The sequence below is a fragment of the Asterias amurensis genome, chromosome 6, assembly GCF_032118995.1.
Source record: "Asterias amurensis chromosome 6, ASM3211899v1".
NCBI classification, from domain to species: Eukaryota; Metazoa; Echinodermata; class Asteroidea; order Forcipulatida; family Asteriidae; genus Asterias; species Asterias amurensis.
In genome coordinates, this window is record NC_092653.1 from 12,697,674 (window position 1) to 12,951,133 (window position 253,460).

General features: G+C 38.9%; 12 protein-coding genes across 19 annotated transcripts; 6 read left to right on the forward strand and 6 right to left on the reverse strand.

Annotated features, from left to right (window-relative positions):
- Nucleotides 1–10,041: 10,041 nt before the first annotated feature.
- LOC139938322 (peroxisomal acyl-coenzyme A oxidase 3-like) lies at nucleotides 10,042–23,743 on the forward strand. 3 transcript variants are annotated; one of them, XM_071933759.1, is made up of 16 exons: nucleotides 10,042–10,179; nucleotides 11,515–11,715; nucleotides 12,560–12,790; nucleotides 13,783–13,857; nucleotides 14,533–14,622; nucleotides 15,807–16,039; nucleotides 16,531–16,627; nucleotides 16,926–17,108; nucleotides 17,756–17,878; nucleotides 18,663–18,783; nucleotides 19,278–19,400; nucleotides 20,469–20,582; nucleotides 21,029–21,183; nucleotides 21,645–21,780; nucleotides 22,409–22,563; nucleotides 23,329–23,743. In XM_071933759.1, the coding sequence occupies exons 2-16, from the start codon at nucleotides 11,551–11,553 to the stop codon at nucleotides 23,431–23,433; spliced, it is 2,106 nt and encodes a 701-aa protein (XP_071789860.1). In that variant the 5' UTR covers nucleotides 10,042–10,179; nucleotides 11,515–11,550; the 3' UTR covers nucleotides 23,434–23,743. The 3 variants fall into 3 exon arrangements, with proteins under 3 accessions (XP_071789860.1, XP_071789859.1, XP_071789862.1); XM_071933758.1 differs by having other exon boundaries at nucleotides 10,069–10,203; XM_071933761.1 differs by having other exon boundaries at nucleotides 10,092–10,203; nucleotides 11,546–11,715.
- Nucleotides 23,744–26,725: 2,982 nt separating this feature from the next.
- LOC139938000 (peroxisomal acyl-coenzyme A oxidase 3-like) lies at nucleotides 26,726–44,553 on the forward strand. 5 transcript variants are annotated; one of them, XM_071933329.1, is made up of 16 exons: nucleotides 26,726–26,928; nucleotides 28,932–29,132; nucleotides 29,963–30,193; nucleotides 31,147–31,221; nucleotides 32,327–32,416; nucleotides 33,606–33,838; nucleotides 34,954–35,050; nucleotides 35,338–35,520; nucleotides 36,335–36,457; nucleotides 37,223–37,343; nucleotides 38,076–38,198; nucleotides 39,498–39,611; nucleotides 40,054–40,208; nucleotides 40,670–40,805; nucleotides 41,434–41,588; nucleotides 42,354–44,553. In XM_071933329.1, the coding sequence occupies exons 2-16, from the start codon at nucleotides 28,968–28,970 to the stop codon at nucleotides 42,456–42,458; spliced, it is 2,106 nt and encodes a 701-aa protein (XP_071789430.1). In that variant the 5' UTR covers nucleotides 26,726–26,928; nucleotides 28,932–28,967; the 3' UTR covers nucleotides 42,459–44,553. The 5 variants fall into 5 exon arrangements, with proteins under 5 accessions (XP_071789430.1, XP_071789431.1, XP_071789433.1 ...); XM_071933330.1 differs by having other exon boundaries at nucleotides 26,726–26,905; XM_071933332.1 differs by having other exon boundaries at nucleotides 26,924–27,046.
- Nucleotides 44,554–44,672: 119 nt separating this feature from the next.
- LOC139938001 (uncharacterized) lies at nucleotides 44,673–104,044 on the reverse strand. Its single transcript, XM_071933334.1, has 8 exons — nucleotides 103,454–104,044; nucleotides 57,472–57,636; nucleotides 52,257–52,354; nucleotides 50,386–50,438; nucleotides 49,617–49,908; nucleotides 48,976–49,046; nucleotides 48,672–48,759; nucleotides 44,673–48,191 (listed from the first exon to the last, which is right to left on the reverse strand). Exons 1-8 carry the CDS (start codon nucleotides 103,699–103,701, stop codon nucleotides 47,875–47,877), a joined length of 1,332 nt encoding a protein of 443 aa, XP_071789435.1. The 5' UTR covers nucleotides 103,702–104,044; the 3' UTR covers nucleotides 44,673–47,874.
- Nucleotides 104,045–111,723: 7,679 nt separating this feature from the next.
- On the forward strand, nucleotides 111,724–130,276 carry LOC139938983 (glutathione hydrolase 1 proenzyme-like). Its single transcript, XM_071934674.1, has 13 exons — nucleotides 111,724–111,975; nucleotides 119,028–119,096; nucleotides 119,624–119,692; nucleotides 120,441–120,653; nucleotides 121,290–121,510; nucleotides 122,957–123,152; nucleotides 123,857–124,014; nucleotides 125,156–125,326; nucleotides 126,028–126,164; nucleotides 126,429–126,616; nucleotides 127,321–127,561; nucleotides 128,124–128,249; nucleotides 128,656–130,276. The coding sequence occupies exons 1-13, from the start codon at nucleotides 111,962–111,964 to the stop codon at nucleotides 128,809–128,811; spliced, it is 1,959 nt and encodes a 652-aa protein (XP_071790775.1). The 5' UTR covers nucleotides 111,724–111,961; the 3' UTR covers nucleotides 128,812–130,276.
- Nucleotides 130,277–131,439: 1,163 nt separating this feature from the next.
- LOC139938213 (L-selectin-like) lies at nucleotides 131,440–132,758 on the reverse strand. Its single transcript, XM_071933614.1, has 3 exons — nucleotides 132,125–132,758; nucleotides 131,807–131,871; nucleotides 131,440–131,580 (listed from the first exon to the last, which is right to left on the reverse strand). Exons 1-3 carry the CDS (start codon nucleotides 132,756–132,758, stop codon nucleotides 131,440–131,442), a joined length of 840 nt encoding a protein of 279 aa, XP_071789715.1.
- A 7,850-nt stretch (nucleotides 132,759–140,608) lies between these two features.
- Nucleotides 140,609–141,265, reverse strand: LOC139938214 (perlucin-like protein). The gene has a single exon (XM_071933616.1). The coding sequence runs from the start codon at nucleotides 141,263–141,265 to the stop codon at nucleotides 140,609–140,611; it is 657 nt and encodes a 218-aa protein (XP_071789717.1).
- A 6,458-nt stretch (nucleotides 141,266–147,723) lies between these two features.
- On the reverse strand, nucleotides 147,724–149,435 carry LOC139938215 (hepatic lectin-like). The gene is made up of 2 exons (XM_071933617.1): nucleotides 149,422–149,435; nucleotides 147,724–148,192 (listed from the first exon to the last, which is right to left on the reverse strand). The coding sequence occupies exons 1-2, from the start codon at nucleotides 149,433–149,435 to the stop codon at nucleotides 147,724–147,726; spliced, it is 483 nt and encodes a 160-aa protein (XP_071789718.1).
- A 1,502-nt stretch (nucleotides 149,436–150,937) lies between these two features.
- Nucleotides 150,938–151,597, reverse strand: LOC139938216 (perlucin-like protein). The gene has a single exon (XM_071933618.1). It carries the CDS (start codon nucleotides 151,595–151,597, stop codon nucleotides 150,938–150,940), a length of 660 nt encoding a protein of 219 aa, XP_071789719.1.
- A 3,438-nt stretch (nucleotides 151,598–155,035) lies between these two features.
- On the forward strand, nucleotides 155,036–178,462 carry LOC139938557 (glutathione hydrolase 1 proenzyme-like). 2 transcript variants are annotated; one of them, XM_071934129.1, is made up of 11 exons: nucleotides 155,036–155,640; nucleotides 163,800–164,018; nucleotides 165,090–165,313; nucleotides 167,293–167,485; nucleotides 168,530–168,690; nucleotides 169,831–169,977; nucleotides 170,630–170,766; nucleotides 171,519–171,703; nucleotides 173,096–173,336; nucleotides 174,234–174,347; nucleotides 175,325–178,462. In XM_071934129.1, the coding sequence occupies exons 1-11, from the start codon at nucleotides 155,573–155,575 to the stop codon at nucleotides 175,469–175,471; spliced, it is 1,836 nt and encodes a 611-aa protein (XP_071790230.1). In that variant the 5' UTR covers nucleotides 155,036–155,572; the 3' UTR covers nucleotides 175,472–178,462. The 2 variants fall into 2 exon arrangements, with proteins under 2 accessions (XP_071790230.1, XP_071790229.1); XM_071934128.1 differs by lacking the exon at nucleotides 155,036–155,640 and adding an exon at nucleotides 160,073–160,227.
- Nucleotides 178,463–179,934: 1,472 nt separating this feature from the next.
- LOC139938758 (synaptic vesicle 2-related protein-like) lies at nucleotides 179,935–218,286 on the forward strand. The gene is made up of 17 exons (XM_071934376.1): nucleotides 179,935–180,560; nucleotides 184,100–184,180; nucleotides 186,705–186,919; nucleotides 190,403–190,488; nucleotides 190,618–190,788; nucleotides 203,244–203,368; nucleotides 205,816–205,879; nucleotides 206,744–206,869; nucleotides 207,583–207,714; nucleotides 209,788–209,864; nucleotides 210,695–210,771; nucleotides 211,230–211,334; nucleotides 212,302–212,413; nucleotides 213,109–213,190; nucleotides 213,950–214,039; nucleotides 214,428–214,541; nucleotides 215,072–218,286. Exons 1-17 carry the CDS (start codon nucleotides 180,412–180,414, stop codon nucleotides 215,129–215,131), a joined length of 1,866 nt encoding a protein of 621 aa, XP_071790477.1. The 5' UTR covers nucleotides 179,935–180,411; the 3' UTR covers nucleotides 215,132–218,286.
- A 2,388-nt stretch (nucleotides 218,287–220,674) lies between these two features.
- On the forward strand, nucleotides 220,675–221,998 carry LOC139938217 (ficolin-3-like). The gene is made up of 2 exons (XM_071933619.1): nucleotides 220,675–221,473; nucleotides 221,958–221,998. Exons 1-2 carry the CDS (start codon nucleotides 220,675–220,677, stop codon nucleotides 221,996–221,998), a joined length of 840 nt encoding a protein of 279 aa, XP_071789720.1.
- A 9,031-nt stretch (nucleotides 221,999–231,029) lies between these two features.
- LOC139938579 (3-oxoacyl-[acyl-carrier-protein] reductase FabG-like) lies at nucleotides 231,030–244,412 on the reverse strand. The gene is made up of 9 exons (XM_071934155.1): nucleotides 244,355–244,412; nucleotides 240,877–241,016; nucleotides 239,772–239,864; nucleotides 239,143–239,281; nucleotides 236,947–236,987; nucleotides 235,522–235,591; nucleotides 233,198–233,234; nucleotides 232,809–232,875; nucleotides 231,030–231,709 (listed from the first exon to the last, which is right to left on the reverse strand). Exons 1-9 carry the CDS (start codon nucleotides 244,389–244,391, stop codon nucleotides 231,545–231,547), a joined length of 789 nt encoding a protein of 262 aa, XP_071790256.1. The 5' UTR covers nucleotides 244,392–244,412; the 3' UTR covers nucleotides 231,030–231,544.
- Nucleotides 244,413–253,460: the final 9,048 nt, after the last annotated feature.

A 253,460-nucleotide genomic window follows, 5' to 3' on the forward strand; every position in this document is an offset into this window, starting at 1 on the left:
ATGTTCCTCTCCGTCCCATCGTGGCGTCCCGGGGTCACCCACCTACAATACTGCAAGACACCCCACCAAGACCCTTCATCCACTAGTTGGCCTCACTAAACATAACATTAACAACTCAAGCAAGTTCGTCGACATTATCAAATACATACATCTCCGTCCAACTGAGATCCTTGTCAGTTTTGACATCATATCACTATTCACCAACATACCAACTGAAGAAGCATGCAACATCGCCGAACAATGCCTTCAAGCCTAACCTACACTGACAGACCGCACAAGACTCACTCCAGAACAAGTCCACGACCTCCTTATCACCTGCTTCTCCGCTTTTAGATTCAGGTGGCGAGACAAATTCTACGAACAAACCTCTGGGGCCACCATGGGATCTCCTCTATCCCCAGTCCTGATGGATTTGTTCATGGAGGAGTTTTAACTTGACGGTATCAAGAACGCCAATCTTCGCCCCAACCTCAGGTTCCGCTACATTGACGACACCTTTGTGGTTTTGGCCCAACGGCAAGACAGCACTCCAAAAGTTCTTCCATCAACTGAACAGTCAATATCTACGTATCCGATTCAACATGGAACAAGAACAAAACAATGCTATCTCCTTCCTAGGTGCCGAAGTAACAAGACAAGCTGATGGCACTCTAGCCCACACGGTACATCACAAGCCAACGCACACCAACAGATATGTTCACAACTCATTATTCCACCATCCTCGCTTCAAGTCTGCTGTCTCCAACACCTTGGTCCGTTGGACCTTGGACACCCGTGATAAGGGCAGCTTGAAGCAGGAACTACAACACATCAAGACATCACGTCAACTTAATGGCTACAAAACTTTCAACCTCAGCGAGCCCAAGCCAAGTCTCACACCAGATGAACTACCAGAGTTCAAGGCTGCAATCTCCCTCCCAAACATTGGCCTATCTTCTCACAAGCTTCAACGTATCTTCATTCAAGCTCAAGTCAAGACCTTCCATACAGCATCAAACAAGATTCAAGCATCACTCCACACACACAAGGACAAGCAAGACACTCGAGACAAAGCCAGTGTTTACCACATTCCCTGCGATTACTGTGAAGTATACATCGTGGAACCAGGGCGCAATATCTCAACAAGAATCAAGGAACACAAAGCACATGGCACACTGGAACACCTTAACAATTCAGCCATCATCAAATATTCACACGAACACGACAGCATCATCAAGTGGAATCAAGCCAAACTCATAGCTCATGTACAGTCCTGGCACCAATGCAGAGTCGGGGAGGCCATCGATATACAAGCACGCCATACAGTTCCAGAAGACATCGGTTTCTTCATTAACGTCATCTGGTCACACATCCTCAAGCCAACCCTTCCAGCAGCAGCTCACCACAAGAATGTCACACTCCAATGCACACACATCCAGCCAGCAATCAACTCACATGCATTACTGGCCAAGAACAGCTTTGATCCATCCCGCCCAAATGCTCATCCATCCAGCACTTCTAAAGTTCGACCATCGTCTGTAGTCCAACATTCTCCTGAAGACGAGCAGAATATACTGTTAGAAACATCCAGACCAAACCTGCTCTTTCCAGAGCCAATACTCACCTTAAGAGGTTTACACATGGTTGTCCCCGTAAATTCTTATTTCTCCACACCATGCAAAGCTTCAAACAATACATATCCAAGATGGGATTAAAGCGCAACAAACCTAGGTAGAATAGCTAGAGAATGATCTCTTTTACTCAAAACTCTATTTCGAGATGCATTTTTCTCATTGTCTGTATATTTTCTTTAATTTTTTTACGGCGACGGTGATCCATCTGCCTATTGGAGACCAATGGAAACTGCACCATTCCAGTTGCGGCCATGAAGACATCAATGGGAGCTGTGTATCTTTGAGGAAAACGACAGGAAAAGGTAAGTTTATTTTAAGGGACCGTAAGTTGTTGAGATTTATCCTGAAATCAAGATTATGTCTAGATTTAAAAGGGGCTCCATGCTAAAATTTAGCTTTGAAAATCACCAGTTTTCCAATTGCTAGAGTCCTCATGAAAAAAATCTAAACCTCGCAGCATGAATATTGTTCTATGGTGAAAAGTATTTAATGAGAATAGTGATTTTGTAATAACTTGATTGGCATATATTTCAGGAGTCTGCAGTTCTGCTGGGGATGTGGTGTGCTACCTGCCGATGACCAAAAGCCATGATGCAACAGTGCCTGACTATGCGGACAGCATCCCAGCTGTCATTTAAGTGCACCAAACATAGGTAGATAGCTAGAGAATGATCTCTTTAATCTCTAAACTCTGTTGGGGAAGTGCATTTTTCTAATAGTTTGTATTGGATCCTTTTTGTTCTTAAGCAGCTCTATGAAATTTGGCCCTGATGATCCAAGTCTTGATATGGTTTGTACTGATGCGAGTACATTGTAATTTTCTTGTAGATGATTGTGACGACTGCGTGTCAACATGGACCATGAAGATGTGACGTCACAGTACAGAAAGATACATCATGGCTTGAGGAGATAGACTTATTCCTCAGCTACTCACCAGGGTCCTAAGTGGAATTTGAAGGTATGATCTGTTTTAGCGAAGCTTGAGATGAAAGTTTAGAAATCCATACAAGTCCAGACAATAGACATTTCAGGTTTCATTATTCAAACATAGTCCCATATACCTTAATAATAATAATAATAATAATAATAAACAGTTCTTATATAGCGCAAATTACAAAATAAAGTCTCTATGGGCTTCTATGATTGAAAAGAAGGGTTTTAAGTTTAGATTTAAATGTTCGTAGCGTGGCACAGTCTATGATATTGTTGGGAAGAGAGTTCCAAAGTCTTGGAGAAGCATATTTCAAGGAGCGATGACCGTTGACCTTGTCTGAAAAATGTATGTTAAAGCGTGCGCCAGGAGGGTCACTGAGTGAGGGATATGCATACTTAATAAAAAGCAATTCTTGATATAGTATACACACATCTTTGACCTTTAAATCCAAATCTCGCTCTAATTATTTTTTTCTTTCTTTTTTGATCATATTTAATACAGGATTATAACACGTTCGAACATCTTCAAGTTGGACGCGTGAAGATGCTGTGCCACCTTATGCAACACCAATAAAACACTTGCTTCACCACCTCATCTAAGGCATCATGACAACAGATGAACATTGTCAACAGAATGAACCCAAAGAACACAAACGAGACGAAGAGGCAGACCAAGTTGCATTAGATGGATGACATCAGAGAATTTGGAAGCGTCACTTGGATGCGACAAGCGCAAGAACGATCAAGGTGGAATGGTGATGAAGAGGCCTTACTTCTGCAGTATGTAGCGACATTATCTAGATAGATATTTTGCCACTTACACAAAAATATTTGCTCTGTACAAAGTCAAGACAACATAAGGTTATTTGTAAAAGTAAACTCACTACCAATAAAAAGTAAACAAGTGTGTTAAGGACTGTATATAAGTGGTGATTTATGTAATGAAGTTTTGTATTGTAATAATGAATTAAATATAAATTGTAACTTTTGTTTTGTGTCACTCTGTAATTCAATTAGTTATTATTCCAATTGTTTACATGGTATTTGTTCAGGGGTACCCTCACATGGTGGCCACCATGTTTTTTTACTGGTTACTATATGAAGACATGTAAACATTGTGACACACTTGGGGTTTAGAACTCTTTTTAAAGTTTGTTATGTCAAAGGTCATGACCTTGTGTGTGTTTGAGTACTCATTAACCAGGTTTATTATTACAATGGTCTAGACATATTGTTCATGGTATTTATTAAGGATAATCAGTCCAGTTTTTGAGTACTCATAACGACGTTAAAAAAATGTGTTAAGGACTGTATATAAGTGTTGATTTATGTACTGAAGTTTTGTATTGTAATAATGAATTAAATATAAATTGTAACTTTTGTTTTGTGTCACTCTGTAATTCAATTATTTATTATTTTAATTACTAACATGGTATCTCTTCTGGGGTACCCTCACATGGTGGCCACCATGTTTTTTTACTGGTAACTATATGAAGACATGTAAACATTGTGACACACTTGGGGTTTAGAACTCTTTTTAAAGTTTGTTATGTCAAAGGTCATGACCTTGTGTGTGTTTGAGTACTCATTAACCAGGTTTATTATTACAAAGGTCTAGACATTGTTCATGGTATTTATTAAGGATAATCAGTCCAGTTTTTGAGTACTCTTAACGTCGTTAAACAAGTGTGTTAAGGACTGTTTATAAGTGGTGATTTATGTAATGAAGTTTTGTATTGTAATAATGAATTAATTAAAAATTGTAACTTTTATTTTGTGTTACTCTGTAATTCAATTATTTGTTAGTCTATTGTTTACATGGTATCTGTTCTGGGGTACCCTCACATGGTGGCTACCATGTTTCTTTACTGGTTACTATATGAAGACATGTCAATATTGTGACACACTTGGGGTTTAGAACTCTTGTTAAAGTTTTTAATGTCAAAGGTCATGACCTTGTGTGTGTGTTTGAGTACTCATTAAACAGGTTTATAATTACAAAGGTCTAGACATTGTCCATGGTATTTATATGGATAATCAGTCCAGTTTTCGAGTACTCTTAAGACGTTAAACAAGTGTGTTAAGGACTGTAAGTGGTGGTATATGTAATGAAGTTTTGTATTTTGATAATGAATTAAATATAAATTGTAACTTTTATTTTGTGTCACTCTGTAATTCAATTATTTGTTATTCAAATTGTTTACATGGTATCTGTTCTGGGGTACCCTCACATGGTGGCCACCATGTTTTTTTTACTGGTTACTATATGAAGACATGTAAATATTGTGACACACTTGGGGTTTAGTAACTCTTTTTAAAGTTTGTTATGTCAAAGGTCATGACCTTGTGTGTGTTTGAGTACTCATTAACCAGGTTTATTATTACAATGGTCTAGACATATTGTTAATGGTATTTATTAAGGATAATCAGTCCAGTTTTTGAGTACTCTTAACGACATTAGAAAAATGTGTTAAGGACTGTATATAAATGGTGATTTATGTAATGAAGTTTTGTATTGTAATAATGAATTAATTAAAAATTGTAACTTTTATTTTGTGTCACTCTGTAATTCAATTATTTGTTATTCTAATTGTTTACATGGTATCTGTTCTGGGGTATCCTCACATAGTGGCCAGCATGTTTCTTTACTGGGTACTATATGAAGACATGTAAATATTCTGACACACTTGGGGTTTAGTAACTCTTGTTAAAGTTTGTAATATCAAAGTTTTTGAGTTCTCTTAACGACGTTAAACAAGTGTGTTAAGGACTGTATATAAGTGGTGATTTATGTAATAAAGTTTGGTATTGTAATAATTAATTAATTATAAATTGTAACTTTTATTTTGTGTCACTCTGTTATTCAATTATTTGTTATTCTAATTGTTTACATGGTATCTATTCTGGGGTACCCTCACATGGTGGCCACCATGTTTTTTTACTGGTTACTATATGAAGACATGTAAATATTGTGACACACTTGGGGTTTAGTAACTCTTGTTAAAGTTTGTAATGTCAAAGGTCATGACCTTGTGTGTGTTTGAGAACTCATTAACCAGGTTTATAATTACAAAGATCTAGCCATTGTCCATGGTATTTATATGGATAATCAGTCCAGTTTTTGAGTACTCTAAGAGTCTTAACGACGTTAAAAAAGTGTGTTAAGGACTGTATATAAGTGTTGATTTATGTAATGAAGTTTTGTATCGTAATAATGAATTAATTATAAATTGTAACCTTTTATTTTGTGTCACTCTGTAATTCAGTTATTTATTATTCTAATTATTAACATGGTATCTGTTCTGGGGTACCCTCACATGGTGGCCACCATGTTTTTTACTGGTTACTATAGGAAGACATGTAAATATTGTGACACACTTGAGGTTTATAGTAACTCTTCTTCAAAGGTCATGACCTTGTGTGTGTTTGAGTACTCATTAACCAGGTTTATTATTACAAAGGTCTAGACATTTTCCACGGTATTTATTAAGGGTATGCAGTCCAGTTTTAACGACGTTATTTGATTACAAGGTTATGACATTGTTTATGGTGTTTATATACGGTTTCGAGTACTCATTAACGACGTTTTGTAATTACAAAGGTCATGCCTTTTTCTAGGGTTTGTATTAAGGGTGTTTGATTCAGGGAATGACCGGGTTGGTGGCTGGCGCTGTAAGGTTGACATTGTTTGCAGTGTTAATTTAGGGTGTTTGAGTACTCATTAACGATGTATTATGATCTCTTTTAACTGTTAATTGTGGGGTGGGAGATGACAACCTTCACGTGGTCCACCCTGTTGTTAACTAATTGTCATCAAACAATAGAGCTTTATAACCATGTTTATATAGCTCTATGCACCAAACCAATTTTTTAATGACAATGTCATGACATTTTCTTTGGTGTTTATTTAGAGAGTTTGAGTACTCATTAAGGTTGACATTGGTTGTAGTGTTAATTTAGTGTGTTTGAGATCTTTTTTAACTGTTAATTGTGGGGTGGGAGATGACAACCTTCACGTGGTCCACCCTGTTGTTAACTAATTGTCATCAAACAATAGAGCTATATAAACAAAGCTCTATGCAGCAAAAACAAAATTTTAATTACAAGGTCATGTCATTAACGATGTAGATTTTAAGTGGGGTGGGAGGTGACAACCTTCACGTGGTCCATCCTGTTGTTAACTAATTGTCATCAAACATTAGAGCTATGAATATACAAGTTTAAAGCTCTATGCATGTACGCAAAAGAAACAAAACAAAGCGCCCGCCTAGCGCGTTAGCGCTGCTGGAATAGAACGCGCGTATGTCATGTAACCCTGACTTCATAATCAATTCCATAAAAAAAATTACGAAATTGTAACATTTTGCCCATTTTTTTGACACCGAAAAAATATGTTTCCCGCAGTAAAAATGTAAAAAGCTAACAACAGCAAAATTCTTCAAGATACTAAAAATATGCATTAAAATCTCTAACGTAATGGTAAACAGTCAGGGTCACGGCAAACGTGAAGGGTTCTTCAAAAAGGAGTTATATTCATAACACACTTTGCGACGGTTTTTCTTTAAAATGTGCATACGGTTAAACAAATTTGACAACCCTTCATTTAGCAAAACATCTCAAGATAATCCTCCTTCATTTTAAGTGTTGTTCAAATATTTCCCACCAAGCGGAGCGTTTTACTGACGTGCTTATGAACACTTGGATTTTCTCATGAATTCTCAAAGGGTCTGGGAGCGCCTATTCTGATCACGATTTTGCAAAGAAACGCTGCGCGTCAGCTTCATTATCTCATAGTTGTGCACTGACTGAGCCAAAAGGGAGTTAATGACTTGATGAACTTTTAAGAATGTTCATGATCAGTCCACGCATCAAACAGTTCATGACATGTTCATCACAGCAGTTCATGAACCAAGTTCATGAACTGATCCATTCCATTAATGGACAAGTTAAAAAAGTTTTGTGTGTTTTCATAAAAGTCAATTTATAAGCTTTCTTTGCAGTTAATGAACTCTAATGAATAATCATAACTCAACTGTGTATTAACTAAGAGATGTGTCCTGTAACCCTGCAGTGAACATGTGAATTAAACATGGCAGGAGATTTAAGTTTGTAGCAAGTAATGGTCTTTTGCCATTGTTCAACAGTGGCTGTCAATCTTTAGCTTCCATGGAATTGCAACAAAATGTTGTTAAACACACTTGCTTGGCAAACAAATTACTTCTCACAAACTGTTGTTTAAAATGTTCAATACATTTTCACATAAAAACGGTTTTTGGGATACATAACTTTGAGTGAGCAATGAATGCTCACCCACAATAGGACCTTGGTCAGACAATTTTCTCACAAGAAAAAGGTTTAAGTTCAAAACAATTTCAAAGTTGGAAGCACTTTCTATTATTATGACAGATTTCTGTTAAATGCATAGAGCTATATATATTGATGTGACTAGAGTGCTAACACCCCATTATACACGCAATAAAGTTTTGGAGCCGTGTGGGCGCATCAAATGTTCATGGACAAACGAATACAAAAAGCTTGATATTTTGTCCGGCAAGTGTACGGCTATTTGCATGATAGTGCATTTGTTATTTTCTATGTGTCATCGAACCAAAAGATGCAGCAAATGTAAACGCACAATCTGCTGATGAGCGTCCAAACTGCGAGCGTCATTTGCGTCATGTTTAAAAGGCATGTATACTATTTTAAGTTTTCGTAGCGCAGACAGATGTAATGGGCAGTTGTGTAGGAAAGTGCACACGGCGAATTAAAAAAAAAAAGCGTCAATGTGAATTAAAATCGTGTCATAGTCATGCAACACATCAAACATGTTTGTTCCCAGGGTGGCTTCAAAACACAGAGCAAGTTAGCGCTATATTAATGTAGATTATTATTATTATTATTATTCTATATGTATAGCTCTATGGTTAAACGCAACCTTAAAATTTGTTTTTTATGTGATTATTTGACATTAATATGTGGAACTCAGTTTTGTAATTGCGATGGATTTTTTCAATAAACCTGTTTTATATTAAATTGAATTAATTTTGTCAACTTTAATTTGCATTGCATTGATTAAGGTTCTTCCTCTTTAATGCTTTATTCTGGCCCTATGCTTTAGCATTGAGTAGGATTCTGGCCCTATGCTTTAGCATTGAGTAGGATTCTGGCCCATGCTTTAGCATTGAGTAGGATTCTGGCCCTATGCTTTAGCACTGTGTAGGATTCTGTCCCTATGCTTTAGCACTGTGTAGGATTCTGTCCCTATGCTTTAGCATTGAGTAGGATTCTGGCCCTATGCTTTAGCATTGAGTAGGATTCTCGCCCTATGCTTTAGCACTGTGTAGGATTCTGTCCCTATGCTTTAGCATTAAGTAGGATTCTGGCCCTATGCTTTAGCATTGAGTAGGATTCTGGCCCTATGCTTTAGCACTGTGTAGGATTCTGTCCCTATGCTGTAGCACTGTGTAGGATTCTGTCCCTATGCTTTAGCATTGAGTAGGATTCTGGCCCTATGCTTTAGCATTGAGTAGGATTCTGGCCCTATGCTTTAGCATTGAGTAGGATTCTGGCCCTATGCTTTAGCATTGAGTAGCATTCTGGCCCTATGCTTTAGCACTGTGTAGGATTCTGTCCCTATGCTTTAGCACTGTGTAAGATTCTGTCCCTATGCTTTAGCATTGAGTAGGATTCTGGCCCTATGCTTTAGCATTGAGTAAGGATGCTGGCCCTATGCTTTAGCACTGTGTAGGATTCTGTCCCTATGCTTTAGCACTGTGTAGGATTCTGTCCCTATGCTTTAGCATTGAGTAGGATTCTGGCCCTATGCTTTTGCATTGAGTAGGATGCTGGCCCTATGCTTTAGCACTGTGTAGGATTCTGTCCCTATGCTTTAGCATTGAGTAGGATTCTGGCCCTATGCTTTAGCATTGAGTAGGATGCTGGCCCTATGCTTTTGCACTGTGTAGGATTCTGTCCCTATGCTTTAGCACTGTGTAGGATTCTGTCCCTATGCTTTAGCATTGAGTAGGATTCTGGCCCTATGCTTTAGCATTGAGTAGGATTCTGTCCCTATGCTTTAGCACTGTGTAGGATTCTTCCCCTATGCTTTAGCACTGTGTAGATTCTGTCCCTATGCTTTAGCATTGAGTAGCATTCTCTGACACTTTCGTCATAAAAACTCATGCTATTCTGCAAACACATTATAATGATCCATGATTAACAAGGCAGAGGGCGCCCTATTTAGCCCTCCGTTGGTTTCAGCAATCATTGGTTTTGTACAGTACTATATGGAGTAGCGCAGAAAGCACAGAGGTCAATGAGTAGAGTAGAATACTACTTCGCCTGTGTGGTAAAATTTTTGTTAACATATCTTGCAGGGTATAGCAATCGAACCACTTGCAGTGTGAATGGTACCCTTCTACCCAAACGCAAAGGGAGTTGATGTAAACGTGCATTGATTGGGTATCAGACTGGCGTAGTACACACAGATATTGAGCAGTAGAGGGGGCTGTTTCACACGTTGTCACTGTCGACAAAAATAAAAAATCATGCGATCAAAATTACACGCTAGACATCTAGACAGACCCTCTAAACCAAGTGGACTTTGTATTGCCTGACAAGTCACCAGTTTAAGGTGTGTAAAAAAGCCCTGGTACACGTAAGTCAAATGTTGTTCCTTTCCTCTTCTCATGGTTTGACCATCAGTGACTATCCATAAAGTCTAAGTAAGAACAAGAAATAGAATAGAAAAATAGAACTTATCACGCCTGCTGCTGCTGGTTAAAACATGTACATATGATGTGTAGGTACACACATGTAGTTGTAGGTAAAAATTTTAGACCATGGTGGAGGTACCTCAGGTAGAATTTAGTTAGAAGCTTCACATCAATCAGAGACTGGACCTTGTTCGTTGATGTTGAGCTGTTAAATTAATGGCTCCGCTTTTAACATCGGTCTCATCACTGTCGCCATTGGTGAAACCGATGTTAAACTTAAAAGAGAGCCATTAACAGCTCAACAAGATGGGCTAAGACTGGATGTGAGCATTGTGATTGTTTGGTGAGACTCAAGTAGCCAACAATTTAGTAGTAGTACTAGTAGTACAATACAAACACTACCGTACAAATACAATTTACAAATGTATCTTCATGTATCATGGACTGGAGAGCCACAACAACCTACTAGGCTACATGTACATCATACATACATGTATATCATTTTTACTGACCCAACTTGGGCCGATCTGTACTTGTTTTTAACAATGACAGCTGCTCATATTAAAGACATAATAAATTTAAGGTCTCTCTATCTCATATCTGCCTACCCTAGATTCTCAGAGTTGAACTTGAAGGGGACTGCATGGCATGGGAGGGGAGGCGATCAAAAAGACATTGGGGGTGGGGGGGGTGGGGCTTGACTGCAGTTTCTCTATGTTAGGGCCCCTTCGTCTGCAAGGGAAAAAAATATGCATTAAGCCCGGTTCATACTTCCTGCGAATGTGAATGCAAAGCAAATCTGACGTGAATTTGATGTCACAACCCTCCTTTCGCAGCGATATTCGCAAGTGAGTTGAGCACGGGGCAACTCGGTGGGAATTTGTTTGCGAAATTTGTGGCGTCAACATTCGTACCACATACACATTCGCAGGAAGTACATACATGTATGAAACCGGGCTTAACACTTACAGCATCCCCAGTGGGAGGTCACTACATTGTAGTTGCATTGTACATAGTAACCCTATTCTCTACTCCTATAGAACTATGACTACAGTATGGGTCTTATCATTGTTCTAGGAGTAGCTACGGCCTTAGATAGAAGACCGTTGGGAGGATGGAGGGTTAAGATCATACAGGCATGTACATGTATCAGGTTTGTTTACACAAAACTTGACGGGCACATGGAATTTAGGCGCAAGACTGTAGGCGAGAACTCTTTTGAAATTGATGTTGGTGTTGTTTTCTCGATTTAGTTTTAGAAATTGACTGAAGCTCACTTTCCAGGAAGAATGGAGTCCCAAGCGGTAACAGATGGCCCTGTCGTGCCAGACGACTGGAAGACACTGGTACCTTGTATGCCCACTGGTCCCTTAGACGTGTATCGTAAGAAGGCTTCCTTTAATTGGAAGCATTTGAAGCTACTCATGGAGGGTGAAGATGCAATCAGATTTAAGGTAAAAATAAAAACACTTTTTAAGATGCCGTTTTTTTATTTTTGAGGAAGGGCCTCAGCTCGGTGAAATTTAAAAAAAGGTTTTAACAATTTATGAAGAAGTTCTTTGATCCACTACAGTAGTAGTAGTCCCAGCCGATTTCCTACACCTTCTGCCCAGGTAGCAGTAAATAAGCAGGGCATTTTTTGTCAGCTTCCAAATTCCGAAATATTTTCCGCGATTGGTAGTAGAATAAAAAGCATGACCAAGTTTCCAAATAACCTAATATCTACACATCAAAGTAGCTTCATGGTTTTACTGCAAACCAAGTACTTCTGGCCAACAGGTTACACTGCCAGGTTTCAGGGTTCCTTTGTTTTAATTCATTACTAATTATAGAGACTGGACACTATTGGTAAATGTCAAAGACCAGTCTTCTCACTTGGTGTGTCTCAACACATGCATAACATAACAATTGAAACTTGTGAAAATTTGAGCTCAATTGGTTGCAAGTTGCAAGTATTGAAAGAAAAAACACCCCTGTTGGACGAAGTTGTGTGCTTTTAGGAGCTCGATTTGGAAACCTCCAAATCTAATTCTGAGGGCTCAAAATCAAATTCGTAGAAAAAGACTTATTTCTTGAAAACTAAGTTACTTCAGAGGGAGCCGTTTCTCATAATGTTCTATCAACAACTCCCCATTACCCGTTACCAAGTAAGGTTTTATGCTACATGTAATAATTATTGTGAGTAATTACCAACAATAGTGTCCACTGCCTTTGAGTAGGCCTCAACCAAGTCAGTATTTACTACGCAAAGGTGCTCTTTCAAAATTTGACCGCATGGTGTAACCCTTACCTCATCAGCGTGATCTATGGAGCATGATGGAGAAGGAACCGGTCTTCCAGCATCTCCGTCATGACACAACGATGGCCGATGAGCGAGAGGCTACCCAGAGACGTCTTCAGCATCTCATGAATCTTAACATCCTACCATGGGAGAAGCTGATGGAGAACATGACCCAGATGCAGTGGATGATCAACGGTCTGGGCATGTTCAACTGGTCGCTGTCGGCCAAGTACATCCTCAACTATCAGGTTAGCTAGGACCGGGGCTCAATTTTATAGCGCTGCTTAACAGTAAGCAAATTTGCGTGCTTACTGTAGCAGAACAAATTACTTAAGCCTTAGCGTATTTCACAGGTTAAGCAGAAAAATTGGTCGGCCATATTGCGTGTTTACCAAGGATTTGCATTGTTACGTCATTTATTTTCGTGCGGTAAGCACCGAAAGGTTAGCATGCCTTTTAGTGTGCTTACGGGTTAGCAGCAGCGCTATGAAATAGAAATTGCACAGTAAGCACAAAATCGACCGCTAAGCAGTGCTATGAAATTGAGCCCTGGCCTGTACACTACATGTACATGTATGCTTCGTTTTTGATAGGGCAAGGGCACTAAGGCATTTTCTTCCTGAAAAAGGAATTGTAAATTTCTACCGAAGCGTTTCAAGGGCACCAAGGCAATGACCAGGTATCAGGGAGGCAATCGCTTTTGTTGCCTCCATGAAGTATCAGGCCAGTGTAGGACTCTTTCTCTGTGCTGTACACAGGTACAGATGCCTAGATACATGTATGAGGGTCCGTTTATGGAAACTTTTAGCCCTATATGACTCTCCCTTTGTGTTGTACTGTATGTCAGTAGGAGGAGTTTGCCCACAGCTAGTTGTTTTATTTAGTTGGTCACTTTCCTTTGTTTACCATGTTTCATATAATGTCGATGATTTTTAAAACGGAACTACATAGCCAGTCGCAATTTTTCCTTAGTACATTGGGCATTCGACCGGCAGACGACAACTATTGGAGAATGCTCATTTTGGGCATGTTGGGTGCCATGGCAGACTGAAAAATCATAAAACAAATATTGTTGTCCGACAGAGTTTCTATTGTTGTTTTTCAAAGTATTTGAAACCAAGTTGCATGTTTCAACACGAGATTATTTAGACAACATGTGATACATTGTTCCAAAAAGAACCATTTATGGACAAAAATGTGCCTTAAAATTTATCATAAAATATAATTGATTTCCTTACAGATGTTTGGTGGCTCCATAATGAGTCTGGGCACAGAGCGACACCTCAAGTTCAGAGACCAAGCCTCCAGCTTTGAAGTAAGTACTTAAATAAGATCCCAGCCCAACTTAGTAGTACATGTATATCATTGTTTTTGTTTCATATAATGAGTAGGGTAGATGGCCTTAGCTTTCGATCCAAACTGGACCTTCTTCAGAGGCATAAAACAAGTACAAACAAATACATATCCATTTATAGAAAAAGAGAGGGGAAAGGGATTAAGGGAAGGATCCAGAAAGAATCGGGAAAATAACAGCCAATCAAAGTTTCTATTTCAGAAACAATATTGGTGGCTATGAACCAATAGGAGTGAAGTGACACGGACAAAGGATGTTTAGTATAAAAGGATGGGTTACATGATGCAACTAATGATGAAATAATAGACGATGGAAATTTGCATCAGAGGTAAAGAATATTAATTTTGGTTTTACCCATACACCGATGTATGTAAGCACTGTATACTGAGTACTTTCCAGCAAGTTGCGCCATAAACGTTGCGGAAGTGTTACGCCATAAACGTTGCGCAAGTGGACTTACGCAGTTACGTAAAGTTTCATGAAATCAGCTGCAGGTCTTGTAAATAACATCCCAGTCCAGTTACTAGGTTCTGAGCTACCAGTTCTGTGGTCTTGTGGATTTTCCCCATTAATTTAAGTCCCAACGTTATTGCAGCACAAAATAACCTATTTTTGTACTTTTGATTCTGCCTGTAGATCAGTGGGTCTTTCTCAATGACAGAGCTTTCCCATGGCAGTAACACCAAAGCAGTCAGAACCACAGCTACGTATGATCCAAAGACACAGGTAAGTAGAGTAACGGAACACCATCACAAAATCATAATAATATTATGTATACCGTGCTAAATACGACGTTTCTAAGCGCATGGTGTTGGTGTCCTGATGAAGACTATAGTAAACCAGGGCAACAGCACCAAAAAACAAAGAACAATAAACATATAAACAAAATAAGCACAACAAAGCAGAAATAAACATGAGAAACAAACACAATTAACAGAAAGTACCAAGCTGCAGAATGGGGGTAAAGATCTACAAAGAATTGAACAAGTTAGTTTTAATGCACGTAAGAGAACCAAGTGCATTTATCATAAAAGAGAGAGGGTTCGCCCCGCGTGTTCCTGGTTTGATTGGCTGCATATTGCACCACAATACCTTACTTTAAACGTAGTGCCACATACCTTGTAGGAGAATGCTGAAGTGCCTCGATCGTCACTGAGTGATAGACATGAACGCTGTCTGTATAGTAGTAGGCATCCATCTGTGAATACTGACGATGGACTGCGCCCGGGGGGTTGTCTTCTCTCTTGCAGCTGCGACTGTGGCTGAGAAGTCCGATTCTTGCATGGCAGTCTCTGCCACAGTTGTTGCAGACATACGGGGAGGGGGCTGACATAGGGGTGAGGGCTGCTACTTGCAATTTCCTCCTCTGCCTCTTCTCCTGCAGCAAGGAAGTGCGCCTCTCTTCGCCGTGGAGAACCCCTGTGGCAATGCTGTCTGTATAAGAAGTCATTATTATTACTGCTAACCTCCTGCAGCTGGGCAACATTTTAAAATCGACGAAAGACAACTCTGAAAGCATTATTCCGTTTCAAAGAATTAGATAAGTTGTATAACAACACCAGGGGCCAATTTCATAGCCCTGGTTAAATTTTAGGAAATTTTTCATGCTAACTATTGCAGATAAAATATACTTGGCGTAAGCGCACAGTACTTCACAGGTTAACAGCAAGAAAGTTAGGCGGCCAGATTGCGCAATCACCAGGGATTTGCATTGTTTACATCATTCTTACGTGTAATTAGAGTGCTCCTTCTTGTCTGGCAGTTTATGTATCATTAACCCTTTAGAGACCAACCAAAATGTACTGCAAACTGCCACTATTTGAACTAGAGGTTGAAATGCACTCTTCCAAAAAAGAGGATGTCTGACTTATACCAAGTTGTTTACGTCCGCACTGGATTCTTTCTTTCAGGAGTTTGTAATCAACACCCCCGACATTGAGGCCACAAAATGCTGGGTGGGTGTATTAGGAAAGACGGCCACCCACACACTCCTATACGCCCAGCTCTACACCCCCGATGGGGTACGGCACGGGTTACATCCATTCATTGTACCCATACGGGACCCCAAGACCCTCCACAGCTACCCAGGATTGGTGGTCGGAGACATGGGCAAGAAGATGGGCCAGAATGGCCTCGACAATGGGTAAGAAACGTTTTCAGTGAACTGAGCATAAGTTGCTGCAATCATCACATTTAGAGAAATAGTAAAGTGTTCATTATCATGGATATGCTGTGCATAGATTTTCTTTGGCAACTTCTCATTATCGACACATTTCTCCTTGCAACACCATGGTCAAACATGCTGGAGCTGTACACATGTTTAAGATACTAAGCATATGACCATCCAGCATTGCATTCCAGGCGGAATGAAAATAACCTTTTCTTCTAAAAAAAAAATGTCATGCCTGCTGCAGTGATTGTTTCTAAAATTTGTATTTGCAGTTTCTTCAAAAGAAAGAAGAAACTGTTAAAACATCTTCAAATGCGTGGAGTTATGCAAACTTAGTACAGGGTTGTTGTTTTGAATTAAATTGTGTGTAATAGCTGCCTCCTTGAAGGTCTATTAACGCGTACTAGTGGTCATCTCTGCTTTGCTTTACTGATAGCTTTTTGTATTTTGTTCCTTTTCTTCAGTTTTGTGTCTTTCAAGAATTATCGTATTCCAAGGGTGAATCTGTTGAACAGAGGGAGCGATGTGACCCCGGAGGGTGACTATGTCACACCGTATAAGGTCAGGCTGCTTTTTGTCAAGTACACTTGACCTCTGGAATTTAGTGTTGACCAATGATTCAATGATTAGAAACACTCTTTTTAGTGATCCACTCTTTTCCAAATCTACTCCGCAGCAGTAGAATAAACAGCAAGAGAAGCAAGATGCCTCAAATCCCACAAGAAAGACAATGATGAAGACAACTTTGTGAAAGCTTGTGAAAACATTTTATGAACACAAAATTCACACTGCATAATTGGTAATTATACGAAACACAAATTGTTTTTTAACATTTAACATGACCAATTTGCATACGTAGGATCCAACAAAGAGGTTTAGCACAGCACTGGGTGCGCTATCAGCCGGCCGGGTCGGGATAGCGAGCATGGCCGTCACCAATTTAAAAAAAGCGTTGAGCATCGCCGTCCGTTACTCGGCAGTACGCAAACAGTTTGGACCAACGGCCGAGAAGGAAATCTCAGTTATAGAGTATCAACTGCAGGTGAGTAACTTGGGCGTGATATTCATCCTGCTTCAGTCTGATTTCTGGTTTGTCTTTGCCCTTGAGAAAAAATCAGGGAAATGGTGATTAAATAGCTTGAAAAATCGATCCAAACAAACTCCATAGTATGAACAAGTAAGTCAACTCTTGTGCTAACCAAATAATTTCCTACTCTTTTCCAAGCACCAAAATATCAATTCACGTGAGGCTTCAATCTTAAAGTTTCTTAAATGTCTTGAAGGTTGAGTCTATTAGTTTCCACTGATCAATCACTTGTCATCTGGAAACTTTAGGTTTGCAGTTACAACCTCATCTTATACTCCTGCAATGCAAAGTTTCAAATCCTACAGACCATACTGATCAAAACTTCCCCTGGATATTAATTAAACCAGTTTTAAGCGTGGACGTTAACCGACGTCTACTGGTTGTAATGCAATTCTTAGAGTGATACTAATTTAATATCATATTGGAAAGTTTGCAGTTTCATGAACACGTATTACCATGGGTGTTACCGCAAACCTTTCTTTATCGTATTTCCACCATGCAAAGTTTTAAATCCTACCAATAAAATATCCTTCTATCCTTCTGCTAGGGTCGAAAACGTCAGACAATTTACTATTTTTGTGTAAATATTCTTCTCTTTGCAGCAATGGCGATTACTACCGTATGTGGCAGCCATGTATGCCCAGCATGTTTTCACATTCCACATGATCGAGAGCTATAATGAATTTGTCATCAATACATTCCTCGGGGATAAAAGTGAAAGACAGGTAAGTTTACTGGAGGCATAGCGAAGCCTTGTTTCTACCAAAGTTTGCAACATTTTCAGTCATACAATGTGTTTGGCTGGTGAAGGGGGGGGGGGGGGTGGTCAGAGCCTTTGTGTTCTAGTCATGCTGTTTAGATGATCTTCCAATCAAAGGGAACTTTGCATACTCCCACAAGGGGATATAAACACCAAGCTGGCAACAGCTAATCTCTCTCCTACAAAATTGGTTTAAGGCCATTATACACTTTCGGTACAGAAAAAAAAAAAAAAGTTCATAGATTTATAAATAATTTACAGGGTTTACAGAAGGTAATGGTGAAAGACTTCTCTTGAAATATTGTTCCATGCAATGCTTTACTTTCTGAGAAAAAATTCAAACAATATCTCGATAGCGAGAATTACGGATTTATTTTAAACACAGCGGAAACAAGAGTGGGTTTTCCCATTATTTTCTCCCGACTCCGATGACCGATTGAGCTTAAATTTTCACAGGTTTGTTGTTTTATATATAAGTTGTGATACACCAAGTGTGGGACTTGGACAATATACTGTTTACCGAAAGTGTATAATGGCTTTAACGATGATTACTAATTGCATAAAATAAAAGAATCCGGAACCAGTAACTAGACGACAATACTTATTCTAGTCATTGTGAAATCAGCGGTTAGCTTGGGGGATTCGAACCCACCACCTTGTCACTGCAAGTCCTGAAGTCTAACCACTGGACCACGGTGACCCTGTTACTGGCCAATTTTGATTCCATCCGATGTTGTTGTTGTTGTTAGGTGATGATGAGTCGTGAGATCCACGCTTTGACCAGCGCCAATAAACCACTCACAACATGGACAGCCAGGAATGCTATACAGGAATGTAGAGAAGCATGTGGTGGCCATGGATTCCTCTGGGGTAAGTCCATAATAATGAGGTAATAATTAATTAGTAATATCAATGATGAGAAAATAAAATTAGCCTTTGCAAACTTCTTATCAACCAAAATGACCAATGATCTAGATATTATGGTATGCATTCCATTTCGTTTTCAGTCACACATGATTTTTATTTTTTCTTTTTTTCAAATTTGTCTCTAGTCATTATGTTGCATTTATAGGCATTCAAGACTATACTTTAACCATTTTTAAGTTGGATTTCTACCACCTATTCACACTTGATGAAATTGAATGGCTGACCAGCTCTTGCTGTTGGCTTTTACTAAATAAATGATCTTATTTGATCAGTGCATGCTAAACTGTTGAAGTTGAATTACTCTTTTCGACTGTTTAATGCTGATTCAACGCAGCATTCATTTCCTCAAAGGAAATTGAATAAACGAATGCATTTTTGTCAAAATTGGGAGGGAAAACCTATACTTATATTGACCTTTTCTCTGACTGTTTTTGCAGCGAGTGGCTTTGGTGAGATTCGCAATGACCATGACCCTAACTGTACCTACGAAGGTGACAATAACGTCTTGCTGATACAAACAAGCAACTTCTTGATCAGTCTAGCTCAAGCTAAGAAGACAGGTAAGTTGATGTCTGTGTTCTGGGTTGTCAGTAGGAAGGAAGTAGGGTGAGATAGGAATGCAGAGTGGCTGAGCAAAAACAGCAGATGATACTTTTAAAATGGTTCAATTTATTGAAAATTAGCATAGGTACATGTATAAGTTGATTTTGATTTAAAGGCACTGCACAATATTGGTAATTACTCAAAATAATTGTTGGCATCAAAACTTTCTTCGTAACAAGCAACAGGAGAACTGTTGATAGTAAAAATTTGTGAAAAATGGCTCCCTCTGAGGTAATATTTCAGAAAGAGGTAATTTCGTCCTCCAATATTAATAAAATACTTCAGGCCTGAAGCATTTTTAGACATCTGAAATCATAAAAAAGTTGTGCATCAAAGATGTTTTTTTTTTCATTATTCTCTTTCAACTCTCTTGAAGAATTGTGTCAAAATTTTCACGGGATTGTTATTTTATGCATATGTTGAGATACACAAACTGTGAAGGCTAGTCTTTGACAATTACCAATAGTGTCCACTGCCTCTAAATGTGCAAGGGGGGTTACTGTTATCGGAAAGGTCAGATACTTCTCATTTGACATGCAGTGACTGTACACAGGATCTGGCGTTTCTGATCAGTATAGAGTGGGGTTCGAGTCCCGGTCATGGTCAATGTGTCCTTCAGCAAGATACTTTACCAATATTGCCACATCCTATGGGATTGGACCAGGCATGATATTCTTCCTACTTTTGTCTGATTTCTCAATTTATTTTTTTGCCCTTTGAAAAATCAGAGTTTTTTAGATATAGCCTGAAAAGTCTTCTCAAGTAGTTTTCGAGAATGAAGTAATTTTCCACAAATTTGATTTCGAGACCTCAGAATCAAGCATCTGAAAGCACGTAACTTCGTGTGACAAGGTTTTTTTTCTCCTACATGCCCTAACTTCGATGACCAATTGAGCTCAAATTTTCACAGGTTTGTTACTTTATGCATATGTTGAGATACACCAAGTAAGAAGACTTGTCTTTGACAATTGCCAACAGTGTCCAATGTCTTTAACTAAAGTCTGTTACTGTCTTTAAATCTGTAGATGGAGAGGCGATGTGGTCCACCATGGAAACGGTTGACTTCATGGATGATATGGAGAATATTCTACCAAGGAGGTTTAATTGCACCACAGAGAGAGAGGTCTTGGCTCCTGAGGGTAAGGAATATCACAATGTATCCTTCTGTATATCTCAATGTTAAACCCAGTTCATACTTAATGCTAAAACTTGGTACTTGGAACTTTAGCACCTGGTACTTGGTACTCCTAAATACTCCACAAGGAAGTTTAACGAGGTCATGAAACGAATGTGAAGCAAATTTGTGACCACCATCTTTGATGTAGAACAAAAGCATGCGTGTACACATTGCGCACGATCTCAGCCAACGATTGCCGTTCACGCATGCGCGTTTTCATCAAAGATGGCGCCAACTGCAAGGGGTCTATACCCTGCCTTTAAGTGCTACAACTACCTTCCTTGTTTTCCCAGAGGAAACAAAAATTCCAGGCATGCGCAAAAATATTGCTTTATTTTGCATGAACCAGTCTTATGTAAGTCAGGCTGGTATAATAATTGAATTTCTTTTATTCTTGCCTCTTTGAAGTCCCTCTTGCTGTCTACAAGTGGTTAGTGGTTTATCTACTACAGGAGAGTATGGCCAAAGTGAAGACAGAAATCCAACGTGGCAAAGATCTATTCACGGCACGCAATGATAGCCAGGTGTACTACTGTCGATCACTCGCTATTGCTTATATCGAGGTAAGCTCATCAGTTTGACAATACCTCAAAAGACAGTAGACAAAGAGTTACCAGTCTTCTGACGATGACTAGAGCAAGCTAGTCGAAACGTTGAGACCATTTAAGAACTCACTCCGCGACAGTGAAGTTACAAGTGAAGTCCCCTCGATCCATTAAAGCTAAAGTATTAGTCCTGGTCAATTTTCCACCTTCCACCTAGGTAGTGGTTATAAAGCAGGACAGGTCAGAACTGAGAAGTCTCCCGAATTCTGAAAATTTACTCGGCTGTAGTAGAGTATAAAGCAAGACAAGTTTTCAAAAGAACAAACTCTACCTGGCAAGTAGATACACTCCTGATGTTACCGCAAACCAAATATATATTGATACCTCACCATGCAATGTCGGAACTACCCAATCCTGTATAATACTTTTTAAATACAAACTAGTGCTTAGTTGTACCGGTATATATTATTTTGTTTCAGCACACAACACTTGAAGCTTTTTACAAGTATTGTCACAGTAACGACATGGCCCCCTCCCTCAAAGCAGTGCTGCTGAAGATGTGTAGTTTGTATGGACTATGGAGTCTGGAAAAACATGCAGCAACATTGTATCAAGGTATGATAATAATAATAATATTATTTGTTGATTTTTTATTTAGCACTTTTCACATCCGAAGAGCTCCTCAAAGCACTTCCAACATTACTTCCCCCGGTCACTGTGCCATTTAATTCATTCCTTAAACCATCTCAGCTCCCTGGGGAGTATACAGTCTGTGCAAAAATGTGCGCCTGTACTAAGTTAAATTAATCACAAGAACCATCTCTGCCCATTTACCCTTGGGTGGAAAAGCAATTATAGTTAGGTGTCTTGCTCCGGTACACAAGTGTCATGACCTGGAATCAAACCCACACTCTGTTGAACAGAGTGAGGTATTATAAGGCTATTTCTAATGAAGCCATTTGTGAGTTAATTTTGAATAATGTCCGATACAAGGACTTGTTTAATCACAACTTGCCGCTTAAGTTTGAATTTACATGTATCATTTTCCTTGGCCGTGTTTGTAGTCTGTTTCTACCTAGGTATTTTGATGATGTCCATGTTTCTGCAGCATATACATGGTTCATATAGTTGTTAGCACACCGTGATTGTATTATTTTCTTTGTCTCGTGACAAGTTTTTCTAAAAAAATCAACAGTTATGAATGTACTACTGACGAGCTATTTTTTTTACTATCCCTCCCCAGGAGGTTTCTTCACCGGCAGTCAGCCATCTAATCTGATTCGCAATGCCATCTTAACCCTCTGCTCTCAACTCAAAGATGAAGCCGTGGCTCTTGTAGATGTCTTTGCTCCTCCTGATTTCGTCCTCAACTCAACAATTGGTGCATCAGATGGGCAGGTCAGTATAGCTCCCCACCCCCTTCCACCCCAAACCCAATCTTCTTTTCTTGCTCGGTACTTGGTAAACGAGCATTGGAGAGCTGCTGATAGTAAAAACACTTCCTCTGAAACGCCTTCCGCTGAAGTAACATAGATTTTGAGAAAGAGGCAATTTCTTACTAAAATATATAAAGGCTTCACGGGTCGGTTTCACAAAGAGTTGGGACACGTCTTATCTCAAATTAGGACGAGTAACTCATCATAACTTAGGATTAATCTTAAGGTCTGCATGCTACAGTGCAGGGTTGGGACTTGTCCTAAGTCATAAGATTAGTTTTAAGTTAGGAAGAGTTTTGTGAAATCGACGGCCGGCTAGTAGTCTTTAATTATTTGTTAGGCATCTGAAAGCACACAAATTTGTTTTATAAGGGTGTATTTTCCTTCATTATTTTCTTGCAACTTCGATGACCAATTGTGTCAACATTTTCACAGAGTTGTTGTTTTAGTATGTATATGTTGGGATACACTTAGTGATAATAGTGGTATTTTACAATTACTAAAAATGTCAAATTTTTAAGCTCTTTTGAACATGACGTTTGTGGTTTCATGTTCCTGTTCATTCTAGACTTATTGACCAAAAGGTGGCAAAAATACGAAGCCCCTAATAAAGGGACAAGTAAATAAATAATTAAATACTGTCTTTGACAGTTACCGAAGTGTCCAGTGCCTTTAAGGAAACTGATGATGATAGTATTGTTGATTAATTTCTTATATTGTTTTGTAGGTATACAAACGCCTTTACTCATCCTTCCTGGAGGCTCCAGGGAGCTTAGAACGACCCACTTGGTGGAAAGAGTTTGTCGACAAGACAACTTCATCCAAACTTTGAGTCGTCAGACGGAACAAACATCTCTTCAAGCCGCAAACGAATTAAACTAAACAGAGTTTACGATCAGAGCATACCGATCGGAACGTCGAGTTGAAACCAATGGTTCTTTTCAGAACCACCCCAACTGATTAGAGATAGTCATTACATGGTGTTACCGCAAACCTTTTCATATCTTATACAGAGTATCCTTGCTTCATACAAAACCTGCACTGCACTGCACCAAATGTCTGCTTAAAGGAACACGTTGCCTTGGATCGGTCGAGTTGGTCTTTGAAAAGCGTTTGTAACCGTTTTTTATAAAATGCATATGGGTAGAAAGATGTTGTAAAAGTAGAATACAATGATCCACACAAACATGCCTCGAAATTGCGTGGTTTTCCTTTTACCTCGTCGACTAACACGCCGGCCATTTATGGGGGGTCAAAATTTTGACTCCCATAAATGGCCGACCATGTTAGTTCGCACAGTAGAAGGAAAACCATGCAATTTCGAGGCAAACTTGTGTGGGTCATTGTATTCTACTTTTAAAACATCTTTCCAACCATATGCATTTTATAAAAAACGGTTACAAACGCTTTTGTTTTGACCAACTCGTCCGATCCAAGGCAACGTGTTCCTTTAAGAAACAGGTTAAAATAAAGGATTCAAACTGCCTCTAGCTACCGGGCTATTTCAGTGGTCAAGTTAGTAAGATATTTGCTCTCGGTTGGCAAATGCCTGGGATTTTGTTCACAGAACTCGGGAAAATCCTGAGTCTACAGTGCAACAGACATCCATGGAAGTGTTAAATCATAATATTCAATACAAGCCTGGAGTCCACAGGTCACACATCTGTGTACGATCAAACCAAATTATATTTCTTTAGCTCCGATGCAATTATTTATGCTCTCTGAAATATTGAAATGTTTTAGGATTTCTTGTTTCTCAGTTTTGTTTACAGAAGGTCATTTAAAGCCATTGGACCCTTTCGGTAAACAGTATTGTCCAGGGCCCACACTTCGTGTATCACAACTTCTATATCAAATAACAAACCTGTGAAAATTTAGGCTTAATCGGTCATCGGAGTCGGGAGAAAATAACGGGAAAACCCACCCTTGTTTCTGCGCGTTTCGCCGTGTCATGACATGTGTTTAAAATAAATCCGTAATTCTCGCTAACGAGAATTTATATTGTTTTACTGTTTTCTCAAAAAGTAAAGCATTTCATGGAATAATATTTCAAGAGAAGTCTTTCACCACTCCCTTCTGTAAACCCTGTAAGTTATTTGTAAATCTGTGAACTTTTTTTTTTTCTGTACCGAAAGGGTCCAATGGCTTTAAGGGGAGAACATTTTACACCATTTGTAAATGTTGGTGCAATGTGGCTATACTTTCCACAACTCCTTTATGAAACTTCAGTGAGTGTTTATGAAAACTAAACAATGTGCATTCTACATGTATTTTGCTGTGTATGTTATGTTTTTGCCGGGTTTCAGTTTTAGAGAACATGCTTCTGTTCATATATATATCTTTGCAGGCTGTATGGTACCAAGACTACCTTTCTATCACCCTAGACCATAGAGTTATATATAAGGACTAGAGGGCGCACTGGCCTATAAACGCGACCCGGCATGTTGACAAAACAGGCATCGCACAGCGTGTGTTTGTGCGGCCATTTTGTAAGTTGACAAAACAGCATCACGTAGCGTTCAATAAACACAAACTCCAACGTGTGTTTCATATTCAACGCTGGTACTGAATGGCGCGCGCGTGTCTCCTTGCGGTCCCGTCGCGTTTGTGCAAGAAGCATCACAAGTGCGCCCTCTAGTTCTTATATATAACTCTATGCCCTAGACAGCCTGTAGCCATAATCCACCGAGACATAGGCTGTGTACGACTTTAGCAGTGACTTTGACCAGATGGTTATGACCAGATGGCTGAAGATTAGGGCCCAACAGAAAATAGTGCTTAACAAATGTCTGCCAAGCAGAAATGAGCAGGATATTGGTCACAAACTGTACATGTGACATGGTAGTTTGGCTGGTAACCTTATTATGGTCAGCACAATTTGTTTGTGCTTAGCTACCTTTGTGTGCTTAAGCAGCTCTAAGAAATTGGGCCTTAATCTTCAGTAGCATATTCACTAGCCATATAGTAGCAGCTCATTGATTGGTGGCCGCCATATTGCGGATAAAATGAAAAATGCACACAAAGTTTAATGCAACTGGATTATGTTTCCATTTCCTACATAATCACTTTTAGATTCAATTCAAATTATGATTTATTTTAATGTTTTAATTATGATTTGTAAGGATGACACAGGTGCAGTGATGGGTTTTTTTTAACCATAATCTTAATTTTGATCATGTCATTTGCAATTATAATTGAGAAGTTGTTCTGCCTAAAATAAAGTCAGGTATAAATAAAGTCACGTGTGTGGAACATTGGCGTCTTGCAAATATCAAGGATGCCAGTTCATTATTTTAAGAAACAATTTTATGAAAATACAGTTCAAATTTCATATACTTATCATGTGTCATACATATTGATACGAATATCAATAATATTTAAATTTTGTTTTTAAACTCAACTTTGTTTTAAGACGCTTAACAACTTCAGGTCATTTGCAATTATAAATGGTAAGTTGTTCTGCCTAAAATAAAGTCAGGTATAAATAAGTCACGTGTGTGGAACATTGGCGTCTTGCAAATATCAAGGATGCCAGTTCATTCAAGACATTATTTTAAGAAACAATTTTATGAAAATTAAGTTCAAATTTCAACTTACTTATTATGTGTCGTACATATTGATACGAATATCAATAATATTTTATTTTGTTTTTAAATTCAACTTTGTTTTAAGAGCAGTCATGTGATGGATGGCAGAATACGTAATTTAAACATATTATTCTTGAACATGGTCTTAACTATAGGAAAAGGTGTTATTGTATATATTGTTATCGTTTCAAATTAATGTTTGAAGAATTAAATCTTGCAGTTATATACATATGGAAACTTGAGGTTCAGCAGTTGTCATTTTGACTGCAACAGTTATGATTTTATTGACTTATTGATTTATTTATTTAATTGGGGGGGGGGGGGGAGGTAGGGGTTGGTACCCGTATGATATTGGGGCTAGAAGTATGTTCTGAAGTTTGAAAACACCATTACGAAATGCACCCCAGAAATCCTATAAAGAATTCTTTATATTCCAAACACAAGACACAAACAATAGGTTGGGGGGGGGGGTGGAAGGGAACATGGCCCATTTAGGACACCGAATGACAAAATTGGGCAAAACAACCAGGCCACTAGCATTGAACACAGGGGACCGTGACGAGAGGTAGTGGCACGACTTTATATTGGGAGCCGTATCCCAATATACGGCTCTGCGTTGTCACAGTGTGTCGACAAAAAATAATGAAAAATCATGCGATCAAAATTACATGGGATGTTAGACAGGCTCTCCAAACCAAGTGGACTCACCAGTTTAAGGTGTGTAAAAAGCCCTGGTACACGTAAGTCAAATGTTGTTCCTTTCCTCTTCTCATGGTTTGACCACATCTGAGTGACTATTCATAAACATAAAGTCTAACTCTAAGTCTAACTCCATGGAGGAATTCCTCCATGAAACATGTAAGTAGAATTGTGTTTAGAGTAGACCATGGTGGAGGTAGAACTTATTTAGAAGCTTCACATCAATCGGAGACTGGATGTGAGCATTGTCAGTGAAATTGTTTGGTGAGACTCAAAAAGTAGCCTACCAATTACCAATTACTACAGTATCGTAGCGTCATACGTTATCGACCCTCATATGTTTTCGGTCCCAAACTTTGATTTCTGTTCTGGTTCACCGCGAAATTGTGCAAGCTGCACCGGTGACAGAAGCTATGCAGTTTACTCACGGTCTGTATTTTCATCAGTCTTAATCATGCTGAGAACAAAGTTTCCTGTCGTTGGTTATGCTCAAACATTTATAAAATGATTGATTTTTGGTACTAATCACTAGTGCATTATTAATGCCAACATTCAAGTGAGTCAAAGAAACATCATCCAACCTCGAAAGTTCAAAACAAAATTACTATCTGCTAGATTGGGTTTCATTCTGCTTTAGTCACTAGATGGATCACGTGAGGTGGTTACTATTTGGGATTCTTTGGTGCGCAAATGTGGGGAAAATATTAAAATATTTTAAGTGAAAATGACAACAATTTTTTTTATTTATTTACTGCATTTTATAACTGTTATAAATTCTAATAAGCGTAATAAATATTAAGTCTACATTTAAGAGAAAATATCATAGATTGGTTTCTTATCTCCTGAAACCAAACATTACTGGTCTGAAATGGGGGGAAACGGATTGTTATGAAGTGTGAGTGCATCAACGGGGGGTTGATGTTTTACTTTCATGCCTTATGATATCTCTGGATTCTAATATAGTAGCCATAATGCCTTAGGACAAAAATGTAATTAAATTTGTTAAGTACTAATTGAATAATATTTTTGATTTACTTTGCACGCCATACTAGCTTCTGAATATTCAATAAAATACCAACCAATGAAAGGTGTGAAAACATATGACGTTGCTCCAATGTCGTCATGCACAAGCACTGTTAATGGCGGACTGTCTCTCGCAACGTAAAACCAAAACTTTAAAAATTTCATCCCACCATGAAGTGAAAGTGTTATTGTTAAAAAATTTGATAGATGATTTGAAAAAAAAAAAATAATAATTTTTGATTGTTAACAATTTTCCTGTTATCCTACTGAAAACACATGACACCAGGATACAATCATTCATGACATACTGTACATGTAGTATAGTACGTAGTACAACACAAATTACAAACACAAATACAATTTACAAATGTATCGCCATGTATCATGGATTGGAGATCCACAACAACCTACATGTAGTATAATTTTTACTGACCCAACTTGGGCCGATCTGTACTCATATAACAATGAAAGCTGCTCATAATAAATTTAAGGGGTAAGGTCTCTCTACTATCTCATATCTCATTATCTGCCTACCGTAGATTCTCAGAGTTGAAAGGGACTGCATGGCATGCGGGCGGGGAGGCGGTCAAAAATACATTGGGGGGGGGGTGGGGCTTGACTGCAGTTTCTCTATGTTGGGGCCCCTTCTACTGCAGGGAAAAAAATACGCATTACAGCATCCCCAGTGGGAGGTCACTACATTGTAGTTGCACTTGCAATGATCGTAACCCTATACTCCACTCCTATTTATAGAACTATGACTATAGCTAGTATGAGTCAATAGCAAAACAAACCTCATCGTTGTTCTAGGAGTAGCTACGGCCTTAGATAGAAAACCGTCGGGAGGATGGAGGTTTAAGATCATACGGGCACCAAATGAAAGGGGGCAATCGTCTTTGTTGCCTCTGTGAAGTGTATCAGGTTTGTTTACACAAAACTTGACGGGCACATGGAATTTAGGTGCAAGACTGTAGGCGAGAACTCTTTTGAAATTGATGTTGGTGTTGTTTTCTCGATTTAGTTTTAGAAATTGACTGAAGCTCACTTTCCAGGAAGAATGGAGTCCCAAACGGTGAAGGATGGCCCTGTCGTGCCAGATGACTGGAAGACACTGGTACCGTGTATGCCAACTGGTCCCTTAGATGTGTATCGCAAGAAGGCCTCCTTCAATTGGAAGCATTTGAAGCTACTCATGGAGGGTGAAGATACAATCAGATTTAAGGTAAAAATAAAAACACTTTTAAAGATGCCGGTTTTTTATTCTTGAGGAAGGGCCTCGGCTTGGTGAAATTTTTAAAAAGGTTTTAAACAATTTATGAAGAAGTTCCTCGATCCACTACAGTAGTAGTAGTCCCAGCGGAATTTCCTACACCTTCCGCCCAGGTAGCAGTAAACAAGCAGGGCATTTTTTTTCAGCTTCCAAATTCCGAAATATTCTCCGCGATTGGTAGTAGAATAAAAAGCATGACCAAGTTTCCAAAGAACCAAATATCTACACATCAAAGTAGCTTCATGGTGTTACTGCAAACAAAGTATTTCTGGCCAACAGGTTACACTGCCAGGTTTCAGGGTTCCTTGGTTTCATTACTAATTAAAGACACTGGACACTATTGGTTATTGTCAAAAAGACCAGTCACTTGGTGTGTCTCAACACATGCATAACATTACAATTGAAACCTGTCAAAATTTGAGCTCAATTGGTCGTCGAAGTTGTAAGTAATGAAAGAAAAAACACCCCTGTTGGACGAAGTTATGTGCTTTTAGGAGCTCGATTTGGAGACCTCAAAATCTGATTCTGAGGTCTCAAAACCAAATTCGTAGAATATGACTTCTTTCTTGAAAAACTAAGTTACTTCACAGGGAGCCGTTTCTCATAATGTTTTATCAACAGCTCCCCATTACCCGTTACCAAGTAAGGTTTTATGCTAATAATTATTGTGAGTAATTACCAACAATAGTGTCCACTGCCTTAAAGTAGGCCAAGTCAGTATTTACTACGCAAAGGTGCTCTTTCAAAATTTGACCACATTCTGTAACCGTTTACCTCATCAGCGTGATCTATGGAGCATGATGGAGAAGGAACTGGTCTTCCAGCATCTCCGTCATGACACAACGATGGCCGATGAGCGAGAGGCTACCCAGAGACGTCTTCAGCATCTCATGAATCTTAACATCCTGCCATGGGAGAAGCTGATGGAGAACATGACCCAGATGCAGTGGATGATCAACGGTCTGGGCATGTTCAACTGGTCGCTGTCGTCCAAGTACATCCTCAACTATCAGGTTAGCTAGGACCAGGCCTGTACACATGTATGCTTCATTTTTGAAAGGGCAAGGGCACCAAGGCATTTTCTTTCTGGTATAAAGGGCACCCCTTGAGGAAATTGTAAATTTCTACCAAAGCATTTCAAGGGCACTAAGGCAATGACCAGGGCCCAATTTCATAGAGCTGCTTAGCACCAAAATTTGCTAAGCATGAAATGTCTTCCTTGATAAAAGCAGGATTACCAACCGAATTTCCACTTGTTGCATGTTGCTTGTTACTGATATTCAGTTTGCTTATCCTAAAAATTGCGTGGAAAGTTGGTTGGTAATCCTGTTTTTATCAAGGCAAACATTTCATGCTAAGCAAATGTTTTTGCTTAGCAGCTCTCTTTAATTGGGCCCAGGGGTAATGGAGGAAATCGCCTTTGTTGCCTCCATGAATTATCATGTGTAAGACTCTTTCTCTGTGCTGTACACAGGTACAGACATGACATATGCCTAGATATGAGGGTCCGTTTATGGAAACCTTTAGCCCTATGTCATGTATGTGACTCTCCCTTTGTGCTGTACTGTATGTCAGTAGGAGGAGTTTGGCCTTAGCTAGTTGTTCAATTTATTTGGTCACTTTTCTTAATTGTCCATGTTTCATATAATGGTGATGATTTTTTAAACGGAACTACATAGCCAGTCGCAATTTTTCCTTGGTACATTGGGCATCCGGCCGGCAGACGACCACTATTGGAGAATGCTCATTTTGGGCATGTTGGGTGCCATGGAAGACTGAAAAATCATAGAACAAATACTGTGTCTGACAGAGTTTCTATTGTCATTTTTCAAAGTATTTGAAACCAAGTTGCATTTTTCAAAACGGGATTATTTAAACAACATCCGATACATTGTTCCAAAAGAACCATTTATTGACATAAATATGCCTTAAAATTTATCAAAAAATATACTTGATTTCCTTACAGATGTTTGGTGGCTCCATAATGAGTCTGGGCACAGAGCGACATCTCAAGTTCAGAGACCAAGCCTCCAGCTTTGAAGTAAGTACTAAAATAAGATCTCTGTCCAACTTCATAGTATATGTATATCATTGTTTTTGTTTCATAATAGAAAAAATGAATTAATTGCAATCCTCTAGTTGTCAAAAAACACACCATAAACCTCAGTACCTCACTAAGTAATCTTTCGGCATTAAAAAAATATTCATAAATACCCCAGACAGTGTCTCTACTCCTATTGGTGGAGAGCGCGTCACGTGGGGATGTTTAAACTGTTGGTAATGACCAGCTGGAGCTGTTTATAACCAGCTGGCCTCTGCGTGTCGGGCGCGCAAGATTATAACGCGGAACGCAATTCATAGCTATTTGAACAGCGCATAATCTATTTCTAAGCGCGGGCATACACACAACCCACACGCATCAAACAGATTCTTCACAAATTTTTTGAAAAAAATATTTTAAACCTTGAATTTACAATTGTCAGAGTGTCTATAATTTTATTTTTTTAACGTTTTTTTAACAAAAGGGCATTATTTAATGAAGAATAAAGGAGTAGTGACTCGTTCTTAAACGTCCGTTTAAAACCTTGCAGGGTCGTTGCCGTGCCATAAAGGCCCTGGCCTTCAACTCGGGCCTTTATCACACGGCAATGACCCTGCCGGTTTTAAACGGCCGGTTAAGAACTCGTCGCTACCCTTTTATTCCCTTCAAAATAAGAGTAGATGGAAATTTGCATTGGGGATAAAGAACATTAATTTTTTTTCTTCCCATATACACTGATGTATGTTAACACTGTATACTCAGTACTTTCCGGTACCTACGGTAAGCAGAGCCATTAAATTGTGCCATGCAGCCGATTTCATGAAACTTTGCATAACTGCACAAGTCCACTTGCGCATTATTTATGGTGCAAGTTGCGCCATAAACGTTGCGCAAGTGTTGCACCATAAACGTTGCACAAGTGGACTTACGCAGTTACGTAAAGTTTCATGAAATCGGCTGCAGGTCTTGTAAATAGCATCCCAGCCCAGTTACTAGATTCTGAGCTACCAGTTCTGTGGTCTTGTGGATTTTCCCCAACAATTTGAGTCCCGACATTATTGCAGCACAAAATAACCTAGTTTTGTATTTTTGATTCTGCCTGTAGATCAGTGGGTCTTTCTCAATGACAGAGCTTTCCCATGGCAGTAACACCAAAGCAGTCAGAACCACAGCTACGTATGATCCGAAGACACAGGTAAGTAGAGTAAGCAGAACATCAAACACAAAATAATAATAATAATAATACAAATTTATACCGCGCTTAAGACTACGTTTCTAAGCGCATGGTGCTGGTGTCCTGGTGAAGACTATAGTAAACCGGAGCAACAGCACCAAACTACAAAGAACAATAAACATATAAACAAAATAAGCACAACAAAGCAGAAATAAACATGAGAAACAAACACAATTAACAGAAAGTACCAAGCTGCAGAATGGGGGTAAAGATCTACAAAGAATTGAACAAGTTAGTTTTAATGCACATAAGAGAACCAAGTGCATTTATCATAAAAGAGAGAGGGTTCGCCCCGCGTGTTCCTGGTTTGATTGGCTGCATATTGCACCACAATACCTTACTTTAAACATAGTCCCACATACCTTGTAGGAGAAGGCTGAAGTGCCTCGATCGTCACTGAGTGACAGACATGAACGCTGTCTGTATAGTAGTAGGCATCCATCTGTCAATACTGACGATGGACTGCGCCCGGGGGGTTGTCCTCTCTCTTGCAGCTGCGACTGTGGCTGAGAAGTCTGATTCTTGCATTGCAGTCTCTGCCACAGTTGTTGCAGACATACGAGGAGGGGGCTGACACAGGAGTGGGGGCTGCTACTCGCAATTTCCTCCTCTGCCTCTTCTCCTGCAGCAAGGAAGTGCGCCCTTCTTCGGCGTGGAGAACCCCTGTGGCAATGCTGTCGGTATATAAGAAGCCACTATTATTCCAGCTAACCCTTCTGTAGCTGGGAAAAATTTTAAAATCAATAAAAGACACCTCGGAAAGCATTATTCCATTTCAAATAATAGATTTAACTTGTATTTAAGTGGATAACAGCACCAATTTCATAGCTCTGCTTAAATTGTAGGCAACCTTTAATTTTAGGCAAATTTTCATGCTAACTATTGCAGATAAAATATACTTGGTGTAAGCGTACTTCGCAAGAAAGTGAGGCGGCCAGATTGCGCGTTCACAAGGGACTTGCATTTGTTACATCATTCTTACGTGTAATTAGAGTGCTTCCAGTTTATGTATCATTAGCCCTTAAGAGACCAACCAAAATGTACTGCAAACTGCCACTATATTTGAACTAGAGGTTGAAATGCACTCTTTCAAAAAAGGTTGCTTTGTTATACTAGTTTGTGTATGTTCACTCCGGGTTCTTTCCTTCAGGAGTTTGTAATCAACACCCCCGACATTGAGGCCACAAAATGCTGGGTGGGTTTATTAGGACAGACGGCCACCCACACAATCCTCTACGCCCAGCTCTACACCCCTGATGGGGTACGGCACGGGTTACACCCATTTATTGTACCCATACGGGACCCTAAGACCCTCCACAGCTACCCGGGATTGGTGGTCGGAGACATGGGCAAGAAGATGGGCCAGAATGGCCTCGACAATGGGTAAGAAACGTTTACAGTGAACTGAGCATTTAAAGGCAGTGGACACTATTGGTAATTATTATCATAAAACCTTTCTTGATTACGAGTAATGGGGAGAGGTTGAAAGCATAAAACATTGTGAGAAACGGCTCCCTCTGAAGTAATGTAGTTTTCGAGAAAGACGTAAATTTTCCACAAATTTAATTTCAAGACCTCAAGTTTAGAATTTGAGGTCTCAAAATCAACCATCTAAAAGCACACAACTTCGGTGACAGGGGTGTTTTTTTTTCTTTCATAGTTATCTCACAACTCCGACGACCAACTGAGCTCAAATTTTCACAGGTTTGTACAAGTGAGAAGACTGGTCTTTGACAATTACACAACCTGTCCACTGCCTTAAAGTTGCTGCAGGGATAACATAAATCATCACATTTAGAGAAATAGTAAAGTGTTCCTTATCATAAATATGCTGTGCATAGATTTTCTTTGGCTCATGAAGCCACTTCTCACTAACGTCACATTTGTTCTTGCAATGCCCTGGTTTTACCAAACTGGAGTTGTACACTTATGTAAGATATGTATGCATTATGACCATCCAGCGTTGCATTCTATTTCTAGGCGAAATGAAAATTGCCTTCTCCTCTCAAAGATACAAATTTCAGGCCTGCTGCAGTCATTTTTTTTTAAATATTTTTTTGCAATTTCTTTAAAAAGAAAAAGAAGCCATTTGCAATGTCAAATGCATGGTGCTTTAGGTATTTAGTACAGGGTACTACTACTAGGAGTAATTTTTTGATAAATGGCTGCCCACCTGAAGGTCTTTTTATGCCTGCTAATGTTCTTTTGCTCTCATACTCTTTAGTAGGTTTTGCATTTATATAGTGGTACCTTTCTTCACCTTCCACCTCTACGACCCCGGTTTGAATCATGCTGAGGGCAATTCGTGGATTTGGTTTTCACCTGACAGCATGGGTTTCCCCTGGAATGTTTCAATGGGGATTTCCCTTCACATCTAAAACTGAAAAACTCTGAGAACTCTTGGCTTCACAACCAAAATGAAATGAAAGGAGTTTAGAAAAGAAGAAATTCTGCCCTGTTTTGTTGTTATTTTCCCTATATTTTGTTCCTGTCTTCAGTTTTGTGTCTTTCAAGAATTATCGTATTCCGAGGGTGAATATGTTGAACAGAGGGAGCGATGTGACCCCGGAGGGTAACTACGTCACACCGTATAAGGTCAGTCTGCTTTTTATCAAGTACACATGACCTCTGAAATTTAGTATTGACCAATGATTCAATGATAAGAAACACTCTTTTTAGTGATCCACTCGTTTTACAAATCTACTCCGCAGCAGTAGAATAAATAGCAAGATGCCTCAAACCACACAAGAAAGACAATGATGAAGACAACTTTGTGAAAGCTTTGAAAATTTTATGAACACAAAATAAACACTGCATAATTGGTAATTATACGAAAAACAAATTGTTTTCTAACATTTAACATGACCAATTTGCATACGTAGGATCCAACAAAGAGGTTTAGCACAGCACTGGGTGCGCTATCAGCCGGCCGGGTCGGGATAGCGAGCATGGCCGTCACCAGTCTAAAAAAAGCGTTGAGCATCGCCGTCCGTTACTCGGCAGTACGCAAACAGTTTGGACCAACGGCCGAGAAAGAAATCTCAGTTATAGAGTATCAACTGCAGGTGAGTAACTTGGGCGTGATATTCTTCCTACTTCAGTCTGATTTCTGGTTTGTTTTTGAAAAAAAAACCAGTGAAATGGTGATTAAATAGCTTGAAAAATCTATCCAAACAAACTCCATAGTATGAACAAGTAAGTCAGCCCTTGTGCTAACCAAATCATTTCCTATTTTTTTTCCAAGCACAAAAAAATCAAATCACGTGAGGCTTTAATCTTCAAGTTTCTTAAATGTCTTTAAGGTTGAGTCTATTAGTTTCCACTGATCAATCAATTGTCATCTGGAAACTTTAGGTTTGCAGTTACATTGCAAACCTACCGCAAACCTCATCTTATCATACTCCCGCAATGCAAAGTTTCAAATCCTACAGACCAGACTGATCAAAACTTACCCTGGATAATTGTTTAAACTAGTTTTAAGCAAGGACGTCAACCAACGTCTACTGGTTATAATGCAATTCTTTGAGGGATACTAGTTTAATATCATATTGGAAGGTTTGCAGTTGCACCATGTAACGCCATGTAACACCATTGGTGTTAACGCAAACCTTTCTATACCGTATTTCCACCATGCAAAGTTTTAAATCATACAGACCACACTGATCAAAACTTCCCCCTTCCCCGTCAACCAACGTCTACCAACGTCATATTGGAGAGTTTGCAGTTACATGTACACGAACACCAATGGTGTTACTTCAAACCTTTCTTTATCGTATTTCCACCATTCAAATCCTACCAATAAAATATCCTTCTATCCTTCTGCTAGGGTCGAAACATCAGGCAATTTACTATTTTTTGTAAATATTCTTCTCTTTACAGCAATGGCGATTACTACCGTATGTGGCAGCCATGTATGCCCAGCATGTTTTTACATTCCACATGATCGAGAGCTATAATGAATTTGTCATCAATACATTCCTCGGAGATAAAAGTGAAAGACAGGTAAGTTTAATAAAATAAATATAACACTAAAACAAGAATGTTAGTAATTTCTTAATATGAGTTTATAATGTGTTGAGAGAGTGAGTGTTTCTGATATCTTTGGGTAGCTCGTTCCATAAGTCTGGTGCATCAAGAAAAAAAAATGGTCGCCATAGTAGATGATAGGAGATTTGGGTTTATTGAGTAAGGTTGAGGCAGCAGAACAAAGAGGATAATAACCACCCTCGCTACCATGGGAAGCGTGCCGTATCGATACCTTTCGTCACTAACCCCTGGTAGTGATGTACTGGGAAACAACGCCGATTGGCTCAGGGAATTGGTTATGCATTAGATGTCAAGTGTGTGAGCGTAGTTTTAAGTGTGCGTGCACGCCCGCATTTTTTATGACACAAACACGTTTTTTTAAAAGCAAAAACAAAAACATTCTTTCAGACAAAAGACATGCGTGCGCGTGTAACAAATATTGAATAATGAACATGTACGCTCATTAATGGCTAATTTAAATGTGCTAGCATATAGCACGTTTAGATTGGCCAATTCCAGGGGTTATGATTGAGCAAGGCATGCTGGGAAAAAAATGACGTGGTGAGATCGATCACCCCTGGAAACGTGGTTCGATAATGACTTATAGTGCATTATTTGAAGAAGATCTTTGTTGCACAAAGGGGTGGAGGCTAACGGATTGCCACAAGCCATGCTATTTAATTGGCCAACGAACAGAGAGGTAGATCTATTGATTCCATCTGATGTTGTTGTTGTTGTTAGGTGATGATGAGTCGTGAGATCCACGCTCTGACCAGCGCCAATAAACCACTCACAACATGGACAGCCAGGAATGCTATACAGGAATGTAGAGAAGCATGTGGTGGCCATGGATTCCTTTGGGGTAAGTCCATTCACAATAATAATGACATTTAGTACTAAATTAGTAATATCAATGATGAGAAAATTTGATGAGAAAAATTAGCCTTTGCTTATCAATCAAAATGACCAATGGTATAGATATTACAATTACATGGTCTCATTCAATTTCGTTTTCAGGCACACGTGATTTTGTTTTTCTTTTTCAGATTTGTTTCAGTCAATATATTTCAAAGGCATTCAAGACTATAACCATTTTGGACTTCTGCCACCTATTCACACTTGATGAAATTGAATAGCTGACCAGGGCCCAATTTCAGCTGCTTAAGCAAAAAATTTTGCTTACGCAAAAAATTCATTGCTTAGTAAAATCAGATTACCGGCCAAGACTCCACTCAATTGTAATGCTAAGTAAACAACAGCTTAATACTAGTCATAAGCAATGTATATGGCAGGAAAGTTTGGCCAGTAACATGTGTAAAATAAGTGAGCTATTTTCGTGCTTAAGCAAATATATTGCTTAAGCAGCTCTATGAAATTGGCTCCTGCTCTTGCTGTTGGCTTTTACTAAAAAAATTATCTTATTTGATCAGTGCATGCTAAACTCTTGAAATTTAATTACTCTTTTCGACTGTTTAATGCTGATTCAACGCAGCATTCATTTTCAAAGGAAATTGAATAAGCCGTTTTTGTTTTTTTCAAAATTGGCAGGGAAAACCTATACTTATATTGACCTTTTCTCTGACTTTTTTTGCAGCTAGTGGCATTGGTGAGATTCGCAATGACCATGACCCAACCTGTACCTTTGAAGGTGACAATAACGTCTTGCTGATACAAACAAGCAACTTCTTGATCAGTCTAGCTCAAGCTAAGAAGACAGGTAAGTTGATGTATGTGATCTGGGTTGTCACTAGGCAGATAGTAGGGTGAGATAGGAATGCAGAGTGGCTGATGATTCTTTTAAAATGGTTCAATTTTTTGAAAATTAGCAGAAGTTGATTTTGATTTAAAGGCACTTGACAATATGGTAATTACTCAAAATAATTGTTGGCATCAAAACTTTCTTGGTAACGAGCAACGGAGAACTGTTGATAGTAAAAACATTGTGAAAAATAGCTCCCTCTGAGGTAATCTTTCAGAAAGAGGTAATTTCTTCCTCCAATGTTATCAACATACTTCAGGCCTGAAGCATTTTTAGACATCTGAAATCATAAAAAGTTGTGCAACAAAGGTGTTTTTTCTTTCATTATTCTCTTTCAAGTCTCTTGAAGAATTGTGTCAAAATTTTCACAGGATTGTTATTTTATGCATATGTTGGTGTAAACCAATTGAGAAAACTGGTCTTTGACAAATACCAAAAATGACCAGTGCCTTTAAACGTGCAAGGGGGTTACTGTAATCGGAAAGGACGGATGCTTCTCATTTGACATGCAGTGACTGTACACAGGGTCTGTCGTTTCTGGGGCCAATTTCATAGAGCTGCTTAAGCAAAAAAGATTGCTTAAGCAAAAAAATAGCTCGCTTATTTTACACATGTTACTGGCCAAAATTTCATGCCATATACATTGCTTCTGACTGGTATTTAGCTGTTGTTTACTTAGAATAACAATTGAGTGGAGTCTTGGCCGGTAATCTGATTTTACTAAGCAAGGAATATTTTGCTTTTGAAAGCAAAATTTTGTGCTTAAGCAGCCCTATGAAAATGGGCCCTGATCAGTAGAGAGTGGGGTTCGAGTCCCGGTCATGGTCAATGTGTCCTTGAGCAAGATACTTAACCATTATTACCACGTCCTATGGGATTAGACCAGGCATGATATTCTTCCTACTTTTGTCTGATTTCTTAATTATTTTTTTTTTGCCCTTTGAAAAATCAGAATTTTTTGTGTAAAATAGCCTGAAAAGTCTTCTCAAGTAGTTTACGAGAATGAAGTAATTTTCCACAAATGTGATTTCGAGACCTCAGAATCAAGCATCTGAAAGCACACAACTTAGTGTGACAAAGAGTGTTTTTCTTTCATTATTATCTCCTAACTTCGACGACCAATTGAGCTCAAATTTTCACAGGTTTGTTATTTTATGCATATGTTGAGATACACCAAGTAAGAAGACTGGTCTTTGACAGTTACCAACAGTGTCCTATGTCTTTAACTAAAGTCTATTACTGTCTTTAAATTTGTAGATGGAGAGGCGATGTGGTCCACCATGGAAACAGTTGACTTCATGGATGATATGGAGAATATTCTACCAAGGAGGTTTAATTGCACCACAGAGAGAGAGGTCTTGGCTCCTGAGGGTAAGGAATATCACAATGTATCCTTCTGTATATCTCAATGTTAAACCCAGTTCATACTTTATGCTAAACCTTGGTACTTGGAACTTTAGCACCTGGTACCTGGTACTCCTAAATACTCCACACGGAAGTTTAACGAGGTCATGAAACGAATGTGAAACAAATTTGTGACCAACATCTTTGATGTAGAACAAGTGCATGAGTGTACACACTGCGCACGATCTCAGCCAACGATTGCCGTTCACGCATGCGCGTTTTCATCAAAGATGGCGCCAACTGCAAGGGGTCTATACCCTGCCTTAAAGTGCTACCACTACCTTCCTTGTTTTCTCTGAGGAAACAAAAATTCCAGGCCTGCGCAAAAATATTGCTTTATTTTGCATGAACCAGTCTTAAGTCAGGCTGGTATAATAATTGAATTTCTTTTATTCTTGCCTCTTTGAAGTCCCTCTTGCTGTCTACAAGTGGTTAGTGGTTTATCTACTACAGGAGAGTATAGCCAAAGTGAAGACAGAAATCCAACGAGGCAAAGATCTATTCACGGCACGCAATGATAGCCAGGTGTACTACTGTCGATCACTCGCTATTGCTTATATCGAGGTAAGCTCATCAGTTTGACAATACCTCAAAAGACAGTAGACAAAGAGTTACCAGTCTTCTGACGATGACTAGAGCAAGCTAGTCGAAATGTTTAGACCATTTAAGAACTCACTCCGCGACAGTGAAGTTACAAGTGAAGTCCCCTCGATCCATTAAAGCTAAAGTATTAGTCCTGGTCAATTTTCCACCTTCCACCTAGGTAGTGGTTATAAAGCAGGACAGGTCAGAACTGAGAAGTCTCCCGAATTCTGAAAATTTACTCGGCTGTAGTAGAGTATAAAGCAAGACAAGTTTTCAAAAGAACAAACTCTACCTGGCAAGTAGATACACTCCTGATGTTACCGCAAACCAAATATCTATTGATACCTCACCATGCAATGTCGGAACTACCCAATCCTGTATAATACTTTTTAAATACAAACTAGTGCTTAGTTGTACCGGTATATATTATTTTGTTTCAGCACACAACACTTGAAGCTTTTTACAAGTATTGTCACAGTAACGACATGGCCCCCTCCCTCAAAGCAGTGCTGCTGAAGATGTGTAGTTTGTATGGACTATGGAGTCTGGAAAAACATGCAGCAACATTGTATCAAGGTATGATAATAATAATAATATTATTTGTTGATTTTTTATTTAGCACTTTTCACATCCGAAGAGCTCCTCAAAGCACTTCCAACATTACTTCCCCCGGTCACTGTGCCATTTAATTCATTCCTTAAACCATCTCAGCTCCCTGGGGAGTATACAGTCTGTGCAAAAATGTGCGCCTGTACTAAGTTAAATTAATCACAAGAACCATCTCTGCCCATTTACCCTTGGGTGGAAAAGCAATTATAGTTAGGTGTCTTGCTCCGGTACACAAGTGTCATGACCTGGAATCAAACCCACACTCTGTTGAACAGAGTGAGGTATTATAAGGCTATTTCTTATGAAGCCATTTGTGAGTTAATTTTGAATAATGTCCGATACAAGGACTTGTTTAATCACAACTTGCCGCTTAAGTTTGAATTTACATGTATCATTTTCCTTGGCCGTGTTTGTAGTCTGTTTCTACCTAGGTATTTTGATGATGTCCATGTTTCTGCAGCATATACATGGTTCATATAGTTGTTAGCACACCGTGATTGTATTATTTTCTTTGTCTCGTGACAAGTTTTTCTAAAAAAATCAACAGTTATGAATGTACTACTGACGAGCTATTTTTTTTACTATCCCTCCCCAGGAGGTTTCTTCACCGGCAGTCAGCCATCTAATCTGATTCGCAATGCCATCTTAACCCTCTGCTCTCAACTCAAAGATGAAGCCGTGGCTCTTGTAGATGTCTTTGCTCCTCCTGATTTCGTCCTCAACTCAACAATTGGTGCATCAGATGGGCAGGTCAGTATAGCTCCCCACCCCCTTCCACCCCAAACCCAATCTTCTTTTCTTGCTCGGTACTTGGTAAACGAGCATTGGAGAGCTGCTGATAGTAAAAACACTTCCTCTGAAACGCCTTCTGCTGAAGTAACATAGATTTTGAGAAAGAGGCAATTTCTTACTAAAATATATAAAGGCTTCACGGGTCGGTTTCACAAAGAGTTGGGACACGTCTTATCTCAAATTAGGACGAGTAACTCATCATAACTTAGGATTAATCTTAAGGTCTGCATGCTACAGTGCAGGGTTGGGACTTGTCCTAAGTCATAAGATTAGTTTTAAGTTAGGAAGAGTTTTGTGAAATCGACGGCCGGCTAGTAGTCTTTAAATATTTGTTAGGCATCTGAAAGCACACAAATTTGTTTTATAAGGGTGTATTTTCCTTCATTATTTTCTTGCAACTTCGATGACCAATTGTGTCAACATTTTCACAGAGTTGTTGTTTTAGTATGTATATGTTGGGATACACTTAGTGATAATAGTGGTATTTTACAATTACTAAAAATGTCAAATTTTTGAGCTCTTTTGAACATGACGTTTGTGGTTTCATGTTCCTGTTCATTCTAGACTTATTGATCAAAAGGTGGCAAAAATACGAAGCCCCTAATAAAGGGACAAGTAAATAAATAATTAAATACTGTCTTTGACAGTTACCGAAGTGTCCAGTGCCTTTAAGGAAACTGATGATGATAGTATTGTTGATTAATTGCTTATATTGTTTTGTAGGTATACAAACGCCTTTACTCATCCTTCCTGGAGGCACCAGGGAGCTTAGAACGACCCACTTGGTGGAAAGAGTTTGTCGACAAGACAACTTCATCCAAACTTTGAGTCGTCAGACGGAACAAACATCTCTTCAAGCCGCAAACGAATTAAACTAAACAGAGTTTACGATCAGAGCATACCGATCGGAACGTCGAGTTGAAACCAATGGTTCTTTTCAGAACCACCCCAACTGATTAGAGATAGTCATTACATGGTGTTACCGGCACCGCAAACCTTTCCATATTTTGTACAGAGTATCCTCTGCTTTATACAAAACCTGCACTACACTGCACCAAATGTCTGCTTAAGAAACAGGTTAAAATAAAGGATTCAAACTGCTCTCGATGGCAAATGCCTGGGATTTTGTTCACAGAACTCGTGAGTCTACAGTGCAACAGACATCCATGGAAGTGTTAAATCATAATATTCAATACAAGCCTGGAGTCCACAGGTCACACATCTGTGTACGGTCAAACCAAATTATATTTCTTTAGCTCCGATGCAATTATTTATGCTCTCTGAAATATTGAAATGTTTTAGGATTTCTTGTTTCTCAGTTTTGTTTACAGAAGAACATTTAAGGGGAGAACATTTTACACCATTTGTAAATGTTGGTGCAATGTGGCTATACTTTCCACAACTCCTTTATGAAACTTTATTGAGCGTTTGTGAAAACTAAATAATGTGCATTCTATGTTGCTGTGTATGTTTTGTTTTTGCCGGGTTTCAGTTTTAGAGAACATGCTTCTGTTCATATATATATATCTTTGCAGGCTGTATGGTACCAAGACTACCTTTCTATCACCCTAGACCATACAGTTATATATAAGAACTAGAGGGCGCACTGGCCTATAAATGCGACCCGGCATGCGCGCAGGCGGCCATCTTCTAAGTTGACACGACTGGCTTTGCACAGCGTGTGTTTGTGCGGCCATTTTGTAAGTTGATAAAACAGCATCACGTAGCGCTCAATAAACACAAACTCCAACGTGTTTCATATTCAACGCTGGTACTGAATGGCGCGCGCGTGTCTCCTTGCGGTCCCGTCGCGTTTGTGCAAGAAGCATTACAAGTGCGCCCTCTAGTTCTTAAATATAACTCTATGCCCTAGACAGCCTGTAGCCATAATCCACCGAGACATAGGCTGTGTACGACTTTAGCAGTGACTTTGACCAGATGGTTATGACCAGATGGCTGAATATTAGGGCCCAATTTCAGAGGGCTGCTTTTCTGCTTAAAAGCAGAAAATAGAGCTTAACAAATGTCTGCTAGGCAGAAATGAGCAGGATACTGGTCACAAACTGTATATGTGACATGGTAGTTTGGCTGGTAACCTTATTATGGTCAGCACAATTTGTTTGTGCTTAGCTACCTTTGTGTGCTTAAGCAGCTCTAAGAAATTGGGCCTTAATATTCAGTAGCATATTCACTAGCCATATAGTGGCAGCTCATTGATTGGTGGCCGCAATATTGCGGATAAAATGAAAAATGCACACAAAGTTTAATGCAACTGGATTATGTTTCCATTTCCTACATAATCACTTTTAGATTCAATTCAAATTATGATTTATTATAATGTTTTAATTATGATTTGTATTGATGACACAGGTGAAATGATGGGGCTTTTTTAACCATAATCTTAATTTTGGTCATGGCATTTGCAATTATAATTGAGATGTTGTTCTGCCTAAAATAAAGTCAGGTATAAATAAAGACGAGGTAGTGGCACGACTTCATAGGGAACGACTATACAGTAAGGCCGTATCCGAATTGGCGGCTGCGGCTACAGCTACGGCTTTTGCTAAGGACGTCATTTCAGAACATGACGCGGAAGTATAGCCATAGCCGTAGCTGTAGCCATCCAATTCGGACATAGACGTATAGACCTTTCTATTGCAACGTCACTGTCCGAGTTACTGCCAACCGAGGTTGGGACAACTCTGAAAAGCCACTGCTTGTAACAATTTTACACAAATACATAAACATAATAGGCTTGAATTGGTTGGAAACTAAGCAAAAAACCATGGGATGTATTTTACTTTAATTGGACGTTCTAATACGACCCACCAGTTGTAGCGCCGTTTTTCCTGGCCTGAAAATGGATTCATTCACAAAACTTCAAGCTTGTTGATTAAACAAAGCAAAACAACCACACTATTAACCATAGTTTACGATGATCATTATTGTTTTATTTGGTATAAGTGTAATTGTGTAAACCAATCTAAATTTATACTATCATTAGTACTCAATTTAGACGTACCCCCCCCCCCCCCCAAAAAAAAAAAAAAAAAAAAACGTCCAGATGATAGCCCATTTTTATCAGAGACCAGAGGAAAACGCTTTCAGATATGCAGATCGTCCTTATAAAGGCACTGGCCACCTTTGGTCAGCTTCTCACTTGGTGTTTCCCAACAAACGCATACAATGACAAACCTGTGAAAATTTGGGCTCAATTGGTCATCAAAGTTCCAAGAAAATAATGGAAGAAAAAAATCCAAGTTGCAGAGGTTTGTGTGCTTTCAGATGCATAATAAAAGGCTTCAGGCCTGATGAAGCCTTTTAAAGTTTGAGTGAGAATCTACCTCTTTCTTAAAAACTACGTTACTTCAGAGGGAGCCAGTTCCCAAAATGTTTTATACTATCAACAGCTCTCAAAAAGTAAGTTTTTATGCCAACAATTAATTTGAGTAATTAACTATAGCGTCCAATGCCTTTAAATATCGACTGCATTCATTGTTTTATTTGTCTCTTATGACGGAAAGAGATCGAGCAAAATGCTAGAAATATGTTTGTTAAGAAGAATTAAAGAACAAAACTGCAGCATGTACTTTTGCAAAGAATATTAAATTCAGTCCCGAAATATTACAAGAAAAGTACAAGAAAAATATATTTACATAATATAGGCCTAAAAATAACGAGTAAGTAAAAAGATGTAAAAAATAAAAATAAAATAGTAATAATAAATAACAACAAGTGAAACAACAAAAGATCCATACATACAGAGTACGACAGTGACAATTAACATGTTATTAAATGAATTAGAAATTAACTTTAAAATGCTGGAGACAGAGGGGGTTAACAGAAGATGGAAGATATACCCTGCAGTGGATGGATGGATGACTTTGGTACCAGCCTAGAGAAAGTCCTTTTCTATGGTATGTACAACGTATAAGGTACAACTAGGAACAATGCATGTGGATGGATGATGATTTTTGGTACCAGCCTAGAGCCAAGTCCTTCCTATGGAACAAGGTACAAAGGTACTAGTAGGTGCCATACAGTGAGTAGATGATGACTTTGGTACCAGCCTAGACGTACAAGGTGGGCCTACACGGTACAAGGTACAAGGTACAGGTTACAAGGACGCGTAGGTACCCTGCAGTATGGGTGATGCCTTTGGTTCCAGCCCAGAGAAAGTCCTTGCTGTGGAACGACGTACAAGGTACAAGTAGGTACCATGCAGTGGATGGATGATGACTTCGGTACCAGCCTAGATAAAGTCCTTGATAAGGTACAAGGTTCAAGTATAGGTACCCTGCAGTTGATTGACGATGACTTTGGTACCAGCCTAGATAATGTCCTTGCTAAGGTACAAGTTACAGGTACAAGTAGGTACCATGCAGTGGATGGATGATGACTTTGGTACCAGCCTAGACAAAGTCCTTGCTAAGGTACAAGGTTCAAGTATAGGTACCCTGCAGTTGATTGACGATGACTTTGGTACCAGCCTAGATAATGTCCTTGCTAAGGTACAAGTTACATGGTACAAGTAGGTACCATGCAGTGGATGGATGATGACTTTGGTACCAGCCTAGATACATTCATTGCAGTGGAAGCCTACAAGGTACAAGGTAGATTCAAGAAGCTTTACGTCAGAAAAGCAAATCCTGATATCCATTTGATTTATTTTTATCATTCAAGCCTGAACTCCTTTAAAAAAAAATTATAATCCACGTTGCTCAAACTTTTCCCAAAAAGAATGACGTCACCCGGAATGTATTTACATTATACCTTTACATTCTCATGCTATAAATAGTCAAACCAGTAATGGACAGCAAATTTCTTTGGAGTGAAGAAACAAATAAATATTTCTATAAAAGACTTGGGAACAGGGGAAAGCATAGTAACACCAAATAACTGTTTTGCTTGAGGCAAGTATTGTGTTAAACAGCATACCATAATGAAGCATTTGGTTTTAAACACTATAGAAAAAGAACTTTACCATTTAAAGGCAGCGGACACTATTGGTAATTGTCAGAGACTAGCCTTCACAGTTGGTGTATCTCAACAAATGCATAAAATAACAAACCTGTGAAAATTTGAGCTCAATCGGTCATCGAACTTGCGAGATAATAATGAAAGAAAAAAAAACACCCTTGTCACACGAAGTTGTGTGCGTTTAGATGGTTGATTTCGAGACCTCAAGTTCTAAATCTGAGGTCTCAAAATCAAATTCGTGGAAAATTACTTCTTTCTCGAAAACTATATGGCACTTCAGAGGGAGCCGTTTCTCACAATGTTTGATACCATCAACCTCTCCCCATTACTCGTCACCAAGAAAGGTTTTACGCTAATAATTATTTTGAGTAATTACCATAGTGTCCACTGCCTTTAACTGTCAAAAGTCTTAAAGAGCAGAATTAGAGTTAGTATTAAGTTTTAGCATACATTGAAGAACATTCCAAACTTGAGTTTATTTATCGTCTTGTTCCTTGATGGCACAGCAAATAATTGTCATTTAATTTATTTGGTCAAACCCTTCAACCATAAAAGATACCAGACTGTAATGAGAGAAAAAGTGATGTGCGTTTTTCATACAAAAATTGACGGCTGTTTCTTGTGAGGTAGTTATAGCCAAATGATTAACGATGTTTAGTTTTAATCAAACTTCTGAAATTTTTCCTTCAATTTCTTTATTCCTAAAGTTGGTTGAAAATCCAGGCATTCTTAAAAGCAAAAGAAAAGTTTTGTTTTTATATAAATAAAATATTTTGCATAATACTGCTTTAATTTAAGTCAAAAACAACGCCTGTGATTTATTTTGTTTTCACCAACTAACCAGAAAGAAATCCTTTTGGTATCTATACTTCTATAACTTTAGATTTCTACTTGAATAGTTTATTTACTATCCATCCATAAAGTATTTTAATTATGGTGCAAGAAATATGTTTGCCATTGCATTGGTCGCTTCAAAGAAATAAAACATGCAATGTAATACTGAATAATAGTAGTCCAGCTATAACTTCAAAGAATGGCAGAATATCTTCTTTCATGGCAAACATATCTGATTGTCTTAAACTCTATCTTGAGACAAAGTTTTAGGCTTGAACTTTATAAAATGATATCAACCAGACACGATCTATTTGTGATTCTCTTATTGTTCAATTCAATCATTCTGCAAATTCATGTCTGCAGCATTCACAATAATAGTACACAGTAGTAAGCTGGATTGTTTATTGTCTTTTTCCCCTAGTTTTTTTTTTCATGGGACATTTGGTGGGTTTTCCTCGCCGGTCCTTATTACACTCTCCTTTTCCTGAGAGAGGGCAAGAACATCTGAGGCGTGTATACTCATGCCCTCATCCAATCCGGAAAATATACTCAAATCCTGTTGATCGCCGTTCCCTGATGCGGAATCCGGCTCGACTGTTCCTCCTATTTGAGAGGGAAGAATGAGGATGCCTGGTTTGTCGACTTGAGGGATTGCGGTGGGTGAGTTTGGGACCTCCAAGAAGCCATCTGTACTGGGGTTGATTGGGAAGAGAGGGTTGATGGAAGCCTCGTTGTTTGGGATTCCTCCTGGTAGGTGGAGAGACGATAACATTGGAATTAACTGAAGTTTATTCCCATCAAATGGTTATTGCTGAAGTCTTATCACACAATTTCTTTCCATAAAGTTAAAACAAATAAGATCTACATCTTATAGTCTTTTTGCCCAAGTCTGATACCATGCAGAAACGACACTTTAAACATTCAGAGAATTTTACACGAGACAAAATAATATGTCACAAAATTCAAGTAATACCTCATAAGTCTGCTGTCACCTAGCGTTTCGAAGTCTCTTATTACATTTATAATTTTTGCAAGTTAACAACTTTGGCTGCGTATAGCAGCTCAAAACCAAGATGGCGTCAGTCAGGAACTATCTACATGCACACAATTGCCTGAACCCTAATTTTGTTTCTGCAGACCCACTTCCACTTGAAATCCTCACCCCGTTGATAATGATTTCCCAGCTTCTTGCGGGGGGGGGGGGGGGAATGGAGGCTCATATCTCACCTTTCTGTATGATAATGATGTGTTCTAAGATGGAGACTCTGTCCCTTAGATGAGCGATCTCCAATAAAAGAGCTTCAAGCTCAACAGCCTGGAGAAAGAAATGACAACACCATGAGGAAATGCAAATACAGTACAATACAATGTAAGGTTTGTTTAAAAAAATAATTCTGTAAGAGGGTTGACCCCCCCCCCCAACATGAATAATATCTCAACCTCTTTCTAGCATGAATGGTTTTAATCCTTGATGGTTTATAACCATAATAGTTCCTCGCACAGTAATTTGTCCTCAATGTATTATACTTACCGATACATTAAGACCATGCGCATTTCCGTTGGATCCCATTGGTCCTGGTGGTCCCGGCGAACCTGGTATGCCTAATTAGAAAATGGAGAAACTTTTAATTAGTTAATTCGTGTATTTGTCTTAATTAGTTAATTCGTGTATTTGTCTTAATTAGAGACAATATAAAACACTTGCAAAATGAACAATGTTAGAAAATCTCATTCAAATTTTGTGACCTTTTGCGGTTCAGTGAACAGTTGAGATATTGGAATTAAATGTATAGACCATGCTAATTGTTTTGTGTTAAAAACAGTGGCCTCGTTCATTCCATAGCATTTAAGTCGGGCAAGATACTACACCAGTCATAGTGACTGTACAGTTTGTGCCATAATTCACACACAAATTCAAGACTCTAACAAATAACAGCTGAATGACTTCGCGTGCCGTTTTATTCATATCTACCAAGTTGATAAAATCAGACAGTGCAATTGCCATAAAATATTAAATTTATGTTTTCTTATGAGCTGATTTGAAATTGTGTCTGCAGAAAGTCCACCAGGCTTTTGTGGATCTTTTGTAAAAAGATGTTCACAGCTTACATGCTGAGTCAAATCTAATACATAACAGCTGACGTTCCGTCTATTTCGGTTCCCATTCTTTACCTGGTGCAGCCGGACCAGGAGGTCCCGCGGGTCCCATGGGTCCACGAGGACCAACATCCCCCGTCCGTCCATCAGCCCCTCGTGCCCCATCCTGACCGGGTAGACCGCTCGGTCCCATGGGTCCAGGCAGCCCAGGATGACCCACCAGACCTCTGGCTCCAGTAGGTCCACGGGGTCCGGCAGGGCCTGCTGGACCGGTCACTGTGTGGACCGAGGGGATTCCGGGCTGGGGTGCACTGGCCGGAATGTGATTCACAACGGAGTCCATCTGTGGTGAATATGAGCCTGATATCTAGGGGCAAAGACAACCAATACATTTAAGACATAGTAATATTATGAACAAACCCCAAAAGACAGATTATAGAGTTTTACTTTGAAAAGTTGAAACTCAATATCAAAACTACACAACACCGTACAAACATTTATCAGATTTTGTTTATCAAAGTAAAGAGGTTTAAACTCAAAAAATTGATTTTTGACATAAAAACATAATTGGTTTCCTTTTTTATATTTTATTTTACCAAAGGTTTATTATTTTCATAAAGAACAGGTATTTATGAGTGCTCGATGAAACACGGTTATTTGAGTGAGGGAAATTTTGTTTGATAATGATTGTGTAACACTGGATATTGACCACTTTGCAATTTAAGACAGTGACAGAGAGCAAATGTAAAGAGTTTATATTATCCAAAAATGAAAAACAAATCAACCAATCAAGTGAACAAACAAGACGTGACTAAACAAAAAAAAACCATTAAAAATTACTCACCAAAAGGTCCACTTTATGCCGTAGATCTTCTATTTGGGAACAATTGAAGCACACTGTGAGAGGGTTTTTTGAAAATGGTTTAGGGGTTAAAAGGAGAAAAGAGAAGAATTAATTAGGAACATGACAGGAAGATAACCCGAAAAGCAAGAGCAGCAGCAAAAATTAATGCCAGAAAAGTTTGACTTCCGTTATCACTATTTTGAGAAAGAGCGAAACATTTGAGTTTGGTCATTGTACATGTGCTTGTTGTTTGTACCTTGGTAGAATAATTGAAATATCTACGCTTAATAAATTTTTGTTAATAACCTTATTTAAAGTTACAGGGAAGTTATACAGAATTAGTTTTTGAAAGCAAAACAGTTGCTGGTAGTGTAAGCACTTTATGTAACCCACCATAATATACATGAAGACGTTTGAGATCGAACGGCCATCGGGGTCACAAAAAAATAGTGAAAAACCCACCGATTACACATTTTGTTTTGCATGCCACCGATTAAAACAATAAAATGAATAAAACGCCCAGAGTTTTATTTATTTCCCATCAAATGACATTTCAGACAGAAATATTTCAAGGGATGTCCTATATCATTACACCATGTTAACAGTTGTATGTAAATCTGTGATCCAAGACCAGTTCTTTTCTTACAAAAAAATCTGCAATATTCCTTTGAGACAAGAATGTGCAAGCTATTCAATTAATCCACACAAAAAGATCCGAGGTTGAATGCTCTGGAATGTCAACAGCCATTCCAATGAATCTGAATACATAATTAGGCTATTGTGCGAGCCCGTCTGTGATTGGTCAAAAGTGCGTCAACAGGTGCAAACAAACACGATAACAACGCATGATAAAAGGTGCACATAATAATTATAGTGTGTAGTGAATAGCGACAATGTGTGCAGTTGTATAGTAATAGTAGTCCATGTACTGAAAACACATCACGCCATTTTGTTTTGCTGGAATAATGTTCAAGGGTCTTCAACTATGATGGAATAATATAGCAGCATATCTGCGTATGAAGTCACCGTTTACTCGAGAACATTGCATGTGTAACTGTTAGAGGTCACCAATTCTTTCAGCTCGTCAAGGAATGCGAACTGAAGCTTCAAAACATGGTGTTTGATAATACAATTTGTGCTTTTTACTCTGTGGAAATACTTGTCATGTTTGTGGCAACGACGTGTAAAGGCAGGGAAGTCAAGTGCCGATGTTAAAAGAAAAGCAGCGAAGTGGTGAGTGCATTGTTAAGTTATTTCAAATGAATTGCCATGGGTTTGTACAACAACGAAAATAAAGGTACTATTACCACATTAGTTTCAGAACACTGTTGCAGTGTATTGTACCAAATTGCATAAAATAGGCCAGGAAAAAGGTGTATTAAATCTGAAAGCATTATCGCGAATGGAAAAAGAGTGATGAGAAATTGTTGTTACACACTCATGAAATTACAATTGTGACAGTGTTGGGTTTATTTTCGAGAACTACAGCTTACTCACTGTTTGATAGAAACTACATGTGGGTGAAGTCTGTTTATTGTAGAATATTGGTACATTCACAACTGGTGGTTTTTCGTTTGTAGAAAAGAAAAATGTAAAAATCAGAACGGCATGGAACTGTAGTGTAAAATTTTAGGGTGGCCACAACGTGGTGCAAATTTGGTTTATTCTAAGGGAGCACGCTAAATCAAATTAAAAACGGTTGTTATGCAATTTACTTTCTAAAAAAAAACAAAAAAAAAAAACATTGTTGTCTGCGTGTAATTTAAATGAAAACATTGAAATTTAGGGGATATTAAAAAAAAACATTGAAATGATCACATTAAAGCTTAAAAACAGTTAAATAATAGTCTGGTAAATCGGCAAGCCCTTACCTCTATCGCAGTTGGGTCCGTTGAATCCTGGACAACACCTTCGTTCAGTTGTTTCCACGGTACGAATTCCAATGTAATAGCGAGGTCGAAACATTATCCTAAAAAAAAAAACATTCAAATAATTTATCATAATTAGGCCTCTAAATTGGCAAGCATTTTCGAAAAACAACAACCGCCTTTATTTCACCGCTGATATTACACATTTTGTCTCCGTGCACGCCATGACTGTGCCACACTCCAATACACTCAGCACCGAATGTAAGCAAAACATCCAATCGTGTGAAACAGGTGTTCTGACATAATTCAACATTTTTAAACAATTAATTTGTAATTTATAAAATTAAATATCTCCCAAACATGGGCGACTCCCATGATTGATTGCTTTAATTGTTTCCAAACAAAATCAACACTATTTGTTTGAATAGTTGTGTGACATTGTTACAAACTGTGGCCTGTGGCCATTTGTTGTTGTTTTGCATTTTGGCTATCCATATTTTTCCAATCTCTTGGGCTGTGAATGTCATGACAATGGTGTTTATATTGACTCCCAACATGGCGAGAGAAATAATTATTGTGATAATGTCAGGTGAATTTGGTCAGTATTTTTATTCGAACACGTTTACTATCGGTAAATCAAAATAGCGCCCTCTATCGCACAAAAAAACCATATCGATCTCACCGCCCGCCCACCCGAGCTTTTTATACGTAATTTTGCAATATTATGCCAAAAATCATGCCGTTGTTGCAGCCAGCGTCTATAAGGTCGCTTATTAATTAGGACAGGGTCATACTACAGTGCACAATTTCAAAAGTAGCTATGAACAACACAATAATTACGCTTAGCACAATAGCAAACGAAACTATTTATACATGAACAATTTTATCCTGCTCGTTTTTGCTCAACAGTGAAATGTTAAGCAATGTCTAAAGCAGCTCTATGAAACTGACCACTTATTCAATTGTTTGTGCTCGAAGTGGCTCTTGGTATACCCATGTCATTGTGTTTTCGTTGTGTGCTTATCATAATGTCATGAATTGTCAAGATGACTTTGTGTGGAAACTTCTGTGCAAAAGAGATGAGAGATTTTAAATTTGCGTCTGGGAAAAAGTGTGTTTCTTGATGTACTTCTTGGGGAACTTATTGCGGAAACCCTCTGCCCATGAGGTCTGCTTCTACCTCCATGGCGCCATCATATAGGGCATGGTCACTGATGTATTCTGCTATGCCTTGCAAACGTGACTTAGTAAAGAAATCACTTGGCAGTGCTATTTCATTGTTTGTTGTCCTGTCATAAGAGCCAGCTGTAAATGGAGACCAGAGAGATAGCCATCCAGCCAGCTTGGTTATCTCAAAGTCTCGCGACTGGAGAGAGACTACATTTTGACGTCTCAATCAACAGACTGCGGAAGTCTTATTTACATTATAGAGAACTTGTGAATTGTCACCTCGTTGACTTTTGTTTATCGTGGCACGTTTCCAGATTCTTGTCAATTTTTTATTTTCCCCGAGTGTCAGTCTTGTTAAAAAAGGACCAAGAGGAAGGTGACGACAAAGCTCTCAGCCTTAAACAACCCTGTCAGTTTTAAAATATTTTTTGGTGGACTGCATGCACCCCTCTTGGTTTCGTTGTAGGCAAAGTGCCTTACCTGTTAATATTTATTAACCCTTTCAACTCGGCGTGGGAACAATTTCCTTCACCGCGGGAGAAAAACAAATAGTCAAAATTAGATAACGAATTTAGAATCGAACGTGTATACAATACAGGTGAACCAAACTGACCCTAACAATTATCAGGGTGTGATGTTAATTTATGTTATAACTCAGTTTGACCACCTCCATGGTTTGACCAATTAACTGCGTCTGCTGCCCCTCCCCCTTCTCAAACCATGGAGGAAGCTCATAATATGTTTTGTCGGAGCCTCGCCTGTGGCATTTTCTGTGTATCTTTATAAGAAACACGATTGTCGTGGCCAAGTGGTTTAGAGCACCGGACTTGAATTGTTGTGTTGTATGTGTATGGGTTCAATTCTCAAACCAAGTCAACTTCGACCTTGAGAAAGAGACTACATGGTCACAATTTATTTGTCCTTCGGATGGTACCTAAAGCTGTAGGTTATGTGTAGGTTATGTGTAGTACGTAAAAAAAATCCAGTACACTTATCGAATCAGAAAAGGGGGCTTTCCCCGTTGTTCTGGAATGGGTGGCTGAGGTCGTGCCGATCACCCTGTAAACTCTTACAAGTTGTGAATAATAGGGTCTCCCAATTCAAACTATACATGTGACTATGGCTTTGGCTAGATTTCCGCGTTAATATGCGTTGATGTAATAGGACGTCCTTGGCAACACCCTTAGGAACAGCCGTAGCCGTAGCTGTAGATGCCAACGGATACGGCCATATCGTACTTACCTATTGCAAAAAGAAGAAGAAAAAAAATAACGAGCGAACTGAGACACTTGTTTGGTGCCAATTACAGCTGATAATGCACTGTATAGGAACTACACAAAAAATTATCTGTCTGCAATCCACTTTAAGATGTTAAAACATCAGCACGACTTTTTAGTGTTATCGAATCACGGTTTCGTCCGTCAATCACTAACCCACACAGTTGGATGTGACATCCCTTGATAAAAGGAAATAACTGCTATGTGAAATGTCACTCGAATAATTTTCCCTTAACATCTTTACATTCCTGTAAGACCATAGAGAAGGCTGAAACCAACGGGGGACATAATGGCATCACTGTTTGAATAGGAATTACTCTTTCACGGCGATAGACTTTGAATGTGATGGATACCATCCCAAATAATTGTCAATCGCTCTAAGGGTCTTCAAGGAGTCTTCATTTCCAAAGGAATGGGAGTATACAATAAGTACAATTTGTCCCAATCACAACTATTTTCCAACAAAATTAACTCAAACCCCTCGCAACTCATGAAAGGAAGATACTGTTAAAAAACATTCGTGTTTAAACATAATATCAAAATACCACTTCCAGGTGACTTTAAGCGGAAAAAAGAAAATCAGCCTTTTGCAGACGTCATCACTCAATTTTCTTTGCAATAAAGCGATTCTTGTAGTACAACAAGTGTCAGCATTATAAATAATTTGTGTCGTGGTTCAAATACAAAAAGTAGCTCCGAACCCATTCTGTGTGAAATTAAATTCAACGTCCTTCAAACTTGCAAGGAAGTCAAAGTGTAACGACCGGACATTTTTATCAAAAGGAGTTGTATTATCTATCGGCCTTGCTTATAGTGAGATCAAACTACTTATTGTGACATAAATTATAACAAAGAAAACGTTGACCTTTAGTTGTATTGTGCTGTCGAAGAAATCACAGGTGCTCCATAAAACACATTCGCAAGATATTTTATTGGCTTCTATTTTCGAAGTGACAACTTAAAGGGTTTTGATACCTTTTGTATATCAAGTTTTTGGCCATAACACGTGGTTAAAGACGTATGCAACATGTAGAAGTTTCAGCTGCATTACTTGTCAATTTTTTTAAGAAACAAAATGACAACCACAGAGCAATGTTTTCAGGAGTAAACATGCTAAAAAACGGCTGTCTCACTGAGACGACAATTACTTTTGTGAAATTGTTTCACTCATTTCTCAAAAACTACAGCACCTCAGCAAGAAATATTTTTAATGGAAGCTTTATGCCATCGTTATCTTTAAACCGTGTTAAAGTTATATGTAAATCTGTGGACGTTTGTGTTTTGTGCCCTACAAAAAGTACCAAAACTTTTGAATTTAGAGAATAATCAACACAATCATACATCAAGCATCCAGGGAACGTCAAAGAACTGACGAGAACCCACTGACCAGGGCCCAATTTCATAGAGCTGCTTAAGAAAAAATATTTGCTTAAGAAGAAATATCCTTGCTTAGTAAAATCAGAGTACCGGCCAAGACTCAACTCAATTGTTACGCTTAGTAAACAACAGCTAAATACCAGTCAAAAGCAATGTATATGGCATGAAATGTTGGCCAGTAACATGTGTAAAATAAGCAAGCTATTTTCGTGCTTAAGCAAATTTGTTGCTTAAGCAGCTCTATGAAATTGGCCCCATTTAACAGGGTAATTTATTTGGGAGATTACCATCTGTGGCTCGCCTCATTTTGCACAATGAAATTGTTGACTGTCTCAAACAAAATCTGCAACGGCAAGTTTTTATAAAAACTAGAAAGTGTTCATCTGCTTAACAGATCAATCATTGGAACTGACCCTTTTAGCAACACTTCATATGATTGGGTCAAGAATAGTATCGTCTGCCAAGACCCTCCTCGTGATTGGTTGAGAGGCAACAAAATGAACTCAAATTGACCTATTTCAGTTGTGGAATGGTAAAACAATTTGGATAAATCAACGAGGCAGTAAGAAGATTAAACAACCCATAATTTAACGGAAAATTTATGTCCTATTGTGTTATAGCGTTATGTTTGCAGAGTGACGGAATTCATTTGGCAGGCCTGATGCTTCACGGAGGCAACGAGGGCGATTGCCTCCATGCCCTTTGGTCGTTGCCTTGGTGCCCCTTAAACTCCAGTAGAAATTTACAATTTCCTCATAAAGGGCTTAACCATGGAGGTGATACCTTAGTGCCTCGCCCTTTCAACTACGAAGCATGATGTACAGGCCTGCCCCCGATTTCACGAAACTTTACGCAACTGCGTAAGTCCACTTGCGCAAAGTTTATGACGCAACCTACGCCATAAACGTTGCGCAAGTGGACTTACGCAGTTGCGTAAAGTTTCGTGAAATCGGCTGCTGGTTTGGTACCACACCGTTGCCCGCAGTTTGAATTATTGTTTGGGGGTATGGCTACAACATGATTTTGGAGGGGTAATGAGATCGGGAGATGGCGATACAGCGGTATGATTATATTATAATTTATATAACCTAATCCACAAACCGAAGCTTGATTTTTTTTTCTAGCTCTGATTTATTTAACTTTGAAACGGGAAAGGTAAATTTCAATCATTTATTGCATGAAATTTCGAGCTAGATTTTTCATCATACTTATTTTCATTACTTTTATTAAAACTTTATATGTCACTCAACACACAAGCATTCACTTCTGTGTAATCCTGCTTTGCCGTGTCCTGGCATTTTAATATTATTTCATCAACGTTAAAACAACACGAAACACTACAAGAAGAACGAACAGATGAACTGTTCAGTGTTCTGAAGGTCGTCTTAACTCACCTATAAGTAGACTTGTCACAGTCTTTTCTTCCAAATGACCCGTAGAGTGTTCGCAGTTGGTAGTTACACCAGTTAGGCGTTGTGCGCTGTACGTACATCTCGGTTCCATTACGAATGTTACAAGTCACCTGTCTTGTTGCGATGAAGTCACACCAATTGCTCCTCCTGTGGGCAAAAGGGGGAAACACATTAATTAAATGATGACGAATTAATGTTCCATCCCATGTACAGGTTGATCCTTTTATCCCTTTAACTCAGTTTGATCGACAACGAAACAGAAACGGGAGATTTCCATAATTTATTGTGTGAAATCAGAGTTAAACTTTTCAGCACATTTTTGTACCAATCAAATATACCTGTGAAACTATTATTGCATCACACCCGGTGCTCTAACTTTTTCAGTACCATTTCACAATATTTCTAAAAGATGTGAACAATTCAGCCCAAACACCATTCAGGTGACGCTTGGTAGACCTTAATATGTCACAATTTCAAAGTGGTTTCTATTTATTTTAGTTGAATTTTAAATTATTGTTGTGTTGCAACCAAGGAATTAACAACAGTTAATGTACCCAGGAAACCAAAAGGCGTAAAGACAATACCTGTGGCACAGAAAGTTCAGTTTATTTTTTCGAGAAAAAAAGGCAACAAAATTAATGTATTCCCTTTCGGCGCTCATAATCATGACCTTTACATGTAACCTTGTATCAAATCAGTAACAAGCAGTGCAGTTTGAGACAATGTATAGGGACCTAAAACCAAAGCCACGTGCGAGGTTTCGTCGGAAGGGGATTCGAACCGGGATCCACAGACGTCGAGGTGAACGAACCCCAAAGCAATATAGCCAACACGATCTCTATTGGATACCAACCAATGCTGTATCATGACTTTAATGTCTTGTGGTTTGGATTAAGTTCAAGGACAAGGAAGCTCAGGATGAGGAGAGACGAGCATCATCCTCTCAGGAATCTCTCTCTCTCTCTCTCGTCTTATTAGTCCCGTATGTATTCATGAATTGCTAAAATACACTGCCCTTGAAAAACATGTTTTCTTCCGTGCTGTCTATCTCACATTTCAAAAATTTCGTTATTTTTTCCTTATCAATTTAGTATGTTGCAATATTACTACTTATATGTTAAACTGTTCGCACCTCATTTAACTGGCTGAACATTGACATCATTGTGACAAGGTGTGCTGCAATAGGATACTTCTAACTTTTCCTAGTTCCAAGAATAACACGTGACCTTCACTGCATTAACTACCTTATCAACACAAGAGGGCGTTGTATATTGACGTATCGTAAAGTTGTGAGGGGGGCTGCAGCCAATGCTCTTTAAGTGTGTGCACATACAACTAAATACTGACCGAATCAATGTGCCATATCTTTGGAGGCCCTAAAAATGAATGTTAAGTGTAAATCACAGATTTTTGGGTTGATAAACCTATAATATAAGGACTTTATATTAGTGTGCATATTGTAGGTCCTATGTGGTCACACTGACTGCGTCAACGTTGGGTAATGTTTTATTAGGGTAGGCTATACTTTAGGCGCCCTGATAATCATTGATCATCGTTATTGTTCTGCACATTTTTGTTGTTTTATTGGAAAAGCTCTAAAACGCCGGGTCACAAAAGCTTTCGTCAAACCTGCCATTCATCTGTGTGCACGAATACTAAGCAAAGCACGAGCTCGTCTACTAAATGTATTTGATTATATTTAGTTTGTGGTTCGTTTGAGCTGTTTTAACAAGCAGTAACAACAAGGAATGTTCTATACTTTATTTGGGTCACCTTTCGGTAGTACCTCGACGCTCTGCTCTAACACAACGCATTAATCTACCCCATCGGAGGAAATCAGCTGTTCCCAGGCTTATCAATCATTCAATCGATGAGTTAGCCATGGTTCCTCCATGGTCTATGTCATGACAACTCAGGGTGGAGACCCTTAGAGATGGGGAAGGGGAAACTGCTCATACTTTGCATCTTACACTGCTACTTCCTTGGATACCGCACACAGTGTGCCTCAAGCTTAGTATATAGTTTAATTGAGTCAAGTTTAGCAGTGAACCTGTAAATGTCATGCAAGCATGTGGCAATCTGACACCGACTGGCAGATAGAGTGCACAGCATATCATGTGGGGATTAATTAACGTCCGTCACCTCTTCGTCTAAGCTTAAAAAATTTTAGCTTTTCGATCAAACGAAGACCTCGAAGCAGAATTCAAACATAAGACTTGCAACCAGAATCCCATATTTTTCTATCCCAAAACACATCCTTTCTTATGTAATCTTACAATAGACCGTAAGCAGATTTGTACGCGCGGCGCACAGGATTGGCCAATGAACAACCTCCTTTTGACCTCTAGGTGAGGGCGCCCTACTGAAATGACGTCATGTGCACAAGGTCTATGGTCAAATGATCTCCCACTAATCATGATTACATAAAACTTTTTTTCCAAACAGAAAATACATACAAATGAGAGTGCAACTCCATTATCTTATGGCAGCAGTCTTCAACAATCCCACCAGAAGTTAAGATTGTCTTCGTGTTCTGGGTCAGTACAAAAACAAAGTAACATCATCTATTGATTTGCGATGGGGAGTAGACTGACCCTACTAAAATATAATCTTATTATCGTCATGGCGTCTTGAAAAATACTTCACAGCTGATGAGTTCACTAACTTGTCAGTCACTCCCTATGCATTCTAAACGTAGCTCTAGAAGTGAAATCCTGGGTGGCTTTTCTTAATGTAAACATACATGTATATAAACGGCAGATTGCAAAGTCATGACCACATCACTTCATAGTCGTACCATTTAAAACTATAAGGGTGTACGAACGAAGTGAACCCACCGACCGGGAAATTGACAGGTTCTCCCCCGGGCTTTCAGCCTGTTGGCTCCCGGGCAGAGATCGCTCCGCTGATTGCACTCTGCGGAAATGAATGACTCTCGTTCATATCTGTATTAAAGGTGCGCTTTACAGCACAAATTGAAGCTGACCTTGAGTAGTGGCGCCTAAAATACTTCAGGTTCGGTTTTTCATGTCTTCCTGGTGGTACTGCTTTATTATATTTTGAAGATGGAGTTGTGAGTTTCTGTAAATCCATCTCGATTATTAACCCGTCTTAATGGGATCACATTCCGAAGGACACACATTTTATTGAAGGTTAATTGACAGACACAATATCTATAAATGTCATCTCGTGTCTGTCATCTTGACATTAAGGAGAATCATAAAAAGGTCTGAACGTGAGGTCAATGCAACTTTCCAGGTCTTTCTGGTTGGAATAAAATGGCCAGCGATATTGCCTAGAGTCTATTAAAGGGCTCCCTTCCTACTTTGAACTGAGTGTTGCTCCGAACTCTCTCCTATCAGTGACTGGCCAAGCGTGAGAAGATATAGCTTTTCGTTCACTGGTCCGTCAGCTTTTTCACTACTAATATTTGTTATAAGACCAGGCCAAAAAACGTGTAAACAGGGTGTTTTCTTTCTTTCACTGTTCGTTTGCAAGCTCAATGACCAATTGAGTCAAAATTTCCACTAAAAGTGCATGTTTTGGGATACACGAAGTGAGAATGGGTCCTTAACTATTACCAAAGGTGTCCAGTGCCTTTAAGCCGTATTATATATAGGTTCTGTTAACAATAACATAAGCTGATGAAGTAACTGTGTAAACCCCACATGCCATTTGACTCCCCTAGTTAGGATAACATCCTTGTTCTTGGTTGGGTGGATCCATGGTGATGTATATCAAGATACATTGAAATCAGGGGGTAAATGGAGGGGGGGGGGGGGGCGCTCAATTGGCCATCAAAGTTACAAGAGAATATAATGCAAGAAAAACACCCTTGTTGCACACAATTATTTTGAGTCATTACTAATAGTTCCTTAAATATTTTTCAATAAGTTAACTATTGAATTATGAGCGGGGTAATGCAGTGCCTTCTTGTGTTCAACGTGGATAAACCATCAACCTGGTTGAACTTGGCTATGGGGTGTGTATAACAATCGAACAAGTCAACGGCAAGATTTGAGAAATTGGGTTAGATGTCAGCTCGAGGTCAAGGTTAAGAACGCACGTGTCTTTGACTAGGATGGAAGCAGGGTACCTGTGTTGTTATCTTTTCACGTCCCTGGGGATTCGAGATAGTAGGTATACGTGGTATCATTAATATTTAAAAAGCCAAGTTGATCTTGTTTGCTCGATGGACCAAGATGGGTATCTGTTATCAAAGACAATAGTTTGTGAATGTCTTAACAATGAACTTCCTAAGCTCTTCAGTAATATTGGGTAGCCTATCTGTAAAACCTTGGGTATCTTTCTCAAGTATACCCCTAACTTCTTTCATCCAAGCTAATGGTACGAGTGCAGACCTTGTTGCCGTCTTTCACCACACGGTTTTCAATTCAGCTTGGAGAAATTATCTCGGTCATCATTTGCGTACCACCCCTTGATTCTTTGGGATATCCCAAGGTCATACAATAGTGCTACCCTGGACTCGGTCTTCCTGTCCCTCTTCATGGTTCAAGAATGTTTACCAAGCGCCTCGTACGGTCTAAATTTAAAGCTTCATCTGCGATAGATCCTCTGTGCGTGCTCTGTGTGAGTCACCATTGAGAGTGACCATCTTAATTCACTGTGATGCCCAGGGTACTTGAATTATTTTGACCATCAGGAGTCTTGAAGAGTTCACAAGGCCTCCTCTACACTGGGTCAAAAGAATCTTCAAAGTGCATATTCCTCTATGTGGATGTCTGATACTCCACGGAGGCAACTAACGTGACTGCCTCCATGCCCCCTTTTCATTGCATTTGGTACTCCAGTAGAAGTTCAAAATGTCTTAATAGGGTGCCCTCCGCTGAGGAGAAAATGCATTGATGCCCCCTCGCACAAGGCACACAGGCCTGCCAAGGGATTGGACCCCTTTGATTCGTACTTTGACTTAAGTAAACTTTTCAAAGTACATATGATTGACGACGACCATGAAAAATGGTTCTCTTTGACCGACAGAGGTCACCACCTCCCTTCGGTGTAATCTCCTTGCACCATTCAAGGAAATGAGCTCCTTGACCAGATTTGCTGTAGACAGATCACCCTTTTTGAGCTTCAGTATGATGGATCTATCCGCTTATAGCTCAATGGTTTTAATAACACCTGATCCCATTCACATCTGCATGATTCATTCATGGACGACAAAAATAAACCACCCTTCCACAGAATAACAGAAGTGTGGTCCTCAACTGACGAGGGTCACCCTATCACCCATCTCCAACCCTCCATATGCCCAATAATATTGTTTGACACCTTTTTGTGATATTTATGATCCTTGAGATAGCTTTTAGCTGTCCAGATTTCTTTAAATGGGTATTAACGACCTGGGGTGAGGTCACACTCCAAATAATGTCAAATACAGCTTTAGTCGGGTTGGTTAAACCCCTTGATCTCAAACCATAATTATGTGCTTTGCTCCCTCAAGTAATTCGCCACTTTCTTTTATATTAAGTTAGAGTAGTGTTGAATAATGTTTTGATCTACATTGTTTTACTTTTTTTTTTTTTTTTTTTTTTTAAATTAAGAGTTGGTAATTGACTACACTATTTGGTAGGATCAACTTCAGATTGGGCCTTGTCATAGAAGGCAACCTGTACTGACAACAAACTTGAAAGCAACCACCTGCAGTGCATGCTACATGGCCACTTGGTACTAAAGGGTAGCACATGAGTAATTTTTGAAACACTGACGACCCACAGGAAAATGATGTGGAAGTTGATAGTTCATGACTTTTTATCTCGGAGATTGCCTGGGGCTGGTTACCTGTAAAGTACCCCGTGTGACGTAACGAAGACCCTTTTAAACGGAACAAGTGACTTTTGATTACAATGTAGAGTGTACTGTTTTACAAGTATGTCTATCTATAGGTTAGCTCACAAGATTCACGTGTTCTAAATTTTGGTTGCGGACACTTTATAAAAAGGGTAGTCAGGAAGTTGTTTTCATTAACCGCCAAGTCTGCGGCTCGATATTAATGTCAACGTGATACGAAGTAACAACCACACCATTCAACCACATACAAAACTTAAAATAAAACAAGACACAGACATATAAACCCACGCAAAAACTTACATCAACACTTCAACAAATTAAACTTATTTGTAAGTTCTTGTTTATGACATCATATCAAGGCTAATGATAATTCACTAATGCCTTTGTAAGCCTAGTGATGAAGGGCCAACATTGGCTTTGTGTATCGACCATGACATGTCGCGGGCTCAGGGGGAACTTAATCTTGTCATCTAAACATAATTGTTGACAGATACATGCTGTTTCTTTCTTAGAACAAAGGGCAAGGACTGGTCATTGGTCGTTGCTCTATGCTTAGATCATGTGATGAATTGTCGGCAATGTCTACACATTTCCCTCAACCCAAAATGTTGCATTCACATACGGTTAGTCCAGTTTAACCAACCAAATCGACCGTTGGTACAATATGTATATGCATTGACGTCATCCAGCCGTCATCTTAGAGGGAAAACGGTGACGGAACATTCGAGACGCACAGATTTGTACGCGCGGCGCACAGTATTGACCAATGATCAACCTCCTTTTGACCCCTAGGTGAGGGCGCCCTACTGAAATGACGTCATGTGCATGAGGTCTATTTGATACACTTGTTTAAACTTGTGAATGACCTCTCATTGAAACCCTGACATAATATGTCTCTTTCAACATATCATTACTTTGCACACAGTGTTTCCGCATCTCTCCCAATCAGTTTGAATAAAATACAACCCAACCACATTCTGACGTGCACACCGACTACCGCGTATTGGTGAGGCATGACACGATGTCCGAAAACAAAATCACTAGAGTAGTGATGCTGGCCTCTGTCGAATTAAAACTTTTGGTCCGACCCTCGTCATCTGTTAACTGATGTGAAGATATTGACTTGATATAATGACAGGTTCCGCTTATAACAACCTCGTCCCTTCCCAATCCCAGCATCACAAAGTAAAACTTGGTCATACGTTTCGAGACCTTCATCCCCACACCCCACCACTGTCATGGTCACAAACCAAAAGCAAGCAAACGCCGGTGTCAGATACAATTGTGTCCGCCATGCAATGCTGTCCGTTCCGGACACTTTTGGATATGCAATCGTGTCCGAAGCTATGCGTATTGGTGTACATATGTATGTGCGTGCGTAAGCGAGCGTGCATGCACTGACCTTACGTAATACAGCATGAATATACACGTATTTTGTGATTGCGGCGAATACCAACGGCCGAACATTTCCCATTATCATTCATGACATGCACTTAGCTTGTAAACAAATGGCGAACGTGTTCCGTCGACCAAGGGCGTGTAATTTGCTGCAAGGACGGTTTTGCACGAGGGCGGACACAACTGCATGTGCAAATGTGTCCGGACGGTCACAATTGCATTATGCAGCAGCGTCCGGGCGGACACGATTGCATATGCAAAACCGTCCGGCGAACATTGTTGCATATGCAATACTGTCCTCCAGATAGTATTGCATAGAGGACGTTTTTGCATGCGACACCGGCAAACAAACCAGCCCCCGATTTCACGAAACTCATCGCAAGTTGCGACGCATCGTAGGGTTTGCGATGCTTCGCAGACCTATAAGACACTACTCGGCTGCGACGAGTTCGCAACTTACGACGTGTAACCGGTCGCAACTCCCCCTTGCGACGCGTCGCAGCGCTTCGTGAAATCGGGGGCAGATCATCTACAACTTTGTGCGGGTCCTGTCCCTGAAACTCTGAAACTGTCCCTGCAACCATCACACCCCTACACTCACAAGTGATTGCAACAAACTAATCTTCCTGCTGACCCCTCCCTACTAATTTACCAGCCACACCCTGCCCCTACCACGGGCAAACACCACCTACGTCATCCCATGGCAAGCCACTCATCCACCTCACCAACCCAAACACAAATATCAGGGGTCACTGTGAATTACGTTTCCGTGTCTGGAGGCCGCTGTCTGGACATCGTTGATGTGAACCCGCCTTACTGATTATCACCATGCTGCCTGCTGGCGGCAGCACTGTGCACATCACAAGCAAACAACCCTCGGTGATGACGTGGGGGGATTCGCTGGAGAATTCGGGTGAGGCTCGGGGATACCTTCGAGCCCAAGATCAGTGACCACATCAGAACTGATATAATTGTCCTCCGTCAATCCATGGAGGTGCTTTGTGGGCAGCGGGGTGCATGTTTTGGCTGCTGAACGACCAAAACACCACAGAGGTGCTGCCAAGTTCTTTGCTCTATGATTCATGCAACGAGTTATCAAAAACAATTCAAAAAGTTGCAAGGGTAATAAAACGAAGTCCGTTCACATGTTAGTTAATTTGAGACTTGCTGAGGAACACTGGCTTATGAAGTTTTATCAGATCCTTGCAGATTGATTATAATAATTTAAGTTCTCCGAGGCGGGCTCTTGCTATGGTGCTCCTTCTTGAAATATTGTTGATTCAATCTACAAGCCTTTCACACACTGGACCATTTCCCAAGGAAGATTCATGTGCTATTTGGGGGTTGTTTTCACACTTAAATTAGCAGCCCCAGCAAAATCCCGGGAAATAGCAATTTGAATTTATTGATAGGGTGTGGGGTTAGGCGAGAAAACCCATGGTTACCATCCCCCGAGTGTCCGTTCTTTCCCGCACAGGAAAGTGTGTGTTTTAAAGGAAAAAAAGTGTGAAATATATGGGGTTGTTTTTATTTTTATTGCTTTAGCATCCCCGTTTTTGTAGTGCAAGGTGGTCTTCACACTATTACATCCTCGACTTGAAAAGATATTACGAACAGAAGTATAGGCATGGAATTTACAACAAACGACCTTTCAAAAAATTATGTTTCTTTTCCTGTATACGGTACCACTGTTTTGACGTCTTGCTTTGTGTGGTCTCTGGAGCCCATGACCTGGAAAACCTCAAGGGTGTTACAATTATACAAGAGTCCTCTGGGTATAGTTGGATCCACGTGCATTGCATCTCTAAAATGTCCAGGGTCTTAGAACTTCAAGGTACATATATCAATCTCGATTATAGTAGATGTGTCTCAACGGAAGGGTAAAGTCAGGTCGATAGGGGGCTTAAAGGCAGTGGACACTATTGGTAATTGCTCAAAAAAATTATTAGCATAAAACCTTTCTTGGGGACGAGTAATGGGGAGAGGTTGATGGTATAAAACATGGTGAGAAACGGCTCCCTCTGAAGTGCCATAGTTTTCGAGAAAAATCAACCATCTAAATGTACACAACTTCGTGTGACAAGGGTGTTTTTTTCTTTCATTATTATCTCGCAAGTTCGATGACCGATTAAGCTCAAATCTTGTTATTTTATGCATATGTTGAGATACACCAACTGTGAAGGCTAGTCTGTGACAATAACCAATAGTGTCCACTGCCTTTAATGAGGGGTGCATACGTGTAAAGAGGTCAATGCCGTAGTTACTATAATGATACACAGTTATTTCTGTTTTATTAGCAAAATCAGTTTTAAGCCTTCGAGAAAGACTCTGCTAGGTCGAAACGTCAGCCCAATATTTGTTGTGGGATTGTGTAGGTCATTTTGGTTGGTAAGCAGTTTGAAAAAGCTAATGGGAGACTTTGGAACAATAGGTGGCAGCAGACTTTCCAGGTAAATTTCCATTGTTTACGTAGTTCTGATCCTACGCACATTACCGAGAACAATGGATTTTACCTGGTAAGTCTGCTGCCACCAAGCGTCCCAAAAGTCTCATATTCTATGTTATCAGTTTAAACTACATGTACGACTACAACTGCATTTGGAGCTGTTTAAGTATTATGAATTAGCAGAGCGAAGATGCTCTTGCTTTTATACCAGAAAGTTCCCATCAGTAAGTGTATAAACTACTGCTCCTATCACATAAGCATTTTTTTCTGCGTAAAGCAAAGTGAGTTGGCTCAACGTCAGGAAATTGCTCATGCACATAACGTTTTGATTGGCATAGAGTGTTTCTTAGAGGAATTGAACCCATGGTAAAAACTGGTTTGCTTCCTTAATGTTCTGAATCTCTTGAGAGGTCAAATAAATTGTGCCGAATTCTGAGCAAGGGAGAAGTACCCCGGCTGTGTGGATGAGTCGAGTCGAGGTTACCAGGGTCCTAATTGGTAGATAGTGGTACCCTCGGAAGAATTGCGGTGTTCTCAGCACATTATGACGAATAGTACCAGCTAAATAGAGTCACCCATACAAATCTGATGATGGTGAACATTTTGTGAAACTTTGCCCGAAGGCATAACGGATTTTGGATATGTTTACCAGACCTTCTTCGAAACAATTTTGTTGATGACAGTCTTGTGTTGAACAAAATTACTTTAAAAAGAATTACTCAGTTTACATACTTGAAAGTCAAAGGACTTGTTAGCTGCCATATAAAATGTAGTGGAATGCCAAACAGTGGGTATCGTGTTTGTAGGTAGTTGAAATGTAACTTCTCGTACGTATCATATTTCTATAAGATGTATTGAAACAGCAAAGCATTTATAAGGGAATAAAAGGGTAGCGACGAGTTCTTTACAACGACCGTTTAAAACAGGCAGGGTCGTTGCCGTGTAATAAAGGCCCGAGCCGAATGCACGTTTCCATTTTGTATACGCAAATAATTGGACCAGGACCACCTATACATAGCCCAAACCTTGATCTTTAACAAACTCCAAAATGTCATATTTGACTGGGGCTATTTTGATTCTTTACAGGGCGGGAAACGGAACCAATAGTAATGTCAAACGGACGTAATTCTGCAACTTAGTCTTGTAAGTGTTTCCGGATCTTCTCTATCAACCGTAAAGCAATTCGCTCCGTTGAGGTCAGAGACAAACTCGTTATAGGTCATTGGTGCAATCAGTGAGTTCACACTAATCGCAGAGTCGTGGTGAAGGATTACTGTTTTTGTTTGTTTACTGTATTATTACTGAATGTATCTTGGGCTGGCTGCTGTGTAACTGTTTTCACTTGACTCATGTTTTTGAAGGTCCTAGGAAACGTGTTTGTATTGCCATTCAGTAGGTTTATTGTGGTATGGTTCAACATTTAAAGTTAATTCGGCCCTTGTGGGTAGCCATGATTTTGGAAGAAAGTGGAAATGAGAATCGATATCATTATTTCAAAAGTATCTTGAAGAAATTTGCCCGAATTTAATAATATCACATCCTTTATAGCTATCGGGCAATATCGGTGGTCTAGTTGGTAGGATACCACCGAAACCCACCGAGTTTTTTAGTGGTCAAAGAACTCGGGAACGTACTGAGTAACACACACCGGTGTTAAAGACAGAGGACACTATTGGTAATTGTGAAAGACTAGCCTTCACAGTTGGTGTATTTCAACATATGCATAAAATAACTAACCTGTGAAAATTTGAGCTCAATCGGTCATCAAAGTTGCGAGATAATAATGAAAGAAAAAACACTCTTGTCACACGAAGTTGTGTGCGTTTAGATGATTGATTTCGAGACCTCAAGTTCTAAATCTGAGGTCTCGAAATCGAATTCATGGAAAATTACCTCATTCTCAAAAATTATGGCACTTCAGAGGGAGCCGTTTCTCACAATGTTTTAAACCATATCTCTCCCTATCACCAAGAAAGGTTTTATGCTAATAATTATTTTGAGTAACTACCAATAGTGTCCACTGCCCTTAAGGGTATAACTATACTTCTATTACACAATATCGGTTATTTTCGGATGAAAGAAAAACACAGCCAGCTATAATTCGATACAAGTATAACCTTTCAGGGAGAACTAAAACTGAACCATAACTTTAATAATCTTTAACGAAACCTTACCATCTAAGTTAATTCATTCCGCTTCCACGTTGCAACGGAATCAACCGAACGTGCTCAAATTAAGCATTATTGACTCACCATCTTGGGGGAGGGAGGGGGGGGGGGGGGGCTCTGTCCCCAAAATTCACCCACACATGTTTGTTTAAAATTCATTGTTTCATTTAAAAGTACTACTTTCTAATGACGAGAATTTAGTAAAAATTTTACAAACATTTCATTTATCGCCACGGATCACAGAGTTCTGAAATATCAGATCTATCTACCCTGAATAAAAAAAAACTCAGTTCTTTAAAAGTTATTGAAGATGAAATCCATAGCATTGCAGCTATGTATATTATAACAAATTGATGGTATTGGCTCAATTTCCTCCTGAATTCTACCCTGCGTATAGGTCTGACATAGAGAGAGGTAAGATATTGCTAAAATATAAGTTATATTTACAACAAAAGTAAATGCAAATGCCAGTAGTGCTCTTATTTTATTCTTACAATGAATGTCGGAAAGCATGTGCCCCCCTCCCTCCATGCGACGATGATGTGCCCTTTCAACTTTCACTGCGAACTTAACTTTCTGTGTTTCGCTATTGCTTGCATTTACCTCTTGCACAGGCGCGACGGCGGTTAAAAAAGGTCGGGTGTACCGTGCGTGACGTCATCTGTACCGTGTACGTAACAAACATGTGAACATGTCCGCTACTAGCCTGTATTACGCAGTCAGGCATCAGAGGCCTATATGTTTTGACCCGAATAGTTTAACAATAACATACGATATATATAGGACCCTGAATAAAAATTAGCACTATTACAGGAACACAAATTCAGATAATTTTCGTGTGCAGTCTTGACATTTTTATTGTGAGGGAAATTTACAGGGTGTGTCTCCCTCTTTCTTAAATTAAAACTGGAAATGAACTGTACTTGAAAGAAAAAAAGATAGAACTTTAACCTAATTACATCCTGGTTAGTTGATACTATCGCCACAGCTTAACGCATGAGTAGGGTCTAACACTTGACGTGATGAAGATGATCAGGCATACTGATAGAAACGTCGCCGAGTTGTTATAAACACTCCTCTTTGGTAGCCAACTCAACTCGTTCAAGAGGAAACCAGCTGATCAGCTTTTTAAAAACATGCCAGCCAAAAATAGAAGTGCCTTGCCGGCGCAATTGAAGAAGCTTTTATTGCATATGATCAGTTGGACTCAAACATTTAATAACCGATCTCATATGATGATAAAACCAATGCTGTGTGCAATCTCTCATACCCCATGAGCCACCTGTTGTCCTTACAATAATGGCCCCCAAGAGGCAGGATACTCCTCTTAAGTAGAACAAGTAAGATGTGAGAATTATCCTTGGATGCAGATGAAGATGTCAGGAAGATGTCTTCCTGAGCGAGACAACAACAGGTGGCACATGGAAACAGTTCCTTTAAAAACATTCACTTGTATAGTTTTGTTAAACTCTACTAATTTTTACACCGTGTATCTCAAGGCCGCTATGGCAGTAACAGCCACAAAATTACTACGAGCATAAATCTCTGACATGAACACAAATTAAACCAGCACAAGACCATATTGCGAGATATTGTTCGGTTTCATCAACTGTACATGTATTATACATGTGTTTTGTACGTTCAGGCAAATACAACGGAGCCCAAAATCTTAGAAAAAACGAGCAGCCACCATCAAAGCGTCTAGACTGGTATGTCTGAGGACTGAGAAGGGCCAGTCAGAGTTGTTGTGTGACATAGATGTCCTCTATCCATAACACAACCATAGTTTCAGTCAAATTTGGGAGCCCCCCCCCCCCTCTCTCGCTCGGTACCCCCCCCCCCCCATAAACATTTTTACAAATGAATGGATCGATACATTTAACAACACCCAATTTCTTTGCCTCAGCTTCCCAACGGCCATGTCTGGTTACATATTATAGCTGAATTGATCTGAAGATCTGAACCTGGAGTTCTGAAGACATTTTTGTCATGACAATAATTTTGCTTTAATCTTATCTTTAAAGGAACACGTTGCCTTGGATCGGTCGAGTTGGTCTTTGAAAAGCGTTTGTAACCGTTTGTTATAAAATGCATATGGGTATAAAGATGTTGTACAAATAAAATGCGATGATCCACACAAACATGCCTTAAAATTGCACGGTTTTCCTTTTACCTCGTCGACTAACACAGTCGGCCATTTATGGGAGTCAAATTTTGACTCCCATAAATGGCCGGCCGTGTTAGTTTGCACAGTAAAAGGAAAACCACGCAATTTCGAGGCGAATTTGTGTGGATCATTGTATTCTACTTTTAAAACATCTTTCCAACCATATGCATTTTATAAAAAACGGTTACAAACCCTTTTTATAGACCAACTCGTCCGATCCAAGGCAACGTGTTCCTTTAATCTTAATCTTTCCCATCACTGACGGTTCGAGGTAGAGGGTCACTATCATCGGATACCTCTCAGTCCTCAGTTCAAACACTGAGGTTAAAACGAACACCTTTGAGCTAATTTTACGGCGTGCTGCTCTGCCTTTGTTTTATCATTCACTTTTAAGTTGTTGGTTTTTTTTAAGCACGCGATAAGTCGCAAGAATTTTCATGTCGTGACACTGTCAAAGACAGTCTTACATGTACACTGTACATGGTGCAACTATCTTAACAGTCAAATGAACATCTGCATCGTTCCATTTGTAAGAAAAAACAAAACTTAAATCCTTCGAATGTCGAAGTAAAAACGAACTAACTCGTGCAAATTTAATTTCTCCAAATCCTTAAAATCCTGATCTGATCACAAATGATATACGTGACCCGATCACGCCCTAATGCTGGTTATTTGTTTGTATATGGTCGTTACGGATATTGGAGATGAGAAAGATAATCCTAACCATGGGGAAAATACTAATTGGAGGAGGGGGAGGAGACAGTAGGGCGACAGGTGCGTGAGCTAGCACTAAATGGAATGTCTTCCTTATGCTTAAACCGCTAATGAATGTGAGAAAAAAATGTGTCTTGGCGTTAATGATAAGGGCATATTGACTGCTTGAATTGGGAAGTAAATTCATCACTATATTTTCTTTTTATGGAAAATGACAATACGATCTTAAATGTGGCACCGTTTTCTGTTATTACGCTGATGTCTTCTATACGTATTGTTTAGTGTTTACCAGTTTTTTATGGACGACCATTTAGTACCAATGGAGGTATGCATATTATGTACACTATAATGTTAGTAAGCTGCAATAACGTCAGTAATCCGTAACAACGGATAAGACAAGGGACCAGGGGACCAAGTAGGACGATGAGTTGATTAATATAGGCAGGGAAGATAAAGAATTAACCTTGGTAGAACTTGACCCTCAAAATGGATTTTTCAGAAAACCAGATTAAGCGATTTCGGATGTGGTCACCGGAAATCACGTAATATTTCTTAAGGACATGTTTTATCATTGATTTAGGCATGCGAGCATAAAACCCGTCATCATTTCAATTTTAGGATTGCACACATGTCATCCCCCACACAAATACAAAGTTAGAAACAGGTAGCGTTTTGACAAAATGTAAACAGGCTGTAAATTTACATCAAGCTATAAGCTTGAAATAACGCCCGCCATCCGATTATACTCTTCTGTAGTTTACCTGAGCTTTTATGTCGCTTAAAGGCACTGGACACTATTGGTAATGACTCAAAATAATTGTCAGCATAAAAACTTACTTGGTAACGAGCAATGGAGAACTGTTGATAGTATAAAACGCGGTGAGAAACGGTTCCCTCCGAAGTAATGTAGTTTTCGACTAAAATATTTCAATTGAATACAACTTGTGCGACACAGGTGTTATTTCTTCCATCATTCTCTCGCAACTTCGAGGACCATTTGAGTTCAAATGTTCACAGGTTTGTTATTTTATGCATATGTTGATCTTACACCAAGTAAGAAGACTGGTCTTTGTCAATTATTACCAAAGGTGTCCAGTGTCTTTATGTCGGTACAAGTATAAGCCGTAGGCAGGAGGACCTTGAGCGTAGGTTTCCGAGGAACAGGTCGATTAGCTGAGTCAGGATAACCAATAGGATTAATCAATGGAGGTGGATAGGCACATTATTGACTTTGTGTTGTCATAACAAATATCAATGTCAAGGTTTAATCTCATTCCCATTGTTTTAAAGGGACTACACAATACAAGAGTTTATTTTCATTTTTTTTATTGTAGTTTTGTTAACGGACCAATTTCCATTGTTTACGTAGTTCTGAGCGTGCGCACATGACAGAGAACAATGGATTTTACCTGGTAAGTCTGCTGCCACCAAGCGTCCCAAAAGTCTCCCAAGAACTCATTCAACATTTGGCTGGTAACCTGTGTCAGCTATTATCATTATCAAAGCTGGTTTGTGGCAAACGTCAGTGGAGAACTAACAAATCTCTGTCCAGTGGCGTGTTTTCCATCATTTCACTAAGTAATTGTACCACCACAAAACCTGCATGCATGGTTTATGTCACTTGTTGTCTGTCTGTGCATTAGAGAAAAGAAACTTTGTCCACGGTCATGTCTTCTGTCTCACTTTTCAAATCACTTAAGTATCTACCAATAATCCAAAGACTTGTCCGTAGACTGGCATACTCTGGTCTAATCCAAAGACTTGTCCGTAGACTGGGATACTCTGGTCTAAAACCACAACCCCTTGTCAAGCAGCGGAATTTTCAAGAAAGATAACTACCTAGTACCAAGTACCATACCCTGATATCGTTGCTAAATAAATCCTTTATGGAATCGTGTCAGTTCTTCATTGGAAGAAAATCTCAATTAGAATTTTATTTTTATTTTATCATGACTCCAGAGCTTGATTTCACAAAGTGCAAAGACTGATCTTTAACATGCAACTCAATATTAATTGTAAAGCAAAGTGTGTTGTCACATTACAGATCACTATGGTAATATACAGGTAACACATATTTTAGATAAATCTTTGTGCTTTGTGAACTCGAGCCCAGGCACCTCAGTGTGTAAGACAACCAACAGTTTTCCTCATTGAACATGTATGAAAAATATCACAGATAACATCCTTGAATGTAATGTGTAATTCGAGGTCCAGACTGAGTCTCTTGCAGTATTTTCTTCGGTAAAACAACACATGACCAAATCATTCAACCTTAGCCCCTCGAAAACTGAAACCTTCCCAGGTTGTAGGTGGTCCGATTCCGATTCTATGACAACCCAATGTACTGAATGCCTGCTGCGCAATGCAGCCCTTGAGTTGTGTGAGCTTGGACAAATCAACATTCACACAGGAACATGGGTTGGCCAGTCATGAAAGACACATCTCGATAATGAGTTTATTTAAGTAAGAATGATGGTGTACATCCATCAATTATGGAAACTTTCTACCACACCTTTAGGTGTCGACCACCAGTTGAGTCCATTGATGTGTCTTGTGCGTGTAACACACTGGCATGATGAGTGATAAACTTTATCAAAGAATTCAATGTCGTGACTTGAAAAAATACCTCCTTGAAGACTTGGAAGTTAGCAACTCCACATTTACAAGTAGCAACAACTGAGACCTGATTGATTGATGTGTGACTGTGATCAAGATTGTCACCAGTTTGCCATTCAGTTTGGTGGGCGAACCCACTGAAAACGTGGTCGAATGCTTGCTGACCTCCATCTTTGGGAAATGCCACCTTTAACTTTTTGTTGCGTCGGTTTTGTCTCCGTCTTGTGGTTCATGAACTCATCCCAAACGGATTCGTTTCTTTCTGTTCTCGATCAATCTTCATCTTGTCTTCTCCTTTACAAGATCCTGGCTCGCCAAACCAGTTAACCACAAAAAAAACATCCCACCCTGGTTTCTACAGTGTCAGTTTTTGACTGGGAATGATCGAGATGATAGTTGACCGTTGATTTGATCCTTCTCCCATGATTTGATGCACTGCAGTGCCACAATTCTTTAATAGCATAGTTCATAGGTATTTGAGGAGTTAAAAGAATATCAAAAGTTTGTCTTTGGATCGAATGCATTATTGCAGAGTGATCTGAGAAACAAGGACAAGTTTCAAGAGGAGACTGATTTTTTTTTTTATACACTTCGTACTTGTAAGACATATTTGGAAGTTAAAAGAGATACATCGTACTGGGGGTCTAAAGACTCTGTCCCACTTATGAAGTGCTTTAATGCTAAGGGGCTAATAGTGCCCTCTAGCGACAGCTATGTTTCAAGCCATCAGGCGCCGAGTAGAGCATCAAGATACACGAGTTGTTTTTGTCGTCTGGTGCACTTGATACAAGGGATTATCTCTAGAGTTGACCTGTAGATACCATGGATATGGGTTGGGCTCTACAAGTTCACAGAGTTCCATCTCATGAAAATAACGTCCTACAACCTTGGCCTCACACAGATTTCCGTATCTTCGACCCCTCATAAAACGATATCTGCTTTGGTCGCCTGCTTTGATGGATTGCATTAGTTTGCTAATTTGCTAATTACAAATACAGATGACCTTTAGGTGAACTAACATGGTGTATCTGCGAAAGATTAATGCGGGCTTTGGAATTACATTATTCAATCACAGAGCAATCAACGTAAGGGTTGATGCAATAACAAAGAAAATTACAGTATTTTACTCTGGTTCCAACTTTGCAAGCAGTTTGAAGAAAGCGACAATGTTGGGTGTACTGGGTGTCATCGTTTTGTATACTTTGACATCGTGACCCAGAACCCTATAATGGCTTTACGTCAGAGAAACCTTCAAACCCTGTAATTAAAGGCAGTGGACACTAATGGTAATTGTCAAAGACTAGCCTTCACAGTTGGTGTTCCTTTAACTTTGGACTTACCAAAGTTTGTATTATTGGTGGACTTCACAAAGAGTTGGACGAGACTTATCTCGAGTTAGGATGAGACTTATCTCGAGTTGGGACGAGTATGGCTACTCGTCCTTAAAGGCAGTTGACACTATTGGTAATTGTGAAGTATAGCCTTCACAGTTGGTGTATCTCAATATAAGCATAAATAACAAACCTGTGAAAATTTGAGCTCAATCGGTCATCGAACTTGCGAAATAATAATGAAAGAAAAAACACCCTTGTCACTCGAAGTTGTGTGCGTTTAGATGGTTGATTTCGAGACCAAGTTCTAAACTTGAGGTCTCGAAATCAAATTCGTGGAAAATTACGTCTTTCTCTAAAACTCTGGCACTTCAGAGGGAGCCGTTTCTCACAATGTTTTAAACCATCAACCTCTCCCCATTACTCGTCACCAAGTAATGTTTTATGCCAATAATTATTTTGAGTAATTACCAATAGTGTCCACTGCCTTTAACTTCCATTTTCAGAACATTATTGCTGAAACCATGGAGGTAGGCTGAAACGAATTCCACAATCATATAAATGAAAACAGTAAGCAGCCGTGTACGTTATCATGACATTTGTTTCTACAACGGGCAAAACGTCCACGTACTTAGTGAAGCAGGAGTGGATTTCACTCTCGAGTTAGGACGAGTAAGGGCTAGCCTTAAGATTTTAATATCTCCTACAGGAAGTCTTCAAACCTTTGTGAAATTGACCCCTGGTCTTAATCGTTTCCAGGGAGTGTGGGTTCAATTCACTTCAATTCATTCTCAATGAAATCAAAATGTGCTTTGTCAAACAACAATTAGGGCCTAGTCCTAACATAACAACAAATGTAATGTGCACGGAGGTTTGCCATCTCCAAAGTGTCCCAGTTGATACACTGGCACTTGAGAAATAATGCCTACTCGTCTCAGACAGTTTCAATTTCGAAGAACTGGGTTGTATCCTCAAAAAACAAAGTGTGCAAAATGTATCCACACTTGAAGACATCACTTTAGTAGTCAAGCTGATGAATTTCAAATCCTCACTGTGTGAAGGTTAACCAGCCAGGACTGACCCTATGTTTACCTGCCTTAAGGGGGACACTGACATCACCTAATACACAGATTCATTGCTTCCATTGCACAAAGATGACGATAAACAAACGCGCCAGGAGTGTGTTTGTTTACGTGAACTTGGACTTTGCTAATGGACTGGGGGTAACGAAAGCAGTAACCCCTGATGACACGAAGTAGACTGGTTGTGAAGTGAATTATAGAGATAACATCAGAGTCGTCCTTGTTAGGGGGAGGTTCGGGTTCTTGGAGTTCTAAAGTGCAGTTCTAATTGATGTCAATTTGTATGAGGTTTTGTTTATTTGATTTAGGATGAAGCCCACATATATTGATCGCTTACGTATCTCAATGATGCTGTATTGCGGCCCCTTTTCTTGCATGCGTTTACGTCTAGACCCGAGTGAAGCATATTGAGCCTGTTCTATTTTAGTGTCTTGCTACTACGGAGAGATGGTTGTTCTTCCTCCGTGTCCCACACCCCAAACACCCCCCCCCCCCCCCATAAAAAAAAAAAAAAAAAAAAAAAAAAAAAAAAAAAAAAGACTCCAGGCAACTTGTCTGTGCAGCACGAAGTTATACATCATTTAGCATTGAGTGAACTAATGTGAAGACGGTTTTGAACATTTCAAACCACAAACTATTGATCGCAGGCCACAAAATGCGATCTCATCCAGACCTCGACCTTTTTTCTGGAATGCGAGGTTAATAACCATTTGCATTTGATTCAATTAATATAGTGCCAAATCAAACAGGATCAAATCATTTACTAATCAGATACAGAGAGTCAAAGCTACATGAGTAGCGGCATACCCGACGAACCTCATTTCCTACATCACATTAATGTTACTATCAGCACCCTGAACATTAATGAGTCGTGTCCCTGAGTAGATGTAGCCGTCACATCTAAGCTTTTCATAACACAACAGTCATCCCAATGTTCACACATTAATCGAATCACCTCCCAGGGGATTACGCCATAATACCCCGGGGGTGACGTCTCACCCTGTCCAATCCAATAACTCACTGTCGGTGTACCCCGGTGTGTAACTCGCAGACATATACCGTGATTCGTCTTGACAGTCTCAATCAGTATCACGTCCGATAACATTATCACAACTTCTTACATTTTTAACATTCCATACATAAAACAGCCGCATGATGTCACCTTGAAATAATAACATTAATAACCACTTGATGATGGCAGACTTGTCATTTTCCGATTTCAATTTTACAATTTTAAAAAACACATTCACCAGACGCTTCGTGTCATGCGTTTCAAATTCAATTTGAAGCATCCACTTATGATCGTGTCTTTTAATAAATGCGGAATCATAAACATTCCAATGGTCAAAATAGTATTAGGAGGTTGTCACCACTTGATCCCCGGTGTTATGATGTTGGAGTTTTCTACCTGTATGTCTGGCTACGACGAGAAATGCGTGCTTTGAAGTCATGTGTGACAGGCCTGGAAATTCATATTTGAAGAAAGAGCTAGGCCCTTTTTCATTTTGCAAAGGGCACTTTCATTGTGAAATCCAATATAAAAGTCGATGGGGAATGTTTTGAAGGGGCACCAAGGCCAAGACCATGGGCAACGGAAGTGATGGCCTCCGTGGCCTGCTTGTAATTCCAGGCCTGGGACTGTGGATTCATCATCTTGTAAATACGAAGGGCCAGATTTCAACTTTGAGGGACTTCACAGATCACTAACCTTCATCTTATAAGACGAGTTGTCAAGTATTTCCATAGTGAATTGTGTTATCACACTATATGCTTTAGCAATTAAAGGAACACGTTGCCTTGGATCGGACGAGTATATGGTCTTTGAAAAGTGTTTGAAACCGTTTGTTATGAAATGCATATGGTAAGAAAGATATTTTAAAAGTAGAATACCATGATCCACACAAGTGTCACTCGAAATTGCGTGTTTTTTTTTTTACCTCGTCGACAATCACGGTCGGCCATTTATGGGAGTCAAATTTTTGACTCCCATAAATGGCCGACCGTGTTAGTTCGTAAAGCAAAAGGACGCAGTCTCGAGGCAAGTTTGTGTGGATCATTGTATTCTACTTTTAAAACATCTTTCTATCCATATGCATTTTATAACAAACGATTACAAACGCCTTTTAAAGACCAACTCGACCGATCCAAGGCAACGTGTTCCTTTAACATTGACACACGTCGTAGCTCTTTGTGAAATCGAATCTGCAGTTGCCCCAAATACCGTGATTTTCTTTCTTTCTGAACATAGCTCCATGCTCTGAACTTTAGCATTATCTTTGCAATTTCTTTACACTGTGCACCGGAACAACAGCTGTCAGATTAAACAATACATGTACTTCGAAGTGAACCTTCCTTTCTGTACCATTTCCTTCTTGTACCCCTAGCTCTATGTTGTACAACCATGTCCATTTATTCCGGAGACTATAATACCCCCTTCAATCTAATTTGGCAGTGGACCATGATCCAACGATTTCCGCAATTCCACAATGATTTCACTTCTTCGGGCCAGGAATTTATGAATTATTCAAAGCTGGTTTCGGAAGGCTTGTATTGTACTTGTAGAGGAGTGTAAAATACGCCAATAAAACACAGGGCACAGTACAGAACTGCCAAACACAGGGAACACTGCCCGCCACGTCTCCCGCTGGCGTTAGAATGTTGTTGTGTGATCACTAAATTGGCAACCAGCGGTGTAAAACACACAATCAATTCCCTTCAGGAGGAAAAACGCCAACGAGACTCGTGTGGCACGTATCATGTGACGGGAGAGGTATGTCAACAAAACACCCAGTAGCTAGCAGTCAGGGAAGGTGTTGGGTTTGGCAGCTTCAAGCTGGACGGGCTCGTAATAGGGATCTCACCGGGGAGCTAATTGGCTCTACACGCTGCTAAACGCCCCGTTAACTTGCTAATAAACAATATACAGCGCCTTGGGCTAAAACAAAAAGGGGATCTGTGTTAATGTGGACAATGGTATAATTTGGTTGTTCTTTCAGATCCACGGTAGGACAGAAGAAATTTTACAGTATTGTTTTACAAAACGAAACAAATGCAAACAGTTTGCCTTTTGACATAATTATACTAAGATCCAACCATTCAACGGGATATGATTGTAACGTCACCTATTACGTACTTTGGTTGACACACAATGGTGAATAAGAAATCAGTGTTCTGTTTGAAGGTCAACAGAACTTATTACAGAGCAAACTTTAGGATTTCTTTTAGCCTAGGTACTCTTATTGTCGATGAAATTTGTGAGAAGAAGTAGGTGATTTGTGATGTTATGATAACCTGTAACATTCGTCGTTTGTGATATGATTACGCATACTATCCAACAAGTCTTCACGACGTGTCATCACCTTGACCTTTGAACCTTACCATAACACCCCGTCTTTAAACACTGCCCCTCGCGTAAAATAAACTGTGAACAAAAAATCTCAGGGCTTTCGTTTGTGAGACTGTATTGGACCGTATCGCTCTGCTGTTCGACACAATGGTGACGATAGAGCTTTAACAGTGGAGCTTTACATTTTACTTTCTTTGTAGAATTCCGTTAAATGGTTTGAAAATACACAGCGTCAGCTGAGACACAAACAAAAACAAACAGTCTCAAAGCATTTTTAACCCAAGTTGCCTTCAACATGCAAAACAACAGCCACCTCGTTGAATCACTCCTAATCCAATAACCCCAGAACATTCAATGAATTCTGTTAGTCCTCCAAAACCCGAAAACCTCATGATTAATGTTTTTTTTCTACGGTCAAAATGACATCCGAACACTGCTCCACTTTTTATATCACCCTTGCTTGCACCACGGAGGAATACTTGCACCCGGTCTTACGGAAGCTTAAAGTGACCATCTGCGGTTCCGAGTTTGCAAGATAACTAAGGCCGTGTCCGAAACGGCGACTTCGGCTACAGCTACGGCTAGATCGCGCGTCTGCCTATTCTTCAACACTGGTAGACGCGCTGATCTAGACGTAGCTGTAGCCGAAGCCGTCGTTTCGGACACGGCCTTAGCTTCCGTACGGTCTTGTGAACCGCATGGGATAAACCCGGAATCTCAGTTCTGTAGTGAGCAGTGCAAATTAAGAAAATACAAGTAAACTTTCGGGTTACAATCGAGTGTAAATATCTTTTGGAAGGAGTAACGTAGGCGCTCAGAAGAGCTGCTGTTGGTATGGTCTCAACGTTTCGGGCAGTCTGTGCGTGGAGGTAGCTACCTCATTGTCTGCTGTGCATGTCTTTTTTTTTGCTCAGAAGAACGGTCCTCATAAATGATATTTACACATGGCAGGAGCCCGCATAGTTACTTCCTGTTGTATAATACATGTAATTACTTCCTTTAATCATTCCTTGCTCTACACCAAGCACAGCTTCAAATATAATGATTTGGAAGTGGAGTGAACAGGAGTTTTGTCTCTTATTTTGAATCACAAGATTTTTGCTATATTATTCTTTGGGGGTAAAAACACAAACACGCACCGACGACTATCCAAACGGAAAACCATGCTCATCAGATATTGAATCTTGAAAGTCCATTGAAAATGAAAGTCATTTCATAACAGTGCTGGCTGGAGTGGCAAGGGCAGCAGTTATTTATCAGAAAGCACCAGTCGCACTCTCTGTGAACCCCGTGCTTGATCCCCACATGTTCAGCCCGACTAGATGCCTAGATTACATCAGTACTATCCTATAATGCCTTCAGATACAGCCCAGGCTGAACTTGTAGGGTACTTTGTGCAGGCAACAGGCAGAGAACCGAGTCACTCTCTTCCCCTCTCTATATTTTGTTCAGGTCAGGGGTCAGTCGAGGTTAAAGCCCCTCATCTTCCGAGCCCTCATGTTTTGGGAAAAACAACGATCAGTCACTTGCAGTTCTTAAATCCCCGTATGACTTGAACCAAGTTCAGACAGCGACAGGGGACCTACTTTATCTTTAATACAGGAGCGCACTTTTACTACACTTATAGGAAAAAACAAAACGCAAACGTTGGTTGTTTGTAGTTGAAGGGGGTTGAAGGTGGAGAAAGAAAGGGGCTTGAAGTGCCAAGTTATTATTACAGGGAAGTACCTGTTACTTATATAATAATACAATCATTTTCTCGTTTGCGAAACAAAGAAAGTAATTTTTGTATTGTTACAACGTGAGAACTTGTTTGTGTTAGGTAGTGCACAATCGTGAAGAATTATTAACTGAATGTCGATTGATTTAATGAATAGTTATGGTGCCCACTCACCCCCCCCCCCCGTGATAATGAAGTCCTATCTAAAACCTTCCAATGTATGCGTCAGTAATTACCCGCAATCAAAATGACCCAGAAATGAGTCAAGCTGACACAGAATCATCTGAGCTCAAATCCAATCAGTTTCACGTAAGTCAGCCTGACCCTGGTCATCTGTTATCACGAATCCGGGTCAGTTCTGTATCTGTACAACAATCTTCATAAAGCCTGTGTAAGCATAAACACTTTCTATAAAGCATAAATCTTAGTCAACAGAAACTGGTTACCTGCCAAAACTCCATATAGGCCTACATGTAGTTGACATAATTGCAACTGGTGCGTCCCACCATGGTCCCTATCATGTTTTGCTTAGCAACGGAAATTGCTTAATGAAATTGGGTCCAGGTGTTTTCACAGGGTACCTTTATATAGGGCAAAGCTAGACCTTTATTTTTGTCTCAAAGGAAAACAGTAATCACATGCAGACAGAGCTGTGTGGGCTCTACGTGGTTATGGAGGTAGGATGGTTCGGGCTCATGGTGAGATGCAAAGACTTTCTTCTTGTCGGGAAATTAACCGATGCAATCGTGGAGATTCTTCTATATAAGATTGTCTGTCACAGCACTTCCGTTTTCTACCACATCCCGTGCATTCACATGAGGTATTATGTAACACTGACAAACCGTTCACTTATTTTACTTTCGAGTCCAACCACAGAGTCTAATGGTTCAATCGTGGTTCAACTTGTGTCAGTGGTAGGTCCTCTGTAAAATTTTCTTTCCATCAATAATCCGCCCAGATATGCACAGCACACCGCAAAGTTATGGTAAAAAACGCACTGTGGTATAATTATTTACAAAAAAATTGAATTCGAGCGATTGGTGTCATGCTTAAACTCGTTGCATGTACTTCTTCCAATCAGTTTAAAGCTTTAGCTATAAATATGGAATAGTAACCTTTGAAAATCTAAGTTAAAAACCCATTTGTTTACTTCAACCATTTAATTCATTCTTGCTCTGTTTGTGTACCTTGTAATGCGCAGTAGAGTATATTTATATAGGTAACTGCGCAATATAAATGTCCGTTTTTTATTATTATTATTATTAAAATAGATTCTGTCAATGAGATTCCGGGAATTTAAAGGAAGCATGTGACCTTTACCTTGGTCTAGTAATAGTCATAAAACGTGCCAGGGATGTTCGTTTACTTCGATGACTTGAATGAGTCATTGCTTATTTAAAAATATGAACTCGTTTGGTTATTAATGCAGCACAGATGGGGAGTTCTTGGACCGTATTTCCGCAATTTAAATTTAACAAGAAAAGTATAGAGGCACGACGTAAATCCACCCTCGCGCTGCGCTTATATATTTATCTAGTCTGGCTAAGCATGAAGTAAGGGTCAAAAAGAGAAATGTCAGGCCAAGTTTGAGAAATGAAATAACCAGGACCCATTTTCTTAAAGATGTTAAGACACACTGCATTGGACACCTTTGGTGTATTTCACGGACCAATATTCGCACTTATATCAAATATGCATATGATACTCCCAACATAATAAAATGCATAAAGTAACATATCTATGAATTGAACTCGATTGGCTATCAAAGAAACGAGAACATTGAGAGAAAAAACACCCCTGTTGTACAAATCTGTGTGCTTTCAGATGGACAAAATATTAGAAGACTTCAGGCCAGAATTGTTTTAATATTTTAGTGAAAAATTACCTCTATTTCAAAAACTACGTTACTTCCGAACAAGCTTTTTCTCTCAATGTGTTATGATTATACTATCAATAGCTCTCCATTGCTCATATACAGTTTTCAATTTATGCTAACAATTACTTTGAGTTACTACCAATAGTGTCCAGTGCGTTAAACAATTACCCTTGCTCAAGCAATTATGGCAATAACAATGCTGCCCGTATGTTTAGACAAAATAAAAGGTTAAATCATGGTTAAAGTGAACACACGTGGGACCACTCCTAATTACAAAAGTAGACTGGCGTTTACTGTGTATTCTACCCCCATGGTTATATATAGAACAAAATAATCCTGCTGTGACATAAAGACAGCAGACTGAAGTTAACAATACAATATTGACAAGGGGATGTCTGGTGTATAATTAACACTTCCTGCCCAGCGTCGCTCCGTACATACAGGAACACTTTTTAGTATCTTTTGTTGGAACCTTTTGGTGCAACACTATCTCATTATCATGATAACTATTGGACACTTCCCATCTGTGGACGCCACTCAATTCCTGTCATTGACCTTTTGTCTTGTTGTTGCCGAATACAATGAAAGGTTTGAAGACTCTGGGGTCGATTTCACCTCCATGATTTGACAAAGACCGCAAAAACCTAGGACCAGTCCTAGGACTCTTAATGAGTTTTTAAAAAGTCCGAAGCTAGGAACGAGTAACCTGTACTAAACTTGAGATAAGACTTGTCTTAAATCTCCATGAAATCTACCATTGGAGTTAACTGATGACTAGTCCTAAGTTGGGACGAGTAATTGTCCTAAACTCGAGATAAGACTTTTCTTAACTCTTTGTCAAAACCACCTTGGTTGTAGCTATAAAAAAAACTGAGGTTAGTCCTAAGTTAAAGGCAGTGGACACTATTGGTAATTACTCAAAATAATTATTAGCATAGAACTTTTCTTGGTGACGAGTAATGGGGAGAGGTTGATGGTATAAAACATTGTGAGATACGGCCTCTCTGAAGTTCCTTAATTTTCGAGAAAGACATAGTTTTCCACGAATTTGATTTCGAGACCTCAGATTTAGAACTTGAGGTCTCGAAATCAATCATCTAAACGCACACAACTTCGTGTGACAAGGGTGTTTTTTCTTTCATTATTATCCCGCAAGTTCGATGACCAATTGAGCTCAAATTGTCACAGGTTTGTTATTTATGCTTATGTTGAGATAATACACCAACTGTGAAGGCTAGTCTTCACAATTACCAATAGTGTCAACTGCCTTTAAGGACGAGTAGCCATACTCGTCCCAACTCGAGATAAGTCTCATCCTAACTCGAGATAAGTCTCGTCCAACTCTTTGTGAAGTCCACCAATAATACAAACTTTGGTAAGTCCAAAGTTAAAGGAACACGTTGCCTTGGATCGGTCGAGTTGGTCTTTGAAAAGCGTTTGTAACCGTTTTTTATAAAATGCATATGGGTAGAAAGATGTTGTAAAAGTAGAATACAATGATCCACACAAACATGCCTCGAAGTTGCGTGGTTTTCCTTTTACCTTGTCGACTAACACGTCGGCCATTTATGGGGGTCAAAATTTTGACTCCCATAAATGGCCGACCATGTTAGTTCGCACAGTAGAAGGAAAACCACGCAATTTCGAGGCAAACTTGTGTGGATCATTGTATTCTACTTTTAAAACATCTTTCCAACCATATGCATTTTATAAAAAACGGTTACAAACGCTTTTGTTTTGACCAACTCGTCCGATCCAAGGCAACGTGTTCCTTTAAGGACGAGTAACTCGTCCTATATAACTCGCGATAAGTCATGTCTTTACTCTTTGTGAAATCCACCCTGGGTGCAGCGGCCCTTTGACATCACCTTAAACGTTCAACTCATGTTCAAACATTGATAGATTGAAAACATTCTCGCCGAAACACAATATTTAGCTTCAAGGACGACCCACCCACCGGTTCTCTATGATCCAGGGAATGTAGATGTCAGTTGAATCTATGTTTCAAATTGAGTTGATACTGTTGGACATTTTTCTCCGAGTCTGACCAACATTATTTTAGATCCTTATTGAATTACCCACCACATATTTAACTTCATGCAAGGTTCGGTCATGAGCATATGCCCTGAAGGCCAAGCATTTACCTCGTTATACTGGGTACACGCAACTTTGGGGGAGGGGCCCGGGGAGAAACTGGTAATAACCAGGGCTCAATTTCATAGAAATGCTTAGGCATGAAATGTTGCCTGCGAGTAATATGCAAGGAGTAATACGGCAGTGATTTTTTTTCTTCACATGACTCATAGGAAAGTACCGACATACGGGGACAGAGCCTATCTATACACAAATCGGTCTAATAAGTGTAAAACTCAAAATTAACATTCTTCACCCCCGATGCAAATTTAACATCTATTACATCAATTGGATATTAAACAAATTTCTGCTAAACAGCAACAAGCAGGATACCAGTTACAGATTGTACATTAGAAATGTCATTTTGGCTGGTAACTATATTCTGGTTAGCAAATTGTTGTTATGCTGGGCTATGTATTGTGCTCTTTGAAATTGGGCCCTGTACTGCTTATAACCATGGCGAGGTGGTTCAAGGACCGAGCCGCTATTGGATATGTACATGTAGATTATGGGTGAGGGTATCTAATCTAGCTCACTTCCTCCATGGCATCCCAAAGGTTTAACGCTAACCCCCGGACAGGGATAAGCCACACCGGCATTCCAGGTGTTACACTGCAGTGAATAAGGGTGGGTTATGGCACTGTTCCTATATGGTTATGATTATCAAATACTTACTTTTGGTAATTTTCAAAGACCAGTATACTCATTTCATGTTTCCCAAAAATGGACAAAAATTATCTTGAGGATAATAAACCCTGCCCTTGTGAAATTTTGGACAGTAATGTGTAATCAATATATAAAACCAAAATCCTCGATTACTATGGTTTCTTGCTGTCGTCAGTATCACTATCAGGGATGGTCTCTAGAACCACAAGGGGAAGGATCTGTTGAGAAATTATTATGCCATGACATATCAGCATGATCTGAGGTAGCTCTATGGTCTGAGGTAGGTAACTACATTAGCTGTCACAACAAACACGACCTGGGCACTGGGCAATCCGCACTTATTGTTTGTTTGGATTTTGACGGCATCATGCCTCCTTCTTGGTCTTTCCTGTTGAGGGCTGTGTTTATCTATTTTCTTCCTCCATGGTTTATTTGAGGGGTATGCCTTACCCTCGAGTGGGGTTTTGTTCCCCTTTTGTCGACTGCATGAAATGCACTTTCACTTTCTAAATAATATATTATTTTGGAAGTGATGTGTCCCCCCCCCCCCCCCATTACCTTCAAAAGTGCCAGCAGATTGACGTACGAAAACAAACACAGCGAAACGAACTTTCTTCAGCAGTAATTTCGAACGTTATGTTTGAGTAGGAAACAGAATTATGTGGTTATGTGTGATCAGCAGTTCTCTGCCTCCATATAGTGACCACGATGTATACACGTGAGCACCATTCGCTGGCCTATAGGAGATTCGTATAAATTGGAAGTTGGTTTGAAGTTAAAGAGGTCTTTGTTCATAAAGGTCATGCCATTACTTTACTAGGCTAAGAATACTCAGTACTGTTTCCAATTTTCCTGCAAGTAATAACTGATTAAACATTGAGTTTTATTCACATACCACAAATCTCCAGTTACCTATACATTTGTCGTTATTAAATTCACACTTGAAACCTTACACTGGGACAATCGTAATTCATACCATCTTGTGTTTCTGTGGTCCCATTCTTTGCCAGTAAATTACTCAAACTGAGCGTTATGAGGTCTGAAAGTTGTGTCTTTATATTCGATGAAATCAAAATCTGCGACTAATTTCCCTCGAGAAGATCCGCAAAGTCGGATTGCTCACTCTGTAATGACTCTGGTCAAATGTCGAACCTCATAACAAGTTAGAAAAACAAGCCTCACTGGTGACACAATGACTGAGTTGTATGTATCCATCTCAGCATGCTTTGACCGTATGACCATGGGTTGAACTTGTTAATACCGAATACTGATATGTCACTTGCAATTTACCAGGGTCCCTGAGTAGGGAGCGATGCCCATGTTGCATCTTATAAGATATGCGGATGGTTTTCCCGTGGCTATAATTAAATAATATGAGGAAATCAGATGTAATGATCAGCTAACTACCCCATAAACCACCTCGATGAAACTTGACTTGTACTGTAGCCGTGTATCGTTGGCCTTGCGCCATGGATGAGGTTTGTATAGTACTCTTTTTAAGAGCTAGAGCAAGGATAACAGCTGGGTTTTTTTAAGATGTAGGCAACGTGGTGCAATATCAAATAAACAAGGCGCGCTGAGAATTATACACCCGACGCACGATCCTCCTTTCGCCAGACCACCAAAGAATCAGCACATGCAAATCATATCTGAGTTTTCAAAGCTTTATTGCTAAGAAGTCACAACTTGCGGCTCAGAATTCTTCGGAAAGGCTCTGCCACTTCACAAAAACATTAATCATTTTCGTTTACAACATTGGTTGTCATAGACAAGTGTCCACACTTTATGGGAACCTACATCATATGACAGTAGAAAGCAACAGGGCCCAAGGGAAGTTGTACTGCAGTCCTGGTTTCTAGTCCTATCTTCTTTGCATGGCATTCAACTTTGAAGTTGTAAGCGAGCTTTCCGCACCAGCTGTTGTTGGCTTACTGAAAGATGCGACACAGCAAAACGTAATTACAAAATCCCAAATACGCAACTGACCTAGTTGTGAGTCTTTTAGAAAGTGTTATTGGAGCAAAACAAGGGTCCACGTCTTACAAGCTTTTACATTTTCCCGTTCTTTTAGCAGGTGTTTCTTATTTAGTACAGTTACAGCCGGCTGCAACTTTGGGTTATTGAACTAGAGAAATGAGCTACTGTAGTTGTGAAACGTTACTAACAAATGTGTGAGTTTGCTCTCCATTTTTCATCGATACAAATCAGAAATGACAATCTTCACTGAAATACACACGGGTATCTTAAAATTAAACTACATTATAGTTAAACGAAGTAATTCTTCTGTAGTGTAGAGTCATCAATATTTTCATTTTGTTAGTCCATAGAATGACCTACTTTCCCCAAAGAGAGTTGGTTTATTATCATAAGTGCTACTCCAGTTGTCTTCTGTACAGTATAATTGTTGGCATACATTCTACAACATGAATAATACGTTTATACGCTCCACAGTCTTGTTTTCATGGTGAATATATCTTGGAAGGGGGTCGCCCCGCCACATGCTGTTAAGCCATCTTGAGGGAAAACATGAAGTAGACCATACATGCGAAATTGGTTCAATTTAGAGAATTATGTTTGAATGATTTCAAAGAAAAGTGGTGAAAGTTCACCTTTAGTCGATGCTGAATTTGCAAATACATCGTATGTCGCGCAGATGTGGGATTACATAGTTCGCCGCGGTCACTTACCGAGCCCGCTGATGACGTCACAGCAAGGATGCTTTGCATAACAGTCATGTTTCTGAATGTATCATTCGGGACCACAATGGCCACATAAAGAGGGGATCTACACGGACGTACACTACACAAAATGTTTTTTTTTTTTTTTAATTGTCATCATGGCCTGGATACCAAAAAAATAATCAAAGTTTACACCATGGAGGGTGTTAAAATAAAAGTAATTTCAGCCATCAAAAGTGTTATTTTAAAGGCATTGGACAGTAATGGTAATTACTCAAAATAATTATCACCATAAAACCTCACTTGTTAACAAGTAATGGGGAGAGGTTGATGGTATAAAACATTGTGAGAAACGGCTCCCTCTGAAGTGACGTAGTTTTTGAGAAAGAAGTCATTTCCCACGAATTTGATTTCGAGACCTCAATTTTAGAATTTGAGGTCACGAAATCAAGCATCTGAGAGCACTCAACTTCGTATGACAAGGGTGCTTTTTTCCTTTATAGTTATCTCGCAACTCCGATGACCAATTGAGCTCAAATTTTCACAAGTTTGTTATTTTATGCATATGTTGAGATACCCTAAGTGAGAAGACTGGTATTTGACAATGACTAATAGTGTCCATTGTCTTTAAACACCATAATTATTGTGTTTGTGGCAACAACCATGGTGTCTTTTGATTAGGCAACAACCATGGTGCCAATTGTAATACACCAGTTTTTGCAATGGGCTTCTGGTGTCGTGCTATCGGCTACGACTGTTGCATATACATGTACGTCAACGCACGATGGCGCAGCAACTCAGCCGTAGCCGTCGATCCGTGGAACACTTTCGTTCAAGGTGCCGCGTTGGTCGATCTACCGGTTTTGTTATTCTTGGATTGACCATGGTTTCACCTGTCAGTATTGGTATTTCTGCTGTCTATATTGTGGCTAACTTTGCCTGGCTCCTTGACTGCCCAATGAAAACGGTAGTGGGTAAAGTCCATTGTTTAAACAGGGAAACCATACTATTTTTCTTCCAGCCTCGGTTTGGTTATAGAATTAAGTGGGTAACAATCACCGCTTTGAAAACGAATCAACTTGGCAACATTTCTTTACTGCGCTGGATTCGGATGTTGTTGTTTACGATGGAATTTCAAAAAACAGCATAGAGTACATTTGACAGATTTAAATGTTTCTATAATAATAGCGTGATTTAAGATTAATCTCGTTAACCTTGTTCAAAGTCCATAGGCTCATCCCATGGCCACCCTTCCCAGAAAGTCAATTAGTAAGCTGCTTTAAATCCCATTTACACAGATAGATGAAGACAAGGCAAAAACACCTGCTCTTTTTTGTTAATGCAAGATAATTGTTTCACTTCCTGCATTGAAAACAACTACACGGTAGTATCCAGTTTAACAAAAATACCCAAGCTGATGAAGAAAATACTGTTTTGAAAAGTTAATTATGGACTTGACATGTTCTATTGCATTTATGTTATCGCCAAATGCATATCAGTCAAACAACATATTGTATCAGTAAATATCCACAACTTCAGCGCCATACCAACACATTTATTTGCAAACTCTTTGCACTAATTCTAGCCTAAGTTGCCAGAGAATAATCACATCAGTCATCGCCGAGGTAATGTGAAGTTGTAAAAAAAAGTCTGATATTGTTCAGAGGTTCTCCGAAGGACAGGCTATCAATGTTGACAACTTATTTTCAATACCACTGTGACGAAGAAGACGAAGAAGAAGAGGGTTGAGAAGAAGACGAAGACAAGTGAATGCACTTTACTTCCTTATCCCTTTGTTCAGTTCAATTTAATTCGATGAGCAGGGACTAAACGTTTTTTGTTGCTCAAGTTGTGTTTGACACTAGAACAAAGAAAGACCTCGCGATGGGATTGATGTTTGGGAATCCCACTCTATATAAGTGTCTGTCCTCACCAGGGACATCTCTACAGGTTCTCTTGAAAACAAGGGCAGGATTGATAATTCCCTTTCATTCTTACTGCCGACGTCCTTCTTGGACACGTTTCAAAACAATACGTCACAGTCAAAGTGTCCAAACTAGGACCTGACTATTTCCCATCCCAGTATTATTTTGGATATCACGCTTGAAACCCGATAAGGGATACCGTCGCTCCTTGCGTGTAATTTTTGGCCACTGGTTACATAGAGTTACCAACAAACCTCTGATCGGTTTCCAAGGTCAATCTGATCCACAGCAGTCTGGGATCCTCAACTCAACCAAAGGGGAACCAAGAATACGTACATGTCATGCCTCAGTTTTCTTCCTCCATGGTCATGCCAACTGAGTTCAACTGGAGTATGCGTGTCCTCGAATGGTCCCCGTGTTGTGCTCGATATGTAGCATGGTGTCCCCCTCCTCGTCTTCAATGTGTTCTGGGAACCTAAGGAATTCGTTAGTTTGTACACCCCTATCTCCGTACTTGAGGAACAGAGTGTGTTGGTTAAAGTGTGATCAGGTTGGTGTATGGAGTCTTCCACTTAAGGGACCCCGGCTCGAATCTCATCGGTGTCACTATGTGGATTGGGTTTTCAGCCCCCCATTGACTGCGTGGGTTTTCCCTAGAATAATTCTGAACTGAAAACTCGTCATTGTCTTCTCCCCTCATTCAGTTGTTGATTACAAAGGCTTTGGTGAGAATTATCATGAATATTATGTAGATATATGTGAATGTGGAACTACATTGGGCATGGTATGTAGTAGGCCAATAAGATAACATGTAGATCTCGATTATACTTCTTCGATCACCAGGGTACAAAAAGTCTAAAAGGCCCGTGTCAAAGATCCCTCTAGCTGACTTGGAACGTAAACAGTTCAACCACAAAGGTTCCGGGCTTCATAGCTCCACAGTTCAGCCATGGAGGAAAGGTTTAAACCATACGGCTATGGCATTCATAGAGGACTTGCCTTGTGGTTTCAACGGACCCTTGATAACTACGGATCCTCCGATCAAAAACATCAAGTACAACATCCCGTTAGGTCATTGAGAGTTTAACAGCTTTCTGACGATGTTTGACAGCAACTGACACTTGAGAATCTTCTGCAAAAACAAGTACCATCATCATTGTTTTGTGTAGGCCGCAACAAATGTATATTATAAACAAGTTGATCTACGTACTGGCCATGATACCTCTCGTGACTCCACTATGATCTTGTTTTGGCCAATTTGTCTGCACGCAGATGTGCACGACACCTGTCCTAGGATTAGTCACGTGGTGCGACTGTATCTGAAGAAACACATAAGAATCACATCCAAAACAGAGAACATCACTCAGTGACACCCATCCAAAGAAATTTCCCTCACATCCTTTATTTTGTTAATTTATTTAAAAAATTGTCATTAATTCAATTAAGAAGGGATCCTATTTTTTTAAGGACTTGGTGAGGGAGAATTCGGAAGTGCAGTGGCGTCCTTTTAAAGTGAGGCCTTTGGTTGCGATTGGACGGTGTCCCCATGCAGTCTGGACACGGTGGAGAGATCCTCCAACGAGAGGTCACACAACATGATCCACTTCATCAATAGTGGAGGAGAATTCAGCGATCACCTTGCCCTGTCACAGTGTCAGAGAGGTATAGATACCGTGGCACCCCCTGACCTCTCGGACTAAAATGACTCAGAAGAAACTCTCAGCTCGGTGCAATTTAAAAACGAGGTGTTTACATTATTATGAATATTGCCCTCTTATCTTCCTGTTATGCTCCCGGCAGATTCCAATCTTGTCATAACAATTTTGGGAGACGTTCTGTCGAGCGGTGAAGTCACGACTGGTGCCTATGTAGACTGAAGAGTTTATTTTAGTTGCTTATACTTTTAGATTGCAGGTGTTCCTTTGTTGATATCTCATCTAAACTGTGTATAGATACGCTAAACGTAAAGGAAACAACTTCAAAGACTGTCCTTGCTCTATCTACACAGACTTACACACACCAAAGTTGAAATATCATCTTTGAGATTATATGTTGTTTATTTTGTGGATACACATTTGCCTCAACATCTTGACCACTGATCGCGTTTTGTAATCATGTCTAATTTACTGATAAAATATTATTACGCTGGAGACATTTGGCCGGAACCAGACTGCCAAGATAAGCTTTCGAATACGATGCTTTCGAACACGATGCGACAAGAATGAACTGCACTTAAATAATATCGAGAAAGGGAAACAACTTCACAGAAAGGGAAGCACAAAGCTTCATGCATATACTTTGAAAACTCGCAAAACCTTCTGCAAATCATAGATTTGGACAAATCCTAAGAAAGCACAGGTCTGAATATATATTTTTGGATTTAAAGGCAATGGACACTATTGGTAATTACTCAAAATATTTATTAGCATAAAACCTTACTAACTTGGTAACGAGTAATGGGGAGAGTTTGATAGTATACAAAATATTGACTGCTTCGAGTGCCATGGTTAAATCTACGACTCCCGAGGTGGTCCCCAGAGCGTTCTATTTTCACGAGGCGCAGCCGAGGGAAAATGGAACGGTCCGGGAATCACCGAGGGAGTCGGAGTTTTAACCATAGCACGGGTAAAAACAGACAATATTTGTTTTATAACACCCCCATCATACCATTTTTCATCCTCGTACCCGTTATGTTCGTACGGGCGTTTCAGATACACAGATGCACAACTGATTGGGTTCGAGGTGGGTAAAAAGACGTCTGGGTACTGCACGCCGTGTGATAGTCGTCGGACTATCACACGGCCGCCGTTTCTAGTAAAACTAAGACATATCATGTGACGCGCTCTAAACCAATGAAAAGGCAGAATATTGGTAAGGGGTGTTATAATAATTTATAAAACATTTTGAGAAACGGCTCCCTCTGGAGTGGAGTAGTTTTCGAGAAAGAAATCGACCCCTGGCCAGACAGAACTTCTTTGATCTGGGGTTGATATTTCCAGAAGACAATATCCGGGAATCTGATCTCCGAGCGTGACCCTTGTCTCAGAGTTCTCAAGGGCGATTTGTCAAACAGGGCCTTTGTCTTCACCCACTGACATCACAACTAATTACGAAAGGTGTTTTTGTTATCTCCAGTAATCTATGGACGGAACAGGTGGTCCTCCCTATCAAGGGGTTATCTACCAATGGGAAGGAAACATCAAAGGAGGAAACTCAAGTGACAACTGTTTTCTAGCGATGAGGCAAGGTCGAACACCGTTCACACTTCCACAGACCACAAAACTTACTAAATGGCACGATACAAGATTGAGCATGAAACAAATAAACAGACTCCCTAGATGGCTGATTTTGGTGGGAGATAAGGATAAAACACAATGGATTTGTAACTGCTGCCAAGCGGTCAGGCGGGCAATTTAAACAATACTTTAGGCGCGAGGATGATGTGACCGCATTGACCGATAATGTGTCACTTCTTGTTGTCAGAGAACGGGAAAGAATGGATAAATAGGTCTGTCATCGGCTGCAATCACGCAGTTGATTCAAATTGTTTCAAAGTATATATATTTATACATCATATATAATGAATTGGGACAGGTGCGTGTACAGGTGTTGTGATCTCTCGGGTTGACCTCTTGGGTTGACCCTGACCATGGAGGTAGAATGACCTGAAGTAGGTAAACAGAGCATCGTCGATACATAATAAAACGGGATGCCGCGCTTCGCACGGTATCCTCTAGTCCGGGTGATTCTCACGTGAATGTTTGAAAATGTAAAGTGGGGTGAGGGGGGGGGGGGTTCTGGAGGGACACTCAGAGTCAGAGGTAAATCATTTTGTACAATAGGCTCGGTACGGTAGGTAAAATCGGTACGCAATGTTGTCTTGTCTTATGATACAATTTTGACCATGCACAATAATGCCCACCTTGACCCAACTCATCCCCTTTCTCCAACTATACGAAGCATAATTTGGGGTGTATGCCCGGAGTTTAGTTTTAATAGGCTTTCTTTCATATAGGGGTCAAACTGTGACCCCGTTACTATTATCTAGAAAGGCAGATGGTCCATGGTCAGAACCGGTTCTTATCCTGCTAGTGTAAAAGTGAACAAAATTGTGGCTTAAAGTGTACATAACTTAAGTTGTATTTGAACCATTAAACCTTTTTGGGGGGACACCGGCTCTAAAACAAGGAATTTGACGGAGACAGTATAGAAGTTCTTCTGTCTGGTCGGATATATATTGTGTCACCATTCACATACCAATCTATTCACATCAGGAAGAGAAATCAGCTTCTAGTCTACAGAAAACGCCCATTACAAAACTAGCCTATTGTAGTCTTGTTAACATCTCCAGGAGTGATTCTTGTCTGAGATGTGATAATTGCAACATGACCGGCAGACGACCAAAGCAAATGCAATCCAGATTTACTTTAAAATGTATCCTCAAAGAACTCATCACTCGAGCTGGTTTAGAGAATCCTATTATTAGAATGGGCTGTGATCGGGAAATTGAATTGTTGGTTCTATACTGCTGAACCATAACATCACCGTAGAATCATTACATGTCTTGTCTATCATTCTCTAACATTGGTTGGGGCTCATCGGAAACTACGGCCCCTTTCGAAACCACGGCTTTGGCTTTGGATTCGGCTCAGGCTAGCTTGGCCCCGCGGTTGTTTTGACAATAATTGCGCGTGCTTTACATAAAGGCGCTCAGTGGCTTCATACGAGAGAATGTAGCCTGAAGCCGAATCCAAAGCCGAAGCCATGGAGTCGAAAAGGGCCTATGTTCCCTCCCGTGGACACCGGGGATAATTATTTTTTGAACTTTACTTTGTTGGGTAATCCTCGAGGTGTGTATATTAACTAGTTTTGATGTTTCATCAAGCTGGCCAGCAGGACCACTTTGATAGAATTTTGACTGGTCTTCAGGTTTTTGTTACCTCAAAATGGCCAGCGGTCCACTGAAAGTGCTTGTGCATGCCCTCCACGATGTGTGATTATTGATATAATTAACATAATACCGTTGTACATTGCTGATTGCACTTTCTGTTGAAACATTCTTGGTGTGTCTGTATACTTCATGGACACGAGAAGTTACTAGAGTACACTTTTAGTTAGGGGCCAATACTTTTTAAATAATAGTGACTCATGCCATCAAAGGTTACGAACAAACCCCCTGCCATGTGCGTCTAGCTCTATGGTCAGACACTGACGGAGGGTTGGTTAGCACTTTTGCACAGGAAAGCTGCACCGTGAATTTACTTTTTAAAAAAGAAACAAAAAAACTTGCCCCATGCGCTTATGAATGCTTCACCAGATTTACAAACGAGGAACGCTAAAAGCTCCCGCAAAGCATTGTGTCATCGTTTTGAAGAGTAGGAAGAGTGCGAATCTCCTTATATAGCCTAAATTCACAGGAGATTTCTGGGTATACAGTTCAAGGTTGCTTAAAAACAAAAGGCGACAGTAACCTTGAATACATCCAGTTTCGTTTGTCGTTGCTAAGTGCAACATAACACTGGTTGTATCATCTATTAAATACTAAATAGGGCCTACCATTTCTTGTGACTCTAAAAGTGACCGAGTGAGTTCAAACTTTCACCCCCCCCCCTCCATCTAAACAACGCAATGTGTATAGAATATATACATGTACATTCCTTCTGAAATTGCCCTCTTTTGAGTCGATCTCTTTCAGCCCATATTAATTCCCCATATGAGATGACCGAATCTCCAGCGGACAGATGTTTCTTAAATAATGGCACGTCAAGATTTTCTGCACTTGAGACCCCCCCCCCCCACACACCCCCATCACACCCCCGAATAGATAAGGCAATTGTGTAGAAATGTCGTTTGAAAGCGTTCTCTATCTTCAGTGCTTTACCTAGCCTTGCTCAAGGCAGTCGCATTATTCGCTCCGGAAAGACGCCGCTGTAAACCCACCCGTATACCCTGTGCGTGGTGCGTGCGATCACACCGCATGACCCACCCGTATACACACTGTCACATCGAACGAATACTGTGCACACAAGTCATCCGCACTCGTACCACTAACCGCACTCGTACCACTAACCGCACTCGTACCACTAACCGCATGCTGACGGCCTCCGCATGCGGATAGTGTACGGGGGCATCGTGTCGTGCGATGTTACGCACAGTACTGAATACGGGGTTTTTTTTATACAGCGGCGGTCTTTTTTCGGAGTGAATAATTCGACTGCCTTGAGCAAGGCTATTCTTTACCATATTTTTTTTTTTTTTTTTATTTATTTATTTATTTATTTTTATTTTTTTTTTTTTGGGGGGGGGGGTCGGGGGCACACACACATACACCGACATTTCCGAAAACATCCCCTATATGAAACCGGAAAGATACACACCACATGCACTATAAAGGCCTTACCATCGCTTCAAGTACAGAACAGGCCATCTTGAATGTTTGAACTTGGATCTGAATAACTAGTTTCCTGCATTTATACGAAGGAATTCCTAGAGTCAGTGACCTTTCATGTGACCGACGCAACTACCTCCGGAGTATTCATTCATCATAATACTTTTCGCAGATAAGCAGACATGTGTTTTGTGATACTTTTTTTGCCACGACATAAGTCCATATACTAACTGTGAATGAATTTGTAATGTAATACAATTTACACTTAGAATTTTCAGCTTTAATAGACAAAAAGTTTTTGAGAAAAAAAGGTGTAAATCACTGAGCGATGTTTTTAGTACGGTATAAATTTAATACGTACCAGTTTGATAGTATACCAGTAAATACGTTGTAGCCTATACATGATAGAATAATGTTCGTGACATTGCTTTACTCATTTCTCAAAAACTACAGCACCTCGGCAAGTAATATTGTAAGGGAAGCTTTCTATCATCATAATCTTCAAACTGTGTAACTCTGTAGATATTGTGCTTTGAATAATCCCTTTGGTTGTATGAGTTTTCTCATGGGGATAGGACCTACCTCCGTGGCCAAATCATGTCATGAATGGTCAAATGTACACTATGGTCGGCAGACCTAGTGTCGTTTTGTTGCAAGGCCGATGAAATGGAATCATTCATCGATACGCGATTATCAGAGGGGCAATCAAACAATAACAAAACGTTATCCAAGAAACCATATGTCATTCTGGAATCTCAAAGTGGCGTTTAGGGAAATTATTCAAAGATGTTGCGATGAAAGTGATCTGCTATCAGTCCATTTTGAATCAAATTCAGCGAGGGGTAATGCATCTTGTGCTCATTATTGTAAAAAGCAAAACAAATGTCATCCTGATATGAACATGGACATGATAATAAGTAAAGGTTCGTGGGTAATTCTTAAAAAAAATTGCCGATACAAATCAAAACTTGCTAGCAATACCACCAGTTTTGTATCCCAACAAGGAAAAATAATTGTCATGTTAATCACATTTTGTCACATTTGTACTGAAATTACACGTAATGATTAGATTTAAAATAAAAAATTGACCTTTAAAGACTTTCAGCGAACACCATGCATGCACTGTATAAACGAGCCTTTAAAGGTAATACTTTAATGGTGGGTTGGTATCCAATAAATAATGATATCTCCAGATGCAGATGATCCATGATGTAAACCCGTAGGCCTATAAACTAAAAACACTACGCGATTTACATTCACATTCACCATCGGACATGTATATATGCGTTTTTGAAAGGGCAATGGGGGCAAGGGCACCAAGGCATTTTCTCCTGAGCAAAGGGCGCCCTATGACTATGAGGAAAGACACAAATTTGAGCATTTCAAGGGCATCGCGGTATTGACCAGGAGGTGGAGGCAATCGCCTTCGTTGCCTTCGTTAGGTATTATCAGGCCTGCATCATCTGATCATGCATTATGATCAATAATCCCATGTTGCATTCGGTCTGAACATTGGGTGTTGCCCTACACACATCCCCTCGTTATATGGGTGACATTTACTCAAAAGGTTATGTCTTCTCGCTCGGTGTATTCTTGGGTCAAAATTTTGCTTACCATGAAATGTCTTCCTTGATAAAAACAGGATTACCAACCAACCCAATTTCCATTTGTTGCATATTGCTCAGCTGATGTTTGCTTATCCTGAAAATCGCGTGTAAATTTGGTTGGTTATCCTGTTTTTATTTCACGCTTACCAAATGTGCTTAGCAGCTCTATGAAATTGGAAGCAGGTCGTTTGACTTCATAGCATCGTGTCAATTTAAGACCTTGATGAATTCAGCGTGATCCTGTCTTTGTTTGCGTCATCCTATAAACTCTTGTCAGTCAAAATACAATTACAGTGTAATTTACACGTTAATCCTAGTTTCCTGAATCTCGTAATGATACATAAGACAGGCGCTCAGTAATGTAGGCTTGTGTACAAGGCAGGGTTTGACTCGGTTTAGGCTAAGCCTACACAGTTAAATGCACTGGACATCCATTATTCTCACTTGGTGTATCCATGGAGGAAGGTTGATCCAAACAAGCATAAACAAATCTGTGCTAAATTTGGACTCAGTTGGTCATCTACGTTGCCGGAGGATAATGAAAGAAAAAGCACCCTTGCTACACAAATATGGGTGCTTTCAATTTTTGTTCTTTATATAGCTTCAGGCCTGAAGTATTTTATTATTTGATTGAGAAATTACCACTTTCTAAAAAATTACTACATTTCTTCAGAGGGGACCGTTTCTCACTATGTTGTATACTATCAACAGCTCTCCATTACTCGTTACCAAGTAAGTTTGAGTAACTACCAAGAGTGCCTTTAAATGTAAGGTTCAGAGATTAAGTTGTTACCACAGTTCAACATCGACAGGAATATATAATAAAAGTCACATGTGAAAGTTTCATTTGAATACAGTGTATACTAGCTGAGAGAGCAGCAACAACTGTTGCAAGGTTTTCACTCCATGCTAAATCCATCCACGTTTAGCGAGGTGACAGTGGATACCACCCACATCTCTGGAAGCATTCGCGAACGGACACCAACCCCGGAAATCTGGGGAACAATTTTAGTTTGCAAGAATGGGTCGGCCATTTCTATGATTTGGGATGAACAATTATCCAAACCATATTTTATACTTCAAAGGGAACCCCTTCCTCAAAATAATTTATACTTTCAACAGCTGCGTTTTTATTTATAAGGCTAATCATTTTTTTTTAGTATTTACCAATGTGTGAACCTACCCTTAATTTCACTTAATAATATTTCAAAAAATAGTTGACCTGACGTTTTGACCCTATAAGAGCAGAGTCTTTCTCGAAGGCTAAATGACCAATATTTCTTATTAATAAATCAATCCACTTAGCAAAAATAAAGTGTCGGAATAGACCAGTGTGAATGTCAACTAAACTGTTTGAGCGAGAAATGTTTTTGCAACCGTTTACTGATGTTGTTTACTGATTAGGACGGATGGGAACAATATAGATGGATGTAGCTTCTCGATAGGATTGAACGTTCGACGAGCCAGTGTTTTGTTTATTAATAGTTACAGTTTCACGAATGATGGTGAATATCCTTTATTTTCAGTTTCACGAATGGTGGTGATCATCCTTTTATTCCAGTTTCACAAATGATGGTAAACATTTACTGGATGTTGCACTCCTGCGTCAGAATTGACCCGCATTCCAGGACCAAGGATCCCCTGGAATTTTGGCTCAGCCACTACGTCAGTTTGACATAAGCTAGGATCACAACTGACACATAAATCGACCAGAAACAGATACCATCATAATCCATCCGATTTAAGGTTGTCCAAATGGATTGGGCATGCACTGGGTTATGAAGGTTTTGTTTCATCGTAACTCATCGTACTAAGGTCGCTCAACGCCTCGCATCTCGATACACTTTCAGCAGGTTACTGATAACATTGAGGTAGCCTACCTAATTCTACCTATACATGCTGATTATAAGTCTTTGAAACTTCTAGAAGACGGGTTGCAACTTGTAGACCGTCTCATAGTCATATCATGAATGTTCGTCCCCATGCTAAAACTGAAAGCCAACCAAATGTACCACTGTATGGTCGTACAACGGTTGTACCCTCTATGGCAGTACCATCGCATTTATGGCAACACAGTCAAAAACATCATTTCGGGATTTACTGAGTCCATGCTGAGTCTTATTATTGCTTGGTAGCAGCTCTATACCCATTATGTACATATACACGATAGTATACACTTTCACTTCCTCATATACAATTCGAACATCAGATATAGACATTGATCTATAAACCGTACTCTCTGACGGCGACAATGATGACAAAACCACATGTCAAATCTTGTCAATGTCACATCAATGTCAGGGCATGTATATAGTTGACTCAGGCTTTCCACACCTCCTTGATGTTTACAAACACACAAGGCTTTACAACAGTCTGCAGTGTTCGTCTTTAAAAATAATAACCTGAGCCTCTGGTAAATTTAGACTGAATATTTGTCAAAGTTTTAAGCTTAATTACCTTGGAGTGCAAAGTTAAACATGTTGACAGCAGATCAACTAAGCAACATGGGTTTTGCTATACGGATAATGTTTGGTTTGCCGGTTTGTGTTTGGTTTAAAACACATTTTACACACACTCCAAATCACTTCATGTGAGAAGCGTTATCAATCAGTTGATAAAGGTACAGGACACTATTGTAACTACTCAAAATAATTGTTAGAATAAAAACTTACTTGGTAAACGACCAATGGAGAGCACTTAAATAGTATAAAACATTGTGGGAAACGGTTCCATCTGAAGTTAATTTTTGAGAGGGTGGGATGTATATAATAGATGTTTTAAAAGTTTGCATCGGGGATAAAATTTTTTTGTTTTTTTACCCATACACCGATGTGTGTTAGCACTGTATATTTTAGTACTTTCCCGAGTCCTGTGTAGAAAACTCACAGGCATATTGCCCGGTAGCTAGAGGCAGTTCGAATCCTATGTGTTGGCAGCGGGTACCGCAACGATATAATATATGTTAGAAGTGAGCATACTGCACTGGTCTTTGACAATTACCAAAGGTGTCTATGCCTTTAAACAGCAGATCCACTAATATAAGCAATAATGTGTTTTGTTACCGAGAAAATTTGGTTTGCAGGTGTGTGTGGTTTAAAACACGTTTTACACACACCAAATCACTTCGTGACAGAAGTTTTATCGCGGTCTAATTTACTTGATACAGCTATTTAAATTCCTGGATGAATCTGACACTTGCCATTCTATCTGTGATTAGACAGGTATGACTGGCCGTTCTTTCGTTCCGATCTCCCTATTGACTTTTTGTGATCACAGAGACGATTACTGCATCAAATGACCACTGGTCATGAGGGTTGAAATACAATCATTTGACATTGATGAATTCTAGGTCAATAGACAGTCACAGCTGTTTGAAAAAAATGTTGCTGGTGGCCGGGTTTAGGCATAGCATGGAGAACCTTCCTTCATGGGCATACATCAGGTTTAGGTTATCCGGATTTAAAGGAAGAGGGCATTCAAAACACTTCTCTATTTATTTATCTGTGGTCGGACGTTTCCTAATGCCACTCAGGGCTTCCAGGTCGAAACGTCGAGTGTTTCAACAGACTGTTGTTTAAAGAATTTATATATACATAAAATGTTTAATAAAATACTGCAATATGGCGGCTAAAAAGCCGAAATGTACAGTGTCCATTAACGTCCATTGTGTTGTTTCTAGTGATAACAGATTTTTTAAAAATTCATATGATAAGTTTTTCTCAGTTTGTGGTTTAGAGTTAGAATGTTGTTTGTTTAGCTTAGCGACGACAGCTCACAAGCTTAAGTCCCCATGTATACTTCTTCAGATGCGCCCCGCTGAGTACACTGCAAATTGCTAAAAGTCTCAAGAACAAAAGGGGGACCTTTCACCATAATAAAGTATACCACCTACCTGGACTGTGAATGGTAGCTAGTGGACGCTGATGAGGAGTAGCCGGGGCTTTGGCAGCCGGCTCCCGGCAGGAGTAAAGACGTGACGGTGAGAACCAGGAAGCTGGACCAGATCAAACAACGGACTATACCCAGTAGGGTGTCTCGGCCATGGTGGTGGACAACCCAGCAGCATCGGGACGGTAGAAGCTCCATGCTGGACGAAGAAGATGTCATTCCCCTTGACAACAAAACACACTTGTGTGTCATCCACCAAGCAGAGAAACCTGTGTTGAGTTTAGTACTTTATGGTGAGATCACTGCCGGATGGAATACAGCTTTGGTGATGTTGCACTCGAGCTCGGAGAAAGAGAGAGAGAAATCACTTAGCGTTGGATCCAGATAGTTTATGAGCGAAGGTGTCCGGACGAAGTGGGCAATAATCCATTCTGCTCAGTAGGAGTTTATTTTTGTGATACGAGCTACCGGTGATTGCATGCCAAGCTACTTAGTGTAGACTTCGCCGCCGCTGATTTGTGTGTTGAGGTCGGTGGTGGAAGACACAATGATTGACTGGTTGTTGATGACTGCCGGTGACGGGGGGTGCCTGCTGAGATTCACCGAGAGTGCTCTGTGTGCACGCACGGCCCCTGGTGATGTCACACAGCCTATGTATACTTTAGTAGTCACTAAACTGTGTACCTAGACTTGTGGACAAGTCGTCATAATCTGTCGCGGTGAGATAACCGAGTCGTGGTGGTGGCGTATGAATCAGGTTTCCGCGATCGAATACTGCTCTCGTGAGATCTATGCTCTCGCCCAAAACTGTTGGCTGCCGACTTCTACTCCCCCGTTAGCGCCCCCCCCCACCCCCGTTAAATGAGACTGCACAGGGGTGCAGCTAGCACTCTCGCAAGAATACGGAGCGAGTCGGAACACTATCACCGCGACATTAAACGACTTGTCCACAAGTCTACTTAACCATACCTGGGTGTGTGAGTCAGCCAGCAAAAAGAAGAAAAAATTGGTTGCCGGACCCCCCCCCCACCCCCCCCCCCCCCCAATGTATTTGCGTAATACGTCGCGTTGGTGCTATGGGAGGAAACCAGTTGAATTCTAAATGAAGCTTGTGTAGGTCAATATACTAAAATAAAATAAGCCACGTGTGTTATAGGGTCGGTAGTGGAAGACAACCGTACTAAAATTAAACAAGCCCACGTGGTCCCTGGTGGGGGTATACCCTCCGTGGATCGTGCTACAAATCGAGTTTGAGGAAGTTGACCGATTGCTATTTTTAATTATCAGAAATAATAATATGTTCAGTCCCCAACTGTTTTCCAAGTTCTATCTGCATCGAAACCCCGTTCCCTGTTTATTCTATTAAAGGAAACGATCTTAACGTAACCACGCGGACTCATAAACAACTGTAAAACACAATACTGCTGTACACACAGTGCAAACTGTATGTCAGAAAGTGCATGTTCTGGGGTAAATTTCACGAAGAGTTAAGATTAGTCTTTTAGGACGAGTTACTCGTCCTAATTTAGGAACAGGCTTAAGTTTTGAATATCTCCCAGGAATTCCTAACACTTTGTGAAATCGACCCCAGGTCCTTCCTCTATGGTTTAAAGACACTGGACATTGTTGGTAATTGTCAAAAACCAGTCTCATCACTTGGTGTATCTCAACATATGCATAAAATAACAAACCTGTGAAAATTTGAGCTCAATTGGTCGTCGAAGTTGCGAGATTATAATGAAAAAAAAAACACCCTTGTCAGGCGAAGTTGTAAATCTGAGGTCTCAAAATCAAATTCGTGGAAAATTACTTCTTTCTCTAAAACTATATCACTTCAGAGGGAGCCGTTTCTCACAATATTTTATACCATCAACGTCTCCCCCTTACTCGTCACCAAGTAAGGTTTTATGCTAATAATTATTTTGAGTAATAACCAATAGTGCCCACTGCCTTTAATGCTGGGGTTTAACTCGTTGTTACTTACGCGGCGAAATTGTCAGCCTACTGTGTTCAAATGCGAATGACAAGAACAACTACACTTTGATTAATTATTTTCACCAACTTGGATTGAGACAATTTCCTCGATTCAAATTGGATGTAATTGACCATTATTCACCACTCGTAAACCCAAATCAACAATTCTGTCGGGGTTCACATCCGTAGTGAACCGTCATTTATGACAAAAAAAATAAGCTTTGCATGGAGCTCATCTTTAAAAACATCGTTAATCTTTTAAAATTTAAAAGTCCATCTGGTAAAACACTTATTCGAGTTCAAATCTGAGGACATTTTTGACATTTTGATTGTTTGCTACTTTGTGTCAGATTTATAGCTTGGTATTCAAGTCGTTCGGCAAAAACACACGCGATAAAAAATAAAATAAAAAAAATACCCAGATGGGCTCGCATTCCGCACAAGCAATGAACTTGAATTCTACACATGGACTCCACCATTAAGTGTCGCGTTTGATTCACTAAATCATAAATTCCAATTAGAGTGTAGTTAAAGTGACAGAAAGCTTGTCATTCACTGCGCATGGAGAGTGACTGGGACCGCCCATCCGGTCCAGTCCAATTTGTCTGCCTGACCCGAGCAGTCTCAACTCACCACCCCTCCCCCTTACTGTCCCGTATATCTCTTTTGCATTCAAATAGCTCCAGAGCCGCACATGTGGTTAGTTTCACTCCGTGTATGTTATGAGTTCATCGGGTTCTCTTTATTTGTTTGTCTAGACCTCGGAGTGCGTCTGAAACTGTCATCAGAAGTTCAGGGTCCACATCATACTGATTCATGTTCTCAAATCCCGTAGACCTTTATGCTGTCTTCATCTTGGTCATGTTCCTTGTGTCGAATAACAACAATGAATGCTAATACTCATTTTGCAAACAGGAACCAGACTATTTGTTCTTCAAGCCTCGGTTTGGTTACACTGATATCAATGGGAACAAATCAGGATGGCTGCACCATGCTCAAGGTTCATAACAGTATGACTCATCGGATCATTGATATCGATATTATGATCTTATGCAACTTTAGTTGACACTTTTGAGTCCACTGTACCCCTAGCAACATAAACATTTTTTTCTTAATGCCTTTAACGACTGTTTTTTATGCTACGCATTAATTTGGTGGAACCCCCTCACTTTTGACGAGTGAGGGCAGTATTCAAGTGCGTCAATGCACTATAGCCACTTTTCGAAACCACGGCGTTGACTTGGGCTACGGCTTTAGGCTCTGTCGGCTATTTTAAACAACGTACGCTTTTGGTACAAGCAGACGAACGTAGCCTTAAGCCCGGTTGCGATTGCGAATGCGAATGTTGACGTCACAAATTCGCAACGAATAATTTGCTGCAGTTCAACTTTGCTTCACTCACTTGCGAATATCGCTGCGAAAGGAGGGTTGTGACGTCCTATTTACGTCAAATTTGCTTCGCATTCGCATTCACAGGAAGTATGAACCGGGCTTAAGCCAGCGCATGTAGCCTTAGCTGAGAGCCTGATACCAATCCGTGGTTTCGTAAAGGCCATGGCCAACGGAGCAACACAGCATATTATGCGCAAATATCTCTACTTTTATGAATTTAGTGCGTTATCCAATTAAAACAAAAGTGTATTGATCAGATTAGCATTACAACAATAACAAATGAGCTGTCGCATAATTAAATGGATGATTGGCTCTGATTTGTTTATTTCTATCAACAATAATATCAGTTCATTCATCATCATCGATTGACTGAAAGAATTTGTGCTTAGGCAGGCATGATGACGGATGCACCACGTGTGCTGCTCCATCATCCAGAGTCACGAAAGCAACACTTAGATATAATCTCAATGGATAAAGGCATTTACTGATTCATGTGAAATCCCATAACCATGTTACATTGTTTTCGTTCATCTGAAAATCAACGTTTAGATACAGACAACAAAGCAATACGTCATTGACTGAATCATGCTTGTAATCCCATAACAAGTTTGCATTGTTTTTCATTTGAAAAGCAACATTGAGATAATAAAGGCAACAACGCAATACGTTATTGACTGATTCATGTTGTAATCCCATAACCATTGTGCATTGTTTTCATTCTTTTGAAAACTTGAAGCAACATTGAGATAAAGGCAACAAAGCGTTACGTTGATTCATGTTGTATAGACTCGAAAATATCCATTGCGCAAGCGCTAACTGTGAAGGTGCATGCTGGTCTAATTGAGCGATCATATACTTGATCGCAAAACAGACCAGCATGCACCTCATTCCCTATAGCTAAAACGTGCATACCGAGTATTTGCGATAGCTTTCGAAACAGCTTTCGATAGTCAAAGCATTTTGTTGAACCATTCTACTTTGAATTAATGTGATTTGGAAAAAAAATTCAGTTTTTATCCCCAAGTTAAATCTGAGCCCGTTTCTCAGATTGTGTATTCCATTTACGGATTAATCATCCTGCATGGACATAAACCGCTGAGGATTGTCGACGATATCTAAAAAATAAAAAAAAAACGTTACAACTTTTTGCAATGAAAAGTTCATAGGTTAATTTATTTGTTTATAGTACATTAAAGGCAGTGGACACTATTGGTAATTGTCAAAGACTATAGCCTTTACAGTTGGTGTATCACAGCAATAAAATAACAAACCTGTGAAAATTTGAGCTCAATCGGTCATCAAATTTGCGAGATAATAATGAAAGAAAAAAACAACCATTGTCACACGAAGTTGTGTGCGTTTAGATGGTTGATTTCGAGACCTCATCTGAGGTCTCGTAATCAAATTCGTGGAAAATAACTTCTTTCTCGAAAACTATGGCACTTCAGAGGGAGCCGTTTCTCACAATGTTTTAAACGATCAACCTCTTCCCATTACTTGTCACCAAGAAAGGTTTTATGCTAATAATTATTTCGAGTAATTACCAATAGTGTCTATACTGCCTTTATTAAAACAATATTGACCCGTTATAGAAACCAAAGGTATACGTTTTCTTTAAACCTTTACAGGCTTGTTACTATAAAAAATGTGACGGGTCACATGAAGTGTAGATCTTGTCTTTGACAATTACATTGTGGGAGTTCCGCCGTGTACTTTAAAGTTCAATGTCATGTTTTTATTTGCAGTTGTGTTAGAGGAACCATGACGTCATCAGCCACTACATGCCTTATCTGCGGCTTTAGCCATCACTCGCGGTCATGATGACTCTAAATTCACAACCTTCAATGATGAGACATTGTCCTGGAGACAATAGCCGCCAAGTTCATGGTTTCTCACCGCATAAAGACACTTGTTCGACAGAGGATCAGCAGCTGATGTATTGAACAGGTCACCGAGTAATTGACCTCAACATTGACCCTGAGGTTAGTCATTTTAATAATTTTTGATTGATGCATTTATTTCCAGAATAGGCTACCCATTGTCAATTGAAATCAGCTTCTATCTCCAATTTTCCCCAGATTTGCTGAAAATATTGCTAAATATTAACCCCCTATTACAAATGAAATGGGTGACACGTTTGGACGTGTTCAACAAACCAAAACCTTCACATGAGGTCCTTTAAAGCAAAAAAAAAAAAAAAAAAAAAAAGCAAATGGCCACTTTTCGGCCGCCAAAGTAAAGCTTGATTTCCGGGATCTAAAAGAAGAAAAAGGAGATGGCAATTTTTCGGCAGCCAGAGTAAATAGAAAAAGAAAATTGCCTTTTCACGAAACGTTTAACCTGCTTTTCTACTATTCTAATAGCAGAAAAGCAAATGGCCACTATTCGTCCGCCAGCATAAGCAGATAAACTAAAACCTGCTTTTCTGGTAGCAGAAAAGTAGAAAATGCATTTCCACATAACGGTCAATTTGCTTTATAATGTAGTAGAACAATTCATACAAAAAGCCCATAAAATCTGCTTTTCTGCTAGTCTGATATCAGAAAAGTAGATGGCCACTTTCGTCCTCCATATACTGTTGCAATGATTCTTTGAAAAAGATTTGGTATAGCATGACAACTACGTACAAACAACGTGGGTATTTCGTTGCATCATTAAAAAATAGTGATGAGTTTTAATCAATTTGAAATTTGCTTTTAATTTCCTGAAAAATAATTAATGATCCTAGTTGGGAGGAATAATTACTACACTGTGTTGTTTGCTGTTGATGGCACAACTGAGAAGTAATCTGCCTTAATAAAATAAAAGAGGGCGCTAGATAACTTTCGCGTGTTCCGAAACCGAAACCCATCCACTGTAAGGCATGTTTTGTGGGTGCTGTACGCGCCGAGAAAATCATGTGTCAAGCTTTATAATTTATTTTCTGTTAATCGAAGATTTGAAGGTCACTACTGGGATTGTTGCAATGAATGGTGCGACAATGCGCTTTAAGGTTGTTGACCTGGGACGGTTAGAGCACCAGTCCTCGAAATAGCCACATTTTCCTTCTCCTGTCCCACATTGGAAACAAACATGCACTGAAGGAAGATGATTCAAAAGAGGGCGCTATATACGTTTTGCACTTCCAGGTCGCCGTATGAATCTCCCGCGCATCGGCCGGCGTTGTGATTATGGTTAGACATTGGCGAAGGGACATGCTGGTGAAATTAAACAGTTTGTCTGATTATTTTGGGTGCCAGTCAGAAGCCTTCAACCTTTAAAGACAGTGGGCACTATTGGTAATTGTCAAAGACTAGTCTTCACAGTTGGTGTATCTCATCATATGCCTAAAATAACAGACCTGTGAAAGTTTGGGCTCAATCGGTCGTCGAAGTTGCGAGATAATAATGAAAGAAAAAAGTTGTGTGCTTTCTGATGCTTGATTTCGAGACCACAAATTCTAAACTTGAGGTGTCGAAATCAAATTAGTGGAAAGTTACTTCTTTCTCATATAAAACTACATTACTTCAGAGGGAGCTTTTTCTCATAATGTTTTATACTATCAACCTCTCCCCATTACTCGTATTCAAGAAAGGTTTTATGATGATAACTATTTTGAGTAATTACCAATATTGTCCATTGTCTTTAATAACTGACGTGGAGCAAGAGATACAATGCAAGTGAAGTAGAAGTAGATCAAGGGATATGATTTTATACCCAGACAGGCATTTAGGTGATCAAACACATTGGTCGTCAATCAATTCGTCACCGACACCACGTACACGTAGATACCAGTAAATCGAACAAAACAGCGTTTACAGTTTAATGATTTTTTTGTTTTAATCAAACTTTCGTACAAATGCTGGAGTATACAGTAGGACTTTGAACTTCATTTAATTATGCAGGTTGTTCTCCAATGATTTTTGTCCTAAATTTAATAAGCAATGAAACAACAAGGTTTGTGTCGTTCGTGGTCGAAATTTAACGCAAACGGCCGCGTTCACGAAGTGACACCATCCCACCAGAGCAATGCGGGTTTGTCAATTGGTGAAAATGTCGGTTTGTGTCAATTGGTGATTTCTTTTATGTATAATATTGTTTTCACCTTTGGGGTTTGTACGTGCCGTGTGTTGCAAAAAGTTGAACTATAGGGGTCAGTTCGTGAAAACAGAAGTTGCCAGAGTTCGGTGCAAAGTTGCAAAGCCTCGTTATGAACAAGTAGAGCTCCTGAAGCCTTGAATCGTCATTAAATTGTAGACCTCGATAGCATTATTTAAATGCAACAACAAGAAAACTTGCGAAAAACTGCGTGTGTCATTTCGTGGTTTCAGTGGCAAATTCGTAAATAGATGTATAAAATTACTTGCGAACGTGGTCATTCAAAAATAAATTAATCTTCTTTATACCATGGAGTTTAAACAAAAACATGTTTATTTATTTATTTATTTATTTTAAAATGTCTTCGCAGCATACCGCCGAATTGCGACATACTTAACAATCGTTAAAAATATAACAATAGTTATTTATACCAATCTTCTTTATACCAATTGTTTATTTGTTGTTATAAAGTTGTGCGCTGCACCTCATTACACCCCTCTGGATGTTCACGGATGCCCACTTTGCACATTGCCTCTGTGATCCTCCGTACCTGGCTGGCATCGGCCTTCTACCAGCAGATTGAATGTCGTTTCTGTTGATGTTATTCGATCACCTGATCGATCCTTACACTCTTAATGTATTCACATTCACCACCGTTCTCGGTGCTCATTTACAGTTGATCAACCCACAATAATAGGCTATTTTGCATACAGTCTAGAACCTTAACAAAAGAGTACTCCGTGAGCGTTCAGCTGGGCTTGGGTTGGTTCTTTGTTAAAATTGTTTACCCTCCCAGGTCACTGCATTGTGTCATTTAAAACTACAGTTTAAAGTCCACCGCTATACCACACTGGTTGTTTCTCGCTTGAGTATTATTAGGCCTGTACGCCCTTGATGTCGTGTGGTGTGTGGTGTGGCGCTGCCTTCATTCCTGCGCTGCGGTTTCGGCAAAAATAAATTCTGGTATTAATTTTGTGTCACTCCGACGCCACATTACACGGGTTCAACATTGGATCACGACGACGTATCCAGTTCATCAGCAGCTGTTTGGGCGAGTTACCGGTTCAACATGGACAATGATGGGTAAGTAAACTCACAAGATCATCCGTTACCGAAATAGAGAGCTGTCTCAAACATTCTACCTCCATGCTCAAACAGTATCTAGGCCTAACAATAATGTGTAACAGCGACGATCGGCTGAACATTATCGAGAACATTTTTCGAATCTATTTAATGTACTCAATGATTTCCCGTAGAATGGTGCCATGGGGGTGCAGTTAAAGTTATATGGGAATTATTGGGTTTTCACTTTAACTTCGTTGGCTCATATAAGTTAATATGGATTGGGAAAAAGTGTTGTCTCCGGGCTCAGCTTGAGTGATCTATGAGTATGATATACATTTGTCTCTTCCACAAAATGTATAATTGTTTATTTATGTTCAAAGGTTGGTTTAAATAGCGTTTTCTGCATTTGTCGGCTTTGAGTGCGACTGATTCATCGACCTGCACTGAAATCGGATGTTCAGTATCATGTATTCTGTTGGAATGGCAGCTTCTTGTTGCGTTGTGCCGCATGATTGTCCTTGCGTACCTCCATGATTTGACACTGTGAAGTGTGAACTAACAATGGCTAGCTGAACCATGGGGGTAGAAATAGTTGAACCACTGCGAACTGAGCATGGTTATAGTAATCAAAATTAACTGAAACGTGTGCTGCATGGAAGTGATTTCCTTTAGTGAAATATTGTTAATACAATAATCGTGAGAAATTAGTCCCCACACAGTGAAAAAGCTTGGTGGTGTAGAAGTATTTGCGAAATTGTCCGCGGGATTGCGTTGATAGGTCTGTGTGTCAATTAGAGACTCCGTCATTTTTTGTATATCTTACCAATAGTTCAACGTAAACCATACCGAAGAACCAAACTCCATGCAGCCCTGTCACCTTTCGTCAATGACCAGTATTCTCAATGTGTGTATCTCACCAGAATAATGTATGCATAAATAATAACAAATCTGTGGTAGGTTCGGCTCAATATTGGTCATCGGTGCAAGAAAATAATAGCAAAAAAAAAACCGCCAAAGCCGACACAAATGTGTGTGCTTTCAGATGCCTAAAAGGCTTCAGGCTTCTCCAAAAAGTACGCTACTTCAGAGGGAGCTGTTTTTCACAACAGCTCTCACTTGCTCTTTACCAAAGGTAGTTTTTATGCTGCATTTACTAGGTCAGGTTGACTGGGAAACTGGTTTTATAATTGGATTGTTAAGCCCGGTTCAAACTTCCTGCGAATGCGATACGAATTTTGACGTCACAAAACTGCGAAACATTTGCTGCATAAACGTTACGTCAACATTTACTTCGCATTCGCAGGAAGAATGAACCGGGCTTTACTTAAAGTCACCTGGAAATATTTTTTTTTTTCTCTCAAACATAAGAGTATATGCTTACGAACAATAAAACAATTTTTTTAGTATTTGTTTGTCACGATTTATATGTTTAAAAAATATATAAAGTTGTTTGGGGGGCTGACTCCGCCTACCCCTTTTGTGACGTCAATCGAGGCAGACTTTGCCTGCAATGCGTATAGTAAACACACGTGCAAAGTACATGTACGTCCAAGTCATGAGTTGGTACGTTTCAAAAAGTGTTTTTCTGCATTCAGTAGCAATACACCTGGTCGGCATTGCCGGAAAAAAACAATGTTTTTTCTTGTTGAAATGTTCAAACTCACGACTTGGTCCGTACATGTACTTTGCAATTGTGTTTACTCTACGCATTACAGGCAAAGTCTGCCTCGATTGACATCACGAACAGCGCCTTCACGGGTCGGGGTCTACTCTTAAATTTGTAAATAACATAAGAACTGATTTCTTAAAACCTTAGTTAACTGTTTATTCACATTCCACTCATCAAAACACATATAATGGTGACCAAAGCTTTATTTTGCAAAAATACCACTTCCAGGTGACTTTAAATTCCGCGTTATAGTTTCTGGGTCAATTTGATACGGTCTCCCCCACATGCCATGCCTGCACGTGCATATGCCTCTATGCATATACTGAACCAGAAATGGGGCCCATAATGTTTATAACCCGAAATTCTAGTAAAATCTGAACTGTGCGTCAAAGAATAACATAGTATTATCAGTATATACACGGAACCATAAGTTCAATCAGACACAAATTAACACATACTATTCATGATGCTGTTATTTTCTTTTTCAAATTCTTTCGAATGATAATTGAATAATAATCAGTAGTCCAACGGGCGGACCTTCATTTAATCAGTTAATGTCAACAAAGATTTGGTCCAGTGTTGATTTAGATGATTATAATAATCGTCCATGCCGTTATATTATAACATAGATGTTGCAGGCTTAAACACTTACCAAACATAAGGACCTATATAATAACCAAACAAAGTAATGGCCTAATTTGTTGTCCCCGGCATAGTCTTTTCCAAATTACAATTAATGGTTGGATGTGACCGATTGGTTGTCTATCCATGGTCTATCAAACAACCAACTGTTTGTAAAAGTGGATAACCTTCAAAACACACTAACACGCTTTATAAAACACCGGGTTTTATTTGTGCATCAAAGATAAAGATGAGAGCATTCAAACTTTACTAACAACCAACTTCAAAACAAGTATGGGCGTAGGGCAGTGCGTAATTTTGCATATGGAAACATATTACGAGCGGCCATTATTTCAAGTTTGTGGTTTACTTATTATTTCAAATTTTGGTTATAAATACATTGATGTTGTGGAATTGATTTTTACATGAGCCATGTCAGATTGGTGTGGTTCACGACGTAAAAGAACCCAGAACACCTTGGGGTAAACTCAGATGTTTCTTGTTCACATAGCAAGCACCCTTGTTTACAGGTTTCCTCAGGCTTGCGAGCTACCAGCGATTAAGTTCTCTTCATGATGATGAATCCTTGGTTCCATTACCAGAATTTATACATTTTGTTTTTCCTGCAGTACACCTTTAACCTGTGTGCAATTTTCCCAGACTGAAATGATCTGGTTTCCACCAATGTTATCATAAGCCGTTTGTGTCAATCATTACAATTCCCATCCACTGCAACTCCCAGGGAGTGCTTACCGCAACCTACCCGGAGTCACACCGCCGGGGTCCGCGCCGAACTCACGTCCGAGTAAATCTGTTCAGTCTGCCTCCATGATTCATTAAGTAACCTTTTGCCCAAATCTTGAACTCAAAACATGATCCGGTTCTGCTTATTTCACTTCCATTGGCTTAACATTGATCTATTGGTATGTTCACCAAGTCAGTTTCTTACGTCATGTATATCAGATAAAAAGACTATCCCCCTTTAAGGTTGTCCCCTACTTGCCTTTTCCCAGGTTCTATCGTGTAAACTTGGATGTGATCCCTTGTATATCGGTGATTGTTGTATGGATTCTGACTGGAAGCCCGGAACAATAATTACAAGGGGTGGGGAGGTGGAGAAACAACCAACATATAGGGCTGCAATGTATATAGCTCCATTGTAGAGCGCCGGCACGACATCCAAACGCATTGGTTCAAATCCTACTCTATAGTCTATTTTGTCACACCCCGCCAATCGGCATGTTTTATTTGTAAAAAAATTAACACGGTCTACGTTGCCAGATATGCCATACTCGTGAATAAGACAATTTATGTTAGTATGTGTTTGCTTTTTCTTAACAAGTAGACACTGCACTCAGCTGAACCTTTCACATTCTTATTTTATCGTTCGTATAATTATGTTGTGCCTTACTCAAACAATTAGGTTACGGTAATATAAACCAGTTAATGTTCGTACCTTAAAAACAACAATTTTATTTAAAAAAAACCACCATGAAACCCTGTTCACACGACAGCAATTCAGTATTAAAGGGTCCTTTGCTTAACTTTAGAATGGTTGCGAATTTGCACACTGTGTGAAATGACAACTGTCCTTAAAGGACGGTAACTGGTCAGTCCATTCACACGAAGTGCACTTTGTACACCTTCACAAATAATATATGATACAATTTAAGCAAGGGACACCTGTCGTGCTTTAGCCATCCTACGTAACTTGAATTGAAGATAAACTATGGACCATTGTAAAAACATGTCCTTCAGGAAGCATTTCCATCCATGAGCTTATAAAGATTCAGAAAAGATCAGAAAATAACTACATGTGAATTTCTGTTTGGCTACGGTGGAAAATACTTGCAGTATACAACTCTGTCCCTCTATTCGGTGAAATATATAGCCTTGTCTAAGGCTCTTTACGCAAGCACCGGCCTGCTCTGACTTGACGAAATGCATATATACTATACCGCACGGCACATAACAGTACTTGATACCGCGGGGTCGAAGCATGGCTTTTCGAGGTATCAACGAGGTTACAAAACGAGCCTCGTATCCTCGTTGATACCTCGAAAAGCCATGCTTCGACCCCGCGGTACTGTACTATTGTGTGCCGTGCGGTATAGTATCTATGCATTTCGTGAAGTCAGAGCGGACCGGTGCTTGCGTTAAGAGCCTTGGATAAGGCTATGAAATGTGTACTGCGACCTGTCAATGTCCCAACTAAATGTGTGCGACGCCGCCCCGACCAGGGAGCTGGGACTGTCTGGTGCACCAAAACTAGAAAGTGACAGATATGTCTGCATTTGGGCCATCCCAACATAACCCAATCAAGTTGGTACCGATCCAAACATGCTTGTGTGTGGAAGTTGTGACTCAAATACGGTCTTGTAGTCACGCATTTGTTCTAAACTTCGCACCGACCCCATCCATCACAATTCTCATACACAATCCCCACCCCCACCCCCCCCCCCCCCCCACATTCTCACTCGAAGCTTACGCTCTTCCCGGCCCTATCCCGACAGGCGAGCAAAGATATAGCATTATACCTGTAAAAACAATCCATTTTCTCCTACACCCATTCACCATTACACCTGTTTCACCCTCACAGCTAGCTCATACCCAAACCCTAACCGACACCCTGCTCGAACCATCTATGCTCGAACCCATGCTTCATACTTGTACCACGTTTCACAGCAACCCCGTATTCAACTGAACCGAGGTTGACCTTCATTCATTCATACACACGTGGGCGTATAGTTGATACATGATGTCGTATCATTTCCATTGCTCTATTAACCAAACCACGAGTTCTCATGACGTATCAATGGGAGTATTGACTGATGACGTCAGAAATATTCGACCTTCAAAATTTGCATATTAAATTCCCACCTTCCTATACACACATTTCTACCTACCATGCATACACACTGTACGGTGTAAACGGGTATTATGTGAGTCAGTAAGTATTAAGATATTACGGGAGTGCGTGGGAATAAATGCAACCATCCAAACACACACATCACGGCCATTTTGTACCAGTGAGTTTGTTTACTAATATTCGAGAAAAGATTAAGACGTACTCTAGTGTTTGGAAAAAATTTCGAGTAAAAATCATGAGTAACGGTTACGTGTTGTGTAATGGTTCAGGAGGAACACCCCATATAAGGTATGAAGTTAATTGTTGTTATTTTTAGTATGTTATTTGATAATATTTTGAATGCTTTGCATGGTCAGTGACGGTATTTCTTAAATCACGGAAACGTATATACGATGACGTGGACCGTGTGATGAACTGTCTCTTATTTAGATCCCCGGTTAGGGTCGTATACTATAAACCACGAGGAAACACTATTTCACCATGTTACAAACCGATAGACACCGTCGTGTTATCTTTCAGTTTGGAAAGACAGTAATTTTCAATTTGGACTATTTTACACTTCACAATTCAAGTGTAAGTTGAGTGTAGATTTGTGACAAATAGTCAACAAATCTGAATTGTCACGAATCTTGAATTGTCCCTTCTAGAATGTTAGGCAATTCCTATATACCTTCATGAATAGGCCTACAAGTGATTTTCTGACTGAACTGTACCATCTAGAATTAGCAGAGATTCTCTGAAAGATAGAACGTAAGCCCTACATGTATACGAGATTTTCTGAATTGTGACAATATGTAGAATATTATGAGAGATTTCCACATACAGAGCAATTATTACAAATTACTTTGGATATTATGTTGCTCGATAAGGCCATCTATGGGTTTGCAGCATTCTCCCGTTCATTATGCTGCACGGAGCCGCCCAACGGTAGTGACATGTCTTCCTCATTGCAATTGTGTGTCATCATTTGCTTCTCAATGTCACCAATAACATTATTTTACAATCCGCTGTCCAATTTGATTAAGACTTGCTTGGAATAGTAACTTCAAGTCGCATTCAAAGTCCGGAAAATAAATGTTGCCAACTGCCTACCAAAATACCAGTTAATTAACTGTCAACAAAAATATCACTCTGTCAAGCCAAGGTTTCATAAAGCCCTAAGATTCATCAACTAAGATGAGTTGTCAGTGTTGCCATTGTGATTTATGGCGACCTCACACTTTGCTTAGCAATTTTCGAAACGGCCCCTTGCCCTATAATCTCACAACTTTTCTAAACACTTCAATTATGGGTTTTTTCCATTTAAGATGTTCTATTTATTTTCTGTTTTTTTAACTAATACTTATTGTGATAGACCATTTTCTGTCTTTTAACAATGTATTTTCTATTGAAATAATATTTTAACTCCTCTAATGTTTTTATAACGATGTAGATAATGTCGCAGTTCAGCGGTATACTGCTTTGACTTTTTGTAAACAAATAACATGTCCCAAGACAGCCACCTTTTAAAAAATCAAGGTTGATTTTGCGTAATATACTTGTACTGTGATATATTTTGACAATTGTCTTTCATAAACAAAACAAGCGACTACGAAGAGCAAAAGATAAAACTGAATAAAAAACTGAATGTGCTGTTTCTTGTGCTTTTTATGTGTGTGCATAAATTTGCTTTCTATTGTATTTAATTTCAATTTTTATTGTAAAGCGCATTGGTCTATTTTGGAAATGCGCTATATAAATCTTTTTAATAATAATAATAATAATAATAATAATAATAATAATAATAATAATAATAATAATAATAATAATAATAATAATAATAATAATAATAATAATAATAAACATTTGCGTTAAGCTTTCTCACTTCCTTTATCTATAAAATACGACAATTTTTGTGATTTAATTCATTAGATATGAAGATCCGTCAGCAATGGAAAAACCAAGCAAGCAGGGGCAACCGCAGGGCTTTGATGACGTAGAGTAAGTTTAGTCTGTTCATTAAGTAGTATTTGAAGCGTTGCACGATGTGGAATTTTTTTTATTTTTATGAACATTTCTTTTGTTGATGAACAAACCGCCTCAGTTGGAATGGACTGCAGAATGTTTGTAAAAAACTCAGTCGTTTTAACAGATTTTTAAACAAATTTACGATTTCTGCATACTCGTAATTAAATAAAATACCTTCCATAATTATTTGTTTTGTTTCAACAGAATCAACACAACTCACTTTATTCGAAGAACTGCTCTTGAGTTGAAATGATTTTGTAGAGAATTTTTTTTAACACATTTTGATAGATGTTGTTGTTTCAAGACGAAGAACATGCACAATGTTTGTTTGGTAGAGGCCAGGACGCTGCACAGAATTCATGTGGAATGCAGCATTCATTTAGAGGAGAAATAGACTTGAGAAAATTAACAGCCATTTGAAATGTTAAACCCTTTTTTCCAGGTCAAATCTACCTTAAATCGGATTTTTAAAATTATTATTATTAATTTTTGTTCTTCAGTTTAAGTGTATCAGCCAGTGTAAAGAAGGGAAAACACCATTCGGATCCTCCCAAATACAACGATGATGTGTAAGTAAATCATATCCAAACTGAATATTTACATTGCGTAATTTTTTTCTTAGAGCCTAAAAAAAGGTGGTAGATCTTATTGTACTATAGCATCTTGCAAATTCATTTGAAGGCAGTGGACACTTTCGGTAATTACTCAAAATAATTATTGGCATAAAACCTTACTTGGTAACGAGTAATGGGGAGAGGTTGGTAGTATAACACATTGTGAGAAACGGCTCCCTCTGAAGTGACGTAGTTTTCGAGAAAGAAGTAATTTTTCCACGAATTCGATTTCGAGACCCCAGAATAAGAGTTTGAGGTCTCTAAATCAAGCATCTGAAAGCACAGAACTTCGTGTGACAAGGGTGTTTTTTCTTTCATTATTGATTTGCAACTTCGACGACCAATTAAGCTCAAATTATCACAGGTTTTTTATTTTATGCATATGTTGAGATACACGAAGTCTTTCATCATTACCATTAGTGTCCAGTGTCTTTAAAAGCCACTTGGTTGACATGAAATTGTTCGTCGGAAAATAAGTCATGCAACATGTTATTTGTGTTTGTACGATTAATTTCTCTGGTGGAGGCCATGATAACTAAGTTTGTTCAATGTATTCATTTTTTGTGTGACCAGTTACATTCTAAATGATGAGAAAGGTCAACATTTTGCGATTCGGTAGCTTCAGAGCTCTTTTTCAGAAATCCCGCTTTAATCAAAGTCCCAATCTTTAAAAAAATTGTCCTTACCTCAACCTCGTCCACAGGGAGGCATCTAAGAAGACATCAGGCGACAAAGAGAAAAGAAAGGGCGTCCCCTCGTGTTGGTTCGTCGCCTTGGTGTTATTACTTGGTGTTGGCGTCATTGCGGCCTTACTGGTTGGGTTATACCTCGGCCATCCCGATCCCGCCTTAGATCCGTATCAATTATTCGGAGGAGCTGTCTCGTCCGATCACAAACTCTGCTCAGAAGTCGGAAGGTGAGCTAAGACTAGAGAAGAAAGAACTTACTTTGTACATATATATTATTTGAAGGTTTGGATGGTTTGAATAATATTATAAGCTATAAATAATAGTAAACTTGGGTATATACAACCATGTAATATATCTCTATTTAGAGAGTGTTGGCTTTGAAAATAATAATAGTTATAGTTTTCATTTATATAGCGCATTATATGAATTAACATCTCTATGCGCTTTACCCCACTTCAAATTACACTTACAACAGAAAATATAAACACGAATAACAGAACTTTTAAAAGTACACATACTTTATACACAATTAGCAAAACGGCTTGTTTGGACGTTTCTAACAGTAACTCTGCTCGTCTTCAGGCGAGAGAAAAAGAAGACGAGCGTGCAAACTACTGTTCGAAATACATACTCCTTACTCCATACATACTCCTTTCAAAAGTTGTCCGTATAAAATGAAAAGTGTCCAAGAATATTTGTAGATTTGACGAGTACGTTTAGGTCATCCATAACGATTTTGTTATAACAGTTTAGTATCTCAATCAGTTAACAAACCACTCAGTAATTCTTTGGTAAATTCTCCTTAAATTTCAAAAATTATGATCAAGATTTTTTACAATAGTAATGTGTTTTTTTTCACTCAGAGATATCATGATAAATGGCGGCAACAGCATTGACGCTGCCATAGCGACCGTGTTCTGCGTGGGCGTGGTCAACCTACAGGTTGGAGGTATTGGTGGAGGGGGTTTCCTGACTTTTTACCACAAGGCCAATGGTACTGTACTCACCATAGACTCCCAGGTTGCTGCTCCCGCCTATGCTGAGCCTAACATGTTCAACAACTCAGAAGCAGAAGCTTTTAAAGGTAAAGTCAGGAAAAATGAATGTGGAATGAGGTTTTTTTTTTTTTTTTTTGCAAGTCGCCTGACACACAAGGCCTGAAGGCCACTTCAAGGTGTGGGCTACAATTATATTTTCCAGAGGCCGTTGCCACCTACTCCTAGGGCTGAAACAGGGTTACCCCCTTTCACAGTCCTTACGGATGTAGGCTTGGGTATGATCAATTCGAAGTTTGGCCGGTAGAGCAGAAAGCACTACCTCCCCAATTGTATGTAGCAAGTGTCACGACCGGGATCCTAACCCACACCCCGCTGATCAAACACCAGTGCTTGAATCCGGTGCTCTTAACCGCTCGGCCATGACACTGCCACATGGCTGTGAAATTTATTTAAACTAAGTTTGTTATTCTGCCTGTGCTACACCTGATGTTATGTGTTATGGGAGTACAGTAGAACCTTCTAAATGCCTCACAGCCTTATACATAATTACAAATAAAAAAATTATGAAAATTTATATAGCTCACAAATCCAACAAAGTGCGCATGGCGCTAAATAAACCAAAAACATACATATTGTAGACCTACATCTAACCAAAATTAAAGCCTAAGCTGACCAAACAAGTTAGAGCTGGTGGAATAGATATACAATACAAATGCAATATCTTTATAAGAAAACATCCAAGTTGAAAAAAACCCAATTACAACCATTTACTCAAACACTTGTTTGAAAAGATGTGTTTTAAGGTTTGTTTTTAATTGGGTTACATGTAGATCACAACCTGATGTTTCTTCATTCAAATATAATCTTAAACTCTGGAGATACCCGTTTCCCGAAAAATGGATTAGTCTCGCTTCATTATAATTGGATTCTTTTTATGTTAAAGTCAATGTTTGTTTATGTTAAAAGCAGCAGTGGACACTATTGGTAATTGTCAAAGATTAGCCTTCACAGTTGGTGTATCTCAACATATGCATACAATAGCAAACCTCTCAACATTTTAGCTCAATCGGTCATCGAACTTGCGAGATAATAATGAAAGAAAAAAACACCCTTGTCACACGAAGTTGTGTGCGTATAGATGGTTGATTTCGAGACCTCAAGTTCTAAACCAGAGGTCTTGAAATCAAATTCGTGGAAAATTACTTCTTTCTCGAAAAAGTGTCCACTGCCTTTAAAGTGCACACTATTCATAATTACTCAAAATAATGATTAGCTTAAAACCTCACTTGGTAACGAGTAATTGGGAGAGGTTGATAGTATAACACATTGTGAGAAACGGCTCCCCGAGTGACGTAGTTTTTGAAAAAGAAGTAATTTTCCACGGGTTTGATTTCGAGGCCTCATAATAAGATGTTGAGGTCTCGAAATCAAGCATCTGTAAGCACACAACTTCGTTTGATAAAGGTGTTTTTCTTTCATTGATCTCACAACTTCGACGACCGATTGAGCTCAAAATTTACCCCTCTTTACAGGTGGCAGAGCAATCGCAATACCTGGGGAAGTAGCCGGTCTCTATAACGCATCCAAACTGTATGGGGGCGACATATCGTGGGCCGCTCTTCTGGAACCTTCCATTCGTTTAGCAAAGGGAGGTTTCGCAATAACAGAATCGCTAGCCAATGCAATGACAGCCAGCAAAGAGGATATTCTTGAAGATGTGTATATGAGGTAAAATCAATTAATAATAATAATAATAATAATAATAATAATAATAATAATAATAATAATAATAATAATAATAATAATAATGAACGTTTTGAAAATTTTGTAGACCTGAATTATTTTTTACATGATTGCAGAATAATTTACCAAAAAAGACAATGTACACGATGTGTACAAGAATGGTCATGATTGATGGAAAACTTACTTTGGAAGTTTTTGCTTATAGAATGGTGCCAGTACTGTTTTTCAAAAATGTGACATAATTTTGAAAATTACTTGATTTGACTTCAGATGACCAGAAATGATTGATTGATTGATTGATAGCAGATTATTTGAAACTCACCAATAAGTAATGTGTATAGATTTGCTCAAGAATGGTCATGGTCGATGGAAAACTTTCATTGTGCATACATTACATTGATATGGCAAAATATCAACCAGGTTATTCATGTTGAAAGTGTTATATAATACCAACCAAAACGAACTATTCTGAAGAAATACTTCCAGTTCTTCTTAAGATGACCTGCAATGAATTGACTTATTTGCATTATTCATTACAAACTTCCAGAAACATCCTAGCCCCTGAGGGTGTCACGTGGAGACACCATTACTCTGCCTCATCTGGCTTGAGATGTCTTTAATTGACTAAAGTTGACTTGAAACGACTTGAATTGACTTGCAATTAATTGACTTTCATAACACACTTTCAGTAACATCCTAGCCCCTGAGGGTGTTCTGAAGTCACGTGGAGACACCATTACTCTGCCTCATCTTGCTGATACTCTTAAGAAAATCGCTAAGGATGGAGCTAAAGGCTTCTATGAGGGAAGTCTAGCCGAGGACATCGTGGCAGACGTTGCAGAGGCAGGTAAGGTTATATTAAGGTAGAGTGTAGACTTGATTCAAGTCCCGTTCACGTGTGAGGGGTCCTTAAGCATCTCGCGCCAGCTACACCGTATAGCAGAGCGCGCTCGCCATTAACATGTGGTCCCCAGAACAGGTTGGTTTGGAATGCAGAGCGTCACAAAACAATAGTGTTTTTTTTCTTCTGGCAGTCACACGTGATTGGAACTTGAGTCAAGTCTAGGTAGAGTGCGAACTTCTTACACTTAATTGAGTTTTAAAGGCGCTGGACCTCTTTGTAATTATACTCAAAATAATTGTCATAAAATCGTAATTGGTAACGAGCATCAAAGCTGTTGAAAGTGAGAAAAGGCTTTGAGAAACTGCTCCCTCTGACGTAACGTATTTTTCGAGAAAGGGGTATTTTCTCACTTGAGTAAAACATACTTTAGGCCTGAGCCTTTTATTAGACTTTTGGCAGCACACAAATTTGTGCAGCAATGATGTCTTGTTTTTGTATTTGTTCATGCAACTTCGATGATCAATAAATAAGTCAATATTATTTTGAGATACACCAAGTGAAATTACCCGTCTTTGACAATTAACAAAGGTGTTCATTGCCTTTAAAATTTGCATACGGGAATTCTAAAACGCTCCACAAGAAGTTATATAGGAGGATGCTACATGGACAGTACAGCAGTGCCCTGTTCTTTCTCACGATCTGTTGAAAGTCATTATAGGCGCCATTGCTCGCTAGGAGTTTGATCAAATTTGGATGAAAAATAAAAACTTGTCAAGTAAAGCCCTTTTCTCCCAAATCCGGCTTGTGCTCCCTGGATCCGGCTTGGGCCATATCAACGTGTTTGGCAGTGTCCAAGTTGCACAGTGTTTAATATTAAACTGTGAGACTGGACAACGGCCTTCAAACTGACATAATAGTGATGATGACGAACAGCACCGGAAAATTCAAACCCTGTACGTCTTTTTTTCTTCAAAATTGATTCAAATTTACCAACTCAGTCAGTTCCCTTGTCAATTTCAATGACTTTAGAGCTGTGTTGTCTCTTCCAATCAAAACCACTTCAATTTTGTTTTATTATGTTTATACTTTATTTTGTCTTATTTTAACTTAATAACCAAATCCCATTTTGAAATATTGGTTGCAGGTGGAAACATTACCTTAGAAGATTTGAAGCATTACAGTTCTCTGGTTAAGAAGCCTGTATCTGTAGAGCTTGGCGGTGGACAACTCTATGCAGCTGGGGGCATTAAGACCTACGCACCACCTCCGCCATCTAGCGGAATTGTTACAACTTATATTCTTAATCTTTTAGAAGGTAAGTGTCAAGGATAAATAGTTTTTATTTCGTAGGTCTCTGCAATCAATAAATTCAAGGTTTCTTAAAAAGTAATATGGCAAAGGCTGAATTGAGTCTAATACATGTACAGCGATTAATTCAAAACGCGAAATAAATTGTCTTTTTTTCTTATAAAATATTGCATTTCAGACAGAAATATTTAAAGAGATGTTTTGTAAGTTTTTCGTAAATCTGTGATCTCAGACGAGTTTTTCTTTTTTTTTACCAATTCTGTAATGTTCCTTTAATATAATAGATGTTAAATTTGTATCGGGGATAAAGGATATTAGTTTTTTTTTGTTTTGTTTTACCCATATACACCTATGTGTGTAGCACTGTATACTAAGTACTTCCCCGAGTCCTGTGAAAAAAAAAAACAGCGGTTAATACTCGGGTGGGATTCGAACCCCCGACCTTTGTAATTCCAGAGCAGTGTCATACCAAGTTGGTATGACACTGCTCTGGAATTGCAAAGGTCGTGTATGACACTGCTCTGGAATTGCAAAGGTCGGGGGTTCGAATCCCACCCGAGTAAAATGCCTGTGGTTTTTTTCACAGGACTCGGGAAAGTACTGAGTATACAGTGCTACACACATCGGTGTATATGGGAAAGAAAAAAAACCTAATGTTCCTTTAATTCTTTAACTTTGTTTATTCGCGCCTTTTATCTGTTTCCATAGGCTACGACTTCTCCCTGTGGAGTGTGGAGCCTGATAAGGTTGTAGAGACTTACCATCATATGCTGGAGGCTTTCAAGTTTGCCTTCGCTAATCGGAGCAGGTTGGGAGACCCTGCATTTGAAAAATCCGTAGGGAAGGTATGCTTTTGATGCTCTAGTTTATTTGTTGGTTTGTTCGGGCTTGTTTGTTGTTTTTGGGGGGGTGGGGGTGTGTTTTTTGTAAGTTTGTTGGGTTATTGGTTTATTGGCTGGGGTGTTTGTTTGTTTGTTTGGTTGTTTCTTTATATATATTTTTCCTCAAGGGAACTCAGCAAACTCCCACATGGGGGTAAAACACCAAGCTAGCAACAGTCAATCTCTTTTATCACACTTGTTTCTATGGTTTTGTTTTTATTATCATAGGCTGTCAATGAGATGTTGTCATCATCAACCAGTGAAATACGCGCAGAGATCAAAGACACCGCTCAAGATTTTAGTCACTATGGCAGTGTGTACGCCACTCAGACTGATACCCCTGGAGGTGCCACTCACGTGTCTGTAGTAGACAGGGATGGAAATGCTGTTTCCTACACAACCTCAATCAGCCTCGAGTAAGTCGTTCAATGTTCCCGTGTTTACACATGTATTCCATTTTATGAAGACATTTTTAATCTATACTTATTGGGGAAAGCATGTCGCTATTGAAATGGTTTGGGTACTCTTTATTCAAAACAAAACACAATGGCTAAAGATTTTTTTTAATGAAACTGTTTGAAGACAGTGATGGTAGCACCTCGATATTGTTTGCCGAAGTGCTGTAGTTTATGAGAAATAAATTTCGTCTTTGGAGAAGACAATTGTTTTAGCCTGTAAAATGTGTTTACGCGACTCTCTGGAAAAACATGATATTGCTCTGAGATTTTCAATTTTTTTAACACACTAATCAACTAATTAACACACATTGGTGTATATGGTATACAAAAATAATTAATATTCTTAATCACCTATACAAAGTTGCATGTATTTTTTTCAAATTGTTGCGGTACCCACTGCTAAAATATACGATGAACTGCCTCTAAGTACCGGACAATTTCGGTGATCTAGTTGGTAAGGCACTGCTCTAGAATTGCAAGGGTCGGGGGATCGTGGGTTCGAATCCCACCTGAGTAATATGCCTGTGATGTTTTTTTTCCCAGGACTCGGAAAGTACCGAGTACACGGTGCTCATGCACAAGTTGAGGTTGTTACTTTGCCATAATCATGAAATTTTTTCGTCTTATAATTTGACATGATATTTATTTTTTAAATTGTTTAGTTTTGGCGCCAAAAGGCGGGGCAACCGCACTGGTATCCAATTCAACGCAGGGATGGGTGATTTTACGTTACCGAGCAGTCCAGAAGTAGACAACCTTAAACCATCGCCAAAAAACTATATCATGGCAGGGAAGCGCCCTCTCTCGTCCATGTCTCCGATGATTCTTGTGGAGGCATCGGGCGAGGTGAAGGCCGTGGTTGGTGCATCAGGAGGATCCGAAATGATTACATCAACTGCCATGGTAAGCGAAAAATTGAGAGTCCTTACCGGTCTATGGGAACCAATAATTTGTACTATGTGGTTTGTGTTTGGTAATGATAGGTACAAATAATGAGTGTCTGGGGTACTTTTTCTGGGAAAGCTGTAGTGTTTATTCAAAATAATATTTTGTAGATTCGCGATAATTTTGTTTGCTGAACGATTTGAGGAGTTAAAGAAGTGATCATCTGCTCACTTTCCCAATGTGAACTCTTAATTTTATCCAAATTAAACATTGACAAATGTTATTTAAAATTGTAAGTAATGAATGCATTCCCATGACGTCATCATCACAGTCTATTGGTTTGGTGTCATTTTGGGAATCAATGCACGATTAAGTGGGTATAGGGATACACACATCTGTTGGCATTTGACATAAGGTTTAAACATTGACATATTATCTCCTCGGCATATTAAATCACTAGTGCATGAGATATTGCCCAATTCTCGTATAGCAGGGTTTATTACAACGTCCCACTTCAACTCTTGCGCATTTTTGATATAGGTATTGTAATCACTGTGTAATTTGCCTTCCCCCCGTATAGATGGCGATACAATCTATATGGTTCGAGGAGAATGTCATTGCAGCGATGAAGAGGTCCCGAATTCACACGGAATTGACCACAGACAATGGAAAAGTGACGTTTAAATATGAGCAAGATCTGCCAGAGGTAAGTTTGAGCTTGAAGAGATAACAACCATTTTTGTGCTCACCGTTTGTCGATATATTGAGTATTGATAAGTTACTCGGTTCAAGGGCACTTTAAAAACATTGTTGGCTACCAAATACTTAGGTTAGCTTTTTGTTATCATGTATGCATCTCTGCCTTGTTAATAAAAGGTTGTGTCACTTATTGGCGCCATTCTACTTACTCCTTCTACTAGTCACTTTTGTTTTATTATCTGTGATTTATAGTTATTAATACTATAAACGGTATTACTATTATATTCTCTCGTAACAAGTACTCTCTTTATTATTGAAATAAAACATTTATGTTTGCAACCTTATACAACGAGCACAATTTACCTAAATTTCTAACATTTTGCTTTGCTACTTTTTACTCTTCACCTTCACAGAATATAAAGACTGGTTTAACATCAAAGGGACATATAGGTGACGCCTCTGCTCCTCCTCTGACGTCATCTGTTAACATGATTATGCAGACGAAGAAAAATAGGTTTTACACCAACTCAGATACAAGGGTAACAGGTTCAGGATACGCAGTACTCTAAGAAGAAAAAAACTTCGTGGTTTAATACATTGTATAACTTTCAACATTGATTTATATAACATTCTTTTGGAAGTGTACATTTCTCAGAAGTGAGGACCCAGCCCCTTTCCTCTAATAACTTTAGGAAAGAGCCTTCTTTGGTTTTGACAACAACGGGGCCAAGCTAGCCAGGGCCAAAGATGTGGATTCGAAAAGGTCGTCTGTATTTGCAAACGGAATCAGGGCAAACATATTGAGCTGCTTAAATTTAAGAATTTTGTGCGTTCTTTTTTATATGCCGATCACTTGATTCTTGAAAATGTAAATCTTTCCATGTCTAATTTTTCTGTAAAAGAAATCCGATTAAATGAAGGGTTCCCAAATAACATTGTCTAAATAATATTATAGTGTCACATAGCAAATGGTAAACCTTTCTAAATGGTTCCATTTCTCTTTCAGACAGGTTTAATTTTAAAGGCAGCGGACACTATTGGTAATTACTCAAAATAATTATCAGCACAAAACCTTTATTGGTGACGTGTAATGGGGAGAGGTTTATGGTATAACACATTGTGAGAAACGGCTCCCTCTGAAGTGCCATAGTTTTCGAGAAAGAAGTAATTTTCCACGAATTTGGTTTCGAGACCTCAGATTTAGAACTTGAGGTCTCGAAATCAACCATTTAAACGTACACAACTTCTTGTGACAGGAGTTTTTTCTTCGTTCATTATTATCTCGCAACTTCGATGACCGATTGAGCTCAAATTTTCACAGGTTTGTTATTTTATGCATATTATGTTTAAACACACCAACTGTGAAGGCTAGTCTTTGACAATTACCGATAGTGTCCACTGCCTCTAAATGAAATCAGGCTTCTTTGTAACTTGTGTAATCTTTGTTCCAATAAAACTTTTCCTTATTCACATAATAAAAATAACAAAAACAATCTTGCTTATAAGGAAAGTTTGAGTAATAAAAGTGAGTGTTTTATATATTGAAGTAAAGAACGTTTTAAAAAAAGATCTAGCCTTTTAAACGTAGTGGATTTTTGGTCTCTAATTATTCAAATTGCCACCATTGTACTATATTTTGTTTTCAGCAAATGTATTTTTTATATATACATCTCATCTAATTGTATATTGACTACAATGGGAAATAAGTGACAGTGTTGGCACCTATCGACTTACAGTTAGTAGTTTTCTAATGTAGAGCTAATGTAAATTATTCCTTGAGAGATTCTTCAGGACTTCTTTTTTGTTTGGTTCATAATGAGATGATACGCACCACCACATGTATAATAATATATTTTACTCAAGATAAAAAAAGTAATTCTTACATTATACCCAGTGATATGTATATACCTGTGAACTATAGTTAATTCTGGTTGTTTTTCTATAATTGTGTTTACCATGTGGTGTTGGAAAATCATTTTGGAAAATATGCCATTTTTAAATAAAAACATCTTATCTGATTTTTACCTAATGAAACATGTGTCCTGTTGGTATTTTTTATTAGTATTCCAAAGAAACGTAGTTCTGCCGAAGAATTGATCGGAATTATAAGGCGTGAGATATTTTCTTCCACGGTAATAAAACAATACCAAAAAAATAAAAAACAATGTGTGGCGTGGGGTGGGGGTCTGTGCATACATTGTAGTCTTCTCAAACATTAATGTTTTCCCCGTTTGTGTAAGTAGCCAGTCTCTGTCTTAGTGTTATGCCCTGCGGAGGCGAAGCAACCGAAAGGGGCACACTCTGTTACCGACATGTCCTTCCGTCGGGGGGGGGGGTGTACAAATTATATATAACTCAGAAGGATTCGAAACTTTTCTTTTGGATTGGCCCTTGGATCCCCCACCCCAGTGTTCTGTCCTTTTTGGACTACAGGCAAAAAAACATTTTCATTATGGCTAAAACATAGAAAATTTGGTCTGAGCAATATTTTGAGACTCTAACTTGGTTTGTTGGTCTTTCTTGGGGATTCGTCTTGGGATTCCCCCCTTCCACCCCAGAGTTCTGACGCTGTTGGACTATAGGCATAACAATGGTCATTGAGGCTAAAACAAAGGAATTTTTGTTTGAGCATTTCCTCGAGAAGTACTTGTCACAACTAAACCGCACTTGGTTTGTGGATTGGTCTTTATTTAAGGATTGGTCTTGGGATCCCACAGAAGCCTATTGCTTTTGGACACCATGCCAAACTTTCAGGTCATTGTGACCAAATGACTAAAACAAAAGAAATGTTGCCATAACCGAGTTGGTGGAAGTTACAATCGGCAGTGACAACAAGATAGTTTTGAATGTTAATGTTAGTTTATTTGCCGTATTTACAAGCTTTAGAATACGAATTATGTTCATACGGAACTAAAACGACAGCCATGGTTCTTTGAAAGTACATTGAAATAACACAAGTGTAAATATCTCCCCATCTTTTCCAAAACAGGATTCCAAATGGTTATAGTATAAACTTTGAAGGTTTGAGATATGACAAATTAAAACTGAAAATAGGAGCTAATAAACAGCGAATCATTGAGTCGAAAACAATGATGTGTTTGTACATCAATCCACAGTAATTATCAAGTAAGTAACACAATGTTGCATTTAAAATGTACAAGCCCCAGCCCAGCCTGGTAGGGACCAAAAGGACGGCCTCATAGCACCTGGGCGGTCCCGGGCGGCATGGAAGCTGTGGCAATCTGCATCAGAACGCAATGGTTGGGCGGCTCTACGTCTCCCATGATGGATTCAGAGAATGATGATAATGATGATGATGTCCTTGCAACTCTGAGAGTCTGTAAACAATAAAGTCATCTTTTGATTACAATATAAGCGCTGAACTTCAAAAGTAATTTTTACTTGCGCTTGAAATTGTTTAGTCCTTTAAAATGCTGTAAAAAAAGTTTCACATGCAACAGTCAATTATATTTCTCCAATAACTTTCTGGATGTGTAGTCAACGATTGTTATATCACTTTTGTCCACTATCCGATTGGATTTCATTGTTTAGTTCTCCATTTGCCTGATTTTGATTCTCAAACAGTGGGTTTCTTCCTTCTATACTGATGTTATTGTGGGTTGAGGTTACTATAAGTATTGTTTGAAGCTTTGCATGGTGTGGAGAAATAAGAAGAAACTATAAATAAATAGTGAACTTGCGGGTACAATCACGTGTAAACGTCTCTTATGGGTGAGTGTTGGTTCTACAAAGAGCCGGTTGGGTCTCGACGTTTCGAACATAACACTCTGCTCGTCTTCAGGAGGTTCCTATAGTTCAAACAAGTGGTCACAGATGCCTCCATCATTTTCTTCGCCAGTCATTTCTAAGTGGTCCACTTACCAGGTGGGCAATCTTGTTCTATCAGATTGAAGGAGTGACATCGAGGGTGTGATCGGCAAGACTTGCCGCACGACACAACACCATTGCCCATTAGCTCCTTCATGGCGTGGTGTAGCAGGCACTGAGGAGTGAGGCGGCCGTTAATGCCGGGCAGCGTGGTGGATACCGGTGTGGATACATGTCGCTCACATATTGCGTACTTCGGATCATAGCAGTCAGTATCGTCCCATTGATCTCGCCAAATTTGTCCACAATTATACATTTTGTATCGATCGCTTGGTTGTCCTATCCCCCAGTTCTCGTATCCATTTGTCTCATCCTTCAATGGACAGTCCTGCCACTTTCTCTCCTCCTCGATGTCATTGCAACAAATCCAAAGTTCGGCGCCTTGTGTCTGGTCAAGGTTTTTCTGGAACAGTTCCCGATATATGTCATTTTCTTCGGATTGGGAGTTTGGGATGGCTATAATGGCTCGTGACTCGGCACAAGTGCGATTTGCTTCGTACCAATCCATCATGTCAGTTATAATGAAGTAACATGACTCGCCGTATCGGTGCCAATCACGAGGGCAGATTTCAGCCAGCAGACAGCCAAAACAAACACACAGAACGAATATTGGTTGAATAATATTCATGGTGTTTGACAGGAATAATTTAATATGAATGTATCAACAATGACTTTTACTTAATGTCGGATAAAACCAGCTGAGTGTTTTTATGTCCAGTTTAACATAAATTGCTGCCCGTCAGCTCCTTGGTAGCTTTATAACGTTAGTGTAACCAGATCAACATGCTGTTATATGCATCGGACTCATATGGCATCAAATGGACACGTTGTATTACGGAATTGACCTCAAGAACACGAAAAGGCACCAAGTTGGCTTTAGATTTAAATATCCATGCAATGTTTTCCCGATTTCCCTGGCAACGGATAAACATTAAAACGCCGTGGATTTTTTTTAGTATGTCACTCACCATCTTTTTATAAAGACCAAAAGAGGCCTTGAATATTCATTTGTCGGTAGATCTGACGCACTTAATTTCGAGGGGGGGGGGGGGGTAATGATTTTGATATCACTTGGTCCCTGAAGCGAGTGCAATTGTACCTTGTATATAGAATGAGAGCAAACTGAAATCAATGACTAGTGGTGACGTGTCAGTGATACCCAGCCAAGCATAATTATCACAAAAATTATCAAGGTTTAAAAAAAAATCATATGTATTGATAAAAAAACAATTTACAAATAATTGGGGCGAGAAGTGTGCGCATCGAAGTGAAAGGGCCTACCTGTATTGGCTGATGACGAAACAACAATATGTGAAGCAATAAAAATGTGAAGCAATTCGACAAACGTTCACAAGTACTCATTTAGATAACTTGTGATGTAGTACACAATTTTTAATAACCAAGTTTTGCATATTTTTACTTTTTTTTCAAAATTCTTAATTTGTTTTTAGGGGTCTCGTTTAAACACTCTTGTTGTTTTCATTTTTTTTTTTTTATACCTATAGTAGGGAGTTTCGGTTCCACCGTGTAAAAACTCCTTGAAATTGTGCCCAAAGTTATTTGACTAAAACAACATAAATGTTACCTCGAGATGTACTTGTCATATCAACTCCAAACTTGGTTTGTGGACTGGTCTTGGGATTTCCAAGAAGCCTATTGCTGTAGCATACTAGGCCCAATGTCAAGGTTTATTACGGCTAAAACGAAATAAATGTTTTCTTCCCACCATACTATAACCCCCCCCCCCCACTCCTCACCGTTCCTTCCCCACTCATCTTTCCCAACCTTCACCCAACCCTCTTCGACAATGATTAAATCTCCCTTCAAAAGATTGTATGCAGAAAGAGTAGAAATTGTGCGGGGGGGGGGGGGGGTGTATTGTGTATCATAGTGTCTCGATTTTCTTTAAATAGTGATTATTTTCGCCCTTTTTGGTTTATATTCACTGGCTTGTTCTCTGTAGTCTTATTTATTGTTTTATTTCCCTATTTACTGTTTGTGTGTTGTCTGGAAATACATAAAAATAAGGAAAATATTCCGTATTTTATATTTTATAGTGCATCTCCATCTTAAATATCTGTCTTATCATACCATGAGTGGCTTTCAAGGAAAGGAATACAAGTCAATGTCCTGTATGTACAAGTCGGTGCTCAACATTGGGCATGATACCCCCCCCCCCCTCCTTTAAATTTTAAAATTGGCTGCTCTCTTCTGCACCCATATACAAGAAACGTTGCCGGTAGAGCTGAATTAGCGAATATAGAGAGTTGGTAAGCGGTAACGCAATTATTGTTTGTAACCCTGCCAACGATATTTGATTATAAAACCAACGAGTTAGTTCCTTTGTATAGCTTTTTATAAATAGATATCTTGTCATTGGCCTTCGTTAATGTAAAGAGAGAGAGGGACGGGAAGGTGAGAGACGGTCCTCTACTTCATAAAGGACGAGCATTCGCCAAAATACATTTCAATAAATGGAACAGTCAATAAGCCAATGACGTTTATATGAACATCTCTTCTATACAGGTTTTCATACTTCCAACCCATAGAAAACATACAAAAAGTTATAACACTACAGTATACACTACATGTAGTCTACATAATGCAGTGCACGAAGTTCACCAAAAGGTCAGCACACACAGAGGCTAATGGACGCACGTGTGTGACAGTGCTGCCTGGCATACACACATGGTTTTACAAATAAAACGATCCAAATGAGGGTAAAAACACAGAATAATACTCACAAATATCTCTACAACTCTATTGATCCCATATAAATAGGTTAAATGCTCCCTGCTTCCTATTAAAATAGAGAGAATCACAGCCCAAATAAGTTAGTTGCTCTTCCAAGTCGAAGCTATAGAAAAAGTGGGTGATTGTCACGTGACAAAACCAAAAGTTGACTTTGAACAAATCCAACAATGAGGGCGCACTTTGGATTCCTACATTAATAATTTTACTATTGGTTTTTGTTTACCAACCAAAATACCATGTTGTGTTGTACCCATTAAATGATCCCCTGCTTGTTCTTTGACTGAAAGCTCGTGGTATAGAAATGGTTGAGATGAAGAAAAAAACAGTGTTGTTTAGTTTTAATCTGAAATCTCCCTGATTGTGAAGTTTACACTAGAACTTGTTTTTCTTCTAAAAAAAATTCCCTCACAAATGAAGTCATTTTCAAGAAAACTGCTTGTATCTGGGAACTTAAAAACTAAACTGCTAATTTTGGTTGTTACAACCAACGGACAATGTTGTGCATAGTGTTTAATTAATTGGCCCGTTCGCTCATAACTAATGTTGTCATCCTTTGAGAATTATTAACAACTACGTAAACTACGGTTAGCATTGTTATGAGCATTTTTAATCAAATTAATTAGGATTAAATTGTTGCCCTAAATATAACTGATTATTGATGTTTTGCCTTGATGTTTTGCCATAACGAACCATGCACTAGAGCATGGTCGATAAGGTCAGTTCGAGAGCTACGTCACAGTTTCTGGTCAAGTCTAGTCACTCACCCGAACTTGCTCATTAGGCTTCAGCCTAGCTTGGCCCCGCGAGTGTTTTGACATCTGCGCGTGCCTTGCGTATACGTGCTCAGGGCTTTAGACAACAAAAATGAACCTAAAGCCGAAGCCAAAGCCGAATCCGTGGTTTCGAAAAGGGCCATAGATAAACTAGACCAATGTGTCAATAGGAACTTAGTAGTCTGGCACCCTTTTCAATAAAGAGGCTACTGCAGTATTCATTGTAATGTATTTTCATCATGACCTTGATGAATATGGAAGGAGGCAGTGATTAAAGGTCTATTGTTCGTCTATTGTTCTCAGATCTATTCTTCTTCTCTCGGCTCCTCTATTCCCGCCCACTCTCCTCGACACAATTCAATTGTTCTTCGGATAATTTTAATGCAGGCATTTATTTTTTTGAAGGTCTCGAGCATCAGAGAAGAAGTCAGCTAATGGTAGTTTTCAAGAATTGTATAGATGTTGATTTCCCTCGACGGAGGAGCTGCCAGACTCAAGGATAGTGATACTACGATCAATAGTTGCATTGCGTACGACAGCTTCTGTGTTGTGCAGTGTGTGGTCTTGACTTTTGGTTAGTTTATTTGGTTTTGGTTGTTTGTGTTTAGGTTTTCACCTGGAAACAGCTCACTTGAGGTTGAGGTAGTATTCTGTTTCAATTGAACGCCTCTCCGCAAATTTCAATATCGGTTTACACTTTGTTCGACCAACAACTTCAAGCTACAAAACCACTGAAAATAACCAAGTCAGATTGCCATTTAAAGACTCGCCGTCTGCAAACAGTAACTGTTTTGGATTTATTTTAAATCCCGAACTGTGTTCGATGATTTATCAAGTATTTCACACACTGTAAGACCGATGCGAGATGAGAAGCATTTTAAGTTGCGAGTCTTGCTTTGCGCTTTGGTTGAGGCTTCCACCATTTAGTCCATTAAAGACTTGAGGAATATTCAAGATGCGTGTACTTCACGTGTTAAATCTTGTTCTTTTGGTGTACTGTGACCACCTCTTGGCTGAAGTTTGCCCTCCTGATTGGCACCGATACGGCGAGTCATGTTACTTCATTATAACTGACATGATGGATTGGTTTCAAGCAAATCGCACTTGTGCCGAGTCACGAGCAAACCTAGCCATCCCAACCTCTCAATCCGAACAGGATTACATATGGGAACTATTCATGAAAGAGTTTGATCAGACACCAGACACCAGTCTCTGGATTGGTTGTAATGACAATCAAACAATAGGGGACTTTTTGGACGCTTGGTGGCAGCAGACTTACCGCAGGTAAAATCCATTGTTCTCGGTCCTGTGCGCACGCTCAGAACTACGTAAACAACGGACATTTACCTGGTAAGTCTGCTGCCACCTAGCGTTCAAAGGTCTCCTATTGCCTTAGCTTTAAATTCGAGTAAACGGCAACCGACTTTTTTGATCTGAAGAGAAGCGATAAATGTAATGTTTGCAGACAGTCTCTTAAAGGTCTGGTTCCCAAGGACCCCACAGTCATGTTTAGTGGAGAAGTTTCAACTGCAGAGGGCGGTGTGATGACAAATAGTTCAACCTGTCGCTATAGTGGGTGACACCTTTAACTTCAAAGGATTTAGAAGTATAGAGACAAATCATTTAAATAAACAGTGTGGAACTCTTTAGAAGCAATAAAGCACAACAATTTCATTCTCATTAATGTCCATAATTAGCGATTACAAAGCTAGACGCACTTAAAGGCAGTGGACACTATTGGTAATTACTCAAAATAATTATTAGCATAAAACCTATCTTGGTGACGAGTAATGGGGAGAGGTCGATGATATAAAACATTGTGACAAACGGCTCCCTCTCAAGTGCCATAGTTTTCGAGCAAGAAGTAATTTTCCACGAATTCGATTTTGAGACCTCAGATTTAGAGCTTGAGGTCTTTAAATCAACCATCTAAACGCACACAACTTCGTGTGACAAGGGTGTTTTTTCCTTTAATTATTATCTCGCAAGTTCGATGACCGATTGCGCTCAAATTTTCACAGGTTTGTTATTTTATGCATATGTTGAGATACACGAACTGTGAAGGCTAGTCTTTGACAATTACTAATAGTGTCCACTGCCTTTAACGCGTTTGATCGATAAACATAAGTAATGTTGTTTTTAAATGCATTGTTATCGAGGTGAACAATTAGGTTTAGAAAGCTGTGTGTGTAATATACACTGGACACTATTGGTAATAATGTCAAAGACCAGTCTTCGTGTATCTCAACTATGCACAAAATAACAAACATTTTAAAATTTGAGCTCAATTGGTCGTCGAAGTTACGAGATAATAACGAGGGAGCATGACAGTAAAAATTGCAAAAGATTAAGATAATGACAGAAAAGTAACCGATATATATTTCTGTTATCATCTAAACTCATCTAATTATCTTTACCATGTTCCGACTTATCCCAATGAGTCACACCATCCAATATGTGTTTAAAAAACTCATGTAAGAACAAAGAACCACATCAACAAGTTACTCTCGGGCCTCGTTTGAGCTAAATCGGTCATCGAAGTTTCGAGAAAATGATAAAAGAAAAAACACCCTTGTTGGACGAATTTGTGTGCTTTCAGATAAGAATAAAATACTTCTAGCAAGAGGTCTTTCATTATTTTAGTGAGAAATTACTTTTTTCTCAAAAGCTACAATTCTTCAGAGGGAGTTGTTTCCCACAATGTTTTATACTATCAACCGCTCTCCAATGCTCGTTACCAAGTACGTTTTTAAGTTAATATTTGTTTTGAGTAACTACCAAACGTGTACCTTCCCTTTAAATAAAATTATGTCGTCTCGTACCATGAGTGGTTTTCAAGGAAAGGAATACAAGTCAATGTCCTGTATGTACAAGTCGGTGCTCAACATTGGGCATGATAGCCCCCCCCCCTCCCCCCTCATCTTGTTGCATCTCCATTGTGTTTGAAAGCTGACTCAGTGCACTGTGCATACTACATTGTATATGGGAATAGACGATGCCCGATGAGGGCGCCAGCGCGCTTGGGTCACTAAAGACTTGATGCAGTTCTTCCATGGTTCTTCCAAGGTGTGGCTGGGAGGCAGGACGACGGACCATCTATACATGAACTGTTGCTCTTCAAACTACCCGAAGCCAGGTACGGCTTTCTTTACCAAACCGGGGGGGGGGGGGGGGGGTACTAGGGGCAGTGGGAGCAAATATTCCGCAACAGCGCCCCCATGTTTGTAAGGTCGCCGTAACCGAGTTGGTGCAAGTTACAACAGGCAGTGACAACAAGATAGTTTTGAATTTTAACGTTAGTTTATTCGGCGTATTTACAGGCTTTAGAATACAAATTATGTTTAAACGACAGCCATGGTTCTCCGAAATTTAAAAGAAAGAACCAGAATTAAGTACATTGAAGTTACACAAGTAAATATCTGCCTATCTTTTCCAAATGTAAATTTGGAGATGCATTTTTTCGAAGGCATTTATGCTAGGATTCCAAATAGTTATACTATAACGTCTGAATGTTTGAGATATGGTGACAATGAAAACTACATCATGAAATTAGAAGCTAATAAACTGCGAATCATTAAGTCGAAAATAACGTGCATGTATATATTTTTACCTCAATCCACTCAGTTATGTTCAAGTCGGTAATATTTAAACTTATTTACACAATGTTGCATTCAAAGTGTTCATACAGTTCTGCATCTTTGATTAATATTGACAAACTACATTCACAAATTCTAATGCGCTTACAGGAATGTACTTTTTCCTAACACAAAACACAATGTCCACAGATTTACATTAAACTTACACAGTTTGAAGATTATGATAGTAGAAAGCTTCCCTTGAAATTTTACTCACTGAGGTGCTGTAGTTTTTGAGAAATGAGTAAAACAAATAATTTTCGTCTCAGTTTAAGCATGTAAAAACGTATAAACCAGTTATGCTATGGTTTTGGTATAATATCATAACTGGTTAATGGGATTTTACATGCTGACATACTTTTCGTCTTCCTGAGACGAAAATTATTTTGTGACTTGTTTTACTTATTTTCTCAAGAACTACACAACCTCAGTTGATATTATTTGAAGGAAAGCTTTCCACTATCATTATTTTCATCCCTGTAAGTTTAATGTAAGTCTGTGGACATTTTGAAAAAGTATCCGAATCCTTTGATTGATTTCCGGTCGCATGTATAGCCTACTCCCGTTTAGCGATACTTTTTTATATTTCAGCAACAGTTAAGCGGTTTAAAACAGGTGCATGTTGTCTACGATCACAGTTTTGAATACCAATGTTTCTCAACCATACGACACATTGAAAAATATTAACATTATTTAAATAATATTATTTAAAACATGAACACGTTTACTACGTCTAGTTGTATTCATTAACTGATAAGATTATTGCGAATGCAATATTTGTTCTAATGGACCCTTCCCAAGAATTATGATAATTACATTCACGCATGCGTAAATACCCTATTGGTTGTGCACTTGAAATGGTTTGAAATTGTTTAGTCCTTTAAAATGCTGTAGAAACAGTTTGACATGCAACAGTCAATTATATTTCTCCAATAACTTTCTGGATTTGTAGTCAACGATTGTTATATCACTTTTGTCCACTATCCGATTGGATTTCATTGTTTAGTTCTCCATTTGCCTGATTTTGATTCTCAAACAATGGGTTTCTTCCTTCTATACTGATGTTATTGTGGGTTGAGGTTACTATAAGTATTGTTTGAAGCTTTGCATGGTGTGGAGAAATAAGAAGAAACTATAAATAAATAGTGAACTTGCTGGTACAGCCATGTGTAAATCTCTTAGGGTGAGTGTTGGCTCTGAAAAGAGTCGGTTGGGTCTCGACGTTTCGAACAGTATACTCTGCTCGTGTTCAGGAGCTTCCCACAGTTCAAACAAGTGGTAATAGATGCCTCCATCATTTTCTTCGTCAGTCGTTTTTAAGTGGTTTTTATTACCAGGCAATCTTGTTCCATCAGATTGAAGGAGTGACATCGAGGGTGTGATCGGCAAGACTTGCCGCACGACGTAACACCATTGCCCATTAGCTCCTTCATGGCGTGGTGTAGCAGGCACTGAGGAGTGAGGCGGCCGTTAATGTCGGGCAGCGTGGTGGATACCGGTGTGGATACATGTTGCTTACATACTGCGTTAACGTATGGGTAACTGCATTGATTATCGTCCCATTGGCCATTGAGAGCAAGCCACATTTGTCCACAATCTGAGTCGCCTCCATTGTTTGGTTCTCCATTCGCCCAATTCTGATATCCCTTATTGTTACCCTTCAACGGACAGGGCTGCCACTTTCCCTCCTCCTCGATGTCATTACAACCAATCCAGAGACTGGTGTCTGGTGTCTGGTCAAACTCGTTCATAAATAGTTCCCATATGTAATCCTGTTCGGATTGAGAGGTTGGGATGGCTAGGTTTGCTCGTGACTCGGCACAAGTGCGATTTGCTTCATACCAATCCATCATGTCAGTTATAATGAAGTAACATGACTCGCCATATCGGTGCCAATCAGGAGGGCAGATTTCAGCCAAGAGGTATTCACAGTACACCAAAAGAACAAAACTTAACACGTGAAATACACGCATCTTGAATATATTCAAGCCTATGATGGACTAAATGGTGGCAGCCTCAACGTTACCAAAGCGCAAGGCAAGACTCGCAACTTAAAATGCTTCTCATCTCGCATTGGTCTTACAGTGTGTGAAATACCTGATAAATCATCGAACACAGTTCGGGATTTAAATTAAACAGTTTACTGTTTGTAGGCTTGGCGGCGAGTGTTTAATCTGACTTTGCTGTTTTCAGTGGTTTTGTAGCTTGAAGTTGTTGGTCGAACCAAGTGTAAACCGATATAGAAACAGAATGTTACATCAACCTCCAGTGAGTGCGTTTCCAGGCGAAGTCCTTAACACAAAAATCTTAGACCAAAAAATTAACTAAAAGTCTAAACCACACACTGCACAACACAGAAGCTGTCGTCGTACGCAATGCAACAGTGATCCAATCTCTATCCTTGAGTCTGGCAGCTCCTCCGTCGAGTGAAATAAACATCTATACAATTCTTGAAAACTACCATTAGCGGACTTCTTCTCTGATGCTCGAGACCTTCAAAAAATTAAATGCCCGCATTGAAATTATGAAGAACAATTAAATTGTGTCGAGGAGAGTGGGCGGGAAAAGAGGAGCAGAGAGAAGAAGAACAAGTCTGAGAACAATAGACGAACAATGGACCTTAATCACCGCCTCCTTCCATATTCATCAAGGTCATGATGAAAACACATTACAATGAATACTGCAGTAGCCTCCTTATTGAAAAGGGTGCCAGACTAGTAAGTTCCTATTGACACATTGGTCTAGTTCATGGCCCTTTTCGAACCACGACTTCGGCTTTGGATTCGGCTTCAGGCCTCTTTCTGTTGTCTAAAGCCCGATGTGACCTCTGACGTCACACGAAAACCATAACATGATTCGCGCGCATACCGCCGGGCAAAACCTTTGTGTTTTGGCAGCCAGCTAGAAAGTGTACGCAATCAAACTCAGTGCCCGGCGAAACATGACGTATATAGTGTTTTGTCAACAGAGAGCGGTTTGAATGTAAACATAGGTCACATCGTCTATATTCTACTTTTAAACTATCTTTCTAACCATATGCATTTCATAACAAACGGTTTCAAACGCTTTTCATAAACCAACTCGACCGATCTAAGGCAACGTGTTCCTTTAAAAAGGGGGTATGTTAGATCTGATAAAATCATATGAACCATCTAATGCACGCTCAGAAAAGAATGATGCCACTGCTGGCAAGGTGAGGCCTACAGAGCGCTGGGCCCTTTTACAAAAACCCTCGCTGGGTAAACAAAAATACTCCGCCGAGAAAACAACAGTTAAGCTTATATGCCTGCTAGTACTATGATACAGCTTGCTCTAATTTGCACGCGTGTAAGTCGAGGATCACGACGATCGACTTTTGCATTGCTCATTCTGTGTGGTAAAACGCGAAGCGGAAATTAAAGACATGGACACTGTTAGTAAACTGTCAAAGACCAGTCTTGTCACATGGTGTATCTCAACATATACATAAAATAACAAATCTGTGAAACTCAATTGGTTGTCGAAGTTACGAAATGAAAGAAAACAACTCCATTGTCACACGAAGTTGTGTGCTTTCAGATGCTTGATTTCGAGACCTCAAAATCTAATTCTCGAAAACTACGTTACCTCAGAGGTCAACTTACACAGTCTAATAATAACTACCGGTTATTGTTTGTGCGGTGCATTTCATCTGTTGAAGGTCTTGTGCAGAGAAGTGAGATAATTTCAATTTTAAAGAATTGTGTATAGCTGATATTAATTTCACTCGACGGAAGAGCTGTCGGACTCAAGGAGAATTGCATCAAGCATTGGGTGGGTTGTTTCTTTGGTTTTACGGCAGCCTCTATCCAGTTGTGCTGTGTCGTTTTGCGTTGAACTTGACGCTTAATTAATTGTTTTTTCTTTCTTCGTTTGTATTTAATTGTTGCCCTGGAAACACTACTGTGCAGTCGCGATCGAAGCTGTTTTTAAATCGAACGCCTCTCCGCGAAATCAGTCACGGTTTACTGCCCTTTCCCACTGGCCTCGGGAACGAGACCGAAAACGAGATTGTTTTAAAACAATGCATGCACTCGATTGGATGAATGAGCGTGGGCGTGTTCTGCGTGGAGCAATTCAACCAATAGAATGCGTTCTCTTTGTGTCGTTATGGTTATCGTTGTTGCTGCAGTGTGAAACGACTGACGAAGAAAATGATGGAGGCGTTAAGGATATACAAATTGTTTGAAAAACTGAAACTGATCTCGACCCACAAATACAATGGGTATAGAGATAGATCCAGAAACTTGACGGAGAGAATACATCTAGCTTGATTTGCAGAAAAACACAAGACAATCAAACAATAGGGGACTTTTTGGACGCTTGGTGGCAGCAGACTTACCACAGGTAAAATCCATTGTTCTCGGTCCTGTGCGCACGCTCAGAACTACGTAAACAACGGACATTTACCTGGTAAGTCTGCTGCCACCTAGCGTAAAAAGGTCTCATATTGCCTTAGCTTTAAATTCGAGTAAACGGCAACCGACTTTTTTGATCTGAAGAGAAGCAATAAATGTAATGTTTGCAGACAGTCTCTTAAAGGTCTGGTTCCCAAGGACCCCACAGTCATGTTTAGTGGAGAAGTTTCAACTGCAGAGGGCGGTGTGATGAAAAATAGTTCAACCTGTCGCTATAGTGGGTGACACCTTTAACTTCAAAGGATCTAGAAGTATAGAGACAAATCATTTTAATAAACAGTGTGGAACCCTTTAGAAGCAATAAAGCACAACAATTTCATTCTCATTAATGTCCATAATTAGCGATAACAAAGCTAGACGCACTTAAAGGCAGTGGACACTATTGGTAATTACTCAAAATAATTATTAGCATAAAACCTATCTTGGTGACGAGTAATGGGGAGAGATCGATGATATAAACATTGTGACAAACGGCTCCCTCTGAAGTGCCATAGTTTTCGAGCAAGAAGTAATTTTCCACGAATTCGATTTGGAGACCTCAGATTTAGAGCTTGAGGTCTCGAAATCAACCATCTAAACGCACACAACTTCGTGTGACAAGGGTGTTTTTTCCTTTAATTATTATCTCGCAAGTTCGATGACCGATTGCGCTCAAATTTTCACAGGTTTGTTATTTTATGCATATGTTGAGATACACGAACTGTGAAGGCTAGTCTTTGACAATTACTAATAGTGTCCTCTGCCTTTAACGCGTTTGATCGATAAACATAAGTAATGTTGTTTTTAAATGCATTGTTATCGAGGTGAACGATTAGGTTTAGAAAGCTGTGTGTGTAATATGCACTGGACACTATTGGTAATAATGTCAAAGACCAGTCTTCTCACTTCGTGTATCTCAACATATGTACAAAATAACAAACATTTTAAAATTTGAGCTCAATTGGTCGTCGAAGTTACGAGATAATAACGAGGGCGCATGACAGTAAAAATTGCAAAAGATTAAGATAATGACAGAAAAGTAACCGATATATATTTCTGTTATCATCTAAACTCATCTAATTATCTTTACCATGTTCCGACTTATCCCAATGAGTCACACCATCCAATATGTGTTTAAAAAACTCATGTAAGAACGAAGAACCACATCAACAAGTTACTCTCGGGCCTCGTTTGAACTAAATCGGTCATCGAACTTTCGAGAAAATGATAAAAGAAAAAACACCCTTGTTGGACGACTTTGTGTGCTTTCAGATAAGAATAAAATACTTCTAGCAAGAGGTCTTTCATTATTTTAGTGAGAAATTACTTTTTTTCTCAAAAGCTACAATTCTTCAGAGGGAGTTGTTTCCCACAATGTTTTATACTATCAACCGCTCTCCAATGCTCGTTACCAAGTACGTTTTTAAGTTAATATTTGTTTTGAGTAACTACCAAACGTGTACCTTCCCTTTAAATAAAATTATGTCGTCTCGTACCATGAGTGGCTTTCAAGGAAAGGAATACAAGTCAATGTCCTGTATGTACAAGTCGGTGCTCAACATTGGGCATGATACCCCCCCCCCTTCCCCCTCATCTTATTGCATCTCCATTGTGTTTGAAAGCTGACTCAGTGCACTGTGCATACTACATTGTATATGGGAATAGACGATGCCCGACGAGGGCGCCAGCGCGCTTGGGTCACTAAAGACTTGATGCAGTTCTTCCATGGTTCTTCCAAGGTGTGGCTGGGAGGCAGGACGACGGACCATCTATACATGAACTGTTGCTCTTCAAACTACCCGAAGCCAGGTACGGCTTTCTTTACCAAACCGGGGGGGGGGGGGGTACTAGGGGCAGTGGGAGCAAATATTCCGCAACAGCGCCCCCATGTTTGTAAGGTCGCCGTAACCGAGTTGGTGCAAGTTACAACAGGCAGTGACAACAAGATAGTTTTGAATTTTAACGTTAGTTTATTCGGCGTATTTACAGGCTTTAGAATACAAATTATGTTTAAACGACAGCCATGGTTCTCCGAAATTTAGAAGAAAGAACCAGAATTAAGTATATTGAACTTACACAAGTAAATATCTGCCTATCTTTTCCAAATGTAAATTTGGAGATGCATTTTTTCGAAGGCATTTATGCTAGGATTCCAAATAGTTATACTATAACGTCTGAATGTTTGAGATATGGTGACAATGAAAACTACATCATGAAATTAGAAGCTAATAAACTGCGAATCATTAAGTCGAAAATAACGTGCAAGTACATATTTTTTACCTCAATCCACTCAGTAATGTTCAAGTCGGTAATAGTTAAACTTATTTACACAATGTTGCATTCAAAGTGTTCATACAGTTCTGCATCTTTGATTAATATTGACAAACTACATTCACAAATTCTAATGCGCTTACAGGGATGTACTTTTTCCTAACACAAAACACAATGTCCACAGATTTACATTAAACTTTACACAGTTTGAAGATTATGATAGTAGAAAGCTTCCCTTGAAATTTTACTCACTGAGGTGCTGTAGTTTTTGAGAAATGAGTAAAACAAATAATTTTCGTCTCAGTTTAAGCATGTAAAAACGTATAAACCAGTTATGCTATGGTTTTGGTATAATATCATAACTGGTTAATGGGATTTTACATGCTGACATACTTTTCGTCTTCCTGAGACGAAAATTATTTTGTGACTTGTTTTACTTATTTTCTCAAGAACTACACAACCTCAGTTGATATTATTTGAAGGAAAGCTTTCCACTATCATTATCTTCATTCCTGTAAGTTTAATGTAAGTCTGTGGACATTTTGAAAAAGTATCCGAATCCTTTGATTGATTTCCGGTCGCATGTATAGCCTACTCCCGTTTAGCGATACCTTTTTATATTTCAGCAACAGTTAAGCAGTTTAAAACAGGTGCATGTTGTCTACGATCACAGTTTTGAATACCAATGTTTCTCCACCATACGACACATTAAAATATATTAACATTATTTAAATAATATTATTTAAAACATGAACACGTTTACTACGTCTAGTTGTATTCATTAACTGATAAGATTATTGCGAATGAAATATTTGTTCTAATGGACCCTTCCCAAGAATTATGATAATTACATTCGCGCATGCGTAAATACCCTATTGGTTGTGCACTAAGCAGACGCGCAAACGCGTCTGCGTCACGCAGCCATTAGCCGTGTACAAACAGCGCGATGTTTCCTCATTATTTTTCGCCAACCAAAATTTTAGTGCGCTTGCGCTATGTGCAATTTACATAGTTTCGTGGGAAGGGTCTATTGCATCGAAAGAAATAAATGACTATAAATGTGTCTTTTTGCCGTGATACTTCAGTTCCTTGTTCAATAGACCATCCACAAGAGTAATTGACAGATATTTTAGTCCTCACACCGTCATCTGCAGTAAAACCTTCTTCTAGCAAAACTCTCGTTATAATTGCGAGGTCCTTGTAAACAAGTACTCTGAGAGTCTGTCATCAACGATATAGTTATATCCTTTCTCTTTCGATTACAATATAAGCGCTCAACTTCAAAAGTAGTTTTTCTTGCGTTTGAAATGGTTTAGTCCTTTAAAATGCTGTAGAAACAGTTTGACATGCAACAGTCAATTATATTTCTCCAATAACTTTCTGGATTTGTAGTCAACGATTGTTATATCACTTTTGTCCACTATCCGATTGGATTTCATTGTTTAGTTCTCCATTTGCTTGATTGTGATTCTCAAACAGTGGGTTTCGCCCTTCTATACTGATGTTATTGTGGGTTGAGGTTCCTATAAGTATTGTTTGAAGCTTTGCATGGTGTGGAGAAATAAGAAGAAACTATAAATAAATAGTGAACTTGCGGGTACAACCATGTGTAAATCTCTTAGGGTGAGTGTTGGCTCTGAAAAGAGCCGGTTTGGTCTCGACGTTTCGAACAGTATACTCTGCTCGTCTTCGTAGGTTCCTATAGTTCAAACAAGTGGTCATAGATCCCTCCATCATTTTCTTCGTCAGTCGTTTTTAAGTGGTCTTGTTACCAGGTGGGCAATCGTGGTGGATACCGGTGTGGATACATGTCGCTCACAGATTGCGTACTTCGAATAATAGCAGATAGTATCGTCCCATTGATCATTCCAAATGTGCATACAATCTGCTCCGTTGTGATTGTTTGGTTCTCCCACCACCCAGTTCTCATATCCATTGGTCTCACCCTTCAACGGACAGTGCTGCCACTTTCCCTCTTCCTCGATGTCATTGCAACCAATCCAGAGTTCGGCGCCTTGTGTTTGGTCAACGTTTTTCTGGAACAGTTCCCGATATATGTAATTCTCTTCGGATTGGGAGTTTGGGATGGCTATAATGGCTCGTGACTCGGCAGAAGTGCGATTTGCTTCAAACCAATCCATCTCGACAGTTATAATGAAGTAACATGACTCGCCGTATCGGTGCCAATCAGGAGGGCAGATTTCAGCCAGCAGACTGCCAAAACAAACACACAGAACGAATAATGGTTGAATAATATTCATGGTGTTTGACAGGAATAACACCACCAAAATGTGTCAAAGAAGAACTCTTAATTAACGACTGCGATACAAGTCCTTCGAAAACTTGTTGAATCTTAGAAATGGCTGCTCTTTCGATTCATAGAAACTCTTGTCGGTAGGAAGGTACTATATACAAGTTCGGGAAGGATACAAAACACAACTGTCTTATTTTAGTCCAGAAGCAATACTTATTATGAAGTTCAAACTGGAACTGCACTGCCACTTCCTCTCGTCCTGGATGTCATTACAGGTTAAACACTTGAAATATACGCAGCTTGTAAAATTCTCATTGAGGTGAACACGATTGAGGAGGCGAATTTAGATGACCGAATCCGTCGCCGTTCGATAATGCACTTAATGGAGGACAGCCAGAACCAAAGCGTAGAACAGGGCTCACAACTTCTAAGCTTCTCTCGCAATAGTCTTGAAAAGTGTGAAGCAATTCATATTTCTTTGAAAATAATTCGGGATTTGAAATAATAACCCCAACTTTAACTGTTGACAGACTGTGAGTGTTTATACGACTTTCTGACTTGGCTATATTAACTGTGTTTATAGCTGTAAAGTTGTTGTTTGAAAACTGATATTGACTTTGTTGAGAGGCGTGTTATTAATAGGGTTGTTATTGCACCTGGGCGGTAGCCATGTTTCCACTAAACATAAACACCACAGCCGAAATAAATTAATTAACGGCCAAATTGAACAAAAAACCACACATCACAGAGAGCTGCACTGCCGTATAAACCCAAAAGACAACTCAATGGAACTATCGATCCGAGCCATTCCAGAGTCTGGCAGCTCCGTCGAGTGAAATTAATATCTTTACAAATCTATAAAATTGCAACTGACTCCCCCCCCCCCTTGGTCTACGAGGCCTTGAAGAGATGAAATGCGCCGCACACAAAAAAAGCATATGAGAAATAAACGAGTTGTAATAAAAAGAAATGGAGGGAAAGGGTCATTATTGAATTTGCTAATATTGATATTGATGAGATTGAGATCGTGATGCTCTTTCATCGAAAGACCTATACACTAATTATTAACGTTTTGCCGTAATACCTCCAGATCCTTAATTGGTTAAAAATATAGTTAATTGGGTATTTGAGCAAATTAATTGTTTTGACGGGATTGCAATTTAAACCTGTTTATAACGTGTTTTCTTACTAGTTAGATGCCATTTTGGTATTTTTACAACTAAAGACACTTCTGCCATTGACGGCGTGCGTCCAAATGACAATGCTTTGACGCCATGTACGGAAGTTTGCTTTGCCGTACCTCCACGCTCGTGTGACTCAATTTCCTTGACAACATTATTGCAATGAATTTCATCAAAGATCACCCTTGCTGTTTTCGTTCAAAGAGTGTATCTTTACTCGTTCGGTCAAAAGCGTCGACCGTCATTTACGCGTAGGCCTATTTCTTATTTAATAATAGACTATCATGCCATTCTCCGTACTTTATTTTTCGGGTAGAAACATAGTGTGGCAAGAAAAAAGTCAATAGTTCTCCATCAGTCTTTGGATCTATATCAATTTCTACGACTATCACACATTTTTCACGTCCTGATTTTGAATATCAAAATTCTGTCTATCAATTTAAATACATTTAAGGATATTAACAATTCTGATAACTCAAAACGTGTTACTACGTCTAGCCTAATTAATAAGATGTGACCCCGGTTCATACTTCCCACGAATGCCAATGCAAATGTGAAGCGAATTTTGACGTCACAAATTCAAAACGAATAATTCACAACAGTTAAAATGTGCTCGATTACTATAGGAACATTCGTTGCGAAAAACGGCCATGTGGCGTCAAATATTGCACTCGCAGGATGAACCGGGCTTAAAGGTATCTGTATGTTTATCTGTACACTTGCGAAACCTCTCTATTATTGAGTCGCGACTACTGTTTTTTTCACTCCTCCGTTATAATCATGCCCACACATTGACTACAAAACTAGTCCCGACTACCTCTTTGGTGAAACAGTTGTGTTGCTTACTACTAACCGCAACACTTGCAGCACATTGCGGCACATATCTTAAGAATCCGTAATTTATCTCGACAAGTGTCGTAGTTGGGTTTGAGGTGCCTTTGACTAGTCGAGTAGTAAATTTCATGATGCGAACTTGCATACTGAAAAATCCTGTGCGAGTGGGCCAAATATGCTCTGCTCTGGAAGCAAAGATTCAGTGCTAAGCAGAAGCAGTGTTTTCTGCGCTTAAGTCAAGCGAAATAGACTACTAAGCAGTGATTTATTTTCTTTGTGTGTTTGAAATGGTTTAGTCCTTTAAAATGCTGTAGAAACAGTTTGACATCAACAGTCAATTATATTTCTCCTATAACTTTCTGGATTTGTTCATTGTTTAGTTCTCCATTTGCCTGATTTTGATTCTCAAACCGTGGGTTTCGCCCTTCTATACTGATGTAATCGTGGGTCGAGGTTCCTATAAGTATTGTTTGAAGCTTTGCATGGTGTGGGGAATTAAGAAGAAACTATAAATAAATAGTGAACTTGCGGGTACAAACATGTGTAAATCTCTTAGGGTGAGTGTTGGCTCTGAAAAGAGCCAGTTGGGTCTCGACGTTTCGAACAGTATACTCTGCTCGTCTTCAGGAGGTTCATATACTTCAAACAAGTGGTCATAGATACCTCCATCATTGTCTACGTCAGTCGTTTCTAAGTTGTCTTGTTACCAGGTGGGCAATCTTGTTCCATCAGCTTGAAGGAGTGACATCGAGGGTGTGATCGGCAAGACTTGCCGCACGACGTAACACCATTGCCGATTAGCTCCTTCATGATGTGGTGTAGCAGGCACTGAGGAGTGAGGCGGCCGTTAATGTCGGGCAGCGTGGTGGATACCGGTGTGATCTTCACATGTTGCACACAGACTGCGTAAATGTCTTTACGACTGCATTGAGTATCGTCCCATTGGCCATTACCTGTATCCCACATTTTGACACAATCTGATTGAGGCATATTGTTTGGTTCTCCGTCTGCCCAATTCCCATATCCATTGGTATCACCCTTCAACGGGCATTGCTGCCACTTTCCCTCCTCCTCGATGTCATTACAACCAATCCAGAGACTGGTGTCTGGTGTCTGGTCAAACTCGTTCATGAATAGTTCCCATATGTAATCCTGTTCGGATTGAGAGGTTGGGATGGCTAGGTTTGCTCGTGACTCGGCACAAGTGCGATTTGCTTCAAACCAATCCATCATGTCAGTTATAATGAAGTAACATGACTCGCCGTATCGGTGCCAATCAAGAGGGCAAACTTCAGCCAAAATATGGCCAGAACAAACATACAGTGCAAGAATTACTTGAATAATGTTCATGATTCTGTATGGCAGGAATAACGCTACAAGAATAAATCAAATGAGGACTAAAATGTAGACAGCGATACAACCAATTCCAATAAGTTATAACAGTCGAGTTTAGAAACGGCTGCTCTCTGGCGCTCTAAACTAGAAACGTTGTCGTTGGAGCCGAATTGTCGAATCCAGATTTAATCAAAACCAGCTTTGGGTAATACCATTGTAAACGTATTAATATAAATCAATATGTTGCTTAATATTGACTTGCATTAAACAATGAGGTTGGATGGTTACCTGCCAAAATAGCTTGTTTTGTGCACGCAATTTTAGTGGTCCCCTGCTACCCTTTACCTAATTAGGTCTGTACAGAATCTTCCATTGTTTAATTTTAATCCTAAAGCTTGGCGTTCCCATTTTTATCTTAAATCTTTCCCTCTAAAATGAAAGGCAAAGTCGCGAAATCTGTATTTTTTTTATTTTTTTTTTTTTGGCAATGCTCAAGTTTACACAAACATGTACGATACAACAAACAAGTACAAATCACATACCAAGGAAAAACAAAGAGGGGGCAAACCCCCCCCCCCCCGAAAAAAACAGACAACCCGGTAACCTGGCATCTTATTTAAAAAAGGTCGTTTCAAGAGCAGTCCACTTATTATCAAATTTGTACAGGTTGTTGTTGTCCAAAGCTATTTTTTTCTCCACATCTCCCCAGTATTCTTATAGCATCCATATAAAGTTAGAAAAGGCACAAACAATTAATTGTTCATATTTCTGAACTCAATTAATGCGCAAAACCCCGTAGTGACTGCAATCGCCAAGCCACGAGTCCGCGTTCACAAAATATAGGGGGCGCTTTCCAGGGTAAAGCACAATAATATTTCGATAAACATAAGTAACTAATGTTGTTAGTATTTTTAAATGCATTGTTATCGAGGTGGACGATTGGGTTTAGAAAGCTGTGTGTGTAATATACACTGGACACTATTGGTAATAATGTCAAAGACCAATCTTCTCACTTGGTGTATCTCAACTATGCACAAAATTACAAACCTGTGAAAATTTTGAGCTCGATTGGTCGTCGAAGTTGCGAGATAATAATGACACCCTCGTCACACGAAGTTGTGTGCTTTCAGATGCCTGATTTCGGGACCTCAAAATCTATCAGTGGGTCTCGAAATCATATTCGTGGAAAATTACTTCTTTCTCGAGAACTACGTTACTTCAGAGGGAGCCGTTTCTCATAATATTTTTATACTATCAACAGCTGCATGTACTAGCATGTAATGTTGGTGAAGAATTTGAATGCGTATCTCTATGGGTGCGTTCGATTAGCTTCCCTGGGTCGACCCCGCGGTGCTCACTCGGGTGAGGCCCTGACAAGAGCTAATCGAACGATCACACTCGCCCTCTCGTGGTGAAGCTCTTGCACCTCTGTTCACCCCCAAATGAGCCACTCCACAAGCAGGCCATAGGGGGCTGACCAAGGTGAGCCCCTTGAATGACGTCAAAGCTATTCAAACGCACCGGGGGAAGACCGGGGTCGACCTAGGGAAGCTAAATGAATGCACCCTATGTGAACTGAATGTAGGTCAAAGTTGAATGTACACGCCGTCTAGAGGGCCGGTCTCTGGCGTTATTCACGAGCCTCGAAATGTGACGTCAGATTCTGTAGACTGCTAGAGATTATGTCCCCCATTATGGGAAATCACCATAGAGGATTCAGAAGAGGGCGCTATAGGAATAATTTTTGCGTGGTTTGTGCACAGTTCGCCGTGGGGGGGGGGGGGGCGGGGAACAGAATCTCTGGTGACAGAATCTTCTGCCAAGCCAGCGTACTTTTAATCCTCATTAGATTAGGCACTTTAATCCAGGTCCAAATGCCTTTTCGAAACCAGTGCTTAGGTTGGGCTTGGGCTCCGTCCACTACGATTGACTCCACATAAAGAAAGCGTACATTTACAATACTACTAAACCTGACAATATGCCCAAGCCTGGAAGCACACGCCGTGGTTTCAAAAAGGCCATTACCAGCCTAAAGGTGGGGTTTTCGATGATGTGTTCTTCTTTGATTTGATTAGATTTTTTTTTAAACGTTTGTTTCTTTATTCTTGTAGAACAATTATTGATAATTATTGTCCCCATTCTGAAATGTATACACGTGTTTAAGCTGATTTTGTTTGAATCCTGCTTTGTCACTATCTCCATACATTTATGTAGGCCTATGTGAAGGTAACATTTAGGTATTGGTTTGGTTTAGCTCTAGTGCTAATATTTTATTAATTAAGTCTATAAAAGTCTCACTTGTCTTACAGTCCTTCTTAAGAAATTTTTTCTCGAAGGCGTCGGTTTTTTTGGTGCATTTTTTTTTTTTTTTTTTGGGGGGGGGAGTTCGTTCGTTATTTTTTAATCGATTCATGTGACACTTATATCATTGTGTCGTGACTGCATGTTTTAATTGTGTTCTCAGGAACTCGTTCGAAGATTTTCTCTTCTTCCTCTCTTTCTTATTCTTTTCTCTTTCTGCGTCTTCGGATGTGGTACTTCTGTCCAAGAGGAGAATAGTGGGTTTCAGCATGTAACAAATTTCCGTAAAAGTTACGTCACTTTTTCCCCCGGCACCCTAGCTGCCAGGTAAAGTGCCAAAAATTTTACGTGGAAGTTTTGCAAATTATGCCGTGAAGGGGTAGTTTGCAAAACTTCCTCAGTGAAATTTACGGCACCTGGCAGCTAGGGTGCCAGATAAAGTGCCGAAAATTCACGGTGGTGCCAGGTAAAGTGCCGTAAATTTCACGGTGGAAGTTTTGCAAACTACCCCTTCATCAAGGCGCAATTTACAAAACTTCCACCGTGAATTTTACGGCACTTTACCTGACACCTTAGCTGCCAGGTAAAGTGCCGTAAATTTTACGGATATTTTTGTACAATGATGGATTATTTTGAGTGGTAGAGGCCTATAAGTTGTTTTCAAATTTATATGTAAAACACACGTATACACAAACTCATTAAAAACCAGTGACTAAGCAAAGTCCGCTTTATACACACACATCGCTACCCAAAAATGGCATATCAACCCAATAATATGACCGTGAATATTATTTACCTACCGCGACCGCCCTGACGCTCAACCACTCATCGCCGCACATTAAACACGATAAAAGTCAATTTATTTACTAAAAATACGGCACTGTATAATTATTTGCATAAGACACAATAATTGTACACGCTTTATTTGAGAGGCACCCGTGTACAGTTTTGGCTGATAGTAACATGGTATTCGGTGGTTGTTTTTTTAAATAAAATTTGATTATTGTCCAACAAAAACACTTGTGTCATCTCAGATAGAACCACGAGGATAGAGGACGGATTATGCGTTGGACCCCTCTCTGTGCATGTGGTTGCATCATACTGAAGACGTGTGCCTGCTATCTGACCTTTGCACTCCAACCCCTTGAGACTGGGGGATATTTAAGTTTCCGAGTCACAAGAATCAACCATGGTTATCTGAAAGTGGGGGACGTTCCAACTTCTTCTATCCTAGCTACCTCCATTCACGAACAATGCACGTACAGACAAAGTTTTAGTGGAGTCAAAGATCGTTTAACAGCAACGCCACACCCGTAGCAACGCTCTTGAACAGATAGATACACCATAAAGCAATTCACGTGTTCATTTTGTATTATCATCTAGAAGTTTCGTGTGACATTTTGACAGAAACACTTGGCACCACTGGTGTCGTTTCACTGGTGTTATCTCCAGGCCATTGTACAGCGACGAGCACCAGTTCGCCGAAGTTGGGCTACCCGTGAGTGGTTGATTGTTTAACTGGCATTTCTAATCTCTCTTCACACAAAGGCTTTGAAGAAAGCTGGGTCCGGATATCAAAGGCGTGATACCTCCATTCACTGTGAAACACCCCCGTCGTGCATTCAGGTTATTGATGCCCGGTCCAAGGGATTCATGAACTTCTATTATACTTCTTAAAATCATTTTAAAATGGAGACTGAAAACGGGAAATCAACACAGCAGTTGACGATGGAGATTGAGGAGGTTCAAGTACAAGGGTAAGCATGGAACTTCAGGTTAATAAGATCATTGAGCTATAAATAGCTCAATCGATGTCGGTCACTTCGTACCCAAGTCATTATTTTCGACCCAAGTCATTTCGTACCTCAATATTGTCTGACTCTGGACTGATGTGGCCGGCCTTCATCATCTTTCATGTGGACATCGACTTCGATTATATTTCACGGTAATAAAAAACGACTTGCTGGAAGATCAGAGCAAAAGTTCCTCTCCAACCTCCATTCAATGATCATAGACTCATATGTTTTCGTTTTCTTAATTCATGGAGGTGGTAGAATAATTCTACCTCCATGCTCAATTAAGAAGCAATGTTCTGAGATAGTATTCCCTTCCAGATCAAACGGTTTTGATAAATCTTTGCCAAAAACATTCATTTGATGATGAGAAACGACTCTTGCCTGAATCATTCTTCATATTTCTAAGGGTCGATTAAAAGTTTGGGTTTCCGTGATGAATGCTGCGGCCAGAAATACGGTTGAACGGCTGTCGTATTCGCTAAACTTGGATGGGTACGACCTTTCTGATGAAAATACCGAAACAGTGATCTGCTGTTTTCTCTCCAAGTAGCCATTTTAATCAACTGTAACGTTCACGAATGTCTTTTTTATTTTATCTTCATTTATAGTTTTGCCTATAAATTAGCATTAGGCCTACATAAAAGGCACTGTACGCGTTTGGTTATTGTCAAAGAACATTGTCCTAACTTGGTGTATCCCATCATAAGCATAAAATAACAAGCATGTTCAAATTTGGGCTCAATTGGTCATCGAAGTTGCGAGAAAATGATGAAAGAAAAAACACTCTTGTTGGACGAATTTGTGTGCTTTCAGATAGGAATAAAAGACTTCTAGCTAGAAGTCTTTTATTATTTTAGTGAGAAATTACCTCTTGCTCAAAAACTACGTTACTTCAGGCGCGGGGTCGTTTCCCACAATGTTTTATACTATCAACAGCAATCCAATGCTAGTTACAAAGTCAGTTTTTAAGTTCATAATTGTTTTGAGTAATTACCAAACGTGTACCTTCCTTTAATACATACCCCCCAAAAAACAGTCTAGAACCCTATACGATATGAACGTGTGGATTCTGCTGCGTCATTCCTGCTCTATGCGGTCATCTGTTCCAGCACTGTTAACAAAAGTGTTCGGTTGGTGCAGTCTGCAAATGTATTTTTTTTTCATCTTGTCATTTTCTTCATTTTTCATATTGTGCTTTAAGGCAGTGGACACTATTGGTATATACCCAAAGTAATTATCAGCATAAAACCTCACTTGGTAACAAGTAATGGGGAGAGGTTGATAGTACAAAACATTGTGAGAAACGGCTCCCTCCGAATTGACATAGTTTTGGAGAAAGAAGTAATTTTCCATATAATTTGATTTCGAGACCTCAAGTTTAGAATTAATTTGAGGTCTCGAAATCAAGCATCTGAAAGCACACAACTTCGTGTGACAATGGTGTTTTTTCTGTCACTAGTATTAACTCGCAACTTCGATGACCGATTGAGCTCAAATTTTCACAGGTTTATTATTTTATGCATATGTTGAGATACACCATGTGAGAAGACTGGTCTTTGACAATTACCAATAGTGTCCAGTGTCTTTAACAAAAATGTTCGGTTGGTGCAGTCTGCAAATATTTTTTAATTTTGACATTTTCTTCATTTTTCATATTGTGCTTAAACCACTGCTTCCATGGAATGTACACAAGATTTCAATATTTACAGATGATTTTTTGGGAAAGGTATACATATTTTGTATAATAAAAATAATACATTACTGTAAAACGCATAATGGCACTATCTCGGAGAGTCTCTATGCGCTGACGTGGTTGTGGTTCTTATGGTATAAAACTTACTGATAGAAGTACAACAATTTTCGATAGTATAAAACATATCTGGAGCCATTTCGCTTCGAAGGTAGGTGGATATAGAAATTATATTATTTGTTGTCCTAAAAAAAATTGAGTCTGGAAAAGTTACTGTCATCAGATACGTTTCTTTGGTAGTATGTATTCAAATTACGGGTTAGTCTTTCAAACGTGGACATAACCGCTCCGGATGTTCGGCGATGGTCTCAAAACGCGCCCACATCTAAATTGTATCACGGTTAAAACCATCGAACGGTTCAATAAACGAAAGGCACAATTTCCCTTTAACATAGTCAACAAAATAGTATATCGCAATGAAACAGGTTACCGCAACCTTTTCGTAAAAAGCAGTGAGGATGCAGGACTGAAAGTGTACCGCCCGGTAAAGCTCTGCCTGGATTTCAACATAATGTCTGTAAAAGTTATTTTCCAGGAAATGTCTTGCACTTTACAGGAGATTGTATAGAGAGCCCGAGGGCGTTAGATAGGGAGTAGTCGGACTGAAATATGAAATGTGCCCCGGTAGACTTTTCAGCAAGCAACTCTCTTATAATTCAACAATATAAAGGATTTGGGTTACAGGGTTTGAAGATAATTATGGTGGAAAGCTTCCCTTCAAATATTACAAACTAAGGTTGTGTAGTTTTTGAGAAATGAGTAAAACAAGTCACAAAATAATTTTGGTCTCATGAGACCAAAATTATTTTAGCATGTAAAATCCCCTTAACCAGTTATGATATTATACCAAAACCATAGCATAACTGGTTAATACGTTTTTACATGCTAAAACTGAGACAAAAATTATTACTTTTACTCATTTCTCAAAAACTACAGTACCTCAGTAAGTTTAATTTCAAGGGAAGCTTTCTACTATCATGATCTTCAAACTGTGTAAGTTTAATATAAATCTGTGGACATTGTGTTTTTTGTTAGGAAAAAGTACATATACCCTTTAACCTTTGCCATCAATGATAATAACAAAACAATTGCTAGCTGGAATGGCACTCATTTATAGTATTTTACATTCCCACCCCAATCCTGCACCTTCGTCTTTAGTTTTCTATAACTCGTTCGTGCGCTAACAGGTTCCTTCAGAGAAATAGTTGTAGAATTAAAAATATATCTATGCGAGACCACACCGTTTCCAGAATGGGAAATAACTCTTGATTTCGAGGGGTCGCCAGTTGCAATTAATACGCCCAGTGATCTCTTAAATAAACGGTGACTGTCTGTTTCCTCTAGTACAGTAGTACTGGTAGCGTAGTGTAATGGTAAGCTATAGCCGGGGGTGTGATTATAAACAGTTTATATGTAGTTTATATATGGTAGAAGGCACAACAGCAATTTCCTCTGTTGTGGTCAAGTGGTCAAACACGTTCTCCGGTATGGTCAGTAGTCACATGACAACACTTCCAAAATGCCCCCGTAATCAGTGGTATTTCTGCCTCCATTGTTGTATGTCCCTTCTCTTAAAGGCACTGGGGTCGATTTCACAAAGAGTTAGGGCTATTAGGACTAGTCCTAGGAGATACACAGATTGCATGGATATTCCTAAGTTAGGACGAGTAACTGGTCCTAACTCGAGATAAGACTAGTCCTAACTCTTTGTGAAACCCACCACAGGACACCTTTAGTAATTACTCAAAATAATTATAACAGCATAAAAAATACTTGGTAACGAGCAAAACATTGTGAGAAACGGCTCCCTCTGAAGTAACGTAGTCTTTGCTCTGGAATTCAAGCATCTGAAAGCACACAACTTGTGCGACAAGTGTGTTTTTTCTTCCATTATTATCTAAACTTCGACGACCAATTGAGTTCAAATTTTCACAGTTTTGTTATTTTAACACCTAGTGAGAAGACAAGTGCTTGACAATAAGGTGTCCAGTGCCTTTAATTCGATGATCACACAGCGTCAACCGCACACCCCTAGACTTGCCACAGTCCGAGCTGGACAAGCTAAGTTGGGGCCTGAATATCATCCCATTACAATTCTTGTGAAATTGTATCTTTAAAAAATAAAAAATGTAGCCTGTAATACTTGGACAAGTTTAAAGTTGCATACCGGAGTATGAGTGTTTATCCTGAGTTTAACACCACAGTGTTATGAAAATGTCCAAGTATGCAAAGTACACAACAAAGTAGCACAAAACAACAATGTAAACTAAATATCATTTAGGCTGATGGTAACCAGGGCCCAATTTCATAGAGCCGCTAAGCACAAACATTTAATTTGCATGACATTTTCTTCTTGTTAAAAACGGGGAATATAGTAGCCCCTATACTGCATGAGCGCTAGTAAAAATGTGCACCGCATGCAACCACTGCAAACGTTTCTATTCTTGCAAAAATAAGTTCATTTTGAGTCAGAAAATGCCCTTATTCGTACCCAGTGGCCTGCGTGCAATTCTTATGGTTGAATAGGTCGAATTGAGCTATGATGATGTGTGCACCATTGTTCAAGTCAACATGCTGGAACACCATTGACTCTGGAATCTGCAATCTGCACTTTCGACCCATATGGGTTTGTGTGTTGTTAGAAAACGCTGTACAATTACGTCACCCGGTAAAAGCATGACGACGACGACGACGACGGAGTGTGCTGATGACACTGACACTGACATGGAATGGGACGAAGAAGAAGGTCCCCTTATCGTCAAGGGAAAGGGGCGAAAGGTTGGGCGTGCTGCGGTTATGTAAGTCTTTCCACTACGTGACTATAAATATTCCTGTTTATAGCTATCGGGGTTCAACCCATGTTAAAATACAAAAACAGTGTTGGCTCAAGCTTAATTCGGCTTATATATATTTAGTCAACACAAATTTGTTCAACGATTTACGTACACAATGACATTGCAAAAATGATCATCAATGCGCATTTTCAATGAATCTTCAGGACCTGCATGTCTTTCTCACCAAAACTATTTCACATTGTCATGACTCGTGATTATTGAGGTCTCGATTCCTATATTGACTTTTACTCTTCATTTGATCCCAAAACAGACCGCGAGGGAGTGACGACGGGTACCAATACAGCACCTCTAGCCGCAGCATTCGCGAAAGAACACCACGGAAATGTGAATGTAGGGTGCGTTCGTTTAGCTTCCCCAGGTCGACCCCGGCGTGTGGCGGGTTTTTTTTCAGGACGAACGTGTGCAGATAATAACCCACGTTCGTCCTAGAAAAAAAACCCCGTTACACACCGGGGTCGACCCAGGGAAGCTAAACGAACGCACCCATTATCACTGATGAGGGGTCTACTTTGTCGTAATATTTTCTTTCTAACTGGGGGGGGGGGGGGGTGGACACTTGGATAACCTTCTGTATGGCACCACCACTTTTTCACTCAATTTTAAACAAAGGGACACTCGGACTGTAGTCGTGAGAGCAGTAGTCTCGTGGGGCCAGCAGTCTCGCGAGAATACCGCGGGAATCGCGGGGAGATTCTGAATCTAGAGTCGCAACGCTATCACCGCGACAGATTTTAACGACTTGTCCACAAGTCTAGGCTCGTTAGGTTTGAGCTGGTTTTAAAACACAACTACTGAACCTAGTTTAGTCCAAACGGTCCAAGCTATACCTCTAAGGTTCAAGGGTCCATGGAGGAAGAAACCATTGGTACTTGCTCTATGCATGGAGGAAGAAAATAGATTTCTTCCTCCATGCTCTATGGTACTTTATGGTTGGTATTTATGGTATGTGTATGGAAGCAGAAAGGTAGCTAGGCGTTTCCAGAGTCGATGTTTACATTGCACAAAGATGACGACAATGTATTATATTTACCTGTCAACTCACACTATTCTCGTAGTGTTTCTCGAGAGAACCGACCCCAATCAAACAATGGGGGTAAACAGATCACACAAATGTATGGGTAGATCGGTTATCACTTTTCCATCTATTCCTCGCTTGTTTGGTTAATAATCACCATGATCACCCTAACGATCACACAAATTGGTTGGGAGCTGCTAAGTGACTCGTGTGAACTGCGTGTAACCATAGCTTAATTGACGTATGCAACCCTGGGTGGTATAATGTTATTTTGTTTATTAAAAATACAATAAACCCCCAAATCCCCAAGTTCCCCTTACCATGTTCTAACGAACGCATGCGCTCTTTAAATCTTATATACAAAGAGTTCAAAGCCGTTATGTCCATTTTCTGTTTTCTTCATTCGTGGTAAGTTGTTCCACAACACATTGGAGGCCCGTTGGGGGCAAATGTTGACACAACACCAGCCAAACCAACTTTTAAGGTTCCATTCCGATAGGCCAACCACCATGGGCATACCTACTGGCAGAAGAAACGGTTCATAGTAATTCATTATGGAGTAAGCCTATTTGCCCATCTTTGACAGCTGTTAAGATTGAAGAAACGATGTACGGCGCCTGTAAATTAGAGCATAGGTCTCAGCTCTGTCAGTGTCGGATTTTTTTCGAGACCTCTGTCAGTGTCCGAAGAGGCGGTCGGTGTCGCATGCAATTATGTCCTCTATGCAACAATATCCGGAAGACATGATTGCATGCAATCATGGTCGCCGGACGGTTTTGCATATGCAATCGTGTCCGCCCGGACGCTGATGCATAATGCAATTGTGTCCGCCCGGACACATTTGCATATCCAGTTGTGTCCGCCCCGTGCAAAACCGTCCTTGTAGTAAATGAAACGCCCTTGGTCGATGGAACACGTTCGCAAAGCACACAAACACTCGTTTCCACAGTCCCACATACACCGCTATTCCACACACCGCCATAGCGCGCCCACAATCCTAGCCCGTGGGTAGCCTAGAAGCTACAATCCCGGCCATAACTCGTTGGGCCCCCCTGCCCCCTTTCAATGTTGGTTCCATTTGCCGACTGTGTTCCGAATTACAGTCAACATTGAGCGGGGGGCGGGGGGGGGGGCAAATGTTTTGAATGTGAAGGTGAATGAGAAGTGCACAGGGAACTGTTGTATCAGGAAAGGGTGGCCCAAGCATTTTGGCCGGGATTGTAGATCCATGCATGGAAGTCACCCGGAATATCATGGGTACCAGACTACATATCTGGCCTTTTTATTGACATTTTGATTTTTAGGTTGTAAATAGGCACCGGGGATGTGAAAAATTTAAATGTGAATAAGAGCAAGAGAACAAGCACGAGATAAACAGTGTTCGAAAGGCGAGAGTATATTAATTAGATTACCGTTAAACGCAGTGGACACTACCGTTAAACGCAGTGGACACTATTGGTAATGTTTAGCATAAAACCTTTCTTGATTACGAGTAATGGGAAGACGTTCATAGTATAAAACATTGTGAGAAACAGTTCCCTCTGAAGTGACGTTAGTTTTCAAGAAAGAAGAAATTTTTCACAAGTTTGATTGCGTGACCTCAGATTTAAAGTCTCGAGACCAAGCACCTGAAAGCACACAACTTCGTGTGACCATGGTGCGACAAGGGTGTTTTTTTCTTTCGATAATATCTCGCAACTTTGACGACCGATTGAGCTCAAATTTTCACATGTTTGTTATTATGTTGAGATACACCAAGTGAGAAGACTGGTCTTTGACAATTGCCAATAGTGTACAGTGTCTTCAAATCAAAGAAATAAGAACAGAACACGGTGTGTCTACCGTATAGGTCAACCGTCCCCACTCTGTGACCCTGGTTCCCGCCCCGGCTAAGGCCACATCTTATGTGTGTTGAGTTGTGCAACAATGTGATTTGTTCTTGTGCAACAGTTTTTTTCCGCCAGCAAGGCTCTCTGTTTTGTTCATACTTCGGATCAGGCTCCGTGGTCCTTGAATGTGGTAACATGCTTACGGGTGCACCACACTGTAGCTGCGTAGTTCGCCATTCAGCTTCTCAGCTGTAAGCAAGAATACAATAGCTTACAAGTTATAGTCCGATGTCATTTATAAATGCTATATCTTATCTTGGTTCACAGATTTACAACACCAGTGGCATGATGTTGCAGCTCAGTTAACGATAACGTCGTTAAGCAAAGGTTATAACAGTGCAATACAAACATCATCAACGCAAGGCTGTATATCTTAATTCCTCGACCGCTACCAGTTTTACTCCTTGAAGATTACACATTTTTTCCTCTTAATGAGTTGGGGTGGTTCTGAAAAGAACCATTGGTTTCAACTCGACATTTCGATCAGTATATGCTCTGATCGTCTTCTTGGGATAGTCATTACATGGTGTTACCGCAAACCTTCCCATATCGCATTTCCACAATGCAAAGTTTCAAATCCTACATTTGTTCCCTTTTTTATTACCCTCCAGAAGAAGCGCTGTCCGGAAATGGCAGTTCGCCTTTGCTTTCTTGTTTCTTGTGGCAGCAGCAACTACAGTAACTTTGGGATTACTTTACTACTATAAAGACATAGATGACGTCATCATCAAAATCACCGATGCACCGACACCAGAGGGTCCGAGTGGTCAATATCAATACGCCAAGGCCGCTGTGGCGGCCGATGCTGGAGCATGCTCAGAAATAGGAAGGTATAGCTCGACTACGTAATAAGCCGAGTAACAAAAGAAACGCCTCCTTTTTTTAGAGGCCGCCTCCCTTTTTTTTTTTCTTTTTTTTTTTTTTTTAAATTATGCACACTTTTTTTTTTTTTTTTTTATTTATTCTTTTTTTATTTATGAAAATGAAAAAAGGGTTATTTTAAACGATCTCAGCTAAAACAATCTGAATGTCTTGTCTGAATGTCTTGACCAAAATGTTTCATTTATGTATTGTGTGTTTGAGCAAAAGACAAAACAATGGATATTTGACATTTTTAAATAACCATCTTGAAATAAAAAGCCCCTCCTTCCTTTTTTGAGAAACCCGGACGCTAAACATGTTTCCTTTTTTACTCGGCCATAAGTTTACTTTTTTATTTTGTTAACTTTTTTTAAGGAGTACCCCATGAAAAACAAGCATAATATCCCATAGGGATAGCTAAGTGCTTATTTCAACAGACCATCCCACGGAAAAAACAAGAAGAAAAGAAAGGAAATAATGCATTATTGGACTATGCCTCACTCAATAGAAAGTGATGAGAGACACAACAATTAGCATCACACTGCAATCATAATTGCCGTAAAACAGGACATTACAGTTTTATGGCCTTTGCTATCTATATACTTCAAGTTGTTGGCTGGCGTAGTGAATTGACCACACAAAACCAGTTCAAATGCAATGAATGATCAATTGGGGTTTATTTATTGGATACAATTGGTAAAAATGTCAAAGACCAGTATTCTCAGTTGGTGTGTACACAACTTCAACAGTTTAATTGTTTTAGAAAAAAATACTACAGCTGTTGCAACCTGCCCACCAACCAAAAGTATGTATAGAACAATGCAAACAATTGTTAATGGCCTGACGTTTCGAACCTCTTTCTAGAAGGGAAGATGTATGTAATATTATTGCATACATCATCATTCACAGTGAGTAGAGATTCATGTCATGCCCAAAACCTTGATTTACAAAAGGTATCAAAACCCTTTAAGGTAATTGTTAGCTCTTTTCGAAATCCAGCCAAGGAAAGCAACTAACGTGAAAATGGTTTTCCATTCTAGGGACATGTTGATGAATGGCGGGTCGGCTGCCGATGCTGCCATTGCAGGGCTCCTGTGCGTCGGGCTCCATAATGCGCACAGTGCCGGCATCGGTGGTGGTTTCTTCATGATGCACCATAACGCTAGGACTGGAACCACCGAAATGCTGGATGCCAGGGAAGTAGCTCCATCGGCTGCCACAGAAGATATGTTTGCCGACGAAGCTCCCGACGCATCTCTATTTGGTGAGTGTACATGTATTAATACAAACCCCATATACCTTATCGCAAATACTCGGTACGTGGAATGAGGTGCATGCTGGTCTAGCTAGCTATCAAATTTGATCACTAGCTAGACCAGCATGCACATCATTCGACAGTTTCCGCGTGCGCAATGGTATTTGCGAAAAGGTCTATTTTGACCCTCTGCTCTGAAGTCATAATACGTGGACACACTCTGCCCATGGTCTGCCATTTTTGGGGGAATTCGAAATACATGTAAAGCATGCGTGTCTTAACATCTAACCGAAATGGCGCAACCAGGTTTTAGCAGGGTGCCTAATTCCACTATAAAATAGGGAGAAAACAGAGCGTCGGACTCGTTAATATTTTGCAGACCCTCAAAATATTATATTTTAGATATATTTGAGAGCCAACGAAAAGGGATACAATGTAAATACTTTGCCCATTTAACTTTCAGATTATTTTCAATTTTTTCCCAGATGACCCCTATTATTATTATTACTATATTATTATTATTATTAAATATTATTATTATTTATTCGGTATAAAAACACTTACAAAATACAAATATAAACAAAGCAAAACAAAAACTTTTACTGGCCATATATTAAAAATATAAAATTACTTACAACAAGTCTATAAAGACATTAAGAACATTAGACAACAACAGAAAGAATACTAAAAAGCAATAATGCAGAATGAGTTTGTCGTTGTATTTGACAAGTTATCGTTTACGACTGCGCGGTGTTCCCGTCTTTATTTGTTACAAACACTTAAAGGGAATGGTACACGTTTGGTTATCAAAACAAATATTAATTTAAAAACTGACTTGGTAACGAGCATTGGAGAGCTGTTGATAGTATAAAACATTGTGGGAAACGACTCCCTCTGAAGTAAAGTAGTTTTTGAGAAAGAGGTAATTTCTCACTAAAATATTAAAAGACTTCTAGCTAGAAGTCTTTAATTCCTACCTGACAGCACACAAATTCGTCCTACAAGGGTGTTTTTCATCATGATTTTCTCGCAACTTCGATGACCGATTGAGCTCAAATTTTCACGGGCTTTTTATTTTATGCACATGATGGAATTCACCAAGTGAGAAGACTGGTCTCAGACAATAACCAAGTGTGTACATTCCCTTTACTACCCCTTCTCTTACAACCAATCACACATTAAACAAAAGGGTGGGCGTTTTACACATGTATTACTTTGTACAACTCGGTGCAAGGTAACATGAGTTCGGGAAGTGTTATAAAATTTGTGGGTTTTGTAGAGTTTTGTCTTGTGCATTCGACTTTGGGTGAATTTATGGCATTGAAGATAGATAAGACTACAAAGGTGGCCGGCTTAATCTGTGTTCTCTGTCACCATAATAGGACTGACTACTGGATTTTGTTTTCTTTTGGGTGATAACACTGTCGCGACTTTAAACAAGCCAATATTTGTACAATACGGAGTGTGCATTATTTCACATATAAGGGCTTTATTGTCTGCGAAAATAAAAATAACTTCTCTCGAATAAAACATTCTCTCTTGTTAAAAAAAACTGCGTTTAAAAATAAAATTAACTGCTCTAATAAAAATAAAATATAAAATAAAATAAAAAAAAGTCTCGAAAACAATGCCACCAAAAATAACGGGCTTTTGTATATTCATGCCCTTAAAAAACGAATGAAAGGTCACGTCAACATTAGTCATTTTAACTTCTATCGTGTATTTTTATTTGAATAATTAACTAACTCAAACGATTTAAAATATTGAATTGAATTGAATTGAATTGAACTGAATTGAAAAGTTGGTAAAAAAAACAGTGGAAGCTAGTGGAAGCTAGAAGTAGATGATGCAGAAAATATAAATAACTGCTTTTGGAAATGAAATAAAAAAAACTCGAAATGTTCCCTGTGAATAAATCGAACGAATGCTCTGACCAACGATATCACTTTAGAGAGAAGTAACCTCGTTTTACCTCCCAATTCATGCAGGTGGTTTAGCCATTGGCGTTCCAGGGGAGATAGCAGGCTACTGGCTGGCCCATCAGCGTTATGGAGTCTTAACGTGGCAGGAGCTATTCGAACCATCCATTTCTTTAGCTGAGAAAGGTTTTCAAGTTGGGAGGGCACTCGCTTCTGCCATTTCAGCTCAAGAGGACGTTATAAAGGCGGACGCCAGCATGCGGTGTGTATAGTTCTTGAACTTGCTCTATGAGTTCATGGTTAATCTTAAATTATTGTTAATAATTATTCTTCTTGACCTATGTTCCGTATAAAATAGTTTGTTTTTCAGTCATTTTTAGATAAACGTCTGTTCACGGTTGTATGGGTTCTGACCGGCACACCCCGAGCAAAGATATTTACCGAAAATATGAGAACGCCAGCATAGTGCTATTGATAGCTCAGGTGGTAGAGTGCCGGCAAATTTATACTGTAATCGTTTGTTCAAATCGCGCTTTTAGTCAAATTGTGTTTATTAAATCCTTAATCACATTCTCGTTATAATTCATTTCAAGATGGTTTGATTATGATCTGGATTATTTTCTCTCAGTTGTTACAAACAAGTGAATTTATATTCCAATCGGTTCAGGATTAAATGTACATTCGGTTTGTTCAAGGCTTCGCTCGGTAATAGTTCATGGAGGCTCTCTCCTCAACAAAAAATCAAAGCCCCATGCCGAACTAAAGTGCTCGGTTCCGACGAAGCCATAGGCCCTTTTCGAAACGACGGCTTCGGTTTTGGATTCGGCTCAGGCTAGCTTGGCCCCCCGGATGTTTTTACAGTTTGTGCGTGCTTGGGGTATCTACGCGCTCAGGGCTTCAGACGAGAGAACAGAGCTTCGAGCCGAATCCAAAGCTGAAGCCATGGGTTCGAAAAGGGCCATAGATTCTGCCCTTCATACGACGAACTTCTTATATTAGCGCCAGCTTTTGACTCATCATCCTTGAGCCCATGTACGTCTCCCATGGGGGACAGAATCTCCCAGGGACTGATTTCCCTCATGACACCAAAACATGAGCCAAAGCCCCAAATTTTCTTTAGAACTGCCCCATAAAAAAAGAGACAAATAATAATGTTCAGTATTACTATAGTGATATGTATTGTGACATCACACTTAACTTAACACTGTTGTAGTTTCTTAAAAGATCAATTTTAGCTCTTTGTGAAATCGGCCCCTGGTCATTATTGCTATATAACTGCCATTTTCTCATTTATAATGTGTTACAGCGAGATCTTTCTGAACAGCACAGGCGGTCTACTTCGTGAAGGTGATAAGATGACGAGACCTAAACTGGCAGAGACGTACAGGAAAATATCGCTAGAGGGCGGAGATGCTTTCTACGGAGGCGATCTTGCAGACGATATTGTAGCAGATGTTGAAGAAAGAGGTTGGAGCTATTTTTATAACCCCCTGAGATCAAAGAATGTAAATCGGTGCACTACTCTAAGCCAATAGGTCTTCTTGGGCATCAACGGGGCGATGTTTTGGGCTAGTGTCATCGTATGTTTTTTGTTGGAGGGGTCTGGGAGGGCACATCGCTTTGATGACAGTTTTTAAAACTTTTGCCTTACCCTGGACGGCCCCTGCCAACAAAGAATTATGTCCGAAGATTTAAAATAAAAAATAGGGGTCTATTGATAAACAAACCGCCTTGGTTTGTATGGACCGTCGAACGGTAGAAAAACGTTAAACCGTGTTAACAGAACTGATGTTGAGACAAAATTCAACATTATCTGCAAAGTGTCAGTAAAAAAAACCAATAGTTTTCGAATACAAATCATGTGACATTGTCACAAACTGCGGCCATACGTTTGTGTTTTGCATTTTTGGCTTTCCATAGATGTCCAACTTTGTTTGGCAAAAACTCGGGCTGTGAGTGACGTTTCAGTTGAACGTCTGGTAATCATGCGCACGGTGCACAAAGTCTAAACGATACGAAGTGTACTAGATGGCGCCAAAATAAGCACTTTCTTTGTACGGACAAACCTTTACTACATTTTTAAATTCTTAATTTCTATGCGTCAAAGCCACTAGACACTTTCGGAACAGAAAAAAAAAGTTCACAGATTTACAATTAACTTGCAGGGTTTACAGAAGGTAATGGTGAAAGACTTCTCTTGAAATATGATTCCATGAATTGCTTTACTTTTTGAGAAAACATTAAAACAATATCAATTCTCATTACGGATTTATTTTAAACACATGTCATGACACGGCGAAACGTGCGGAAACAAGGGTGGGTTTTCCCGTTATTTTCTCCCGACTCCGATGACCGATTGAGCCTAAATTTTCACAGGTTTGTTATTTTATAATAGGTTGTGATACACGAAGTCTGGGCCTTGGACAATACTGTTTACCGAAAGTGTATAATGGCTTTAAACTCACATTAGGCCTATTAGTTACATGGTTTGGCAAAAGTGCAGGAACAATGTTATCAGTCCAATGTTTTTCAACAGAACCAGTCTTTTCGAAACCCTGTTTTTGTATTCCTTCTAAACCATTTTTTTTATTAAATCTTACCTACCAGGTGGTATCATTACGAAAGAGGATCTTGCCCAATACCGATGTAAGAGAAGAACAGCTCTGATGATCGTGGTTGACGATGTTCACATCTACTCACCTCCTCCCCCTGGGAGTGGTGCCGTCTTTTCACTGGCAATGAACATTCTTGAAGGTAAGACCTTTGACTGATAAGAGTGACGGGTGACTTGTGGGTTTGTTCTGCACTCTAGCCAATGCCAATGTCCGAGGAAAATCTGTCCACCGGAGACGCTGTCCCCTATAAATTGTGGGAAATTAACATGGGCTGGAGGAGTATAAATCAAAAGAGGGTGCAATCAGAAGAAGTTTGTTCACAGGTCGCCAAATGGGGGAAATAACTTCCGCGGGGCTTTGAAACGCTAGGTGGCAGTAGACTCACCGGAAGAAAAATACATTGTGAAGTTTCGAGAATGCAAACACTATTCCCCAATCAATCGATTTACCTGACAAGTTTGCTGCCACCAATTGTCCCCAAAAGTCGTGGTTTATTTCTTTCTGAGGGAAGTTTAAGCATAGAAAGTGTATAGTTGCAATTCGAGGCCAATCTTCGGCATTGCTGTTTCACATTGACAATGTGCCCCTCCCCTCCCTAATCGAATCAGACATGTTTAGTAGAGCGGCAACGGGGGCTTCCATGTGTCATATATATGATACCATTTGTATAATCTTTCATTTTTGGAATCACTGCACCCCAGAATGTTTTCCATGAAACAAACTTCCCATAATGTTGCTCTCGTTCACCCAGACTGATCAGAATTTCCTTCCTTCACACCTGTTCTGTGTAGGATATAAATTGAGTCCCGTGAGTATGGCCAACACTGAAAATGCAATCTTAACAACGCATCGAATGGTCGAGTCCTTCAAGTTTGCTTACGCCGGACGCTCCTTCCTCGGTGATGAAGACTTTGTGGACGTTAAAGAGGTGAGAAGAATTATTTGAGAGGTCTGTTAATCCATTTTTGGTCGGTCACTCATCTTGATATACAGGTAACCCCCCCCCCCCCCCCATACAAAGAAGAACACCCTATACAGAGGTTCTGCATAGATAAAGAGTACATTCTGATCTAAGGTCGGGTTTGTCACTGCTTTGTTTATCGTTGTTTTGCTGTCCTCTTGTTTAAAGGAACTTTAAATAATCGGTATGAACAAAAATCGTACAGATCACAGATTTACATAAAACTTACACGGTGTTATGATGATGTTAGTAGAAAACATCCCTCTGAAAATGTCATAATTATTTTGATGAGAAATAAATAAAACTAAATTCCCGTTCGGAGTTTATGGTCCAGTTAGCGTTTTATTAATTTTTGTATAATCGATGTCATGTAAAATGTGTTATCGTGGCGGATTACATAAAGTGCTTCCACTGCCAGCAATAGGAGACTTTGGGACGCTAGGTGGCAGCAGACTTACCAGGTAAATTTCCATTGTTTACGTAGTTTTGAGCATGCGCACATTACCGAGAACAGTGGATTTTACCTGGTTAGTCTACTGCCACCAAGCGTCCCAAAAGCCTCCCATTGTTTCGTTAGCGAAACAAATTCTGTGTAACGTGCCTTTCAAACAACCTTCCTCTAAGTAAGCGATATTTTAGCAAATATCAGGATCTTGCTACAACGACAGTTGACTGTATACATTTTAAAATTAGCTAATCTTCGTGTTCCCTTTATCCAGTTGGTAGCCAACATGACGTCACAGGCTTATGCCGACTCGCTGCGTGCGCACATTGATGATAACGACAGTCACGATCCTTCCTACTACACATCGTACTTCAACCGGCCAGACAGTGGCACGGCACACTTGTCGGTTGTTGACGGCAATGGTAATGCCGTGTCTGTGACGAGTACAGTCAATACATAGTGAGTATAAAATGGAGATACCAAGAAGACGTACAAATGCGTGTGTTTTTCTGTCATTATTCTCCTGCAACTTCGATGACCATGAGTCAAGTTTTTCACAGATTTGTTATTGTTTAAGTGATAATGCTGGTCTTTGACAATATAGTTACTAAAGGTATGCATTTAAAGCTGTAGTTTTGATTCCACTTTCGCTTTATTCAGCGCTTTGATCTCGATGAAAAGACGCTTTAAAAATTCAATGCTATGTTGTATGTAACATCGAAATCAAAGTAACATCGAAATCCAACGTAGCAATACAAATCATAATTATGTACAGTTTATTTAAGGGTGAGGTTTTTTTCTCTCGATCTTTTCAATGTTTAAGGACTTAATATTGGAGGTTGAAGATTGTCAGAGGTTACACATCCATCCATCCAACTCAGCCCATTAACCCAGCCCCAAAACACAACACTTAAACTCCAAACAAACAAACCATGTTTAATTTCTGCAACAGAGCCTGTTCACTTTTTATATAAGGAAATGTTTTCTTACATTAGCATTCACGAAACTGCCACTCCAACAGTTTTTCCTTTCCCAATGGTTTTAGCAATTTTTGCCATGATCATTGATTAATCCAATCTTTTTAAAATTTCCTTTCAAAACCATTCCAAAAGAAGTAAAAGTAGTAACATGAAAATAATGCATTTCCTTTTATTTCGGTAACGTCATGTCTTTTTACAACATTTTGGTCGTTTAGTTTTAAAAGTATGTCATGGTAACATTGGTTTTCCCTTAAAGTCACCTGGAAGTGGAATTTTTCAAAATAAAGCTTTTGTCACTAGTGTTTTGATGAGTTGAATGTGAATAAACAGTTAACTAAGGTTTTAAAAAATCAGTTCTTATGTTATTTACAAATTTAAGAGTAGACCCCGACCCGAGAGGGCGCTGTTCGTGACGTCAATCGAGGCAGACTTTGCCTGTAATGCGTAGAGTAAACACAAATGCAAAGTACATTTACGGACCAAGTCGTGAGTTTGTACGTTTCAAAAAAAAAATGTTTTTCCCGGCAATGCCGACCAGGTGTATTGCTGCTGAATGCAGAAAACACTTTTTGAAATGTACCAACTCACGACTTGGACGTACATGTACTTTGCACGTGTGTTTACTATACGTATTGCAGGTAAAGTCTGCCTTGAATGACGTCACAAAAGGGGGAGGCGGAGTCAGTCCCCCAAACAACTTTATATGTTTTTTAAACATATAAATCGTGACAAACAATTACTAAAAAAATTGTTTTATTGTTCGTAAGCATATACTCTTATGTTTGAAAGAAAAAAATATATATTTCCAAGTGACTTTAATTTCTGTATCCATCACGTCTTTTTCCACATTAAATTTGTTATATTTGTCTAGTTTTGGCTCTAAGGTCCGTGGTAATCGAACCGGAATCATATTCAATAATGAGATGGACGACTTCTCGCAACCCAACGCCACAAACTTCTTCGGTCTTCCACCGTCTCCAAGCAATTTCATCCGGCCTGGAAAACGCCCCATGTCCTCCATGGTTCCAGTTATAGCTATCAGCGAAGATGGAACCATCAGGTTGGTTGTTGGGGCGTCAGGCGGTTCGCGTATCACCACAGGGGTCGCACAGGTAATTCATAAAATCCTTCAAGGCACTGGACACTATTGGTAGTACATGTGATTCAAAATAATTGTCAGCGTACAAAACTTACTTGGTAACAAGCAATGGAGAGCTGTTGATAGTATAACACATTGTGAGAAACGGCTTTCTCTGAAGTGTAGTTTTTGAAAAAGAAATAATTTCTCACTCAAATAATAAAAGACTTTGGGCATAAAGCCTCTTTTATAGAACCCGCAAGTTTCGTGCATTCAGGATGTTTTTCAGATTTGTTATTTTCTGCGTTATGTTGGTGTACACCAAGTGAGAATACTGGTCTTGAACAAATACCAAAATGAACAGTGCCTTTTGAGATACGAAACAAAAGGTTTAGACAAAATAAAACACCCAATAGAAATCTCCATGACTTGGCAATCAGCACGGTGTATTTGTTGACTGGATAGCCTCTGCAACGAAGGACTATTGTCGAAGTGGCTAGGCTCAACTCTATAAGGAACACGTTGCCTTGGATCGGTCGAGTTGGTCTTTGAAAAGCGTTTGAAACCGTTTGTTATGAAATGCACATGGCTAGAAAGATATTTTAAAGGTAGAATCCACACAAGTATCACTCGAAATTGCACGGCTTTCTCTTTACGTTGTCGCGAACTAACACGGTCGGCCATTTTATGGAGTCAAAATTTTGACTCCACAAAATGGCCGGTCGTGTTTCTTCGCCACGTAAAAGGATTACAGTGCAATTTCAAGGCATGTCTGTGTGGATCATTACATTCTACTTTTGAATTACCTATCTAACCATTGCATTTCATAACAAACGGCTTCAAACGCTTTCCAAAGACCAACTCGACCGATCCAAGGCCAACGTGTTCCTTAAATGTGATGATTTCTGACATAACATTATTTTGTTTGCAGGTTTCTGCGGATACATTATGGTTCGGTGACGGCATAAAGGAAGCTATCCAACGCAGACGTCTTCATCATCAACTTGTACCAAACAACGTGACGTATGAAGCAGGATACGATCAGGTGAGTGCAAAGATGGAACGTCATTGGTCAATCGCTAGTTTTGGTCCAATTAAAACAACTGTACTATCTTCTCGTTGTGTACTCATCTTACGGTTCACGCTATTGTTTCCATTTTCTCGTCCGTCTGTCATGTTCCTCAATTGCGCACGCCAAAGACCAACCTTTCTTTATAAAAAGACTTGTGCATTCTAGGGCATTTCCTGACAGGCAAGAAACCACACTTGCCGTGTGGCAGATTTCACGTTATATTTCATATTGCACAAAAATTATATTATATTTTATTGACCAATCCAACAGCGGACGAGCCGCCAATTACAGGAAAAGATAAAAAACAATTAGAAATTATTCATATAGCCTATAAAAAAAACAATCTGATATGTACAAAGTTAACAATAAAAATAGAATCATCTTAGGAAAGAAAACTTACTAAAGCACACATTGAAGATTAAATAAAATCAAATAGGGAACAGAAATAGACCACCATGAACGACTGTGAAAATATATTAAAAATATATTTTAAAAGCAAAAGCCTACATTAAATTATAAAATAGAATAAACAATGAAAGACAACGGAAATTACAGCTGAACAAAGTTTGAAATGTTACCCAATCTTCATATCAACAAATGAAATCCGGTATGAAATGTTTCTTCCATTTGGCTTTGAATGTATAAATCTTGCATCAGTGTAGTCACTTTTCTTCACAATACTGCACATAAGGTTTGAATCAATGTAATGATTAAGTGGTGGGAGACTCCTGAAGGAAGTTTGTTTGGTGGAGACTCCCGATATTTGTGTAACAGAGTAGTACTGAGTATTAAGGAACCTGAATATAATGTAACAACAAATTATTACGTAAACCCACAAGGGAAAACATAACAAACACTAACAGGAGAACACTCTATTTGTTTTACCGATGCTGTATTTAAATATCTAGTTTACATTTGAAGTTTCTTGTGAATTCCCCATTTCTCTATAGGACGTTATTGACGGTTTGAGAGAGAAGGGAAACTTCCCTTACGAGTCCGGTAGTAACTGTGTGGTTCAGGGCATACTACGAGATTCAGATGGATTCCTAAATGCATACAGCGACGACCGGAAAGGAGGCTACCCGGCTGGCATTTAGATTACACTCTTTGAGGAAGTTTAGGGGAGTATTTTGAATACTTGTTTTTATTGTGGTGTTAGCCTATTGGTATTTTAAAAAGCTGTTTTATTATGGAGCTGGCCAATCTTAGTTATGTCTTATCTAGGATATTACTACAGTTATTTGAATAGAATTGATTTGAACTGGAAAGGAGACTATTCGACCGGTTTCATAAACTACACTCACAAGTGGAAATGGCAAGTAAAGACGACTGTAGATAAGACTAGCCAGCTGTTTTTAAAAATTCTTAACATTCCTAACATCTTAACTTGGGCTCGAATCCCCAACAAGACTGGTTTCAAACTTTCATTTAGAATAATTAAGAATAGTGTACAACAGTGTTTTATTGTTAAGATTTTCTGTTTGATTCTGTGCTCTAGTGTGAAGAAATTGTTGAGTTTCCTGATTTGTCTATCATTTGTAAACTTAAATGCACTGGACACTATCAGTAGTTACTCAAAACACATGTAGGTTTTAGCATACAAACTTATTGTTAACGATCAATGGAGAGCTGTTGATCGTATAAAACATTGTGAGAAACGGCTTCCTCTGAAGTAGCGTCGTTTTCGAGAAAGAGGTTATTTCTCTCAAAACATTCGAACTTTGTTTCGATACCTCAGAATTTGATGTTGAGGTTTCGAATTCAAGCATCTGAAAGCACACAACTTCGTTTGACAACGGTGTCTTTTCTTTCATTATTATCTCGCAACTTCGACGACCAATTGAGTTCAAATTTTCAGAGATTTGTTATTTTCTGCAAATGTTGAGATACACCAAGTGAGAGGACCGGTCTTTAACAATTACCAAATGTGTCCTTGTCTTTTAAGGATTGGTAGAGCTGACTGAAAGGATCACAGAGATAGCTTTTGTTGTGTGATCAAACGTATATTTTTGGGATGAATCAGTTGTGCGTCAAGAGAAGGTAGTAAAAAAAAAACATGCACAATTTTAAGCATGTGGCCACAATGCTGTTTTATTTTGGTTCTTACACCTGAAATAAGCTGTTGCATTTGGTTTCATTATAATTTGGTTTTCAGATACTGTGACTAATCAAGTAACAATGACTTCTTTAGAGTGACACTGTCACAGGAAATAATGGTTTTAGTTTGAACTCAATGAACAGTATATAAGCTATCAGACATTACAGTAAAGAGTTATGTTTTATCCTGTATCCACCTTCAGATTAGCCCATGAACTTCATGTACACTGGCTTCAATGTTGAAGGTCATGGCGCATGGGCAAAAGGTGGCAAAGTGAGGTTGACCTATCCCCCTAAAGTAAGCTTATTCTGCAATGTAATGTTTACTACCCCTGTACAGTGTGTGATATTTTTTAAACATTACTTTGAGAGTAGGAATTTTCGTGAACAGAATTATTATAATAATTTATTTGTAATGAGTTGAGTATAATGCTGTTTAAATTTGTAAGTTTGATGCTTAAGAAAGAATTTAAGTTATAAACATCGAAAACCAGCTCTTATAACTATACATTATAATACGAAGGATTATTCAATTGTCAAGCTTTAAAGGTTTTTAGATACAGTTTTCTTAGCACAATACCTCATTTTAGAGGGGCTGTTTCACAGAGAAAAAAAATGCTTCAGTATGAAAGTGATCCTGACAAGTGGAATGTCGCTTAATTTTAGATTAGGATGGTCATGGGTTCAACTGCAGGCCGCATTGTCTTATATTCTCACAGGAACCCAACCAAGCATAGAATAGTTATTAGTGACCACATTAAAGGAACACGTTGCCTTGGATCGGACGAGTTGGTCTATAAAAAGCGTTTGTAACCATTTTTTATAAAATGCATATGGTTAGAAAGATGTTTTAAAAGTAGAATTCAATGATCCACACACAAGTTTGCCTCGAAATTGCGTGGTTTGCCTTTTACTGTGCGAACTAACACGGTCGGCCATCCATAAATGGCCGACCGTGTTGGTCGACGATGTAAAAGGAAAACCGTGCAATTTCGAGGCATGTTTGTGTGGATCATTGTATTCTACTTTTCAACATCTTTCTGATCATATGCATTTTATAACAAACGGTTACAAACGCTTTTCAAAGACCAACTCGACCAATCCAAGGCAACGTATTCCTTTAATTTTAAAACAATAAAGATACATGTTTCGGTGGCGCTGGGTGGCAGCAGACTTTGCACGTAAAACCCTATAAGATGACTGTTATTCAATTTAGTTTGTTTATTATATTTTTGTTTGCATCATGACACAAATCGTTCGTGTACAAGATTTCTAATTTTACAAAGACAATCCTTTTCCCCAAAACTTATTTGTATACTTTTATTCCAAAAATGACAATATTTTGTAAAATATCCGCTATATATTTTAAACATTGTTTCAGAAACAGAGTTTTAAAAGAACATTCAGGTAGAAAAACAATTTAATGTTCCCCTTCTGAGGTATGGTAAACACCGGCTGACGAGCGCACTGTTTTGGGTGTCTAGTGAAACTTACCCAAACCATCCACCGTATCTCGAAATGGCACAATGTTTTAGCATGATATTTTGGATATTTAGACGATGTGTATTATTTTCATCAGAAATCTAGGGCGGGGATGAGGGAACAGTTTTTATTAAAACATGCACATAATACCCACCAAGAGTGCCTATACATGTTTACGTCATTGCCCTAATTTTAGTTATCATTATTGGTAGCACAGTTCAGATATGCATTCGTCATAAAACGTTCCCAGATTTGATTGTTGTTTAAGCGCTCAGTGTGAAGTGTTCTCTTATCAAAAGGATAAACATGATTTGGAGATTTTTTGTCAGTGTATCAATTTAAGAGAGCGGTTTCGTGTGTGTGGCTTTCAACTGACAATGTCTAAAGTCTAGTTTACTTTTATGGGTTGGCCAAGTGTCGTTAGAGTTCGGTTGACGGGCACTGATTGAAAAAAAAACATGTACACAACATTGTTGCGGTAAATTGTATTAAAAGTATTAAAAGGTTAATGATTTTTTTTTTTGCGTTTAGTAGTCTGTTGCTTCAAGACCCGGTTAATTTTAGTGTTTTTCCTTGGGAACAGTTTAACTACATAGAGGGCGCTGTGCATGAAAACTGTGTTAGGAAATTCGATGATTGGCCGTGGATATGGTCAGATCCTGTAAGCACAAAAACTTGCTCAGCACATACAAATAGAAACAGTTTACCAAACAAAATACGTTTAAGTTTACATTACTGTGAATGGTGCCGGATGCGCCTGACTCAAATTTTGCTCAGCAAATAAATTTGTTGTAACTGCTGATGACCACTTAGATTTTGCCTAGCAAAGAAATGTGTTGCAACTGATGCCCCACACAAAAGATTTACTTTTATAGCACAGAAATTTTTCAACATTATTTTCTTAATGAAGATGGACCAAGTTCTCTAGAAATCACCCTCGTGTGTGTGTGTGTTACGTTATTGATGAAGTCAACGCTGCAGCAGTTGCTGAATCTTTTCGAAACCACGGTTTGGGCTTTGGTTTAGGCTCCGGCTTGGGGTCTCGCTCCACCGGAAAGCATGTTATTTCGGTATGAGGGCTTCAAAACAGCCGGACGGAGCCTAAGCCGCAGCCAAGACCATTTAAAAGATGAGCCAAAATCACCCATCAGGCCTTCAGAAATTTCCTTCCAGCAGAGTAAAGTGCAAACCGCCGTGCGCCCTCTGTTGGCCAAATCACTGCTATCTTCAGGCGGCTAATACGCGGCTATGACTGGATATCCTTGTCATCATGCGTTAAAGAGCACGTCTTTAGCAACAGCCGTAGCCGTAGCGGTAGCCACCAGTTTGCATACGGGCTACGCTTCACTACACGCGTGTTTGTTTGTCATCTGTGGATTTCCTTTTTTCGGTGGGAGGGTGTTTTGGGGAGAGGTGTTTCGGGTGTACTTTCGTCCAATGATCTGTTTTATAGGGAAAGTATTATTAATTTATTTCATTGCCGACAAGAGGCCGATGGCTCAAGAACACAATTGCTGATGATATACTAAAACAAAGGTCCAACATGCATCATGTAGGCCCATGTTGTCATTATAGAGAATGGTCTTTTCTCAACTTGTACCCAGAGGAAGATATCTGGTATTTACTTCCGCCACGTTTTCCGCACTGGAAGACAGTATGAATTTACCGTGAGAGCTTGGTATTACAGAATGCAACGTGTCATTTCATGCCACTTATTAATAACGGGTATCAAATTCAAATTGGCCTCCGGGATCGTCCAAATAAACGGGTGGTGAGAGCTACTACATATACGCCCCCCCCCCCCCCCCCACCACCAATCCCCAGATCCCCAGATACACAGCAAACTACATCATAAGCGAGAGGCATCGATGCATAACCAGCCATGAGTAATAATAATTACAAAGCGCATTGTTGTTGCTATCGAACGTGCCAGAGCTCTTGACTGTTGTACTGTGTGTGTAGGCTTTTTGACTGGCCGGGCGCCATATTGTATGTTGTCGCCTGCTGGAAATTTTGTTATAACTGACAGTAATGTGGGTGGCTGGCTATTTCTTGTATTGCACCTTTCCAGTTGAAGGATACACTCTCATCGTGTCATCCTCCTCCCGTTTGTATAACTCCTAGCTCGAACCCCCGACTGTGTCTCAATGCGAAATTTCACCGAAAACATCCCTGCTAATGCAAGCGGCAAATGAAAAACGTCGGCAATAATGTATTGAAAAACGTTCGTCATCGACACACACCCCTCTTTGGGAGAATGGTATCAACCAGCTCTTAATTTGATGGAAAATCGAAACATGGTGGTTCGTCATGGTCGCATCCAATTTGTACACAGATCATTATGAAAACCGGGGGCAGTTTATTCAGCGTCTGGTGGCCATAAATTTACATAAAATGATGTCAACATTACTCTACGTCAACTTCAAGCCTTGTATACGACAAATAATGTCTTATTTTCATGGTGACATTTATTGAGGAGATATTGACCAAAAGATGGACGAAGGGTTTTGCTGAATCTCGAAGGACAATCAACGAAGACTGTATCCAGCTCCTGAGGAACGACTTCCTCTTTGCATGCTCTTTGGCATCTACGGATTGGTGTGATAGGTGAGTGAATGTAAATTACTATTCATTTGTTTGTTTTTTTTTGTATGCTGCGGTATTTTTAACGACACCTTTAATTTTTGGAAGGCAGTGTTTGTTTTTCGTTCCCCTGGGAATAAGCTTATGTGAAACCTTAATTTTTGAAGTGTTTGTTTTCCGTTCACTAAATACGGGAAGAAATAATACGTCAGTTCTAATGTAAAGGCTCATCTAACAGAGAAGACTAAGAATAGAATGATTATGTGTAAACACAAAATCATTTTGTAAAAACTAACTGACATTATTTTATTTTCTGGAAAGGATGCTGACTGAATGTTCACTCATGCTGACTGAATGTTCACACATTATGAGCCCCAAAAAATCATCTATCCAAATAAGAGTGTTTGGTTGTTTGTTTATTTAGTGTAGTATTTATTTATTATTATTTTATTTATTGTTTATTTATTTATTTATTTATATTTTTTTTTTTTTTTGGGGGGGGGGGTTTCACCATGAGTGAAAAATAATTATTTGCGATCTGGTGATAAAACATCTCACCGTTTTTTTTTCCATTGGGATTACACATCTAAATCTATTTTATAAAATAGGCCATGCAGTATGTATTCTAATCGAATCGTTGAGTAAAGCATATTAGGTCAACTATGGCACTTCAGAGGGAGCCATTTCTCACAATGTTTTATACCATCAACCTCTACACATTACTCGTCACCGAGAAAGGTTTTACGCTAATAATTATTTTGAGTAATTACCAATAGTGTCCACTGCCTTTAACTCTAGATGAACCATGTATGAATTAGACCCCCCCCCCCCAACCGTGCTCTAACCAGTCCCACCTCAACCATCAACCAACTCGCAACTCGTACCAGCTTGCACACCGAACAACAATGTAACAGCCCTCTCACTTATTAAAGCCATTATACACTTTCGGTACAGAAAAGAAGAAAAATAGATTTACAAATAACTTACAGGGTTTTCAGAAGGTAATGGTGAAAGACTTCTCTTGAAATATTATTCCATGAAATGCTTTTATTACTTTTTGAGAAAACATTAAAACAATATCAATTCTCGATAGCGAGAATTACGGATTTATTTTAAACACATGTCATGACACGGCAAAACGTACGGAAACAAGAGTGGGTTTCCCCGTTATTTTCTCCCGACTTTGATGACCGATTGAGGCTAAATTTTCACAGGTTTGTTATTTTATATATAAGTTGTGATACACGAAGTGTGGGACTTGGACAATACTGTTTACCGAAAGTGTACAATGGCTTTAATAGTACTCCCGAAGCTCTATTATATTGTAAAGTGTAACTTAAGTGAAACCAGTCAAACCCTCCATAGAACCATGGAGGTGGAAGATAGAACCGGGGAAGATAGAACGCAGACGAGGAGATGCTCCTAAAAGATTCCCTCCCCCCCCCCCCCCCCCCCGGCTGCGTTTTTTTTTTTTTTTTTTTTGCAAAACGACTTTGCAATATTTTGTTCCCCTTTCCGTCAAAGTTTGCTTTTTCCGTCAAAATTACGTCATAATGAAATTGACCTGCTCTTTTACCAGATCATTGCGATGTCGATTGGGGGGGGGGGGGGGGGCAGCCCCGGCCCCACCCGCCTCACGCATCCCCCCCCCAAGCCCAACATTTTGGTTTGTCCCAATCAATTACATGACAAAGCGATGTTGTGTGTATGTGTGTGTGTGGTGGGGGGGGGGGGGGGGGGTTACCGTCAGAATTCAAAACAAATATATATCTTTTTCTCAGACAGTGGGCATGTTGTGTTCATAGAGAGTAAAAAGATAGCAAAGAATTTCCTTGGCTCTTCCCACAACATGTGATGCAAAATAAATCCCGTTCACATTGGCGTTAGGCAACGATCACTAGTATTATACGCGTTTCATTCTGGTGACGTGTGTTGGGTATAATTATTTTATTTCCCGCCAGGTCGCTGAGCACACATGCAGGGTTACAAAATGGCGACCGAAATAAATTAACAATCCTGGTTAGAGTAACGGAATGATAAAATAAGTGTTAAGTGGTTCGTGTAACTACCGTCGGCCATCTGTGTAAATGCTGAACGGATCAATGAAGAATGTGGTCTCACTCAGGTATACGGCAATAATATTACTATTTATTATTATTACCATCTGAAAGAGGCAGTCTGGACACATTTTACACTCAAATTTTATTGGGTGCATAAAAACCTACCTAACGAGCAACGGAGAGATGGTGTTGGTATGAAATATTGTGAGAAACGGCTCCCTCTACTACTAGTAACGTATAAGAAAGAGGTATAATCACACTCAAATAACTATCGAATGCAGTGGACACTATTGGTAATATTTTATAATAATTATTAGCATAAAATCTTTCTTGGTAACGAAGTAATGGGGAAAAGTCGATAGTATAAAACAATGTGAGAAACGGCTTCCTCTGACGGTGACGAATTTTTAAGGGAAGGTATACGTAAATGGCAAACTTTTTTTTTCTGGATAAAACCCTACTGCAGCTTTTCAATGATAAGGCATTTTATAGAAACTTATCTGAGGCATTATTGTGGTTATGTTTGAATTTGAGAAGCGTTGCTGCAGTAACGCTTCCCAGATTGTGTTTCGTCTATCCGGATTCATAGAACATCACTCACTTCATATCATTGAAAATAATTACCATATTTCGCAAAAGCAACAGTAAGAACTGGTCACAATCGTTCACATTCAGCATGTGTAAAAAGCCTATAATGGATACGTTTGTTGTTAAATATCTCTTCTCACCTGGTGTATCCCATAATGTTCATAACAATAATAACAAACCAGTGCATTATTTTGCGCTCAATATTGGTCAGCGAATTTGCAAAAGAAAAATGAAAGAAAAAACACCCTTTATGCTGATTTTTGTTTTCTTTCAGTTATCCAATAGTGTCCAGTGTCTTAAGATTGGTGAAATTGTACTAATGTAAGGCCATACTATAGTCATAGTCTACAAAATAATATCCACAATATTAATGTAATAGAATGACTGAAACAAAGCGGAGTCATTTGCGCGAAAATGAACTTAGTTTGATACAATATAGCAGCTCAATAAAAATCCTTAGTTTGAATGAATTACAATTATTGAATGTGTTCATGCAACTGAGTTTGATTTTGCTGAAATTGGCTGGAAAAAAATATATGCACATCAAACATCTCCGGAAAAAGTACGGGATGTGTATTATTTTGTTGCTTGTAGGAGAGCAATCCGCTTAATTTTGTGGAGCATTTTAATGTTGTAGAGGCATTTTCTGCACTAGCCGGCTGCTTTATTTCATGCAATTATTTTTGGTCCTGTGTGTATTATTTTTTTCCGGTGCTTTGCTTTCAACATTGTTGCTTTCGTGGTTTCTTCTCCTTCTTAGATGCTTAGGAGGACTGGGTGGCCATTGGCCTCTTTAGAAAACCGTCCCCAATATTCATGTCTGTTTCTAGCTAAATGCTCTGCCCCATGAAGTGGAATGTTGGTATCATCCTGAAAATGGGTTTGACCACGCATTATTATTTCCTTATTTTCTAGACAGTGTGTTAAAAACCGTACAAAATCAAACATGGCGTCGAGGTTTGCTGACGTCACCAGCCATCCTGAAGATATAGAACCGTAAGTTTAATTACATTCGTTTTTAGAACCTCCATACTGATATCGGGTGCATGTGCATCATAAGCTCACTAGGATTTGCCTGGATTGAGGAAAGAAAAAGCTTGTTGCGCGTAGGCCTGGGCGAATAATTCGAATATCCGGTTAATGGCGAATAGGTTTTCCTATCCGTAACCGCGAATGCCTTTTTTTTCTTAACCGGATATCCGCATAGGGCGCGAATAGCTATTTATAAACCGGATAGTTCTGTAATTACAACCAAGTAACCGGATATTCTTTAATATCCGAATATCCGCGGACGTCGGGCGACAACTGACATGAATGTTTTGTCTGAATCCTAATGAAACTTCTATTAAGACAGCATAAAACAGCATAAATTAAGTATTTAACTATGCTCACCTCCGTGAAGAGTCAAAACAATGACATTTCTGACGTAATTTGTTCAAAGATTACAAAAGTTTTCCTTCACGTAGAGTCATCCACGATCAAAAGAAAAAGCAAATCGCCATCTTTAAATTAGATCCGGTCATTTTTATGAATGAACCGAGTGACACTGTCTAAAACTAATATCAATCCGCCCAGAAGATCTCATTCACGAACGAACAGCGCCCTCTAGCGACAAAAAAAAATATTTTTCTAAATATTTTTTTTTTTTTTTTTTTTTTTATAGCGCCCTCTAGCGGCGAAAAAACTATTCGAATATCCGGTTAATTTCGGATAGTTGGCCAGCGGTATCCGAATAACAAAATTTCACTATTCGCCCAGCACTAGTTGCGCGGCCCCTGGGGAAACTGTTAAGTTTTTCATAAACGTATTTCTTTTTAGACTGGAGGTTGTTAGACTTAGTTCCTAATCTATAATCAGGTTTTTTTTTCGGATCAGCCTGAATCGCCTGAAATAGCGCCCTCTTGTGCATTGAATGCCCGATGCTGAGAAGAACTGCGATCTCAGACTTGAAGTAGTATAGTGGGGTGTCATAATAGACCCATCAATGCAGTCGCGATAGACCCATTACATCAACGCAGTCGCGATAGAGGATGATGGATGGATGATTAAGGTGGAGTTCAAGCTTTTGGTGTATCACTCTAAAAATTGGAGGGCCGGGGACCGATAGGCCTACATAGTTTTTTGGTTTTTTTTCAATCTTCTAGATTTTTAAATGCTAAGGATTAATTTATTTGTTGTTATAATTGAATTTTAATTGCTAAAGATTTAAAATCTTAAAAATGGATTGGTCACCCATGAAAATCCTCTAGATTAAAGGAACACGTTGTCTTGGATCGGTCGAGTTGGTCTTTGAAAAGCGTTTGTAACCGTTTTTTTTTTAAATGTATATGGGTAGAAAGATTTTGTAAAAGTAGAATACAATGATCCACACAAACATGTCTCAAAATTGCGTGGTTTTCCTTTTACCTCGTCGACTAATACGTCGGCCATTTATGGGGGTCAAAATTTTGACTCCCATAAATGGCCAACCATGTTAGTTCACACAGTAGAAGGAAAACCATGCAATTTGGAGGCAAACTTGTGTGGATCCTTGTATTTTACTTTTAAAACATCTTTCCAACCATATGCATTTAAAATAACGGTTAGAAACGTTTTTGTTTTGACCAACTCGTCCGATCCAAGGCAACGTGTTTCTTTAACTTTGACACCATTCCTAGTGCACACATGTGTGTGTTTGGCTCAGACATTATTATTTTGACGTGGATTTTTCGAATTTCCTTGCGCGCAACTATTCAAAATTCAGTGTGACAAAATTGCTTGTAGTTTACTTGATGTATGCATGGAGGTAGAAATGCCATTGAGAAGATGGCTTTTCAGCCAACTTTTTGAGACCAAACCACTTGGCCTTTGTGTAAAATCCTGAGAAATCTGATAATAATATTATTTTGACATCTCAATTTTCATCAAGTTAAAGTAAACGAGAAATAGCCATGGCTATGCCTGGGCTTGTATTCTTTTTTTGTTCATTCAATTCACTGCATCTGAAAAAGAAACACAACTTGTCCGACAAGGTTTTTTTTCAACCACTATTCTCTTGCAACTCGAAAACCAATTAAAAACCTGTGTGAAAAAAAAAACCGAAAACAAAACATCTAAACCACCAAACAAGCTGTGCTTTCAACGATCGAATTTCTAAATGCCGCCCTCTGTTGGTTCAAACGTGGTCGATCAAATTAATTATACGGCTCACACATGGGTGATTTGATACAAAACGTCTCACACGTACCCATCCGCATTGTGTTTAGTTCAGAAGACAGAGACATGAAATAGTTAAGTGTAGCTAACTGTAGCTACTGAAATGTCACACACGTTTACGTTTGTTTTTTTATCGCGATAAAGAAGTGTCTGTGAGGAGGTGTGTTTGTGGCGGGTGGTGGTTTATGTCTTCCTCCATGGTTAGTCAGTCGTGGTCGGACACACTTTCCTAGCTGACACTCTCTGGTGAATGAATAAACAAATTTCGTGTATCCATCTTTTATGAGCTATTCAGCCAAACACCGTTCATGAATTTTATTGCCAGGGTGGTGAAATTTCGCCGGGGACTGTCAAGCGATAGTTCGGCACCGGGAGGAGACCCTGGGAGTTACGAGGATGTGGACCTCGGGACGTTGGGGTCTGACAGCATGAAGGCTGCAGGGAAAGAGCGACGAAACACGGCCGAGCTGGCCAGCGGGTTCGGTAGCATCGTCGGTGACGTGGGAGAAGTGGACCCTAACGCTTTGACTCTCTGTGAAGGTTGGTTTATTTATTCGTCATACTACGGACATTTGATAGGCTATGATGATTTAATATTTATAAAAAATAGCCAACAGTACTATAAAAAAAAAAAATTCATTTTCTATAGACTATTTCTTATTTGTTCGTAAATATTTTGACAAATTGCACTAAAATAATAATAGGCCTACATCAGTCATTATCAAGTACGAAACACAAAATGTCAACAGTTTGTTGTTAATTAGTACAGTGCCACTGGGTGTTATGTTTGATTTTATTTGATTAGAAAAGAGTTTTTTGGGTTTTTTTGCTGTTTTTCTTCAAGAAAGCATTTTTTGCATAGTTCCTTTGCAATGAAACTTTTAGGGATGAAAGGTATTGGTGGACTCATAATCCTGAAACAATGACGTCATGATGACATCAGCTGTCACATGACGTCATTTTGAAGGTAATTAATTTGAACATTTTGAAAAATCTACTTTAAATCAGCCACAAGAGACAGTAGTTTTTCTTTTACGGAATTGCGTTGGACAAAATTAGGTCTTCATTTTATTTTGTGTGCGTGCTGACCTCACATGACCTCTATTTTCGGCTGAAACCTGAAGTGCCTTCTTTATATTCAAAAGTAGCAAAAGTTATAGAGTTGCTTTCAACGATGTTAGTGTTTTAAAAAAAAAATATTGATAATGTCACAATACATTAGAGCGCCCTTCAGCAGCATTTAAAACTCTTCAAATTAGACTTTAGAAGATGTGTGTGGTGAAGTTTCGTGTAACAACTTCAAACTTTACTGTCAGACAGGTACACTTCAAAGTTTCAGATCATTGATGTCATCAGGGGTCACGTGACGTGGCATTAAAGGTGCAACTTCTTGAAGTTGTGTAAATCCTGAAGGATGTAATTAAGTTGAAACTTTGTAGGTTGTTAGATATTGGCCAGTTCTTGTGAATTGTGAATGATGATGTCATCACATATTCTATATATTATTTTTTATGATTTATTTTTTATTTTTGCATCTTTAGGCCTAAGTCATAAATTGCTAACTGCACATGGTATAAATATAATCTAAAATCCTATTTAAATAGGCTAAATTTGATAGGTCATAATTGCTTTGAATACAAAAGGAATTTCATTCATTTTAGAAATTGGAAAATGTTATGAACGAAAAATACAATCATATAAGTTTATTATTGTTATTATTACTAAAATAGCCTAAACCACAAAAAGCAAAAGAAAGGAAAAACAATTAGGAAAATAGTTTAAAAAAATTGAATTGAGAAAAATTACAATTTTGAATCGGTATTCACAGTTTTTAACAATGCTAATATCCTGTACTTAGAAAGTCTTTTATTTTAATAGAGGAAAACGCTTACATAGTTAAAAAAGAAAAAAAGAAGAAAAAAAGGAACTCGTTGCCTTGGATCGCTCGAGTTGGTTTTTGAAAAGCGTTAAAATGCATCGTTTTAAAAGTATGATCCACACAATATGCCTCGAAATTGAGTGGTTTTCCCTTTTTGCTTTGCGAAACTTTCATCCATTTATTGGAGTAAAACAATTGGCTCCAAGAAATGGCCGAGCATGTCAGTCGATGAGGTAAAAGGAAACCACGCAATTTCGAGGCATATTTGTGTAGATCATTGTATTCTACTTTTAAAACATCTTTCCAACCATGCATTTAATAGCAAACGGTTACAATGCTTTCCAAAGACCTAGTCGACTGATCCAAGGCAACATGTTCCTTTAAGCAGAAGCTGGCAAAGGCACACTTTAAAGTAAGGACTGTAGTTCTGATTATTGTGTGTACAATTTATTATCCAATTCACAATAGCCTGAGGCTTATCCAGCAAAACCTAATATAGGGTATGGATGTACACAGCATGCACAGCTGTTGGAGAATTGTAACACAAGTGCATGGTCAATCAACAAATGCATCAATACTGTTTTCTTATGGGTGTCAGTGGTTTATGAAAAAAACATCAATTCAGAACAGGCTTTTAAATGCATATCATTTGAAGGGATGTGTGGAGCGAGAATAAAATTTTGGATTTTTGTTGATTCTGTAAATAAGATTTTGAATCAGTTAGGCCTCAGAAGTGATTAGTAGGCCGGGTGCACAGCCTTTTCAAAGACATCAGTGCACAGCTCTGATTACTGCCGAATTCTGCGCAACTGCGATCATTATTCTTCGCTAACTTTGCAAGTGCTGAATTTTTATTCAGTTCTGAATTGGTCTCAACGTTTCGACTAGCTTGCTCTAGTCATCGTCAGGATGACTAGAGCAAGCTAGTCGAAACGTTGAGACCAATTTAGAACTGACTCCGCGGCAGTACAGTTAATTACAATAAGCTTAAGTAGTCGTCCAGTCTATTTTCTATACCATCCCCCCTGGTTATAGTTAAAAAAACAGGACAGTTTTTTTCAGAACTGAGAAGTCTCCCGAACCTCCGATTATAATAAAGCAAGACAGTTCCCTAAGAACAACTCTACCTGGCAAGTAGATACACACATGGTGTTACCGCAAACCAACACATTGATACCTCACCATGCAATGCCTCAAATCCTATATAATATAAGAACAATCATAAGAAGTCTCAAAAGCTTTTAACAGTATAGGGGAAAGTTGTATGGTTAATTCCTAAACTTAAAAGACATAATTAGCAATGATTGTGTGAACACAGGGAAGCCTAAATATGAAAATGGACTCTCCCGAATTCAGTGTTGGAAGGGCAAGGGCACCAAGGCATTTATATCCTTGGTAAAGGCACCTTACAATAAGGAAATTGTAAATTTCTACTGGAACATTTCAATCGCCTTCGTTGCCTCTGTGCCAGGCCTGCACACATAGTGTTAAATACTGCAAACCAATTGATACATCAAATCCCATAAACCCACCATGTTTGTTCTGGTTTTCAAGGACATTTCTTTGTAATCAATTGGTTTATGCAATGAGCTACTCTGGTTTGTTGTTGTTGCAGTGTCCCTATTGGTTTTGTAAGTACAAATTTTAACAGGTATTTCTTTGGTCTTGCACACCACCCGGCCAGATCCTTTCCCTCTTTACCAAATAATAAATAATAATAATAATCGCATAAAAGGACATTTGTACGATGTAGCCCCTGTTACAAAAGTTTCAAAGCGCTGCAGTAAAAGAGCTCAGAAATTTTGTTCCTCAAATTCAAATGGGTAATTTGAATTTTGTGAATGGAAACAAAATCATCAATATAAACCACAAGGGAAACTAACTGGGTAATAAAATAATATTAATAGGTTCACAAACCACAGGAATGATGTATTACATGTATTCTTGAGTGGAAATCAGAAAATAGTCTGGTAAGTAAGGACATGTAAACAATTCTCGCTGCCACAGTAAATAATACTTGAAATTCAAACATGTTATTCCATGTGTGATTTGTTTACTGTTCAGTCCGGATTTTAAACTTTTTAAAAATTTACCCGTCTTTTGCAGTATGAGTTACCATATTTTGTGGATTCTTTTCATGGCAGATGAGTTTACTGTTGAGCAAGCAGTGGAGGCGATTGGGTTTGGCTGGTTCCAGATCAAGATATCTGCCCTTGTGGGATTCTGCTGGGTATGTCAGACTACCAATTTCGTCTCCCCTACCCCCCTTTCTCCGTCACTCCCTCCCAATCCCCCAGCCCCCTTTACCCCTTTAAATGTCAGCCTCCCAATCTAATATTCAATCACTGTTTCCCCCAAGATGGCTGATGCCGTGGAGATGATGTTACTGAGTATCATTTCTCCGGAGCTCCGCTGTCTCTGGAACCTGGACCGATGGCAAGAGGCCATGATAACAACAGTGGTCTTCATCGGGATGTTCACCAGCTCCACTCTGTGGGGGAAGATCTGTGACAAGTACGGCCGCAGGACGGTGAGTAGAAAGGGGAACACTATGTGACTTCTTATATGGCGCTCATATCTGTCACTCAGTGACGCTTAAGACGCCTTAAAGACAGTGGACACTATTGGTTATTGTCAAAGACCAGTCTTCTTACACCCTTGTCACACAAAGTTGTGTGCGTTTAGATGGTTGATTTCGAGACCTCAAATTCTAAATCTGAGGTCTCTAAATCAAATTTGTGGAAAATTACTTCTTTCTCGAAAACTATGGCACTTCAGAGGGAGCCGTTTCTCACAATGTTTTATACCATCAACCTCTCCCCATTACTCGTCACCAAGAAAGGTTTTATGCTAATAATTATTTTGAGTACATTGTAAGTACCAATAGTGTCCACTGCCTTTAACTTCAGTATTTTTCTGCAAGGTATGTGGGACTCCATTTGAATTACGAGGCCTGGTACTCCTTTAAGCATGTTAGGATGTAATTGTTATTACAAGGTATTTGGTGCAATATGCTGCCAATCAAACCAGGAACATCAGGGCGAACCCCTTCTCTTTTCAATAAGTGCACTGTTTTTGGTTTTTTTTACGTGTACACAACCCACAGGACCAATGGCTTTACGTCCCATCCGTCTATTTCTAAATGATTATGAATTGGTCAACGGAAAATTGTGATTTAGTAAACTAGACATCTCTTTTTCTAGTTATTGTGAAATCAGTTTATAGCTTGGCTGTATTTGAATCCAAAACCTTGTGATTGCAAGTCCGGCAGTCCAACCACACGGCCACCACACTTAGTTTTTATTATGCATCAAAACTCAACGCAGAAATAAGATTCAAGACCTTGGATATTACTTTCTAAGCAGAACCTCTTTATAACAGTGTTATATAAGATTCATAAATACCTCAGACAGTTTCGCTATTCCTATTGGTAGAGAGCGCGTCACGTGGGGGTGTTTAAACCATTGATAATGACCAGTGTTTATAACCGGTTGTCCGCGCTTGATGCAAGACGTTTCTTGTTACGGGCGATGCAGGCGCTGTCTGTGATTTGGCCAAGCTGTGTGTGAAAGAAAAACCAGCGAATATGCAAAGACTATACCCGCATGCGCACGAACGGAACCGGAAAACACACGCCTACGGACATCGTACATGTACATTCAACACTTATACCGAACATTCCATGGAGGTGGAAACATACAGAGCTGAAGCACTCGGAAACGGATAAGTTTTACAGAGTTTCTTACTTTATTACGCCTTTTAACCAAAAAGATTTTATGAATGGGAATCAAAGTGTGTTGAATCGGTTTTCAACTAGTGGTTTAAACCCGCCGGGGCCTGGTTCTTGATAATTTACCTCGACTTCGTCTCGGTAAAATTATCAAGAACCAGGCCTCGTTGGGATTAAACCACTAGTTGAAAACCTCTTCACCACACATTGATTCCCTTAGTAAACCATAGGTTTTGTAATTATACATGTACATGTACGTCCTGAGACTCTTACAGGTATAATGCTGTCAATGTTATAACAGTTAAGAGGATCGGACCCAAAACATAGAAACTCATCACAGAAATAAGATTCAGAACTTCAGGTGAACTTTATAAGCAGAACCTCTTTATAACTGCGACGATAGCAGTCAACCATAGTTTTTGTAATTAGGTCCTGAGACTGGCCAACGTACTCTTTCTAACAGAATGCTGTTAATGTGTATAATGTAAGAGTTCAGAGGATCTCAAAACATAGAAACTCAACACAAAAATAAGAATCAGGATGGGTCCTTCAGATTGAGCTACATAATTATAAGCAGAACTAAAAAAAAAGTACTCTTTTTTATCAAGGGTTGACTGTATGATATACCTTTCTTTTTTTACTATGATAATTTTGAGCCCGTTCATGGGTTGTAGCGCATGAACTAACTCTGTTTATTTGCAGCAGAAAGGAATAGTGCATCATTTAATGAACTGTGAGTCTGGCTTGCTTGTTGATGTAGAACGATAATTTAGTACAAGCATATTCCTCACTCAGTGTTTGTTTACCAGCTGGTGTAGTCGTCATTAGAATACAATATCTTGACAATCATAAAATGAATGTGTTTTTTGCATACCTCGTGTATGAGTGATGCATCACTGGCTAAAAGGCACTAGACACCTTTGGTAATAATTGTCAAATACCAGTATCTTCACTTGGTGTATCCCAACAAGCTTTTAAAAAATAACAAATCAGTGAAAATGTTTTGACCCAATTGTCATCAAATTTGCAACAAAATAACTAAAGAAAAACACCCTTGTTGCACAAATTTGTGTGCTTTCAGAGAAAAACACCCTTGTTGCATAAATTTGTGTGCTTTCAGATGCCTAAAGATGCTTCAGGCCTGAAGTCTTTCAATATTTGAGTAAAAAATTACCTCTTTTCTCCAAACTTTGTTTCTCATAAATCACAATGTTTTATACTATCAAAAGCTCCCCATTGCTGGTTACCAAGTAAGTTTTTATGCTAACAATTATTTTGAGTAATTACAATTGTGTCTAGTGCCTTTAATGAATGTACATTATGTTTTATCCATTTACAATTACCAAGCCAAGTACTTTGTGCAAGAGCGTTTTGTCTGCTCAAAATTGTAAAATTTATGTCACGCACGAGTTCCGAATTGTAAATTCATAAAATCTCGCATTAAACAAATCCTTCATGAATCATGCGATGTGTTTGGGGCTAAAACATTAAATTGTTTTCGCAGACAGCTAATTAAATTTGCTAAATAATATATTTTTTTTTATTTTTTTTTTTAGTTTTTTTTAAGTGTGAACATCTCATGTGCAGCTGCTGGTCAGTTGTAACTTCATCAAATTGCTTTGTAAATCTTAGTGTTTTTATTTTATTTTTTATTTTGTCTGTTTGGTGTTGTGTTTGTTTGTTGGTGTGTTTGTGTTTAAGTTATTGTTGGTGTTTGTGTTGTTTCTTTTTTGTTTGTTTGTTTGTTTGTTTGTTTGTTTGTTTGTTTGTTTGTTTGTTTGTTTCTTTGTTTGTTTCTTTGTTTGTTTCTTTGTTTGTTTGTTGTTTGTTTGTTTCTTTCTTTCTTTGTTTTACTTAATTGGGGTTTCGTGTGTTGTTCTGTTTGTGTATTCTTACTACATGTGTTTGTTTTAATGTCCGATGTGTGTTAGTGTACTTGTTGGCATTCCCTGGTCTGTTTGATGTGGGTTTCGGTGTACTTTTTTTGTCTACTTATAATAATGTTTTTATCAATATTGTGTAACTTTTAATGTTGTATATTGTTATATTTATATCCATATTTAAATTTATATTTTTACGTAGTTTTTAACGATTCCTGTAAGTGGCGGCTTTCCGCTGTTGGATGTCAATAAATAATAAATAAAAAAAATGTACATTATATTGAAAATGCTTGGGCACTGAGGTATGACGTTTTTGCCCAGGGCCTCTCTCGTGCAGGATTCAGCATTATTAAAAATACATAATTTCAGTTATTACAAAAGATAAATCTTTTTGCACTGACTGTGATGGCATACATTTTTATATGACATACAATCAATGTTGGTGCCTAGGCTTGTACAGAGCCTGGACCCTTTATAATATAAACTAATTGGTTTTAGTTTATAACAATGTTGATTGAAGAAATAAAAGTACAGTGAAAGGTATAATGCATACAGCAAAAAATAACACAAAACAATGTTTGTTTGTAATTAAACTGTTTTACACAATTTGTTTGCTATGCAGCCTTAAATACATATTGAGGGTTGATAACAACAGGAACATAATTACTTAAGAAATTACAAAACTAGATAAACTGGAATGGGTCCTTCAAGTTGCGAGAAAACGATGAAAGAAAAGACACCCTTGTTGGACGAATTTGTGTGCTTTCAGACTAGATAGGAATAAAAGACTTCTAGCTAGAAGTCTTTTATTATTTTAGTGAGATATTAAAAAAACTATGTTACTCCAGAGGGAGTCTTTTCCACAATGTTTTATACTATCATCAGCTCTCCAATGCTCATTACCAAGTGAGTTTTAAAGTTAATATTTGTTTTGAGTAATTACCAAACGGGTACCTTCCCTTTAATTTGTCCACCCTGGACGGCGAGAAATAAACATTCATGAAGTATTACCTTACAATCTTACATTGCGTTGTAAGATTTTACAGACTCACTTGAAGAAGGAGTCACGATAAAGACGTTTTATGGGAATGTATTAGTTTACGCTTTGGCCAGGAACAGCAGGACGTGTTACCATAGTAACCACATAAAAAGGGAATCAGGATGTAAGGGTTGCCCGGTGTGGAAATGTCAATGATGAGGTACTGACTACTTAGGGATATTGACGGGATCGATTCTGGAAAATACTGGGAAGGGTCTGAACAGGTAGTGTTCATAAAGAGCGGTTAAATAAGTCTGGAGTATATTGTACACTGTACTGTGTGGGGACGTGGCAATTCAAATGGACATTCAAAGATTATTGCAAACTCTCCCGAGAATTACATAGTTAATTGCCAAGATGTTAGAATTGGTCGCAATTGATAAAAGATATTTACAGATTTCTTTACCTCTGTTTCATTGTGTCTCTGTATTTTTTACCTCTTTATTCAGTGTAGGGAAGTTGTTTATAGATATTCCATGGCTGCTGCTTGTATTACATGTATTCAGCAAAAGGCCTAGGTTTGTGGACAAGTCGTCAAAATGTTTGTTGCTATGATAGCAATAAAAACACTATACACTATTGGTAATTGTCAAAGACCAGTCTTCTCACTTGGTGTATCTCAACATATGCATAAAATAATTAACAAACCTGTGAAAATTTGAGCTCAGTTGGTCGTCAAAGTTGCAAGATAATAATGAAAGATACTACACTCCTGTCACATGAAGTTGTGTGCTTTCAGATGTTTGATTTTGAGATCTCAAATTCTAAATCTGTGGTCTCGAAATCAAATTCATGGAAAATGTTTTCTTTCTCGAAAACTACTCCACTTCAGAGGGAGCCGTTTCTCACAGTGTTTTATACTATCAACAGCTCCCCATTACCCATTACCAAGTAAAGGTTTTATGGTAATAATTATTTTGACTATAATTACCAATAGTGTCCACTGCCTTTAACTGTTCTCGCAGTTCGTCATGTCGCCACTCTAGCGAAGTTCTAGCCAAACTGCTGGGTCCCACGAAAGTACTGCTCTTTGGAATACATTCCAATTTAAATGGGGAGAAGTCGGGAGCCAGCAGCCTTGCAGAGAGCAGTGTTCTTGGGAGTCTTTGATTTCACAGATCTGAGTTTTATTACGCTAACACTGCGACTTGACTATTACCGCGACAAACATTTAACGACTCGCCATGTATCCCATTCTATCAAAAGCACTCGTTATTTTTTCTAGACAGTATTCGCACAAGATTACAGATATGTATATTGTAGGGCAGGTTTTTGAATGCTGACGTCATACTGAATGCGGTCTATTTAAAGGCAGGGGACACTATTGGTAAATTTACTCAAAAAAATTATTAGCATAAAACTTTACTTGGTAACGAGTAATGGAGAGCTGATAGTATAAAACGGCTCCCTCTGAAGTGATGTAATTATCAAAGAAAGAAGTATGTTTCCATGACTTTGATTTTGAGACCTCAAGTTTATAATTTGAGGTCTCGAAATCAAGCATCTGAAACACACAACTTTGTGTGACAAGTGTGTTAAGATCTCACAACTTCTAGGACTGATTGAGCTCAAATTTTCACAGGTTGAGATACACCAAGTGAGAAGACTGGTCTTTTTTTACAATAACCAATAGTGTCCAGTGTCTTTAAAGTAGGGCCATTTCGTTTGAGCTCATTTTATTTCATTCAGTTTGTGTCAGAGCACACTTGATATCGTTCTCATTTTTAGTCATCACATGCATAATTCACTTTTCTAAATACAAATGTCTACTATGACGTACCTACATAAAAGTTTACAATTGATGAATTTATGAAATATAACAATTTACTACCCTTGACAAGGGTAGTAAATTATTTAATTTCATAAATTCTGATCTTTGAGATTAATTGACTGATCCTTAATTACTCGCGTGGAGTTGTAACAGAGCAACTATTTTTTTATGATTGTTCTTATATGATGGAACTTGCGCACACCATTTGGTGGATTCAAGTTTTTGACTCCATAAAATGGCCGACCTTGTCAGTTTGCAAAGTAAATAGACAACCACCTGAATTTCAAGGCATATTTGTGTGAAATGTTATATTTAACTTTTAAAACATCTTTCTAACAACAGTTTCAAACACTTTTCATAGACAAACTCGCTTGATTCAATGCAACTTGTTTCTTTAAGGTGGTTTAGCTTTTGTTGAAATTGAACAGGAAAACTTATTTGAATGGACTCCCAACAAATTGTCACATTATTCCAGGTTGTAGACTGTCAGCCTGTTGTTCTTTAATATATCCCAAATGCACTAATTACATCCATCAAAACAAACAAGTTCAAATCCTGTGCAGCTGCAGAATGTATCACTCAGTCATAATATAGATTTTGGGGGAAAAAAGAAACAGACATGTATGTATTTCACAAAGCTCTTCCTAACTTAGGACTAATCTTAGGACTTTTGACGAGTCCCAACCCTGCACTGTAGCATGCAGACCTTAAGATTAATCCTAAGGTAAGACGAGTTACTCGTCCTAACTCAAGATAAGACGAGTCCTAACTCTAAGTGAAATCGACGGCTGGTCATCACTTGTAGGAATGCCCCCAAAACAGGTTAAAGGCACTGGACACTACTGGTAGTTTTTTACTCAAAATAATAATTGTTAGCATAAAAAGTTACTTGGTAATTTCATCCCTAATATCAATTTAATTTTTGATTCTACTGATTTCTTTCTTTATGTTGATCTTCAGAAATTGCAGATTAGCATCGTTAACTCTTTCCTCCTAGAAAGCCTGCCCAATCTTGGCTTGATTTAATATTTCACAACATTAATATCACCAGCGTGAGTCCTTTATCGCCTCAGAAAAAAATTCATTAACTTGACATTTATCATTCTAAACTACATGGGTGGAAAAAGAGCCTGGCGGCATCTAAAGCTGCACTCACACGTTAGTGCAATATACAGTCTGTCACGAGCGGAGAGTTATAGACGTATAGTGTCTGACGGGGGAATTTTTTTTCGTGACTAGAAATGTGTGGACAGAATAACATAAAAACGTCCATATGGTCGGGTTTTAGTGGGAGTGACTTGTGTAGCTCAATCTGTCATAGTGTGTGTTGTACGCGCAGTGTGCAGTTAGTGTTAGTAATAATTTATACAGGGAGTTTCACTCAGTTGCACACTAAGAGCACATAGGAGATTAAAGCGCATTGTGACAGTTTGGCAGGGTATATTTATTCAGTTTGTAAGACCATGTGTACCTACTTTGCTGTGTAAATTTGTTCTTTTAGAACTGGTCTGACTATTTATTTTATTGCAGCAGAGTAAATTTTGGTATTCAGAAGAGGCTCTCTGAAAAGAAACAGAGCCTAAACCTCATAAAGCTGCTGAACAGCTACATTAACAGCTTACAGCATGAATTTCCATTTCAAAGCGCTGCTAACTCTAGATTCTAATCCCAAGTAATCTGTGAATTTTGTTTTTCACACACTAGCCTACTTTCCAAAGTATTGAGTATTGTACATATAGACCATGGGATGATTGCTAGAATTGTTCCAAACCGTAGTCCCCACTTTTGGACCACGCAATTTGTGTATGTAGGCAGTGGTAGGTATACAAAAATCCATTACTTGCTGTTGCTTGGCGAAAATCCTGCACCGAATCCCGAAAAGGAACAATTACGGCGACAAATAGTTATCTACAAATCCTCGGAAGCCTGTGTGTGGGTGACGTCATTCGAAGCATTATCGTGTTTCGTTCCCACACTGTACCATTATAACATACAGAGTATTTCTTCAAACCCCTGAATAAAAGGATGTCGACTCACAGGCTCGTTCGAAAAAACTACAACTTATCACACAAGCGCGAGTGGAATACGAACAAATAGTGCGTCTGCATCTAACTCAGCTGCGCGCGTGATAATAAAAATGTAACACACGCACGTCGTAGCAACGAAAAACAAATGGCATTGTACTTGATGTTCAATCAATAAAAATCATGGGTTTTTGTTGTAAGCCTTTGCATGTTAATCGGACAGAAAAGGGGACAATTTACATAGTTCACATTAAACACTTGGGAAAAGGTTCTTGCACTGCCGTGAACAATTGGTAAATAGTCCCAGTGTATACAGCCAGTATCAAAAAATACTGTTTTTGACCTAAAATGACCCAAAAACTGGTCTGTTCACGAACTGTGCAGTTTTACAGCTTAGCAACAACCAAATTCGGATTCAGTAACATTGAAAACCCTTGTGCGTCAAATTTCATACGGTCCGGAGATGGGGACCACGGAACCCCCAAAATAGGCCCCTTTTCAATACCTATCCCATGGTCTAATGTAAGGTAAAACCAAACATTAGGCCTATATTTCTTTCTTATTTGGTTTCATTATTATGTTTCATATAACATCAAACAGCACAAGCCTCAATTAAAGGATTGATCTAAAGATGTAATAAAAACAAACAAATGTGTGGGCATATAACATGTGTAAGGCAAAAAGACCTCTAACAAAACTTACCTTAAGAATTCTATAGAACTTGTTTGTGTAGATTCTGTATAGAAATTGTATAGAATTTGTATAGAAACTGTAGAGAAAATGTATTATAGATGTTCCATAGATTTTTCCATATATTTTTTTATAGAAAATCTATGGATTTTTGTTATAGAATTTTATAGAACTTTGTATTATGGGAAACAAATAAGAATCTACACTAGAACCAGACTTGGATGGCTAAACAAAATTGTATGTGCATGTAGGGGCCTTCTTGTTGTATATTAAGGGAATCAATGTTTGGTGAAGAAGTTTTCAACTAGTGGTTTAAAGTCATTATACACTTTCGGTACAGAAAAAAAAAAAGTTCACAGATTTACAAATAATTTACAGGGTTTACAGAAGGTAATGGTGAAAGACTTCTCTTGAAATATTGTTCTATGATTGTGTGTCTTTCACTTTTCTTTTGTCTCTAATTGTTTTGAGGTATCCGGTCTCCCGGTGTTATCCAAGTTACCTATGATATTTGATTAGATTTTCTTGATGTGATTGAAGTATTTTAGAGTTTTGCGAGTATTTTTCTTTAATAGCCAAGGCTCGTTAAAATTTGTGAGGGATGTTTAGAAAATACTGGCTTCTGGCAGACTAGTCAAGAAAAGAAAACTTATTGCATTACATTCCATAGGCCTACCTTCCAATAATTTCCTCTCTAATGGAAATATTTGGGGAAATAATGGAGGATTGGAGCAAGTGAGAGTGTGTCCTTCAAACTATTTATCTGTATAAATGTCTATCGTTGTTGCTTTTTCTGCATGTTAGGCCTTTTATAGTTGTTCAGTTATTTCTATGATCTTTTGTGCTGTTTTTTATGCCATTTCCTGCCTTAAATCACTGGACACTATTGGTAAATGTCAAAGACCAGTCTTCTCACTTGGTGTACCTCAACAAACGCATACATGCACAAAATAACCAACCTGTGAAAATTTGAGCTCAATTGGTCGTCAAAGTTGCGAGATAATAATGAAAGAAAAAACACCCTTGTCACACGAAGTTGTGTGCGTTTAGATGGTTGATTTTGAGACCTCAAATTTTAAATCTGAGGTCTCGAAATCAAATTTGTGGAAAATTACTTCTTTCTCGAAAAAAATGGCACTTCAGAGGGAGCCATTTCTCACAATGTTTTATACCACCAATCTCTGCCCATTACTTGTCACCAAGAAAGGTTTTATGCTAAAAATTATGTTGAGTAATTATGACCAATAGTGTCTACTGCCTTTAATAATTATATAATAATAAATAAAGCTTATAAAGCGCCTTACATCCATGAGTGGACCCCAAGGCGCTGTACACATTAAAATAGCTTTAAAAAGAGCCCAAATATAACCAAAGAGCATAACAAATTTCTAAAAGTATGAACCACAAAATGGACCAGCCAATAATTAAAACCACACGCCTTAAAATTTAAAAAGTTTTGAAAAAGCTTAACTATAAAAACATTAGTTAAAGTTACAATACTTATAATTTGTCCATCAGAAATATACATTAACATTTTCATCAGAGGTCGATTTCACAAAGATTCAGGCAGCGTATGGCTAGTTTAAAATATTAGCTGAATATTTTTCCTGGCTTTTCACGGATTTGGGAGACATACGCCTGTTGCGACAGTTATATTTTTTACCCTTATGCTCTCCTGGGCATCCCACTGTTGTTGAACTTTAAGTTTTTAAAATACTGGTTATGTGTGTTATGTACTTGTGAATGATACTACGGAATAAATACTATTATTATTACTATTGTAACTGGGATTCAAGAACTTAACATTTGCATAAATAGAGCAATACAAAAAAGCATTAAAGGCAATAAAAGTGAAAATAGAATGGATGCCTTGACAATGATCTACAGAAATATTGATTTTGATAACATGTGGTGATGTTTAAAAACAACACACAGACAAGATGAGGCCTCTGAAACCAGCTGTTTCTGTTGACGTTCCAGCCCCAGGCCTGTACATGCTTCATTGTGGAAAGGGCAAGGGCACCAAGGTGTTTTCTCATTGGTAAAGGGCACCCTACATGTACATGTATGAGGACATTGTAAAGTTGATAATATCTACTGGAGCATTGCAAGGGCACCAAGGCAACGACCAAGGGGCATGGGGACAATCGCCTTCATTGCCTCTGTGAAGTATCATGCCTGCTGCTAGCTATTACAAGCAGTCTAACCATTAGCATAACCAGGGTCGGCATGGGGGGGGTCTCGAACCAATGCCCCTTCCCCACTATGAGATTGAAAACATACACAAATGAATGATCCGATACAACAATAGTCTTGGTGCAAGACGTTTCTCGTTTCCCTTCACGCACACCGCGGCCAATTCACCGACAGCGCGCGCACCGACTCGCCTGACGTAGTCCACTCACCGCCCCGGAGAAACGGGCGGTGAGTGGACTAAGTCAGGTGAGTTGGTGCGCGTGCTGTCGGTGAATTGGCCGCGGTATGCGTGAAAGGGAAACGAGAAACGTCTTGAACCAAGACTAATACAACAAAAGCCCCCTTGCTTGCCTCCCATACACCACTGTAGCCGAGGCTTAATCAAGCAACTCTGCAGTGTTCATGCAAAAACCTTTTAATTCATTAGGCCTGCAATACCAGGAACTCATATAGATAAAAATCTAATTACAGAGTGGTTTATACGCAAGGTTAATTTTGCCTATCTGTGATGGTTTTAATGAGACTGTGGAGGAAGGCATTTAATTGAGATTAGTGAACCTGTAACTCTGTGTTTTTATAAAATGTGCCGGTATTGTGTGTTGTTGCAAAGATGATGCTAGCTTGTTGCCTTGGTGACTGTAGTCAAGGCCATCGTAATAAATCTGGGCTGGTAGCAACCATAATATTAAAACCCTATAAAACAAGCTGGTTCGTTACATACAATAGTCCTACTAGTATTTTAATTGGGATGGAAAAGCATAACAAATTTGACTCCCATAAATGGCCGACCGTGTTAGTCGACGAGGTAAAAGGAAAACCATGCAATTTTGAAGCGTATTTGTGTGGATCATTGTATTCTACTTTTAAAACAGCTTTCCAACCATGCATATTTTAACAAACGGTTACAAATGCTGTGTACTGCCAACTCGTCCGATCCAAGGCATTGTGTCCCTTTAACTCTATCTCATTCCCTATTCAAGAAATCAGTTTGTGCTCAGTGTGGTAGTTGAGCTACAATGGCCAGAAGAGTTACAGATGAGTTTCTATCTGAGTAACAGTTTTACTCACTTTCATTCCCTGAAGCACTTGGGTTAGCTCAGTGTTGTGGTTCCGCAATGGCTGAATGAGTATAAGATAAGTTCCCACCTGCAGTGAGTAAGACTTTAACTCAATTGACTCTTCTGTGGTTTGTAGGTAGTTCAGCTATGGCTAGTGACCAACATAAGAGTCTGTCCTGAGTGTAAAAGGCAGTGGACAATATTGGTAACTACTCTAAATATTTATTAGCATTAAATCGTTCTTGGTAACAAGTAATGGGTAGCTGTGGATACTATAAAACATTGTGAGAAACGGCTCCCTCTGAAGTAGCGTAGTTTTCGAGAAAGAAGTAATTTGGTTTTGAGACCTCAGAATTAGGTTTTGAGGTCCCAAAATCAAAAATCTGAAAGCACACAACTTTGTGTGAATAGGGTGTTTTTTTCTTTCATTATTATATCGCAATTTGACGACCAATTTAGTTCAAGTTTTCACAGGTTTGTAATTTTATGCATATGTATGTTGAGATACACTATAAGTGAGAAGACTCAGGTCTTTAACAATTACCAATAGTGTCCAGTGTCTTTAACTGTTTACCTTTTTTCTATTTCTGTTATCAGGGACTCATCATGTGTTCAGTCTGGTTATTCTACTATGGCTTGATGAGTAGTTTCTCACCAACCTACATATGGATTCTCGTCTTGAGAGGCTTGGTCGGGTTCGGAGTCGGAGGCGTTCCACAATCGTGAGTCTTCTATTTATCACTTACCACTTCCTTCCTCACTTTGATCCAACAAAATCCAACACCATTGTGGTTACTCAAAACCCAAACTGTTGGTATTAATGTACCTGCCCGGCCTATACGCCTCTCTTAATATTTATGTATGACGTCATAATTCTTGCCCAAAATGAGGCTATGGGCGCACGTTCCCCATCAGGGGGCTGCGCCCATCGGACTCGGATTAGCATTGTGACGTCCCTCATGCATAAATATTAAGAAAGGCGTATATATTTAGTTTTGCAACATTGACAGGGCAAGGGCACCAAGGCATTTTCTCCTTGTTAAAAGGGCACCCCTATGAGGAAATTCTAAATTTCTACTGGAGCATTTCTTCACAGGCACCAAGGCATGATGGAGGCAATCGACTTTGTTGCCGCCGTGCAGTGTCAGGCCTGACCTGCCCCTGTAAAGCATGGTCAGTTTACTTGTGCAGTTCTCCATCCAACAGAATTGAACAAAACATGCAGACGTGTGGATTATGTCATTGGGGTCAAGGGGTCATTGAATATCATTATCATGCCTCTTGGCTGAAAAAGCCGCACGGAGAGGTGCATTTTTGACTTGAATTATTTATAACTAAATGCAAATTTTAAGCGTAAAAAGGTTATATACTGGTAGCAAATCTACCTCCATGCTAATAGGATGTCTATTTTGCCAAAAAGGTAAACAGTTAAAATATTGAGATTATCATGTAGCCCCTGTTTTAAATGGAACACTCTACAAATGGAATACGCAGTTTTGTACATACATGTACAGTGCACCCACAAATCCGTGCCTGAGGTTTTTTTTCTTATTTAAAAAAAAATCTTAAAATAAATACTCGAGCACAAACTGCAGCCATCCACACATCCATGTACAAGACTTCAAGGCAGGTTCCAGACAGTGATATTGAGGAAACTGCATAAACGAGTCTTGAAGCAATATCGGAGTACGTGGGAAGAAAAAGGAGAAGTTAAAGGAAAAGAGCACCACATTAGGAGCAAGGCAAATTGAGTGGTCAAATTACAAGTCAACTTCAGTCTGTTTTCGTAGCCTCGTTGACATTTGACTTGCTTCAGTGCATAAATGACTCAGAGTGTAGACTTGCGGTTTCGTAGGTACAGCATGTACGTACATGATGTATAGTTGAATGCAGGTGTGTGATTTTTTTCTTGGTTTCAGGATGTTTTTCTTTCTATACAAAAATCATTTAGCCTTCAAACTTTCTTGAAAGAAGTAAATCAGGCACAAATGGAAGAACAAAAATAGTTTTGTTTTTCCGGTGATGCAAAGTGTCTGTTTGTATGTAAATCTCTTAAATTATATAAATACAATCTGACCCATAAATTGAAGGCACGTTTGGCAATCATTCTTAAAATTAATGCCAATAAAAAGTTACTTGGTTTGAAATACTTGTACAGCAGCTTTAATAATAATAATAATAATACACAGTTTTTATATATAGCGCTTCACACAAAAAGCCTCAAAGCACTTTACAATAAAAAAACAATTAGAATAAAGCATTTTGAGAATAATTTTACTTTGATGTAAATGTAGTTATGGGAAAAATTTTACAAACAATGTTGTTTCTGAAAAGCTTTAATGATAGTAACATTTCTCAGATTGAGAATTTGAATTGTTGATTAGTCTTCTTGCACTCCTGCAGATGTAACGTCCTTTTGAAATTAATTGTACAGCGATATTTAAAAAAGATTTCAACAATGAAACGGTTTCAAAAACCAACTACAAATGGTATACTTTACCTTTAAACCTCCTGGGGTGGATTTCACAAAGGTAGTCCTAACTTAGGACTAGTCCTAGGCAATGCTAAGAGATAGGACTGGTCCTAAGTAATAGGACCAGTCCTATCTCTTAGCATTGCCTAGGACATAGGACCAGTCCTATCTCTTAGCATTGCCTAGGAATAGTCCTAAGTTAGGACTACCTTTGTGAAATCTACCCCTGAATTGTAACATCCGGGAGGTCCGAAGGGGAACCCAAGCCCAGAAGCCCTTTTTATTCAGGAATTTTTCAAAACATTTTAAATCTCAGCTGGGTGTGTGCAACAAAAAATATTTACTGGATAGTTACATAATTGAGTGGTTTGTTACGACTTTTCACTATTTCCAGATTTACTCAAGATCTCCTTCACCGTAAAAAAAATCTGTAAAGTCTTACAAAACTGAATCCACTGTGAAATTTACCGCACTTTACCTGGCATCCTAGCTGCAAGGTAAAGCACTGTAAATTGTTCAGATTTTTGTTACAGTGTGGAGTAGTCAAAATTAGTATTATTGATGGAAGCAAACCAATTTACCAAAGAGCAAAATAGATTGTCCACATTGCGTGCAGATTGACCAGCGCATGTATGTTGTTGGTGATCAGTCAACAAGATTAAGAAGTTATGTTTTGTTTTGTGTTTTCCTATGTAGAATAACCCTGTATTCTGAGTTTCTGCCTTCCAAGAGTAGAGGAATGTGTGTGGTGTTTACCTCAGTAAGTATTTCTACATAAAGCATGAAATGTTTACTGAATCCATCTCTGCTATTCATGACCCTTGCAGCAATGTCGTAAACGGCTACTGTCTGCAGCGGTCACCATTTTGGAAGGCAGTAGTACTCCGCACTAATAAAGTCACTTTTGCTCAAAATACACGGCTGTCAGACAAACATTTCACCACAGCTACTTGATCACTGTATCATCAACTCACGCCCAAAAAACTTGGGAAAAGTCAAACACTTTCGATATCTGGCTGTGCTCCGATATAACACACACTTTTCATATACATTGTATAGGTTTTGCCAGTTAAACCTACACAAAAGTACATGAACTCACCGTTTAAGAATAGTATGGTTTCATAGTTACGAACTTTGTGAAACATCAACGGCTGTTTTGAAGCTGTAAACGAACATTCCATTCAAAGTTCTGAAGCAACAAAATTGTAAGAACGTTGCCTGGTCAGGACTCAGGATGTAGGTTTCGCCAAGTCCTTTTTGTATTAAGCAATCGGCCGTCGCGTTTTGTTATCGAAAGAGCCCTCATGTGCAGCTGAATCGGGTACTTTTTACGAATTTCTCCATACAAAAATCCAATCCTACGAAATGATTATTACCTGTAAGAATACCTCCCTTGCCCCCACATTACCTTTTACAACATTTGTATACTACAATCCTCCTCATCTAGCGGGGTGCCGCACGAAGCGCGGCATCCCGCTAGTTTTTATTAAATGGCACTAGTGTATAGTCATTACACACACGAGACAAATCAGGATCAGGGATTCAAGTTTGCTTGAAGAACTACCAACGTTTGCTCTAACTCTTGTCACTCTAATTTGATTATTGTTTTGTTTGGCGTCTTTAGGTATTCTGGGCATTGGGAACAGTACTTGAGGTCCTCCTTGCTCTCATCGTCATGCCAACGCTAGGCTGGCACTACCTGCTCTTATTCTCATCTATACCAGTCCTCATCTTCGTTATTTGTTGTAGGGTAAGATGCCTCAAATCGTGCTTCCTTTGGACTTTTTCTTATGCTGCCATGCGGAGAGTTACCATGACTGGCTTTGGTGTAATTTAACGGTGCTTTCCCACCGGGGCCCAATTTCATAGAGCTGCTAAGCACGAAAAATCGCTTAGCATGAAATTTCTTCCTTGATAAAAACAGGATAACCAACCAAATTTCCATCTGTTGTTTGCCTATCCTGAAAAATCAGTGTGGAAATTTGGTCGGTAATCCAGTTTTTATCAAGGCAAAGATTTCATGCTTAGCATTTTTTTTGTGCTTAGCAGCTCTATAAAAGTGGGCCCTGGACTTATTTTCCGCAATGCGTGCATAGCGTTTTGCAGCATTATTGCACTAGGTGTACAGCATGGAGCTGTTCCCATTGTTCTTTGAGCGGCCTTGTTAAGTTACAGTGGGTGCTCGGAAGTTTTTGTGCAACCTCTTTCGGCAACAAGCTAGTTTTACATCACGGTCGCTGCATGTTGACTGGGAGGGAAGTTCTCTGGGTATTTGAAGTTGACAAACTAGTTCCCAAGACTTCACCTGGGGACTAGTTTTTACTTTTATAAGCAAAACAGTAAAGTTTTCACTCATGTCTGTTTCTATTTGTAATAAAGGTTTGAAGTCTGGATATTCAGTTGTGTGTTTTTTTGTTATGGGTTATTTTTTTTTAAATACTTTTGTTTATGGTTTGATTGCAGTGGCTACCAGAGAGTGCTCGCTACTATGTCGCCTGCGGCAACCAAGAAAAAGCTCATGAAATCTTAAAAGCTGTTGCCATGACGAATAACAAACCCATGCCTCTTGGTAAACTCAAGATTGAAGAAGTAGCGGTAAGTTAAAAAAGGCTTGACCAATTCTGCATTGTCTTGGGTTTTAATTTAGACATGTAGGACTAGCAGGATACTCTCATATCATTAATAATAATATTAAGGGAATCAATGTGTGGTGAAGAGGTTTTCAACTAGTGGTTTAATCCCAACGAGGCCTGGTTCTTGATAACTTTACTGAGACGAAGTCGAGGTAAATTATCAAGAACCAGGCCTTGGCGGGTTTAAACCACTAGTTGAAAACCAATTCCACACACTTTGATTCCCATTTTAATAAATACCTTTTTGGTCAAAAAACATCAACACTTGTTGGTCAAAAAGTAAAATAAATGCAAAAATTATAATTGTTCAATGACTTTTTTCAACACAGCACCCCTCCAGCTTTGAACTGGTAACGCCCTTGGGTAAACAACTCCTTATAAGGAGATCGCTGTGCGCGTCGCACGTACCGCGTGTTGTGGCACAATTGATCCAGCCGTTGCTCTCGACCAATAGGAATGAAGAAACTGTCTTATAAGCACAGGTGCAAGCTCGCGTCGCACGGATCGCATGATGTGGCACAATTGTTCCAGCAGTTGCTCTCGACCAATAGGAACGAAGAAACTGTCTTATAAGCACAGGTGCAAGCTCGCGTGTCACGCCCATGTTTCAACGTTTCTTACTGGTGTTATATTATCCGTTTAAACCATAAAGTTATATATAAGAACTAGAGGGCGCACGAGTGATGCCTCGTGCACAAACGCCACGGGACCGCAAGATGACAAGCGCGTCATTCTGCACGCGCGTTGAATATGAAATACACGTTTGAGGTTTTTTTGGTTGAACGCTCATGCGATGCTGTTTGTTCAACTTACAAAATGGCCGCACAAACACACGCTGTGAGATAGCTGTTTTGTCAACTTAGAAAATGGCCGCCTGCTCGGATACCGGGGCGCGTATATTAGGCCAGTGCGTGCTCTAGTTCTTATATATAACTCTATGGTTTAAACACCCCCACGTGATGCCCTCTCGACCAATCAGAATGGATTAACTGTCTTAGGTATTTATGATTAATTATTATAATTATGATTAATTATTATAACAGTTGCATTTCTATAGCGCCTAACACCTCACAAAAAAATACTCAAAGTACTCAGTGGAACAAAAGAATAATTATGTATAACATGATGAATTGAACAGAAATGTTTTGGGAAGAGTCTTGAAACTTGAGATAGTGTTGGCTTGTTGTATGTGTAGAGGGAGATTATTCAATAAATGAGGTGCAGCAAACTGAATGGACTTATAGCTCAACTTTTAACCTCTTTTTTTTAAAGTTGTTTGATAAGAACCATTGTGTACAATAATGTTATTAATTTTGTTAATAAAAGCAAGGACGCTTTTGCTTTATAAGAGTGCCTGATCACTGTTGCTCGCAACCCTGCGGAAACCCTTATAAGAGTGCTTGCTGATCCAGAAACACAGGGGTTAAGGCCCGGTCACATAGGCCCCAATAACGAGAACGAAAACGAGATCTATTAAAATGCTAGCCCTCGGTTGGTTGAATGAACATGGCGTATTCTGCATGGAGTAATTCAACCAATAGAATGTGTCTCTTTGTGTCGTTATCGTTATCGTTATTGCTGCAGCGTGGCTTGGCTTTACCTCTACTTTTCCACGAAGGGTTGTGGGTCGGATTACTAGCACTGCCTATCTTTATAGTTCCATACGAAGGATCCAAATGAATACACTTGGACCTACCGCTTTACATCCCATCTAACATTCTAAAGGAATAAGTTGAACCTACGGTTTTGCGTCCTATCCAAAGGAATTAATCTGACCTTCTGCTTTATCTCCCATCTGAAGGAAAAAGTACTTTGGTATAAGTGTCTTCCCAGAGGTACTGACCAGGCAGGCTCAGTCTGAGATAGGAACCCATACCCGTGAATAACAGAACTTCGCTAGAGAGCACTAGACCTCTTGCCAACAATTCTTCCTTAAAGTAAAACCTGTTGAATAGTTCTTTCACAAATGGAACCTTCACACAGATTTGCCGCAAACCACACTCTTTAATCTGTTCTTTGTGTTTTTCATTTGTAGTTGGAGAGGGGCTCGTATAAAGATTTATTTAAAACTAGAGAGATGACATTTACAACTGTACTGCTGCTCTTCATTTGGTAAGTTACAGACTAGAATGTGACAACATTGATTTATAGTTCATTCGTTAAGAACTTGTTGTTTAAAGGGAAGGTACACGTTATAACAAATACTAACATAAAAACCGACTTGGTAACGAGCATTGGAGAGCTATTGATAGTATAAAACATTGTGGGAAACAACTCCCTCTGAAGTAGTATAGATTTTGTTATAGAGGTTATTTCTCACTAAAATAATAAAAGACCTATAGCTAGAAGTCTTTTATTCATATCTGAAAGCACACAAATTCGTCCAACAAGGGTGTTTTTTCTTTCACCATTTTCTCCCAACTCCGATGACCAATTGAGCTCAAATATTCACAAGTTTGCTGTTTTATGCATATGTTGAGATACACCAAGTGAGGAGACTGGTCTTTGAAAATTACCAATAGTGTCCAGTGTCTTTGAACTAGTATTTAAATTATCTGGTGTGTGAAACCAGGGGGGACCAAATCTTAAGGTGAAACCTGTTTTTCTTCATGAATGCATATAGATTTATAGACTTCATTCATTTATCTCGGGCTGGTTTTATTTATACCAGGGCCCAATTTCATGGCTCTGCTTACCATAAGCACAGAATCAGCGCATTTCACGGGTCAGTGGTGAATTTTGGCTTCTGCGTGTGCGTACTCCACGTTATTCTACGCTAACAAGGCTAGTACAGAATTTCGGGACTTGCACATAAGCGGAGAATTGTGACCATAAGCTCAGAATAGTGACAGCATACTTCATGGTTGGCTGATCGAGACTTTAATAATAGCTTTGTGTGTATTGAGTGTGACGTTCATTACCAATTAATCTTATCTCTATAGGTTTGCCAATGCATTTGCCTACTATGGAATTGTCCTGCTCAGTACTGAGTTATTTGCATCTGGAAACACATGTTCAGGTCAGTTGGGTTTGTGTGCGGGTATTTTTGTTTTGCTTTTTAATTAACACATTATTAATCCGTTGGTTAGTTCAGAATATCCAATGTAAATAAATATTGATTGTTTTGTTTGACCCATCCAGCCAACCCACATTTTTATATATTGAATAGCTTCATAATTTAATAAATACACTGAAAAACACTTTTTAGTTTAATCAGAAAAATGCAACGGCTGATTTTGGTTATTTTATAACCAAACTTGCGTGTTTACATGCTGAAACTTGTATAATGGTTTTTCACTATTTTCAGTCCTTACTCGCACAACGGATTAAGCCCAAATTTGCACAGGTTTTTATTTCATGTACACGTATATGGTTGATCACACAACATGAACACAATATCAGACTGCATGTATTCTACCGGCAAAATGGGCAACAAGATATCACTGTTTAAGACTTAAAATTCGGATTGTTTTTCAGTGACAACCAACGCAGAGAAAACTTTAGAATGCAACGACGCTTGTCAATCCCTAAATGCTGAAGACTATGGGCTCCTTCTTTGGACAACTCTGGCTGAATTCCCAGGTGGGTGTCTTTTCTTAACATATTTAGTTTCTCACAAAACAATTTCTTGGATGAGATTTTACATCCCTTCTTGTAGTGATTTGAAAGATGTGCCGACTTCCATAGAGCTGCAGAACATTTGTTTCTAAATATAAGCAAAAGAAGGCAAGAAACTAATCATAATTGTTACATGTGGCATTGTATTTTGACTGATAATCTTAAAGACAGTGGACACTATTGGTAATTGTCAAAGATTAGTCTTCACAGTTGGTGTATCTCAACATATGCATAAAATAACAAACCTGTGAAAATTTGAGCTCAATCGGTCGTCGAAGTTGCGAGATAATGAAAGAAAAAACACCATTGTCACACGGAGTTGTGCTTTCTGATGCTTGATTTCGAGACCTCAAATTCTAAACTTGAGGTCTTGAAATCAAATTCGTGGAAAACTACTTCTTTCTCGAAAACTACGTCACTTCAGAGGGAGCTGTTTCCCACAATGTTTTATACTATCAACCTCTCCCCATTACTTGCAATCAAGAAAGGTTTCACGATGATAATTATTTTGAGTAGTTACCAATAGTGTCCACAGCCTCTAACCTGGTAAGCATAATTGTTTTCACAACAAATCACTAGATTACTTATTATGCATGCCTGCGTTCTTCGCTACATTTCCTTCAGACATAGCGCTCTCAAAAAGTTTCAAGATTGAAACACATTGACAGTTCTATACAAATTAAGATGTCAGCTTTGATTTGTACTTTCACAAATTTTTTAAATAAAGAGCAGTCTCCAAAACAGCAGTTTAAAAAGTTCAACTTCAAACACAATTTTCTCCAAACACAGAAATGTGGCTGTGGTGCACAATATGTCAGCTGTTGACACGATCGACATGTTGCGCTTGAAGTACATGTACTTGCAAAAAAACTTTTCCCAAATTAACAGATTGTCACTTACGAGAGGGTTCTTGTTTCTTTGTTACTTTCAGGTATTATTTTAACATTCATCATCATTGAGGTACTAGGAAGGAAGAAGACAATGGGAATAGAATTCTTTTGTTTCTCCATTTTTATATTCCTGCTTTTTATCTGCTCAACGAGGTAAGATACCATTCTCCTTTAACATAGAGACCTAACTCCATAATAATTATTATCTAAAAGCACACTTTAATCCTGTATTCTGATCGGTCAACCCATGGCACAATAGTGTGATGTACTGAACAGTGTTGTAGCTAGACCAGTTTTACTGGTGGGCAATAAATCAAATTTTGTTGGAAGTCTACCAAGGGCAAGGGGGATCAACAAAATTATTTGTGTTTAATTATGCGGTCATTATTGCTGTTTGTGTTATGGGGCCATGCAATAAGTTGAATGGCCTTTTGATTGTAATCTTTCTCTGTGACATTTGATACTCCTTATCAGCAGCTGTGTCTCAAATCAATGCAAAGTGGCAATATTTGAAATCTGTGCTGGGCGGCACATTGTATTTTGCTCAGAGTGCTGGGCAAAAAACTTGAGTCCTGGGCAGGCCCGCCCACCACCGCCCACCGTGGCTACAACACTGCCTGATACTGAATGCCTTTCCTACTATTTATGCATGGCTTCATCATTGTAATCCAAATCTATGCTACAGGCCCAGAATCCCACCTGAGTAATATGTCTGTGATATTTTGTTCACAGGACTCGGGGGAAAGTAGAGTACACGTTTACAGTGCTAACACACAACCATGTTTGCGTAAAAACCAAAAATAATATCATTTTGTGTTGATCTTTTTGTGTTGTTTACTTGTTTACAGGACGGTATTGACAGTCTTCTTGTTTGCAGCCAGGGGGTTCATTTCAGGAGCATTCCAAGCAGCGTACGTTTACACACCAGAGGTAAGAATCAAGAAATAAAAAAGTTGCATCCCCTTTAAAGGGTCTGGGTACTTTTTGTAGGACACAAAACAGAATGTCCTCAGATTTCAATAAACTTACACCGTTTGAAGATGATGATTGTATATTACCTTAAATTATTACTTGTTAAGGAAGGTGCTGTAGTTTTTGAGAAATGAGTTAAACAAGTCACACAACAAGAAAATGTCTCTTAAGACTCATTACCCCAAAACAACAGCACCTCATCATCTAATATTTTAAGGTAAGCTTCCTATTATCATTATCTTCAAACTGTGTATGTTTAATGTAAATCTGTGTTTTGTGTTACAAAAAGTACTCAAATCTTTTGGGATAACCTTTCTCCTGTTTCATAAACTTGTGATTCCTGGCAAAACATGATGATCTTCCATCCACCGCCCCTTTTCACTTTTTAACACCAGATCTTTGTCAGTGTTGAATGCAGTAAATTTTGTGTAAAGTAGAATCAATGTTGCATTGAGTTTAACAGATTTAAGCTTTCGCTCCTCTCTTGTACATAGTTAGTTTCTAGTTATTTATTTATTATTTGCTTGACATATTATTTTTGTTCACTTTTATACGTGTTTAACTTGGTTACATTTCTATGCACTGATTATAATTCTTATAATTGTTCTCTACTTTTTAACAAGAGTATGGAATAAACGTAGTCTTGAACTGAATTGAATAGAATGCATTGTAGGTTTATATTGCATGTTTTCATTTATCTATTACTTTCTTTCCCAGGTGTATCCCACAGCTACTAGAGCTCTCGGCATGGGGTCATGCAGTGCAATGGCTCGGGTTGGAGCAGTACTTACTCCGTTTGTTGCTCAGGTATGTTTCATTCAGTACATCCTTGCCAACTGAATCTTCAAAGGATCTAATGGTCTGTCGCGGTGAGATAGTCGAATCGTGGTGATGGCGTAATGGTTCAGGTCTCCATGATCAAAAACTACTCTCGCGAGATCACTGTTCTTGCGCAAAGCTACTGCCTGCCGGCTACTCCACCATTAACTGCACACAGCGCTAGAGCATTAGTTTCGCAGGGGCCAGCAGTCTTGCAGGAATACCAGCAGTGTCGTGGAAATCGCATAAGAGAGTCAGAAAGCATCACCGCCACTGACATTTAAGGACTTGTCTACAAGTTTACAAATGATCAAACGTGTGATTTCTTAAGATTTGTTTCTGATAGCTAACTAGCGCCCTCTGTTGATTGATTCAGGTCTTGCTGGGTGTATCTCCACATCTAGCTATCTCATGCTATGGAGGAGTGGCTTTATTAGCAGCAGTTGCTTGCATGCTTCTACCTATAGAGACTAAAGGCAGAGAGATGCAGGTAGGCATTAAAATATAGTGAGAGTGTAGAAAGTCATGGCCGAGTGGTGAAGAGCATCAAATTCAAGTTCTGGTGCTAAGTCACCAGAGTGTGGGTTTGAATCCCGGTCGTGACACTTGTGTCCTTGAGCAAGATGCTTTACTATAACTGCTTCTCTTCACCCAGGGGTATAAATGGGTACCTGCGAGGGTACAGGTTGATATTGTGGATGAAAAAGCCTTTGGAGCGATATAAACTGTTGCCCATTGAACCATTAAAAAGGGATAAGCGCATTGATACGGTTGTTGTGAAATGCGCTATATAAGAATTGGTTATTATTGGTTATTATTAGTGATATTTGTGAAGGCCGGTTTATAGTCGATGGGGCTCACACATCGGATTAAGCCCACATTTTAACACTTTTATTATTTCATGTATATGGTTCATAACACAAAACATGAGCACTGTCTGCGACTATTTTTTGCCAGCTCTACCAATCCTGTAAAAGAACGATTTCACTTAAATTTTTTGTTGGTTCTTTTTTTTTTCAGACTGTTGTCAAGAAATCAGTACCAAAGAGTGGAATGCCAGAGACTGGAACTTCCAGGTGATGTCTGAGATAGGAAAGGAAATGTACACTTTGTAAATCAACTACTGCTGTAAAAACAATAATAATACATGTAACATTGTTAGTACTTATTGACAGGGATTTGCCAGGAGCTCTCTCAACCAACCTCCAAAATCATCCGTCTGTGAAAACCTTTCCCTGGGTTTTGCCAGAGTTTGGTGGATTTACACTTCTAGTGTTTAAATAACATTACTGTTTCATCTTAGAACTACAGGGTCGTTTAACTTTACGGGTGATCAGAAGTCAAAAAAGGCTCAGTAGCAAAAGAGAGATTAAATGGCAGATTAAAATGAAGAGAAGAAACTTCTGTAGGTTAAAAACCAAATGTTATAACTTAAGTTTGATGACCTTAAGGGTTATATCTCCTCACATGTTTCCAGTTGTACCCCCCTATGTAGGGAGTAGAAACTTTTATAGAGTGTTGAAAACTATTGAAAAAATGCATGTGCGATGACCAACAGGGATTACTCTTACAATGGGTTGTGCACTCCTGGGCAAAGGGAAGAAACTATGACAAACAAGGGTTAATCTCAACACCACAGTTTCCCATGTCTACTCCTGTGCAAGTAGAAGAAAATCAACAGGCTATGTTAAGGGTCGGTATCAAGTTACGTTGGTCTTTTCTGCCTGGCTTCCTAGCCCATGTGGTTACGGTTTCATTCATGCTTCGAATAGTGTGAACACTACAAAAGGCACCAAATTGACGTCTTTGTGTCAATGTATCGACACTGGGTGGCGCCTGGTGTTCTTCTGTGTGCAGTTAAACATGCAGCTTATGCGGCGGTACGCTTTGTCTGTTGACGGTTGAATTTTTTGCAGTCATTTTAGGGTCTTGCGTCTTGTCCGCCGAGCGTATTATCGACAGGAAATTACAGTACATAAATGGTTTTTTTTTAAAACAATTATGATGACCAACAGGGTTTTGTACTCGTCCCAAAGATTCCCGGGTGTGCTGCTGGCCAAAGAGAAGGAATCATGTTTAAGTGCGAATGTTTCAAATGAAAGTCATGATGACCAATGTTGACATGCATTCCATAATTGATGTGCAAAGTCCAACAGACAATAAATGTTCTGTAATAGCTTTATGGAGAGAAATATCATTGTAATTATATCAATGTATAATGAATGTATTGATGTATCATGGACTCTTAATTGCCAATGGTTCGTGTTTTATAAATTTTTAGTAATTGTTTGCGCTTTGAGTCGTCCATGATTTATAGAGATGGTAAAGCATTAGTCGTGTATTTTTAACTTGGGATACTACACCGTGTACGACTTTAACGGGCAACAGCCAGATCAGTGGTGACGTCTGTTCTTTTTTTAGACTTATGAACAAAAGTTGTTAAATGTTTGTTGTGGTGTATGTTCTCACGCGATTATTATTGCTGGTTCCTGAACATGGGGCCATCATCACGAACATTAGTTTGGGGATCACCGCAAGAAACACATACATATAACGACATTCCCACAAGTCTAGCTCTACGACAATTATCTTTGTTTCTTGGATATCCCGGCATGAGAATTGCAAGTTGTGGACAACTTGATCATTAAGCCAATGCCAATACACACTAGGGTGTCAACTTCTTTCCCAGTGGTGTACGATGTCGCTGCTCCACCCCCCCCCCCCAGAATGTTTTGTTTTTATAAGGTGCACTACCCATCCCATGATAGCGAGGCTGCCAAAGCATATTCCAACTTTGGGCGTGTAATTTGTTGCACACTTTCTGCCAATCATGTTGGTATACCATTGAGTCACATGCCTGCAAATCTGCTGAACGCCCAAGTTTTCTCAACTGCAATCTCATAGGCATGTTGGTAAGTTTAACAAAATATTAACCATCCTTTACGCAGAAAAGACCTTAAGTATGTAAAAGCCTAGTCATACTACATAACTTTGAATTTCATAAATCATCGAAGAGAAAATAGTTCAGTGCAACTCTTACAGTCTTCTGGTAGGCTACAGCCAGTTTTGGTGAAATGGGCGTGGCTTACAGTGGAATAACCTATGTTGAACACTTAATATTTATATTCAAAGTTATTTAAATATTCATATTTTATTTCAATATTCAAATCGGTCTGTAATTTGCAATTTTAAAACAGATTGAAGTAATAATGCAATCTGTTTTTCCTTTTAAAACGCATTAATTAGAAACAAAGGAATAAACTTTATCTACATTTTACACAATTCTCCCATTAGTTACGGTCCTACCTGTTCATCTTTTAGGAAAGTTAAATATAGATCTAGTTTATTGAAAAGATAGTGAGCTTTGTGCTGTGAAAGCTCGTATTATAAAACTTTAAAAGTATTGCTTTGTCTATTTTTATTTTAGCTTACAAAAAGTACATAATATGATTGTCTGTATTTATTGATTACAGTATGTGTATATAATTTATTAGTTACCTGTGCAAAGGTATAAATGATGGAGAGTCTATAACAATAAACTAAAGTAACTGTTAACAAAACATTATCGACTTATTCTGAAAGGCAGTGTACACTATTGGTAATTATTCAAAACAATTATCAGCATAAAACCTCACTTGCTAACGAGTAATGGGGAGAGGTTGGTAGTATAAAACATTGTGAGAAACGGCTCCCTCTGAAGTGACTTAGTTTTCGAGAAAGAAGTGATTTTCCACGAATTTGATTTCGAGTCCTCAAGCTTAGAATTTGAGGTCTCGAAATCAAGCATCTGAAAGCATACAACTTCGTGTGACAAGGGTGTTTTTTTCTTCTTTCATAGTTATCTCGGAACTCCGACGACCAATCAAGCTCAAATTTTCACAGGTTTGTTATTTTATGCATATGTTGAGATACACCAAGTGAGAAGACTGGTCTTTGACAATAACCAAGAGCGTCCATTGTCATTAGGCCTACTACTAGTTACACTTATTTGAAAGAATCTTACATGAACCAAATTAAGACCTTTGTTTTATTAAACATCTATTGGAAACTGGAATGGAAATGGGTTAACCGAGATATCCAGCAGTCTTTGCAACCTTTAGTTTTAAACTAAAGGAATTGATTGCCTATACTTAGATTGATGGCAACAAAGTATGGCAACATAGTATGGCAGGTATAAATTGTTTTTGATTTCGTTTTAATAGTCATTGATTAATCTTTCACTTGTGACACTGCACGTGGAAACCGCTTTTACCAACACGTTCAAGGCCTCAGCAAAATGAGCTTATTTTTCTGTACAGTGACACAAACCACTATCGATCACCGACGTCAATGCAAAGAGTACGTTTTCAATTTCCGTTGTTGTCGTCCAGTGCCAACAGTAAACCAGTAAAAGTGACCTTCCGTTAATACAATTATTTGTCCCAATGTTTAAGCTCGTTAATTTTCTCTGCTTCCCAAAGTCAAGATTGTTCATCGATTTCAATCCAGGTGCGTGAAAGATCTTGTGAGATTGCATTTTGTGGTGTCGTTGTTCGCAAATAGTATATTTTGACGTTCTGATGTTTTCTTCATTGCTGTTCACTGAACAGAAGAAGGAAAAAACTAAATTTCATTGATATCGAGGAAGAGTTGTGCACATCTTATTACCAGTCAGCTATATATAGTCTTGGTCCAAGACGTTACTTTAGCTCATACCCGTAACGTAACGTGATGCATGGTAGCGAGGCTAGGAAATAATCTTTTGTAAGGTCTTGGGACCAAGACTACCAGTCAGCAGACGGCTGTTTCTCACTTGGTTTATTGCAGACACGCGCCCCTTTTCTCAACCAGTTGCTGACTTCAAACGAGGGAACATTTCTGTCCACAAATTACAATCTCATAACTTCCACGAACCTGGATCGAAATTGATGGATAATCTTGGCTTTGGTAAGAAGAGAAAAACAGTAAGCTTAAAAGTGGAGCCAAATAATTTAAAGGACACTATTGGTAGTTATTGGTAGTTATTCAAATAACTGGTATAGGCCTAAATAGCACAACATCTGCCTTGGTAACGAGCAATGGAGAGCTGTTGATAGAAGGCCTATATACAGCAATTTCATAAAACAAAATGAGAAACTCGGTTTCCCCTAAAATAACGTATTTTGTTGATAACAAGACAATTTCCGACCCAAACATGCAGCCCTTCAGGCCTGAAGTCTTTCAATATTTTGTTATTGCATGTCTGAAAGCGCAAAGAAACTTTTGGCAACCATCGTGTTTTTCTTCCATTTTCTTGCAACTTTGATGACCAACATTGAGTTCAAATTTAAAGACTTTTTATTTTGGGATACACTAAGTGAGAGTAATGGTCGTTGACATCTAACCAGGAGTGTGTCCCGAGCAGCCGATTTCACGAAACGCTTACGAGTCAGGCAGAGTTGGCTAACTCGTCCTTACTTAAAATGGGTTCAATGCGTCCAACGTCTATTGGATACGGAACTGAACTCGTCCTAACTCCTAAAATTAATCTTAAGTTAGGAAGAGTTTTGTGAAATCGATGGATGTGCCTTAAAGCCATTATACACTTTCGGTAAAAAGTATTGTCCAAATCCCACACTTTGTGTATCACAACTAATATATAAAATAACAAACCTGTGAGAATTTAGGTTCAATCGGTCATCGGAGTCGGGAGAAAATAACGGGAAAACCCATTCTTGTTTCCGCGCGTTTTGCCGTGCCATAACATGTGTTCAAAATAAATCCGTGCGTAATTCTCGCTAACGAGAATTTATATTGTTTTAATGTTTTCTCAAAAAGTAAAGCATTTCATGGACCAATATTTCAAGAGAAGTCTTTCACCATTACCTTCTGTAAACCCTGTAAATGATTTGTAAATCTGTGTATTTTTTTTTTTCCTGTACCGAAAGGGTCCAATGGCTTTAAAGGAGGGAACACTTCTGATCAAAAATTACAATCTCTTATAATATTATTATTATTTTCACCCCACGCGATCGAGATTGGTGAACAATCTTGACTTTGGGAAGAAGAGAAAAACAATCAGCTTATAAAATTGGGCCAAATAACTCAATCAGCTGAAGGTCACTTTCATAGCTGGACGACAACAAAGGACTTTGAACACGCACCCTTTGCATTGACGTCAGTGATCAATAGTGGACTGTGGTACTGTTGAGAAAAGCTCAGTTTTTTAACTGTTTTCTTTTCGGGGGTATTCGTGTTGAAAATTTAAATTCGAGTTTTATAATAATACCTTCGTCGAAGGTCGCTGGTTGAAGAGGATTTAACTACCGGTAGAAGAGGACAAGGATGGCGATAGGTTTGAACACGTGGCTGCAGTCAACCAATCGTTTTCTCGCTTTGATCTGGAGCAAAAGTCGCGTGTCTATAATATTAAGCTAAGGCCATCTACCCTATTCATTATATTAAGCTAAAGTTTTCATATACAGCGCAGAAAGCAATGAGTTGCGAACGCTTGCTTTGGTCTTGATAAAATCGTTGCATTATTAGAAAGAACAACAGTTAATTATAACGTTGAGATGGCGAAACACTTGTTACAGTGCCTTTTTTTGTTGATTTCATGTTATTATTCGTGTGGGCATTACTGCGGTAACCGTGTGCAAATATTCATGGCTGCGGAAAACCGTGAACTTGCGGCGTATTCATACCGTAAGCAAAGCGGCAGTTCTCGTATCCGCTGTGTTCGTAACTGCCATGCTGATTATCCTAACTGTAAATCGGTAAATTATGATGAAATTCATCACCTTTGTGAGCTGAATAATGCCACCATTGCCCAGTTTCCTGATAACTTGATTACACACTTTGGTAGTGTGTACTACGATGGCAATATGGACACACCTCGCCTGTCCCATGCACACCCTGATACAACCGTCTCCTCTATGCCTCGTTACAGCAGCTGCCAGGAGCTTCTTGAGGCGGGTCAGAAAGTGAGTGGTGTCTTTACAATATTTCCTGCCCGGTTTGTTGATGGTTTGCAAGTGTACTGCGACATGGAGACTGATGGCGGAGGCTGGATCGTCATTCAGAGGCGTCAGGACGGCAGTGTTGACTTTTATCGCGACTGGGCCGACTACCGTGACGGGTTTGGTAATCTGAATGGTGAATTCTGGCTTGGCAATGATATCTTACGTAACCTGACTGAATATGACGAAGGAACATGGCAGATTCGTCTTGATATGACCGACTGGAACTTTCAAGACGCTTGGTTCGAGTATGGTGAGTTCCGTGTTACAGGGGATCAGTATCAGCTCAATGTTGGATCGTACAACACAGAAAGTACAGCAGGCAACGGATTAGATAATATGGACATAGGAGGCCGCTATTCGCACCATGGCATGCTATTTACTACCAAAGACAACGACAATGACCTTTCTGGCAATGGGAATTGTGGGATAATCTGGCACGGAGGTTGGTGGTATAATAACTGTTTTAAATGTAATCCTAATGGTCAATATATTGAAGGAGGGTCAAGTGACGGAGCTTCAGCAATTATATTTGTTAATGGTGACAGCAAATCTATAAAAACATGTACAATAAAAGTACGCCCGGTTCTAAAATGAAAAGACTAAGCCACTCGAGTCGGGTCGCGGTAAACTAAAACCCAGTTCGAGCTTAAAACCACACGAATTAAGAAAGCAACGTGGCGTAGTTTTATTGCATCACGTGGTACTTTAAAATTAATTATAACATCTGTCTGAGCCACCCTGATCATCATTAGACAAAACGTGCACGTCTATAGACATATCTCCAAAACTAAGTCGCGTACCAGAGATTGTGCCCCTCAAGCCCCTGCTCCCCGGTGTAAGGGGGAATAGTCTATAGTCAATCTGTGGTTTTGACATAATTATAGACAAAATTGCAACAGAAATGATTTTTTTTGTTTTTTGTGCAGCATTTGTTAAAACCCTCCAACACAACATATCAAACAAGTAGAACAAGTATTAAGCAGGGGAAATGTGCATTGATTTGCATAAAATTTGCCGTTTTCGCCTCTATTGTTACTTACATACGCCCTGGTGGTAGTAAAATTGATATAATTTTCTTATCAAATTTGCATGAAAAATGTCTCCTAAAACGTTCCAAAACAAAGTATCAAAAAAAGATAGAAACATGAAGTAGACGCATAGTTTGCATAAATTCAATTGCCGGTTCCGCCCCTGTTTTCACTAGTATTGTTTGTACACTTGACTAAAACTGCAATAATTGCCAAATCAAACAACATAATTATTATTGGTATCGGTTTATTGATCAATCAATAGGATTGGTTGCCAAGCAACCAACGTATTGGTCAATATTCATCAAGTATCTTTGTCGATTGGTGCATTGCACCGGAATCAAGTTCATGTGTCCAACCAGAAGATTCGGCTTTATTAAGCAACCTGCAAATCCATATGTACACTAGAGGGCGCTAACATAAGAACGGAGGAACCATCTTTAATCCACAATCTTAGTCTTGTAAATGAACACAAAGTTGATTTCAAAATTTGTTATTAATCTGTAATAGCAATGTGAAACACCTTACACAACTTTTGAGTTTCTCGATAGTATTTTGTTTTTTTTAATTGGGTCCATGCATTTATCGGCGTGTTGTTTTATGCTGTCACCGCAGTGCGTTCTGCGTCTGAAGAAACTAGTTCAAGTTGAATAATTGTGTCTTCTGCATAACTTATGCTCCATCTTTGACTGCGGAAAATCGCCTATAATTATTTTGCAGAAATTAGCGTTATTTCTAATGCTGTGGGGAAAACACAGCATTGAGTTGCATTTCCACGCCGTGGCCTCCCAAAAAAACGTACGGACAAAAAAACACGCACGGTGGGTTGTGACCGAGGCTTTTAGTCAACGAATACGTGCCGCTCACACGCCTGACGGCAAATGCTAGATTAATTAACTTGCCGAAAGCAAACGATAATTAGTTTGCTTTTTATAAAACAGAGCCGAATATGAGCCGCTCACACGCCTCACAGCATGAATTCGGTTATACCTTGGGGTGGTCGGAAAATAATTCAATTATCAACCTATTAGAAAACTCAAGTAAATGATTGTATCTAATTATATAGGACGCAAAAGTGTGCTTCGGCTTGTTGGGAGCTCAACACGTGACTTGAGTTAACCAATCGAACCCTTTCGTATATATTTTCGTTGATCACAAAACCCTGGTGGCTGTGATAATTTTTCAGTGTCTTTATAGACACTTGTTTACCGCCAGCACAAAATGCGTCAAAACTCTGCACACAGGCTGCCATTACTTGATGACAGAGCTAAATACATCTGTATACGAATAATAACGCCGGTGTTCCGACAGCATACAATAATGACTGTATTGTTGGTGGAGTTCAGTTTCCTTGTAGCACTGTTTGGTGTTTCATCGGGAGCTTACTGTGATATCCCTCCCTCAATGCAAACATTCAAGGCTGCGGAAAACCGGGCACTTGCGGCGTCTTCATACCGTAAGCAAAACGTCAGTTCTCGTATCCACTGTGTTCGTAACTGCCATGCTGATTATCCAAATTGTAAATCGGTAAATTATGATGAAATTCATCACCTTTGTGAGCTGAATAATGCCACCATTGCCAAGTTTCCTGATAACTTGATTACACACTTTGGTAGTGTGTACTACGATGGCAATTTGGACACACCTCTCCTGTCCCATGCACACCCTGATACAACCGCCTCCTCTATGCCTCGTTACAGCAGTTGCCAGGAGCTTCTTGAGGCGGGTCAGAAAGTGAGTGGTGTCTTTCCAATATTTCCTGCCCGGTTTGCTGATGGTTTGCAAGTGTACTGCGACATGGAGACTGGTGGTGGAGGCTGGATCGTCATTCAGAGGCGTCAAGACGGCAGTGTTGACTTTTATCGCGACAGGGCCGACTACCGTGACGGGTTTGGTAATCTGAATGGTGAATTCTGGCTTGGCAATGACATCTTACGCAAACTGACTTATGACGAAGGAACATGGCAGATTCGTCTTGATATGACCGACTGGAACTTTAATGACGCTTGGTTCGAGTATGGTGAGTTCCGTGTTACAGGGGATCAGTATCAGCTCAATGTTGGTTCGTACAATACAGAAAGTACAGCAGGCAACGTATTAGATTCTAGGCTCGAAGGAGGCATCTTTTTGCACAATGGAATGCTGTTTACTACCAAAGACAACGACAATGACCGTTCTGAGCTGAATTGTGGGACATCCTACAGCGGAGGTTGGTGGTATAATAACTGTTATAGATGTAATCCCAATGGTCTGTATATTCACGGCGGATCGAGTGACTATACGTCAGCAGTAATTGTGTTTGACGATGAAATATTAAAATCTATACAAACATGCACAATAAAAGTACGCCCGGTTCTAAAATAAAAAGACTGAGCCACTCGAGTCTTGGGCCGCGGTAAAACTAAAATCAAGTTCATGTTTAAAACAACACAAAGGCACAGCAACGTTGTTTTCTCGCCGCGCGTAATTAAACTATAACGTTTAAAGCGAATGCGAATGCGAAGCGAATGTTGACGTCACAAAAATCGCAACGATTATTCGCAGCAGTTGCCTCCGTTCAACTCACTTGCGAATATCGCTGCGAAAGGATAGTTCTGACGTCAAATTCACGTCAAATTCGCTTCGCATTCGCATGAAGTATGAACCGGGCTTAAGGCCGTGTTGTTTGCGTTAATACCCGCTACTCGTTGCCGTTTAAAGGCTCTGTACATGTTTGGTAATTGTCAAAGACCAGTGTTATCACTTGGTGTATCCCATCATTAACATAAGATAACAAGCCTGTGAAAATTTGGGCTCAATTGGTCTTCGAAGTTGCGAGAAAATGATGAAAGAAAAAACATCCTTGATGGACGAATTTGTGTGCTTTCAGATAGGAATAAAAGTCTTTTATTATTTTAGTGAGAAATTACCTCTCTCTCAAAAACTACGTTACTTCAATGGGAGTCGTTTCCCACAATGTTTTATACTATCAACAGCTCTCCATTGCTCGTTACCAAGTCAGTTTTTAAGTTAACATTTGTTTCGAAGAAAATTACCAAACGTGTACCTTCCCTTTAAAGAACGAACCACTTTAGGGCACCAGAGAACCACTTCAGGCAGAAACCCACTCTTTTATGTGACGTTTCTCCTGACTTTAGCCGGTAAAACACCTAAAAACCAGGGGCAAATTTCTTAAAGATGTCTAGCAGTACTGCTTAACAAATTGTTACTAAGCGAAATAATTATGATCGGGGCACCAGTTGCAACATTTGAAACTTCGTAGCATGTTGACTGGTAACCCGTTTTTTGCTAAGCAATATTTTCCTGTGCTTATCATGTTTGTTGTGCTTACTGACTCTATGTTATTGGTTCCTGTAATGCTACACCTATATAACCATGTTTTTACCTCGCTAAATAACACTCATATACTCTGATTATCCAACATAACATAAACAGAAACCCATTGATCTCTCGCGCTAGATAATTGTTTTCTTTGGCAGGAGAGTCAGCTTTGTCATGTTAAAAAAATAATCCCCATGAGTCATGTAGGCCTAAATCAGACGCAAAAGGGCAGTTGGGCGCTGAGTACTGTAATTGTATTGCTATTGGACCGTACGGGCCTTACAATTATATTTCCTGCGTGTTAATGGAAAAGCTAATTATCGAAATAACTGTCACAACCAGGCGAATAATATAAAAAATATTACACTGGAATCTCCAACCCCAAAATTTCAAACTTCAAATGGGTTAACGGGGGAGGGCACAGACAGGTGCACACACCTCCGTGCCCCTCCCCCCCGCCCCGTTACGACAGTTAAACTGACAGGCATGTATTTTTCTTTGTGTGTAATAATTATGGTTTGCGTATCGTGTTGCGACTCCGGATTGTACAGTATAATCATAGAATATAAAGTTTGATAATGTTGGTCGTTTTTGAGGGGCTTATAAATCTAAGATAGAGCCGTTGATTTGTTATACTTTGTGTGAAAGCTCAAGACAATATTTCCAACTATTTTGAAACATTGAAACCTAATCTTTACAATACACAAGTGTTGCAAATTTTGTAATCTTTGTGAATCAATGATTGATCGAAAACTCAATAACAGATGCCGTTATTTTATTGAAAACCTACAGTGAGATTGTCCTACTTCAGTATCGTTACTCCAAACATTGTGAGAAACAAGTCCCAAAACAAAAAACGAGAAACAAGTCCCCCAAAATGTTTTTTTTTAAATATGTTTTAATAGAGGATTCAAAAACAGTTTAATCTGAAAAACGTTTCTCAGATTGTGTATTCCATTAACGGATTATTCTAACTGCTGACCGCTCATCCAGATTTCATTAACGGATTATTCTAACTGCTGACCGCTCATCCAGATTTTTGGCACTATCTCAAAAATTTTACCCACCAAGTTTCGAAATGAAATTTCATACAGGTTAATAATGTATTGTATATATCTACATGAAAAAAACAAAACAATTTAAACAGTTCAAAAAACCAAAGGGATACTTTGTCTTTCAAAACTTAAAAATTGAGTAACTTCGCGCGTGAACAGTAAACGTAAAAAAATCTCAGTTTGTGTGTGTATTTGTGTAACTATATTAGACCCATAGTGACATGTGTACCGGCAGTCTGACTCCCGTCATTGATGTGTAGAATAATTCTCACTCGGGAATTTAATTTGATCAAAAACCCTTTGGCTTTTGCAAACTTGTAAATATTAAACGCTCAGCATTATTTATGCTTGAATTTGAATGTATTTTTAAAATTTATATAGTACCTGTTTTATGGTGTTTTTTTTTTGTTTGTTTGTTTGTTTTTTGTTTTTGTTTTTTTGGGGGGAGTATCTTGTTGACTTAAAGATCTAGATCAATGTTTAAAGATCTAGGTCAATTAGTTTTCGAAAGACGTTCAGGGTAAATTAAACAAACGAGCAACAAAATGACAAAACAAGCTATCTACGGTACAATGATATTTCAAATTTCTTTCAAAGAACTTTTTCTGACATTTTAATTATTATCAATGTCTGATCAAGATTTCAAATTAGACAGATACCGGACTGGAATCTATCGGTTAGGCTGACCGTGACCCGGAAAAAGTGGTTTAATGGAATTTTATTTTGACCCTCTTTGGGAAGTTGTTACCCATATTCGGGTCATACTAACCCAGTAATTGGTCAACTAGCCACACGGGGCCCAGATCAGGGTCAAATGTCCGGAAGTTTTCGGAGCAATTTTTGTTTTTGCAAAGTTTTTAAATCTTAAACGCTCAGCATATATTAATATGCTTTATTATTATATAGTGTTTTGTTTTTACCAGCAGCCGACTTCACTAAACGCTATAGGAGTAATCTTATCTCGAGTGTTCAGGCCCGGTCGCACAGGCCTCGATAACGAGAACGACAACGAGAATGTTAACAATGCACGCCCTTAATTAGTTGAATGAGTGTGGGCGTATTCTGCGTGGAGCATTTCAACCAATAGAATGCGTTCTCTTTGCGTCGTGAGTTATCGTTTTCGTTATCGCTGCAGTGTGACTTGGCCTTAAAGGCAGTGGACACTATTGGTAATTGTCAAAGACTAGCCTTCACAGTTGGTGTATATCAACATATGCATAAAATAACTAACCTGTGAAAATTTGAGCTCAGTCGGTCATCTGAGTTGCAAGATAATAATGAAAGAAAAAAACACCCTTGTCACACAAAGTTGTGTGCGTTTAGATGGTTGATTTCGAGACCTCAAGTTCTAAATATGAGGTCTTGAAATAAAACTCGTGGAAAATTACTTCTTTCTCGAAAACTATGGCACTTCAGAGGGAGCCGTTTCTCACAATGTTTTATACAATCAACCTCTCCCCCTTACTCGTCACGAAGAAAGGTTTTAGGCTAATACTTATTTTGAGTAATTACCAATAGTGTCCACTTGCCTAAAACCCGTCGTAACTTAGGATGGGTTAAATCCGTCATAACGTCACTATGGATACGGAACTGAACTCGTCCTCAGTCCTAATATAAATCCTAAGTTGGGAAGAGTTTTGTGAAAACGACGGCTGTTCTGGACCCAATTTCATGACTTTGCAGCTAACCGTCGAATTATGCGCTTACGACCACCTTTCTCCGCTTGCACGGCAAGCGCCGAGTTTTTGTGCTAATTAATATTAGCCTTGTTGGCGTGGAATGTCTATAGTTGGAGTACGCACGCGCAAAAGCTAAAAAAATTCCCGTTTTCCCGTACAAGCGCCGATTCTTTGCTAACGGTAAGACGAGCCATGACATTGGGCTCTGTTTGATGTGTTGAACAAAAATAACGTTTATTTAAATTTTAGGGTTCCGTTAATCTGATCTTGATTGAAAGGTGAGGTCCATTCTTGGGCCGAACAAAATCTCCTGTCAAAATTCGTTAGAGTTTAGTAAGGGCCTATCTAAAAATAAAAATTAAAAAAAAAAAAAAACTAATAAAAAAAAAAACCAAAACACGATAACAACATTGGTGAAAGGTTGTAGATATGAGGTTGTACGCACGTTTTTTTAGTTTTTTTTTTTAGATTAACAAAGCATTTATTATATTGTAATAATTGGTATTTTGTGACATTTAGTCATGTTGTTGTGCTATGATATAACAAATGTAATAATTCAATGATTGATCCAGGCGCATACAATATATTTAAATAAAACAAAATTATTGATGGGGAAAAGACAATTGAAAATAAAAGTGGATGAATTTGACCGATAAGGACCGATCTAGATAATTTATTTTCTTTAAGGTTTTACCAAAAGGTGATTTATATGTATGTTATATTTAAACAAAAAATTGCCGTTGAATTTAATTGATTTACCGGGCAGTCTGGATCCATCAATGATTTTCATGATCTCACTCGAGGATTTATTAATTATCTTTAATCATATTTTAATGGATAGTGATGTCATTTTGTTTCTTAAATTTTGTGCAGGAGCTTCACTCATAGAAAGTACAATATTTCGCTTTTTAGTAGTTCCAACTTAAAATCACATAAAAAATCAATAAAAAAAAATCAATCTAAATCTAGTGTTAATGTTGAAACCAATACACTGTCAGATAATAAATAGCATTTCTCGAAGCAAATTCTTCGAGGGTTTCGGGAAATAAGTCCCATTATTAACAAATCTCCCTTATCACTCTAGCTCCATTTAAAATAACATTAATGAAAATGGGAAATTTTAATAAAATTACCGGAAGACATTCAGTCTTTTATCCAAGCAGGGTTGGAAGTATTAACGGTGTTTATGAACAATGTGACCAACGTCGGTGTAAAAATAAAAATAAAATCACGAGTTTCAGCTCATACATGATTCCCAATTTGAATTCAAATTTTACAACTTGTAGTAGGTAATTATGTAACACAAAATGAAAATACCTCATACCTAATGATTCCCAATTTTTGAGGTCAAATTTTACAACTTGTAGTAGGCCCTAGTACACTGATCGCAGTACAGTCTGGTATTAGGTTAAATTATGTAATACAAAATGACAATACCTTTATAATAATATATGATAATACATTGATTGATCCAGATGAATGAGAATTTTTTTTTTAGAAAACACTAAAATAAAAGTTGATGAATTGGATCGACAAAGACCAATCTAATTTGTAACAAAATACTAAAAGATGAATTATGTATTATTTACTTTAAAATGAAAGACACAAAAATTTGTTGCCATTGAGTTTTGATTCACCGGCCAGTCTGGATCCATCAATGATTTTCATGATCTCTCTCGAGGATTTGTTATGCATATTTTAAATGGCTCGATGTGGATTTGCTTTTGTAAAATTTGTGTGTGCAGTAGTGTCATACATAGAAAGTACCATTTCGCTTCTTGGTATGTTCCAACTGAAAATCACATAACCAAAAATGTACAAAAACTACAAAAAAATGTTGAAATCAATTCACTCTCAGATAAAATTATCATGTGAGGCAAATTCTTCGAGGGTCGCGGGAAATATCTCAGATTAATTTTATCCTTTTTTTTGCATCTAGCTCCCATTAAATAAACATTCATGGACAGAAATAAATTTATTATCAAGTTGGAACTATCAATGGTGTTTGTAAACAAAATGTGATCAACGTCAGTAAAATAGCGGTGTACAAAAGAACCTGACTTTAAAGGCAGTGGACACTATTGGTAATTACTCAAAATAATTATTAGCATACAACCTTTCTTGGTGACGAGTAATGGGGAGAGGTTGATGGTATAAAACATTGTGAAAAACGGCTCCCTCTGAAGTGCCATAAATTTCGAGAAAGAAGTAATTTTCCATGAATTTGATTTCGAGACCTCAGATTTAGAACTTGAGGTCTCAAAATCAACCATCTAAATGCATACAACTTCATGTGCTTGGGTGTTTTTTTCTTTCACTATTATCTCGCAAGTTCGATAACCGATTGAGCTCAAATATTCACAGGTTTATTATTTTATGCATATGTTAAGATACACCAACTGTGAAGGCTAGTCTTTTACAATTACCAATAGTGTCCACTGCCTTTAAGATCATACCTAATGATTCCCACTTTGAGTTCAAATTTTACAACTTGTAATAGTAAACTGATCGCAGTACTGTCTGCATAAAATGAAATAAATACATTGATACATGTCAGGTAAAATATTTTGCTTTACAAAACCCGTGGATTATTTCTTGAGCGTCATATTTGTTTTGTTAAATTTTAAATTTTGTCCTTTTTCCAATTTGCAGTCCACGGTGCAACTGTCGCGGTTATTTTTTAATTTAGTCACCCACTATGTCTTCATTACTAAGATGCATAAACATTATTGTAGAGGCAATGTTTTATCCTGCCTAAAGGTGAACATGACTTAAATCGGACCCCCCCCCCCCATATAAATATCTGATTATATAATAATAGAAGAACCGATCGGCACACGTTGAATTGGTTGCTACATTACCATCGCCCCTCCCCCCCCCACCACCACCGATCCTCCGATTGAACTAGGCCTATATCGATGGTGTTTCCACAAAGAACTGTCTTATTAGCCGTGTACAAAACATAGATATAGAATTTTCTAATCTGATCGTTTTTTAACCTGTAGTTTGCTAACAATATTTTTGTAATAAAATTCACGGTATAATTTCTTCACCTATAATTATTGCCTTTTCGGAAGATAAAATGCCATTTCCTAAAGTGTTACTGCTGCTTTGGGAGGGGGATGGCGCAACCATTAAAGTTAAAGTAATAATTGTGGTAAACAAAATGTAGACAAACTTGCTACAGGCTTTTGTGTAAACGAATAATTTATTCAGGAAATGTTGGATTAGTTTCTTACAGGAACAAATATTTTGAAAATATTTAAATGTTTAAGCTACATTACTGGGTGAACAAACAAACAAAAAATTGTGTCAACTGTCATTGTAGTCCAGTCAACATCCAAAACATCTGAAGAAATAATTCCAACCATTCTTACATCATGTGGTGTTTCTCAGCTCTCTTTTTTTGAGGGTCCACTCACAGGCCTGTTTACTCAGTCGCGGTCGTGAGGAGATGGCTTCCACCATCGACAGTGATGAGTTCTCCGGTGACAAACGACGAGTCGTCGGATGCTAGGAATGCTATCACCTTGGCCACCTCGTCCACGGTGCCTACTCGGCCCAATGCATGTGTGTGCTTGCATTTCTCTAGAAACTAGCATAAGAACACGTGAAAGAAATTTTCAAAATACATTGAGGTGGCAGGTTTTGTAGAAACAGTTATTAACTATTTGTAATTTCCTCACTATTAAAACAATGGTTTTATCCATACATCATGGCCCAGTGTCATGGCTCTGCTTACTGTAAGCAAATAATCAGCGCTTGCAGAAGCAGGAAATGATGTGCTTACGTAAGCGTACTTCACGAGTTAGCGACGAAATTTGACTTGTGCATGTGCGTACTCCACCTATGTAATTAAGCATTCTACGCTTACACAGCTAGCGCAGAATTCCAGCGTTTGCAAGTAAGCAGAGAATCGTGATCAGAAATGGAGAATTCAGCGGTAAGCAGAGCCATGCAATTGGGCTCGGGTGTACAGGTAAATGTAAATTTAAATTGTGTACATAGGTAATGACTCCCAAAACACTTTGTGTGATTTCTATCAGAGAGCCTCGTCATCAAAATGGTGGTCAGCATCCTATGAAATCATTTATATAAAAATCATTTATCTAAAAATTACAATTTTAAATGACCATGGTTACCGTCTGTCAATGCTGTGAGTCCAGAGATGCAGTTGGTATCCACTGTTACGGTTCAATGTTCTTGATAAAAATACTGCGACAGTTTTTGGTTGTTCAACCCAAACTGTCACAGGCGAGTTTTACTGTATCTTTTTTGAACAAATTTCATATAAAATAGCATCACATCAGCATCCAATCTATGACCATTATGTTAACTTCTGGCATGTGAGACGTCCTCTTTTCAGCTGATTACCTCTTCCTTGGTTTTGATTTTCCTCTTTTTTTTTCTTCTCTTCCTGTGCACAAAAGTATAGGAATATTATCTTTTCCCTTTTTTTTCTTGCCTGGTTTTCTCTTTTCCACTTTTTTTCATGGATAGTAATACTCACATGCCTGTAACTTATAGACCTCTATCACAGTGCAGCCATCTTGAATTTCTCCCATTGGTATCAATGTTACCAAACCGAGGCTGGCAGAACAAATTAGTCTGGTTCCTAATTGCAAGACGATTATTAGCATGCAATATTGTTATTTGATATGTGGAACATGACTGAGGCAGCGTGATATACCTACCGCTTCATATCGTTTGTTAGTCTTCACTCCAGCTGGTAGGAGTATCTCAGTCAAGATTACTCCAGGGCTGTCAAGTAAAAGATAATCAATATTATAATCACTCTTATTAGGCCTGGGCGACTATGATATATTACTACTGGACTAGTCGCGCCTCAAATAGTCCCGACTTTAACAGTAGCCTCAAGTAAGTTTTAATTCCCCAAATGCATTCCAGTATGATAAAAACAAAAATAATAATAATAATAATAACGGCTCTTATCCAGTAGAAATTTCCTCATAGAGTGCCCTTTATCGAGAAGAAAATGCCTTTGTGCACTTGCCCTTTCAAAAACGAAGCATTAGGGCAAGACCCGGATTATCAGGGAAACATACAATGTCAATGTACTCACTTTACAGAATTGACACGAACTCCGTGTGGGGCCAAATCTGTGAGTGTAAAACAAAATGGGAGAAAGAAAACTCAAGTTTTTACTGAATGGTCTGTAGTCCATCAGACTCGATTTCTGATGTCCGAATCATCAGAGTGTGGGTTCGATTCCAACTCATGACACTTATTAACTTGAGCAAGGAACTTAAAGGAACACGTTGCATTGGATCGGACGAGTTGGTCTATAAAAAGCGTTTGAAACCGTTTGTTATAAAATGCATATGGTTAGAAAGATGTTTTATTATTATTAAAAAGATTTATATAGCGCATTTCCAAAATAGACCAATGCGCTTTACAATAAAATAAGAAACAGCACATTTTAAAAGTAGAATATAATGATCCACACAAGTATCACTCAAAACTGTACGGTTTTCTTTTTACACGCAAACTAGCACGGTCGGCCATTTATGGGAGTCAAAATTTTGACTCCCATAAATGGCCGACCGTGTTATTGGACGAGGTAAAAAGAAAACCACGCAATTTCGAGGCATATTTGTGTAGATCATTGTATTCTACTTTTACAACATCTTTCCAACCATATGCATTTTATAACAAACGGTTACAACCCGCTTTCAAAAGACCAACTCGACCGATCCAAGGCAACGTGTTCCTTTAACCATAATTGCTTCACTTCATCTCTGAATGGAAGCCTGGGAGGTCTGTAAGACATTTTTTTCCGATGGATCAATCCCTTAGCACCAATTAAAGGGAAGGTACACGTTTGGGAATTTTCAAAGACCAGTCTTCTCACTTAGTGTATCCCATCATAACAAGCCTGAGAAAATTTGGGGTCAATCGGTCATCAAAGTTGCGAGAAAATGATGAAAGAAAAATCACCCTTGTTGGACGAATTTTAGTGCTTTCAGATAGGAATAAAAGACTTCTAGCTAGAAGTATTTTATTATTTTAGTGAGAAATTACCTCTTTCTCCCAAAAATACGTTACTTCAGAGGGAGTTGATTCTCACAGTGTTTAATAATATCAACAGCTCTCCAACGCTCATTACCAAGTCAGTTTTTAAGTTACTACTTGTTTTGAGTAACTAACTAACGTGTACTTTCCTTTTAAACAACCTTGGGTTGTTGAAGAGAGTTCAGAACATTACTTGTGGAACGGTCTCAGCCTGCCTGATGATCAGGGAAAGCTTTGAATTTGCTACTGGGATCATACGATTATGTGTGTTCCATCCATGGATGAGAGTTGACGTCTGTGAAAAATTCCTCAAAAATGGCCCTCTACTAGAGTCCACTACCTGTCAGATGTTACAATTCAGGAGATTTCCAGACTTTGTACATCGCCAAAAAAAAAAAAAAAAAAAAAATGTATACATGCTTTGAGACATTATTGACCATATCTGTCTCTCTTAGGAGACTGCTTTTAACTTCTTTTCGGACAATTTGAAGGCTCAAGGAGATTTTGAGCAAAGCCTGAACTTTAGGACAATTCATGAGCAATCACACGGCTGATTATCTAAGAACCAAGTGATGTGCCTTCTGAAATACAATCATGCAAACCTTAATAAGGAAAACATTGCATCTGAAATGTTGCATTGTGAAATATGAATAATTGTGTGAAGTGTCAATACAAACAGTTTAAATACATAATAGGTTTTCCCGGCCAATTTCATCAAAAATCCATTCATTTTAACTCCTGGCACATTCGTTTTAGTATTGAAAATGAATGCACTTTGAATTAGCATTCAGATTCATTTGTTTTCCAGCGATCCTGAGCTCAAGAAATACTATTGTGTCTTACGTCCAAGCCACACTAGGCAACTAAAGGCACTGGACACTATTGGTAGTTACTCAAAATAATTGTTAGCCTAAAAACTCTCTTGTAATTGTCCACCAAAACATTTGAATTTGATTTCGAGACTTCAGAATTAGATTTTGAGGTCTTGAAATCAAGCATCTGAAAGCTCACAACTTCGTGTGACAATGGTGTTTTTTCTTCCATTATTATCTCGCAACTTCAACAACCAATTGAGTTTCAATTTGCATAGGTTTGTTATTTTATGCATACATATGTTGAGATACACCAAGTGAGAAGCCTTGTCGTTGACAATTACCATTCACATTTGAATGTTCACATAATTATTCTTGAGGATCGTAAGACTTAGCTCGAAAGATTATCCATGCACTACAGTTGGTCGACTCCAACTTGGCTACAGGTTAAAGTTGTCTCGTGTGACAAGGCCCTTATAGCACAACCTTCTCTCTCTCATTCATGCTTGTGAAAACTCTCAATCTCACACTCACACAATTCATGCATATACGTTTTTCTTACCATGTGCACTGTTCAATGTCAGCGAGTCTATAGCACTCTTAGACATGCAGTAGGTTAATATCCTAGGAAACTGTCAAAGGGAAAAAAAAACAAATGAAAATATTGCATCAAAAAACAATTAGGGCCCAACTTCATGGATCAGCTTACTGTCAAATTCTTAGCTGATGACCACCTTTTCTCCGCTAACTGTACAAGCGGCGAATTTCTGCGCTTACTGTGTAAGTTAAGAATGCCCAGTAACGCAAGCTTGAGCTAAAACTCCTGCTAACCTGTGAAATACGCTTGACATGTGCGGACCCCCTACTTTTGGAAGTGCTGATTCTTTGCTTACGATATGCAGGGCCATGAAACTTAGCCCCCATAGCCAATAGCTTAAGGATTCTTCAGAGGATTGGGGGGGGGGGGGGGTACTTCTGTACAAGATGGGAAGACTGTATTAAGAATATGGGGACATAGGGTTGGGGGAACACCCTCTGTCACGTATCACGCATGGTATAGCTGAATAAACTGCGGAAGTGTCGTGTTCAAGCGGTTAAGAGCACCGAATTCAGACTCTGGTGTTTAAATGATTTGGAAAACGAGAATTGGATTTGAACCAATCACCTGATGATTAAGATGCCGCAGCTCTACCAACTGTCTACAATCCCAGCCATGTCTCGTTGGGCCCCCGGCCGCGATTTTTTCTTCTTCCCAAACGACATTGCAATATTTTATTTCCCCTACCGCTGTGATTGGCTCTTTCCGTCAGATTACGTCATCATGAAACTGGCCTGCTCTTTTACCAAATCATTTGGGGAGAGAATGTTTAGTGTCGGGGGAAGTGGACAGGGAATAATTATTTTAGCGTTGGGAATTGGTGGCCTAAGCATTTGGCTGGGATTGTAGCCCCGTGATTGCAGTCTCCCTATTTAATCAATATCTTCGTTCCAAGGGGCAAGTCATACGTTTTAGTATTTTGTTGGGCCTAAACCATATAGAATGTTTTCTTAAAGGCAGTGGACACTATTGGTAATTACTCAAAATAATTGTTTTTATAAAACCTTTCTTGGTGACAAGAAATGGGGAGAGGTTGATGGTACAGTGATAAACAGCTCCCTCTGAAGTGCCATAGTTTTGGTGAAAGAAGCAGTTTTCCACGAATTTGATTTCGAGACCTCAAGTTTAGAACTTGAGGTCTCGAAATCAACCATCTAAACGCACACAACTTCATGTGACAAGGGTGTTTTCTTTTTTTCATTATTATCTCGCAACTTTGATGACCAATTGAGCTCAAATTTGCACAGGTGTGTTATTTTATGCATATGTTGAGATACACCAACTGTGAAGGCTAGTCTTTGACAATTACCAATAGTGTCCACTGCCTTTAAGTTACAAAATGTATATATTAAATTTGAGTTATTAAGAGTTTTGATGTTAAAAACTTACAGGCATCACACCGTTCACACTGGAAACATTCACAATAGCACCTGAAACCAGAAACACATGTCAAATTAACTCTTCTTTATTGAAAAATATCTATTTACTTCAAATCCAACTGTACAATTAGTGCCAATGGCAGGATGACGAGGAAACAAGAAAGACTCAGTTTTAGATGCGGGAAGAAAACCCCAATGGTGAAAACCAATCCAAAGTAGCGGATGCATATACAATGGGAGACTTTGGAACGCTTGGTGGCAGCAGACTTACCAGGTAAAAACCATTGTTTTCGGTAATGCGCGCATGCTCAGAACTACGTAAACAGTGGAAATTTACCCGGTAAGTCTGCTGCCACCTAGCGTTCCAAAGTCTCCCATTGTATATGCATCCGCTTCCCCCTCGAATTCCGCGCTTGTGATCACCAATTCCGGCCTACTACTTCAGTAAGCGCAGATTCTTTGCTTACAATACAATAAAATTGAAAAAATGAAAAGTGTAGGGAATGACAGCCAAACGGACCGTTCCGGCTTTCCACTAAGCTCCGCCCACCGCGCACGTGAGCAAGACACGTGTACAAGCACTCCCAATGACATAGACCTTATCGCAAATACCAATGCGCAAGCGCAGACTGTTGAATGAGGTGCATTGTGGGATATATATGAATCAAATTTTGCTACCAGCTAGACCACAATGCATCTAATTCCAAGCTTTACGCGCGCGCCCCAGTATTTGCGAAAAGGTCTATTCTTCACGATTCTGCCGCGCGTGCAAAATAAACGCACACGCATGACCGAGTTTGTCCCATAGATATAGAATAGAATAACTAGATCGGCCGCGCGTACATACGCGGGTTCTGGCATGGGGGCTGCCATTGCCTATCTCCCGTGAACATTTTCTGTGCGATGTAAAAGTTTCACGTTCGAAAGGCGACGCGCGAAAATGAACACGGGAGATAGGCCTTTGACGCGCTAAATGTCACGTGCTGACGGCAAAAAGTCACGTGCTGACGGCGTATGTACGCGCGGCCGATCTAGTTATTTTAATAGACTGTGCAAGTCTCGCGCAGATTTGAACTTCCGGGACCATTGTGGTCCCAACCTTATGGAGTTTTACGTTGGGGAGATTTTGTTTCGTCCATTACTTTAGTTTAATATAGTTTATGACCATAAAAATGACATATGTTGTTAAAAATGTAATACTAATTAACAACATATATAAAAGTAAAAATAAAGTCAACAAAATAATGAAGAAAAACCGATATTTAAACTTGACCTCAGGTCAGGTTACTTGTAAAAAATTAAGAATTTGTGCCCATCTCCGATCTCGAAACTTACGCGGACGCTTGTTTTGGCCGCGCCGGGTGGAAAGCCTTTTCATTGGTCGCTTAGGCGTCGGCTTCCTCTTTAAAATGCGTCACGCGTTTATCTAACGCCATTGCGACCATCGTGCGTCCGCGTATAAACCAGCTTTCAGTAGTTTCACATTCGGGCGTAGATTTACAAAAGGGGTTTCAAAACATTTCAGATCAAACAAACATCCTTGTCCCAGAGTTTTACTTTTGTCTATACATAGACTTTAACCGATAATTGTGTATTTGGTTAAAAAGCTATACTAATTTAAACAAGCTCTTATGGGTATTTCTTTTGTTCAGATTCGGCATTAAGAAAAAATTAAAGCAAAGATTTGATTCATAAAAAAATTAAGTTCTTCAGTTGTCGTGTTTTCTCGCTCCGGTGCGCGCGAGACTTGCACAGTCTATTCTATATCTATGGTTTGTCCGACCACAATCATGCTGTGATTGGTCAAATGGGTAAACGTGCACAGTTTGATTGACAGGCCGGATCGGTCCATACCATTGATCTCCATCAGTATAATATACCTTTTCGCAAATACTGGGGCGCGCGCGTAAAGCTTGGAATTAGATGCATTGTGGTCTAGCTGGTAGCAAAATTTGATTCGTATCTATCCCACAATGCACCTCACTCAACAGTCTGCGCTTGCGCATTGGTATTTGCGATAAGGTCTGGAGATCAATGGTCCATACGCATGCAAAACGCCAGTTTGTGTCCGCAGTGGTGAAAGCTGGAAAAGAAACCACTGAGTCAACCCGGCCCATGGAGGGTCCACCTAATCTATAGAAATGTATACCCTACTTTTTCCACACGAATCCACATTAACTAAAAAGACAATAGTTCATTATCATACCCTTTGTTTTAATGAGGTGGGGTCTCAACAGATGCGTGAGCTGCAGTGGTGCACGGACATTCAAGTCAAACGTTTTGTCAAACTGCTCCAAGGTACAGGCTTCTATTCCAGCAGGGTATGCCAAGGCAGCATTGTTCACCTGGTAACAAAACAAAATGCATTTGCTATAATATGATGTTCCAGCGCTGGTTTAAGAGCACGGACTCGAGCGTTGGGGGTTCTGGTAGAGTGTGGGTTTATTAGGTGTGTTATCGATCATGCCTCGAAATAACCCATGCATGCCACCCCCATTTCGTGATGCCCTGTCCTTTTGCGTTGTGCCCTGGCCAAGGTTACAACCCAATATTTTACATTTTCCTCGTAGATCTATGATAGAAGTAGTGCCCCCTCATCAGAGAAAAATTGCTGTGCTCCTTCAACAACTAAGTTCAAGGCCTGGGAAGTGAAGGGCTTAATAATAGTCTATTAATATTTATACAAAACAGATTTAGGGTACAACAACAGTACTGTAAATATGTTTTGTATAAAGTACACAAAGATTCACGTGTACCCGCAAGTTTACTAATTATTCAGTCTTGACCTTGACACTTTCGCTGCCCTCCATGAGTCCATTTGCTTTAGTTACTCACCAGTACATCTATCTGTCCAAAGTGCTCCAAGGTTCGGTCAACAATTCTCTTCACATCCTCCTCTTTCCACAGGTCTGCCACAGTAAGAAGAATCTACAATATATAAATATGAACAAAAATAATCCTAGCTCCCGGTCGAGTTGGTCTTTGAAAAGCGTTTGTTACCGTTTGTTATAAAATGCATATGGTTGGAAAGATGTTTTAAAAGTAGAATACAATGCTCCACACAAACATGCCTCGAAATTGCACGGTTTTCCCTTTACCTCGTCGACGAACACGGTCGGCCATTTGTGGGAGTCACATTTTTGACTCACATAAATGGCCGACCGTGTTAGTTCGCAATTTATAACAAACGGTTATAAACGCTTTTACGCTTTTTATAGACCAACTCGTCCGATCCAAGGCAACGTGTTAAACAGCGCTTATCACTATCACACCCTAAGGGTTGTATCTAAGTGCTCAGTATTTATTACTGTACAGGGTGTGTTGAGCTACGTTTTTAAGTAAGATCTATTCCTTTATAGCACCAGGTAATGGTCCACAAGGTGCTCATTATGCTGCCGATTAGAGAACAGGAACACCGGAGCGAAACCCGCCTACTAATTATGATAAATATTACACAAAACACAGGACTTATATAGGTACAGCTTTACGTCCCAATCGTAATGCAGGACCCCTCAGCTAGTTAACACACAAGTGTCACGACCGGGACTTGAGAGGGGAGTTATGAGAGATCGTCTCACATCACAAGGCTGGACGGCCACTTCAAGGTGAGGGCTTCTCTTCACTGATTTGGTCTGTCTACCCAAAGCAACTGTTACCAGCGGCATTTTCCCACCTACCCCTGGGGCTGAAACAGGGTTACCCCCTTCACAGTCCAAGGATGTAGTCACGGGTATCATTCACTAGGAGACTTGCTGGCAGAGCAGAATGCACTGCCCACCTTTTCCGAAGCAACTATGAGTGCATTGCTTCTGGGCATCAGTGTCTGACAGGATTTGAACCCACACTCTGCTGCTAACAAACAACACCAGAGCTTGGGTCCGGTAAACTGGACCGCTCAAACACAACACTCCATATTGCAATGGATTTTCTCTCACTTTACCTTGTCTTTAGGTAGTCCTTTTTGTTGGCATTCCTCAGATACTTCCTCAAGATTCTTCTCTCTGCGTCCGGTCAGGGAGACATAGCACCCTAACGAGGCGAAGTGCCTCGCTGTTTCAGCTCCAATGCCAGACGTTGACCCTTGGGAGAAAACGTGTTTCAAAATGTATAGAAACAATATTTTAAATTCATTCTCACCAACGAGTAGGCATACCCGCAAGTTTTATTTTTAAATGTTTATTGCCTGTTCATTGTTTGTAAACCATAAACTTACACACAACGAATACTAGTGGTATATAAACCATAAAATGGTTTGGCAACACTTTCTATGGTATACATCTAATTATTGCTATAAACCATGGTAAAACATGCCTTAAAAGTGCCAAACAATTAATTGACAGACGGCGCCAGTATACCGTACATCTAAGCTTTATAGGCCCATGGAGGAAGAAGATAGGCCCATGTATAATAATTTAACGGATGCTGTTAAAGGCAGTGGACACTACTGGTAATTAGTCAAAATAATTATCAGCATAAAACCCCACCTAGTAGTGAGTAATGGGGAGAGGTTGAAAGTATAACATGGTGTGAGAATTGGCTCCCTCTTGAAATGACGTAGTTTTCGAGAAAGAAGTAATTTTCCACAAATTTGATTTCGAGACCTCGGATTTAGAATTTGAGGTCACGAAATCAAGCATCTGAATACACACAACTTCCTGTGACAAGGGTGTTTTTTCTTTCATTATTATCTCGCAACTACGACGACCAATTGAGCTCAAATTTTCACAGGTTTGTTATTTTATGCATATGTTGAGATACACTAAGTGAGAAGGCTGGTCTTTGACAATTACCAATAGTGTCCACTGTCTTTTAACTTTCAGGGTTTGAACATAATGATAGTGGAAAGCTTCCCTTTACTAACTATTAAGGTTGTGTAGTTTTTGCGAAATGAGTAAAACAAGTCACAACATAATTGGTCTCATGAGACCAAAATTATTTTTTTAGCATGTAAAATCCCCCTTAACCAGTTATGGTATCATACCAAAACCATAGCATAACTGGTTAATACGTTTTTACATGCTAAAACTGAGACGAAAATTATTACTTTTACTCATTTCTCAAAAACTACAGCACCTCAGTAAGTAAAATTTCAAGGGAAGCTTTCTACTATCATAACCTTCAAACTGTAAGTTTAATGTAAATCTGTGGACATTGTGTTTTTTGTTAGGGAAAAGTACATATACCCTTTAATGGTTTAGTAGCTATCTCACCAACCGTAGAAATTCCAACCAGCAATGTATCGGGGTCCAAGGTTACACACTGTCTTGGGCCATTGTAATGTCTATGTTAATGAACTGCCATAGTTGTTCTATTGGGTCAGTTCCCAACTACTCGTACGTGACGGGCCGGACTGAGAAGTTCATCTGGTTGCTTATGTTTGTTTAGGAGTGTTAAAAAAAAAAGATACACTGCTTATTATTCACATATCAGTTGTGCTCTATTATTGTGGAAAAAAAAACAAAAAACAAAAACGTTTTAACGCCCCCCCCCCCCCCCACAACATAAAGACTTTGCAATTGAACAAACAAAATGAAAAAACAACGGGACGGAATGAAGAAATAATGCAACTGTTGTAGACCTAATCTGTGTACAATACTAATTTTATTCAAATTTAATAAGAGGAAAACAACTATTGTCATGCCATCGAGTAAAACTATTGCCCTTCTCACTAGGGCATCACAGATTGATCCTCCTGCAAATAAAAAACACTTATATTTAAGAACAAAATGATAATGTGACCGGACGTTAATGACGGGACGGAAATTTGTCAATGTATGTGTAAATTGTGGGTTTGGATCTGAAATCTTTAAAAAGCTTGATCAAAAAAACTATGTTAAATTTGAAAAATACTGGCATTCAAAACACGGTTTTCTTCTTTAAAGACACTGGACACTGTTGGTAATACTGTCAAAGACCAGTCTTTTCACTTGCGAGATAATAATGGAAGAAAAACACCCTTGTCACACGAAGTTGTGTGCTTTCAGATGCTTGATTCCGAGATCTCAAAATTCTAAATCTGAGGTCTTGGAAACAAATTCGTCGAAAATTACTTCTTTCTCGAAAACTTCGTAACTTCAGAGGGACCGTGGTACTTCAGAGGGGCCGTTTCTCACAATGTTTTATACCATCAACCTCTCCCCATTACTCGTTACCAAGTAAGGTTTTATGCTAATAATTATTTTGAGTAATTACCAATAGTGTCCACTGCTTTTATTTTAACTGCATCTACTTTTTTTATTATAAATTTGACAGCAGTCTTGGGTGCTCCACTACAGAAGGCCTGCTCGATTTAGTTTAGTCTATTTTTATTTTGTCTATATCACAGTAATGAATTTTTATTATTGGTTGTATTTATCAATGGAAGAGAATAATGACACAAGTTCTTTGGGTGAGTATAACATCGTCTGTGTTAACTTAAGACTCATTCATCAATGTAAATTGGCCCCTCGCTATCTTTCAGAATTAATTTCAATTTACGTTTCTCATAATGTTATTCCTACTAGAAGTTGTGTTGGTGTCAAACTTAATTATTCCTTATGTTGGCTCAAAGCCTAGCAAATCTTATATGGGGATCGGGCTTTTTATATTTTATGCTCCAACTCTTCAGAATCAATTACCCATTCATTTAACTTTTATATTTCTAAAACTCATCTCAAAACGTTTTTTTAAAAGACATTATCTTTGAATTTGTGCATATTTTTTATTGCCTATTCTGTGGTGTGATATTGTTGAAAGTCTCATATTGGTGTATTTCATTGTTTGGTTTTGTCGTTGGTTTTGTCTTATTTTCTGTGTTTTGCTTATCTCTTTTTAGCTTAAAGACAGTGGACACTATTGGAATTGTCAAAGACCAATCTTCTCACTTGGTGTATCTCACCTTATGCATAAAATTACAAACCTGTGAAAATTTGAGCTCGATTGGTCGACGGAGTTGCGAGATCACTATGAAAGAAAAAAACCCACTTGTCACACGAAGTTGTGTGCTTTCAGATGCTTGATTTCGAGACCTCAAATTCTAAACTTGAGGTCTCGAAATCAGATTCGTGGAAAATTACTTCTTTCTCGAAAACTACCGTAACTTCAGAGGGAGCCGTTTCTCACAATGTTTTATACTATACAAACATCTCCCATTACTCGTTACCAAGTAAGGTTTTATGCTAATTATTATTTTGAGTAATTACCGAAAGTGTCCACTGCCTTTAATGTTTATAATAATATGCAAAAATACCGGACAGCGTTTTGGGATTTTTTTTTATGCAAGACGCTATATCAACAATAAAATACTATTGTTGTTATTATTATAAAAGTAAAGCACACATAACCCCCCCCCCCCAAAAAACAACAACAACAACAACAACAACAACAACAACAACAACAATAACAACAACAACAACAACAAACAAATTGTCATGAAACACCCGTTATGAGGGCCACTTTGCCTTTCAATGAGCTCATGGTCGAGTTTCTAAATGAAAGTACTATTTGGAAATGAAAGTAATGAGAAACTGAAAATTAAGTTGATCTAGCTGGGCGAACTTCCAAACACTTTATGACTGAGCCTATTAGTTTTTTTTACTGTATGCAGTTGCAGTATACGCATGCAGGTATAGCAACTGTATGTTCACCCGCATATTTACTAATTATTCAGCTACTCTTGACCTTGAAATTTTTCTGGACAAATCGCCTCAGATAATAATATAGGTTGTGAAATTGCTTCTTAGCCCAATCAATTCAGCTTCTATAATTGCACAATAACCCCTGGAATCTGCCTTTGAAAAGCTGGAAACCCCTCATCAGTGAACAGACATTGTGAACAAACCCCCAATAAATTAACTATTTCATACCCCGCCCCAATAAATTAACGATTTCATATCCCCGCCCCCCCCCAAAAAAAAAAAAAAAAATGGGGGCAGTCAATCCAGATTGAAGCCTTTAATTGTTCTCGACTTGTTTTTTTAAACATTATTTTTACCAAAACATGGCAGTTTTTGCAATGCCATAGCCATTCGATTCAGGATTTACATTGTTAACGTACACCTGTTTTGGACATTCCTTCAACCGGGGTTTATCTGGAATGTCACTCCATTGAAGATGTTCATTGTCCAGTTATGCAAATGACTGTTTTGCGCTCGCTCTTCGAAGACTGGTTGTGGAAAATAACTGCACATCATCAATCGTCTGTCGCGTACTGGACTGGAGGGCTGCATGGCGGCCGACGTTCTTCTCAGCTCAACGTGGGACTCGGACTTCGTCTTTTTCTGATGAACTTTACTTGCAAATAATATCAAATTTCTTACCAAAACCGGTCATGTGCATTCAGTAATTGTTTCAGCACATGCTGTTGCACATTTTTAGAACAAATTAAGTGTGATATTCTTTAGCAAAACTTGGTCAACAAAATTGAAGAAAGCTACATGAACCTTCTATATTTTTGTCATGCAAGCCACGTGAACCATGTGCGTTTTGCCAAGCAAGCCACGCCTGTGAGTGCATAGTCATAACACAGAGTAAAACTTTTGACTGTCAAAACTGCAGCACATCATTTGAGGCAAAATTCACAGATGAACCCTTCAGAACATTTTTATGAGTTTATTGAAGTTCTCTATAGTTTTGACTTCAGATACTTTTAAGCAAATTCTGTGTCGAGATTTGCGAGTGGCCGTAGTTCCATTGTGCCACCGTGTATAATGCAACATAAAACTTCAAGACCAAAGCCGAACACACTAGCCTATGGCTCCACCGACATCTTGTTAGGTAAGGCTAATTTGGGTAGCATGGCCAGGAATTGTTTTACCACAATTTTTAGCAACTTATAATTGTTGTCTTTTAACGTGACCCCATTCGTCTTATGAAGTGACACAATTGTAGCATTTATTGGTTTAACTGTTTTTCTCAACAGGTAAAAAAATTAATGACCGGGAAAGCAGCGGTGCACGCGATGGACCAAGACGGGGAACAACGAGGCGGATAACCACCCAGCCAGTGCGGGGAGCTCCCGGTGAGGTCGAGCCAGGCTTCATCGGGCGGTATTGAGGGGACTGTTTCGGTGGGGTTGCCTGTCTTTCCAATAGTACAGAGCCCCTTTTGGACAGGTAAAAACAAACTAAAAATTAAAGATAATTTCGTGTACTGAGTTCCCTCAAAATAATGTGTTTTTCCTCACAAGTTTGTTCCTATCTTGCCACCACTTTTTCCTTGTTGTGAAATATGAGTATCTAATTTGACTCGTTAATTGAGATTATTTGTTGGTAAAAAGAAAGACTGTTGGCAGGATATGATATTCTTTTAATTTGTTCTCTTAAACATTATTTCAATTTGTTTCCTAAAATTATGTATTTTGTTCTACCAAAATATTATTTTGTTGACGAGTGAATGAGAAAAGTGATGGATAACTTTCTGTATGGCGCCACCACTTGTTCACCCTTTTTTACAAAAAGAGATATCTCATTGGGGTAAATTAGATTATTATTTCATATCGAATGAAAAAGTGGTGGGGCCATGCGGAAACTTTTCCAAAGTGATTTTGAGGAAAATAGTTCCCATTCCAGGGAATAGAGGAATACTATTTTATTGATTTATTTAATTCTTTTTTTTACCTGTCCCTTTATAGGTGCTCTGTTCATCTGTGAGACAGATGGTAGCTGATGTCGATGGATTTGTGGTTTGTGGACGTACAGTGGAGTCACCGCTGGAGTCATCGCTGGAGTCATCGCCGGATTCAGGTAAGGAAAACTTGGCGAAATCCGACCTCCACTTTTCAAGTTTGCTCAAGTGAAATTCTCTTTTTTTGATAGAAATTTATATAACCTTTTATGGCCTTAATTGCCATATTCAAAAACACTATTGCTATACAGGAATTTAGGAGAAATTAAAGAACAAATCCAATTAAAGTTTTAAAAAAAAAGCCTACATCCCCTCCCCCCTAAAATAAATGGAAGAACAAAAAGTCCACAAGAATTTGATTATTATTTTGCAACAGAGGCACAGAGTGCCATGCGGGTCTCCCATAAACTGTCAATCAAATATAGTTATTATTCCCCATTGAAAACCATTGATAATAATATGTGAACTACAATTCAAGTTTTGTTTGGACTTAATTACCCCTAACCCCCCCCCCCCCTCCTCCTTTAATCACTTGAGCAACTTGCAAAAAAATAATAAATACTTAAAAAAAGAAAGAACAAACATTTTACTTTAAAAAAAAAAGTTGTGAGAAAAATATTGTTTTGTTTCAATTTGACTTTTCACACAAAAAAATGAGAAGAAAAATACATTTTTGGGAATGCAATAGTGGAGGTCGGAAAATGCAAGTTGTCCTTTTCAAGATCAAGACAAGACGAAGACTTCAAAGTGTAAGAGGAGATCTAACCCGTTCTCTTGCAGAGTCCCACCCCTCGTACCACCCCTTCCTCTTCAAGATGCTCTTCAATCTTGTTGATGTTGTCCTTGCTTGTGCAGCTTTCAAGGTGACTTCAAAGTTTCTTGGCATTTCTTGATGCATATTGGTCGAAGCCAATGATGCTTTTTAGTTAGTAGACTAGTCTTACTGGAAATTTCTGTTGAGGTTGATACTTCAAATCATCAGTTGTCATGTTTGTTTATAATTGTCATGATTTTTAACGAAGGATGCAAATCCAACGTAACATAATAAGTTTCAATAAATCATTAAAAAAGATGAGTAGTTGTTTTGAGCATGAAAAGTTGCTCATATTTTATTTATAATTTTTTTTTTATATTGTTTGTATATATATATATATAAAATAAATGTGTATTTTTGTTTGTGGGGGATGCTAACCCTATGGTGTGCATTGCTTTCACTGTAACTAAAATCATAAGTATTGTAATTTAGAGTGACATGCACTCAAATACTCAAGTCTAATCACCATTCATTTTGATGGCCAATGTTTGATTTAGGATTATTAAATATATAATTTAGAATTACTAAATTAGTATTTACATATGCCTAATGACCGCATTCCATCAATTATGAATGCAGAAATTTTACACTTTAAAAAAAAAATTAGTAAAGTAAATAAAACAGTACCTGTGACCCTTCCCATTCAAAACAAATTTTAACTTAAAGAAGAAAAAAAAAAGATTTTAAGATTAATTTGATGTTTGATTTAGGAGATTTAAATATATAACTTATACAAGATAAGTTAATATTTAAATACTCTAAAAGTCAGCATTAAATCAATTCCGAATCTGGACATTTCCATCCGTAAAAACAATAAATGAACAAAATTACAGCAACCCTTCTTATTAAGATTAAAGGTCAAAGTAATAAAAGAAAAGATTTAAAAACTTGTAACAAGCGCAATAATTTTTCTGAAGCTGTAGTTTCAGAATTGTGTTTCAGAATTCTTTTAGGGCTCATTAAAAAAATTTTTCCTAATGGAAAAAAGTTATAAATTGCGAGCGCCGGAAAAAAAAAAGACACAAAAAAGTGAAGAAAGAAAAAATCTAAATACTCAACACCAAATAGAAGAAAGGAGGGGGAAAAGCAAACTATCCAAAGAAACGAGACTTCCAGGTGGTATGTATGAGTGGTAATACAGAAAGGCCTAGAGACAAGACTAACTCTCTACTCTTTCAGTGGGTGTACTTGTATAGTATACAAGTACACCCACTGAAAGAGTAGAGAGTTAGTCGTATCTATATTTTAAGGTTTAAGGTTTATGTTGTGACTGGTGTAGTACTTAGTCTTGATTCAAGTTGCTCAATCTCATTTCCTTTGCAGTGACGTATTTTAAAGCCATTGGACCCTTTCGGTACAGAAAAAAAAAAAAAAGGCACAGATTTACAAATAATTTACAGGGTTTACAGAAGGTAATGGTGAAAGACTTCTCTTGAAATATTAGTCCATGAAATGCTTTACTTTTTGAGAAAACGGTAAAACAATATAAATTCTCGTTAACGAGAATTACGGATTTGTTATAAACACATGTCATGACACGGCGAAACGCGCGAAAACAGGAGTGGGTTTTCCCGTTATTTTCTCCCGACTCCGATGTCCGATTGAGCCTAAATTTCCACAGGATTGTTATTTTATATATAAGTTGTGATACACGAAGTGTGGGACTTGGACAATACTGTTTACCGAAAGTGTATAATGGCTTTAAGGACAGTAAAAACAACTGTCGTTATAAAACAAATAAAAGATACTTACTTGAATCAAAACTAAGAACTATGCCATCACTATACCTTGAGTAGATGGTGAAGTCTCATGTGCAATCTTTTTCTTTTGTCTTCCACAGTATCCTGCTCTTCCCAAAGTGGATGTTGTGACGAGTGTTTTTTTTTTTCCCAAGACAGATGAGGCCACTAACCATAAGACGCATGCTTAGTGGCCTAATCTGTCCTGGGGAAAAGAAAGCGCAGGGTCAATGAAGCCAGGTGTTTGTAGCGACGGTTAAGTATCAGGTTAAGTATTGGGTAAAGTATGTGTGAGGTTGGGTGACAAAATCTTGCCCTTCACAGCTTTAGTTTCCCTAAAAAGAAGGGTTCATGTGAATGCAATACTAGTTTTGACGTCACATAGCCCTGTTTTCACTGTGAATGTTTCCCATAAGTTGCAGTCCAGCACTTTTGAATCATTCAGTGCAAGTTTGTGCATCAAAACTTGTACCGCATTCGCATTGGTAGGGAGTATATGAACCGTGCTTAACCCTGTTTTTGTTTTCTACTGTCTGTTTGCAGCTACTGCAGAAGTGGATGTTGTGGCTAGGAATCGTTCACTGACAGAGCTGGGAAACTGTAGGTGGCATTGGTAAAGTATAAGGCACTTTCTAAGGTCGTTTTAGGTGAACCTGAATTTGGTGAAAGCCCGATTCATACCTCCTGCGAACTTGAAGCCCATTTTGATGTCACAGCTGTTTTTGCACAATGTTTCGCAGGAGTTGAAAACAGTTCAACTATTGCAAATTATTCGTTGCTAGTTACATATCCCATCAGTTATTAGCTTCACATTATTTTGCATTGGCTGGAAGTACAAACCAGGCTTACTTGTTGTGATCCCAAAATGCTAACCTTTCAAGATTTAAGTTTTCCTTGCAGAAAGCAGATCATTCTTTCTTCCTGAAGAGATTTGTGTGCGGAACGTGTCGACCAACAAGGACTGGGGTCGAGCAAAAGGTTTGGTGAAGTATTTTGAGAATTATGAAAAAATCTAACATTCTTGAAACTTTGGACACAAAAATAGTTTTTTAATCTTTAAAACAAATCTCTGAACAAGATGAGCCAAAAGTATAATAAAAAGATGCAGCAAGAATACTAGCATCATTTGAGATTCCACATCCAAGGACAACCAGCAATACATCAATAAAGCATTTAGGTCAATTAAACTTTAGAATAAAAAAATAATTGCTCTAAAAAATTGTGTTTTGTACATCCCCAAACTGCAACAGTTCCCAGAGCAATGGAAGTCATCTTTTCGGATTTTATGGTGGACCCGACTTTTTGGTGTTAATACTTCTTCTGCAAATTTGAAGCAAATTTTGATGTCACACGGCTGTTTTGCAGCAAATGTTTCACAGGAGTTGCCCACAGTTCAAATGTTGCAAATTATTTGTTGCGAATTTTGTGACCTCAATGTTCGCATTCGCATTTGCAGGAAGTATGGACCAGGCTTGCTTGATGTGCAAAATGATAACCTCTCTAGATTTAAGTTTTTCTTACAGAAAGCAGATCATTCTTTGTTCCTGAAGATGGTGAAGAGATTTGTGTGCTAACATTTCCAACTGTGTTGAGGTGATGTCTACCAATAAGGACTGGGGTCATCCAAAAGGTTTGGTGAAATGTATCGAGTTTTACAAGTTACTGGTGAAGAAAGTACCTTCAAAATGGGACATCTCAAGAAATTTGGAGAACTATAGAAGAAATCTAAACATCAGTTTATCCTTGAAATTTAGGGGGAAAATAGGTTTTGAATCTTGCAAACAAATCTCTGAACAAGACCGAAGCAAAAAGTATAGTTAAAACAAGCAGAAAGAATACTAGCATCGTTTGAGATTCGACATCCATGGACAACCAGCAAACCATCAATAAAACTTTTTATTGGTTCAATAAAACTTGAGAATAGTTCATGGAGCAACGGAAGTTGGCTCTTATTACAATTTATCACAGAAATGTATGAACCAATAACAGATTGGTCTGTGTTTACTTTTCTATTTCCTCAGAAGTCTTTTGACTACAACAGGAGCTTGATGAGCATTGGTGGAGGATGTGTGCGTTCCAGGGTACCGAGAGCGTCTTGTGAAGGCTACATCCTGTGTCGTTGCTACTACTACTGGAACTGTTGAGTTGGGCATTAGTGAAGGATACATGCAGTGTTTACCATCTGGGGTGCTGTGAGTGGCTTGACTGAAGGCTTCATTTTCTTGTGTCAAGGCTACTGCCTGTTGTGATGTCAATTGTTGGAAGATACAGATGCAAAGACTCAACGATAAATTACTTGGTAAGTTTAAAATGAAAAATTTATAACTTTTCTACCAATATAGTCGAGAATTCTCCTGAAGACGAACAGAGCATACTGATGATCAAAGCGTTGAGTTGCAACCACCAGTTCTTTTCAGAACCAACACTACCTTAAAGAGATTTATAGTGCTGCTACAGCAAACCTCACCTGGTTATACTCCCACCATACAAAGTTTCAAATCCTACCTCAAAGAGAAGGTTCATCCCACCAATTAGGCAAAAGAGGAGTTGAAGATTTGAAAACACATTATTCCGGCCATCCTCTATATAGTCTGCAGTAAGCACCTTAAAACAAAGTGGTACCAAAACTTCAGTGGAAAAAACAGGTCAAGAATTTTCAGGAAAAGTTTTTTAAAAACCTTTTAGACAAAACAAACATGGAATGTTTTGCCCATTGTTGGATGAGTTGGAGAGCTAATCTGAGCTGGAGGAGAATTTTCTTGCACAAAGCATTCACAATCATTACACTTTCTTGCACATAGCATTCAGTCATCTTAGAAAAAAATGATATTATCTCTTACATTTTTATTTGCTTCCACAGAAAGAGACAATGACCTTGGAGATGACATACATGAGGTTCATCAATGCTTATAAAGAAGGACTGTGTCAAGTTTAGCCAGATGACTCTCCACTACAAGTTCAACCAATCAAGTTATGCTAGGATGCTGAGGCTATAACCAATGTATTTCAGACTTTGTGCCATGAGCTGAAGGACTGCGTCAAGTTTAGCCAGATGACCCTTTGTTATGCCCCAGTGACAGAGGGATGTTGAGGCTAAGCAACACTTTTTCAACGATGTTCCACCATCTAACTGTCTAGAGCGAGATGAAATCTGCTATAATTTCAACCGTTGCAACGGCATATGGATATTCATGTTAACCAGTGCTTCTTGGACAGTGTGCCACAAGCCGAAGAATTGTGCCAAGTCTAGCCAAATTATGACTTGTTGCTACAAGGATGCGAGGAAGAAAGGTTTTTGGATGGTGTGCCGTTGCCTGGAGGATTATGCAATGTCTAACTATGACTTGCTGAAGTTTAACCAAAGAAGTGGCATGGATTGTTCAGGCTGCAACAACTTTTGGACCCCATCCTCTGATAAGTTTGTAGTCTAGGACTCTAGGCATTTGATTCGCCAAGCGTTGACTGAAACAATTAGTTAGACAATGACCGCGCCCTAATGTATAAAGACACTAACACTGTAAGAAGAGGACCCATCTATGGCTGCATCTGAGTTTGTGACTGCAGAGTGGATGTGGCTGTTGCTATGGGCCTCATAGTATTATGCCTAAGGCATGATCAAGTCACAGCCGCATCCGCTGCCACTAACTCGGCCTTAGTTTAACATTCAATAGGCTTTTCTTGAATCCATCAAACTCCTACCAAATCATGTACAATGTATAACCACATCAGGGCCCAGTTTCATAAAACTGTTCAGCAGAACATTCTGCTAAGCAAATATCTGCGCGATGTAAGAGATGACGGGGGTTACCAGTCGCAGGTTAGTCCTCCGACTGGTAACTAGTCTTTTGCTAATAACATTTTTATTTTGTGCTAAGCAAGTTGTTGTTCAGCAAGCTTTATGAAATTGGGCCTAGTTGGTTTAAAAGTGGATGCCTTGCTTGGCTCATGCCAAGCATCGTTGGTTTATCAGAATAAGGTTAATTACATTCAGTACAAAACCCGTATGATTTTGATGGAGTCACAGTGGTTAGGAATAGAACTTAGAAAATTGTACAGCTTTTGTCTTCAGGGAAGAAAAATCAAAATTTGTTAGCGCAATAAGCGCAACTTATAATGAAGTAAATTAAAATTACTGAAAATGTAAAAAACATTGGTCACTATCTTTGCAACTGAAGAATTAAATTAATATCAATTAAAATAGTACATCTTCAAAAAGCAAAAGCTGTACCACCATGTGACAAAAATTGTCGACTAAGGAGAATTATGTGCTTGTCTGTGACTAAAGTCATAAAAACATTTGTAGAAACCATAGCAAGAAATGCTCATAATGATCAAGGGATGGAAAAAAATTAATGTCCAACCTGGGCT

Coding starts and splice junctions, on each gene's coding strand:
- LOC139938322 (XM_071933759.1), top strand. CDS start 11,551: ATGGAGTCCCAAGCGGTAACAGATGGCCCTGTCGTGCCAGACGACTGG. Junction 13,858..14,532: donor ACCAAGCCTCCAGCTTTGAA/GTAAGTACTTAA, acceptor TTCTGCCTGTAG/ATCAGTGGGTCTTTCTCAAT. Junction 22,564..23,328: donor TTGGTGCATCAGATGGGCAG/GTCAGTATAGCT, acceptor ATTGTTTTGTAG/GTATACAAACGCCTTTACTC.
- LOC139938983 (XM_071934674.1), top strand. Junction 120,654..121,289: donor CTCTGCTCAGAAGTCGGAAG/GTGAGCTAAGAC, acceptor TTTTTCACTCAG/AGATATCATGATAAATGGCG. Junction 125,327..126,027: donor TATTCTTAATCTTTTAGAAG/GTAAGTGTCAAG, acceptor CTGTTTCCATAG/GCTACGACTTCTCCCTGTGG.
- LOC139938000 (XM_071933329.1), top strand. CDS start 28,968: ATGGAGTCCCAAACGGTGAAGGATGGCCCTGTCGTGCCAGATGACTGG. Junction 38,199..39,497: donor AGCTCAAGCTAAGAAGACAG/GTAAGTTGATGT, acceptor TTAAATTTGTAG/ATGGAGAGGCGATGTGGTCC. Junction 39,612..40,053: donor AGAGGTCTTGGCTCCTGAGG/GTAAGGAATATC, acceptor GCCTCTTTGAAG/TCCCTCTTGCTGTCTACAAG.
- LOC139938758 (XM_071934376.1), top strand. CDS start 180,412: ATGGTGACATTTATTGAGGAGATATTGACCAAAAGATGGACGAAGGGT. Junction 205,880..206,743: donor TGTGTGTGGTGTTTACCTCA/GTAAGTATTTCT, acceptor TGGCGTCTTTAG/GTATTCTGGGCATTGGGAAC. Junction 209,865..210,694: donor GTACTGCTGCTCTTCATTTG/GTAAGTTACAGA, acceptor TTATCTCTATAG/GTTTGCCAATGCATTTGCCT.
- LOC139938579 (XM_071934155.1), bottom strand. CDS start 244,391: ATGAGCTCATTGAAAGGCAAAGTGGCCCTCATAACGG. Junction 241,017..244,354: donor CAAAGTGGCCCTCATAACGG/GTGTTTCATGAC, acceptor TTTTCTCCCAAG/GGTCAACGTCTGGCATTGGA. Junction 231,710..232,808: donor CTAACAAACGATATGAAGCG/GTAGGTATATCA, acceptor TTCTTATGCTAG/TTTCTAGAGAAATGCAAGCA.
- LOC139938213 (XM_071933614.1), bottom strand. CDS start 132,758: ATGAATATTATTCAACCAATATTCGTTCTGTGTGTTTGTTTTGGCTGT. Junction 131,872..132,124: donor AGAACAAGATTGCCCACCTG/GTAAGTGGACCA, acceptor CAATACTTATAG/TAACCTCAACCCACAATAAC. Junction 131,581..131,806: donor TGTTTGAGAATCAAAATCAG/GCAAATGGAGAA, acceptor TATTGTTTACAG/ACTCTCAGAGTTGCAAGGAC.
- LOC139938217 (XM_071933619.1), top strand. CDS start 220,675: ATGGCTGCGGAAAACCGTGAACTTGCGGCGTATTCATACCGTAAGCAA. Junction 221,474..221,957: donor TGGGATAATCTGGCACGGAG/GTTGGTGGTATA, acceptor TTTTTTGTGCAG/CATTTGTTAAAACCCTCCAA.
- LOC139938214 (XM_071933616.1), bottom strand. CDS start 141,265: ATGCGTGTATTTCACGTGTTAAGTTTTGTTCTTTTGGTGTACTGTGAA.
- LOC139938557 (XM_071934128.1), top strand. CDS start 160,106: ATGACGACGACGACGACGACGGAGTGTGCTGATGACACTGACACTGAC. Junction 165,314..167,292: donor TCCCGACGCATCTCTATTTG/GTGAGTGTACAT, acceptor CAATTCATGCAG/GTGGTTTAGCCATTGGCGTT. Junction 171,704..173,095: donor ACGAGTACAGTCAATACATA/GTGAGTATAAAA, acceptor ATATTTGTCTAG/TTTTGGCTCTAAGGTCCGTG.
- LOC139938216 (XM_071933618.1), bottom strand. CDS start 151,597: ATGAACATTATTCAAGTAATTCTTGCACTGTATGTTTGTTCTGGCCAT.
- LOC139938001 (XM_071933334.1), bottom strand. CDS start 103,701: ATGACACACAAGTGTGTTTTGTTGTCAAGGGGAATGACATCTTCTTCG. Junction 49,047..49,616: donor TCCTGGTCCGGCTGCACCAG/GTAAAGAATGGG, acceptor TTTTCTAATTAG/GCATACCAGGTTCGCCGGGA. Junction 48,192..48,671: donor CATCATTATCATACAGAAAG/GTGAGATATGAG, acceptor TCCACCTACCAG/GAGGAATCCCAAACAACGAG.